Below are 286,352 nucleotides of genomic sequence, written 5' to 3' on the forward strand. Positions count from 1 at the left end.
CTCTCTTTTCTTCAGTTCCTCCTCTGTGTTCTGGATTAGTCGTATAAACCTCTATATCCTACTGGACTACAGCCTTGGAATCGTTGCTCTCCTCCCTTACATTCTCTTGAATATCATTAGCTGTTTAAATAGAGGAGCTTGTAGACAACAAGTGGATGTCAACAAATGAATTCTAGCATGGCCACTTGACAACCGAAAGCCCTCTCAACTGTCAGTATGTTACTTTTGTCACCTAAAAAGTTGAATATAAACAAAAACCCTCACCTCAGTCTGGTTAATATCTTAACCACTATGGCTATTATACAGTGATGTGGTGGTTAATAAAAAAGTGGCCATACTCTGACCTCCAGCAGGTGATCATCGTAAGGCAAACAAGCACCAGTGTACAGAGGAATCAGTTATATTTTCAGAAAAGCATTGATTTATGTTCTTTCTCCCTTCTTCATATAACTTGCTTCAGTATGACACTACTTAACTTAAATTTAGGCAATTACATTTTATGTCAGTCTTAAAGGTGGTAAACTCTATTCGACAAATAGAAAGGTAGAATAAAATATAAGTGGCTGTTGAAGTTTGTGATTTATCAGCCATTGTGATCTGGAGACAGAAAGGTTTTTCTCTCAGCTGAATACATCTGGCAAAATTAATTGAATTGTGGAGTTTTTAATTTCCTACCATTTCACACAACGAACACTACAAAAAAGAGAGCATTTGGATCGTCAAGAGAACATTGGGAAAAACATTTTTAATGTGGGTAGTGCGGTTCACTTTTTGATGAATGTGTTTATTGAAACTAAACCAATTCATAGCCAGTGTTATTTAGAATGAATCTTCATGAGTTCATTACAATTAGGAGAGAACTGGTTTGGTGTCATTTTCTCAAGGTGTTTGTAGGCCTAAGGAAATGTTCTTCACTGTCCCCTGTTGAGATGGACCAGATTCTTGGGTGAGATGTTGTAAATAAAATCAGTTTGCGCTTAATTAACCTGCTTTATTACCTAAAGTATTTTCAGTTTACAAGGCAAATTATAGATACAAGTTTGAGCACTTACGGTTGATTGGGGATAAATTACAATCAAGTAATCACAGGGGAGGATCTACTTGCTCCCAACAAAATGGGCCAGTTACACTTTGGGAGACAATGGACATGTCAGCCTTTTTACTCAACATCTTTTTCAACTTCAACTTATAGTCTTTATATAATGCATTTATCTTTGTGAAGGCTTTTCTGGGTCAGGCACAATCCATAAATTACCAAATGTGGCCGTCACACTACTGTGTATTGCATTGCAGTGAGTGTGTGTGTGTGTGTGTGTTTGTGTGTGCAGTTATTTATCTAGATAGTACTGATCTGGGGCTGCATATGGGTAAAAAAAAAAAAGGAATAAATGATTGTTTATTTAACATACTGTGGCTGTTCATTTGAAACCAATACACAACATCTAGATGTCAGGACGTTTTGCGAGATGGCTTGTTATAAAAACAATAGAACTTGTAAAATCCATGATAAAATATCATTTATTGAGAAATTGAATTTAAAAAAAAAATATTTTTACATTTTGGTCTTCCCAGAGGTCACCTGTCACTCAAACAGTTTGAGTTTCTGTAGGTAGCGCTCTGTTCTTTGTCTGTTCAGCCATGGTGGCTATTGGTTGTCACGGTGGTGCCATTTTGACACTGGGGTTGTTTCCCTCCTCAACACCGGCCACACCTGTTATACTGCCTGTCACCACTAGGGGGTCTAAGCGCTAGCAAAGTCAGTGTCACTACAATGAAAGTGAAACTTAAAATTCCTCTCCAAACTGTATTAACGGCATTTGTAAACTTTTTAATTAGAGATTTATAACACTGCTCAACACTCAGAGAGTTAATGTGAGTGCAGTGCAGATTCTGGCATATTGCCCTTCTTTAGGCTCCCATTGGATTGGATTATACTGGACACATTACTGTCACTAGGTAAAGACAAATAATTAATCCTATTCATCCTAATCTGTCAGATTAGAGATCAGATACTATTGATCAGTATGTTTTTAGTATGTCCATTTATCATTAGTAGCCTAACTTGAACATGGAAGCTCTGAATATGTGCTTTTATTTTACAAAATACAAAATAATGGTATTCCCGCTGTGGGGCTAATAACACCGGTGTGGACTCCAAGACCGTATGCCACCGGTAACACCGCCCACCGCGACAACCCTAGTGGCTATCACTGCTCATGCTAACTACCCAGCTCTTCTTCTGTTTATTCCAAACAAACTGGAAATGTAAAAACGCATCACTTCCTGTGAGCCAGACAATTTTTCCTGGAAAGAGCTACCAGACACAGAGTTTTTAGAACAGCAAATGTAAAAGCTTTCATGAACTGGCTATAGTTTGAATCATCATTGTATAGTACCAATCAGTGATAGAAAGTAGTAATATGTGCATTTACATGAAAATGTCACAGATTATTACTTTAAGAAATTAGTCGAGCAGATTCAGCAAAACAAGTAACATCAACTTGGAAATTTTAACAAACTTCTTTCATTGCACAACACTCATTTTGCTAAGAATAATGTTAAATAGTTAAAGACTAATAAAAAGAAAATGCCACGGAAGTAATCACCAACATCAAACTCAACTGGAAACAAAATTCCATCCAGATAAATGGCAAAGGCAGACCAGCTGAACCTTTGAAAGTAAAAAGCAAACACTAGAATTCAAAGCATGCCTAGCAAGCTGCTGTAAAAGAAACAAACATTGTTTTTCACATACTTTCTGAGTTGGTTTATGCCAAGGGCAAGAGCAGGAAGCAGTGCACCTTGGGAAAGGCAAGTCTCTTCTCTGTGGGACGAGTTCTTTCATTGTTGGTGGATAAAACAAAATAAGGCCAGAGAAAACAGAGCCTGGAACAAAGGACTTTTCATCAGCAAAGTCTATTACTCATCAAATGACTTTGTTATTCAAGGATGATGTAACACGTTAGACCAAATTGATGCCTCGAGTATATGTGACAATTAGGAAACATGCCTTCCCAAATTGAGCTGAGAGGGAAGGATTATGTGTCATGTCAGCTGTATTGTTTTATAATCAGTAGGTTTACATGGGATCATAACATGATCAGCATTATATTGCACCTAATATTGTGCTTTTATACTTAATACAGCAGCGTACTGATATGTATGTTATTAACATTTTTCTGCTGCGCTTTTAACAGCTAAGCCATGGCCAGAAATAGCTCCTGTCAGTCTGCTTGAAACATGAGAAATTTTATTATTTTTTATTATTTATTTAATTTTTTTTTTTTACAAATGAACCACCTCTCGGGCATGTCACAAAAAGCATTTTGGGATAAGGATCCAATTATGACTGGTAACCTGGCATGTCACAGTGTGCAAGCACAAAAACAAATCGCTATGCCCTGGAAACAAAGGCTCAGCAGTTATTTTATAGCCAAACAATTTTGCATGTCATTACACTCCTTTTTTTTTTTCCCGAAATGCAGCTTATTCAAAATTCCCAGAAGTGCAGCTTGTTCAAAATTAAATTATGTTTCTGGCGTACCAAGTCTCGCAGATGCTCTGTACCACAATGGCTTGGTGATATGATTGAGCATCTTAACAGCTTGCTTTTTTTTTAAATTTTATTTATGGATGCAAATAAGACATTTAGTAGTAGCTATGAGGTCATTACTGCCCATCACTGTTTCACTTTCCTGATGCCACACAGCTATTTCACTCAGTGGTCATATAAAATGGTGGCATAATGTTTGACATGATGATTTTACCTTACAAGGTAAGATTTAATTTATTGTATGTCTGTAATGATATGCCTATTGTGTGTGTGAGTGTATGGTATAACATTGCAATTGCAAGATGATTTATTTTCCCACATTCATTTTACCTGTGGGCAGGCAGTTGCAAGAAGATCTATGATTGTCAGCTTGCCCGCCAACAACTAATTTTTCTTTGCATCAGCAATGAGGCTATCACTGGCAAATTAAAGAAAGATTAGGCAACTGTCTAGACTGCTGCAGATAAATTGCGGTGCAATTGTGCTACAGCATGCTGTTGATTATGAGTCTGAAATAAACACCGTTTTTTATGGAAAAACTTGCTGACTGAGGCTGGAATCTGTTTTATCCAAAATCTATCATGACTGAACTTCCCACCAGTTCAGTAGATGTGCATTTGAATTCTTTAGAGGTCTGCGCCGACTTCTTGGGAGTTTGGCCCGTTGGTCACCCGATATCTGACGGGAGGATTGGAACCAAAATCATCTCTGTGAGCGTGGTAGATACTCTGTGCAGCACTCGCTTCATATGCATCCAACTCTACAGACTGTTAATACTCTTACAGCGTTTGACAATTAAAAGCACACTGCTCTGTTAGGAATGCTGAAAATCCAGAGCCATTTTTATCAATATCCCACATGCTAATACTATTTAGGCATTTGGAGATAGGCAAGAGATTGAGGCTGACATACCCAGTTTTAAGTGGAATTTCCGAGATCATACTGAAAAACAATTATAGAATGACACCTTTTGCGTTGTTAAATATTGGACTTTTCAATAGATGTTTAATGTAGCTGAATAAAAATCTACTGAGTAATAATACCAATAATACCACTGTGGGAATTAATAGATGAAATATAAGTACTTATATTGAACTCTGCAAAATTCATGCAGTATTCATACCAGGGTGATAGTACAGCAGTTAGGCTTTGTAACTGCTCTAGTAGTCACTAAGCAAAGGTAAAATAAATAAGTTATGTTACTCTATTTTGTATGCACACTGTCTTTTTTTACACAAAGGCTGCATCTTGTCTTGGACTCAGACCTTGTTTATCTTCCTCTTTGTCTCGTCTCAAATGTATTTATGTTACGTCTGTGTTGGTCTGTTTTATGTTTGGTAGCACTTCATAACACATCCCCGTTTATAAGATGCTCATAACACCTGAACAAGAGCAAGAAGTTGAGCATAGCATGAGCAATGCAAGGCTTTGGGAACTGAATCCCACTGGGGATAGAAATGCTGCTCTGCTTGTTTTTTTTTTTTTTTTTCGGTTTTAAAGGAGAGAAAAAAAAAGAAACACCATATTTGTGTCTTCTATATGGAGATGAGGCTGACAGAGCTGCACGAATTCCAGAAGTCATAGTGTGTGATGATCTCAGTGTATCATTCGCCAAGACAAACAAACACACATAATCACACACACACACACACACACACACATCCCATCCATCCACCCACACTTCATGTTCAGTGTTCGATGTACAAGCCCTAAAGTAAAAATGTGCAGCTAAATATGGGGCATGCTTACAGGAAACTACATACATTTATCTTTTACATTTTAGGCATTTAGATGACATGCTAATCCAGTGATTCATGTGAGAAAAGAGGGCTTCGGTGTCTTGCTCAAGGACACTTCAGCAGGACACGTGGCTGTTGCTGTGATCAAATCTGAGACGTTTTGGTTCTCTCTAACCACTCAGATACCCGGCTGCCAAAAAAGTTTGGTTGAACTTTCCAGACGTTTGCCAGCGGGGACAAAAGTGCAATAAACCTCTGGCAATAACGCAAAGTTCATTAGAAGTTTGCCACAAAACAAATTTGCATTTGAAAACATGTTGCTTGTGGCAATATTGCTGCAAATTCCAGGTTTTGCCAGAAGAGGTTTTTTTTTTTTTAAGGAAAATGTCAGGCTTCGTCAAAGCGTTGGAATGAAATTAATTTCAACAATGTCAGAGAGATAACTAAAGTGTTTTGGGTGAAGTGCTCTGCCGCTTTGTTTACGGCAGAAAAGGAGGAATAGTTTAATTTCCCTTTCATTTCATTCACTGTAAAATGAGCCCAGTGAGAGAATGTATAAGGGTAACTATTTAATTCATAGGTTTCACTCTCCTCACTGAGGTTATCTTCCCACCTACAGCATGGGGAGCCATTCAGTTTTATAGAAAAATGTGAGTTCCTTGGAACAAAGTCTTATAAAAATGGAGGTTCGTCATCTGTGGAAACCGTGATATTTTGTGGTCCTTGACATGAAAAGGTTTGCTTATTTTCTTTGATCCATGCATAATTTTTTGCTTGGCTCTATGCTACTGCTAGAAACAAGAAACATAGATGGCTACCAGACTGTCAGGCTGCTGTTTGGCAGTTGGTTGGTTTTGGTTTCTGCTCAACTAGAACTACCTGCATCCAGCTACTATCCATTTGGCACAATTTGTTAAAAAATAAATGCCAGCTGAGCATTTTATTATCTTACAATACTCACGTTTCTTTCACCTTTCTAAATAATTATGTCATCCAGCAAGGTCCCAAAATTCAAAACTTCAAATTTATAGCTGTCCAGTGGATCTATAGGATACAATTATTTCGGCAGATATGTGATTGGTATGGAGATGATGTCCTCTCTTAATCTTCACCATGAATTAGATACAGAGGAGATGGAGAAATTAAAAACTAAACGCAACCCAGATGAATAGAGGGGGGAAGGGGAGAGTGGCACTGTGTCCTGCAGCTACACCTTAACCATTGTGCAGTTGGTGTTGTGCTTCAAGGATGCTTAGAGACAGGCCTAGGAAGTAGATTTATTGCCACTGATATTTTAAGAATATATAGTATTTAAAATTTTCCTTTGAAATATTTGGGGAAGATTATTCCCAGGCCATAAAACAAATATTAACACTGAATGAGAGTTGCTTTGTTATTGTGTTGTATCTGGTTAAGAGTATTCTTGTTCCATGAAGTCAACCAAAAATAAGGTTGTTTTATTTCACACTTTTCAGTAATTCTTCTTTCCAATTTCTTCATTGACTTCTGTTGTAAAATTGGACAAAAGACTGACAAGTACAACCTCTGTAATTTCATATAAGGTGATGGATGGATGATAATTTCAATTTCTCTGAAAGGACCTGGGATCAAATGCCATCCATAAGTCTCCCAGGTTTTCCACACTGAGCTGCAGCATTGTAAAGCAGAAAACACCCTAACATGCTAAAATCCCATTAAGCCTCATTGAAGGGACAAGACAGGTACAAGACTTCCTAGCAAGGGAAGTAAAATTATAGCAATTTTGAAAAGAAAATGTATTCAAAGTGTCTCACTATAACCAGATGAATCATGAATAATATATGTTATGAATTGCTGAGCAATTTCTTCCCAGAGAGACAGTTTAGCCCAAGTGAGTGAAGGGGTTGAATACTTTTACAAACTACATTTTTACTCGTTTGTTGAATTTTATATTTTCACATACACTTCTTTGATTTTCTTCCATTGCATCTTGTTAAAAATGAATACTTTGTGCAGATTTTTAGCACAACTGTGTGAAACATGTCATGGGGCGGGTGAATACCTCTTATTGCCACAGTATCAACGCAATTTTAAAATCAACCATCCATCAGCCCCGTTCACTTTACCCAAAATAGCATGAGTGAGTGTTGGGAAGAGAATTCCATTACACATGGAATTTGAATGTCACCTCATTACTTCTCTTTCTGTCCAGCAGTATTTCTATTTTCCGCAAATGTAAACAGCGATCCACTTCAACTGGATAGAGCAGTATGTCAGAGCTGTCATAACACCACTGTGCCTTGAGAAGCCAACAGCATTAAGATTACCTCATTACGGCACATGCAGGAAATGTCAGGTAACACTAAAATTCTCATCAAGGGACGATTTTCAGAAAAGTGTTTGGATCACCTTTTGCTTTAACTCAGAGTCTTCCCTTTTTTTTGCCTTTATTGGATATCAATCCTCCATCACCTATTTAATCCTGCTCTAGTTCTGTCAGAGGACAGAGAAAGAAAAGCAGGGTTGAGGATTCAAAGCAGGGAGAAAAAAAAAAACACAGAGCTAGGACTGTTCATGTGTGACAGACAGAAACCTCAGCCAATGTTAGCGGAGCAGAGGCTGGCCTCCCCCTCCGCTCCCCCCAATCTTGCAGAGTGCTGGTCCCTCGGTGTGCTGGAGTACGTGGAAGAGAGGGAGATCGAATACTGCGTGCGGAGCCAGCCTGTGTGTGCCGCCAACTACTTGCACTGGATTTAAAAAGCATCTTCAGTACACCCGCAAGTGGGGATGAAAAGCTATCAAAACTGACATTTAGAGACAGAGACAGGGAGAAAAAAAGCAAAGGCAGATCTTTGTTGGCAGCTTTCTGAAGCCCTTTTGTGGGAAGATACAAAAGAGGGTCTATAACACAAACGAGCAGATCAGAATCAACATTCTGTTTGGGAAGCATGTATAATTCGGTATGTTTCGTCATCCTGTCATGGGTGTTTGCTGTGCTTATGTTCCCAGGTAAGACTTTCTCTTTTCCCCTCTCTCTCTCTATTTCTCTCTATGTCTGTGTTTACCTCCTGTCTTGTTCTCTGTGGCTCTTCAATTGGTGTTAACGCAGAGTGGTGCACTGTAGAGAGACACATTCTCTCTCTCTCTTTCTTTCTCTCTCTCTCTCCCTCTCTCTGTCTCTCTCTCTCCCTCTCTTTCTCGCATGCTCTCTGTCAAGAAATCACCTGTCTCTGTGACTCTGTGGAGCTTGTTGGGAAATCCGAAAAGGTGAAAAAGTTGATTTCAAGCATTGTTGGGTTTTTTCGGGAAAAGCTGTCCGCGTCGGCTCGGTCCTGCCAAGGATCCTCCCACAGGGATGAGTAAAAGTTCCCTCCACCTCTTCGACACTCGCCGACTTGTCAGTCTCAGGGAAGATGACATTAAGCGCTCACGTCAAGCATGCGACGCTGAACCAACCTTGAGATGAAATGAATTAGAAATGCAAAGGCGACCACAACCTCTCCATATTTCTTTTACAAGGCGTTGGCCCGTCATTAAAAACCACCATTTGTCAGGAATTTGTCACAGCTATTTTTACTCGCAGCCGCTTAAAACGAATATTGATTCATTGATCCCAGGCATGTATGAGAATGTCAGTATTAGTGAGGGAAGCAAACTTGAAGGTTTAGATTGGTGTCCATCATGAGGTGGAGATGGCACGTGTAGGCGGCCGAGACGCGTTGATTGATGGAGTGGGGAGCTCGGGTGTTTCATTACTGGTTTTCAGAGGAGTTTGCATTGTGTATTGATGCATTTATATAATGCCAGCATTGCCTTGAACACATTAGTTTCACAGCGTCCTCACACAGACTCAAAAAAGCATACAGCATAGACTTTACTGCAGTTTAGTTATAGATTTAAGTGAGTCACTCTGTTAAGAGAGGAAGCTCTGAAGCAATGTGTGAAGAGTCTGACTCCAGATCCTGGACTTGGTGAGGCTGTGCAACTTTGCCAATGCAGACGTCACAGGGGAACCCGGTCTCCCGAGATTTCGTGTAATGAGCATGATGGCTTAAAATGCAACAACGTGCTCTGTGGGTGGAAAAAGTGAGAGAAATACGTTTTCCCACGATGAAAGGATTACGCGAAGGGGACACGACTAGAAACAGGTAGTAGTCATAGAAACATATGGACACAGGAATAGCAGGGTGCAATGTAAGGCTGTTGTCAGGGTGATAGATGGGCAGACACATTTGCCTTCAACTCCGATGACCTTTGAAGTCCTGCGGAGAAGTTTTCTACTTTGAGTAAAGTGGGAATTTTTTAGCGAAAACTTTTCTTATGTAGGCATGACCAAATCCTTACCCTAACCTTAACCAAAGTTGTTTACTTGCCTAATCTTAACCGTGACAAACAGGTGAAAATGGCGTGTCCAATTTGTGCTACTGTCACATAATCCAGTTTGTAGTGGAGGAAATGTTCACATAATTTGTGTCCACAACACGTTATCTGCGTTTCAGAGTTCGTGCTTATGTCACAAAATTTTGTGAGACTGTTGCACAGGGTCAACCACATTCCACATTGCCTACATTGCAGTCATGGCGGCGGTTATGTCACGCGTGAGTGACTGAGCAGTCAGATATAATGCTGGTGTATAACAGATTGGCTTTGGTGCCTGATAGTTATCGCAGCAACGATAGATCAGGTGGATTGCATTATTATTAAATCTGTCCAAGATCAATGGCTTTCTTCACCTCATCTATCAATCCAACATAAGTACCAGTCTCCATCAGGCCATGGAGACATTAGAGCCTGTGGAGTGCAGTGGAGTGCACCCCATCAGGAGGGCGTCGCAGGAGCTGCTGTCAGTCAAATGAAATTGGAGGTGTTGCACAACAGTTTTTGTTCTTTGGCACGAAATGGCTTTCTGAAAGTTTAAGGGTGGCTGGATGGCTGCTATTGTAAATCTATCTTCCGGAAGATTGTAATATAAGCTTATCGCAGCTGTCCGGTGAAAAAGTATATCTCCAATATGTCAGCTTTTCAGGAACTAAGAAAAACACCTTGTTTGTCGTTTGATGGCCATGCATTTTTCAGTTTATCCATTGGGTTTTGAAAGCCCCAAGGGTTCTAGAATTGTCTCAATCCATAGAGGAGCATGTAACCCATCAATTGAAGTTAAAACATGAAAATCACGAAAATTAAAAATTTGTGATTTTTCACATCTACATACTTGTTACATATTCTTGTCGCAATGTTTTTTTGTTTTATCAAAATTTGTTACATGTTGAAGTCCACCATGTATTCTGCTCATTCTTTTAGCGCAAAATAATGCAAAAATATCAGCCCTGAACATTCCATTCCATTCCATGTTTCTTTTTACCTTTATTCAGCCAGGGAAGGGTTTTGCTGAGCATGCATGTTCTTTTTCAGCACTGCCCTGCATCACATTCATACAGATACATACCTTCTCACCTGGGAGCTGCCCAGTACCACTGCAGTTTTCCACTGTCGGCAGATCTACTGACTGAGCAGTTGGTGGTTAAGTGCCTTGCTTAAGGGCACCTTGACAGTAGTTGTTGACAAAAGAGTGTTACACAGATTTACCCTGCCAGTCTGAAAATTTTAAGCAGTATACTTTTTGGTCATAAGCATGGTTACAAGCCTGTGTGTCGAACCTTATGGCTGCCAATACCAGTTAAAATACCAATTCAAACAAATGTGTGTGTGTTGGGGGAGGGTGGGGGTGCAATAAAGGATCCAATTTTGATGATTTTGATCATATTTCACACTTTTTCTTTACAGCACTGACTTGAACAATAAAGGCCAACTTTTGTATTTGCAGTATGGCGCACCTTGTTGAAACACTGTCACCCGAGCTGTTGGCTTTGTTTACCTTGTGATTTATTGGATTGAATATATTCTCACTCTGAAATGCATTGTCTGAACCTACAACAAGGACTGACATTATGTGACAGCTACTCTTGAGTTTCCTATCTATTTTGAGGCTGTAAAAGTTGTCTATATTTGTAATGTTTGCACAGAATGGAGAAAAACAAGGCTGTATTTTGAGTTATGACGGGTTGAGAAAGTTCCAAGAAGCTCATTTCCATCAACAAATCAAGCTTTTCAAGAACATAATGTGAAAGGAATCCCAAATTTTGTTGTTCAAATAAATTCCAGATTCTATCTTGTACATGAAGGATCTGTATTTGTTTATATTCTTTTTTATTTATATTTAGCACTAGAGGCAACTAAGTCATAATATTCTCATTGATTTCCAGTTCTCTGTCAGGAATGCCTTATGTCTACACAAAGCTGAGAATCTCCCCTTTTTCTTATCATAGCATTAATGTTAAGATGCTGGGTTTAAAAAATGGTGATCAGGGTTTAGAAGTCCCTCTTTGCCTCCTTGCAATGATTTCCCTCTGACAAGCACTTACGTATTCTGAACATAATGCCAGCTCTTGTTAGATTGTCGCTTGTGTCAGATATGTGAGAAGTAGTCAACGTTGAACATTCAGAAGTGAACCTGAACTACTCCATGTGGGGATGGTGTCTAAATGTTGTTGAAATAAAAGTGTTGACCTGCAAGACCTTGTTTTATCATTGTTTCTTCTGCCTTCCAATGTATTTAGTCAGGGCTTGCAGCAATACAATATAAATCATAGACGTCCATGATGATCCCTGTGCAGTAGGTTGATGATGCCAATCTACTTTATATATATTGGCATTGCTGACTATTGCATGTATTTTGACATCCTTTGATGCTAAATGGCTTAGAATAAGCACAAATTTCCAAAGAATGTCATACGAAATGACTTTCTCTTCTCATTTTAATTTCGTTTTGCTCCATTAAGGACCACAACTGCCTTTTTTGCCCCTGAGCAGCCGCAATGGTGTAAATGCATTCAGATTTAGATTGTGTTGTAGCTGTGAAAAAAATATGAAAGTATTGTAGTTGTCCACAATTAACAAAATTTGTATGGGAACAGTAGTACAATAATACACAGCGAGAAAAAGAGCAAACACACACACATACCATGAGTATAATATTTGTGCACTTTCAACATGGTGGTGGAAGTTTTTTTTTTATGGCTTTTTGAGAGTAGAAAGTCAGAAGGCAATTAAGTATGCAAGAACAGTTTTGCCTTATTTTACAGAAGACATTTTTCAGTTCTGTTCAGTGTAACACAATCATGAGTCAGCATGTCCTTGACCACTGGGTGTCCACTCAAGCTTGAATTTTGCCAAACTTGTTACAAATTGACCCTTTGTTATCCACAATTTAGCCATAAACTAGCATATAATTAGTTGCACAGTGGCTTTTCAAGTTATGTAACTGGTATAATTGCAGTGTTAAATCATCATAATGAAGGTTATCAATTACAAGACCAATAAATACTTACAATGAGGCAGAGTTGCTCAGAATAGCACCACCTCATTCCTGTTACTAACCTATGTGCCTAAAAATATGCCATATGCTATGTCATTGACTTTATTAAAAACATCAAACACCATCTTTGCCACCTTTAAACAATCTGCTGTTAGCCACAAACTCTCTTCCACCCTCTCTAATTCCTTCTGTGCTTGATGCTTCCCTGGACGCTGTGTATTTATCAAACTGATTGTGGCAGGGGATAAAGTTCTGGCCAAAACGCCTTCAACTTTTTTTGATCCGTGCGTGAGTGATACAGTATACCCTCCTAAGCTTCAACTGATTGAGCCATTTATCATAATGACATGCCTAAAGCCTGCTATAGACAACATCAGTGGTTGGTTCTGCCCATTGATCCCAACGACTCGAAATGATGGATTGCAATTATCAGTGAGTCAAATTGGTTGTGAAAATGAAGCTTCATTTTATTAGCGGTTGATGATCAGTATGCATCCGCTTCTACTTAATATTTATGCCATCAAATGTCACTTAGTGGAAATTGTGATTGTAAATCATGTTAACCGTATTGCCCTTCATCGCACAGGAGAACCTGGGAAGCCCTCTTTTAAGACAGTTGGAAGTGCAATACAGTTTCAAGTAGTACTTTTTTGTTGTTGTTTCAGCTGAAATATATGATGCATCATTTTTTATGGCCTTGTATTGCTCACCGTTGACATTACTGATGTCTGTAAAGGAGATGGAAAGTATGACAATTTATCACCTTGTCACCCTTCCTGGGGATTACATCACTCACTCAACTTTCTGACACATTCATATTCTGTCAGTGTAAGTGAAGGAAGAAGTGTGCTTTACTGTATTAGCCACTAACCCCTATGAGAGGGGTATTGTATTGCAGCCAACACTATCTCTTAATGTCAATGTTCTTGAGATGCAGCGAAGCGTTCCTGTGCCTGTCCCCTCAAGAAAATGTGGATTTTTTCCATATAGGTCTATCTATGCTATCCGTACATATTACAAAGTATGTATGTGTACCCCCCTTCCCTTATGAAGTCTGTGTCACATCAGATGTGAATTTAAAACAAATTTCTAATGGTTAATATTGTTTGTGTCACCAGGAAATGAGCCTCAGGAATGAGAATAAAACGAGAGGTTCTTAAAATGTTAGCTAAAAGAAGAAAATAACCTACTTACATAACAATATTCTACTTGGGACATTAGGATATTGTGTAGAAAGCTCCACAATAGAACAATCCTTACACACAGCCATGATATTGTAAGGATAGTGAACACTGACTAACATTCATTGCAAGAGAAGTTTATCCATTCATCGTCCCTCATTTTCATACATTGGTCAGAACACTGTCTCTTGGCATCAGTGAACAATCCCTTGTGAGCATATACTGAATGTCGGTGGCTAAATGAGAGCATCGCAGTCTTTGAATGAATATAACTAATGGATTGTCACTGAACGGGGGATGGAGGACGCAAGTAAGAATAAGCATTCAAGTGTGTGAGGGTGGCGGGGTGTAATGTGGGAAGGGATTGCAAGACAAGGATTCAATTGGTTCAAAAACGCTTTGGAACTAAAGCATGGCAGTGTTCCTCTTGCATGCAGACTCCCTTGGTTCCATCCATTGCTGTTTTCATTCAGAACAAGCCTTCATTGGTTCATTCATCCATTTATCGGCCCTTCCTTTGTTGAGATTTCCATATTATACCGAATCAAAATAGGTCACAGCACAGGGAAATTACTGTGCCAATGGCTCATTCCTACTGCAACAGCCTCCATGGATTTGCTGACTTTTAGTCAGATGGCTCTAATTCAAAATATGTATATCATTCTTTAGCAATAGTCAATTATTCATTTTGCTTAAAAGATGTTATATTTTCTATACTTTTACTTTTACAATTATGTTTTATTTCATAAATGCAATTGGGAAGTGGTCACACTATTGGGATGATAATGCATTGGGTCCATGATTAGTTTCTTTCATGGTTATTGCTAGGGATGGGCAATATATCGATATTATATCGATATTGTGATATGAGACTAGATATCGTCTTAGATTTTGGATATCGTAATATCGCGATATGGCATACGTGTTGTCTTTTCCTGGTTTTAAAGGCTGCATTACAGTAAAGTGATTTAATTTTTTTAACGTATCAGACTGTTCTAGCTGTTCTATTATTTGCCTTTACCCACTTAGTCATTATATCCACATTACTGATGATTATTTATCAAAAATCTTATTGCGTAAATATTTTGTGAAAGCACCAATAGTCATCCCTACAATACTGTCGCAATATCGATCTCGAGGTATTTGGTAAAAAATATCAGGATATTTGATTTTGTCCATATCGCCCAGCCCTAGTTATTGCTATGATAACATAAGATCTGCAATTGTTTTAATTATCTCCACCAACAGAGTTGGATGGAGGTTAGTCTTTTAAATGGATTTGCATGTAGGGGGGGCGTGGCGGTGGGTGTGGCTTATCTTCAAAAGGTATATAACTTCCGAAAAGATTCATGTAATACCATGAAACTTTGTGGAAAGGTTGGTCATACGGCAAGGAAGAAGTTATTCATTTTTCACACTAATTGGCCAAAGGGGCGTGTGGGAGTGGCTTCTCACTAAAAGGCATATAACTTCAGAATAGATTCACATAACACCATCAAACTTTGTGGCCTATCAGCAGACATAAGAAGAGGCAAACCCTCCATTATTGTCCCAATCAAACAACATTGGGGCAGTGGAGGGCTCATTTCTGGTTTAAATATAAGACCCCTCAAATTATTTTGTGACCCTCTGGGGGGTCCCAACCCCCAAGTTGAGAACTACAGCCATAGACAGTAGGTTTCTTATGTAACTCGGGTTCCCTGAGAAAGGGAACCAGTGCAACACAGGATTCTGCAGTTAAAATCGTTTTACAAAAATGTATCTTACAAAAATCAAGAGAAATCCTGACATTCGCCTTGTGAAATATATTTGATTTAACGGCACTCTGCATTGCACCAAGCCTATTAAGGGCAGAAGGTCCCTTTCTCAGTTACATAAATAACCTACTGTTCGATGTCAGCACACTTCTGCGTTACAGACAATAAAGAGTTTACAATTACTCCCTCAGAGGAAAAAGGGTGGTTACACACCATGAGACCCCATGGATAGAAGAGTGTGTGTAATGCTGGGGCCGTCATATCCAAAGGCTTGTGAAATTGTTGGGGGAAACCCAGGTCACTATCCTCAAAAACACTGAGCTGGCAGCTAAACAAACCTAGGTTGAAACACAGAGCCATTTCAGAGCCAGAAAAGCAATAAGAAGTAATTTCTGTGGAGTGTGCTCTGGTCTATCAACCAAGTGCCATTCACTGATCTCCACTAACATATCGCCCTCCAGGCTGTGGGGAAGGTATCTATCTATCCGTGCTACCAAACAGATGCTGCTGCTTCTCGGCCACCCAGCTGGAATGAGTTTACTGCCCAGGCACTTGCTGGGCTTACTGGCTATCCTGCAATTAGACAGGGTGGGGGGTGGTAAATGACTAGCCAACATAGGTACCATGGGGGCACAGTATGGAACCAGCAGCCTCCTTCTTAACCAAATAATGGAACTGAGCCAGGTTGAGCATTGTGCTTCCTTTGGGGGAAACCCTAGGAACTGTTCTCCTTGCTGCAAAAGTCATCAAAAACAGGCAGGTGGTTGCTATTCAACTGTTGAAGGACTCAGCTAGCCAATTCTGCTGGTGTGCTGGCAATTGGTAACAACCTAAGCACCCAATCCCCTTGTTTGGCCTGCAAATGTGTAATGGAGACAATTCAAAGTAACAAACAACCTCTGTGTCCGATTATAATAATTCTTCTGAGACATCTTGTGGCTATGGTCCATGCCATAGTTTGGAGGATCACACTATCCAGCAACAGAGTCTAATGCGACCCCATCATGAGCCAACCTCTTGGCAACAGTTGTGTGCCAGGCAGCTCTGCAAGGTGGTTTTCCAGTATTCCCACTTGCTTAATGTCACTCTCAAATGGCTAAGCCAACATGTGTTCTATAAAACACTTTAAAGTACATCAGAAATGCATGTTAATAGCAGAACATTTAAAATATTTGATGTTGTAGGTGAAGAGCCCTAATGGTTTCCCTGAGCACTCTAATTCACATTAACACATAATAATGTCTTAGACATTGGAAAATAAATAATTCGTTCAGTAAGTAATATAAATATATGATTTTGTTACAAACCTCAAAGTTGTCTCATGAGAATGCCTAACATTTCTTCAGAGCAATCTATTAGCAAGTGTTATGTAGCTACTTACATTAATTTAACAATTCAAAGATGTGAGATGGGTTATTGGATAGGTTATAAAATAAAATTGGAATAAAAATGGTTACACCTTACCAAGCTAGGGTAGGCTAGGCTTGTGATGTCTTGTAATCATGTTTGCTTTCACCCACTTATGAAAAAATATCCATGCAATCTGTAGTGCAGTTTGTCTGAAAATCCATATGACACCCCTAGCCAGGGTGCATCTTAAGTTACTGCATGCATTTCCTATGCCATATGTTGATAAAGGTGTGACACTGCAAGTGATAGTAACTTGGCATATGTGTTAATCAAAGTGTATGGCATTCGGGTTGTAGACAGATGGATGGTAACTGGTAAATTCCAGCTTCTGCAAGTTGGAAGATAGGTATTCATGGACTGTTGGAATGCCCTCTCCCTTGTCTGAGTTGCTGGCGTCGATGTCTGCGTCTGGCAGCTATGATAGCAGGCATTGTGAATGGCCAAACTGAACACACTGTGCCAAGTCTTTTGACTTGCCACCACCTTTTAAAAGATCTCATTTGTACTACAATAATTAGGAGAGCTGATGTTCGAAAGCATTAGTGTCTAAAGTGCTACATCTAATTTGCATGGCCTCTACTACGTGTCATTATTATGTGCACAAGAAGAGTTTCATATTTATGGTCAGCACAAGTACAATGTGACTATGTTTTTCTCCCAGCGTGTTAGGCATGCTGTCGACTTAATGCATATGGTTCATAAACAGAATGGCTGTTGGTCACTTTGGAAGTGTAGCACGCACTTACTATAACACAAACCATTAGCATATCAGGACCTCTGTGATAGTTCTTATATTCTTTGTGCTATTACTTATACCAATTAGTCTTAATATGACAAGCACAGATGATGATGTGACAGAACAAGCCCTCACAGTGTCACAGTGTCTCCACAAAGAAGCATTATGAGTCAACTGGAACAATGTGTGCGTGCACGTGCCTGCGTGGAAAGAGACACATTTGTTACATTCCAATGTCAATGTCCCATATGCACTGCTTCACACTAACCCAGTCGTGGTCCAAGGCTTGATAACTAGGCCAGAGAGTGGTAGAGTTGTCCACCAGCTCAAAGCTACACACTCATATGCCACGTTGTACAAAGGAAACTCTGTGCGCCCTTCAAAAGGACTTCACTTTTGTTAAGTGCTAGAAGCGTGTTTCTGAATGGACTCAAGGCGAGGTCATGGCACTGTTTCCCTGTTTACACAAGTAGTGGTAGCCAGTATTTAGTCCTTCCAAATGAAGCAAGCAGACAGAGGCTGTTACTACCGTGGTGCTGGATGTTGATTTTAACTCGTACTGAAAAGAAGCAAATATCCTTGATCGTCATTTTTTTAAGGACGTGTTTATAATTTTTTAATCCTGTTTCATTCATTGCCTGCAAAGGCTGCTTTCAGTTAGGCTACTCAGTTATTTACCAGTGCAGTGTATGTTGAGAATATGGCAGTGACCTTTTTAAGCACTTCCCCTTAGGGTGCCTAACCCCATTTTGTGATGGTTGACTTCAAGCATTAATAGCTCAGGCAACAGATTAAACTTGAAGTCACTACCTTTCCAGAGGTAGCCTACTGGGTGTATTTCTGAATGAAGCAGTAAATAAACTGACACAAACAAATTTTTTTTAATGAGAAATTTTTGAAAATACTTTAAATACATGCACTCTCCTATTTGTATGTGGGGTTTTATTATTAGAGACGCATGTTTTATCATCAGTGTCCTCCAGGTGGGCTTTGACCGGCCCTGACACCTTCCCAATTCACCTGTATGGCAGAGATAGTGTCACACTTTATTCCACATTTCACATTTCAACAATTGCAGAAATTCAGGTTTTGGTTAAGCTGCATACAGGTATATTTAATAAATAACACTGCAGCCTTATGCTATATAATTATCTATAACGTTGTTTAAATGACTTCTCTCTTCTGGCAAACTACAAATCATTGAGTAATGGTCAGAATTAAACATATTATACCGTACTCATAGCTTTACCTATACATTTTATTTTATTAGAGAAATAGCAAAACATGCGGTGAAGCAGATATGCTGTGAGAAAAAGCAGTACAGTGGCACCTGTGCATGAATTTTCTTAATGCATACAGCAGGGTCTGCTGCTATTGTGAGAATCCAAAAGGTCAGGAACATCAGCCTCTCTGAGTTGGAGAGAAAATAACTTTGCTTTAGGATTTTACCGCATGCCAGAGAAATGAGAATGGAAACTCGAAATCGAAGTTGATGTTCAGTGCAGAGTAGCAGATGTCAGTCAGAGTTACAGTACACACCGCACCGTCAGTCAATGTCACACAAATACAATAGTAAACAAAAAACTCAAGCAACTGCCTAGGCCTGCTATCCCCCAGATGACCTAAGCCACATCATATATACTGTACTTCTTACTGACAAGATCACCTCTACAACAGTGAGTTCTGCAAAGTGGGACTACTTCACTCCCTCTCAGAAACAGCCCTCATATTGAAGCGCAATGCAGCTCCCCCTGAAACCTGTCAACCTTGCTATAAGCAGGAGAAAGCGAGACTGTTCACAGAGCTGTAGCTGTCCAACGACAATGTTTTCATGAATGCTAATGTTCAAATGCACACAGGCAGGCAGAGGAAGGCACAGGAGGAGGTGGACAGAGGTGTAAGCAGGCTGCAAGAATTCACCGGCATCACCAGCAGGCAGTGGGCACTGTACAAACAAGGCAGCCAGACCTTGAACGGGGCAAACCAAACTCTTGTCCAGGGCCATAAATAGGAAAGACCTGGCAGTTGAGAAGTAGGCAGTGTCAAGATCATATTTTAGAGGAGGGCAGGGAAGTTGGACAACATGGGAGAGTGTTGTCAACACCTGTCCAACCTGTGGACGAGCCCCCAGACAAGGCTCAGTGTTTTAGAAGGTGCTACATACAACAAACTGATGTACACTCACCGAGCACTTTATTAGGAACACCTGTACACCCGCTTATTCATGCAATTATCCATGCAGACAATCATGTGGCAGCAGTGCAATGCATAAGATCATGCAGGTACAGGTCAGCAGCTTCAGTTAATGTTCACATCAAGCATCAGAATGGGGAAAAAATTTGATCTCAGTGACTCTGACTGTGGCATGGTTGTTGGTGCCAGACAGGCTGCTTTGAGTATTTCTGAAACTGCTGATCTCCTGGGATTTTCACACACAACAGTCTCTAGAGGTTATACAGAATGGTGCGAAAAACAAAAAACATCCAGTGTGCGGCGGTTCTGCGGACGGACGGAAACACCTTCTTGATGAGAGAGGTCAGAGGAGAATGGCCAGACTGGTTGGAGCTGACAGAAAGGCGACAGTAAGTCAGATAACCTCTTTACAAATGTGGTGAGCAGAAAAGCATCTCAGAATGCAACACGTCCAACCTTGAGACGGATGTCACTTTGGTAGCCGGTTGACACTGAGCTGAAAGCTGATACCTACCCAGTATTAGTTAGGTGTTCCTAATAAAGTGCTCCGTGAGTGTATTTCCTGTTGAAACATGATATTGGGGCGGACCATAATGCGGGGAGTGAGCATTCAAAAGTCTAAACCAATGGGATATCTGTTAGGGAAAGAAAAACCAGCTTTAAAAATTTCAAGTCAGCGTTCAAAAATCTTTGATGATATAATTGGTTTGAATTTTTGTTTATGGCTATGGTACAACATGTGGTCACCATGAGGTCTAGGAAGGAAAAGTAATAGGATTTTGATATAACAATACAAGAAAATATTTTTTTTTGGCATTTATTGTTAAATAGGTGTATATTATGGCATGGAAAATTAGCTAACAAGGTGATAAAGTAATTTTTCATTTCATTGTGACTAAAGAGCTACTGACCTGAAAAGAATTTGTTTGGGTGTCAATAGTTTTAGTGTCCTATAATGGTCTAAATGCTGTTTCAGAGGCCTTTCAATTCTGCCAAGAATAAAAATCTGGGGGAAATGCTGAATACAGATTTAAACATATTGAATATCAGCACAGAATATTGGCGATCGGCAGCTTCAGTGCAAATATTGGTTTCGGTATCAGCCTTCAAAAACCCGAATCGATTTTGGGTTTTTGAGCACCTCACCCTGTCCCTGGAGAATTCATGGAGGAGGCGTGCAGGCTGTGCAGAACCACCAACGTATACCTCCAGCACATCCTATCAAGCTGCAATATCACACAAGTATTGGACCAATACAGATGGTGACACGAGCTGGTGGTAAATAAATTGGCAGAGATGCTGGAAAGCAGAAATCTGGAGGTAAACCTGGAAGGCAAACTCCCTGACAAATCCATTTCTGAAGGCAAAAGGAGGAGGTGGAGAGAAGCATCAAACAGACAGCAGCAGCAGTCCTCACATCAAAAATGAACACGAGACACGGAGGTGAACTTCAGCACATGCCTCCCATTCCTAGCAGTGATCAGCAGCAACATCCTTTTGATCCTGCCGTGGTCCAGGGAAGTTCTTCTGACAGAGCCGACTGCGCCGAGCGGAGCCAGCACGTGATAAGAAGTGGCTGAAGTACCGACTTGGTTTCAAAGTGCAGAGAAACTATCTGGAGTCCTCGAATCTACCTAGTGGAAGTAGGAGGCTTCGTGAACACCTCAAATACGCCTCCTCGAAAACCTTGGAGGAACAGATGCAAAGCTGAAGAAAGCGACAAAGCTAGCAGAGGGAGTGGGGAAGGAACTACGGGAAGCATACCGAACACTTCAAATCTAAATGACTTTAAGTTTTCTAAGTCTTCTAAGTGTGAGTTTGATTGCCAAAGGTGTTTGGTGCAAGTTATTTGTTTGTGTGTATCTCTGTATGTGTCTACACACGCATGTGTTTGATACATGGCATATGGCTGTATTTGTAGTCTGAGAGCAGGACAGTGCTTTCTGTTTGATCATAGATCAGAGGCGCTCCTTGGCCATCAGTGCTCTGTCTGCCGTTATTTATTGATGAAACAACAATTTCAGTGAGCCACCCTTTACATCACCAGGACAGCTCAGATCTTTTGCTAACAGACGAGCCCTGAGCTGAATGTGAAACCTGCTTGTTTCTCATACTTCACAGTGACAAGGTCAGTGAAGGGCAGCGAACGCTGAACACTGGACACATACAATACATCTACACAGCCATTTAGCCGTAGAGGTTTTTTTTATTTCATAAGTCACAGGCAGGAGGGAAGAATTGGCTCTCATTTTGAACATTGCTTACAAAAAACTTGAATAATCTTGACTCAACTAGTTAAACCTGATACATTTTAATGCTCCGTAAATAACAAATATTCATCCGTGCTTTTCATACATTAAACATAACACGATTGAGATTGTATTAATATGAAACAATATGATATAAAGGACCTGATGTTTCAGGAGGGGAATCAGCAGAAGTCCCATTTTAGCCCCATCGGCTGGTCCTGTTTTCTCTTTCAGCTGTCACTTCTCATTTGGTGTTATCTTGCCTGTAGCAGCGCAGGCACCGGCCCCTCAACAACGTGTCACTGGCGCTCGGACTTCTCCTAGGCAATGATGAGGTCATATTTGTTAAAGAGGAACATCTTCCATTGGGCAAAGTCAGAAAGGATGACCTACTAGAGTAGATTATGAGGCTTGGTTAAAACGTTGCTGGTGTTTGTGCACATGCTCGCTCAAGCTTGTAGTCTTATTTTAGAAATCGCTGATATAAGCTAGGTAGGACTGATAGTAGTGGGTAAATATTGGCTTGTGCAACACATTTGCACAAGAGGGTTTACCTTCATGGTCTGACATTAATCTTTGACACATGCTATGAATTTATGTCACAGTAAGTAGTATGTAGTAGTAGTATCCCTATGATGATCACTGACTGGCACAATTTACATGTTTTATTGGTTTCTGGTTATACACTTATCAACACCATTGTTACATAATGATAAAGTATGCAACAGAAAGTGATTCAATGGATGGTGACACTGTAAATGATAAAGCACAATGGCGTTTTCTCTACATTTTTTTTTTTCAGTTGAGGCAAATAACGTGTAGCGTGTATTGCAAAATGCAATCCCAGCTGTTGAGTGCATCACAATATCCTATGGGGGAAAATTGCTTATAAATGAATAACTTACAGTATATCTGTGATATGATAATGAGATACTTGAATATTTTCCATCAACGCAAATGGTATGCTGCTCTCTAATCCTGTTGAATTTCTCACCTGCCGACGGTGGCAATCAGGCTTCTAAATTGAAATGTGTACGTGGATGGATTTTTTTTTTCACCTCACAACAGATATATCACATGTTTTGCAAGCAAGTCTCGTCGGCTAATAGCCCTCTTCTCAACTAAATATGCTGTATTGTTTGGACAAAGTGTCATTAAACGACACAAATCTTCATCAACAGTGAATTTTCCTTTGGCAGTTCTTGTATGCAGGTGCTGTTTATGGAGATTGTAAGGTGATAGGATTGTAAATGTTCCTTTGTGGCTCGATAATACACATCATAGCAGTGTCATAACATTGAATAATGGAAATCATGTTTATATCCATGAGCAACTGCTCATTCACATCTCTCGTTCTGAAAATGGCAGCAAATGTAGTTACAGTTCTCCGATATACCTTACGTGAGAATATTGAATTTTTATTATTAGATCCCCTAAGATACTAACTAATGATGGCTGTTTGAACTATCAACATGACAAAAAGGCTAGTGGTGGTGGGTTTAGCTTCGACCCTCGTTGATGAAACCTCATAGCGTGCAACCAAAGGGCAAACTTGAATATATTTCCTTATGATGATGTGCAGATACTGAATGTATGAATGTAACGACCTTTTCAACTCTACACGAGGGATGTTTTTTTAAGGAGAGGGAAAAGAGAGAGAGAGAGTGCCAATGATGCCCACAACACAGCGCATTGCAGGACACACATTGCTCAAGTTCTCCTTTGCTGTCTGTTCTCATAATGCTGAGGCATTGAAACACTCACGCATGATTGGGGATGTCCCTGGGCATTTTGAGGAGATTTAGAAAAATTGTGATTTTTTTTTCTTTTCTGAACAGCAATAAAAGGCGTCTGTGTACATCTACATGAATTTCCACACCTCTGAAACAGTCTAGCATTGTATCTCTTGAGAAGCTTGCAGCAGGTTTTCTTCCCTGCTAATGTGTGGATTCAATAGGGAAAATATAAGCATTGGAGGATTTTACAGCTATTAATTCTAAATCTGTTTTGAAATTTAAGCTTGTTCTTTTGAAGCTTTCAGGTTCCATACGTAGTAGTAGTAGCTGTTGGAATAAGAATGATTGATTTTTGTACATATCTGTGCGTGAAAAAGCAAGTAAAAAAATGTATAGGCACAGAATCATAGATCCTGCTCCATCAAAATGAGAAATGCATGGCTTGTTGAATGTCACTGTGCTGAAACACACTTTCATATATAGGATTTTTTTTCAGACCCTCTCATTGGTGGCCCTCTACGGTAGCCATGCATTTTGAACATTAAAAATTTAAATAAAAATGATTTATACATCAGTAGATACTTAGATGTTGAGAGACATCATTAACTTATTCTTACTCCACCACTGTGGAGTGTATGTCTGAGCGGTGGGTAATTCATTTCAGTTTTATAGATAATTTGTGTTAGTATTATGATTGATAGATAGATAGATAGATACATACATACATACATACATACATACAGTACATACATACACAGAAAAAATAGGACAGCTGTTAAGTGTTGTATTGGCTCTCAGCTCTGTTGCATTTTATTGTGGCATTTTATTATGACAAATCTTTCCACTACTGCTGTTTGATAAGTCAGACTTTTTTATGGAATCCTCAATTTCACACTTGTCAAGTGTAGGAATAAGTGGAGGAGAGGTGGGAGAATTGCAGAGCTATCAGGATTTCTGAAATGGTAATGATCCAGTGTGAAGAAAAAAGGCAGGGGAAGAAAGTGGGCGCGCGCACACACACACACGCACACATGCACACACACAGACAGCATACTAATGAGGACTACCATGCCACTACTGCCATGGTTTTATGGCAACGTTCCTCAAAGGTAGGAACTTTTGATTGGTCAGTTGGTCTGAATTGTGCCATTATGTCTAGATGTCAAGGCCAGCATGTGGTATTCTGTTGGTAAAATAGTTTTGCTGGGATTGCAATTACATGGTCTGAAGAGAAACTGTGGGTAAAAGAATCAGTTAAAATATTCACCAATTATGAATTAAAATGTTCACCAAACAATTAAAACATTCATAAAACACCAATTAAAACATTCATAAAACATCAATTAAAACGAAGACCAAAACACCAATAAAAAAAAAAAAAACATCATTCAACTTGAAACAAAGTCGTGTAACAATGTCGTTTTTTTTCACCGTTTTTTTTTTTTTCAATAAAATGAATGAACTACAGACAACAACATTTATGTCTGCAAAACACAACACTAAGGATTCATAACTACAATCCATTTCATAAGCTACAGACAAAAACCCAATCAACCAGTGACGCTAGAAAAGTAGGTCTATATTTAGTTCGCATACGCATTAGTATCACCCTGGGGGGTTGATCTCTAATGCCCTTGTCTAGTGTGCGGAAGTCTTTTGAGTGACTGACGGATGGTAAGGGAGACATCAGCTGTCAACCTGGCCTGTCACACTTGTCAGGAAGTGGATTCATTAATCATGTTTGACTCCACATGGGAGAGCAACCTCCATTTGGTCGAGGTCTAAAACACCTGTGGCATCGGGCCAAGCTCTCCGGCGCGAGTTGGGAAAACGCATCTGGAAGTGCTATATGTCAAGAACATGCTTTGAAGGTAGCGCATTAGAGGGGATTGATGTCTACCATCTTTCTTAAAAGTTTGATGAGATGAAACTTTAACAGGAGTCATGTGTGCCGGGTTGAAAAGGCTTTTATCTGCTGCGTTTGGGGGAGAAAAAAAAAATACGCTGAGGCTAGCAAGGTGGGATAAGGATACTGTATAGAGGACGTCTGCACGCAATGGACAAAATGACTGTGAATAAAGCCGGTAGATCAGACACAATAATGGACCCTGATTGGCAGAAAGTGGCAGTAACGGCACTAGTTTTGCTTTCTGCAGTCGACAACCACTATTCACATCAAGTCACAGCACATCAGGTAGCTATACATCCCGAATTTAAAGGATAATTGCGGCCATGGTCAATGTGAAGCCCATTTTCCAGAGTGCCGTCCCTCCCTGTAGCTAGTCGGATTTTGTATTTGTCCAATATATTACCTATATTTTGAAATGGGTGAGAAACAAGCTTTTTATTTCATTAAGTCTGACTGATTTGTACATCTAAATGTCTAAGAATAAAACATACTCACTTCACACTTCATGCTAATCAGTTTCATAGGAACTACTTTAATGTACTCATTAGGCAAATCCTGGCAAAAAGTAGACACACACATCTCCATAGATTATGCTACTACACTTAGTTTGCCATCTCAGCAATGTGTTTTTGATATCATTTGCATTTACAAATTTACATCAAAAGAATTTTAGATAATGAAGAAACAGAACAATTAAAACAAATAAAACATGATGTGGGTATGTGTTTGGGAGCTGTATTTTTCTACATTTTGTTCTACTGTGCACCCATGCTACTGTATCTAAGAGAAAACGTTTTTGTGACCACCTTTACCTCTTTTACTTGTTTCCAGACACCGCTCCATCAGAAAATTTCTACCTTCAGCCAAAACATTCAGCAGAAGTAGACTCACTGTGGGCTTTCAGCCGGCTTTGCTGCTGATTTGGCTGCTTTCGCGCTCAAGGTTTTCATTGATGACGGCCACTTGCAAAAAATATGATTATGTTATGTGAATCAAATCAAAACAGGGTCTGAAGAATTGCATTTGTGAAATGTGGGACAGGCATGTCCCCTCTCTGTAATGGCTCCTATCACAGTGTCCATGCGACCTTGTCACAAAACGCCGGTGTTTCTGATGTTCCAGCTGTGTCCCGAGAGAAAAGCAGAGTGCTCAATGTAAGAGCTTGAGCCTGAAGGAAATTCAGGGTCAAGCAGCACACAGAGAGCCCACGCCACAGACTTTGGAACTGTGCCACGGAAGTGCTGTGAAAGGTGATATATCTTATGCTGGTGGGTGAGTGAGAGATCTCGCTTGGTTTAGAGGTTTTATTATTGGATGACTTCAATTAGTCCAAAAAGGGAAAAGCCACCCAACTACAATGAGCGTACGACAGGAATGTGTTGCATCCTAGAGCACAGCAGCATGCAGGCATCTCTTTGTCACGTCTAATGCACAAACAATTATGTGTTTTTCAGCTGAGTTCATTGGGAAGTCAGTGTAAATGTCAGAGATGTGCAAGAGAGAACTTCCAAGGGATGACTTTGTGAAGCTGCAGTCTTTAACACCAAACGACAGTCAGTCATTAAAAATGTATTCAAATCTTACTGCAGACATGAACCACATAAGAGGGTATATGTACTGCACTTCATACCAGATAGGAAAGACCATTACTGAAAGAACAGCTAACCTGAAATTATAATTCTAGATATGCTGTTCGTTGGCCAACCCATTTTGGGGTTTGACAGATACTGGAGGAGTCACTCAAATCTGATTGGTTTCTCCACAGTCTTCACTGATGATTTATGTAATATGAATCAGTGATTTTTTAGAAAAGTGATGTGAAAGAGGTGTGCTGAGTAAAAAATGGCATTCACAGCCATGTCTATCAATTAACATCTAATTACTTGTAATAACCTTATATTAAATACAAGATTAAGTACACACTATTTGTGATGGAAGACAGCTACATTTGTAATCTGACATTAATTAGCCTAATTACTCCAGTATACGATGCGAGCAGGTTAGAGTAAGTGGGGCCAGTGTGCATGATTACTTGATTTTCATGGTTAAATATAGAATAAAAGGCCACTTATAGTGTCAGTAACAGCAGCTGTCATCTTTCCAATAACAAGATCACCCCACCACAGGTTGTTATTGTATTTTTCTTCATCCTTGGCAACCAGAAGCAAGACACTTCAATCCTCTATAGAGGGCTTTAGGTGACAAAAATCTTTTTCAGGTCTCTTTTCTTTTTCTAGCCCGGTTGTTATATATTGAGCCATAATTTGCCAAATCTCCACTGGACTTCCATGATGGCGGCGGACGTGATTACCTGGAGTTTACTTCTGGGTTTTCTGTTAGTTTGCATGGGTTGTTGCAATATAGTGAGGTATATAGTGAGATTAGATGAGATTAGATTGTAGCTTTATTTGTCCTCAAGGAGCAAATTCAATTTCCGCAGCCAGTCAGACATAGATACATCCATACAAAACCATTATTACTCGGACATATGACTTGACATAGACCAGCACACGATGACATAGGGAATGCAGGCATAACAAGACATGTCTTATAGCTATGGGGAAGAAGTCTGTGTAGCAGGGTGGGTTCAATGATGCTGCGATGCGGGAGGAGATGGGGTTAGACGTTGAGAGATTGGAGTCTGCGGATGAGGAACCGTCTCTACTGGCAGCATTTTTTTAATATCCGTAGTGTATTGGTTGAAGGTGAGGTGTTTATTTGTCCAGTGTAATGTCCAGGTATTCAAAGTGCTCTACCTGTGCAACAGCTTACATGATTATTTCATGTATGCAATAAGTTATGTTTGCTAATGTTTCAGTTGCTAACGTGGACTAGCACGTCAAGCAGCCCGACGTTACTGTATCCTCCATAGAGGAGATGAAGGCAGCTGATCAACTGAGCCAGAGAGCTCAGATCAAATAAACTGATCATTAATTGGGTATGCAGCATATGTTATCACCACGACTGAGCCATAGGACTGTATGTAGAATCCGGACTTGTTTTTCAGTAGTTAAAAAAAACAAAAAACTCTTTAACTCTAAAATTGATTGACAGAATTCTTGATACAAGAACTGACGGTATGTAGGAACTTGAAATATGCATGAAGCATGAAATATGTAAAATGCTTTTCAAGTTGTAAATAGTTTTGAGTTTGACTTACTAGTAGTCTGTTTTAGAAGATTAGGAAAGTGGGGAAGATTAGAAAAATGCCATCAGTATTGATTTATGTGGTTGGCTGTTATCCTGTGATTTGGATCCACTGTTATATTTAAGGGTGGGGAGGCAGATTTAAAGTGAACTTAAGGGAATTTGAGAGACATCATGCTGACTTACTTGTTGTGCCTTTGGGGGAAGTTTTGCTTGCGCGCGTTTGTGTGTGCGTGCGCGAGTGTGCGTGTGAGTGCGTGCGTGCAGGAGGAGTGATTGGATGAGGTTGGACTCAAAATACAAGGGGACTGGTAGTTTATTACTCAGGGGACTCTGAACCAATTTCACCTTATGTAATATGACTCTGGGGAAATCAGCGCTGTCACACAGTGTTTATGCAATAGATATCATGCCGGATACATTTGCAAAAGTGGGGAGAAAAATAATGCCGAGGCAGCATACATGCCAATTTATGAGCGTTTGGCATCAGCAAAGGTGTCTGGGGAGTTATGTTGAAAATGAAATAAAAAAGTGAACATGGAGCCGTAAATGGAATGTCTCTGTTTCCCAATCCTATAAATACGGTGTACAATATTGCCCTCTGAAGACCTGAGATGTATGAATAGGTAGAGCGCCCGGTGATGGCTGCTGCGCCCTCGCCATGTAAGTGAAAAAAGCAATTGGACCAAGGGGACGACCGCTTGGGTCTCTACTTTGCTGCGAAAACTGAAAACATTGCTGATGGAAGATTCAGTAGGCATGGATGTTTCTAACCCAAATTCATAGTATACATCATGGTAAGCAGAATTAAACCGATGTAAACGACATGAGGATAGGGTGTTTCAAGGGAAAAGGGTATATATTAATGATTTTTGTTTACGTTGGCGGTTGTTTGCCTTATGATGATCACTGACTGGAGATCGAGGGAGCAGGGAGGCACCCTTTACAGGTCGGCAGTCCACCGCAGGGTGTCCAATATTGCATTACTTCTAAAATAAAGGTTTTCATTCCCAAACACAGCCCAGTAAACATTTTGGCATTGTATAGATGTTGGTATGGCGGTCTAAACAGTGAAAATCCATATAAATATTGGGCAAACATGAAAGTTGAAATCAGGACCTAAGTTTCTGTCTAATTTCATTTCAAAACAGTTTCCAAGGCTGTTTTAATATGAATATTTACCTTGCCATAATATTGTGAAAACTGTGTGCTTAGGGGTTTACATGACCTAAGGACTACCAAAGGACCTAAGGACTCCTGCATGTTGCGGTCTGTCAAATGCTTGCTGGGTATACTTAGAAAAATATTCCCCGAAATTCATTACTGAATATTTAAAAAGAAAAATGCAGATGATTCCACCCTCAAAGTTTTTTCTTTTGCAAGCAAAGGACATAGTACCATGAATAACAAAAAATTTGTACTTTCCCTGCAGCAATACTTTTTTTATGAGACGATGTCACCGTGGCAAGTAAGGGTGGGATTGAGCGATGCCCGGCAGGCAGAGAGAGACAATGAGCTGCCTGAAGAGATGACAAGTGGCACCTGAGACTTGTTAACCCTCTCCTGCATTCACTCCTTTGTCAGCAGGGGAGACAAAGAAGCGTGAGGGTGCTACTCTGAAAAGCCATTTGTTTTCGGTTTGTCAACCACAGCGCTGGGCTTTGTTTTGTATTGTTTGTATGCAATCGGTGGTTCTTCCTGAAGGGGGTGATTGAAGTGTCTTTTTGTAGCTGATTTCTTGCCCGTCGTCTGTCTTTCCTCCGCTCAAGTCCTGTGAGACTGCTACAGTCACTTTCCTCAAATGACAGATATCTTGTCTTATTACATGCTGCGCTCCGTATTTGTACAACGTCTACAATGTCCATTATTCACCGATATTTCCTGCTTTTTACAGCATGAAATTCATCAAACTGCAGACCAGATTCAGATTTAGTGTCTATGTATATAGCCTTTTAAAAACAGTAACAGGTCAAATCTATAGTTTTGAAATGCAACACAAGCTTAGAGTTCAGCTTAATGTTTTAGGGTGCTTTCTCTTTGATGGAAGCTCTTCATTCAAGAGCGATGCTCGAGAGTGTGTTGCGAATCTTTCATCTTCAGTTGCCGGCCGTTTGAAGGGGCAAATCCTTCTGCGTGTTTTCGTGGAGGCGGCATCTTCATTTTTCTGAGAGAACCAGACTCGCTTCATCACACTGGACTATTGTATTTAATTGTTGTCTTGTCAGTGTGCACATGTGAGGCAGTGAAAGGAATCTGAGTCACGCATAGCTTTCGTGACATCTGCGATGAAATTTAATTGTGCTGTGTTGGGGAGTAGTTTCACAATGTGAAGTTTAAGCTGTACTGTATTTATGCAGAAATACACCCAGTTTATTAGCATAAATCACAAATTGGACCTGCAACAAAGACGAAGAGCATCCCATCCTCCCTAATTGACGCCCTGCAGATTCGCCGTAATGTCCAAGTTAAGTCCAGGTTTTGGGTATGGTTAGCAGGGAAATATTACTGGTACAGGGTAATGAAGTCTAACAGATATCTCCTACATTTTGCAGTAGGTTGGCTGTAGGGGGGTAGCGTCAGCCACGACCAAGGCACCAAATCCAATGACTGTCATCGGAAAACAGGGTCATTTGGTCTTTCTAAGCCAGAAGTCACTGCTGCTGATGTCTTCATAGTTTTATTCAAGTCTGCTTGATAAGATGTTATGTCCTCAATGTGATTTCCCCTTGTAGGGCAGATAAAATAGACAAAGAAAGACTTTTAATCCCATCATTTCTGGAGTGAGCTGGCCACTGCTGCGTTGTATGCACAGTAAAACCAGTGTGGTCAACATGCGATGGGAAATATGTGGGCACTGGAGGCATATACTCTGGAAGAAATTAAGAGAAAGTGTGTTTTTTTGTGTGATGTCGCAGAATTAAATGTGCACCTGACGAAAATGCATCTCTGGTCCACACATTGGAATCTGATTTCTCTTTCATTCACAAAACTTCACGCCGTCTTGTCATATTTACATCCTTTGAAAATGACAGTAAACACCTCAGCTTCGCTCCTATCTACGCATATCCCTGCCAATCCATTTTTGACAGGCTTCCTGCCACCTGTTTGATTTGTCTTCTTTCTGTGAACGGTTGCTGTATGTGGATTGGACACATTTACACTTTGTTGTTAGTGTGGCCGAATGCGTCTCCGACCGCCTCCGAGAGCCGGTTCGGGCGACGGGATCTTCGGTGCTTCTCGGGTAGAATTCACACCTCGATTCGATGCGTTTTCTGCTCCCATCTGCACACAGTGCGATCACCCGGTACACATGTTAATGCCAGGTGAAACGGGGGTCTTTATCTCCTTGATGGATTGATGTTTCGGCTCGCTCAGATGCTCTGGGAGAGGGGCTGGAGGAGCCGGTAATGAAGAGCAGGAATGCGCTCCAGACCATCTGCATGTCGGTGGGGAGGCAGACGGCCGGGCAGGTGGGCACGGGCGCTGGGGGACCCGGGTGCCCTTGGAGCCGAGATCCTAGAGTGAGCCTGCAGATTACAGCCACTAATTAGACAGTAGGCCAGAGTGCAGGCAAACTCCTGCGCCAGGCTCCGGTGCGTACACACACACACACACACACACACACACATGCACTGAGTCAGACAATTAGGAGTGTACGCATACCTTACAACACGTGTATCAAACTCAATCACCATGGGGGCCAGACTAGAAAATCTGCATGATAATGCATGCCGGCTGAATATATAATGACTAAAAAAAAAAAAAGTGCATTACGCTGAGGTCACTAGCTTAATTGCTCATTTTGTTTATCTTTTTTACTCATGCATATTTATTGAAAGATTTATGCTTTTTATTGGCTCATTATAGGTTAAAATAAGGTGTTTCACAGATTGTATACATGTATTTTAATTAGGTTCTAATTAAAGGAACACCCTCAAGCACTTTGCAGGTAAATAAGTTTAGCGGTTTGAGGCTAAACTGGTTTCAGGCGATGAGATGAGCAAGTACACACACACATGCTCTCTCTCTCTCTCTCTCTCTCTCTCGCTCTCTCTCGCTCTCTCTCGCTCTCTCTATTTCTGTCTGTCTCACCACATCTCCTTAGGTTTCACATTTCTTGTCAAAACCAATAATTTCCATTTGCATTTCAACACTGAAAGACACCCTAAATAAAAAGACATGAATGTGACAATAAAGTTTGTAAGGCAACATGTTTTGAGGGATTATTTGCTGGAAGAGAATTTCCATTTCTCCCTGTGGGTGTCAGGTGATTGACAGTAAGCAGAGCGTAACATAATGTGTGCACTGATATGAAAACACTCAGCTCAGGCACAATGAAATAACAAAACAGAAACTTTGACCAAAGCAAATGAAGGCCTCATGTTTACTGTGATGGATTCTCTTGCTCTGTGGAAGTTGTTTTTCATACTGTACATTATTCCTGATATCTCCAAACCAGGAATAATAGAAAGGAGAGGGGCAATCTAGGCAATTGGCATAAACTTAAAAAAAACACCAATATTATCATAGCATTATGGACGATACTACATTTAACAACTTGGGACACAAGTGTCACATTGACTCCTATGAGCTCAGTTTGACATTTGCCAAATATTTCAGAAAGCGAAAATGCAGTAATTTGACCCATTTACTCAACAATTTATTTTCAGTGCAAATCCATGACTGATTAAGCAAAAATTATTGGTCCTGCGACTAGATATCATAATTTTAGAGGAATAGAAGCCATCTCTAGTCGAGTCAGTAGCAGTCCTGTGACCAAAATATTAAATTTGCATCATTGTTGGACTTAGGCATTACATTTAATAAATTTAGACCGCCTCAGTAACAGAAGAAACCCCTCTCCATAATTGAAAATGGCTTCTTTGGTGGAATATTAATTCACACGCGGCTCACAAATCCAAATGCGAAATGGAGAGAATAAGCACTCCCCAACTCCAGCAAACTTGAGTTGGGGTTGTACTTTCATTGATATTCCTTTACAGTTCAGCGGGCCCGGTTAAAGTGCCTTTTAACGCCCCTAGAGAGAAATGGGATGTCAATTGCGGGAGGAATTTGTAGGTGACAGCCCTTGACCACCAGTTCACTTACTGGTGGTACTAATCCCTTCAACTGATTGTGGAGCAGCGGTATCTGCGATTCCTCTATTTTATCATTAGAATTCTAGCAAGGGGGTGTTTTAGGGGAGACTGGAAATGCTGCTTGAAGCAAGTGAGGAATAATGTAGCAGAAGAAGCTTGGGGAAATGTGTCTAAATATGATCAACATAATCAGTATGCAAAGGATCTTCCAGACGAGAGAAAGTGTTCAAATATGTTTATACACGTCAAGCTGTGAAAATGAAATATTTCCCATGCACATAATTTGGGTATCTCCAAATCTGATTACAGGCCTAGGAGTTGTAACAATCACCATACACATCAGGCAAGTTTTTAATGCATATTTGTTTTCTAGTTTTCAAGTAAATCATGGCTATCATGGATGTTTTGATCATTGCGTTAGAACCTATATCCCAACCAGAGATATCTACTGTCATAATTTGTGATTTGCATCCCACCCTAGGCGATTTGCATCTCCCCTTTTCCTCTTTTTTTTTTTTTATTTCATTTTCAATTTTCTAAATGTCACAAGACAGACTAAGAGGAGCAAAGGTGACTAAGAGAAAATATGGGGCATTATGTTTGGAATGTGAAAAAAGCAGTCATGGTAATATCAGATACAAAGTGATAAGCAGAATGGGAATGGCTAGTACAGGAAAGGCAGTAGCTCAAAAAATGGAGGAAGGGAGAGAGAGATGGCATTAATATATGACAGGAAAACTCAATCTTCTGATACCATTGAGGAGAACAGAGAATGTAAGGAAAACTAAAACTGGAATGAATCAAGAAGTACCCTGTTTTACAAAGCTATCTTTAAGTTTGTCAAATGATTGTTTGCCTAGGACAAGACCGGAAGCCTGAAACCATTAAATCATGAGCTTGAAAGCCAAAAGGCACAAACGGATAAGAAATACCAGATTTTGTGCTCCCCATAGGTGTCCCACTGCATGTGTGAAAATCCAGAATTCCAAATAGAGGTTAGCATGCTAAAGTGGAAGGAGGTAGAAGATACAGTGATGCATCAGCCCCAGGGCTTAATGGAGGCTCCACACAAAAATACACCAGATGTTCTGCAATTTTTAGGGTACAATACTTCGGTTCTGGCCTATCCAAGGAAAAAGACGTGACAGTACTGGACACACTGTTTGATTGACAGGTGATTTCTGGGAAGAGCAGAGCAGAAACACCACAGCAACGAGCACTGAGCACCAAAGATGGAGACAATATTAAAAAGAAAAGGATTTCAAGGATTACCACTTTAAAAAATAAAAATAAAAAGTCAAATTGGACATTGCATTGTATCTCTACTATCAAAGGCTGGTGAGAACAATCCAATCACCCATATATCGAGTAACCATATTTCCATGTATGAATGGAGCCATGATTGAACATTCACAAACATTTATTCAAGGAGTTCCTAATCATATTGAAATACTTTTTGATCATCATATTAAAATATTCATTGAGTTCTCACCCGTTCCTCGCCTTCTGTATACCTTGTGTTTGCAGCACATGAGCTCCAGCAAAGTGGCTGGGAAGAAAACGTTGCTGTATGAAGTAGTATTGTCAGTCATCAGTTATGTCACTGTTTTCAGAATTACCAGTTCTTTTATAGCATGTTGTAGCTGTTGCTGTCCCGTTAAGTTTGTATGTTGTTATTGAATGTCATTTATCTAATAAACCTATATATATGTTTTGATTGTCCTCTGTATTATTCATTTCAAGTACTCTGATTTCCTCACTGGTTCTTCTTATAGTCATTTTTATATCAAGAAGCAATGGCTGTAGTCCTGTAGAATTTAAATGGGAATCCGAAAACATCATTATATGCTTATAGGAATCTCACAGGATTCCTATGGTTTTAATCTTATTCTTATCTTTAGGATTTCATATGGTAATTTATATAATATTCTTATGATATTCTGCCATAGTATTGCATAGTATTTTAACTTGGTTTTAACTAAGTTTTTATTCTCAGTTATCGTGTTTGCCTCTGTGTGACAATGTGAACTGCAGCTATTCCTCAGTTCAGGGCAGTAATGACAGTACTCTATTTACTCTATTTACTTAATCTATTTACTCAGAGTTAGAAATATGAGGATAAGAAGTCATATTCAAATTGAAGTTGAAGGTAGTATACTGAGGAAATAAAGAAAAAAGGTAAATAGACGAATAAAAAGGGATGAAACGACAAAACAAAGCACAAAGGTTTTTCTACGGTAATAAACCCAACCATCTGTTAATAAATTAGTATTTGTATTTGTATACTATTATAAAAGGAGGATTTTACTTTTGTATAGATATGATCTCTTCAAAATCCAAAAGATTGTATGGCCTTAAGAGTCTCCAGACACGTGTGGAGCTCAGCAGAGCAGTATACATTTATTACTCTTTGGTTCAGACTCCCTCATTTTAAGTCCACATTAAAGTTTCCCATCAATTACGCACTGGACACTTTGAATGGAGCCGTTCAGCAATCTCGGATGCAATAGAGAGGCAGGCCATATGGGTGGCGTGAAAGCAGTCACGGGGTTTGGCTGAGAGACTCCTAGGAGTAATGTTGTGGGCCAGCAGCATAAATAATTGTCTGGACACAGAAGAATGTAAGAGTGGCCTGATTTTTCTTGTCTGGAGTTCAGGGGTTGGAGCGATGATGGCGGCATCTCAGACCCATTTTAGGGGTCATTGGGTCCTACCAGGGTCACTGGAAACACTGTGGATATGAGCAACTACTGTCAAAGTAGAAGGCTGGCTGTTTGGATCTTGTGCACTCACTGCATTGCACTGGAAGCCCAGGGTCGAAATCTAAGGTGGATCAATGGGCCTGCGGTTTGAAGGGATAATCTTCAGCAGTTTGCTTGCTGTGGGCAGTTTTTGAAGTGACGGCTGGTGCAGGAATAGAGGCTGTAATCCGGGTGGGTAATGCTCTGTGTTGTAGTGTGGTCAATGTCTGTGTCATAGCAGCAAGGTATCAGCAAGGTCTTCTGCTTTGTGGGCTAGCAGAGTAAAAGACAGAGCCCCACTAGGCTCCAACTGGGATCATTCTGGGTAATGCTGAAGAGCACCCAGACTTGTTTCAAGAGGACCTGGAATTGCCTTGTTCCCGTCTGAGTTCTGTCTATATCTTTCACTTCAATGCTCTTGATTACAGTGAAGTATATTGATAGGCAGGTCCACACGCCATCCCGGGTATTAACTTTTTCAAAGAAAATCCTTACATGAACTGTTCTCTAGTCGGGCTCTGTCAGGAGAGTCGCGGATACCTTCCTAAAGCTAACCAATATCCTCTCTCAAACTTTACCCAGCATGTCTCCTGAAATATAAATGCTCCATTTCAATGGCTCATTTCTTCTATCTTCCAGGAGTCTGATGCAGACTGCATTCCTGCCGGAGCTCCAAAGATTCAGCCCCGGGGAAATGGATTGCAAACGGTGTTAGTAGTCTTGATAGGAGGTGTCATCTGAGTTTGTCTGACCCAGTTTGATACCCAAACATTGTGTCGGCCTCCCAGTGATACCCAAACAGTGCCACATATTTTAAATATAAGGCTCCTTGGTCAAATAAACTGTTGCCTTGCCAGCCGTGTAACTTCTACTGTACATGTGATATGAAACACTTTTTAAAGCATAACAATGGTGTGGTTTTGCTTTTGGCTCATTGCCAGCATTGGTTTGCAAGAGTAGGAAGTCACTGGTGACTTTCGCATGCATAGATGCCTCCCCTCTGTATCTCCAGTCTCTCCCATTATTTTCCCAACAGTATCAAAAACAACTTGCAGAAACACACTGCTTGCTTGAGAGGAGCAATTCATCACTGCAAAAAAGAAGCAGAGGGACTTTTTTTCAAGCTAAGCAAAGACAAAGGATGAACTGTAGAATGGAAGAAGTTTGTGTGTTTTTGCAGCGGTGTGTTTCTATCAAGAAATGTGCAAAGCCTAGTAACTTGACAACACTGTCTAGATATGGAGTGTTTCATCCACAAAAATTTTTGTATCCATGTTGTACAAAGCATGTCTACTTCATGTCCAGTGCTCAGTATTTCCAACAGACATTTGTTTCATTTATTTATAAAGAAAGCTCTTGAGACTTCATTACTTCACTATTCAATGATATTTAATGAGTTTTCTTTTAATGGCAGCAATCATTTTGAAAGTGTCAAATTTTTCAGATGGTCGCTTGAAAATTGCCAGGATTAGTGAATGAAGCATTAAGTGAAGAACATTTCAAACCAGGACAAAGGTCAGCTTGAGTGCATTGTCACATGGGTTGCCTTGATACAACTCTATGACGCATTGATTTTCATTTTTACTTGAATTTGAATTTGCACACTAACAGCATTTTGGATGCAGCATTCCATGTGTCCGGCCGAGCTGTCTTTGTGTTGTGTTCCTGAACCAATGACATGTCAGTCCACGGCAAAATCATCCCATAACAGTCACAGTGGCAAAGATTTACTTTACACTGGGTCTCAAGATGTGTCATCAGGCTGTTCTTCACAGTGCATTATTTGGGGAGTGTCAAGTCAACAGGGTATGAGCTAAGATTTGCTTAATGGTCATTCAAGGACTCAGCCTGTTATATTATTGCTAATATATCAGAAATGAAATGGTTAATGGTTTTGTTTAGTTTAAAAAAAATTGACTTTCGCTTTTATATCTTATTTATTTATTAAGATTTTGATATGTAATAGTGGAGACAGGCAGGAAAAACTGGGAGACGCAGCGTTATACCATATTTTTATGTTTTCATATACGAGTTGTTACACACTTAGAGCAATATTTTACTGTGATTTAACATTTACAGATTTTAGTACTTAGAAGTCCTTGACAATAAGTAATGTTGCCTGTTTGCAATTATGAATAAAGACAGTTGGAACAATGCCTAAAAACCAGTGATGAATACTCTCCAGGGTGCACAAAATGCTAGAGGTTGACAGCTAACAACTATTTTATAATATTTCTCAAGGCTTCTGGCAGGGAAAAAAGATTTTCTGTGATAGTGGACTTTTCACATACTGTATGAGCTTAATTTATGGATCTCCATCAATTAATGATAATACTTTACTGATGTTAAAATCTTAAAAGCTGCACGCTTATAATGACACCTTTGATTAAACTGTCAATTCCGCAGCAGTTATTGAAGCATTGGGACTTAATTTGAGTATCAGCTTTCAGTAAATATTCACTTTGACAAGTGGTGCTCTCTGCTTCTGTAATTACAAGCAAAATCAAAGTCCGTCAGCAATCAGCAATAATTGCTGTGTAGACTGCAGCTTGCTTCCGATTGCTGCTCCTCACCGTGGCACAGAGGAGACACATCTCTGGAAATTTACATTTTAGAGTGCGCATCGATTGCTGGATTTCCTAATTTTATTTAGGATGAAAAAGTACTTCTAATCAGTGTCTCATAGGAGTTTTGCAGCTGTGTTAGTACAGGTGGCGAGTTATTTTAGTGCTGGTGCAAACAGAATTTACCAGCCGCGTTCGCTTTTGTGTGCAGACAATGATAGGAGGAAAAGCAACACAGGGTTTTCATATTGCATATGCTTTATCACTGGTTTCACTCGTGATATTGTCACTGAGTGCTCCTGAAAGAAGACTTTTTATTTTGGATCGAAATCCCGTGCCAAAACCTTTTCTTTGTGGTTTTTAGTTTGTTGTTGTTGTTTGGTGTTTTAGTTCTGTCTTAAGGCTACTTCAAGGAACTGGTGATAAATTGATTCCTTACTATTACAGTGGTACTGATATTACAATAACAGAGTTATTCCAGTGTATGTATTATTATACTAGCTATTATTTCAATCTTACGTCTTTGAATGAACCACAAGACTGTAGATTACACAATAAACATTTAAAATGTGCCATATGCTTAACCCACACAGCCTTCACTTTCCATTATCCCATGATAACCAACAACTCTCTGTTATCTCACAGAACATGACAACGGTCTCTTTCCTCAGAACATGCACTTCCTTTGGGTTGCATTTTGTCGATGCCAGTTCATGACCCTCCTGTGTTTTCCTGTAGCAATAGAGACTGGGGGTAATTTGTCCCACTGTCAGTGAGTGGCCATCAGACGGAGGGCAGCGGGTCATCCTGTATCAGCTGCTTGGCAAATAGCCACATTTTGCCACTATTGCTCTACCTGGCTGTGACACTTTACAAGTGGAACTATGGCAGCGCTGAACACCTATTGAAAGTAAAATTAGTTCACCATTCAACACGTTTGGCTCGTTAAGACCGACTGCTTTTTTCAATCAAACGTGAGATGAGAAACAGACTATAGACCGGGATAGATCTGGATTCAGTGAACGTAGCCACTTTGATTTTTTTTTAAAGAGAATGACTTTAAAGGAATTACTTCAGCAGCGTCCCATTACACAAGTCAGGAGTTTATTGGAGGGTGAAAAGTCTATCATAGTGGAAGTTACACCCTGCGCAGATGTCAGGTTCACATTGACTTAGGTGAAGGCTCATGGACAAAGCATCTCAAAATATTGAAAACGTATTAGTTGTTTTCCAATCAATGGCCTCCTCAAGCGACCATAAAATCTGTCCCTTTTAACTATTGTCCGCAATCAGCACTCTGCCTCTGAGAAGCTTGTTGTACAATATGAATTTTCTGAGGAGCAGAACCTGTGATGGCAGCGTAGCTCTTATATATAATACCACTCTTTATCTTGTGCCCGAACCGAGTACCACTCTGTCTCTTCGAAGCACGCTCTTTAATGAACACCTCCTACATACCACTTTCATGCCTGGGTGGTAATTACCTTCTTCTCAACCCAAAAATTAATTACATCCCCATAAATTGCCAATTTATCCACCGAGGCAATGCGTACACCCGTTTTAATATGATTCCCCCTCGAAGGATGGATGGCACCTCGAGCATCTGCCAAACCGTGCCCATTCCTCTGCCGTCCCTGAAGGTCAGGCTGCCTACTGGGTGCCAACTTACTCCCACGCAGAGCCTTCTGGTACTGTGCTGGTTGGACTCAGGTGTGCTCACATTGCCAGGGTCTTCAATCTCCTCTTACTAGGCTGGATGGAACAGAGAAACAAGCGTCGGAGCACTCTGTGCGAACAATTAGATACATGTCGTCTCTCTTCCCTGACATTTTCTACAGAGGTAGAAGACGACCGCGTGACAGCTGCACATACTTGAGACAGATTTTTATTGGTTTTATAAGGTGTAGCTTCTGGTCACAAGGAAAAGTGTCTAGTGACGCCTGACTCTCCAAGCCGCTTGCTTGTGGTCTAAACACACTCTGACAACAAGTCCAGATTCAGCATTTATAGTGATGACATACAGACCTAATTCATAATCAGTTTATTTTAATATGAGCTGAGCTCTCTGGCTCCATAGTTGATCAGCTGACTTCATCTATTCTATGGAGAGTGCATGGACATCAGTAAACATGCAAAATATTATATCAAGAACTAATAAGTTTGTTCTCCTCTGGTGTGATGTGAATTCCATTTGCATATAAGATGAGGCTTATAGGAGTTGTCTGAAAAAGTTTAGTTAAGGTATAGACTCATTTAGGGGTGGGCGATATGGGTAAAAAATAATATCCTGATATTTTCTGTCATTTTGACGATGTCGATATTTGACTATATTCTTCAGCTTTCATAAAAAGACAAGTGACGTTGAACCACATCTGGGAATGAAATCTTCCCTTGGGGATTCAGAGTTTCTCCTCTCCTCAACAGTCAACAGAGCATTTCTGTGTGATCACCATAATCTGGCTTGTCACCCATTTTCTTTGTTTGTCTAACCTTAACCGAACAACTTGTTGTGACGTGATGTAATGTGCAACACTCGCTACGTTACGTAACATTATCATCGTTATTTTGAAAGAGACGGAGGTAAGTGTTGTGAGACATTCTCAAATTTTCTATCCAGCCTTTCCTCAACATTGCAGTTGCTCCTACCATTTCTGCGATCTCGGCCCCGGCCCAAATGTCGCTGTTAAAAGTATCAAGTCCATGCGGTGGAAAAAGAGAGAACAATGCTGCTGTTGTTGCAGGTTTATTAAGATGTTATGGATAAATTGGTGATTCAGGTAACTGGTGTTACTGGTGTCAAGTAAACTGAAAACACAGGAGATAGTAGACATTATTTTCAGCCATCGCGAGATTGGAGGAGTGGAGTAACTCCTGTTACCTGTAGATACACAGTCTAGTCATTTTTCTTTTTTTTTTTTTTTTCAATTCATCTGTGCACCGTGAAAATGACCATACCTAACACCTGAAATTAATGTGGACAATAGTGTCTCAATTGTTGAGGATGGGATGCTCTTTGTTGCCCCACTTCATGATTTAGGCTGATAAGTCGGGTGTATTTTCACGTAAACATCTTGCCTAGTGCAGCTTTAAGGTTCACTTTTCACAATTAATGCTTACTTTTACTCTAATTAGATACTACTAAATTGTGGAGGAATTTTTTGGACTAAATTAAATAAATACATAATGAATTAATTAAATGGTGAAATATTGTCAAATAAATATATGTATGTCGGAAAAATTAATTAAATTGTGAATGCAAGCATAAATAAATAAATGCACTGGCAAGTAAATAATTTAATTTAGAAATAGACAATCAATTAAACGTATATTATTTAGTTGTTTATTTACTCATTAAATAAATATATCTGTCAATTCATCCATCAAAGTTAGACAGCTGAATGGTTGGTTGAGTTTTACAGAAACACCTTCACTGGCTTCAATCTCAAGCAATCGATTTTTGTGTGTTGAGTCATGCTGTAGAAGGATAAGCTAACAGCTAACTGCAGTGATGGAGCAAGGCCTCCCAAAAGTTACCCTGAGTTACTTTGGGAAGCCGCTAGCTTGATACAAGAGGTTGTTTCATGAATTGTCAAGCCACATAGCACATCATATTCAATTGATTCAGCAGAAATAAGAAAAGAGGGACATCCGGGGCGAGCAGCATTACTGTTACAGCTCCTATTGTGCAGCTTAATCGCTGCAGAAGTTCCTCCAGGTTTGCGAGTACAGCAGACTGAATTTCTAAAAATCGCTGCACAGCGGATGAATACGTGGCTGCTCACCTGAAATAGTTTAAAAAATGTACCTGGCTACATCAGCTGTATTGAGTTAATGAGATTTCATTTTTTTAATTTATGAATCTACAGGCTGTATAATAAAAAAAAGAATACTAACAACTTTTTATTAATAATAAGTCTTAATTTGGATAATGCTAGTCGCCTACTATCACTCAACATTGTGAATGCTAAAGTGTTAGCATGTAGCACCAGAGCCAATCTACCAGGGACACATGGATGGATTTGTTGTCTATGTTCTCATCACTTAAGAGCTAAGATGAAACTAAGATGAAGATAAAACCTTGGTGTATTCCTTTAACTATTCAACCGTGCACTGTTGCTATCTCTATTCTACTCTGTTTTAACCAAGGTGATGAGGAATTGAATGCACATCTTGTGTTCCCTCTGGAATGCACTCTGGTTTCAGCTCATGGCCGTGTCTCTGCACCTCTTAAAGTACTCAGTGATATCCACCTCTGCTCTTGACCAGGAAAGAATACTGTGCTGCTCTTTTCTCTGATGCCCTCACTGGTCTCCAGCCGCTCCTTGGCCTAGTTCCCCAAACTATTTGTCTGGTAGAACACACTGTAGTAAATCACACAACATCTATACCCCTCGGCTCGGCTCAATCCGAGCTCACCATTTACATCAGCATCATTGTCTGTGCTGTTGGAGATTCGCTCGCCCATTTATATCCAGACGACACAGTTTTGTACTCATTTAGGCCCTCCCTGGAGTCTATTCAGGAGAGTTGCCTCAGCTTACAGATCTCTTTCTCTGCACTGATTCTTGTGCTAAATACATCAAAGACAAATGTCATGTAGTTCAGAAGGGAAACAGTTGCCCGGTTTGCTGCTGCAGGCGAGTGAAATGAATTGCAACACTCTTCGCCTGCCTTCATGGACCTCATTACATGCAATTGAAATTCTGTCTTTTGCTTTAATGTTAATTGTATCCACTTTAACTGTGTATTGTGTGCTTGCTGTCTGTTGTGAATGATATTCCCCAAATGTAACTTGCCTCTCATTATAGCTGTAGTTGTATAAGTAGAAGTATAAATGTCCTAGCTATTTATGACCATTTATCACCTCCTTTCTGTGTTAAGTGTCTTTTTCAACTGTTTTTTTTGTTTTTGTTTCATTTACTCCGTCAAGAGGGTGAGAGAGCCTCTTGCTAGGTCATCATTTCAAATCAGAATATGTACTTCATAGGTTGGCTGCTGAAAAAAAAGAGAAAGAAAGAAAGAGAAAGAAAAAAAAAGATATTATAAAGATTCAAGTCACAAAATGATAGAGAATGTGGGTGGCAAAGATGTGTTTTAGTCTTTTTAAGGTCAAAGATCCTCAAGGCTAATGATAGTTCAGTGAGCCTGCCCACTAAAAACTTTTTTTTTTGTTCACTACTACTACAGATTGACAATCATAAAAGCCCCTTTCTTGTCAAAAGCATGATATCGTCGCATCTTGTATGTGGACACAAATAATATCCTGATGAATTCAGGGAAACACTCTAGCCTTTGATGTCCATGCTGACAATCTCTCATCCAAAACTCCCCTTATAATATATGAAGTTGTGGATACTGGATGGCAGTTAATCACTACTCCATTCTTGAAAAAAGCAGACATAGAAATCAATGCTCAGACTCATTAAATTAAACCTCCCATAATTGGCTTATCCTGCTTTGAAAAGGATAGGAATCTTGCGCATGCTACAGGCTATTGCCTTTCCAGCAGCAGTTGTTCTACTTCCTCCACATCTCCTGCTAGTGTCTTTACAATCCTTTGTTCATTATCTAACGGCGGACTTGCTTACCGAGTTCATTTTTCAGCAAATTGGTCTGCAATTCAAAGCCACTCCTGGTATGTAAATGATCTTGGCGACGGAGTCAAAGGACTGTTGTTTTCTCGGTTGTAAGACAGCTGGGTACAGTCGGCCAAGGGTTTTTAAATATCTTGAGTAACACTGACATCTGCTGGGACAGTATGATGTAACTGGTCATAGAGGGTCCACTTAACACATATGAGGCTTTACAGGCATGAGTCTCCAAAAGCTAGTGGCAGAGACCTACACGCTGAATAATTTGGGGAGGAGCTTGCGTGGGCTGGAAATGACCTTTCTGTTAACACTGCAGACACTGATCAGCAAAAATATATACATAAGAATACAGAGAAATGGAGAGCAAAGTGGGCTAGGCGGCTGGTCAGGAAAGAAAGCGAGCGTGTTGCGGAGCAGATTAGAGACGTGTCTCAGCAGTTTCTATGAGACGACGCTCCATCAATCAGCGTGGCGCTTCCTGAGACAGGGATTTGCATCTGAGCACTTGAAATAGCTGCAACTGCACTATTATAGTAATGTGCTTAAAGTTTTGGAAGGCGCCCACGGACGGTGTGTGCAAACCTGATAGGCAGAAAACTGTTTACAAGCTTCTTTCTCTTAACATGCACTCCACGTTTGCCATCACTCCCAACTAATTGCACTTTTTTCTCCCTCTCTCTCTCGCCCTGCACGCCTTTCTTTTCAGGTAAGACAACTTTCTCTGTCATCATCAGCGAAGGACAACCTTTGTCTCAAAAGGGTACTGTAAGATAACGTTTCTGATACACATTTCAGAAGGACTCGTAAAGCATGAGTCAATATCTCCTATGGGTGGGGGGGGGGTGTAGGTGTGGGCTGAGTCTACTTTGATTGCTCCCTCCAGCTTATTCTGAGTCAGTCTGTCTCTGTTGATATTCATCTTGCTAATTTACAATTCACTCGCTCCTGCTGAGACTCTCAATTTGTTCTGACCTTAGTTGTTGCCCAGAGACTTTGACGGAATGAGTTTATTAATGCTTTGAGTCTCCGAAAGAGACATACCATTTTGGCTGACTGTGTGTGTGTGTGTGTGTGCACGTGTGCTTTTGCATGTTTGCGTGTGTGCGTGCGATCAGGTGCCATTAAGGCCTAATTAGGTCCAAATTGCTGTTTGTTACTTTCGGAATACTAATGGCCCCCCTAGTACACAACTCCAGTGCTCGGAAGGTGTGACATGATGCTCGATTAGCCGAGCCTGAGTGATTACACAGGCCATCCAGCTGAAGATAGACTTCAGCGGGAATCATCGGAGATGTTTGGCCGGCTTATGGAGAATGAATACGGCTCACACACGGCGAGCTAGAGACTGAATCACACCGCCTGGGCTGTCAAGTTGGCAAAGAGCATGTCATACAATCTTCTTTTGAACAAGGCAATTCATTTTTTCCTCCTTACTGGGCCCCGAAAAAGAACAGCAGATGAGTCCTGCCTGCCTCTCCGTGATGGTATTTTGATTTCAGTTTCCCATTTCCAGTTTATCACAGTTTGATAAGGTCACCTCACGCCGTCACCTGCAGTATCCAACTCCATTTACTCAAGCGCCCTGAAATGCTATTATCAATATGAAATATTGTCCAGACAGGCCGCCGCTCTTCCAGCGAGGAAAACATCAATGTTTACTGTTCAGAAATCAAGCCCTTGCCCCAGGTGCCAGGCACTATCTGTCTTCTCTGGGGGGGAAAAAATCTCCAACAGGGATTACTAATCCCCTGCTTGTTTGTAGTGCTGCTCAGATTCAGCAAAACAAGATTATCCCAGTTGCTGTTTACAATTTAGGCCCCCAGATAAAATGATAAATGCCAAAAAATATTTATTTTGTTGAATAAACTCCCTAATCCATACCAATAGATTGCACTTGTTTTATTAATTGCATAGTAATAGCTCGCTCTATGCAAACCCCCCAAACTGTCAATACTTGAATGGGACTTGTGAGCTGTGAGACATTATGATCACGATGCCCCAGATTCCTGACTTTTTCCTCTTCTAATGAGGTGCTCAGTCATGTCTTAACAGAATTTTTACATTTATTTTTCATCCGTTTTCGTCTGCCTGTAAAGACAGTCAGTGTGGATACGGACAAGTTACGTCAAACAGTCTAGATTAGATTTAATGGCTGGAGCAATAAAGCCAAAACAGGCAAGTATATGCATAGTCTATAGTGTAGTTCATGGAATGGCAAATGGAAATGGTTTTATATATTTATTATGCTTTTTTTTTAACAAATCCTTTTTTCAGTGATCGATTCTTTGAATGGAATTCTTTGAAGATAGATGTAACCATTCTTACTGAGAGGCTGGATTCATTTTTCCAAGAATCCAACAAAAGCCAAGTGAATTAAATATTGAATTTAAAATGACAATTGGTATTCAGTTAATGAAAATACTTGCTATTTTTTATGCATGACAGTCTCTGAAAATTGCACACGGGGGCCATGTACAAGCCTCGCAGGACTGACGGAAAGAGAGCAATGTTCCCAAGAAGAGAGCGCTGCCAACATGCTTAACCACTCAAAATTATTTGATGCAGGCTAGCAAGGACTTTGCCCAGCTCCAGTGCATCAAACGGCCGCTCAAGAGCTTAATCTGACAGACGGTCAATGCATGGGAAGGCCGTTGCTGCAAATTAGATGGGGGGGACAGTTAGTCCAAGGTGTATTATCCAGCTGCTGTTGTTGGTCCTAGGGATTGTGCTTACAAGGCACTGTCAAACGATGTGTCAGCAAGTAGCGAGCCTTGTCCGAAGCCGGTGTGGAGCCACCGTACAAAACAACAGCGAACGTGGGGAAGGAGTTATAAATTAAAGCTTTGTTTCAGTGTTTCACATTTTTCACAAAATGTGAAGACAGGTGCTTTTGAAGAAAGACTTTTGCCACTGTGTTGAAGGTCAGCTGGACATGATAGTACTTTGATCCAAACAGCGTAAAATCTCTGTAAAATAATTCATTCTTTGCAAAATAATGGGTAGCACTTTATTTGGATAGTCCAATGTTGATACTCACCTGCCTATTTGCTGCATCTCTACAGACAATGCAACCCTAACCCTGACTTTAGCCTAATCCTAACCCCAACCCTAACATTAGTCCTAGCCCAGACTTTGAATATTTATAGACTGCTTTCCACACGATTGTGATTATCACCTGAAACCTGATTTCACTGACACATTATAGTCACTTGATAGGAAGTATAATCATTGGTGTATCCAAATAACATGGGACCATATAGTTCAGAATAGCTTCTGATTCTAAATTAGTTTGACACCATGCAAATACTGTGACATACAGAGGAAGATATGATTTTCTCAAAAGTGCATGCACATTCACATTCTGACATGAATCAATATATTTAAGTAGTCTCTGTTACAGTTGGTGGAATTGATGTCATATCTTGTGTACAACATCTATTATAATCACATACTGTATGTTGATTGTGAGATTGGATTGTAATATGTTGATACTGTAAGAACCTAAAGACCTTGTTGTATTTTATGAGCTTTGAATTATGAGGTTCTATTTGGGTGGGGTGCAGTTCTGTCATACTGAGCATGAAAGATTTGACATCCCAGCTGGCAAAACTGACATCTTCAAAGGATTTAAAAATTCACAAAGCCTATATATATATATATTTTTTTTTTTAAATAATTATGTTCATAAAAATGAGACATATAAACATGTTATTTTTGTGTTTCTTGTCACTGTCTGACAGAAGTAGCATTGAGGAGTAGCTATTGCTTATATGCTAATATTACCAAGTATAGGAGAATTCTGACAGCAAGGTACCAATGTATTCATGGAGCTAGAAAACTGTAACTAACAGTTCGGTTTCAAACTGTGACTCATGAGCTTGGAATTATAAAGTTTTATCTGGGTGGAGTGCAGTTCTGAGATTCTGAGCATCAAAGATCTGACATCTCAACCGGCAAAACTGTGATACACTTTCTATATTTTTGAATATTTAACCCCAAAAGTTTTTTCACTTTCGAAGATCATGGATATGTGGATAACTTAGTTTTGATATAAAAAAAAAAAGTCAGAACCTTTGAATGCCAAGCTCATGATTTACTCTTGTTTTAACAGTCTATATACATTATGTTTACCTGGTACTGTAACAGTGGATTATTAATTTATACAGAGGTGTTTTCAATTGGGATATGAAGATGCATATCATCATCTTATCCTGAGTTAGCCTCAAACAGGACTTCAGCTAGCATACAAAATACTGTGTGTGTGTGTGTGTGTGTGTGTGAAGTCCAGCTCCATCTCCATAGGGTAGCAATGGCCCCAGCACAGCAGGCCATACAACACAGATATTACTACTGTAACACTGTAAAGAAGGCTTCGGCTTTGTGTTGCAGCCTTGCAGCTCAAGGCTGTGTGTCCCCTGATGTGACAGTGAGTTGCGGCCTTGGTGTGTGTGTGTGTGTGGGTGGTTGTGTATGTGTGAAACACAGTGTGAGAGAGAAAAAGTAAGAGAAAGAGAAATTGTGTGTCGGTGTGTGTGTGTGTGTGTGTGTGTGTGTGTGTGTGTGTGCGTGTGTATGCGCTTGCGAGACTTGTCCCCTTCCTCTTCTTCATCCCCTTTGTAGATCACAAAGAGGATCACTGTGACAGTCAGTACAATAGGGGAGCAGATACAGCCGAATCAGCTGAGCTTTTATACCAGCACCCAGGCAAAGTTACTTGTCACAATATATCAATGAACATGGCTGCTAATTTCCATAATACATTATACTGCATGTCTGAACACAGCAAGATTCATCCCTCCAATGATTCCTGCATTCATATATTCATCAAACGAATATAGTGCTTTGCAGATTTGAGGTCATTTCTTTCATTAGCCTCATAATTAAGGCAGGTATTTGGAAATGCATTGACGGTGGCACAGTATAAAGACATGATAAACAAAACCAAACACAGTCCATGAGACTTATAGCTCCAAACACCTATTATGAATGATAAGAAGTATGTGTGTGTGTGTGTGTGTGTGTGCGTGCCTATCAGCCCGGCTCTAGCTTTTGTTTAAACATCAAAATCCTCTGGTGTGTGCTGCTTCTCCAGGCTTTGGACTATAATTAGCTGCGGAAGTGATAGGCAGGGAACTCAGGTTTCAGGCAGGGTTTCAAATCGACGTGACAAATATCAAGCCATTTCATTTACACAGAGAAACAACTAATCAATCCCTATTGTCATTGAAAATTGCTCGGTGAATTAGGGCAGAATAAGCGAATAATTTACCACCCTCTGCATTACAATATGTAATTGATTTCCGCCCTGATTTCAAACCTGTGAGACAAACATCCAATCATATCATTTGTACGTGTAATCGATGTACGGAAATCACTCCTATTGCCACTGGAAAATGGGAATAATGGCAGAATAAGCAGATGACTTCCCACCTTCGGCATTGCAACGCAGAAAATATGTTTGCTTTGGCATTAGGCACGCCTGCTAACCTGTGAATATGTGATACTAAACGGGGGTTTTTATTTAGATACATTAAATAAGCATATCCTAGATTTTACTGCAGCTTGATGTCAAGCGAATTGCTCATTTGACACTCGTGACTCATTCGGCAGAGCGCTTATACCTACATGCAGTATGGAGGAATGAGTCACTGTAGCTAATGACATATCCAAGATGTAAGATGTAACAAAAAAAAAAAAAAAAAAAAAAAAAAATCCCGATTCAGAGTTCACATGTCGCCTACTGGTTCTCTGGAACTGGAACTCTGATCACACACACATGCATACATTTTTTAGCTCTTTTGAGTTTTAACATGACGAATACCCACATATTTTAAAAGAGTATATATAGCCTATCTATACTCCTTAGACTCCTTGGAAAAATGTCAACAGCCTGAAGGTTAAGATAATGCAACGCTCCTTGTCTGCACTGAGCCGGTGTGCCACTGGGGGGCAAAGTAGCACTATCAACATTTAGCAGCGGTGACCCATTTTCCCAATGTTGTGCTCGTCTCAAGCATTTGTTGTTGCCCCTTTGAAATGAAAATATGTATGCGAGCATAAACATATAATGCATTACCATATCAATCGGCGGTGCTGAATGCTGTGTCACTGCAGCAAAGGCCAGGCATATCATTACCAAGTCGTGGACATCAAATGACGACACCTCGTTTTTCCTGTCTTGTCATTAGGGGAGACAGAGAGAGAGAGAGAGGGACAGAGAGAGACAGAGAGAAAGAGAGGGAGGTGGCAATAAGATCGGAGAAAAAGCCTCCACAAGTCCTCACACCTGATTATTATCCTCTGTAAACTGTCATGTATTCACCAGGGTGACGTGAGACCCGAATAGAGCGTTTTTTTTTTTTATTTACCAGCCCTGCAACATTATAGTGCGGGATACTCGGCAGACTTAACAGGATTTAAGACTACAGCTATGTGGCCATAAATAATCCACCTCAAGTATCCTCTTACACTTCAAAGAGATGCCGGCAGAAGATTAGCATTTCGCTTTCACTGTGGGGAGAAAAGGCGGCTAAAAATAGTTGTGTTCTAGGGAAAGGCGTTCTTCGGATGGGGGACCGGAAGGTTATTCTCTGCTCTGTGTTGGCGAGCGCATCAGTGGGATGAGGATGAGCGTCTCCCCCCCCCCCGCCTCCCGGTCCGCTGTCCGTTTATGTCCAGTCGCTAACCATTTGTGTCCGCGGTGAAATCTCGATGAACCCCCCCGGCACCCCGAGGGAGGTTAATTGAAATGCATTTCCCGCACCCCAGTGGGGGGAGGATGTCATGATGGTAAACCAGTAGAGAACGGAGGAAACAATAGGGTTAGAAAATAGTACAAGTTTATACGAGTGCAGCTCTGGGAAAGCGAGTAGAGGTGGTTTCAGTTTTTTTTGGGGGGGGGATTTACAGAAAATACTCACAAACCTCTCTCCTCGATTTCAACACAAATAAAAGATTCACACTTGTGTCACAATTAATTTTCTATTACAAGCAGCAGTTGCAAATTGTTCTAAAATACACATACAGTATATGGCCTTACTCTGCAGTGTTCAAAGTCAGTGGGAAGACTTGTGATAGGTGCAAGACAATCTCCTTGACCAATCAGGGGTTATGCCATTGGTTTTGTATTTTCCCATGAGAGGCTGTAGTAAATCTCATATTTGTTTACAGCAGTGGTTGCCCAGCCAGTCCCGTTTCAGGCGAGGGAGATTTTTTTCCTGCTTATCACATTGTTCTAGACACCCGTGGCTGCATCATTTTTGGCAGGTTAGTAATGATAGACAGGTGTGCATTAGAAAAGGGACACAAATATGCCTGAAAATATGACAATGTGACAAAACAAGAACAAAAATACTGACTGTGATATCGACATTTGGCTAAATCTCATTCACACTGTAATTAAAAGATTAAGGCAAAAACTAAATCTTCAGAATAAAGTCAGAATAAACAGTTGTGTGTCAAAATTGAGCAGATTTACATGATCAAGCCGATTAGTGACTTTGACGACTTAATCTTCATGTAAAGTCTTATCTCATATCAGGATTAATGGACATATAGTCTCTTAGAAAGTTCCTGTCTGAGACCTGATTAACTTGTGACCTCTCCAGAGCTTCTTCTTCTTCTTCTTCTTCTTCTTCTTCTTCTTCTTCTTCTTCTTCTTCTTCAGAGCATGATTATTCAGGAGATGCATTTATTCTCTCAGTAACACTAGCCCAGATCTAAAACAAGCAGAAGTAATCCTCGCTTTGGAAGGATTGTTTTCCCTCATTATTGTAAGAGACATACGTTTTCAGCCTCCTTCATTTTTGACTTTCTTGATTGCAATTTGTCATGAAAATTTTACGCATGTTCAGTTTTGCGATTTGTTTAATCTTGCACATGAAAAATGGAAGCGGGTAAAAATCTACTGATCAAATATGCACTCTGTATCAAAAGCCCTATTCCGCAGTACAGATATGCTACTTGAACGTAGCTGACTGAGCCAAGTGAAGGCTTTTTTCTTATTGCTTTGCGATCGCACAACAGCAGCTAATGAAAAGTCGACGTGACTTTAGCGACACTTGGACGACCACATTCATATTCATTAATGTAAAACTGAATGTTAACACAAACACGGGGAGTGTAAACAATTATAATTTTCAATTTGGGTACGCCAGCAGTTGAAAATTTGCCGCACGCTACAAAAAAAAAGCATTGTGGAGGTGTGCTGCTATTTAATAATATATTTCCAAACACCAGCGAGTGATTCATAATTTAGCTTCATGGCAGGTAGTGCCTCTGCCAAGAAACAAAACCTGTGTAACTCTTCACACGCACAGCGGGTTACAGAGAGCCGAACGCTATTAAAACTTGAGTCGTTCGGGGGGAAAGCGGGGAGGCTTGCGTCTAACCATACTGCTGAGATAAGTAACTTGAGGGACTTCCCAAGGCCTCAGCCTACTTTACTTCAAGTCGGGGTAAGGGAAGGAGAAGAAGAAGAAGGGGAAAAAAAACGCCGCAGCCGCTGAGCAGACTACATGCGGCGGCGTCTGATTCCGGCAACAAAAATCTTTCCTTGAAAACACAAAGCCCCGTGATGTCTGGGGCTTTTTAAGGTCTGCGCTCTTTCAGCCTTGTTTATCAGCTCTTGTCGGTTGTAATGACATATTGCAATGTAGCAGCGTATCCCGGTGTCAAGAGATGTTCCGTGTAGCCGGTTTGGAGGGAATATATGGTATTCAGGCAACTCGAGTCAAATCGCACAGAAAGCAAAAATATAGTTGGCTCGCTCGCTTGTGCAGGCGGACGCGTTTGAAAAAAAAAAAGAAGAAGTTATGAAGATGGTGGTCTTTTGAGAGGTGCCATTCATCCCGCCACTTATACCTCGATGATAATATGCCGCAATATGTGCCATTTGATACTTTCATTCCCACTGGCTTAGAGAATATTGAGTGTACCGTAGACGGTGTTATCTAGTCCCCATCGCAGTCAGAGGCTCGACTATCTGGAGAGTGACAAGGCACGGCACAAAGAGCAGAAAGGACAATAAGTGGGAGGTTTCAGGCCGGTGCTGCAGCCAAATACAGAAGAATGACGTCAAATTTTCCATTTTAGGAATTTAGCAGTTGCTCTTTTTAGAGCGGCTCGACAAGGAGTGGGAAAAAGCTCAGATTCTGACATCATCAACAGCACAAGCAACTGAAAAGAAGGAGTACAAAGATGATTATTATAAGGGGCTTGGGCTTTTTAGGGTGACTGGATCTTTAACTCTTCCTCTGCAACCTTTTTTTTTTAACCATCGTTGCACTGTAGCCCAGTTCAAAGGATCTTCTAGGAACCTTTCCGTTTTTTTTACCCAAGAGTTTCTACCGCCGTCGAATTGAGAGGAACCCCCGAACCCGCGCCTCAAGGAAACTCTCAGCTTTCAGAGTGTGGCGTCATTACTTTTGGGAATAAATTCTTCCTTGTTTCCTTTTGTGACATGTTTATTTATTCGTTCGACTAGATAAACAACTCCTCTCCGGTGCCAAGCAGGTGCTTTGTGGCAACACCATACTTGAGGGAACATATTAAATGAAGATATCCGCCGCGGTTTGTGTACTGACGGGGGAAACCAGCAAATAATGCCATCCACCATCACTCACCGCCTTGAAACCAACGCGCAAGCATATTTCAGCTCGGCGGCTTGGCTGCCGGGTCCGTCTGCCTCCTTATCGCGAAATAAAGGTCCCTCGCACCCTCTGTATCCAAGAAATTCAAACTGGAGGCCAAAACATGGAGCCATTCCATAATGTTTGCCTATTATAAAGGCTGGTTCAGGCTTGTATTCACCTGTCAAAAGTGGGCTTAGGCATTTAAATCATCAGCGGTATGCGGGGGAAGATAATGCGGAAGTTCAGAGACTGCCGACCAAATTATTTCAGAGGATTAGCCTCCCAACTGTCATCTTTGCCTCGCTCAGCCTGGCATTCAGAAGCCTGCTGACTCCACGGACAAACAGGCAACCTCTGACTTTGAAAGAGTTAGCAGTCGCCCTCTTTACGTTCAGACCTTTTTTCTTTTTTCTTTTTTCCCCTCCCTACAGACTGCATAGAAAAACAGTCCTACAAAGAAACACGCGGACGGCGGTTTGCGAGTCGCATGGACAATATTTGATTTGTACAGGCGCTACAATTAAAAAATTCCCATTGTTGGACCTGTTCAGATAGGATGAAGCAGTAAACAAAGCGGCAAGTTTACTTATTGTAGCTGGGGAAAATAGCCGCTCATACAGAGGACAAGGACGTTCCGCTGGGTATATTTGTACAAACACAGACAATAGCACTCCTTTCTCGCTTCACAGTAGTGGGTACCGAGGCAATAGCTACAGTGTTGTGGTGTCGGGGGCTGTGTGTGTGTGTGTGTGTGTGTGTGTGTGTGTGTGTGTGTGTGTGTGTGTGTGTGTGTGCGTGCGCAGCCTATAAGCTGTTTAGGAACCCTCAGCGCTCTCTCAAGCAACATCTCCGCTGACCTGCATCTGACGTCCCGCCACGCGCTCTCCGCATCTCGAGCCATCCAGGAGACGTGCAGACAAGATGAAGACTTCATAAGAGTGGCGCCCATCTCGGCTATTTGTTTAAAATGTATTGCTACCCAATAGTTGCATGGAGTATTCGCATCAACGCGCCCCCCCCCCCCCCCTCCCCCAACGGCGGTCCATCAACCACTCAGCCGGGCTCCGGGTTTGCTGCAGACTCGTGTTAGGCATCTATATCCGAGGAGGAGAAGATAACTTACTGAGATGACTAATGCTGGCAGATGATGTGGTGGAGGGGGGGGGGGAAGAGGAGGGGAGAGGGGGGAGGTGGGGGGGTGATCGTACCCCTCCCTTTGAACAATACATGTGTACATTTTACGGGCCTCTACTCATCTCGGCGGGAACTGACATTTATAGCGGAGGAAAAATGCAAATGACAGTTGCACCCAAAATTGCTCCTTTCATTCTCAGACTCCCCTTCAGATGAATGTATATTGCGCGTTGGATATCACGGGACACGACAGGCTGTTTATAATCCTCAGGAGGGATCAAAAAAAAAAAAAAAAAAAAAAAGAGAGTCCCTGAATGATTCTATCTAATGAAAGTGAGCGGGCGACGCGGAGGCACCTACGCGCCCACACCTAAACACAATTAATATTCAGACGGCTCTGACAACGCCGCGATTCACATGCCACTCACCTACCGCTGGGCAATTAGGCGGGAGGTAAAGAAGAAGAAGAAAGAGAGGAGATGGAGGAGAAGAAGAAGAAGAAGAAGACGAGAGAGAGCCAGAAATAGAGATGGATGTAGGGAGAGAGACAGAGAGAGGGGAATGGGAAATGGAGGGGAAGACGTAGGCAGGAGATACAATGGGCATAGAGAGATACAGAGAGAGAGAGATGGATTGTGGGAGAGGGGAAAATTGTCAGATGTATGCTTGATGTATGGCGAGCCGAGACGATATAGACTCTTCATGTGGCCTCTGGCAGGGCGCCCTGTTTAAAGAGCTTGCTAATGGGAAGATCGGTGCTTCTTTAACAATGGGACTCACACGTATCGCCTAGTATTCAGCTGATTAAAAAACGGAGCGCGTCACGGCGGATGTGCCGCGCCCCGTGCCGTATTTGCTCCCGCCGCCGTGAAAATAATTCCGCCGCTTGCTTTCCTCTCCCCGCTCGCCTTTCTTCCCCGCCACTCCCCGCTAATTACTATCTAATAAAAACAGCAATGCCACAGAAGCGACGATTGTGGAGCAAAGGGAGAGCTGCTACTTCTGTCAGCGACTAATTCTGACTAATTCTGACTAATTCTGACTAATTCTGACTTCACATTCGCTGTTTTTTAAAATTTGACATAAAGGTGCTGCCAATTTGAGAGGGCCGCTTTTTTTCCCTTCACTTTCTGTAAAAGCAATTACATTTTTTTTAGGCGTGGTAAACATACAGATGATTACATGTAAATAAGGTAAAACAGTGCTTAATTGCGAAATAAATACGGGCCTGTTTCATCATCCAAATCCTTTTATGTGATCCAGCAGTGCACGATAAAAGAGAATAATTGTGACAGTAAATTAAGCTGTGTTGTTCCTTGACCAACAATAATTATTTATAAACAACAGGGCAATTATGCATGGATTACAGATGGAAAATGGCAATTTTAAATCTCGGGGCCAAGAGAAAGAGACAGGCCTGCAACGTTCAAAGCAAAAACTACCCTTATTATAGGCCATCACTTGAGCCATACAGCAATAAACACCACCTTGGCCTTGAGCCAAAACCACTTCGGTGGAAATAATTCAAATCGTGGTCTTCTTAGACTACCAAGTAGCAAGTGAAAGATAATGCGCTGACCAGGAACTTTAATCAAATTATCTAGCTAACGTAATCCTGTCTAATGTTTGCAAAGCATATCATCATGCTTTCAGGTAATATGTCTTTTTGCCAAATAATCTTTCTACCTCCAAGGCTGGAGTCAAGCAGTAGTACCAAATCATTCTTAGCTTATGTTTTCTTTGTCTGCTTGGAGTGCCAGAGTTTACTGCATGAGAGCAGTTCATACAGAATAGCTTCAGTGCAAGTTGTGGATGAAAGAAAGGCATAATAATTCGTACTTCCCTGTGATTTTCTTTGTTTCTGGCACTCATTGTACTTTTCCGCCACTGTATGTGGCAAAAAAGAAATGCTATCCATTTCTGCTACATCATGGTGATCACAGCTAGATTTTTTAGTCTGCACCCTGTGTCTGCACTTTTCACAAAATGAAAATCCATTCTTGCATTTGTCACTTGGACTCCAGGTCGCAGTTGAGCGTGGGATAATGCGAGGTGTAGAGATTTGGTCTTAGGCCACCAGAGTGAAGCTATTTGGACCAGGTTTGAGTTGTGGAGATTCATTTCTCAAGTTAACCGAAGACCTCTCTACTCAGATGACACGCTCTGTTCCCGACACAACAAGCGATGACCTTCATTATCTTAAGAGCTGTAATTAGGCAACTTAAATGCATCATTAATCTATCGTAAGCTGCCCCAATCAAATGCTTGTCCAGATGGGCAACTCACTCTCTTTAGTTTCCAGGAACTGTTTTTTCTGCTTGCACATCAGCAGAAAAAAACACGGCTTTCTTTTTATGTTGTTGTCCTCCACAAAATATGCCTCAATTTTGGTTGCATGCTTAGCAGGTTTTGCATCACAGCCATGGTGAATATTTAAAATAGACGGTGCCCTGGTACCCAGCGCGCAGCGATAGAGCATGGGAGGGTGTTATCTTGGTGAGTTATGTGCTCGCTGTAGCTTTGAATAAAGATCAGCTGGCTGGCTTGGGCACTGAGGGGGCAGCTTTGACCTCTGGGCCTTCCAGTCACTGCAGAGGAGGGCAGAGCCACGTCGAGTTAGCCCCATAACCCAGGCAGAGTCCCATCCAGTTCCACTGGCAGCGAGAGAGGTTAATCGACTCGCCAAAGAGAAAAGTGGCTGGTGGAGAACTGTAGCGTGGGTAGCTGTACTTAAATAACGATGACCCTGAGTCGATCATAAATTAGCTATCTGCTAAATGATGGGTTTTGTAAACAGAGGGCAGATTGGGAAATTGTTCAGAGCCAGCCATGTATAAATTATCGTGCTGTTCTGCGCCCAAGGCCCTTGCTGCGGGCGCACGTGGCCGGAGATTCCTTGCGCTCGTGCCGACTCCGTCTCGATCGTCGCGACTGTGACGTTTATTGTTGGCAAACGATGGAGTCGCATAAAAGAGCGGGATGAGAGATGTTGTCCACCAGCAAAAGAGAGCAAGTGAGAAGCAGAGGCAGTCGAACGCAAAGCAAGATGATGGCAATGTTTGTAACATAATCACTGAAGACCGTGACTTATCTCGCGCAAACGCTCGTGTTCCCAATCAGGCAGCGGGTAAGGATATGCCAGCAAACCTGAAAGAGGCTTACAGGCAGTACTGAGCTGCGGATGTGTGATTTCAGCAGGCTGAGGTTCTCTCTCCTCTATGCCCCCCCTTGTAAAAGCCCAATCCATAATCCAACTGCAAACAAATTAGCCCAAAAATATTTATAACCCAGCATTTTCTAATTCTAAAGGTTATCGAATAAGCTCTTGATGCAAGCGCTGGCAATATACTACTGCATGACACGACTACATCTAATTAGATGTTTTAATGTCGTTTGAGGATGTGCTGTAAATGGCTTAGATTTGCAGTGTTTGTGCACACTGGAGTGAAATTGACCTTTACTTTCATTTACAGCAGGACGAGAATGTTCTACAAAGCTTTCTCCACTTGCATGCGCTTCATTTCAAAAGTATGCATGGACGTTCGTACAATTTACGGATTAAAAAATCCCGGATCAGGCCTTTAAAGAGCGAACTAAACCCAAGGATTTTCCTGCAAGAAGGGGTGGCACAGGCCAATGTCACAAAAGGCAAAAGCTCCCTGCTGATTCACCACTGCGCACCAGCCCCAACACAAAGCAGGGATAATACACCGGGAGCCAAGGGTAATGCCATGAAAAATACACACATCACGTTAGACGGTGCATTGTGATTACTTTCCGCACTGTGCGAAAAAGTGCTTCCCGTGGTGGAAAGCTCGCTCATAACGCTCCTGTGCATGATTTCAATCTCTCTTTGTACACATGCATCGCCAGTCAAATGGCGACTTCAATAACATGCGTTAGGGCAGCAGGGCGCTGCAGCGAACAGGGAGACGGTCCTTCAAGCAGAGCACCAAAGTTTAAAGCCTTGTGTCGGAAAGCATCTGCCCTGCTAAAGTGTCCTTGAGCAAGACGCCGAACCCCTACCAGCTAGACCGGACGCTGTTCTGCAGCTGACCCTGAGCTCTGACCTCCCCGTGGGTTGAGGCGAAGTCGATGCCTACCACCCACACGTCTTTCAAACTTACCACTGTATGTGAAAGGCTTGTTAAATAGCTACCATCACATTGCATTCATGCGGTAAGCAAATGCCATTGAAAGAGACTTTCAGCATTTTTTTCATGAATCGCATTGTGTATGCCACCCATAATGGAAGGAACTGCATTCAGTTTAAGGTTGAACCTTGCATTCTAAGCTCCTTCTCGCTATTTTATACCACCGTTGAATCATCCATCTCATTGTGCGGGCAATTCATCCTCGTCTGTGGAAGGACACAGTCCCACAGACTCTTTCTCCACCTTGAATGGTCAAGTCACAAAATGACCTCAGCAGGGAAAGAAGTTGAGACATGTTTTAGCATCAACGGAATTGGCTGAAGAATTGACCCGTGTCGGATACAGATGCAGAAGAGAAGGGAACGTAATCAGTCTAATTCTGGTTCACCCCTCTCAATAACAGTCTTTTCTTGACTTGATTCTTACTTTGTTTCTTCAATCTCGTTCCCTTTTATTTAAAGCTATCAAAATCTTTCCCTAAATTATTTTAGGAAAGATATCCCTGTGATTTACATGACATAATGATATTAGATCACAGAACATTTTGTGGCTTTGAGTAATTGAATACATATCCGTTAATCCTCCCTATTTTCAGCGAGATGCATGTATCTTTGATTTAGTTTTAAGTCGCTAACACTCATTCATTTGTGAAATGGAATGAGGCGGGGAGTTGATGACTCCAGATATAAACATAAGGGGCCAGGTCTTATTACAAAGCATTGTCTGTGCTGTTGTAAAGATATGCACAGCCCAAGTGATGAAGCCAATTGTGCATTGAGGTGCTTGTGTAGCATTTAAATGAACATGGCGTTTTTGATAATCACTCAGCAGAGATACAGATAAAGCAGAGATCACTTAAAACTGTCACTCACGCTAAAACTCTTATGGTGGCAAACTCTAATGAAAGATATGGATTCTGAATTATGTCGTTATATGTATAGTTATTCCTACATGTCTTATCAGTAATCATTTTGAATGTGCGTGTGTTATTTTTCTTTAAAACCAATTACTTATGAGGACATTTGTATTATATCAACATTTGATTATATAAAAATCAGCAAGTATCACACTTCTGTCATAATCACCAGATCTATAAAGAAATCTGCTAATTCCTGAAGACACAGGTCTGGACCAGGAGCTTCAACCAGGAGCTTCAATCAGCTTCAAGAATGAATATGGCAAAGAAGGCTGGAAGTAATGAATAAGGCTTGAGTTTATCATATCAATCATATATCTAGCTATGCACCCAACTTTCTTTGATTCTCATGGGACATGGTGGTATGAAAACCCAGCAGGTGATGCCTCATATAAAGGGGCACATTAGTTTTAAGTCAGGTTCCATTTAATTCTAGGGAATCTCATTTGTAATCAGTAATCAGTTCATTAAAGAGACTTGCCTTCGATGGAGTAAGCTCATGTCTGAAAGGCCAATTTTCAAGTAATTGAATCTGGTGGGTTTTATTTTTTTATGCCTAGCTTTCATTCTAAAAGTCATTTTTTTCAAACCTTTTTTCTCCTTTTTATCTATTTAATTGGGGGCTATGCTCAGCACATGTTAAACAATCATATCATTTCTAGATGTGTTCTTTTGAACGCACCCATGTGTTTAGTTTGGGACAACAGGCATTTGTGTTACTTATGCATTCTGCACAACATAAGTAAATCAAATATATATTGTGTCAATATGTGTTGATATTAAAGTTGCAATCTTTGAAATCCTTGTTTTACTTTTAATTTGGTGACATCTTTGGTGCCAAGCGCTCATTGCTGTGGTGTTTCTGCATTGCACTTCCCAGAGATCACCTGTCAATCAAACAGTGTGTCCAGTACTGTGATGAGTTTCTGTAGGCGGCACTCCTTTCTTTGTTCAGCCATAGTGGCTCTTGCTGCTCATGCTAACTACTCAGTTCTTCTATTTATTTTTTTGAAAATGTTGTAGATTATTACTTTAGGCCTATGTGCTTAAAAGTAACGCAATCGTGTGATGTCCCAAACTACGCGCACATATTTTGAAAATGACAAATCCTTTTAAGAGTGTACAGACAATTTACCTGTGTATCTTCCAAAGGAGACTTCAGGGGATGTTTTAAGCAGCTTCTCTCATCTCCTGCCTGACCAGGATAGCAGGCAACGTGGCGACATGAAGATTACTGTCTGGGCAACAGAGAAAATGAGGGGGAGAGGATGAAAGGAGGAGTCGTGTTTGGAGCTTGGGGTTGCAGCCTAAATGTATAAGAACATGTGAACACACTGTAAGCCATGCTCACATTAACCAATCACAACCAAACCTCATATTTTCACGAATGCGTTCCCAACATTAAGAACTGCATGTCATTTGGTTAAGCAGATTCAAAGAAATATTTTGCCAAAAAAAAAAAAAAAAAGTGCATCCAGTTTCATGATGAGTGGACTAGCACATTTTTTTAGATAAATAGCCCATGCCCATTGCAATTTCTTTGGTTAAATTCAGCAATGTCTGTATGTGTCCCCACACCAACCGAGTGTCCGTACAAGAGCGCGGTCCCAAGCTGGGTGAAATCCCATCAATTACAAGGAAAAGTGATACTTGCTGCCTCATTGCATTTTCAGTCCATTTTCAGAAAATTTAATTGCCAATTTTCAACAGAATAATAATATCTATCTATCTATTATAATATCTATTACACTATTTTTCCATTTACATTCAATTCAAACATTTCACCTTTCCAACGTCTGTCTATCTGTATTTTTTTTTTTTTTTTGCAACACTAAGATTTGAGACTTGCTGAGGTGGTTCCACGGGTTATTTTTACCTGTACACATTCAGCAAACACTAAATCCCATTTGCCCTTACAATTTGACTTTGGCATATGCCTCCTTCTTTTAAGCAACCAAGCAATTGGCAGAATCTAATGAAGACTGTTGAGAGAGATTAACCGTAACTACAGGTACCAACATTTATTTTATGTAATTTTAAAATGGCAGAAGAATCTTCATGAAAGACTGTGAGTAAGTTTCTGTCAGCAAGTTTCATGACTATAGTGCAAACGGTGTCTATATATAGACATGGCCTGTCTTCTACTTTACTCATCAAGCCTCCATCTGGCCAACTGGGGACATATTGCATTTGTAGGTGTTTGATGCCACTCTCTATTATGGTGCAGAGTTCCATTAATGTCAACAGCTTTAAGTGCATCACAGGAAATTGAGCAACGTAAGATTCTATTCTTGCTAATATTATTGTTAAAGGTGGTAGTAGTAGAAGCACTGAATAAATGTAGAACACTTAACTTTACAATTTAAAAAGTACTTACCCAAAAACAGAAATAAAGAAAAAACGTGAGGAAGAGAGGGAGGTTGCCAAACTGCCCAAGTTAGATAAATTCATACACAAGCTTATGTTAGCTAGCTGATGTTTCTCCCTCGCACATCCATGTAATACAGATGTATCCAGACATATGTTTGATGTGCTTATGATAAATTCATGCTACATATCATTCACTTCACATCAGTCCCGAATCATCAGAGGGAATCTGAAAAGCTGCACTGCTTTAGAAGTATTTTCCACAGGTGCTTATGTTAAAATTATCCTTACAACTTTCAATTTCACATTCATGGGAAAGTGTAATAGTGTAAAGTTGGTGCTCAAAATTGAATTACATTTAGTGTATTTTGTGACGTGGGTGGTTGGGTACAGGGTTGTGCTGGGATTGAGGCCGATATTAGTAGTGTTACTGATACTAGTAGTAGTAGTAGAAGTAGTGTTGGTGGTATAAAGCATTAAACTAAAAATTAGGAACCAAATGGCTTTCAGGCACTGTGAACGTGAAAATGAAAAGCATCTTTTCTCAGTGTCATACCCTCTGCCTCCAACTCATCAGCTCTCAAACACGTTTAATAATTAGTTCGTCAAGAAAACTTCAATGTTTTGTGACAAAAATGCATTGGATTGGAGCTCTCACAGTTGTCTAGCTCCCCTCCTGGAAGCCAGTTTCTAAGTCCCAGTGGTGTATAATTTATTCATGTGATTGCCTGCATCCCTGTTTTGAGATGAGCAGACCGAGGTCTCTTCTCTCTGTTGGTTTCAGTCGTGACACAGACCCAATTTACACATTCCCCAACTTGCTGTGCCGGCTTCAACCCTTTCCAGGAGGTGCAGGACTCTTTCCAGGACAATAAAATATTTTTAAATCCCAACAGAGACTGTCAAGCCCTAGTAACCAGCCAGACTTTTGAGAATGCTTGATAATACAATTGCATACAGTTGCAAGCATTGGGCCTTGTGGGTAAAATGTGAATAGCTTGAAACTGGCAAGATTTGGCAGAATACTCAGAAACACACTGTATAGAGATAGTGAAGGACTTGAAAACAAAACAAAACCACTCCCTGACCTGATTTTTAGACCAGCAAATAACAAAGGCAGTATTTCCACGCTCTGCTTGCTAAATCCTTCATGGTGACAGGTGGATCTAGTGTGAGTGTATGAGTATGATTTATTGGGCACCATACTGGCCTGTCTCAAATGGTGGACATTACTGCCTGCAGGATGCGGAGTGATTACTGTCCACCAATTCTTCACGGCGAACGGGGTAGAAAAATGACAGCGAAAGCTCTGTAGAATGGCTAATCAATAGTGTATTTATGCCCAGTGAGGAGACAGCATTGCTCACTTGCCAGCACAACAGGGCTTTTATCGATACATCTCTGTGGATTTCTGCTGGAAGATAATGAACATTTCTTTATTTAGAGCAACCAAAACAGAGCGATCGATAGTTATAGTGGAAAATACAGTGTCTCTTAAATAATTACCGCCCTTCACATCTTCCGCACAGTGCCGCTCCCTGTACCTCAAAGTGTCTCTTGGCCAAAACAAGACCTGCTCACTGACCCTTTTTCTCTTCAAATCGTTGCAGTTCTATAAATATATTGTTTTACTTTCTTCATTTTATGTTTTTTTTTTCAGTCCTTACTTTCGAAGAAAAAATCCAAACTATTTTTGGTTCGTCTCTGTTTTGGGTAAATTCACATGAGCTACTGTACATTCTCGAAATGTTTGGTTTACTCCAATGTTTACAGATATTTCAAAATGTAAACTAGCATACTCAAAATCCATGTGAAATCCATGTATATGTATTTGAGCCTTAGTTGGAATATGGAGTTTACATGGTACAATCAGTAACCATTTTTTTTTCATATACCTGTATACATGCAGATAGTGGAATGTTTCTAGCTGTGTTCATTAGTGGCGTTATTGTGTGACTCCATGGAAACAGGCTAGACCCCATGGAAACAGCATTTGTGCTGTTCGCCAAATCCAATAATAAACAGGATATGGTGTTTAATTTTTATTTATTTTTACATGCCAGAGTATACTGGTTAATATCAGCATATTCCAGTTAGCATATTTGGGTATGGGCTTGGTTATTACAAATGGGATATGGCGTTTACATGTGTGGACTCAAAAATTGAATATTTGAATACCCTACATATAAACAAAATAGTAATGTGCATGTAAACACACTCTATGTCAGACCTCAGATCAGGCTCACAAAATAAATGTGCAAAATCTGTCAACAAGGTAACCATTAGCTAAATAGATACATGTTAAAAATAAATGTATCTTTAAAATTATTGATTGGAAATGACAGTGAACTCTGTATTGACACGAGAGGCCAACAGCTGGATTTTATCATTCAACATCACTTTTTTTTATGTGTTCTGTCATTACTGGCACTACCATGCAGGCAGCTTTTAAATTCTGCCAAAGCACCAGTAAGCTTCATCTCTTTCCTGATGTGGTGAGCGAGATGTGGGTGGACACGAGGTATCACTTGGACCAGAGTGGAGGATCGCATGTGTTGACTCCTCAGCTGAGGAATTCCCCAACCTGCCAACTAATTACCGAGCGCTGTGATGAATGAGAGAATACTTTAGAGGGAAATTTACTGCCAGCTAGCAGGTTCAACTAGAATGAGCTGATGATGCGGTTTGTGTGGCGGACTACAGTTGTGTTTGGCTTTGTTTGAACTCGGTCAGTATGAGCAAGGCCGCTGGCCAGTTCAGTAAACACACCCCACTAATTGGATGTGGAAGTGAACTAATGTTAGCCAAAGTTAGCTCTGATAGAGTAAGTGAGTTAATAACAAATGAATGAATGCCGTGCTGTAAAAAAATAGGTTTAATAATTATGGAAAATATACAATTGTTGTTCCTCTGCAAAGATGTATCATAGATTTAAGCATGGCATTTACTTCAAAACACAAAAACTTAAAAGAATAGTTTGCCAAAATAGCCTACAGGTTTCTTCTAACCATAAGTAGCACAATCAAAAGGAGATGAATATATATTCTTTAGCTCTCATATAACCCAGGATCTTTTTGGCTATGTATAGCCCAGCTTTAGACCAAGCAGTAAATACATTATTACATGTTTAAACATACACAGGTGTATATATCACATATGCACCCGAGAAGTCCATATGTACAACATAATGCTTTGCAATGCAGAAGATGTAGTCTAAGATGTAGACATTACTAAACTTTCACTTTTAAAAGCTATGTTGCCTCATTTTAGCCTAGACATCTATAGCCATTTAGACATCTTTTAAACGGCTAATCAACATTGCTCAGTGGGATCCCTATGGGAAACTAATTGCTGTGTTAATTCCTGAGAATTTGCTGTAACTGTTTAATAGGCTCATGTCTGTCTTCTGCCAGAGAGGTCTTATCTGAGATGACTTTTCACACAGCTGACATGGCAGGTCTGCAATGACTGACTTCTATACCTTCAAAAGCCAAAACCCACCCTCAAGTGTCAAATTCTATGGCAAATGTCATAATAAATGCATACGTTTTTTATCTGTGAAAGATGTTCTTTGTCTGGTTATCTGTGCTTGATTTTTTTCCTGAGCAAGCAAGCTACAGATGTAGTGCTTGAGTAAGTACCACCTTTTCTCTGAAGTCTTGCCAAAAAATCCAGTGCAGATCAGATGCGGCACTAACCCCAAAGGAATTGTGTCAAATTCAAATCCTGTTTTTTTTCTAGCCACTGGGAGGTGAAGTGAGGCATTGAACAAATCACAATCTCTCAATTAATCTTCTTGCTCAATCAGAATCAAAATCATTTAATTCACCAAGTACAAAAAATACACAGGAATTTGTTTTGGTAGCAGTGGTGTACAGACATATCAACAAGACAGACAGTGGGACATAGTGACAGTGCATTGGAACAGTGTATCATGAGACATTATAGTGGATGAAATAAACTATTATACAGTATATAAAACTCTAAGATGCATCATATCACATGTAATTGAGGCTCAAAAGAGAAGTAGTTTGCAAAAACTGAACTTAAAAACTGTACTGACAATGTGCAGACATTGCAAATAATGCTTGGTTAAATAACAGCATATTAAAAAAAGAAAAAGAAAAGTCAGTTCTATAGATAGACTTTGTGGATGTGTGGAAGGTTAGGAGGAGTCTTAGGAGGGCTGGTTAAGTATGGCGGCACCTCTTGGGAAGAAGCTGTTGAGGTGACGGATGGCTTTAGTCATGATGGACTGGTACTGTCTCTCAGAGGAAGGTTTTTTGAACAGATGGTTGCCTGGGTGTGCAAGGTTCCTGCCTTTTTCTTCGCCGTGGTGTCATGCGGTTCCTTCATGCAGGGAAGCTGAGAGTCAATCGGGCGCCTAGCAGTGTGGATAACACGCTGTATTGTGGATAACACTCCTTGGAACACGAGGAGACAGAGAGCAAAAGGATGTGAGGGTGCTCTCGCTTATCGGCCTTGATTGAGACTGAGATTCTTCACTTCCCGCAATAAGAACCTCCTCTGTTGTAGCATGATTAGGCGGGAAATGTTTTCACCCCATTTGAGGTTGTTGGTGGTGATGACATGTTGGAGCTTGAACTACCCAGCTGAGTTCACAGTTGAGCCGTCCCAGCAAGCATTAGACAAACGGCGACATGCCTGAGGCGGCCAAGTCCAACGTCAACCCAAACAAGCACAGAAGTTTCACAATATGACATCATAGCATGGTACAAATTAATTTCAAACAGTTCACCTTCATGCTGTACATGGACTCAAACTTGGTGGTCATGAGGCCCATCAGGGTGGCGTCATCTGCCAACTTTGAGTTTTTGGAAGCCAGAAATCTCGGCATCTCTCGACATAATTGTTAGGTCATTGGTATTTATAAACAAATGTATCAAACCCTCAGATATATTATGGTCATTTTGTGCTATGAAATGCTAAAATCTTAGTAATATGATAACACTGGTGTAATTTTAGTTTTTTCTTACAGCTATTAATAGCCATGAAATGTCTAAACCTACCGATGTATTTGCCATAGTCAGAGGCTATTACTCTGTTCTACTGCAGAAGTCATAGGCTCCCATTGTTTTCAAAAATCCATTAAAAACAGCTTGTAGAGACATACTGCTGCATTGACAAATGTAATACATAATTGTAATTAAAACGTGTATCATATTTTTTTCCATAACATTTCCCCAACATTCCATTTCCTAAAATTACTTTATAACGCCACAATCATTGCAGTTGCAATCTTATCAAACATTCTGACAGAGTTGAATGTGATGAGATCATTGTGCGTCTCAAGCTGCTTCCCACTCTGCCTTAAGTTTTGCCTCCTCATTGCCACTGGAAGTAAAGGTGCGCAGTAATGTAAACAGTGAAAATAATCCCCATTAAACTTGAAAATTAGCTGTGTGATGAAGGCATGTTAGGGAAAACTGCAAAAAATACGTATGCTGTTCAACATGATGTATTATGTTAGTAAATGGGAGACTTCTGGGAGGTAAGACAAATCTGCAGAACCGTCAGTAATAGCTTCTGACTATAGAAAATACATCAGTGGGTTTAGACTTTTAATGGGCAATAAGGCTGATGGGAAAAAGGTGTTATCCTTTAAAGCGGCGGTAGGTAAGTTTGAATAAAAACAGGACATACTTGCCCCCCCTCTCTCCCCTAACCACCAATCCAGTGGCAATCAGCATGCAGCTGATTGACAACTTGGAATGAATCTCCAGAGTTTACTTCCATTGGTCAGATACCCAAGCCGCAAAATGTTTGTTTTGTTCGTTCACCCAACATGAGGATTACTTTTGCTCAATTCAAACAAAATGTCTATTTATAAAGCCCACCTATGATGGCTTTAATCCACCTTTAATTTAGCTGTGGTCAGGGAGGAACCTCCATCATATTGGCAGTGGATGACATGACTGGCCGATATTTAATAAAGGGCCAATATTGGCAAACCAGTATATTGGTTTAACTTTAGTGCGAACATCCCTATGGTGCACATGTGCTCACAGTTAATGGGGCGGACAGGTAGGGTCCCAGTCACCCAATTTCGGTTAGTAATGTCCAACCATAGATTGCAGGGGGTGACGTTAACTTTGGTAGGAGCAGTTCTAGGAAGATGGCGTAGAACTGAGTCCAACAAACAGGATCCTATATGAGAGGAAAAGTGTAGGCCCATTTGATTGTATAATCCACTGACCAATTTGCTGGTTGTTGCAAGGGTGTTTGGAAGATGCTGTAGGAGGTGAGGTCGTCGGCAAGTGTTGAGGAAGAGTGTGCCTGAAAGGGCCTTTTCTTGTACCTAGTTAGTGAGTAGAGCGAACGCCACGCTGAGCCTGAGTCAATGTTGAGAAATTGACTCTCTAATTTGGTCATGCACTGTTGCTTGGCAGCTATAATGACCTTGCTGAGCCGACTTTTGACCAGGAGGTATTCATCTCCATTTCCCTTCCTGTGTACCATCTGCTTGATGTTCCTCAGGTTCCTGAGCTCCTTAGTAAACCTGTGTTTCACAATGTTTATTTCTTGATAGGCAGGATTCCACACAGAAAGAGATATCGGACCAGACAATGTGTAGGTGTCAAAACTATTAGTCACACATTGGAAGGCCTCACAGCCTGTAGTGCTGATATTCAAAATCTGAGCTCTCCATTTGCCTTTGGGTCCACCCACGGATTGTGATTCAAATAGTTTTGGCTGCCTTCAGTTTCTGCCTGTATGTTGACACCATCTGGACTGTTGCATGGTCAGAAATGCCCAGGTTGGGGCACTTTTTTGGGGTGGGAGTGCACTTTTAATGGTCCAGTGTTTTCCTCTGTGTTGGGATACTGACTAGTTGTTTATATTTAGGGAGTTCATTTCTGGGGCTACAATGGTTTCAGCTGCCCAGAGTGAGGTTTGCCGAGTCGGGATATCTGATTTCCAATTCAGTAAATGGTCATGCAAATAAGCACTCATGCCACAATCTGGTGCCGATTGAGGTCTATACAAACTCATAATGCCGCCTCATGTGTGTGGCTTGGCTGAGATTGTGAGCATTAAATACCTGGCCTATGAGAATAGTGTTTTGTTTTGTTTTCCTCATAGAGGCAACAGTAGCCTCTGTTACATGCTGAGCCCAATGCAGTTCCCTCTACTTTGGCTAAGGTATGGCCTATGGTGTACTGTAGGTGTACTTCTCAATTGGATTTTGAACATAATAACATAACAAAAAAAAATGTAGAAATTTATGAGAATGTATAAAATTCAAATAAAAGTGCATCACAGGTAAATATTTATTCACATATAAATATTCATTTTGTCACTCAGTCTTCATATTTAGATTGTTGTTATGGGCACTGAACAAATAGTTTCCTTCAGAATTGTTGGAATTGGTCCCTTTTTTGAGTAAAGGTGATATCAGGTCCCTTCAATACATCATAATGAGATTTCAGGGTGTTTTAGGATGGACTCTTCATTGCAGACATTTGAACATATCGTGAAATATGTGGCTCACTTTGGGATGGTATTGGAGTTCAATACAGGTTTCAGTTGAACTGCAAGCTATAAAAGTTTGAATGTCAAGAACAAAGAATCCACAGAGACACAAAGGTGAAAAACAAGCCATTTCGCTATTGCACAGGATGTGACAATATTAAGCCTGAATATTAAAAACTGATGTGAAGTCATTCAATCTCCTTTTTATTAAACTACACTTTGGACATGAAACGTTGTGTTTTGTTTATTTTGAAAACCAGACCGCTTTCCCACCGAACATGTCATCAACTGTCGAAATGGTGATTATGGTTGAAGGGCGAATCAATGGCCCAATTAGGATGAAAATGAAAGGCAAAACAGTGCTTGGAATGGTTCACCCTGCATTCACTCTGCAAAGGACATCTTTTCACCTTTCATTTTCTACCTTAGCAGGGCCCTTGATTGACCCTGTCTCATTTTCTGCTTGTAGGCATCTATTCAGCGACTTCATGCTGGGGGAGTGTTAAGAGAACAGCATTTTATGAGCACAAATTCATGATTATGATTCTAAATGAAACCTCCGTCTTTTTACCACAACAGTATTCAAACAGTGTAAGTGGTGATTTAAATAACACCATTCAGCTCAATTTTGATTGTCTATCGGGCCAAGACAAAGCAGTCAGTATTGTGCAGAATCTAGCTACATATTCATCTAACTTTCTATGCATTTGTCATCATCACTGATTGTTCTCTAGTATACATGAAGAAGTGAGCATTGTGCATCGTACAGTGTGGCTCACAGGGTCACATACTGATCTCAATCCATGCATACATCGGCTAATCAACCTGAGAGCCCCCCCTGCAAGCCCTGTAAAATTCTGGACAAGTGTAGCTGTAAATGGCAAGAAGGCTCTCTGTGTTCTTAAGCCATGACTAATTCAACACCAAAGCCTACAAACACTCAGAAGTAATCCCGCCATCTTCCTATGCAGTCCAAAACCTTTGATGAAAGTCAGTGGAGATCAAGGGGATCTGTCAAGTGCTTTCCAATTTCCCCAACCTAATATAACAGAGAGCCATCCTTCAAAGCAGCCCTCTCACGGTACTATATTCTCCAAGTTCATCTTCAATAGTTCTACATCAACAGCGTTGATTTCTGCCATATGGCGGGGGTTTTGCATTTGCCCCATGGCAGCTTTCTCCTTCGGGTAGGATTCCAGTTTGGAGGTAGGCAGCACATCCACACACAGTTTTGGCAGTGCTTCATAAAAAGCCCCATGACTTTCATGTCAATAATGTGCCAAGGAATTGTCCACGGAACAAAATTAAGTGTCATGACAGTTTATGACTGCCAACGTTGTGTGTGACAGCTGAGCTGACTCTTGGGAGGTAAGATGGTAATCGGGAGTAATCTTGCATAGAATTACCACATTCGCCACTCCAAAAATGAAGGATTACTTACTAATGTTTGCATTAAGTCTTCAAATAACAACTTGAGGAAAAAATATGTTAATAATTCAGGTTCATTATTCGATTAAATTATAGTGGAGTGCATTTTCCTTTCTCCCTTGTAGCCCCATGTGTTACGGCCTCCCATGATTTATCCCAAGATGTTTTTAAACTGGATAAGAAAAGATGCAAAACAGTCTTAAAGGGTTGTGTGAGGGAGCTGTAGAAATCATAAATTCAGCACAAGTTCCCCACTGGCTCCACTGGTGCACGGTTGAAATGTTCACCATTAGTCACACTATAATCTTCTACCAAATCTGCCCTGTAATCTGAATTAAAAGAGACAGGGTTGTTGACGGTGTGAACTTGTCCCAATTGTGCTAGTGCAGCCTCACAGTAATTTCACACACAACGGCACACCCTGACACCCACACATACAGAGTATAAAAGCTACTACTGTTGATCGATCTCAGTCATTATTTATGTATGAGCGTAGAGTAAAAAACATACTGCTGATTTTGAGCATGGGTGCTATCTAGGATCTGGACAAGCCTCCTGCTGATGTAGCTGTTTTCAAGACAGCAGGGGCTTGTAATTAACTTTTTTTTGCTCACTAGTACCTGTAGCTAGTTGATTACAAAATTTGCCAGCCACTCAGAATTTTCACCTGCTAAAATGATACCTAAATAATAAAAAATATATATATCTATTACAGTGTTACTTGCTTGAATTTTACCATATTTATTCTAGCCAGTTTAGATAGATTTAACTGAAATACAAAGAAGGCAAGTGGCGTAAGCATTAGGAGATCTTGGGAATGCAGTTTGCAGTGCTTTATCAGACTCACGCCGTCGTTCACAGGCTACATTCAGTCGGATCAGAGCATTTACAGTATTCACAGGAAAAATAATTATCCAGATTCTGGCTGTGTGTTTTAGATAAAAGGTGTTGCAGACAGATTTTTTTTTTTTGGAACAGCGGAACGTAAGACGGTTACAACTGCCAATTTGAAGCTGTACTGAATAAGTTATGGAGGTGTTAATGAGGACAACTTTGAGGGCATCTTAACACTGTTTTCATAACGGTGCCATGGTTTTCATGAGCCAAATTCAGCAAGGTCAGCTGGACATGAGACAGTTTGTTGCTGGTTATGAGACTTTGTCATAGTGTGGTAAAAGTAATTTTGTACAACTTATTGATCTCTATATAAGTAATAAAACAAAGTAAATGTTGTACCATTGTGAAAGTGTAAGTTAAATCTTAGCTGCCAATTCAATCTCCCATAATCCTCTTTGTATGCAAATGAGTTTCAAAGATGTTACAGGAGGAATATACTGGGTTCTTTGTGAGATAGTTTACCTGGACTGCTGTGATACAGTAAATGGCAAATTGCTATAGCTAAATCTTTTTTTTTACGATTGTAAGACAATACAAACTCTAGCACTGTATAATGCACATTGTTGTACAAGCATTGCTTCTACATAAGTAATGTGCTATAAGTAGCCTATTGAGTGTTCCTCGCTGCAGGGTTTGACCTTTTGGGTTGGGCTAAGCCCCACCCATGATGTGTTTTCATTGGTCTAGCACAGTGGTTCTCCATCCTGGTCCTCAGAGGCCAGAGCCCTGCTGGTTTTCACGATAGCCATCTAGACAGGGACTATTTTACACCTGGGATACCAGCTGAATGCAATTAAATGCAATTAGCTATCTGGTAGGATAGAAAACCAGCAGTATTCTGGCTCCTGAGGACCAGGATTGAGAACCACTGGTCTAGCAAGACCACGGCAAACGTCAAAACTACCAGGGTTAACAGGAAGGAGTTTTTCAACAAGATGGCGGTAAGTAACAAACATTCTGACATTTGAGAATGTATATGAAGTAATATTCATTTAAAGTTATCAACAGCAAACACTTTTTGTGTGTACAATGTTTTCATAGACCTATAGCTCTTAAAATGAACTTTGTTAACATTACTTTTTTTGAGTGTGTTTGATTATCTAATGTTGCACCTGGTGCAACACCGGTTAGGGTTAGGGTGGTACATCCAGATAGATCATGATTCTTGTGGCATGTTTGGTAAATCGGTCATGATAGATACTACTGCTAACCTCAGCTGAAACAGTACATTGACAGGCATAGCCGATCCACTGATTTTATATATTCAGCTGTATGTACAGCTGCTACTGCACTTAGCTAGCTAACGTTAGCTAGTGGAGTGGCTAGTTTACCTGATGTTAGCTGCTAGTCTCTGCCCATAGCCACCAAACAGTATAAGACACATTTGTGTTTCCATTCCCCACCAAACGGTGCGCTTAAAAACACAGGCTATGTACTGTCCCTGGTAAATTCAGAGCGCCCCAAAGAGGGAGTTTGTCTTATCATGGAGAAGTCACAGGTTTTCTACTCACAGACCTGCCATGTACCAACCAAAGGAATTATATTAAGTTGAAAATCATACTAGAAATCACATAAGAATGGCAGTTCAACTTAAAGGCATATGTGCTTGGATTAACGGTGGAAATGTGAAAGATATTGCATCAATGTTTACAGCCTCATTTATAGACATACAGTAGCTATTTCACACTTTGTGGAAGCATGACCTCCCTCTAATGCAGGGGTCGGCAAGTACGTTTGGCCTCGGGCCAAATTTTTTCCAAGCAACTGAATGGTGGGCCAAAACATAATAGGACAGAACCTTTTTTTCTACCAAACAAAACTTTTTTTTCCTAATCTATACTATTATATATTGTACAAAAGAGTAATTTAAGAAAGTTATTTGTTTAAAATAAAGTAACTTGAATTTGCTACAGACTGTTATTAGTGTGTTATTACTGCTTTGTCTCCTGCTCCACTCTGTGGCTGCGTTATAAAACGGCTTATAATAGTAACCTGCTGATAATGTGACTGCTGTCTTTAATCACCGACAGACTGTCTTTTAAGACATGAATATGTGTAAATCTCATATTTCCCCTCTCCACACAGTTAATAATAAATGTGTATCATTTCCATTTTGAAAATGACTACTTCTTTGAGCCTAACTAACGTATTGTAATAATTATTTTATGGACTCAGGATTGGATATCCGACGTACGTTACTCTCGCGTTACATCGTTACCCGCGTTATTGTGCGGGAGGTTACATTGTGTGCACAGAGACATTAGCAAAACATTGATAGCTAGCAAGACAAAATGTCACTGTCAAAAGCAATGAAAAGAAAAGTTGACAGCGAAGGTAGGACGTACAAAGAAGAATGGAAAGAAAAGTATGCATTCATCTTACCTGATTTTATTAACGCCAAACCAGTCTGTCTAATCTGCAACAAAGTTGTTGCAGTTTGCAAGGAATACAATATACGACGGCACCACGACACAAAGCATGGCAACTTCAAATTTGGCTATCCACTCCAGACAGATGCACGAAAGCAGAAACTTGAAGCACTGGTAGCAGGTTATGCGCACAGCAGCAGGATCTTGGTACGAGGCCTCACGGCGCAACAAAAAGTGAATGAATCAAGGCTCTGAATTCTGTATGAAATTGATGTTTTGTGCAATTTAAAAACATTTATTTTTAAATCAGATTTTCAGTGTCATCTGGCGGGCCAGGTACTATTACAGGCGGGCCAGTTTTGGCCCGCGGGCCGCTAGTTGCCGACCACTGCTCTAATGTGTTATACACACTCTTGTTACACTATTTTTGCTTTAGCCTAGTAGTAGCTGAAGTGTTGCTGGTGTGAATCTCAATATGATGAAATTTAACTAGTGATTGCTGGATAGCTGTTTAAAAGCCTGGGACAAATTTCATTGATGTTGAGCTTTTGAGCGAGGCACTTCAACCCAAAACCCGCTTCAGAGGTGCTGTGCTGCTCTCTATAAGGTATTATCGTAAACATGACAATTGATACAACCTTTTCTCTCTACATGTTACATTTTACCATCATCAAGTGCAATTTAGACTGAAGAGAAGGAGCACATTTTCACTGTTGGTACTGCTGCACAACATTAATCAAGAGAGATTGTCTCATTGAACACTTACAGACTTGCAAAGATAAGTCTTCCAAATGGCCCATGACCCCAGCAGCTTGACCTATTCTTACCCCACCATGTATAAACTGACATACTCATAAAAAAAAGCCATAATCTAAAAGTTACACATGACCTGACATACAATTTTGCTCAACAAACACGGCAGCAGTGTTGTATGGAAAAATTGGTGTTTCCATCATCTCGGCCATTACCTGCTTATCTATAAATTGAGGGTTGGCTGGGAGTGGATGTTGGAAGAGTTATGCTGACGGAGTACAGGCACATTCTTCTCCCTAGTTCTACAAATAATCATTAAAGTACTACATTTCCTACAGAAGTAAGGCAACTCAGAGAGAAATGTCACAAGGTTGATGTTTGTCTTAAGTTAGACACTTGGATGTAAACAGTCACAAGGTAGATTGGGGTAGGCTGCTCTGTTCCACGTGTGTGTGCACATGTGTACACACACGTTAACATGTTAAGATTATGCTAAATATAAAAATAAACTAGAGACAAAAGTTATTCTGGCACCATTTTATGGGGACGGGGGGGGGGGGGGGGGGGGGTCAAAGGTTTATGGTTGATTGGAAAATATCTGTGAGGGTGAAAGAGTATTTTTTTTACCACCTTGTAGGTTACACAAGTATGTGTAATGTGAAACAAATGAATTAATTCAGAGCAAAAGTTACCATGAAAGAATCAAATATTACAAAACAAATCGGCACAGTGGTAGTTGCATCTTCATTGACCTGTGAAGGGAAGCTCACCCATTTACCAGCAAAAAAGCAAAGGGCAGGTTAGGAGACCTCTCAAACTTTGCCACAACAGAACTGTATAACATTAATTAAATGATCAGATATGGATGATTCCTTCACAAATCAGTCTGAATTCTATACAGTGCAGAGGTGCACATAGTAATATGTCTACTTGCTTGTGAGCACTGTATGCTTGTTGTTGCAACACGTGCAGAATCATTGGAATGAAAAGCAGTTTATCATAATATCTCTGTTTTTGCCATGCCAGTAAGCTTATTTTTAGAATTGTCAGTGTTGGTCAACCACACTACACATCAACTAAAACCAGAGGCAAGAGTGAGCGCAACACAGTGAGAGGTTTTAAACAGGGAAGCATGTTGAGTTATAGCTTTCCATAGTTTCTTCCATCTGATAGGTGTATGGAAGTTGAAGAGCTGTGATATAGTGTGGCATTTCCGAGAAAAAATGTGTTCGTATGACAACTGGTATAGACTTTTCACTTTCTTTTCAATTTGATTTCTGATACAATTTACAGTGATGTGTGTGAAAACCACAGTGTAGTCATTAAGGGTGCTAAGCTGCATGCAAAGGTGTTAAAAAGGAAGTTATGGAAATGATGGTACCATAGTCAACTGTTATCTGCTGTACATACAGCAACAGAAGCTGAAACAAAGGCAGCTAGTGCAAATCTGGGAGCTTAACTGAAGAAAAACACAGACGACACATTTCAATAGAATCCTAATAATCAGACTTTGAAACATCAAACTTGCGGATGAAGTAGTTACTGGGCTATTAGAGTGATCAGGAGAGCTGAACAGGCAAGCGGTCTAGCCTTGGTCCATGCTTGGTTTCCTTCTCTGATTAACACTGAAAGCTCAGAAGAGTATGATGGATTGTCTCTATCCTCGATTCTCAATCTTTTAAAAGGAGCATGCTTAGCCAGTACAGACTTACTGTAGATTAAACACATAGCTTAATACTCGCCTTCAAGGATAGTGGAAATACCCCAGAGATCATATTGAGTAATGAAATCAATCAACCTATGCATCAGATTTATTACAATTTTGTTAAGTAGGCTACAATGTGGGGTTTTGAATTTGACAATTTAGTATTTCTAACGCATGCAACCAGATGATCCAGATGATCACTGAGATCATTAACAAAGAGGGTATCTGTCAGGTCTATTTGTCACTATAAAGTACAGACCTGTAGGTTTCCTAAATCTTTTTCCTAAATCATTATTAATTTCACAAATTCATTTTAGTTTATCTAAATCAAGACAGCCTTTTTTTAACGTTATTTACAGAGATTCACAGATAGGGTACTGAGGACCATGCTTTTTGTTCCAGCAATGGCCTGCTCCACATTTGTAACACTCATTCATAACTGGGAGCTGCCCAGTACACCCACAGTCTTCCACTGTTGGCCACTGGGAGCTGTCCAGTACACCCACAGTCTTCTATTGTTGGCCACTGGGAGCTGCCCAGTACACCCACAGTCTTCTACTTTTGTCTGCTAAACAGCTCCAATGCATTCTTAAAATGATGTAATTTGTTTACACCTCTATGTGTCTTCTTTGGGATAGCACACGTGTGGTATTTTTTAACACAAGATATGTTAATAACAGCATAAGTGTATTGTCATTCTTATATGTTGGGTCGAAAAGTAACACAAATGTGTGTTGTCCCAAAGTAGACACACACGTTAAAAATGGCACATTGTTTTTAAGAGTATGGAGCATTTGGAGGTTAAGTGATTTGCTCTAGGGCACCTCAACAGTGATTGTTGATGGAGAGGTTACTCATTCACTTTCCCCACCCACATTTTCCCAGTTGGTCCGGGGAGCCACTGAACCACTGACCTTGTGTTCACAAGCCCATTTCTTTAATCTATAGGCTTCTGCCACCCACCATACCGACCTATGCAGTGATGATATACCAGTTTGCATAGCTGATTGATTTATCTTTTGGATACTGATGTCTGACACTGTGGAACTGCTGCTTCCAATGTGATTTTCTGGCACATAGTTTATTTAGGTTATAGCCTACAGACTTTATGTACCATTTTATAAATGAACTGTGCTTGATTTCACCCTCATCACTAGCTTCAATGACAAAACTGCAATGAAACAAAATTCTAGCGTTATCTCCCTCTCAGGTAATAGTGGCCTGTACAAATAGCCAACATATTTAATAGCCCTGTCTTCACCAGTAACCGGTCCTATTTTATATTTCATAAGTGTTCATACTGCTCCAGTTCCGACCAATGACATCCGTTCTGAAATACAGGAGCATAAGGGAGAAAATCTAAAATGGGAACACAGTGTGAGATGTGGTTATAAAAAGGGAGAAATCCTTATCCTTCCAGAGATGCTGCTGCATCAGACAGTAGTGCTTCAGCTCCACTGATGAAAATTTTGAGCTGTTCGTCTTAGTAGATTCCACCCCCAATCAAAAACAGAAGCAAATTCATCACTGGCATTGACAATATCCTAAAGTAGGCTGTAAAATGACACAGAATTACTCAAATGTTGGGAGGCATCGACCCAATCAGGAATCTGTTTTCTAGTTTCTACTTTTTGATTTGGGCTGAGCAGGGCAGGAGTTGCTGAATCCTCCTGCTGTATTTGTCCTTGGAACTGGCTTAACCAGTTCTGTCAGAATACAACAAAATATTCCTATAAATTGGTTAAATACATAAAACAGGAAAGGCTGATTATTTAATGAAACAATCTGGTGCATTAATTGTTCTTGGCAATAAAAGCGACTCTGATTCAGATTAATGTTGTTTTCTGGATAAAAATCACACAGCCAATCAGAGTTTTCAGAGGTCACTGGAGGCTCTGAATGTCATAAAAGACAGTGGGCCAGCTGTGTGTGGGCAAATGCATAAAATAATGGATGACATTTATATTGCTGCATTGTGCTGTTTTCCAATTCCAAGTTATCTCAATGTGCTTGTGTATTGATAACCAACACAACAAACTCGACATCAAACTGCACAAAAATGTATAGTTCAAAATTACAAAATATTCTTGTTGCCAAGGACATTTTATGTGCATGTTAGGGATGTAAATATCAAGTAATGTAGTAACCAAGTACTAATTTTCTCTGAATAATATTTGTTTACTGTCGTTAGACTGTGTAACTCCATGACTTACAGCATCGTGTGCATGATTAGTTGACAAACTATGCAGCCACACTGATCTGTTTTTTGGGTTGTTTTGGAACATGAACGTGAAGCGCCCAGCAGAAGTTCATTAAGGAGAAAACATGCCAACAAGGCTTTGTTCATAGCGGCGCTACTTCATAGAAAAAAGACTACAGTATAAATTCAATAAATAACTGACCTGGAAAACCAACAATCATCCCAAGGTTATACCAGGCTTTCTCTGTTTTGTCTTTGCTTTTGTAAACCTTTGATAAGCCATACAGCATGGCATGGTGTGCACTGCGTTGTCTCAGTGTTTGCCATTATTTTTCCCAAAACAAACATAGGAATGCCTCTAATTGGCTAAATGGATTGTGATGAATTCACCCATCCAGAAAGGTTGTGCATTAATGTGCTATTTGATATATTGGAAAAATGAAAAATTTCCTACTCAGCAATTTCAAATGAATGAAACTATTTTGCTACTTTGCTATTTGAGTTTCTGAGTTACGACGCAATGGTGACCTTTAAACTTCTCAGCAAGTCAAAAAAATAAGTTTGTAGTTAACTAGAATAACCTAACATTTGTTTGAATGAAGTTCGTAAGTTTATTTGGTTAATATTGCCCTTGTGCATTCAAAAGGTGTAGTGTCACTTTTTTTGTACAGTTTTACCATACAAAATTTCCATGGGAATAATACTTTTATGGAAATTAGCTATTCACTACCTATTTGCTTGCATTTTAACCAACTCCAAATAATTGTCTTTGCAAAGACAATATGTTGGTTAAGGGTCGATTTCAACAAATATTATTTTGCCGAAACGTCAATGAAAAACCGCTGAGCGAACTGTTCAAACTTTAGTCCCACCCACAAAGGCGCTGATTGGCTCGATCGTTTCTCTGAGCTAGAACACGCCGTTGACTAGAGCAACACCAGACTCTCTGAATCGCTCGTCAAAATCTGAAGAGTGGGCGGGACGAGATTCAGGAGTCTGGAACCAGACTAATTCCGAAAGCTAGTCAGATCTTACAAGCCTCCACTCCACTAACTAAAAATGTAACCATTTGAAAGCAAAAAAAATAAAAGTAACGAAATGCAAACAAGAAACTAATGACGATTACCTAAATTGAAAAACAAATGCGTTGAGTTACTTAACACAAAAAGGTAATTGGAGTTCTAACGCGTTACCCCCAACACTGCTTGTTGGTGGAAGGAGCCCCCCAGGCTGCAGCTCAGAGTGACCATATGGGCAAAAAAGATAGATATGTAGAGGGAAAGCCGGAAACATCAGCTGTTCTTCTCTCTTCCCGTAAATAACTTTATGCAGACCAGAGTGCATCTGTTTTGGCTCAGAGTCAGTTATCATTTAAGATTTTTCCAATAGGCTTATTTGATTTCATTGTCCAAGTGCAATATTTTGTGAGTAGCTATCCACGTCATGACGATTAAGATCCATTGCTGTTTCAAATAAAAATCTGCAATCAGATTTAAGTTGTATCTCATATTGCTGTCTGTAGATGTGTGCAAATGGGAGATTAAACAGGCACCACTCTCTTTATAGTATGGAAGAGACAGATCTGTATTGACTCTTCTAATTTCAAATTATTTTGTCACAGGGTCTCAAAGATACAAATATGGGTATTTTGTGTGGGATTCACATACACTACATGTGTGTGAATTTTCCCTTAGGGCGTGGCTCACAAAGAAAACGGCAATACGCTGAAACAGGGAGACTGAAAAACACAAGTCCTTGATTGTCTGTAAGATGTTGATTGAATCAGACAGAATCTTTGGCAACCAGTTTAGCCTTGCCTGTATTACCAAGGTCATTGCACTAGAGACATCCTAGACTCCATTCGAGGACTTACCTGCCATTTCATTTGTTTCTGCAAATGCCGAGTTACCTTTATAGAATCTGCAACCTGCTGCCTGTCTCATTTGAATGATAGAGCAGTTTTAGTCTTACGCCTTAACAGCAACGATTCATCAGAATTGCCTAAATATGTAACTGCCATTCACTTCCTGACAAATGGGGCATAGAAATAGGTGTGGGTTTAATTTCCTTCCCCAGTGCCGTGCAATTAGGGTAATATCAGTATGATGAATGTCATCATATTTTTCTATTTATCTGCTTAGCTCTAGTGTGCCTTGTAGGGTGAGATATAGCAGAATTTTTGAGTTACAATTTGCTTTGCTTTAATCTCAATTTATGTGAAAGTGTATGTTAGTAAGTGGTGAGTGGTGCTGAACAAAGTTATTAGTGATCACCAAGGGAATGTGTGAGGGCATGTATGTGTGCATATAGTACGTGTGTGTGGGCATATATCAATCTATGTGTTTTGTCTGCCTGTAGGAGTTTTATGGGTAACACATATTACATAGCATGGTGTGCTGTTCTTCTTCATAATACGAAGGCAAAGAAGTCATGACGTGAAACAGAAAGCATGTTTTTTTTTCTGGTAGCCCACCTCGGAAAGTGTTATTCCACTTAATTTATGGGCACTAGCAGAAGACGAAAAAATTTGAGGCATGGATCTACTGTGGCAATCAAGCTGTTTAAAACCGTCAACTTAGTTGGAATAGCTGCAAACAAACCACTGATTAACATTTTCAAAGTAGCTCTTAAACATGCATCTATTCATGTAACCTATGTCTGTGTTTTGTGTGATGGATGATTACCAATGCAGTGCATAAAACCTCTGAGTTGAACCTCTATTTACATTATCGTACATACAGTCAAGCCCTATTGCAGCTTATGTTTAATTCCTGTTATTGTTGTTTTAGTCTTTTACTGGCTTCTCACTAAAAGGCGTACAACTTCCAAACAGATCCATGTAACTTTTTCACAAAAGCTTGGTTATGGGGCAAGGAAGAAGTGATTAACTTTTCACACTTATTGGCCAAAGGGGGCATGGCTTCTCACTAGATGGCATATTACTTCTGAATGGATTCAGGTTAACACCATCAAACTTTGTGTCAGCAGACAGAAGAAGAGGCAAACCCTCCATTATTGGCCCAATCAAACAACATGGGGGCACTGGAGCGCTCAGTTCTGGTTTAGACATAACCGCCCTGCCAATTTTTCCAAAACTTGGTCCAGTGGTAGAAGTGCAGCACTAATGACCACTGAACAGACATAGTGCTGATTGGCCGCGTGGTGTTGCAATAATCAACTAAAATGCTTAAAAGTGGCTGAAATTTGAACAGGTACAGTCATGAAAATGTGTGCATCTCCTGATGTGAAACATGTTGGAAGAAATCATTAACTTTTGGTGAAAATCTGACATGTGGAACTGATATATCTTGACAGTTGCATAGTGTTGGCGGAGGTATGCGCTCTACTGAGTACCATCTAGTTAAGATATGTTTTAGATAAGATATGTTCCTAGCCTTCAATTATTAACTCTTGCTCGGCTGCAGTGCCTCTGTAGCCATGGTGCTGCGCCAGCCAATTATGATTGATCGTGGTTTCGACTCTCTACTCATGTTTATTTCAAAACGGGAGCGTGCAGTTAATTCAAAAGAACTACATCTATGTTTGACAAATCAATCCGCCTCCTGCGTTCAAGGAACAGATTTAGCTGGATACGGATTAGCAAGATGATTTAAAACGACTGGTAATGGTAATAGTGGGCAAATCTTTGGCTTCTCAAGTATGATTTCATGTCACTGGCCAAGGGTGTCCAGATTTGGTCACTGTTGTGTAAAAAATTAGCATTACTCTCAGTATTACAGTAGAAACCTGCATGACCTCTTTGGGATTCCTGAAGCCAGTGGTCGAATGTGTAGCTTGGCAGGGTACCGCAGACTGTGTGTCCCATTCAATCTGCATTGCACCATGACATTACTGATGGACCCAGACTACGGTAGCCCTAGCTCTGGTTGGAGGGGGTTGTGGGCATGGTCAGCGATAACAGGCTTTAAGAAATGTTCCTCTTTTAGAAGCTTGGAAATGAATGCCAGCGGTTTACCCTCCTCTTCTCCCTCAGGAATACCAACAATCTCAATATTATGCCCGCAAGAATGTCCCTAACAAAAAAAAAATCACTGCAATATTCATATAATAGCCCAATAGGGACTTATAATATGACTGTGGTAGTCAATAGCGAGTTTAGACTGACCTTATTGTACTTAATGGTCAATTTTTTTTAGCTCTCATGGTATCAATCAACAGTTTTTACATTTTTACATTGTTACTTCAAACCCCGAACAGGAATCTGCATCGTAAAACGCCTTGAGGTAAAAAGCATTAACCAGAGATGCTGGGAGGGGTGAACTTTTTAAAACCTCATTTCCCTGTGCAGGAATGGACGCTGATCCAGAAGCACTTATTAGGGCAAATAAAATGACAACATGCTTGAGTGGCCTGTTGCAAAAGAGTGAATTTGATTGACTCTGACCCTTAGCTTTAACATGGGCAAGTTGTCAGTTTGTCCAGTCATTGATAAGAGAGAGTGAATCAGTCCTCTCTAAGAACGCCAGCATCGCATCCTATTTTCGCTGAGCCTCACAAACTGTCAGTAGATAGCGGTATTTCAAATGACAGTCGCTTATCTGAGCAAGCTTCAGTGCTTTCGCCAAGGGTGGAATTGGTGATACACCAACCACATTACTGTTGGAAGTTCAACATCGTTTACTCAGTCTTAAGTCTTGTTGTACTGGGGGAATATTTGCCGAGGTATTTTTTGCTGTCCCACTGAAGGATGTGTCCCATTGTGTCTCCCGTTAATAGGCATTATCTATCACTGGTCGCAAAAGATGCCTTTTGAAGATGAAACACTTTTAGAGAGGCATGAGAAGGAAGGAAGAAGAATGCCTTATAATGCATATTAATTGCTGGGAGGAAATATCATTTCTTTCATCTAACTGTAGTCGTAAGTGAATACACTGTATCTAATTAAATAAAAAAATTCCACTAGACCGTTAATATCAGTGGCATATCTATGTACATGAAATTAGCCCACATCTTAAGACACTTCTGCAAGACACTAAAAAAAAAAAAAAAAACCTGAATAATAATTACTGCTGGGTGTAGTGTATCCAATTAATGTCAATGAGGGCTAATTTGACAAGTAATCATGACAGCCTATTCTCTATACTTATTCATCCGAAACACGAAGAATTAATTACAGGTGATTCAGATTGCAATTTAAATTGGAAAACATGTATTCTTTCCAAATCATATTCAGCAGTGCCCAATTAACATTACACTTTAATAAATAATACTGCAAAGACAACAACATCAGATCTCATTTTGCTCACTCTGATATTGCAAAGTACTGTCCTGATATTGAGCGTGCTCAGCCCAAATGCTGCTTTTGTCCTTGTCCCGGAGCCATTTTGGGCAAGTACAGTAATTGTTTATAGATTTAAAGTATGGGATATTGTGGCCTGGTTATGTCAAGGGTAGAAATTAGGGAATGAGACGGCTAAAAAGAGAATAAGAAGGCCGAGAAAGAAAATCCTTAAAGAGAGTTCTGTAACTTCTGAACACGGGAGGACGAAGCACCAAGGCTCCCTCGTGTGTGTCAAAAACTCAACAAACCGGCACATTAAAACGGAATCGCGTTGATTTACTACACGTTGTCAAGCACATTGTGACATAAAAAAGAAAATAAAAGGAGTAAAACTTACAGCGTTCCTTCAAGTTTATAAATGTTGCAAGATAAAAGCCCAAAATGGCTACATGTCAAAAATGACCACCGCGGTAAAATTCCGCGGAGGGTCGTCTGGGCGAGGCAAACTTTATGACAGAGAGGAATCGTGGCGCCGCGAGTCCTTCCCGGTGTGACATTAGTCATCATCGCCAGTTCAGTCGTTTCAGGGTTAGGCCGGGTATTAATCACCGGGTGACTTGAGAGAGTCTTGTTGAATGAAGGAGGATTGGGATATTTATGGACAAAGGAAGCAAATATCCCGGGCTGCCAGTGGTCGGAGGCGCCGGCGTTGAGTTAGATCATTGGTGACCTTACTTATTTATGGCGAGCGGCTTGCGCTGATGTCAAAAGACATACTGTCAAGGACTCGCTGTCTCTCCGCTGACAGAGAAATATATGTTTATGGAATGATATCTGAAAAGCTGTAATGCATCGTATGTCTTAAGCAAGATATACCCCCCCACCCATCCACCCATAACTACCACCGTCACTGACCCATCCACCCATCCCCCATGATTTTATATTCGGTGCTGCAGTGAGAGACGCAGCCACAGTGCCTGGAAATTGGCTATACACTGTGTATGAATTCTCACAAATAGCTGTGTCCAGGCCTGCTGTAAGGTAGAGGAAATGCATCTCAATGTATAAATGTTTAAGTTCTTAAAGTGTTCATAATCTTGAGTGTGTTTAAAAACTATACCCGTACTTATATATGCTATAAATACTATATACTGTACCAATCCAAAGTAAGATCTTTAACACTCGTGTCTTCCCACCTCGCAGTTCCATCTCCAGTCCATCTCTGCTGCTTTATGACTTTTCATTTACAAGTGCTAATATTGTTACCAAGCAACCCTTTTGTGAGCGAATGTATCTTTTACTTATAACAAATGCGAGTGAGGAGAGAGAATGTGTAAGAGGCAGATCATTCAGAAGAGAAAGAGTGCCGCAATAACAATCTCAGAAAGTGACACAAAACTTGGCACTTTGCAAAGTCACTTTGTTCTGTGGTCTTAACTGCCCTCAGCTGATTGGGCTCTTATTGAGAAATAAAAGCAAGGACATGATTTCCAAAGAACTCTGATCCTTGCAGACACTGTCATTGCTCGGCGTAAAGAAACATTCTTCAGTTTTCAGTTAATTGCACAGGCTGCTAAACACTGGCATCTCACTCTCTTAAGTTCACCTTTAGAAAATGAAGTAGAGTGCTGGCAAACATATCCTCAGCCCTCTAGGCTTTGCCAAAATGCTCCTTTGAAAACTGGATTTCTTTCTTTTAGTGCACAGAGCACATGTCAATATCGACCAGGCAATTATCTAAAATAGGATTTCTTCTTCTTACCACAACATCCTGGCTAGATTTTTATTAGATTCCTTATGCCCTAGTAAGAATACAGTAAGTGTGAGCCTCGCTCCAGATGGAACTTTTATAAGATTGTATTTACGGGTGTAAAGGATGTAAAGGATTCACACCTTCGCTGAAGAAGTCTCTTTCTGTTTGCACTTGCACGCACCGTGGCTACGCAATTTCAATATTTACAAGAAAATGTCAAGACGCCTTACAACATAAAACTGCAGACATTTCAAAATTATAGGGAGTATTGCCAGGCAACATTATAACAAGATTTGAAGTCAGCATTATAAGCTCAAATCATTGCACACAGTGGCTCTTAAAGCAAGCAGAACTGACAGCCAACGGTGTGGTCATCCATCAAGTTGCATTTGGAGAGCTATCTAACTCTTTAAAGAGGCCTGGATGAGTTCACACAGCCTTTACAATCAGTTTATAGAAACTGCCCCAATATTTTACTGACATTCCTGTAACAGAGTGTAACGTGTGGTCATCACTCACAAGAGCGATGCTGTGCAACTCAACAGTTTCTTTGGGTCGACACACAACTCGCGCTGTAACACAACACACATAGCTAGGCTAGGGACAGACATCTTGCTCTATTCGACACTCCTCCAGGCATCTTACCCCTTTTACACCTTGTTAGCTAATTCTCCATATCATAATGCACACTTATTTAACACTGAATGTCCAAAAAAAAAAAGAAAAATACCAAATGTTTATTTTATATCAAAATCCCATTACTTTTACTTCCTGGAAAACAGCGTATACTTAGTGGTTACTTCATTGCGTACCAGTAGGTGTAAATTTTACAAAATTTCCAACCAATAATACCACCACTGCTTTTTGTACAAGCCTTCCCCCTCTGCCTCTCCCATCATATAAAACCTGCAACTTCACAATTTACCCCCAAAAAATCCTGTTTCCTTTTCCTAAGACACCATGATTGTGTCCCGGTGGCTGGAATTTATTCATTTTGAAGAACCCTGAATTTGTGACAGCTCAAGGTTATACGCGCAGCGGCCTGCTTCGCCAACTATCTTTCCATGTTGGATACGGTACAACCCACCCATTTTTTATCAGTGCATCCCTGCATTTTGTCCCTCCCAAACATTTCAATTGAAAACACATCGAATTACAGAAGCAAGACACCATCCTAATGCTGCTCCCTTGTGACTTTAACGCACAGAGAGCGTAGAATAAGTAACGCTGTGCAGGACCACAGCGGTGTTACACAATGGGGTTTTTCCGACCAGGACGGAACATCCCAAACAATAACTGGTTTGGAGATGAGCCTTTTCTGCCCCCCTCCCGATCACATTATGATGGGTTTGTGCAACAGTTTTTCTCCTCAACACACTTTTAAACATCATCATTTTAGCAGTCTTTATGCCACTCCCCAGGGGCTTTCCACTGAGGGGCCAAGAGCAGAAGAATGGTTTATATTTGTCTCCTCTTTGGCTTTTGATAAGGATAATAAATCCATCCTCCAGGCCTTTTGACTCATCCTTGTTACAGACACACAGAAAATTGAAAGAGCCCCGATGCATTCTTAGCTCTGTAATACCATTCAGAGCAAACACACTGGCCCTGAAATCAGACACACGAGACTCGAGGAAGAATTTTAGCTTTCGAGACAGATTTTCACAGTAATATAGGAACGGCTGGATGTGTTTACTGCAAGCTTGATTCAAGGAGAAGGTTCAAAGGGATGGCAGCAACTAGTTGAACGCAGCTAAATCGAAAACATTTCATGACTGATTAATTTTTAAAATAGTTTTTTTTTATTAATTTAAAATGAAGTGTTTAAAACAGACCTCTTTATGCATTTGAAGCCATAAGGAAGATATCTTGATCTTGGGAAGGACCTGCTCTGCCCCTTGAGAAAATAGGACGGGGAGATAATGAATATTGAATGAGCAGATCTACTTCAAGCAATCATCCCCATTGACCAAATCCCATTGGCACACAAATCATCTGTATGGTTATGCCGAGTTAATTAAGATCTAGTGTCTGGAATTAATCGAGTCAAGCCATTGCAAATGTGTTCAATCAGTGGGACCTGCACTGTCTTATCTGCTCGTGCCTTTACTACTGTGAGAATAGGAATGATGATAATAATAATAATAATACTTTTTGAATTTTTACATGTTCATATCTACACGATTCAGAGATGCCTGGTGATGTCACAGCAGGAAAATGTCCTGGCCCTGTGCTAGGCAAATAAAAAACAACCCATGAGGAACGCCAAGTTGAGATAGTAAAGACCGTTATGTACTTTAGCGTTGCTTTTTATGTGAGTGGGATATCGTGTTAGCTTTTATCAGGGGAAATACTGTACCCTCTCAGGCTTCTTGGACTTCCACAGATAAGAAAAATGAGTGAGATTTAACCTCATTTTTCTTCTCAATGCCAACATTTTCCTTTCCATTGCGAGTTGTAATTGTGCCCTCCAGACTTTTATACAGTGAGCGCAGAAATTGGTTGGCCGAAGAAAACAACGCTGGCTGAATCGAAATGCCCCAGCGAGCCATTTACCAGCGCCGTTGTGAAATATGCAGGAAAGCAATCACCTTTATTGAGTTAAGTTAATTAAATATGGTAATAGGTAAAAAAAAAAGAAAAAAAAAAAGAGGAGGAATTTGATTCCAGTTCTCCAAGCAAGTCTCATGACTTCTGCGTAATGACTTAATCTACTTAATTGGTGGTGTAAGTGATCGCGATACAGTCATTTATCATTTGCCAAGATGTTCCTTTGAAAGGACAAATATCGCTGAGCGCCAGCAATGTAAAATAACTCCAGTCCTTTCTCAATTCATTTTTAGTTGGAAAAGAGTTTATTATTTTGTTGTTTGACACAGAGAGAGAGAGAGAGAGATTAATCGCAAGAGATGAATCATGTCAGCATGTCTGTTGCCTGTGGTAATATCCCAGCAATATGTGTTGTGGTGTGTGTGTGTGTCTGTGTGTGTGTGTGTGTGTGTGTGTGCATATGATAGGCATGGTTGGGTGTATCGACAGTAGCGTGACCCCTTCGCTCCATTGAGGGAAAAGGGACAGTTATTGAAAGAGGAGGAATAGTTTGCTAACATCTCACGTCCATAAAGATGTATTTTGTTATTCATGTCTGCATGTGTGTATGTGTGCATGCTTTCTGTCTTCACCAGCACATTTTTGCAACCAAGAACATAGAGCCAGGAAAATAATAGACTTATCTGTCGGACAAAAGTGAATCCATGACTTCACCTCCAGTTGCCTTGAAGGGGGAGCTAAAATAAAAGATAAACCAAAAAGTATGAACACTTTGGATCTTATAATACAGTTATGGAAATTGGAGCACATAGAGAGCCGATCTTACTATCAAAGTCCACCATAATGGATTTCCACTTTCCACTAAAATAAGATTTTCCCCTATGGTTATAAACGTGCGTCACATTTTTAATCAATCAATGTATCATTGTCAAATTAACTGTGATATCTTTATCGAATTTAACACGTTATAAGACAAATTTGATCATGGGGAAGATGGTGGTAGGCAGGTACAATAGGTAGCACCTACTGTATATCACGCCAATGGTGGTGTTGGTTTTGGTGTTTCTAAAAATGAAGACCACATTTCCCATAAACCCTGTTGTCTTCCTGATGAAGTTGAAGCGATGCTGTCAAAATAGAGGAACTGGATTATTATGTATTATTTACCATAAAGCAATGTCCCTTTGTGCTGTAAAGAAGTTGGGCAGATTTCCCACCAAATCCCACCTGGTAGCACAAAATGTAAAATGCAGTGTAGAGGCCGGTAGAGGCTGCCAAGTTTGTTTATGGTAATTATACTGATTAATGTGGGAATGATTTACTGATGTTAAAATGCAACACCTTTAACCTTTCCATGCAAAAATGAATAGGATTATTAGAACAACGTAATTAAATGCTCTATAAACCAGCAAAAAAAGGCAATAAAGGTAAACAATATAGCTTTGAAAGATTACCTTCCACTTCACAACAGTTTCAATCATCAAAAATCTTGGCAGAAACAAGAAAGAATTCTGCAAGACATTTTAAAATTGACCAACAGGAGGCAGCACAAATTTGTTCTTTTTCGCCTGGTCAATTTGATTTCATCAAATCTGATACACATGTTCCATGGTCAAGTGTTGGTTAACATCTAAACACTGGTTCTGATTAGTCTTTGTGTGCATACTTACTGAAAGGCTTTTACCCCAGCATGGGTGTGGACTATAATTATAATCAGGGCTTCTATTGTGAACTTGCAAACCACATTTCATTCATATGTTACAAGGCATTTGGCGTTTTCTGTGTTGCAGTCCACAGCCTCTCCAATCATCTGATCTAAACATCACTGAACCTTTAGGGGAAGTAGATTTCCACCTCTTTCATCCCTCACAAGAAGGAGGTTTTCCTTCTTGAGGTCCACTATCCCACTACAGACAGTTCAGGACTTTTAGGATGGCATTTCAAGGAAGATTGAAGCTGTTTAGAGCCGAGTTCTTACTATGTTCTTGATTCATATATTAAGTGTTTTTACGTTACGCTGTCCACCCCCTGTAAATTGACTGTATATTATAATGCTCTCTGGACTGTATTTTGAAGAAGATAAATCATTAGCAGCAGTGAACAGTGGTGTACTGTAGTTGACATACATTGACAGTGGCTTAATGTGGCACTGCGTTTCATTTCAAGACTATAAAGCGTAATTCCTACACATTTACTGGGAGCAAGTACCCTCATTTACACATACAGTAGATGTGAGGCTACATTAGCACAGTCATTAGTGTGCAGAATGAGTAGCATAGCATGACTGAGGCAAGGGTGCATGGCACATACACAGCTATCATTAACATTTTCAAAATGCCGAGGTCTTTCATGGTTTACTTGCTTATGGCCACCGAGGGAATCTGCCGAAGAGAAAGAAAAGAAAACAGGGTGAGGCACTCGGCAAGATTAAGTCCTTATGCCTCAAAATCCAGCATTGGACACCTCCTCACAGGTGTATACTTTGTTAGCACATTCCACCTTTAGGGCAACTGTACTAGCCCTGAAAACTAATCCATTATTGATAACGCCTCCTGATTGGCTCCTGTCGATCTGGAAATTGGATGATTAACCATCTGAAATTGTGCGTAACCCCTTTTTAAATATTCCCTCATCGTGTAGATATTTTCCCAACTTTCCTAACCGCCACCCATATGTCAGTGTCAAATATGATCTGAGTGGTTGATTCATTCTATCCCAAGGTATTAGTTCCATTTGAGTAATATTTGAATGGAAATTGCTCAGTCAGATGCATTCACCTTGAAGTGAGCGGAATCCATCTCTAGGATGACAGTTTCTACCTAAATAAGCATTACTGGGAGCTGCTACTCTCAATTCAGATTGGACACTGTTATTGTCACCATCCAAATTGTTTCTAACCCCGGGGTTAAAGACTGCTCTATTTGCATACATACAAATCAACAATTTAATGTTGCTGAAATCGACATTAAGTCTGAAATGCAGAAAAGCAGACATGTTGAATTTGTCCTGGGGAACTATCGTTGAGAATCACAACGGGGCTCTCTTCCCAGGGTCTGTACTGTAAATACGTTTAGCAGAGTGATTTGCTATAATGAATGCCGTGTTCGTTCTAAATTCCCTGTTATATTGAAAAGAAATTGTGTGAAATTGTGACTTGCGTTTGTTAAGAAGGAGAGAGTTAGTGATAGTTTACTGTTGAAGTTGTTGTGAAAGTGTTTTTGGTGTAAACATCACTGAATACTGGGCGATAATCTCGCTCTTCATTAGCCTTATCTCATTGTCCTAGCACGCTCCGAAAACTTATTAGGCGTTTTTCCCCCTAGCTAACTGCTGAAATGCCATCTTGAAGACATTATTATCCAAACCATTTGCAGAGCGCCAATCCTAGATTTGATTGTATCAAGACGGATGGCTGCAAGACAGGGAACTATAAACCGCCGCCTTTTTCCCACTGACATTGAAACAAAGTTTAAATGTAATATTGAGAAGATAAAATGTTCCAAAGATCAAATTCATTCTCTTCTGAACTCTGTCAATAAATATGCTAGTATGGCTGTGTACACAAACACACACATACACACACACACAGAGTCCTTGTTGATGCCTTTCATATTTGCTTGCCTCTCATAAAAGCTGGATGCTTTAATGCAGGAGGATTTAGCCATGACCTTCAGCCAGCTTTTATGCCCATTACTTGTAGTCAATAGAGTTGCTAAAATGGTTGGAGTATTGAAAGATTTGATGAAAAATGTTGTATAAATTGAACACAGGGTGAAGACCCCTACTAACTTGTGTATCAGTGACACGCCCATGTGCATGAATTAAATTCAGAGACACACACACACACACACACACGGAAAGTCATGCAGAGGTCAGTGGAAGAGCCTCTGATAGAGTGTATCAGCATATCTGCTGAACATGTGCCTGCTGGGAGCAGACAGAATATTACACCTATTGATAACACAGGATGTCTGAACATTCAAATCATTTAAAGGTGCCAGCTTCTTAAATAATTCATGCCTTCATGTCATGCATACGTTGACTGACTTTGCAACAGATTGTTCAGCATTACGCAGTGAGAGAACTAGGAGGGCTGGATTAGATGGGATGTGACACAGACCGGCCCCGATCCTTGAAGGCAAAGAAAGGCCAACGCTACAGAAAATAAACAGCCTTTTGTTCCATATGCTGCGACTGCAAGTCAAACATCTGATTAGGCAATCTGATAAGTCAAGACTGAGGCAGATGTAGTTATCTGGGATCAAGGCTGGAATCATGTGTAGCTCTCCATGCCAGAAGCATTTAGGCTCATACACTGTATAAAGCAGACCTAAGTCAAGTTGCTATTTGATTTGGAAGAAACTTCAGCCTCAGACAACAAACCCAATCAGATTGCTCTAAAAGACAAAACCCTGCCAATCACGCACTCCAGGCAGTAAAGGCAAATTATCAAAGCACTTAATTGTTTCTAACAGACTGACCTAAGAGTGGTACACAGCCACTCATGGAAGCGCTGTATAAGGAACCATTAGTGTGCCAAAGCAATCTGAGCCTCTGCAGATGACTGCATCCATTGAGTAAACACTCTTCATTCAATCTGCGGCTCCCTACCCGTGTTTTTGCTCGGGTATTAGCTCGCTTTGGCCAGAGACTATCCTATTGTCTGGTAGCTGTGCCCATCCTTGCATGATATGAATGAAGATTAGCATGGATTATTTGAATAAACCACCCAGGGTCCGGTGTTAATGCGTCTCAGCAGGAAATTATGAGAATGTCATTGCATGTATAAGTGAAATAAATGAGAAGCACAATCTGCGAGGAAGAGGTGGAACGTATAACCCGGCAAACAGTCAAAAAGACTTGAAGTGAAATGGCTTTGTTCATTTCAGCATGTTAAAATCAATACTACCACCTCCTGTTCTGGATGTATAGTTAGATATTTAGACCTATTTAAACTCTGGATCCCAGTGCAATATTCCTTAGACCTGTATATATTCCTGCTTTCTATGGTTATTGTTATTTCTCTACTGCTGACCTCTATAGCAAACCAAGTGCATACTATATAGATAAAGGTCCTGTTTCTTTTTTATACACCACTTATACTTGTGCATTACTTCTTTGTGTACTACTGTACCTCATTAAGAGACCTATTCCCTAATTTCTACTTCATTTTTTTTTTTATTACGTTGAGCCACAGGAGCAAACCACCAAGACAAATTCCTTGTTTGGCCAGTAAAACAGATTCTAATAAGAAAGCCTAACGGCTGCATGGAAATAGTTGCTTTCTTTTCCTTTCCTCTCCCCTATCCTTGTGTGTTTTGCACATCAAGAATGATTCATGAAGGCTGCGCACCAAACAATGCCATTCTAATTTGTCATTTCTGCATGCATGGCACCCTTGCTCGTGGTGGAGCTCTGGCAAGGTCACCGGGTGCACCTGACCCGCTGTAGGCAGAACAATGAGGGTCGACACCATAATGCACATGACATGGATTGAAATGGATTGCAGTCTTATTTTTAACCTCAGAACGCTATTGTGCCGAGCTGATTGCTGCGAATATGTTTCTGTGACTCTTCCCTCTGTCTGTTGACGCTGTTATTATTCCCTCTCCATCCCTGCAGTGCATTGCGAGCAGCAGCCACAAGGGTGTTAAAAACCACACCGCACGACCAAATGTTGCCACCTTAATCGACTCGGGGGGTTGTTTGTGAACAAATGATTCCCCCCCCCCCCCCCCCGTCCCCTCGACTATAATTAAGACCACATATCTTAGATTTTGCTGAGGTCAGCGAGAGGTTTTAATTTAAAAACCATTAAGTTGTGCACATAGTCAGGACTTGTGTTGCATCCTAGGCAGATATAATTTTAATTAACTCTTATCTTAGCCCAATTTCTCTCGCGCAAGACATCATCATAATTCCTCAATAACAACCTTAGAATAAATTGAACGACAGCTCGGTATATTTAACGGGCTGCTCGCGTGTCAAAACAAGCACTGACCTCTGTACCTTAGGCTTTATCTAATCAATCCTCATGCATATTGGACTATACATTTTCCGGAATTAGAATCAGGGGAATTATAGTCTTTAGTTGTGGCCTTAAAATTGTGGAAATAGAGGAAATAGGGGGACACACACAGGACAGAGTGGACTAATATCCTTTATTGTTGATGACACCTCAGAGTCCACTCTAAGTGTTTCCTGTGCACTAAAATGTTTGTGTTCTACTGTTGCAACTACCAGCGAGCTGGCAATAAATCCTTGCAATAGCCTCACACCTGCTAAATGATATAATTGTCTTTTTGGCACTGTATCATCTACGGTGCACTTAGTGTTTTTATCTCAAAAAGAAAGGCTCTTATTGCGAAGTCAATAAGTACGTGGGACAAGATTGATGAACACACAACAGAATACAGACTATAGCATGCATCCAGTAGCCATCAATAGTGACACACAGACATTCGATACTAGGCAAGAGCAATGCCGGGTGTCTCTTGTATCCTTACCCCAGCGATGGCGTCTAAAGCTACCAGCGTATTCCTCACTGTTGCCTCCCATGTAATATCTCAACAGCATGCCATTGATGTTAAGGTAAAGAAATTATCTTGTTCAGTCTTCTCATGAGACTGAAAAGCTGTCATAGTAACTGTGAGTGCTGCTGTTAGATGCACAGCAAAGTGCCACTCTTATCCCTAGTGGCCGGCGTCCCCTCCATGCATACAAATACGGAAGAGGAGAGGCGGCATAGGCAGAAGAAGGGTAGTAAACAAAGTAAATGCAAAAGTTCGGGCCTCTCCCTATTAACCCTTTCCCCAAAGGAGCCCCCCCCCCCTCACTGTTGGCATCAAAAGGACACTTGATCGGAAAATTTTGCGTTAAATTACCCCGCCATCCACCTCCTCATTTCCCAAGAAACTCGCGTTGTATGACACCTTCCCAAAGTGGGGCCCAGGGACACCCAGAGTGGGGAAAAAATTAAAATTAAAAATGTGGAATAGTTTCATTTCGGTATCATTTAATTTACTAGACATTAGCCCAAATGAAAATGACTTCTCTTATCAAAGGCTGCCAGCTCCTGTTTTCTTCCCATCTACAGGAGGGACGGTTATGCAGCTCTTAATTAACCATATCAACAAAAATCTTCCTAGGCGGGGGTCACGGGGACAACATTTCATCAGACAGGCCTAATCTGTATCTATTTCAGGGTCGTTTACACCAAAACGTTTGGGAGTGAATCATTCAGCATATTATTCCACTCTCCTCCTCTTGCATTCGTGACAAGTCCTGAAACAAATGAAGGACAGACACTGAACTCAGCTCTGCTGCTTAACTCAGCAGGACCCCTCAATAGATACACATTAAACCACGGACCCCCCATTTGAGAAAGCCTCAAGTCTCCTCGTGTGATTTTTGTTGTAGGTCTTTATCAGCGGTTCTCAAAGTGGAATCCAAGAACGCACAGGCTCCTTAAAGGGGATGAGGTATAATTTCACTCTAATTTGAATTCGCTAGAACAGGATTTCTCCAACTGCTTCATGTCACGGACCCCTGAAACAGACACACATTAGGCCACGGACCCCCCATTTGAAAAGATTTTGTCCCCTGTCTTAGGTAGCTGTTGTTGATGTAATATTGACTGGTATAAATGCTACACTGTTCACGGAGATAATAGTGGTGAGAGCGAAACCCATGATTAGAATAGTTGTCCTGCAACATTCTCTGATTGCGCTGACTTCTTCTAGCGAATTAAATTATAGTGAAATTAAACTATTTCTCATTTGGCCCGGAACCCCCCCTCGTCCCCCGGTCGCCCACTTTGAGAACCACTGCGCTAGAAATGATCCCAATTACCTAATGTATAAGAGTGCCTGTTCTAATAAGGGGTTTCAATCTCACCACTATTAACACCCCCCCCCCCACCCGCCCACCCTCAAGTAAAGTGTAGACAGTTACACAATTCTACAACACTGAATCAACAACAGTAATCTTGCCATATGGGAGCTCTCTGTGAAGAAATCATATCATACGGGAGGGGAGGGGAGGGGGGGGGGGTCTGTGATATGAAAGTGTTTGGGAACTCTCACTCCTTGCTAAATTGTAATGAGCAGACTAACTGGCATTTAAATGATCCCTCATTTTGCTGGGGACCCCTTGGAGCCCCCCTCAAGGACCCCCCCCCCCCCTCCCCCGGAGGTCCCTCAGACCCTAGTTTGGGAGCGACCACCACACTCTAACCCCACGCATATGAGGGCATTGCAGAGTGCAGACCATAAGGAGCACAGTACAGTCTCATCAACTGATGCTACCTGGCGATTAAAGCAAGGAGAGAGAGGGGGAGAGAGAGAGGGAGAGAGAGAGAGACGAAGAGAAAGAGCGAGAGAGAGAGAGAGGAGTACTTCAGGAGCTGTACTTAACGAATAAAAAAGACACTACAGCGAATTTAGCCCTCTCCTTTTCTTGTCTTGAGTGTGAATAGCTCTACACAGTCTCACTCCGAGATTTATATATATATATTTAAAAATATATATATTGAGGAGAAAACACACAAGGAGACTTGGCTTATGCATCTCAGCGCGAGCATCCATTTCACGGCGATTACAGTTTGAAGCGGAGGAGACGGTGCGCATTTCTCAGAGACACACGGTGCTTTTTCCCTCCTTTTGGAAGCCAGTTTCCTAGAGCAGCGGACGGGCGGACAGACACTTTTTTCCCCCCCTCCCTTCTGTCTCTGCTGCTGCATTCGCACCGGCGGACAGTATTTCATAACACAGCCTATTTTTTTTTTTAATTGGGGCACCGTCCAGGGTCGACCTGCAATTACAGCACCGCATCTCGTGGAGTGGAATTCGCGGTCCGCGGCTCCCCGAAGACGCAAAGGAATATCCGACGGTTCAAGTTTTCGTGGAAGTTGCGCATAGACGGGGCAAAATGGGAATTTGTGGCTATTTGGCGGTGCCAGGGAAATGCCTTGTTGTCCTCGGACTCAAATTGTTATTCCTTGTACCTGCAGGAGTTCCGGCCAGAAGCGGGGATTCTTTATTAAAGGACAACATCACCGTCAGACAGGGGGAAAGCGCCGTCTTGAAGTAAGTCTCTCTTTTTTTTTTTAATTGTATTTCCATAATAGATAAGCAATATCATTCCCCCATGTGCGTCATGATTGACTCGTGTTTTTAAGCTTGTACCGGGGGATAAAACACAGCTAATCCGGCCAAGTGCAATGCTCCGGGAGTTCTTATAGGTCATTATATCCTGTACACAACGCACAACGATTGATTTTTTTTTTTTTCAATTAGTAACCAGTGAAATTGCATACATTTCACTCGCAAGTTAGGGCACAGCATGCAAAACTCAGGGTTTAGCTCCTTTCGCCCGTTGCCCTTGAATGTTATTGATCCGGTTAATGTCTTGTTGAGGATGCACAGAGCTGAGATACTCAAATTCTGCACGAGGAGGGGTTGGGTACGTATTGATTAGCCTATGTGATACAAATGTAATTATCAATTCCATTTTCATGCCTGTCTTATTTCCCCGCTCCACTTCTTGAAATGTTTTGGAAGAAGCTGCATCTGGTCTATTTTTGTAGCAGTTTTCATCAGTTAAACCCCTCATGAAAATCCCTATTATATCTCTGTAATATTCCAATAGGGACATGAAGTGGGTCTGTGGTTTTTGTGTGGGTTTATAATGGCCTTATCATACTTTATCATATATTTTTTTTTATCTCCTATGGAATCACTATAATAATCCTGTAGGGACTTAGAAATTGCCTTTGGCACTCAATAGTGGGTTTATAGTGACCATATCATACTTCATGTTTTTTTTTTTTTATCTCCTATCTCCTCGCTGTAACATTCATATTTATTTGTATGGTATCCTCGTAAAAAAATGTATCGGATTGCTGTAGCTCCTTTTTGGAAGGGACGACCAGGCGTGCTGCTAGAAATTTAGAGCCCCTGTGAAAGGATGTGACACAGGGCCCCCACACTTCAACCCCCTACGCCCAGCCACCCACACACACACACACACACACACACAGACACTGCCTCTAATTTAGTGCACAGAGACAGGCTTTTCAAATCACGCAAGGACATGAACTATCCATAGCAATTATACATGGTTCAACTGCGAAAGGACTTGGAAACTATGACAGCAGAAAAAAAAACATCTTCAGCAGAGGTTGGTCTAAATTGTCAGGCACCTACTCTGACTCATCACTATTAAAGTAGTAATCCGAGATAAATTCACATAAATAAATACCCATTTTGCTACTCTCTATTGCTGATTGATGTTACACAATTGTGACCTATCCCCACTTCATAAAAGCTTCATTTGCTGTTATACTATTAAGTGCTTCATTAGGTTCGAGGTGTTTCTGGACTTTGCAGTTATTTTATTGCCACCTATTTTATTGTTACCTAATCTGACAGGATGTTGGCCATTGGGATAAAGTCTCCGCCAGCTTCCTCTATGCTGCTCTTTTCATCCCCGTCTGCTGTTACCACAGAATCTTAGCCACTTTAGCAAGCTAGCTATAACCAGTCGGGGATCTCCCCTACAAAGAGGGGAGACTGAGGAGCTGCTCCTCACTCTCTCCTTTTGGTTTTTTTTAATGAAATAGTAATACATTACCCAGGTAGTGTATAATGACTCATGCCAGAAACTCATGCCAAACTCCATTCAAAAATCCGTCAGTTTCATGCTTATTTTCACTTATTGCAAAATGACATCTCTCATAAGACATGACTGAAGATGTTTTATGTATTTTAATCGCCACTCTTCAATTCGGTATACATAGTACCCATCATTTATTTAGATAAATGTACGTTTTTTTTCCCAGAGTCTTCTTTCACCAAAATACACTGCTGAGCCAGCAGGGGTGAACCAAATATAAAAGTTGAGATTTTATTAAAATGCAAGCTTTTTGGTGGATTATATACATGCTGAATTTACCACAACACCATACCAATTAGTAAAAAATGTTGCAAGTTATATTTTCTGAGGTATGTATTTTGGCAATAAGCAAGGCAGTAACAAATTGCCAGATTTTTGAACGGACCTTGGCCTGACATTCTCTCCACAAGCTAGCCTGTCACCAATCCCCGATGTATTTGTCCAATCGGCCAACTGCAGTGGCTGGAAGTACGGACGTGATTCGGTCATAACCAAAACAGCACTGAGTGGCAGTAGGCAGCCCTAGTTCTGGCCATACTGTCTGATTTCCTCGGAATCTCTGGGAAGTGCGGTGCAAAAACACTACAGTAATGACTGCTTATCACTATAAATGTTGCCAAAAGAAACAACACAGTGTCATAGATGTGAAGCAGCCTACACAGTTCAGCAGTGCTGCAGAGAGGAGGCCAGTAATGATCCTGGTTCAGTGTGTCTGTAGACATTGCCATGCATCCTAACAGCCAATAGGGGCAGATAGGCTTACTGTGAAGATGTGAATGAGTGATTGGGTGAGTAAGTGAGCAAGTAACTTACCCTCTAGGTCCATGAGTTACTTTGCATCTAAAAAAATGAGGAACTCAAGGATTACCACTTTAAATGTGGGTGGAGCTCAAGTTGGCACTCTCAGAAAGCAATTCCATGAGGAAACACCACGCTATAATCTAGAAAAACAATTGTTAGCTAATGTGTAATTATTAAACATAAGTGCACCTAACAAGATGCCAAGTATGGCTTTGATCACACTTAATTTGCTGAATGCATTACTCTCTCCAAGTTCAGTGAGAGAATCAGTTATGAGGCTAAGTTGGTTTCTGATTGGCTGCCTCATATTTGCAAGTTAAGGTAAAACCTGAATGTGTTTCTAACACCATAAAACATGCCAATACACACATTTTTCCCTTCAGCTACTGTAGAATAACATTTTAACATCGTTCACTTACGATAAAATAACATGAACCTTTAGCAATCCCCAAAATTAGGTTGTTGCAGCAGCGAGAGTAATAGAATATAGCAGAGGAAAAAAAATAATATAATTCCAAATTTGAAAATAAGTAATAAAAAAAAAAAATACAATAAAAACAAAAGCAATAAAATGTAGAATAGAAAATAGAATTGTGGGGTTATATACACATATGCAACCGACAATCTCAACATAGGTTAAATAGACAGTATAGGTGGAAAGTAAGTAGTCAATATTACTAACACGGATTACTAAATATGAAATATGTGCTATACTGTACATGTATACTGTATGAAATAATGAAACTGATATGATGATATAAGTTATCAGCATATGTAACTATGAGAGGTACAGGGGAAGTGTCATATGTAGCGAATGTACAGAAATATGTCCAGAGGAAATACAGTGCAGCAAATGATTACATATGTACATATTAGTCCGCAGCCTAGGAATGCAGGGAGCAATCCAGGGCAGTTGGTTTCATTAGTGCAGTGCGGTGCTTCAGCTCCCTCCTAGTGGAGAGTGGGGCCTGTTGGATAGGAAGCATTGCACAGTCTGATGGCTGTTGGCACAAAAGCACACCTAAACCGCTCACTGTTGCACCTTAGGCGGAGACTGAAAATGCTCCGTAGCTGCAGCAGCTCACCGGAGGGGGTGGGAGGTGTTGTCTAGGATGGAGTTCAGTTTAGTCCTCCTGCTCCCCTCTGCTCTGCAGGGCGTCCAGGCCCAGCCTCACAACAGAGCCAGCCTTTCTCACCAGTTTGTTAATCCTGCCTGCATTCCCAGCCTTGATGTTGCCTTCCCAGAACACCACCGCAAAGAACAGTGCACTGGCCACCACTGATTGGTAAAACATGTTGAGTGGTCTGTTAACCAGGGTTCCCACAGTCATGGAAATCCTGGATAAGTTAGTTAATTTTATTTCCAGTCCTAGAAAATATTTGGGAAAATTGTAAAATATCATTAAACCTTTGGAAAAATGATGACATTTTAATTAATGATATTGTTAGGGAACACCTAGAACACAAAATCACACAGACAGAACTCCTTCAAAATTTAAAGCTTTATTATAATGATCGATCGAAGGAGAAAGAGAACATAAAGACAAAAGCCTAACACCCTGCTCCTGACTCTCTCTCTCTCTGCAGTAACATTTATAAGGCTGTCTGCATGTAAACAGGATGTCGCCTGGCCAACACCTGCCCTGCAGGCCGCATTGTGTAATCATCAACTTCATCATTTACTGGAAATGATGAAGGGGGGATAGATGAACTTGGACGAAAACAAATGATAACTTGGAACAGAAACCAGATGATAACTTGGAACAGTAAGCCCCAAGGAACTGACCCAAGGTCTGCAACTTAATGAATAATACAGGGACTACATTGCTTCACCACTTCAACAATCTGCTCTCTGGAATGTTATTGCTAAGTTTATCATCTCCCCTACAATACTAGGTGAGATGATAAACTTAAAAATAAAAATGACATACATCTTGTTGCTAGCTAACCAGCAAGTGGGTTCAAGCCTCTGTGGGATTAAGTGACCAAGGCAAATTAGTAATACTAGAAGTAAGCGTACACTTTCAGGCAATGTTGTCATGCAAAAATATTTTCATGCAATTCAAAACATTGCCCTGGAAAGCAAAATGTGATCAATATTTGGCATTGTATTTATGCAAATAAAACAATAGTAGTACAGCCAAAATTTGGTCTGAAGTTAGAGAAAGGTTATGGAAAAGCTTTGGAATCTAATTAAAATAAGTGTGGGAACCCTGTGTTACATATAATGAAAGACGTGAGCTTCTTCAAGAAGAAGAGTCTACTTTGCCCATCTCATCCTCTTCACTCTGGATGTTGACAGGCGTTGGTGGCTTTTTGCACCATCGGAAGTCCGCTACCAGCTCTTCCATCGTACTGATGTTGAGCTGCAGATGGTTTTCCCTGTAGCACCCGATGAAGCTCTCCACCAGACTCCTGCACTCCTTCATGTCACCCTCACTGATGCACCCCACAATAGAGGAGTCCTCAGCTAGAGCTTCGGGCAGTAGCATGACCCAGACTCGAAATTAGAGGTGTAGAGCAAGGGCAGTCAACCGTGTGCCATGTAGGAGGGTGCAGAGGGTATGCAGGTTTTCATTCCAACCAAAGACTACAGCAGGTGATTTCACTGATTAACACACCTTCAGCCAGAGAGGAGGAACACTCGGCCCTCCATGGCACACGGCATGAATACCCCTGGTGTAGAGGGTGAACTGCAAAGCTGACAGTACAGTAACCTGGGGCGCCCCCATGTTACTCTACATACTGCAGCCTGTCAGGTAGATAGTCCATAATCCAGGAAACCATGGCATCCACCTCCATTGCTTTGAGCTTCTCCCCAAGCAGGAGGGGCTGGATGGTGTTGAAAGCGCTAGAGAAATCAAAGAACATGACTCTCACTCTGCTTTCCAGCCTCTCCAGGTGGGAATAAGCCCTGTGGAGCAGGTATATGATGGCATCATCCACGGCTTTTTTGGTCTGGTATGCAAAGTAGATGCGGTCCAGGGAGTCCTTCACCAGGGGCCTGAGGTGCTGCAGGACCAGCCATCCAAAGGTCTTCATTATGATGTCAGTGCTACCGGCCTGTAGTTATTGAGGACATTGGGGCATCTCTTCTTAGAGGCAAAAGGACCCTTTTAGTAGGTTTTCCACTTTGGGGCCACCCTCTCCTGGTGCAGGAAAACCTTTGCTAGCTAACTTGTACATGCTCTGAGCACCCTGGGGCTGGCAGGACCCACTGCCCTGCCTGTGCGGTGCCTCTCTAAATTCTTTCTCATATGGGTGGCAGTGATGGAGAGGCTGGGTAGGGAGGCAGGCTGGGGAGGTTGAGATGAGAGGGCTAGGGCTAGGGAGGTGGGCAAGGGGGAAGGAGGTTCGGAGGGGGGGGGGGCAAGGCTGTGGTGCTGACCCTTGGAGTGAAGGACGTGATTGACAGACTGGACAGACTGAGATAGGTAGTCACCATAATCGTATCAGTGTTTTCAGTCCAGAATTCTATGAGTTAAAATATTTTGCACCACTGATACAACTGATTACAAGGATACAAGGATTTTTTTGACATATGAATAGTGGTCCAGCATATGTAATATTTCCATTACTACCATTCTGAAGGCAGTAAGTCATGTTGAAGTAATGCCCTTGGTTGCAAATTTGTGACATCATATTGAGGGTAAAATCATTTTGAGTCATCAATATGACAGATATTCTTTAAAGGGAGACTCAACATTGCTATAGTATTGGTTCCAGCCTGGTCCAATAAGGCTTTCTATCTGAAATGAGGAGCCAAAAAAAGTGCTGCCAGCAAATACTGACAGGCTTTTCAAGGGTTAAATGTTTTGGGGTCAGGCAAACTACAATTTAAGTGTGATTCTAGCATAAGGTTTTAATGGAAGATTGTTGCATCTGAGTGATTTCCTGTTGTGGGCAAAATTGCTAGTGTGTTATTTGATTTCCACAGGGCTGTATTATTCAGACAGTCAAGGGTAACACAAAGCAGTGTCATTCTCACATAAATAGTCACTGCCAACAGGAACATAAGCAGATGTGAATGGCGGAATAATTTGCGACAGACAACACAGCTTTGCAAGAAATACACATATATATATATATATATATTTTAAATGGAGAGCATCAGGAAGAATGAAATGTTTGGGTTAGTAAAAATGTTAGAATGCCAAATTAAAGCCAGTTTTTAAAGCCAACATTCATACATGTGTGCACAACCCCTGAAATAATCTTTACAGTCTAAATTTCAGTTAAAATGCTATTCATTAATTCACCCATGATTTATACAATAGCTGAATAATTGCTTCTGATCGGCTGGAGGATGGCCAGTATTTGCATCCATGTTGTGGCTCTGATGAATATTTGGTTCTGATTAGCAGAAAGGTGGGAATTTTTTCAAGAAAGGCTTGGCAGATGTGCCTGGTTTTGTTAATGTCCTAATAAGTATTTCCACCGTTGCTTTCAGTCTTGCCTAGTTACCAATGGTGAAGTAATTACCTTGCAAGTGGTGACAATAAAGCACCAAATTTTAAAGCTGCCATACTGTAGGACATTTTGTTTGAATTCAGCAATCCCCATTTTGAGTGAACATAAATGAGTAAGATAATATGCCAGAATCTTGGCAATATTGATTGTGCCATTGCTCTGCAATTTGCTTTCAGTGAAAATTTTGTGGCTCAAGCATCTGACCAATTATGGCAAAGTCTGCAGCAGCAGGGCTTCACTCTGTGTTGTCAGTCAGCTGTGCACTCATCGTCACTGGCTGGGAGGGTAGTGGAGGGAGGGAGGGGAGTGTGTTAGTCTTTGTTTCCTTTAAATGTACCTTTGAATAGGGTAATGTAAGAGAGGGGTAGAATTATGTTGTTTGCTTTAAGTAACATATAAGCAGCAACTGTGATCAACTTGTGACCCATTTTGTCATGGAAATATGTTTTCTTTTCTTGTGCTTTCTTGGAAGCACACAAATTTTATGTTATCTTATTTTATCTTATTTTAATGTTTCTATATTATTCAACTTTCATGGATTTTTTTAATGAAGATAGGTTTTTACATCCAGAGCAGTGGCTGGGCTCTGATTGCCAGACAGTACCAGATACTGGTACCGTTATTCCCCTGATTCACATGATGGAAAGTGAAGTGAAGACCATCCAGAGGGAGCCAGTTCAAATGCTTCAGAGTTGCCTGTTTGAAAGGATTTAAGCAGTTGTGTATGGAGGGTTGCCAATCAAGTCCAAGTACAGATGTGATGTGTAAATTGGAGCTTGAAGATGCGTGTAAAAATGAATGGATTATTGAAAACGCAATAACTTCATATTTTGACACTGTCTTCATTAAGCATTTTGATCACATGAATTCCTATAATAGTGCAGCTTTTGATCACGACACTGTCTTGGACTAACTCTTCCCTGGTTTTAATCATACTTAACTATAAGAGGTGACCAAGTGTTTAAGGTGATGGGCTGCTAATCCATTGTGCTCTGCACTTGTGGGTTCATCCTTCCATCCTTGCCCTAAGGCATCTTTGTAGCAGCAGGGTAGCATAGTTAAGGACAGCACTCTTCAACATGGAGGTTTATTCCCTCATGTCAACAAGCATACACTCTGCTGAAGTGTCCTTGAGCAAGACACTGACTCTCCATCAGCTGCAGGGTTGCTGTTCTGTAGCTGATTCTGACCTTTAAACTTCCTTGGGGAGGGGAGCGAGCAAAAAGAGAATTTACATATTTAATATAATGTAATAAATTATCACATTATAATTAGGAGCGGTAGGTACATCCTAATTTGTTGCATTGCAATAGATGTCTACACCACCGCCATATCCCTCAAAGTTTATATTCTATGTCCTGTCTTACTTTCAACTTATATGCAGACGTCAGTAATATCTTAAAACTCTAAAATTGATGTTCTCTTTTACTCACATGCAGATGATGCACATCTTTATATGATAATAAAACTCAGAGAAACAACATAGCTAAAAGCTTCAATGCTGTAGTGCAGACATCAAAAGTCAGTGACAAAACATCAAAAGTTGGATGAAAAAACTACTTTTTGTACTTCAGTGCAGTAAGTAAAAGTAAAAAATCCCTCATCTGAACTCTCACTTAATCTAAATGGCTGTACAGTTACAGTAATTAAATCTATGAATCTATAAAAAAATCTTTGCTTTGATCCAGGGCTCTGCTTTGACAATATCAAGGCAATATTCAAAACAGCATATTTTCATTCTGTTATGCACGATTCATGATTTGCTCCCTCCAGAATTACTGCAATGCACCACTTGCTGTCCCATCTCCAGACTCAAAAACATCCAATTTATTCAAAATACAAAGGCCAGAATACTTATGCAGAGCAGAAAATATGATTGCATTACCTCCGTCTTTGTCTGTCTCAATTGGCTCCCAGAAACTGTAAAATCTGATTACAATATCCTACGTTTAACATTCAAAGCATTAAATGCCCTTGTCCCGCAATACATTAGGTTTATGTGCTACCTATAAATCGCTTCCTGGATGCAGGACTCCTTCTCATTCATATATGGACTTACAAGAAGTCAGTGGGGGGGCAGAGTCTCCTCCTACGGGGCTCCCTCCCAGGCTTACTACCCATGTCAGGCAATCGGGCAGTCTTATTATCTCAGTCACTACAAAAACCCTCCCTAGCTCAAGACTTCCACCAAATTTTCCAGAAGTTAAGATGAAATAGATAAAGCTCTTTGGAAAAGAAACCCAAGAGTGAGCCATCTTGTCTGCATGCATCACCTTTCAACTGGGATATCAACAAGTCTTTTTGAAACCTCTCCCCAAGGAAAAACAATGTGATACTCAAACAGGTCCTGACAGAAAAATAAAGTAAGCGGCACTGAATTTTGTTTGGTTTGTGGATTTTGAAATGCCCAGAGGCACTTATTTCAGGTTGGCTTTAATTTGATAAGATATTTTTTCGAGGCTTTGCCATGTAACAGGCAAAAAACAATGCTTTACATAATACATGCCTCTGCTATTGTCTTTTACACAAACAGGTAACTTTTGTAGGCCTACACTACTCAAATTGGCAAAACACTTAGAATTCCTTTTAGTCCACTTTTAGTTTTGGCCCTATCATTTCATTATCTGTCCATGCACAGGCAGATGGATTGAAATACGGCATTTATTGTATCACTACACAGTATTTTTTTAAACAGGATTCCTGGGAATATTGGGAGAGTTATGCAGGGTTTCCTGATTGAATGGCTAGTTTCCAGTCAAATAAAATGAAAGTAAAAGCCAGCCCGAACTGTAACCTTGTCAGAAAACTGTGTAAAACCATAACGCTAACCATTGTGCAATAGAGAACATGTCATAAAACCTGCTATGTGATAGTCTGAGGCACTTATCACTCTCTCCCCCTCTCCCTTTGCTTTTCTCCTGTCCCACTGTCTCTCTGATGTGTACTCACACACAACGCAAGATTTTTGTTGAATAGATGAAGGTTTTAGAATAGATGAGCTACATTTAAATAATTCAGTGACAATGCAAGCTGCTGCGCTCACTTGGTCGGCTTCCACAGGTCCGTATATTCAGACATGCGAGTTTCTGAGTTAAGAGTCAGGCTTCAAATAGACATGACTCTTCTGCACCTCTATGCACAACGAATGAATTCTCTGGAACTTGAATATCAGCTAAACTATGCAGAGCCACTAGAAGCCAGGATAATAAATAGATTTATGAAATATCCCCAACAACTGCCTGTGTTTTTGTCTGGCCGCATGGTCTTTGAGAACACTAAGATGTGCCTTGATCCCTCTGCTGCAATCTTCGGCTCCAAGGATCAGCCTTGCTCTCCCATTTTTATTTTTTTTTGTACGTCTCCTTTTATTTGGACCACTTAGGCATAATGATTGCTAGCTTCAGCTGGCTAGCTCCTGTCTCTCTGATTGATCATGCTCCAGTTGTTGACCTGAGCCACTGCGATGCACCCACACTATGATAATACGCAGCTAGCTACAACCGAAAATGATCACGACAAAGCCAAGGCAAGATCATGGACGGACAAGGGCATCTAGCAAAGGGTAGCCTAAGGGGAGGATGATGTGATTGGACACCGTGAACTTTGTTTCTGTGTGACCATACAATGATATATCAATTTAACTAATGCTTTTCAAAAACCCACCCAGTCATTACAAAACAAGCCAAAATTTTACCTCTGAGCTCAAGGCAAAACTTCCTAGTCTGACGCATCACTGAAAACACACCAAGATTGCAAATGGGTAAACTCTCCTCCGATATTGTACACAGTTCAGTTTGAGCTGCTGTGTCACTCCCACTAAATTCTAGTCTTAATCCCTTTCACCTCTACAGAAACTACATGATTTCATTGCACCAACCTATTTAAAAAGTGAAATGCAAGTGGGGGACCTTTGCCTGGCACCTTTAACCGACCCACCACTGAATGCACTGGTTAAAGCGCTTTGTCGATGCGAGATTGAAGTGAAGATGATGTAACGCGGCGAGGCCACCGAGTTCAAACTTGCTGAAAGGAATCCTTCTGGGTCTTCTATCCAGCCTAACGATCTCGGCATGTTCAAATGACCTCTGAATCTCAATAACAACGATGCAATGATGTAGCTTACTCCATCAGCTGAACCCGCTGGATATACCTGAGGACGGAGGCCAGGTTCAGATGTCCCGCTCACCAACAGTCCGCACGGGTTGCATCAGTCTTCGTCTAGCGTTCCCTGGACATCCATCTTACACAGGTCGGCTTTCAGCATCTTTGTGTTGTCGTAAATCACTGAGATAGTCATTAATTTTTAATATCCAGAAACCTATGCGGTGTGCTGCAATCCAACTAGATCCTCCACTTCTGTGAGCCGGCCACATCCATTACTGCCTGTCGCTGCCCTCCCCTGCCTGTGCATGTTTGGCTGCACTTTTCTGATATCATTAATACTCATCAGCGGCAACACCTTCCATTCACACCACACTCCACCAGCCAATTTACGCTCTACTACCTTCACTCTCCTCCCTTCTTTACTCCCTCCTCGTTTTTACCACAGTTCCATCCCTCTTACTCATCTACCTTTAAAGTCACATGTTGCCCAGCACTTAAAAATGAACTATAAACTTATTGATGAGAAGAAACTTTTTACATATAAGAGTCAAGCCAAATACAAACAAGATCCACTTAAAAGAATAATAATAAAAAATACTAAATAGGCTCTATGTGTTTTGAAAGTTAGATTAATTGTATCAATTGCAAAATCTGGCAAAGCTGAAAAAAAAACAAAAAAACAACTATCTTGTTTCCAATATTTTCTGTTTTTGTGTGTGTCTGTGTTTTAGGATGCCAAGTCAAGTGATATCCCAGTCTATGAACTGGCTTTCAAAAATGGGTCTCTATGCCAGCCCACCCATTGGAAACAAAGTAGAGTCGATATCGGAACTGCACTGCCTGGCCCGAGGGAAAACACTCCTTTGACTTCTAAAACCTTGCATCCATGAAAATTGCGACAGTAAACATATATGGATAATAGCAATATTCTTTTAGTTAGCTTACAAAATAACCATAGACATTTTTGGATTTTGGATTGCTTTTTCCTTTAATCAAAAAAGGCATTTTTTAACAAAGTAAAAGAGGTGTGTAACAGTGTTTTTATGTCCCTCCACCATGGTACATGGTATGTGGGACGTTATGTCTGTGTGTGTGTGTGTGTGTGTGTGTGTGTGTGTGTGTGTGTCGACACATTCTTATGAACACAATAACTCAAGAACAATACATGATAGAAACTTCATACTTACACCACAGGTTCCCCCCTATAGACTAGCTGATTAGATTTTGGAGCACCTTGCTGCATACATTTTCATATTAATGAGAATACATTAATATGCATTGCACATTCTTGAAACTATGACAACTCCTTAATGCTTTAAAATACAGAGTTCATATTAATACCACCCATGTGTTTTGTGAAGACAAGTATGTTGGCATAGAAGTAATTGCTAATTAATGCATTAATTAGCGTAATTCATGGCCTCATTAGCATTACCGGTTATGTTTAATATATCATGGTGATTATGGCGGGACATTAGGCAGCTCAAGTGCCTCTTGTTTCCCCTAGTAATTGCTGTTACTTGTGCATTGGCTGTGACTGTTATGGGCTCTCTCGCACAGCCCAGAAGAATTTGATTCTCAGCTGCTGGATAAGTAGGACATGCTTTGTAGAGGTGATCATGGTACTCTTGAAAGAGTAATACATTCTGCTGTGTTAGCACTAGCTCTCTGCTTGCCTACCATGAGGGGCAGAGGCTGTAAGATGTGAGAATGAGTCAATAGCGCGACCAAGAACTTTCAGGTCAAAGAAGTCACAGCTGAAGTGAAAACCAATATATAAAAAAAAATAACTACTCACTAGAGTCACTAGAGTATTGCAGTTTACCCCTATTTTACACCGGCGTTACTTGTTGCAGACCCTCGGCAGCGAGGGAATAGCACTTTCATCAGTGAAGGCTGGCACATTTAAGTACTGCCATATGAGTTGATCCACTGTTGGTGGGCATTAAAGTGGCACTTCAAATCTTGTATGCTATGCTCTTTGTCCGTTCCACTTGAGATCTCCCTCATTTCAGAAATTAGATGTCTCCAACCATCTGTCAACACAAAGTATTGGCCTCCCGTGACCAGACAAATCATTCCTAATTCGCCCGCCTCTCCTCGGGTCCTGGATCCCAGCCTTCACTCCTCTAACGAAACAGATCCCCTTAATGGAGGAATATGGCAGAGAAAAGTGCCTCCTATTGATTCTGTTCCCTGGCCAATGCCGCCCCAAGGATAGCGCAGCTGAGCTATACTTAGAGTCCAAGGCTGAGATAGACGCATTATTTTTCGACTTTTATAGTGTTTAAAATGTTCTGTAAGGGCGGCATGGTGATGGGCCTTAACAAATCCTAATGGACCCATTTCAATGTAAACCAAGCAGCTATGTCAATAAATAGCAGAATGCAATAAATATGGCAGTTAATTGAGATTTGGCTGCCAGCCTCAGCTTACGAGCTTGATGTGCTGATCACAATGTGAAAGCCCTCCCATGAACATGAATGTCTGTCATGTACTAGACTATGCATTACAGTGATTATGCTCAGATTAGCAACTTGTTTGTTGTGATCTGAGACCAATTGCAGTGTCCCCATCTGCCATCAATATTAATCACTAATGTATGCAACATAACGACTGAAGACTGTATGAAACAAATCACTGCGCTCACTGTGCTCTCTTTTCTCTTTAGATATAACTATATGTATGACTCAAAACCACACTGAATATATCCAATTTAATTGAACTAACCGAAACTCTGATGTCTCAAAATGCAATTTGTAACTGACATTATCATTAGTCTACTACTGGCTACAGAGGTTGACTGTCCATCATCAGTTAAGGCCTTTCACAGTCTGACGCTCAGTAAAAGGTGACCTGTCTTCATGCAAAGGCATCCATGTTTAGAAATACCACCTGCCTGTATAGTTTCCCTCTATGGTCCCTGACTTGTTGATAGATATCACATTTTAATGCATGTAGTTTTGGTGTGGCTGGTTTAGGCACGTCAAAATCGATGTGTGCCCTTGATTTATTATTGCAACCAGATTTCACTGTCTGAGGACAGGGAAGGAAGCAGGGAATTAGTCCCGGTCTGCCAGCCGATGTTGCTCATTAATATGGATAAAACTGACTAGAAGTCATCTGGGAAGAATGTCATACCACATTAGACAAATAAGTGGCTGAAACCACTGGCTGTAATGAATTGATTTGCTTCACATTGATCTCCACTTTTTCCACTGTTAATCGCATTTGGGAATCATGTTCATGTTCTGAATTTGTGCAATTATGAAATATTGAAATTTGTAAGTGAATAGGACTTACTGCATTATTTTACTTTTTTATCGCTCAGTGTGTTTGTGTTACAGAAAATACATTTTCCAAAAATAGAATATCGTAGCATTTTGATCAGTTAAAGGGAAAATCAAATGTAAAGCGGATGTCACATTTCTTTTCGTTCATGTGATCTTGGACAGCTGAATCAATATTTGTGAGTATGATAAACTGTTTCCGAAAGTTAGACACTAAGGGACCAACAATTGAATCGGTTGTGTCTTTTAAATATATCTTTACGGCTGAGCACGCTTGCTCTTTTCCAACAACGCCTTGCTTTACATTCCCACAGTTACACACATTCACACTTGGGAGCTGTCCAGTACGACCCCAGTCTTGTACTGTTGGTCACTGAGCAGCTCCACTGGAGCAGATGGCGGCTCAGTGCCTTGCTCAAGGGCATATTGAGAGTGATTGCTGACCCAGCTAGAGCTGCAACAATTAATCGATTAGTTGTCAACTATTAAATTAATCGCTAACTATTTTGATAATCAATTAATCGGTTTGAGTAATTTTTTAAGAAAAATAAGTCAAAATTCTCTGATTCCAGCTTCTTAAATGTGAATATTTTCTGGTTTCGTTACTCCTCTATGACAGTAAACTGAATATCTTTGGGTTGTGGGCAAAACAGGACATTTGAGGACGTCATCTTGGGCTTTGGGAAACACTGTAAACACTCTAACCTCTAGGCTAATGCCACCTTGTCATCAACTGAAATTCTCTGGAGCATTGACAATAGATGGGAGACTGACTGGAGAAAGCCATTACTAGAAACTATTGCAAAAATGTTTTGAGATACGGCATTTAACTTTGGAAAATCAATGAAGCCAATTTAGCAGAAGATTTTCCTTGTTCACCAGAAATGGTCTGCCTGAACCAGGCCCTTTTGTTTTGAAGAATACAAGACACACACTGGATTTGAAACTAAATGAAAATTTTAACCTACAATGGTGAAAGCTATAAGCCTTCTCCTGGCTAGCTGTCAGCCCAATGCGAGTCCAAACAAACACCTTACTCTATAGCACATAGGGAGGTTGCTTCTCAATCTCAGAAAAATTCGAATGCAAACCTCGATGATGCACTTGCAGCACTGAAACAATCAACTTGGGCTATTAAGGCAGGATCAGTGGCAGCATGTGGTCTGAATTTACTATACTATCACATTATGCAATAAACCCTAAAACAATGAACCATGTAGGAACTAATAATGTAATTACTGCCAGATAGTGTAATAACTTGCATAATCGAATAAAAAGTCCCTTTAAATGGGTTGAAAATGTAATAAAGCCTGTTATTGTAATAAATTGTCAGATTATGCAATAACATCACATTATTACATTAACTGGTGGTTATTACTTTTTTTAAGGGTGTAACATATTTTAACTCATGATGTATTAATAATATTGATTAACAATGTAATATCTCAAGCTATTATATTCTTCTTAAGATTTGTTACATTATTAGTCAATATTATTATTACATCATCAGTTAAAAATGTCAGACTCCCTATGAAATAATAATCACCAGTTAATGTAACAACGTGATTTTTACATTTTACTACACTATCCATCAGTTTATTACATAACAGGTTTTAACACATTTTTAACCCATTTAGAGGGACAATTTATTACGTTCTGATATTATTATCTTATCTGGCAGTTATTACATTATCAGTTGCTACAACCTAAATGAGTCATTACTATGTGTTTTCACAACTCTATAGTACCATCACTATATTCACTGAGAGTACATTACAGAAGCTGAAGTGACAGCTTCACACTACTCGAGGCGAAATGAAGTGATGTATAATAGAGGAGGTCAGCGGGCTGATTTTGACCTACTTATTTGGATTCCTGGCTTCTGATTCATATGGAGAGGGCAAATCCGCACAACCCGCAGTTTACAGAATACAGAAGTATACGATTCCTAGCAACAGTAGGTGCCAGTAATAAGCTATTTTAGCACATATCAAACAATATTTTCCAAAAGCGATGCCTTTGCAGGGATGTTCCTCCTATTTATTTTTAACTAAAGAAACTCGGCATCTCGGAACAGCTGGAGCCGAGCTGGGGATGGTTGGTGTTGGGGCCCACTTTTGCGTGGGAGGTACCAGGGTGAAAATACCTTAAAAGAGATGTAAGGACCCCACCACACACACACACACACTTGTTGTCCATGTCTGTTTGTTTTATTTGGTTCATGGTTATGGCTAGTCATCACACTGCAGTATACATACTGAATCATTTATAGGCAAAATAGAAATCCTACTTTGCAAAATGTAGTCTTTCTCAAACGTAGTATTTGGTGAAATGTGCATTGGTTTTACAGTGAATATGAAGGACTAATAAAGTGTATCCAAACAACCATTTTGCTCAACACAATAAAATCAGAACATGTTTTATTCCACCTCCTTATGTTGACAAGTGCCAGTACTCACCAGTATGCCAACACCTCCGGCTTTTACTGGTCTTTCTTACTGCCTTACCAGCACCTCCTGATGCATCTCACTGCGATTAGCCTTTTGTAGTCTTTCAGCGTGTGGGATAAAGATAACCTGGTCTAAATAATAAGCCCATGAGCCTGACAGGTCCTAATTAATTTCTCCGCGCAGGCTATTTCATAACCTTTACCGTTCACACTCATACCGTCTTGCCATTAATACCAAAGCCTAATGGTTGGACTGAACTGCAGTGAGCCATACAGAAAATGAAGGATATAGACTATAATGACCACTTGGTGAATAGTGGTGGAAACTATAAAGTCAAGGGTTAGAAGGAAGCGCTCTTTTCACCCAGATGTGATTTAAAAAAAAAGCATATTGATATTGATTAGGCGTTTATTAAAAGGCATTTAATGGCCTAAAATCTCTGAAAAACATCTAAATGCCAGAAACTAAGCGTTTTGTTTTTATCTCTTCGTTTTTGTTGGCCTATGAAATATAATAAGCCTATTGTGCGATTATAGCTGCATGTTATTTTAGGCTTGATCCCTGGTACTCATTACGCAACTCATGAGCAGCATGTGGCTGTCAGGCCCTTTATTTGTGTGTCCCTATAGTGCTTCCAAAATAGATCATTAAATAACAGTAACAGTCATGTGGATTGCAAGCAGCCTGTACCTACCGATAGTTAATGTCACAAAAAAAACACCTCCGTCTACTCTAAATACTGCGTTCCCTTCTCTAATGCATGCAAAGGGGGTTATGGTGTCGGATTCATCCTGCTCGCACACATCTGGTCCGTACTGACGAAAGCCGCTTGGCACGCATCTAGCCGAAAACTCCTTCAAGTGTGCGCGAACCGGCGTTGTCGAACATTAATTCGGCGAGCCAAAGCAACAAATACCTCTCTGATGTGCTCAAACGGAGCCTCGCCGAACCAGCCAGCCGATCCAACCTAGATCAACCTCTCGCCGAGGACTCCAGGGGACGCATCTGAAGTCTGACGCTTCCCAGCTCTATCCTCCTGCATCGAACGGCGCACTCCCCGCTCATCCGTCCTGCAGCCTGCTCCGTGTTTCAAGGGCTTTTTTTTTTTTTTCTCTCTCTCTCTCGCGTGAGCTTCCTCCTCCATGACCTGTTCTTTGTGCATAATTTCTATTCAGTCGCCGTTCCAGTTTTAGCTCCATCTTTCAGCGCTTCTATAGGTTTCACGCTGGCTGTCTCTTCAGCTAGGAGTCTCAGGAGTCCGGGAGAACGCGAGCATATAGAAGTCACACACAGAAGTGGTTAATTGCTTGTTTGGGATGGGCGTGCGACACCTGGAGCCTATACTCCTGCAGTTGGATTCTCCTTTGTACCTCCCCAGTAGGGTTTTCGACAAGATCTTTAAGCAAACCCCGTGGCTTGCAACTTTGAGACTACTTCTCCCCAAAACAGCAACATCGGTAGTTAGAGACAAAAACTGCACACTCCCTCAGTGGACATACTGTATAGTAGTAGAGTACAGGAGATGAAAGGGCAACTCTGGGAAAAAAAAAAAAAAAAAAGATCCCAGATGAACACTCAGTATGTTACATCCCCTGAAAATGTGAAAAAAATGCAGCTCCAAGCAGGAAGTAACAAAAGGTCATTCGACAACTAAACCAAAACGAAGGATCTGAAAGGCGCGAGGGAGGGAGGGAGGGGGGGAGGGAGGGGGGGAGGGAGGGAGCTCACCGATTCTGTCAAAAAAATGAACAGACGGCTAAAAAAAAAAAATAGAAAAAGACATGCGGGAAAACACGTAACCGCACCCTGTAGCAAATCTCCAACGGAAGCAATGACCAGGAGGCTTAAGTCAACTCGCCTGGCTACCACAGGTGACTAACCTTCAACTCAATGAGGTGAGGAGAGCAGAGAGCTTCAAACTTAATTGAAAACCAGCCTGAAGAAGGAGAGCCAGGGCCACGGTCAGGGTCACTGACCAAGGTCCCAGCAGAGGAAAACAAGAAGCCCAACAAGGCATGCTCGTGTGTGCGCGCGGGATGGAGGAGGAAAGATGAAAATGCCGCCGTCGGTGCTATTTCTGACCTATTAAATACGACGGCCTGAGCCATGCCAACGCCTCAATTCATTTGAAAATGAGCTTTTCATTCACTTGAAAAAACGGGACGGAGAAAACATGAACAGGTGTGGCAGATGACAAATGATGCCCGCTAACTTAATTTGAGGGCAATTTGCAAGAGATATTCTGTTCAAATTGTAATTGGCAGGTGTGGACGCACGAATGGGGCAAATAATATTGGATATAGAAAAATATCACCCCCACGAAGTAGGCCAGACAATTATGTGTGGCTCCTGCAATGATTTACTCTTGCCAAAGTGGCGCCCGACCAGAAATTAGCAACTGGACTGGACCGTAATCGGGTTAATTTCAATATTGAATCTAATTTCAAAATTTCCCAGGTCGTCATGTTGTGAAGGGTGCAGCGAATAGCTGTTGCACCTCTACAAATGTCCCGACTCTCATCATCTGTAGGTTTTTCGGCCTACATTAAAAGCCAAGATTGCTTCGATGTCAATTTATCTCAAGGCACAATTTCAGCCTTCCAAATTTGATTTAGACCTAGGTAAGGCAGACTAAAAAGGTCATGTTGGCGTTTTCGTGGGTCTAATAAATCTTGAGCCCAGGAGCAGGCAATCACTTTTTAGCCTAAATATTTCATAGCTTTCAAAAGCCTAGGCCTAATGACTCAGTGAATTTGTGTGAGTCTCTGTGTGTGCATGCCAACGTGTTTGCATTTCGGCGTGCATGCAAGTCTGAGCGCATGTATGCGTGTAGCCTATTAATTGTCGATGTCTAATTTGCACCTATCAGCTACTTGACTGAGACGGCAGAGCTGGGAGAAGGAGTGCATTGTGAGAAAAATTAACCAAGCAAGCCGAGAGCAAGTGGCCTTGTAATAGAGCTGCAACAGCTCCCTGGATCTCCCACAGCAAGTGTGATTTCCAATATAGCAAGTGGAAAATGCCTTTTTTTTTTCTGTGGTTTTGCTACTATAATAGTTATTGGAACTGTATGGCACCGGTAGTGCTGGCACATTTTTCTTCATTCAACCTTGCAAAAGACCCTGGTATAACTTCACTGTTAGAGTTTGGGAAAAATCATGGTGATAGCAACAACATGCTTTTTGCTCCCGATTTCTTCAAGACATGAGATGCAGTTTGTAACAAGAATTAAAAGCGAGAAAAAGAGCGGTCTCGCCTAGAGAACATGTAGAACCTTTGTGTTTTTTTTTAAAGTTGTGTAAGGAATTGATGAGTGGTCAGTTATGCATACTTTTTAAACATTTTGTTTATAGTTATTAGGATTAGGCCGATATACCTGTTTGCTGATATTGGCCTTTTAATAAATATTGTCAATGTCATTCACTGCTGATATGATGGAGGTTCCACCATGACCAAAACTACAGAACATGACATTTTAGTTAATTGTTTGATCATGTTTTTTTTATGAATTATTTCTTTATCTAAAGGCCTTAAGTATCCCAGAGTTTCCCTTTATATTGAATAGGTGGGATGGGTCACCCGGCCTTAAGGAGCTGTTAACCCTAAAATAATTACATTAGTCTGGGTTTCAGTGGAGAGTTTTAGCGTCCCATGATGGTGTACATGTTATGTCAGAGGCTTTCCCCCCCTGACAAGAATACAATTCTGGGGGAAACACTTAATACTTGTACATTTTTGACATGAAAATTGTCAAATTTAAAGATACTGAATAGTGGCACAAAATATTGTCTATTGGGGACTTCAGTCTAAAAATATTATCAGTCTTCAAAAACCTGCATCGATCGAATCCTATTATTAGTTCCAGCTGTGCCCATTATGACCTTATGTCATTTTCATCATGCAGCCTCAACTTTAGTTTAAGTGTATGCATTTGCAAGTGTTTGAGAAGTTGCATGTGTCTTTGAACGGCTTTTGAAATCCAGCAGTAAGGAATCACAGATGAAAGTAATTAACAGTTTTCCATCTGTCATGTCACCTGAGGAAACAGCCCTTCTGTACATGTTCAGAGAGGAGAAGAGTGAATCAAACGAACATCTCGGCTGTGAAACAAATATCTAAAGAAAACCTTTGCTTTTAACCTACCTTTTCATCTCAAAAATAGGCCGATCCGCCCAGCACTTAATGGGCCTCCAGACTCTTGGAAAGACGGGATGAAATTAAGCATTGAACTTCAATATCATTATTCTATCAATATTATTTATTCCTTTCAGGGGAAAAAAAGGAACACGTACGCCTCTAATAGTATACTGACTGGGAGGGGATAATTATGACACATGGCCCACTTATCTCAGATAGCGTTGTGTTTAACATTCAAAATGAAACTGCAGGAGGATATTTCTATTGCGGCAGCTAAATGGCAGTCTCCTCAATCTTGCAAAAATATAGCAACACGGCCCACGCAGGATGAGCCCATTGCAATCTCAATATCCGCTTCATACCATGAATATTGACACTTTAGACTTTTAACCTTCTACTGGCTGTCCAGTGTCCCTAGCTTGGCATTGAGAATAATGAGAGCCATGAAAAGCAGACTGTTGACAGTGACCCCTTTGACTCGGTATTAAATTTATAGCCGTCAAGTGAAGACGGCACACTGCCTTCTGCGGGGGTCAAAGCTATCATGGCCATAAAGGTTTAATTACAGGACTCGGTGTTGGCAAGTGCACACGATCCGGTGTGCGTTGTTATACATGGGTTATGATGCAATACAATTTCAATACATGGTGACACGATGCTGTGCATTTTGTAATATTACATACAGTATATATAGCTGAAATTTACTGGGAATTAATACAAACTACAGTACATCATCAATGTCTGAACTTAAATAAAATGCAGGACTATGCATATCACACTATGTGCATTTTAATACCTAATATTACAATTACTAACATATGCTTTGGATGCACAAGTTTAGTGACAGGCTTTTACACAACCAAACACTGTTCAGGTAGACTTTAAATTAGTAAAATTGTTGACATTATTTTTTTTATCATAAAAATGTGATACTTTATTCATTCCCATAAGGAAAGCCTAATTCACTGTAGGGAGGTCAGAGGTCAGGGACAGCTATAGAACAGCAACCCCGGAGCTGGTAGGGATCCAGGGTCTATTTTCATGACGGTGCGCGGCAGATGGCGGGGGCCTCGCGCTGACAAAGTGTCATTTTCTTCAGGCGCACGCAGGTCCCCCCCCCCCCCCCCCCTCGTCTGCAGCCGTTCGGTATTTTAGTGAACCCGACCGCGCCGAAGCCGGAGGAGAGGAGCAGTGGGAGGTGTGTCGGTAACTATCTAGCAGTGCAGTGCCGTTTCGGTGTCAAGGATTACCGGGATTTTGCGCTCGCACCGCTCCGCCCAGGTCAAAAAAGCGGACGCTACAAGGCGCCGTCGTGTTCTGTGCTATTTCCGCGGGCTTTACCAAGAGAAGGGTGCATTAGCAGATCCTATTCAAAAAGCTTATCAACCCTTTTTGTGGATGATATGTTTGGGCAATTTGACTTGGATAGAAATCCCTCAAGCGGGGGAAAAAATAAGACATTTTTCATTCTAACTACCTACACGTGGCTGCGGCATGAATGATAGTCATCCAACAGAGAGCTGTCAGTATGGGCCATGACGCATACTGAGGATTGTGGAGGCGGCCACTTGACAGATGGAAATTGCTAATTACTTTCATCTATGGTTCTTTACTACTGGATACTCAGAACTTCTCAAACCCTCACAAATGCATGCACTCGGAAGTACATTTAAATCAAGTTGAGGATGGAAATGAGATAACGTCATTTTCATCGTGTAGGCTCTGGCCACGTAAATACCAAACGTCAGACGCCACACCCCGTGCTGTTGATTGGTGAAAATAGAGCCCGCAGTGTCTTGCTCAAGGACACTTCCGCAGGGGGTTTGAACCCGGGTGCTCCCGCTGAAGGGTGGTCTCCCTCCTCGCTGTGCCGCACCGCTGCATCAAGGCTTTCAGCAAGCTCCCTCTCTCTCCCCGGTTTACTTTGGAATCTAAAATGAGCTGACTTCAATACATTTCTGTCATTCCTGAGCTACTGAGCGTAATTTGGTCAAGAGGGGCCTCCCTACTAGAAACTTATGTCACAAGCTAGGATTTATGCCACACTAAAAATGGCCCCTTCAGGCTCCACTGGTGAAATGTCCAGAGCTTTACCCATATGGCTGCATACAAAATTTCCCTTAGTTATTCCTGCTAATTTGACACTTGAAAATATGATAAAATGTTGCTGGCTTATAGGTCATGCTCAACAACAAAGTGTTTTGTATTGAGAAAGACCATGCACTGCCTATAATTACAATTTTAAAGCAATTCCCAGCTAGGGCCAGCTATTCATGTACTGGCTCAAAATGATCTCTGTTTATTTCTTGATACAATGCTGCGCCTTAGATTGATTTCATTTTTCATTTTTTGTGCATAACGCGTATACAATGCATGCATGTATGCATGTATGCTACATTTGTCATCATTTTGTAACAATTGTCAAGCAGCAATTGGTTTTGAAACCATGAATATTTAAGATAAGGCATTGTTTCTTACCCTCTCCCTACCCCAGCTACCCACGCTTTAATGGACTTCATGCTATTTGACCACTTACAAAACCAGCATGCCCTGATTTTTCTGTACAGTTTCCCGTGTTTTACATGAAATGATGAATCAGCAGCTACCAGTCATTTCCTAATTTCCGGACAGATGAATCATAGCATAGCACTGGAGGAATTTATCCGGTATATTATGTGTACAATAAAAAAAAAAAGTCACTGTGTTTCTCAGTACCATATTTTATCTGTCAATCTGTAAGTTATTGCACTGTATGAAAGAAAGGCTCTTGTACAACATCGTAAGAACTACACATTTGTGTTTACTGCTGTTAAGTTAGATTATCAATTCATCATTTTATTTATGTTGAACTAAAAATTCTCACTTTGGTTTTCTAGTAGTGACTTGTTATGTTATTCCTGGCATCCATTAAGCAATTCATAGATCATGTATCATAGCATAGCACATCATGTTATAGATATGTATATTTTGAATAGATACATATCTCATGCGTGTAATATACCTTGTATGATGTGTCTATCTTGGATGAATGTGGGAAAAATTTCTTTTACAGCAGTTTTCTGTTTTATTGAACCGGAGAACAGCAATGAGTAAGTTCATAACCGAGCGGCTCGACATCGTTTTTTAAACTGCCACGGGGCTGAACTTTTAAGTGACCATCCCCTGCTCGTGTCTGTCAGCATGAACCATTGCCGGAGCCGGCCCCTCTGTGTGCTGCCTTCATATTACACAGTGTAGCTACTGAGCTTTATTTCCTCACTCGACGGTGTTCCCATCTCGCAGAAATCCATCCCAAAGACATAGTGGAAGTAAACACAAAGGTGGAGAAAGCCGTTTTTTTGTTCTGAAATAATTTTTTTTCGCCTCACCCACCGTAAGCACGCAGAAAATAGTGTGCCTTCGGATGCTATAAATAATAGATAACGCCTCAATTTTGGAAGGAAGCACAAATAGTATGGTAATTTGCTGACATATGAAGTGCACTGGGAAGGTGCCCCCAATAGATTAATACCTAAACAGGTACTGATAGGGCTTAAATTAATCATTGGGTAGGCCTTGTTTGTGCCCTCGTGGATATAGGGCTCGCATTGGAGGAGAATCTATAGCTGTGAGGGAGCACAGGGTCAATGATGTTGTTCTCCACAAAGTGCATTGCACTCATTTGTCTGCCTCACGGGTGGCACATTTGCCGGGCAAATAAAATAGAATAGCTTCCTGACCATGGTAGTACATCTGATAAAATTAGCTCAGGAACAAGGACAATGCCACCTTCGTAAGCCTCGATAGTGGACTGTCTTTCTGGTGCACTTTCAAACTTTTCGGGGGAACTTCCAGCGCTGCTCTAAATCCGTACGCTCGTCTTGGGCGAAATGAGCCGTGTCAGTTTGGAGCGGCAAGTTTAGAAAGCAGCCGGCCTCCACTTCATAAAGTCTGCACGGCTTCACGAGTTTTGATGTCTCACCTGCAGGAGTGGCCAGACGAGGAGAGATTCTTGTCTTTTTCTATGTGAGACTAGACTCTGATCGTGCTGCTTTGTGACTCAGTGTGTACCGCATGCTGGAGAAAGAAACAATTTGCTCAATAGGGTCATTAGATGGTAGAAGGTAATCATATTTCTATTGGACAAAGAACCCACATTTTCCAGATAGCAGTTTTGAGGCTAATGAAAAACAGAGACCTCTTTTTTTTATTGCGTTGCCACACAGAACGAAGAAAATACATATCTGCCATATAGGAGGAAGCCTTATCTTCCTTATTATGTTCTGTGACATTACTTTTAATATCCCTGTAGTTAACTTGAGACTGTATATCCAGATTACAGAAAGGTCACCATTTTTAAAGCGCCGAGGCCTCCAAGGTTCTTAAGAGAGCGATGCGTATCAAAATCCTTGGCGGATGTTCTGATTGATCGGTATCCGCAGATATTCAGTGTAAGCGGGGATTGGTGATGAGGCTACTAGAGATTAGTCTACTCCGACATGTCTGGGAAACCGAAAATTTGATGAAGTACACATAATCTCTACATCACAAGGAAGCATTTCATCCATCAGTGGAGGGGTCAGTTGCATAAATTTGAAGCCCTCGTCTGGTCTTAAAATCTCTCGCTGATATTGGATTTGGATCTAATCTATTTACTCACATATACTTTCAGAGCAAGCATTAAAACTGCACTAGGCAAGATCTTTATGTAAAAATCCACCCGTTTTATCAGCCTAAATCCCTAAGTGGGACTGCAACGGAAAAGAGCGTCTCATCCCCACTAATTGAGATGCCATAGATTCATCCTATTTGTCCAAATGAAACTCCGGTGTTTGGTGTAGGCACTTCTCCACCCACGGGAAGTGACAAATTAAAACTTAATTAGGAAATACAAACTGTCTCCTAAACAGCAAGTGAGCAGCGGTTCATCAAGAGCAAGCTGGACTCACCAGTGTTAGATCTTCTGTCTCTCTCATCCCCGTTGGTTTCCTTTGAAGCATCGCAGAGCAACCAGGGTGGTAAACATGAGCATGCTGTGTGCAGTTTACTGATGTCACATTCCATGATTTCTAATGGTTTTCATGGTTTTTGATGTCTGCAAAAGTTCAGATAGTTACCTCTCGCTGCCATTTGGGGCCGCCAACTTACAAAATTGCCTAGATAAACTTTAATGGCCCAATCTAGGATTAGAGTACAGCACACCCTGCTGAGTCAGCGTTACCTGACTACCGATTTACATTTTGACTTATTGACCTGAAGATGTTCTTTCACTCTACTTACCTCTCACTGTATTTTGAAGCTATGGATTGGTTGTGTTCATATCGACTGTAAACATCCGAGCAGAATCCACCCGGATTTTGAATTATGGTTGGAGGTTATGTATGTATGCACCAACAAATGACAAAAAAAAAAAAAAAATCCAAATTGGTATCCGCTTGGTATCAGCTGATCTTTTAATTAAAAACAATTCGGCATGTGTGCAAAACAATTTCTAATCAGAGCATCCCTTCAGATTTTTGTAGATAACGAAGATGGGGCAAGTACAGCCTGGCAGTAAATAGTTGGCTTGGTTTGTCCTTCATCTGTAGTCACATTCTCAAGGCTCCTTTCACATTAGCGGCCGCTCAGAAAATTAAATTAATTAAGTATATTACTGTAGTTTAAGGACATGGATAAGGGAGATAGGATAGATAAGCATTTGATAAATAAAACAGATAAGAGGCCATGGGTAAGGAGAAGATTTATAGTATGTATATTGTAAAACAATAAGTGCATGTCTTATCTGAGCATTGCAGGGTTTTAAAGTAATCAAGAATGATTCACTGCAAGTAAGATCAAAGGGCGGCCTTAACTCCATCTACATGACATGATGCAGATTTAATGGGGATAGCTGGTGTGCTGAGGAGGAAAGAGCAGTTTGTTAACTGGTTAGCATTTGTCAAAATAAATGTTGGATCCATGTGCCAGAGAGTCAGTCGAGGAATGCAGTATCCTAGGTTTGTGTCTAGCTTTTCCCATTAAAGGATTCATCATTTTTTGGCATTATATATTTTTTGGAAGCTTCCATGCCCAGAATTGAGATGTTGTGTGTGTGGAAGCGACGTTTGGATTTCTCCTTATTTATTTATTTTGAATGTCCCTCCAGTTCAGCTAGTTCATTTTCAGCTAACTTATTGGTTTGTTTGAAACCCATTTCCACACTTGGAATGGGTGTGCTTGGGAGCAGATGCTTCAATTCCAGACCGTAACACAAACACACACACACACACACACACACACACACACACACACACACACATATTGGACTGAAATCATGCCTCCATCAGCTTTGCCTTGTCTGTCGTACCGATATCGATTTACAGGCCAGTTATGAGCTGGCTCTGAAGCCACCTCTGGAGTTTTATAGAAACATGATAAACATCATCAATCTCTTTGTACAGCCTTCAAAAGGTGGCAGATGGTTCATAGCTCTTTGATCAATTGGGATTCAATGGTCCAATATACCACATGTAATGGTACTTATGGTACTTTGGCCTACCGTGGTGTGAGTTCATGCTGTTCATGTCAATTTAGCGCACCTGTTAGTTTTAACATTATCCAAGTGCATTTTCTGCTTATTTGATGTGAAAATGCAAGATTTCAATATAGTTTGATGAGTACTTTTGGTTATCGCCATGTTCCCTGTGATTGAAAGGGTGATGCCTGACAACTCGTGTGTAGCAGCAATTTGATATTTACCCATCAGCGTGCTGTTTGCAAAGCACTGTAAAAACTGCTCAAGGCATAAATTTGTCAAATATGCTAATGTTTAGGCTAACACCAACACATGTTTGGGCCAGAAATGACACGATCAGCGGTGAATAAATAGAAAATCAGATTGGTTTTAATGTGACTGGCAGCTGATGTTGGAAAGCCTAAGACAGTCCAATGTGGTTGAAAGTACTAAAAGATTAACAACAAAATATGGTTCCAAGGTAACTGGACATGGTATGGTAACACTTTATATGACCAAAAAAAACATGTATGTCTCCATAGATTACACCTTATCTTATAAAACCCAGCTTTAGAAGCACTGCCATTTTTCAAAAAGAAACATGTACAGAATTATTTTGGATTGATCTCATGCCAGCACAACAATCCAATGTTAATAAAAGAAATGTTTTATGTTATTGTCTGCCCACCCACAAGCGTAGGATGCTTAGTTATTAGATAAGAGAGCTGTTTGGGGAGAGATGGACACAGACAGTTTTGGATAAAGAGGGTTTACAAGTATCGAAAAGTCCAGACAACAGTAATGATTTTTACGTTGCACCAGATGAAGTTGAAAATGGATTTATTTTGAGAAACTTCCAAAAGTCAAAAGGAGTGGAAAAGTTCAAGTCAGAAAGATCTGTTAGAAGGAAAACAGCTAGCTTGACCATATAAACATGCATTATGTGGCCTTGATATAACTGGACCCTGTCAGTGTAAGTATGGCAGGTAAAGGCCACAAAGATTATTTCACAGCTTTATCCATTCAGACTCTTCCCTCATCTTGCATTCCCACACTGTTATAGATGTCTTACTGCAATTAAACTTTGGATGAACTGGAACTGGACTCAATCTTAATGGGGATAAACCTGAGATGATACTGCACAAAAGGGCAGGGATATGGGACATTGTCACCCCTGTGGAGTGGGCCCATACGATTGGCACTCTCTGTGACTTAATCTGCCAAATGTAGCCCTCTTCCAAAAAATATTGAGGGCCACCTCATTAGAGGAATAATGTTACTGAGAGGAGTCACTCTGAGAAATGGTGGGAAGTTTCAATAGGGATCCACTGGTGACATAGAATACTTTCTTGTACATTTACCTTATCAGAGTTGTCATGATGTCAAGGTTTTGCCTCATGATACTACATCATGCCGATTGGAGTTTTAGATCTATAAACATTTCTCGGAGGCAGAAATCTAATCTAACTGGTTGAATTAAACCTCAATGGACAGAGCCAAAGAACCAGTGAAAAAGGCAACGGTTAAGAGAGGAGGAAGCTAATATTATAAAACCTAGCGCTCTTGCTAGTTAGCTAACTAGCTAACCTTCCAAGTTCCAACTAGTCACACTAGCCTGTAGCTGTCTATGTAAGATAGCTAGCTAGCTGCTGACCTTCCAAGGTCGTGAATGTCATGGTCATGAATGAAAAAAGTCTTTGCCATTTATATTTAGATATTTTATATTTATATTTTCATTTATGTTTTGCCTAGGGTTCCTTCTTTTCCATTAAATGTTGCTAGTTAGCTAACTTGCGCTATGAAAAACTGTGGTTCTTTGGCTCCGCCCATTGAGGTTTAACTCAACCAATTAGATTATTTCTGCCTCAGAGCAGCTCTGCCTCCAAGAAATGATTGTAGAAGTAAAACTCCAATCTCCCTATAAATCATCCAAAGTGTCAGGATACCAAGTAGTATCAAAACACTGTGGTGTATAATTAAGACTATGGTTCTCCTTAATAAATATTGGATAAATATTGACGATGTTGGACTGTTAGTAATTAAATATTATGTGAAGTCTAATTATCAGCTTTTTCAGTAATTATATTCTAAGATCAAAGTTCAAATTAAATTACAATTAAGACGTAATTACCTGTAATATTAGTGTAATAATAGTAGTTATCTCTCCTATCCCCATCTACCGTATGCACTCCTCGTACTTAAGTCTTGTTCTTGGCCTTTAAACTTAAAAGGTTTTCTTCCTTTTTTTTAATCTTATGATTGCATTTATGGGAACACCTTTTGGTAGTGTTCAAATGACATCATCACCACTCAGAAGCAATCATTTTTAAGGCTCAACCCATGATCCCCATCATGGGTTGAGTAAACTGTCAAATGGAGAACTCACTTATCTGAAGTGAAAGGTCATTTATTAAATAGCATTATCTGATAGTAAAAGATAAAACAATATTCTTCAGTGTGTCTCTTCAAAGTATTGTGAATATATTCATAGCTTGTGATGTGTGATGGCAATCCGCTGACTGACTACATGTAGCATTTATGAGCCTTTCCTTTCATTGTCCTCAGATTGACAGCGAGTATAATACCGTACTACAGTATGTTTTGTCTTATAACACTGTCTGTTAGACCAAATAGAAGGTCAACTTCAAATAATTTGCGTACATTTCATTGTTGAATCACAAACCTTTTGTGAATGACACACTTACATGGGATTCAGACTGGCTTAGAATTTGACTATTTGAAAATACAGTCAAACTCACAGCGATGCACATTTTTAGCACTTTGATCAACACCTTCAGAAAAGGCTTTCAGAAAAGTCTGTCACAGTAATTGTATTGTTGATGTTGAGGTCTTCCTAGACAGAGGGTATGCGAAGGATTCTTTGCTTGTTGAGAAATGTTCTGTGTGTGTGTGAGTGTGTGTGTGTGTGCGCGCGCTGTAGGATAGAGTATGTTTAGAAAAGACTGCTCTTCCAGTTTCTCCTATCCACAGTAGATCCTCTGGATTAATAACCTCCAGGATAGTTTAAGAAGGCACTTGCTGGAAGAGGGTCAGGTTCCAGTTGGAAAACTCTTCATTAAAGAAGCCCTAGAGTGGTCAGCCAATTTGGCTATGGAAGGTCTGGCAACAGAGTGACAGTGAATGCAGATATACAGTACTACACTACTGGAGCGTATGCAGACATCAAAGTTAATGGTTGAAGGAAGACATAAAGAGACAATATTGGCCACAAGATTACACTGCTTGGCACCTTGTGCTGTCTGAAAAAGCCTGCCTTGAACTTGAAAAGGGGCATTTTTACTTTGCAAATAAAAGATGCCTCGCTTTCTTAAAGGTTTGTCTTATCGATTGGCAAGTGGCTGCTTCACCCATAGGACTGTCTTAATTTAGCCCCACCAGTCACAAAACTAACTTCTCTCAGGAAGCCAACTTGACAGCAAGCATAAGTAGTAAGCATCACTTATTAAGTATGTCTTCTACATCTTACACTGCTATCATAGATGCTGTAACACCAGATGTAGTGGAAGGTAAACCACTTCATTTCAGATTACCCATTTTATTTGCAGGAATAGAGTTTTCCATTATAAGCCATATTGAATTAATATTTTTTGAAAGTATAATTGATTTTTGTTTATGTGGGTGGTTGTGATGCCTTATGGCGATCACTGATTGGAGGTGATGGTTTACGCCTTTATATTTACCGATATATCACTGTTTTCCAGATGTAATATGTACAGTATATTGTAAATCCAACAATCATATGTTAATATCAGGTTTTTTGGTTCTGCTCTCTCCATGTGTTATCACCCTAACTACCCCTGCAGTAGTATATTGACCTTTAAGCGATGAATTGTTAATGGTAAATGTCTTTGTCCAGCAGAGGAACAGTGTCAGATCACTGCAGTGGATTTTTCCCCACAGATAACTAACCAACTCCATACAGCTGCCCTGTGTGCCTTGACACAAATTTCAGTAATAGCTGTGATATGTCATCTACAATAGTAAAAGTTCTTCACGCTCACATCTGTCTCAGTATGGTGACTGAACATTCTCTACACCAAGCCCCTTTCAACATTAATCTATATGTTAGTTAAAAATAGCTGCTTATAGTGTATTTCTTAATTTCCATCTCACTAGCCACTTATCATTAATGAGTAGTTAATGTAATTCAATTACATAGTAGTGAGAGGTTTTAACTTGTTCTATTGGTTTTAGTCACTGTTAACTAGTAGTATTTCAATAAGCACTGCTTTCTATTCTAACGGAATATCTCACAAGTTAAAGTATTTATTTTTCTCATCCTTTTGTCAACTGTCAAAAATATGTCAGTACGCTCCAACTCAAAATCAATTTGTATTAAAATAGACACTTGTTTATTAAAAATGAAGATATCAAGTTTGCTGCTTGCTTGTCAAAAAATGGTGAGAGATCTGCCTTTTTTACACTCACACACTGATCCATCAAAATAGTTTTCAGCTCGATTAAAAATGTTACCGCTGACACTCAAAACGTTGATGTCTCAATTTGGAAAAGAGATTGATAATGACAGCAGGGTACAACTAATGAAGCCTAGGGGAATCAACAATAAAACAGCTTGTTATACAGCGTTTCTCCGCTTTCTGGCTTATTCTGAGCTCATTGGTGTTCAGCATGACAGCGTGCGGATACGTGACTCACCTCACATTATCAATTTATCTATTATTACTTCCCCGGTGCCACAGATAAGCGAGTCTGCGGGGTGTGCTAATGAACTGCAAGTATTGGATGGGTGGATAATTAAATGTGACAGAAAAAAAAATAAGAGCTGGATAGCTTTGTAACTATTTCTCTTGGAAAAAAACGTAATAATTTCATTGTAATACAAACATAGGCCTAAATGAGCGCATTTGTTTTTGAGTCCTTCTCCCGTTCACTACTGGTTTTTTGCATACCGATGTGTGCATGGGAACACACAATGAATGCAATGAATATGATAGCAGTTAGCTCCATTCACCCCAACACACACTCACAGCCCCCTCCCATCCCCAGTAAGCCAGCTAATTAGACCTGAGATCCAACAGAAACGTCTTGTGATCATCATGCAAAATACTGGAATAATAATACTGCTTTGCCATTTGTTTTTTTTGGCTCGAGAACGAGGCTCCGCAGCTGAAATGCGTTGTGATGGCTGTCGCTCATAGCACCCTCCTCCATCTTTCAGCAGTGAAATTGGAAGTCGGTGGCGGTGCTGAGGTGTCTTGAAATGCCAATGGGTGGGGAGATTGTGTTCCAAAACGTAGTACAGGCCAGAAAGTGAGTTTTGAAAGCCAGAAATCTCAGGTCCTGACCAAGTAATCATTGAGACAGTGGTATTGATCAAAACTCCTATCAACTCCCTGCAGATATATTATGGTCATTTTGTGCTATTAGGCAGTGAAAAACGTACTTATTGCCCGTTTAAAGCATTTTTGCCCTTGTATCTCCGAAAACACATCTGATTTCTATTTAAAACTGCAATGGAGATGGCAAACGCTTGCTATCTGACATGATTATATAATGTGATTTTAATGCATGAAGATATCAATTATGTTTGAGTCTACCAGGATGGCATTACAGCTCTGGAATACAAGCGTGCATAATTAATTCCAGGTTATATTGAATCGTTACACAGATTCACTCGAACACATTCGATTCGAACGCGGTGCGGGGCTGACGGAAATTCATTCTGTCATTTAATCCGCTGTTGCCGATCCTCCAGCGAAACGGGAGAAAATAATGTGTACATACAGCAGGACACAAAGGCCTGTGTTGCCCTCACTCCGTCAAGCTCCCCCTCATCAATCTTGCTACGGAAAGCTCATAGGGATCCAGCGGGGCCCCGTTTTGCCACTGCGATGCTTGACAGCTTAAATAGAACAGCGGGCATGATGGCCGCTCAGTGACAGAACGAGCGGCGTCTCCAGGCCCGCCGGAGAGAGCTTCCCGGAGAGACGCGTCTCCGTCGTACCTGTAGCCACAAAAAACAGAAGCGCCAGGCCTGGTATTAACTTATACTCCCAAGGTTGAGTGGATCCTTGATTGACCGGAGGATAAGTTCTCAGGGACGGTGGCAGAGGCGGACTGGCAGTCTCGAAATAAGGATCCAGAGGAGGGGGAACGACGGCTTGTGCACTTTTCTGTCTTTTCTCCTCTTTCTCTATTCGCCGAGAGCCCTTCGCTTTAGGTGCGTTGACAGCTCAACAATCCGAAATATATATATTTTTTTTTATTTCTTTGTGTCTGCATCTGGGGATCAAGTGTGGGGTCAACAGCTCATCAGCGAGCTAATTATTTTTCACTCTTCAAGTTCAGTGAGAAGTATCCATTGAAGAGCGGTATAGATAATCTAGAGAGGCGGGTGAAATGCTGCAGGGAGTTTGGGCTTTAGCGCTCGTCATAACTTGGGGGGTGCAGGTCACACGGTGGCACCGGCATGCGACGGCAATCTCCAAGGCCTCGCGCAGACGTCGACATGCTACGGTTTGACGGCGCCGGCGTAACAAAATGAAGGTTTTTTGTTTTTTTCTCTCTCTCGTTCTCAGCATCGAGAAACGGGTCTAAAAATGAAAGTGACTGACAAGTCTCGAGCCGGATGCTTAACAGGCTGAGCTTCACACACGGCGAACTCAGCAGCGGCCCCCTAATCCAAACCTTAACCGAGCCCAGAGGAGGAGGCGGTCCCGGAATCCCACAACGGGGCCGAATGGACTTTGCCGAGGAGCGAGCGGCTCCTGCGGATTTGTTATTATTCTATTTAAAGACGGGCTAAGTATATCCATTACCGCTATTCTAAATGTCAGCGTGGAATTTCAGGCCTGCGAATAATGATTTTTTGGGTCTACTACCAGCCTAAACATTTCAATCGGAACCTAACCGTCCAGGTGTTTGCCTTCGCTTCGAGAGAGCCCGACGCCATGATAAATAACGAGGCTCTGCGGGGAGGGTGGGTTGAGCGTCAGGTGCACTATTTTCTCTGACATTGTTATTGCACAATGATAAGCTATTACACAGGGCAGAGGGGAATTTGACTGCAGGAGGAATCTAGGCCGCGTGTTGGAATCATTTTCAATTTGTAGCCTCCCAGGTTGCCCATGGGGCAGAGGAAATAGTCGTGCCGTCCCCTACTATGGCCTGGCTTGTAATTAAAGGGAAAACGAATGCTGCTTTGCCCGAGTCTGCCTGAAATCCTGCTAAATGCAGTTCTGCAGGTGCGGTCAGTTTCTGTGTGTTTGTGTGTGTGTGTGAGAGAGAGAGAGAGAGATAGAGAGAAAGAGAGAGCGAGCGTGTGAGAGAGAGAGCACAGGAGCGATGGGAAGAATGATGGGTGTGTGTGTCTGCGGTTTAAGGGATTTGTATGTACACACATGTTTATGTCCAGTCTATGGGAAAGAACCCATTGTGTGCTGTGGGTGCATGTGTGTGTGCCAGGGTGTATTCAAAAGTTGATTATATTTTTGGCTCCGTACCGCTGACAATTACAAAGTCGTTCTGCTTTGGAGGAAATTCGACTAGAAAGCCAATGTATTCGCTTTCAGTGTGCAGAGATTCTGCCAGTTTTTACTCCAGCAGCCAAACTGAGAGAAAGCTTTTTTTGTGTGTGTGTGTCTGTGGTGCCGGGAAGCATCGCAAATAGAGATGACATGCAGACGCTTAGAAAAAACACATCAGGAATGCATTCTGTACTGTGCATACCTTCATCGTTTGTTCCAGACAGCAGCATTGAACACTTTCGCCTTGGTGGATGGCCCTGGAGCTCGGAGTTGTCAGGATCAAACATGCCAAACGTCCTTGTTATATAAAACAAGAGTGCTGGAACAAGAGGGAAGATGGGGCTTTCAATTCAAAACAGCTCCTAGTGTTCGGCACTGCAGTCTGTAAATAAACAAGTATAAATCAAAACATCTCCTGACCATCCCGTCATATATTGGGTGTAAAATTAGTCCCAGCGTTACCTGTATATGAAGGCTGGTAAACTGAGATGATGAGACGTCCAAGTATCGATTGGAACACAACGCTGGCGCCACTCGTCAGTCCAGCAAGTTGTTATAGCTAGGGTTATAAACTGTAGCACCGCTGAAATCATAGAGAGCCTCGTGATGGATGGTATTGTACTGAAGATGATATAGACCGCAATATCATGCTGGTGGAGCCTCAGTGGTACTAATCTAGATTATTTACGCTGTAGTTGACACTGACGCTGCATTGCATCACATTGAAAAGGTCAACTTTCAGTCGTGTATACATACTTCATCCTACCTTAATGTCATTTTCACACAGCAGCTGGGTTGCCCACTTTAGATCAGGACTATATTGCTTGTAATTTATAAGATAGAAAAAAAAAAACCACAGGAACAAATAGCCTAGTTTTTGCACTCTGGCTTTTGATCGATTTGTACAGTATGTGCAACTTAGTTGAATATCAACCTATTTTTTCAAAGCTGTATTACATTCAAAATAAATGTCATGATTCTGAATAGACCATACTTAATACTAATGATAAATGAATGGCTGAAAAATAAATCTTAAAAGCAGCATACTTGTTTCACATGTCTTTCATTAGCTCACCAGTGCAAAACCTACGCTAATATACTGTTTGGTTGTGCTATAAAGATTTGAAACTAGTGTGATTTTTAAATCTAGGTTGCAGTGTACCGTACCAGTTTGCAGTGTCTTGTTTTGATGTGTGTCATTTACTGAAAACTGGGGAAAATAAGCCTTAAAATGACGAATGGCTTTCTGAAGTTTGCCAAAATGATCATCCATGTCTATCCTAGGCTTAAGCTTACACCATAGATAGAAGCCTATATCAAACGATTTGTGTTAATGTGTAGTTTCCAAATATGTACGTATATGTATGGGAGTTTTCAGGAAAATAAAGAACATATACAGTGTGTACATTTTGTAATCTGTTCCAAGGCATGGCACTAAGAGCCAGCAAAAATTAATGAGTAAAGCTCTGTTAATGAGTAAAGCTCTGTTAATGAGTAAAGCTCTGTTAATGAGTAAAGCTCTGTTCATGAGTAAAGTAGAATTCAATGTGTGATTCCATATCTTCTGGCTCCAACTGTGACACAATTACAGGGTGTTTGACTAGTCTGGAATCGTCGGGAAATCAGTCCCTCCTTTACAGAATCTGCTCAACGTGACCACTGCCAACTTCTAGACACATTTGCACATGGAGCACTGTGTTTCTTTGTATCTGATAAAGCATATCCAGATCAACAGGCGTCAATAATTCGCTGCAGCAGATGGGGCCTGTTTTTGGATTTTCTCAGAATAAACTGTTCCTTTCTGTTTGCCCCAGAAAACAAAATCAATACAACTTTTCACTTTGGCGGCCCCAAGTGGAGATAACTGTTTGGATTTTTGAACGTTGACGGACGTCATTACCCAAAGGTCATGTAGCTTCTTCTTTTGACAGAAGGTTCAGCCATCGTTGGTGAGTCGGTGGAGTAGGTAGAGCGCTTGCTGCTGTTTAGGAGAAAGTTGTGTATTTCACTCTCAAGTTCTGGTTCATTACCTCCTGTGCACCAAGAAGATTACCTGCCAGTGACCATACCTGACAGCATAATTTCATTTTGGCAAATAGTTGAATCTTTGGGGTCTCAATTAGTAGGGATGGGAGGCTCCTTGTTGCAGCCCGGATTTGTGATTTAGGCTAATACAAGTATTTGTTTTTTACATAAAACTCTTGCCTTGGGCAGCTTTATTGACATGGCTGTATCTCTAAATCTGCAACAAGAACTAATATATGGTGTTACTTATCCCTAAGATTCGAGACTTTTTGGAAAGACTGTACTCTACCTATGCCCAAATAGGTACTAGCCGTAGTGATGATTGATTATGATTTGATTTTATTTTCGTGTCATGCACACAAAGTGCCCAACCCTCATGGGTTTACAAGACACCAAAGTTACAGTTGTAGTGGTCATACATTTCATTACATTACATTTCATTTCATTACAAAATTACAGATTATTATACAGCTCGGTCTTAAACAAAATATTCTGCCTTCTCTCCCAAGCTTGGCAAATAAAATCTGCTGCAAAAAGATTCCCTTCTTGAAGCACAACTCAGGTTTTTCATAATCATCCATCCAGCCTAAAGAAATCAGCATAAATAGAGGACATCTTACTAAAAAGTACATCCCTTACGTCCTCGTAGACAGGACAGTAAAACAAGAAATGAACCTCATTCTCAATTTCACCTAACTCACACAACAGAGTCTGTCCTGGCATTAAGTGGCATTAAACCTGCCGGTCTCTAGGGCTAATGGTAATGTTCCTGAACGTAACTGTGCACATGGGGATCTTTGTCTTTTGTTGAAATTATACTTCACATAAGGTTCTACACTGTAGCTACTCTTTATGAGACAATAAGTTCGTAATTTTTGTTTATACCATATATCAACAGACCATTTTTCTTTATACGTGAGAAACATTTTACTCCTAATCTCCTGAATATCACAAAGTAACCTGTTCTGGAAAATGAATGACAAATCATTCAAATAAAATAAGTAAATAAATAAATAATAACTCATTGGCCCAGGGATGACCATGCAAAATGTCCCAATTAAATATCTTTTTAGTGAGTCTCTGATCAGACATCTTCACAAGTCTATTCCAAAGCCAAAGCATTTGACCTATATGTCTGATGTTTGGAGATTCCCATCCCACATCTCCACTAATGGCCAAAACTGAAGTAAATTTATGGACTCCCAAAAAAGATCAAATAGCTCTGTGTTGCAACTTGTATGTTCACGGAAACCCCAAACACCAGAAGCATAGTCAGACACGGGACACACACATGAATTATAGAGTTGTGTATAAGTATGGAATCCCAGATTACCACATTGTTTAACTTTGTTCAGTACAGATCCCAGTGCTCTACCCGCTGACTGAGCTAGAACACTGACAGCTTCTTTAAATGTCATGTGCTCGTCCAGCGTCAAGCCAAGATATTTATACTGATCAGTATATGATAGCACTATTGAACCAAAAAACAACTGAAATTCTCTCCCTTGATTTTTGTCTAAAATGTACTATTTGTGTTTTGTCTTGATTTACCACTAGTCTCCATTTCCAGCACCATTCCGCAACAATGTTCAGCATAATCTGCAGATCTTTTTCATGTTCAGTAAGTAAGACTACGTCATCCACATATAATAATATGCCCACAATCTGATCATCAACTTTAACTTCCAAGCTGGAAGCTTTAATTTGAAGAGCTAAATCATTAACATAAATGGAAAACAGAGACAAAACATCACCTTGCCTCACACCAAACTGTTGGGAAAACCATCCAGTTGTGTATTCATTAACCTGAACATGAGCAACAGGTGCTTGAAAAAGAGACTTAATAAAACTTCCCATTGACTCCAGCATTTAACTTGAAGAAGTTCCCTATTAATCCAGTCAAAAACCTTCTTGAAATCAATAAAATAAACAAATGTAGATGTATTCTCCTTAATTATTGCACGTATAATGGAAGTGACTGCATATATACATGCTCTGGCTTTTCTAAATCCATTTTGCTCATCCACAAGCAAACCTGTCCTCTCAAGGTGGTCTACAAGTCTGCAATTTAAAAGTGAGGAATACAATTTATATACACAGCTAATAAGACTTATACCCCTATAGCTGGGTGGTAGCTTGGGATCATTTTTTGAAGATTTAGGAATAGGTTTAATAACCCTCTTGTGCCACTGTGCAGGAATAATGCCACTGTCAAAACAAGACCGAAACAACTCAAATAACACATTAAACAACCTCGGCGACTTCAACACTTCATTGGAAATTTTGTCAATTCCAGTAGCTGTTTTCAGTTTGCATTTATCTATTACCTTTTTTACCTCTTCAATAGAAAAATTTGCATTCAAAAACATATTACAGTTATTTACATCAGCCTTCATTTCAGCTTCCAGTTTACCTCTTTTAAACTAGTTATTTCCTTCAAAAAAACTTATGAATGATGAATGAATGAAATGAATTGTTGCAGCCAGAAAACAAGTAGTAGTACTATCATCGGTATGTAATGACATCTTCAATTGAACAAAGCACTGGAGAGCAACCTCACCTTGGTAGCTAGAGAAGAGATCTCTAGCAAACCATGACATTTTGTGTGATTTGCATTTGTTTGTAAGTGTCCTCTCTCTTAAAACCACTTTGCAGAGGCCAGTTTTACACCACGTCCTCTGAAAGAAGGGAAAATGCAAACGAGGTTCTTTTTACACTGATGCTTTGGGTGAGACTATCCGTGAGGCTGTCTTGTCAGCACACGCCGGACTAGCTACTATAATAAAATGCAAGCAGTCTGGGGAAAGGGAAGAAGGAAAGGCATTATCGATTGCTATCAGTGCGCTCTTGTTTTGTTCAAGAGTGGATTCACACTTACCAGTCCACAGCTGGAAGGCCTGGTTTGCACAGTGCCGTCCTTGATCAAGGAAATGTTTGATAGCTTCTCAGCAAGTGTTTGGAAACCGTCGCGCTGTGTGTGTGGGTTGCGTTTTAGTGTTTACTGTATGAGTGTGTCTGTGTGTGTGTGTGTGTGTAAAATAAGAAAGATAAGGCTACAGAAAATGAGACGGGTGCTTTGACAGCGAGGCTGTTGAAAGTGAGGATATGTAGCTGTCTTGTGCTTATTTGTTTTACACTGTGAAACCCAGCATTGTCAAGTCTCTGGCATGACTTAGAAATTGCCTTTTTTTCCACATAATGCAACGCTGGGACTGAGATGGCACCAATGAGATTAGTGTCCAAAATGGGGGAAAAAAGAAACATCATACAGGGAATGAAACACATGCCTACCAGGGAAACACGACGTTCATGTTAAACCCTTTGAGCGGAGTTCTTTGAAGAACTCACCACTCATTTATAGAAGATTGATTAGCGCGTAGACCAAGTGACATCGAATGCATAGGCGGTATTGTGTCCAGATTAAGGACTCCTATCCAAGCAATAAAGAAATCCCACTGAAATGAAAAGCTTGAAAAGAGGGCAAGTCCCAACAGTTTAGTTTGCTTGAAATGTTGGTTTTAAATCAGTCATGATTTATTGTAACCGACACCAAGAACGTGTTTGCGTTCCCCGCCGTCACTGCGATACTTTTAATTGAAATGAAATCAAACAATCCAGTGGGTCTCCCTGTTTTTTGGATTCGCATTTATCGGCGCAGAGGAGAGAGATTTACCGAAGCCACCAGACCGCCGCCGCTCTGTCGCGTTCTTCTGAGCAACAAATGCCCTTGGAGTTGTTTAGTCAATCCAGGTCATTTGGAGTGTGAATGCAACACAACCTCTGCTGTCTTTAACTATAGCTGCACCCGACGCTTCAACTTGCTGCAGCTCCCGATAATGAGTTGCGGACACATCACTCACATCCCGAAACTTAAAACCGACTTGTCTGAAGTCTTCAATTTGGGTGCGATATTTTCCCCGGTAACGAGTAAGACTACAAATCTGCACGATACCGGTCGCGCCACCAATTAGGATACGAGACAATTTTTTTTTTTTTTTTTGCAAATGCTAGCCGTTCCATACCGCTCGCTGTCTCGTCATGTCAGTCTGCGTGGTGCGTGGGTGGAACCGGGGAACCTAATGGGTCACGCCGCGCGCTCCCGGGCAATTAGTGTCTCGCTCATAGATTGATTTGTTTCTGAAAGGGAGGTCATGTTGCGCGGCGTCTGGAAGTCCAGGCCCGGAGCCGGAGTCCAGATACCGCGGTCTTCTGACGCTCCCCGTCTATCCGCTTGAACTCGCGCGCGGCGGCAGCCACAGTTATTCTTTTGATGCGTTATTAGCTGTCTGCCTCACATCCCCCGGTGTGTGTGTGTGTGTGTGTGCGTGTGCATTCTGAAATATCTTGTTACTTCCTCTTTAACCCGTTATAACACCGAAACACAAATGTAGCAGCTTGATGAAAGGAAAAATGGTTGTTTTCTTCCAGACAGCAGTAGGTACATCTCCCATCTCCTATCTCCAATCACCAGTCTTTGGCTCACTTACTAAATGCTAAATCACTTCCTGACACTAAATCTATTAAGGTATTTGCGAAGGTTAATAATTCTTGTGCAAAGATTAAAAAAACAATTGAGAAGACTGACTTTGTTCTTAATACATAGCTTGGATGTAGCCCCTCTGGAAATGAATTCAGGACTGAGTTTTTTGAGGCATAAGATGCTCGATTTAATTTTTTTCACCAAAATTACTCCTATCAGCTTTGAAGTAGAAAATGTCCCGTTATCTCCTGAAAATCACTCCGAGTGCTGCCACTGTCAACTTCCCCATGTTTTCCTAATTCATCCTCTAAGGAACGAGTGACGAGCCAGATAAAGGGGGCAGGGCAAGCTCCTCTCTGTTGTTTGTGGCTTCAGACAAAAAAGCAGAGGAATTAGCGAAGTGTTAAAGACGGTGAGTGGCAGCAGCCGGCATTTCTTTACGAAACGAGCATCTGCCGGAGAGCTCGGACTTGAAACGGCACAAGAAAGCAGATGAATATCAGACAAGAACACATCCAGCTGAGAGGAGGCTGCCAAAGATGTCTGCACATCTCACCAGTGCAGAGACAGTCTGCAAATCCCTCACCAGACCCGCCTGGGCTATTTCCTCTTATGCTAATTTCAAATTAATTACTCATACGTGTGGCATATGGCGATAGAGCCCTACCTGTCTTCATTATCACTTTTGGAAGCGCATGCGCTGCTGTTTCGGCGACACGTCGAGGTATATCCACCCTGTTTTTCAACCTGTTTTTGAGAGAGCAATACATGCATGCTGGTTCCAGCATACAGTCGATACAGCTAGATAAACCGTATAGCTGTACAAACCTTCACATGATGGATTACGGCTATCCTAGTCGATGGATCTTGACCCGCAGAACTTATCGTGCCCGCCGTCACTTTCTCCCAGTGATTGTGGAAATGAAAACTCTGGCGCGAGCGGAAGCCCGGGCCCTGGCGCCCTGGGGCCAGGATTTGCTGCTAGTTATCAGGCGCTGTCCGTAGTAATTCAGATTGATGAAAGATAAGGAAAACTGATTGTATGGATGATGGACAGCTGTATCAGAGATAAATCTGGCTATCTCCGACCCAGCCGAATTGACAATTGTGAGTGCGGCGCAGCTTCTATTTCAGACTCTGGTAGTTATTCTGCCGCCGTCACGCGTGTTAGTGAGACGTCAACTGAAAGCTGAAACTCCCAGTGCTGCGGCGCGCAGGCAGGAATATGTGTGAAATGATGTGAAATTTTCCAAACCAAATAACAAAACTGATGAGTCTGAACAACAGGGAGGTCTGCTCCATCTTATGAATATGCCTGCAAAACCGTTGCACTGGCACTGAAGCACGATTTTGCAGGGATACATAATATATCAGGTCACAGGCAGCTGTACATAACTTTGCTTATTTTCTGACAGACATAGTCTGTTGATCTTGTATGGAATTATATGAATATCATGTTCATTTCCAATGCCCATTCCCAACCTCAGTATGCAACTTTTGTCTGACATGAATAGCCTCAAATTGAACATATTCTGAGAGAATGTCTTTGCTGAATGAATGTATCCTCCTGCTAGAAAAATAATAATTATATTTGTGGTCTTTGTGGGTAGAAAGCACATACTCTCATCTGCACTAGGTGTGCATGCATGATACATTGACAGTTGTAACAAAACACAGTTTTCCAAGCATTGTACTATACATTTAGCCTGGACAATGCCATGAAAGCAACATTACAGCCTCTGTTCCTACAACAGCAAACAACTGTGTTACGCAGAACCAGTGATAATCTGCACAGTAGAGTGTGGCTTTTATGTGTAATCGATGAGGTTATTCGGTTGTGTGTTGCAATTTTGAGGTAGTGGCCATTTAGCTCACACACACATGCACACAAATACACATACAAACATGATACGGTAACGTTGGCATAATGTAGTAATGCACTTCACTTACCAACAACAAAATAAGCCAGTCTGTTGTCAATCTCTTTTTGAAATGTATGCACCAACTAATAGCTAAACACTAGTTTCAGACTGCATAATCCTACTTGAATGTATTAATTTTAGAGCAGCAATAGCTAGGCCATACAGTCCATAATACCTCACTGTTGCGTTTCTCTCACTCACTGAATGTAGCAAGATGGTGAAAGATAGTGATCCACGATGGTAGCCACAGAGCCAGCAAGCCCAGAATGTAGCACGATTGTGATCTTGGTGCCAGCGTTGCAAGATAGAGCCAGTGCAGCAAGATAGTGATCCGTCACCCCTAGACGTCATGCAGCCAGGATCAGTAGCAATTAGAGCTTGTGCATTTCATGCTGCGCGCTAAAAACAATTTCAGAACTCTTGCAAGTGCTGCAGTGAGTCATTTAAACAATAGAGTGTGTTGCTGTCACTAACGTCACGTCTGTGATTTGGTCAGAGACTGGAACGAGTCCTGAGACGTGTTAAAGACTTGTATTGTGTCAGTATTTTAACATTTCATCCAAACTCTGAATATGCATCAGAAATGATCCATACTTTGAAGAGGGTCTGGGAAATATCTGTTGTAGTTATTTATGAATTCCAGCCATTTTCCTGCTGTGATATCCACATATACTGGAGCAGAAAAAAGCAATTATTGAGTCAATATTTGTCCAGACAGTGTATATCAGTAAATCCCCAGATATGCTCAAGATATGATCCAGATTCTTCAAAAAGGAAAACTGATATCGCTGGATACATTAAGTGGTTGGTTTTGTAATAAAACCGCTGATATGGCCCGTATAGATATGCGTATCAGAAAAAAATATTAAAATCAAAATATGACCAAAAGCTGTATTTGCACTCAATATCACACCACATACGCTTGTATTATAAAAAGTGCTGATATGCTACAGATATGGTCTTTATTCTAGTCAAAATAATGAGCGTGTATATCTGTATATACAGCATGAAGTCACATTTGAGAATTAGAAATTACACGTGTAACATTTTGGATATATTTGAGCATATTACAATTCTGCAAGCAAAATACTGACTCAACATTGTCCCAGACATGGTGCATATTAACAATACCTCTCATATGCTCAAAACTGATCCGGATTCTTCCTAGAATTAAAATACACATATATATATATATATATAAATCCATCAGGTGATATCTCTCTTGGGATTTTCACCCAGTGTGTAGATCAGGTCTTTCTAAACTTTTTAATACCAAGGGTCAGTAATCACATTATGAAACAATTTTATCCAGAGCAGAAATGTATGTCTGGCCTGTTGATAGTGAGATAACATTGGAGAGAGTGAAAATAGATTTGCAATCAGACATATCCTCGATAGAAAAATAGATATCAAGCTAGCAGCAGACCTCAAATTACTAAGAAACAAGTAGGTTATGCTGACTTTATATTCATCACTGGTATGTATTTATTTGTACACTTCCATGGCATGAACAAATATTGAAGTCCAGTATATAGGAGATTTAGATGGGGCTGCATGCTTCACTGGTATGTGTGTGTGTGTGTGTGTGTGTGTGTGTGCGTGTCAGGCGAGTGGGCTGTGAGGACAGCGCTGACAACTTGCGAAGACATTTTTCCACCTTTTTTAATGAAGGATCATAAAGGAACATCAGGCTTTTGCAACCATCACACCCAGGCTGTTTTCTCTGTCTCTTTGTGATTCTTCATTTCTTTCAAGTCAGGATGTGATATTTCTTCCCGTTTGGGTCAGTTTTGATGCTGAGTGATGATGCTTTCAGATCTCCGTCTGCCCTCTTTTTTTTTTTTTTCCTCACGCCCGATGCGAAGCTGCAAGTCGGGAGCGAACCTCGCCGAAGCTCTGGGCTGATTCAGATTGCAGCCGTGCGCGTGGCAGATTATATTCTGTGACAGCACCCTGTGGTGTAAGCAGTTGTATCGCTGCTCTCCCATCTCATCTTCCCCCCCCCCCCCCCGAGGAATGTGTTATGAGCTACCTCGAGCTCCACATCGTTCATAATGCGCCAAGGCCAAATTTTTGGTTTAAATACCTGTTCGATCCAGCTCTGAGCCTGCGGTAGCTACTAATATGAATACATCTACCCCCGCGTGTTATGAAGTTTGCATAGTGGCATAGTGTTATGCATAACTCAGCGAATCAACATGCATGCAGACAACTTGGTAGAGCAGTCCACAGCCCACGCTATCAGTCTTGTGGTGATCACCCTGTTTCTTGCCTCTCAAGTTAAGTTGGCTGGTTTAAATTCCGACTACGCTCTTGTCTTCATTTTCCAGCCACTCATCAAAATGGATCTGCATTGCAAATCAAGTATCGAGCGATACTCCATACAGTATCACACTGTATCAAGAGCATCAGTGCCAATGTATTTGTTTAATTTATTTATTTATTTTACCGTAAAATGTAACCCAGGAATAATAGAGGTGAAGTCATGTGGCACCCGGAATTTTTTGACAAATAATGGCCTGAGTGATTGGCAGCCATTCATATTTCTCAGTCGGAACTATAACCCACAGAAGAGGTAACTACGGAGATTGCAGCTATTTCACTTCATCATATATGCAGCAGATACAATATTCTGTTTAATCTGCAATGCAAGTTCCCAGATATAAATTTTTTTCCCCTGTGTAGACTGGACAGGACTCGGATATATGCGTTTCCCTGGCTGGATAGACTAATACAGAACACCAGTGGGGAATAGATACAGAATGCTACTGAATAATTAACAGCATTCCCATGCGCACTGTCATTTCTGTGGAATTATTGATCAGCTATGGGGATCTCGAGATATCAACCTTGAGATATTCACCAACCCTTGTTACACTGTTACTTCCAAACATCTCAGGAAGGTTAACTGGAAGTTCCAGCATGGCAAATATTACCAGTTTTTCTGTGCAGTGGCCTGTCCTTACTTTACAGTATATTGATGCTGACAAGGCAATGAGGTCTAATTGAAAATATACAATTGTTCAGTGTAGACCAGTAAGTATAGTGAGGAACACAAAAGTGACACAAATCAGATATGGATTGAAAAAAACTGTGTACTGGAGAGAATTGAAACATAATATAGATCTGTTTGTTCTATACAAAGAAAACTATTCAAATGCAGCATAATGATTTTTCTCAATGCATTATGCAAAAGTTTTATTCAAGTTCTGGTGCGGTTTCAGCTTCACTGATGCCCAGTATTCCCCGCAGACTACAATTTGCGAATATGTGCCGTTGTCATCTGCATTTCAAATGCCTGTTTTCCGAGGCGCTGAAAAGGACACAGTGTTTTTTTTTTCCCTTCAGAACACGTCATCATCCACAAGCAAACACACTGTACATATCTCTGTGTGCTGTAGAATAAGGTACCAGCTGTTTCAGATTCCTCCCCACCTGTGTATTCCCTCCGAGTTGTTTTGACTGGCAGGTATTTGCGGAGGCTCGCAGACAAACCAAATATCTTGTGGGGGTCTATATCAAAATGTGAGATGATTGCTGTGTGATGTGGCAAATCATTCCATTTCACAAAGGAAGCGGTATAATCATTTGTCGACGCGCGCACGTTTTTTTTTTCGGTGGAAGGCTCCTTCTCTCACTCATCACTGACAGGATGACTAAAAAGAAGACGTGGTAGTTTATCTCTCCATTCTGCACCCACAAGTCAATCATCCACTTGTGTGCTATCACGCTGGGCTGGAGGCTTCAACAGAATTGTGGCATGCTACATGTGATAAAAAATAGTATGTTATTAATATAACCATTTTACAAACAAATTGCTTTACAAACATGAAACCGACGCACAGTAAATAATACTTGAAACAAGGCATAAAGCAAAAGCAGGCAAAGCAACTCCATAACCAGAGTATAAAATAAAAATAAGGTTTGTTTTAAAGGGGTGTTAAGTAATTTATGACCTCTCTAGGAATTACAGCATCAGCAGAAATTGTCTCCTCCTACACAAGTTCCTGGCACAGTCCCGCTGCTCCCAGCCCTCCCGTCCCCTTGACCTGCGGTGGCCCGTACTCGACACAAACAACAATGTCACATTTTCATAATGGAGATGAGTAAGCCGGCTAATTAGGGCAGAGCTCCGGCAGAAATGTCTGGTGAAGAGGGGACTTGAAATTCAGATGGGTGAGGAGTTTGTGTTCTAGCACAGAGTTGAGGGCCAGCAAGTGAGTTTCCAAAGTGAGAAATCTCAGCATTTGGTGAAGTAAACATTGAATCATTGGTATTGATCAACAACCCTATCAACTCCCTGCAAATATATTATGGTCATTTTGTGTTATTGGGCTGTAAAATCCTTACTTGTCTGTCCTTTAAGTGGTGATTTTCTTCAGGATAGTTGCTCCAAAGCCTAAGGCTGGTGTTAAATCTTCAGATTATGGAGCAGTTCAAAGTTCCACTGAGGACCTTGAGTTGTACTCCAGCACATAATGGGGTTGGAGGGTCTGAGATGTAGCAAAGGGCCGGCCCGGCCATTGCTTAGAAGCAATCAGTAAGATCTTCAAACAACTATCTACAACAAATTCTGCAACTTCTTCTACATTTTCTGCCCGATGCAGATATGGGAGGGACATTTAGGGGATAAAAGCATAGTGTGTTTTTTTCCCCCACATACTCAATAGATAATAACACATAATTGAAGAAATAATTTTCATCTAGAAAAGTAAAGCTGAAGAACCTTCTTGACCCATTCGTCAAAACTTAAGTAACTTGAAATTAAAGTTTACACCTAAATTTCTGGCTCGACATCATCAGACAGATAGCTGCGAGTTGTAATTAAGGAACTGGGAGGGATAAATGAGATGATGATGGATTTGTTTATATGAAGCACCCAGAAGTATTAAGTACATTCCCAAAAAGACCTCTGTAAAGTATCCCTTCATGATGGAAAGGCTAATCAGGTTAGTGCAATGGAAGATGAAGTTTATGAATAATGTGGCAGAGAGGAGTGAGACCTTGAAAGTAAACTTTGGAGAGGGTGATGAACAACTGGCTGTTTTCATGGAGGAGGTTCTGCTAGGAAAGCAGGGGCTGAAACATGTTGTCAGTGGCATCAGTCTTTGTGGTCAATCAGAATGTTGTGATCTGTGGTCTTTAACACTGTACAGGGGACTAAAAGGTTTAAAATGGGACATTTACAAACCAAGAACTGCCAGTGGTCACTTTATTAGTCCTTGTGGTCCTTTATGGCTCAGTGGGTAGAGCATGGCACTTATGCTGCCAGGTTCAGGAATTTCATTCCCTTCGGGGCCAACCATGCTAAAAATATATGCATTAATGGTGCAAGGTGGTTTTGATAGCAGCATTTAGTGAATGGCATATGTTATTTTATGATTACTGAAGAAAGGCAGCCTCTGTGTTATTGTAAGCTCTAAAATCAGATTTGTTGTCTTTTAAACCTACTTTCAAAATTGATGAGCCTTGAATCTGGATTGACTCTATTTACTGAATCAAAATATGACACGCTACATGTTGTTGGCTTGTGTAGAAAATAAAAGAAGCGCCACTAGTCCCAACTGCACTTGCATGAACAGAAACTTCCCACAACTGCTCTGGTGCTAAGAATTATGAGTAATGTATCTCACCATATCTAACTCTTATGAACAGGTACATCATCCCCTTTTCTTATTACCAATCACATTAAAATGCAAATGAAATGTATGATTACTTTTTAGCATGAACCATCTCTTTTATAACCCTTATGAAATTATAAGTCAGCCAATATATCACTTATTTATTAATGATTAAGGATTAAAACTATTATACATTTAAATGATGTGCTCATTTAATAATATCATCTGAGTAATCTCACTAAACTTGACTAGTCATTTTATCTTTATTTCGAAGTGAGGGTTAGAGCCAGGTTTGGAACTGCAGAGTAAAATGTAAGTGGCCAGCAAACTGATGACAGTTGAAGTGTGTATCAATGACCTTTTTGAGCGATTTCGTGGTGCAACATCTTGCGGAAAGGTAGCAGACTTCACAGACGATACAATCTCCTCTAGCACTTGCGGTAAAATGGGTTCAGAACAGCTTATATCAGCAGAAATCCAGGAGATAACAGAGAAGTCCCGGTCCCGGTCTGTTTTCATGAAACTTGCCAGGAACTCTGCACTTCTCTGGGGAGGCTTGACTATGATTGCTGGCAGCACTAACAACAGAGTGCTGCAACGGATAGAACCGTGGAGATGACAAATTTCTGGAATAAGGTCATAAAAAATGGAACTCTCAAGAGTCCCTTCTTGAGCTACTGTATTGCAGGGCTTTCGGTTTTGACCACATGACGGACACAAGCCATAAACTTTCAGCCGACCACACAGATGAATTTCTGCTTGTCAATTCCTTTTTGATCCGCTGCTTCTCTAGAACTTAACTGGCCCACGACACAAATCAACCCCCCCCCCCTCGCTGCCGTGCGCCGATGCTCTGACACAAGCACACACAGCAGTAACTCTCGCTCGCAGGTAGCATATTCATAAATAGTCATGCATAACCTAAGATTGTCATGGGCCACTGGAGGAGGAACCTGCAGTTACCTAGAAGTTGTAATTGTAGCCCGGTCTTGAGCTGATTAACACTACAAATCTGTCATTCTAGCATCTGTGTTCGGTTGTGTTGATCATGGGAAAGGAGGCGAGCTGCGAATTTGTCCACTTTGAAACAGACACATTGATGTGCATTTGACTGGAAACGAATGGTGATCAAATGTGTAAAAAAGATACTTACAATATTAACACTCTAATGCCCGAAACAGTGAAAGATCATCTGCATGTTCCGGTGCGGCCCTTCTTGTGATTGATCTTGAACCAGTTTTACATTTTCACAGCAACACAAGGCAAGCGTAGCCAAGCAAGTGCTGCTGAAAAGACTAACTAGCTTCTCTTGTCTTGCAGTCATGCCATAGTAGCAGTATTGATTATAATATTGGTAGATGTATTAAGGTTTCTAACAAGTTCCCAGCAGTGAGAGTTGAGGATGTAAAAGTTTCTAAGTGCATGAAAGCAGGAGGAAGGGTGAGGTAAAACCACATCCATTAATGGTTTCAGACTGCACTGCAAAATTGTTTATCTTCAGGGGACGCTTTGACATTGCAAGAAAACTTTTTTTGTTTGGTCATTTTGCTGCATCGAGTAAGATGTTCGGAAGGACGCCTCCTCGTCCCTCTGTGCATTTAGCACTACTACTTTGTAATGCATCCAGCGCCAACTGCATCCAGTCATGTTACACTCGGGTTCCTTTTCCATTTTTTCAAAATAGTTTGGAAAGTAATACACTTCCTGCATAATGGTTTCCAAAAATGCTGCACAGAAGTATTATTATCTAGGGATGTCTGCTGCTGAAATTAGGCATGATTTCAGTCCCATATGAATCTGCTATGTCCACAACTTGTAAACAATTTTATAAGGGACCCTGAAATTCAAATTTTGCATATTACCGTTTACACATGTGACCAATGGTGTTTAATGAAGTCACTGCCAACATGTGATTGTGTTTGAGCAGTTAGATTTAAAGTTATTTAAATCTACTTTTATGGACAGTATAACTCCATTTAATATATCACAACAGTTGGTACTGTCTGCTCATCAACCAAGTATTGAGTGTTTAGCATCTTATTCTTCAGATCCATTTGGGACACACCCTGTTAACTGCATTTATTTGAAAAGCATCAAGAGGCATCCGGAGACAATGTGCATTTGAAAACATATTCATGAAAAGCGAATGCTGCGGGACCTTTAACACCATGTAGCAAATTATTTTTCATGATGAAGCGCTTCAGGCATTGTAGTCGGGGGTGATTATGAATTCCTTTGATGTGCCATTTGACATCAGCTGCAAGACGTTTACAACATGTTTATTTTATGACTTCCAGTATCAAGAAGGCATCAAACGGTTAAAACTGTGGGCGTGTCAAGCTCAATCTCAGGACTCCACGGTGAAAATGTATTGCATATGAAAAAATATGAAAAAAAATCTCAATTCCACAAGGTCTCCACAGGATGCTAGCCTTGTACAGACAGGACCTCCACAAACAGAGTGATGCTGAAGCAAAACAAAGGAATGAATTACACAGAATAGTTGAATTTGGCAACCATGTTTTATTTTCCCTTTTACAAGCTACTTTGCTTGATTCATTATTGAAAGAAGCCTAGAAACTGTAATCATTTATCTCAGAATATTCATTATTCATTATTTAAAAAGATGTTTAATGAAGACATTGATCAAATGTGTGGTTACATTTTAAGTTATTGCGATTTCAAAAACACAAGGCACTTTCAGACTAACTCCAGTAAAAGCGTCACAGCTGGATTTGCTCCTGATTGGCTCCCTCATTGAAGAATCACTGAAATTTGTCCAATCAGGCCGGTTTGCAGCATTTGAACTGGAAAGCCTCCAACGGAAACGGCGGTGCGTTGGTTAGGGTTAACACACCCTGTTGTGTTACGCAAGTGTTGCAACTACGGCAGCTGAGAAGGCCATTCTTTGCGTTCTTTTTGAAGAATTTTCGGAGCCTGATGAAATCGGATTAAATGCGTGTTTAATACTACAAAATACGCTCGATGTTACAGTCACTGCCCTTGCTGTCCAGAATAGCAGAGAACATCCCGATGGAGTGAAGGGGTTTGTGGAAACTGTGGTTCCTAATTACAGTGATCCAACATTTGCCTCGCATTTCAGGATGACAAGGCAAACATTTCAGGTGAAGGATAATCCACTTCTTACCTTCGAGACTGTGTTACGATCTATATGAGCTAATTATTTTATTATGAGTATTAGGCCGATCATTATTGCTGATCACTGTTGTTGTGATATGATATTGTAATATTTACCATTATATATTTAGAGGAGTAGAGTGGAGTAGAAAAGTTTATGAAAGTGTCACTCCACAATGGTACATACAATAGCAAAAGCACACCGGGCACACCGTTTTCAGATTGAACGTGCCCCAGGTTTAGCTCATTTGAATTAGAGGAGCTGCTGTTGTCGGCCAATCAGGGTTCAGTATGAGTGAGCGACTTTGTCTTCATATTCATTCAGTTGGACTACTAATTGGATTCAAAACACTGTTTGCACAACATCATGAAAAACATCCTCTTCTCTGGACTTGCAATGCTCAAAAAGATATGTATGATCTAATCTGTTTCAATTGGCTGAGAGCCCTCCATTTGCAAACACATCAAAATGGAACATCTCAATATTAATGTTACAAATTGAAATGACTAACATTAGAAAAAATGTTATTTGATGTTATTCAGTACTTGCAAAGAGAGCTAATAAATGTAAATAGATAACTTTGTTTGACTTCCGATTCATATTTATTACATTCATAGTCCAGAACCGCATTTATAGTAATTTAAACAACTATAAACGTCCATTCCCTAAGAGTTAAAGAGAATGACTGCGCATTCGGAAAAAAAAAAAGTTTTTGTAAAGCAGCGCCTTATTCCACCACAAAACAGCTATGGTTAATTAGATCAACATTCAAAGGCTGTAAACTGAATTGAAAGCAGAAATGAATGAATGTTTTATCTTTTTAATAGGGATTTGTATGCCACAGTTGCTTTAATTGCCCCTTGCATTCTCTGACTTGCTCTGAAATTCATGCTGCACTAAGACAAATATTATGGGTCTCTGTATGAATGACTCATATCCACAAAGGAAATCACAGATACACGTTGAGCACAATAACTCTCCGCAAAATGAAGATTGAAGAGGCTCATTCAGGAAACCCAGTAGAGTATATGCTGGGCAAAAAAATAATTATTTAAGAAGATTGCATGCTAAAACTGAGCTTTAATGTAAATTCCCTGTCCAGCAAGCACTCAGCTAGACGCTCACATCTCCGCTGGCTTCTCTGTGATTGCTGGGCTTTTTAGAGTGACATTTTAACGGCTTCCGATTTCAAGAAGCAAATCCACATTATGAGCTGGTATTGAAATTTCCATTATTCTTACATCAAATAAATTCTCCCTGAGAAGCCCTTCGGTGGAGGACCAATTTGTTGTTCCCAGGACTTGGAAAGAAAAGGTAGTGCTATTATGCTCAGTGTAATATGTTCACTTTAAACATGAATGGAAAAGGCGGCGTACCTTGTCATCGCTTATCAGTGAGAGAAATGCGTTCACACTTTGAAAATCAGCATAAAAATTAATGCTTGATTAGGGAAGCGTATCTTTTTACTTGCAGGATGTGGGATGATTTAATTACTCGCAAACGGACTGAAAGGATCTCATACAGCAGGACAATATATTGAAACAAATCAGGCAAGAACCCAGCTCCAAGTGTGCTCGTGTTTAGAAAAGCCCTCTGTTTTCAAACAAGGGGCGCGCCGGTTTACTCTCACCTTGACAGGGCAGTTGCCCTGTAACGCATGGCTTGAGCACACTTAAGGGAAAGTGGCTGCTTAATATTGCAACAGTGCACTATTGTTTTATGTTTGTGGGCAGGCTGGTAATGGAAAACAAAGCCTCAGTCAGATTTTGCTGCTCTGGGTTGTGTTGTAAAGCAATATTGTTTTCTAATATTCAATCGTGTGTGGAGAGAATGAATTCCACTTTGAAACACAAAGTGATTTTATATGGGCATCCTCACTCCATGACTCCACTCATCAGGCCTAAAAAAGCAGTTTTTGTTTCTCAAAATATCAGCTTTTAGGCATGTTTACATGACATGCATTATGGGGCATTGTAAGTTGTTGCATGAGGAATGCATTATAATCGCATCAGAAAATGAAGCAGAATAAATATGACGTCTGTAACAAACTATACAGTCACCTCAAAGTATTCACCCTCACCTCACATCATTTCAAAATGTGTGTGAAGATGTAAGATTTAAAGCACAGGGAGCTGGTCATTATTGCAAAATAAGCCCCTTCAAGCCCCTACTATAGAGATGTACAGCAAGTTAGGCCAGAATACGCTCACAGGAAGGCATTTGGAAGCTTACATAAAGAACAGCTAGTGGCTGGATATCTGTTATTGCACGCATCCTTATCTGACGAGGTTTTTTCCCAGCTATGTAATGAGAGCAAGCCGACAAACAGGATATTACCCAAGCACACACAACTCAGGAAGCTTTACTGAAGCATTAATAACTTTATGAAACCCATTAGAAGTTATTAAGTTATACTTCCTTAATGGACCGCACAGTTCAATGTTGTCTTGTGTGGGTCTGTTGCTCTTAGTTTGTTGTGTGATGATCTGAAAATGTGACTATTGTAAAGCACATTATTTTATTACTTATCATTTAAATATCTTGAAAAGAAGACCCTAAACTCTAAATTCTTGTTGCTTGTTCGGAATATTTATTGCTGAGTCGACATTATATTCTATCTTCTTTAACCATGTTGATTAATATTCTGTGAGCCTTCTTTTGGTTGCTGGAAAAAGAATCTTGAAATACAAAAAAATAACTGAAAAAACATGAAACATAGGGCAAAGTTCTCAAACTAAATATGCGAGTTGAGTGTCACATTTTAGAAAATATCCACCGCCCTTGTACAAGAGGGCCAGCTTTGCTCAGGAGAATAAAAATCAGTTAATTTATGTTATATATATGTTATGTATATATGTTATTTATGTTATTTGTAATCTCAGCTTCACAGTAGACATGGTTGGTGTGCAGTTCCCTTGCTGTTTCAACATTACCATGAATGTAAAGTAGAGAAAGTTCATGTGGTAAATGCACATACAGCCTATGGCAGTCATTACACAGCTATAGGAAAATGCATTTTATCTTGCTCTGATTTATTGTGTACTAATAATGCATTACTATCTTAATGGGTGACAGATAGCTGACAAGGGGCAAACTGTTAAGGCCAGGGTCCACATGTATGTTCATTCATGCAGCAAAGCAGCAGCCACACTTCTTCTTTCTTCAGTGTTTTGTGTTATTTACCTCACTTTCTTTCTTTGTTTATTAGGATCCCCATTAGCACCAGCATAAGCATTGGCTATTCTTCCTGGGGTCCACCACACATACAGTCATATACACTTATACACACTATAACCACATAAACACAACAAGCAAAACAGCTCATCTCATTGAATTAACAATCAAGTACATACGGAAGAGAAACAATATTGTAATCCAGACATCAAGCCAAACACAAAAATTATAAATCAATCACAATTCCTCAAGAATAATAGCAAACTTGTAAATCCTTGTCTGAATGACCTTCTTAAATTAGCTATATATTTATCCACCCTGCGCTTTCACACATGTAATTGCAAGAAAATAGGGTATTAAAATACATTTCTCATTCTCTGCCAAGGAGATTTCTACTTTCACCCAGGTATACATTTTATTTCCTACACCATTTTTTTCCTAGTTTACTCACACACAATTCAATTATGGTTTAGGGCTGGGCGATATGGTTGAAATCAATATCATGATAATCATAAGGATTTTTCTCAATATCAATATATATCACGATATGGTTCATGTATGCAAAATCACGTCAAATAATCAAAAAAAAATTTTAAACAATTTATTTATTGACTTTTCTCAGACACAGAGCCGTTTACAGGAGAAAACACAGAATTGAACAAATAATCCAATTAACGTTCATCTCATTGAACCGAATGGTAATGTCAGGTGTGATGTCAAACAAATTTTATGAGAGTTTTTAAGTAAAATGTGCTTGTCATCATCAATTTAGACAGCAGAAATGTGTGTCACGATATCAAAATATCTTCATATCATCACAATATGATTCCACTGAAAGACGATAAACGATAATATTGAATTATCGCCCAGCCCTATTATAGTTCCTGAAGTATTTGGAGATACTGTTTTAACAAAATTTTTAACCGATCTTTAGTATTCTCTTTAACAATATGCACTGGCAATGAATTCCACCTGACCATGGCTCTGTACATGACAGTTTTCTGTATCACACTTGTTTTCACTTTAGGTAGCATGAACCTTCTTTCTGTTGCATATCGTGTTTGATAATTGTGTTGAGCAAACTGAGAGAATAAGCTTTCTTATAATGTCTTTGGTGATCGTGTCACCATTACATTTCTAACTAAGTTTAACAAAGCATAGGAGGATCTCTGACTGACAGTTAGCCAACTCAGACTGTCATGCATGTCTATTACATTAGTTCTGTAAGAGCACTGTAAAGCACAACATGCCGCTTTATTTTGAGCTACATTAATCAAGCTGTGACAGAACCAAAGCATTTAGAACTTGTCTAATATACATAACTTTTAAAACTCTTCTCACAACTGACACACCCCTTCCCATTTTGCTCACAATGTTATCAATTTGTTTAGACCATGATAATTTATGATCCAAGATTATACCCAGAAGTTTTGTCTCTTGTACTTGTTCAATAGGTATATTGTTTATATTTAATTTCAGTGTCGGTTCAGCTTTTAACTGATACCTTGATCCTATTATAATAGATAGATAGATATAATAGACCTCACTCATGGGTGAGCCATGCATCCACCGGAATGTCGGTTCCTTTTCAATGTTTTAATTGGTCTCCTCCCCCACATTGTTTTCATTTCAGTCAGTGGCTTCAATCAGGACACTGAACTCCGGGCACAATAGAAACATCACTTCATTCATTACTTCACAGGTACTGAGCCAACGAGAGATAACAAACTAGACTGCAGAGCAATCAAACCCAGAGAAAACAAGGGTAGGCAAATACAGCCTATTATCATTTACTCATTGGGTTTAATGGGGAAAACAATAAATAAAGACATCATATATATTGATTTTCTATGTCTTTCATGTGTATAGATACACACACAAGTCAAACTAGCAAAAATAGACAAAAAGCATAACCGGTGACTCCCATCCAGCTCCCTGGACAACACGGCTGGGCTTCGGCTCCGTCTAAATGCTGGATCAAAAACGTGCCTGGTGGACATCGGCCTTTAACGCTCCCGCTCATGAAGTGCATGTATCTCTCCTCCTCTTTTCATACAACTCCTTTTATACATGTTTGTATTTTATTTTTGTCAGCGGCGTATTAATAATGCCTCCGTAAGAGAAACATAATTTTTCACACAGTTTCTGTCAGCGCAGCTAAATTGTTTGCAGGCTGATTTGTGTTCCGACACTCATGCAAGGATAATGGCTTCTCCTTTAACTCTATCTCCTGCTGTGCTTCCCTTTTGTATTTTCCCCAATAATTTCCTGGATTTTCCAACAGTTGTCATTGTTAGTTAAATGATATTCTTCCTTTTTTTTTTTCCCCGCACCAAGGATGAATTATACAGTGGCACATTTGGAGAGATGTAACACAAACAGCGGTGGGCTTGTGAAACAACAGATCTAAGTCATCTTGTTTGATTTGTTGGCCTTAATTGACTTAAAGTAACTGTGGCTCTGTGTCTAGAATTTTATTTCACGTTCAACTGCGTTTTGTCCTTTGGAATTGAGCAGGACAAAATATGGCACATGTCATTTTTAAAATAGGACCTGCAAAGTAAGTAGGTCACTGGGATATATCCTAAATAGGCAATGAGCCATAGAACCTAGACAGCGTGACTTTATTAGGATATAAAATGTTATTATCTAAAAGATGAATCAATTTCAGTCATTTCACAAGTGACTTTTTGTTAGTTCCCTTTTTTCTCATTTTTAGGTGTGATTTGAGAATATCGTGGCAGTTTGAACGTGGCGAGAGCAGCTTCAGCGCTTTGCATCGAATGATCACATGATGGCTTATCTAGGCCTTGATAACAAAGGCAGTGCCGCTTCAATGGGGCTTCCTTATTGCCTTTGTAATTAAAGACCATTGCTGCGCTGACCTTTTGGTCTCTATATTATTATCATTATTAGCGTTATTAGTTTGAAAATCAGAGGAGACATTTCAACTTTTCATTTGTGGCTTATTGTTCCTCACAGACTTGGACAGGAGGTGCAGATGTATCGCCAGGAGGACTTTCATTTCAAACAATTTCACTCAGTATATTGGCACATGATGTCACTGCTATGCCACAAATTACCGTGTGAACACGAGTGAAAGGTGACTCAATATCCATGAATGTGCCATGTTGCTGCAGGCATTATAAATGTGTTATAAACTTGATGCAAAGTGTTACCAGCTGTGATTTACACCTTGGACACTGACTTCATCTTGGGTCTGGTGCAGGATATCGGTAAAGAGGATGAGCTCCAGTGCTTAGTGGTATTTTTTGTTTCCTCATCAAGGATGAAGTCAAGGATATTTAAGATATCATCAGATTTAACATCAGATATTGAAAATTGCTATAAGGAGAAAAAACAACAACATTGCTCTATCTGAAATTGCTTATCTTTTCCTATCACAGTCATTTTATTTTTTTCCCATTACAGTATTCAAGCACTGGCACACAGTCTGTAAAGGTTATACTGCCATATGGCTGTGGAAACCATGTCTAAAACTGGCATGGGGATATGAATTTAAAGATGACCAAATGAGTTTCAAATTAGTTTCTAGTGACTATGATGAACCAAATGAACACAAATTGATGCCACTGTCACTAATGCTTAGCATTTTAATGCAGATAGAATAATGATGTTGGAGTGGGCAAACAATTGAATCATAGCTCCCATATTCAATGTAAACACAGGTTTACCCAGCCTGATGTGGCCTCAAGACATTCTGATGCCAGTAAAGAAGTTTATTCAAGTTTATTTCAGAATCAGCGTTGGTGCAAACACATAGAAACAACTTAGAAGTGTCGAATTAGACTTTAAACTCTACATACTCCACATATTTAGGGATGTAGTGGAGGATAAACCCACCTAAACTCAATTTACTCATCTTTTTATTTGCAGAATTGTTTGCTTTGTAGGCCGATATAAATCTTTATCATGTAGATTCATAGTATATAGTGTCATAGTAAAGAGAATGAAACTGATCGAAGTTATATGAAGATGAGGTATTTAAAGGGAAAAAAACCCATAAATGAATACTTTTCTGAAAATAACATTGATTTTCATTTAAAACGGTGGAGGTTTGCCTTGACGATGATCACCGGCCGGAGGTCAGAGTTTACCCGCCGTCTTCAATTCCCACAACACCGCCGCACGCGCTCAGCATTCAGCGTACTACATGCGTTCGAGCGGCGTGGCAGACAAGCGCGGACAGCTGCGGAGGAAGCGTTCTGAATGCCCTACAGTGCTTTCGGCCCCACGAGGCGGCAACACTGAACAGAATGAGACGCGTGAAATAAATTCTTAAATATTATAGAACATAGGCGTGATTCCCGTGGCGCGAAAGTGCCGCAGGGAGCAAAGTGTGAAGTTGCACGAGGTTGTGACATTACAAGCACTTGGTAATAATAAATAGCATGGTAATAAATAGTTAATTCTGGTGTATTGCGAGGAAGAGTCCTGAGGCTATGGTTTTGTGCAGGGGGGGGGTTAGTGTTAGGAGGGCTGGTGGAGAAACCTGACCATTGGTTCAGAGGACATTTTGAATTTTGATCATGTGTTTTTGCTCTGGAACTGGAAGTAGTAGCCTAAGTGACGCAAGACTGGTTGATAGTAAAACATAGAAAAGCCTAATCCGAAATACAAAAAGCTAAAAAAAAAAAGTAGTTCATTCAACTCAGTCCATCATAGCCTGTCACCCACTTTGGGTCGCAGCCGTTGGCGCTTTGAAGGAAAATTACAGTCACGGTTAAATATTGAAACCTGCAAATTTATGGCCCATTTCTGACCCGCTGTCCTCCGACGGTTCTTATCAAGTGCCCCAAGGTACGAAATCATTCATAACTTCCTCAAGATTGTTAAGAGTGACGTCCCATCCAGTTTCCTCGCGGGGCTCATTAAAGTTTCATCTAATCTAATCTAACCGCTGGGAAACATTTAGTGAGAGTAGGAACCTGTTGAATGTTTTGACCTTCCTCGGGTGCGCTATACTGAGCGATAGTCATTTGGATCACCTGCACAATCAAACCATCCATTAGAGTCCATTCCATCACGTCAAGTGTCGAAGAATTAAAAGAATTACCATAAGGTCCACAATGTATTAATTTGCATATTGAGCATAAAGATAAGTTCTTCATTGTCCTCCGAGGGGAAATTTGTTGTCACAGTCTGCACAACACACAGAGGTAAACACAGAGCAACATCCCCCACATACAGTTCACACCCCATGACATGCATACATAAATACATACATGCATATATCGTCTATTTCTACTTCAGTTATTGATTTCCTACATGGCTCAGAATGACTTTCAACGACCCCCAGAGAAGTGTGAACTTGTTGTCCTCAGCTGGGTTGTAGGTGTAGGTGGAGAGAGCGATAGAGACAGAACGAGCGAGAGAGTGAGAGTTCCCAGTTGAGGAAAAGCGAGCGCCCTTTAGCTCAAAACACATCATGTCCTGTGGCTGTGTTGCATTCTGGTCTATTGAGGCTGCTGTCAGTGGAGAAACCGGTCTCTCTGCCTCTTTTACAATGGATTTCTCCCTGTGTGATTGTTGAACACTGGTGCAAAACGGTGAGTCTAGAAAGAAGCCCTCGCTCTTTGATTCTGAGGGACTGACACCAAAACCTGATGAGTTCCTATTGAACTCCATTGTAGCTGCTCTGGAAATATCTGGGAATGGCGTGACATCATCTACGTTTGGCCAGTTCTCCATGGAAAAAAGTTGAATACACCACCAAACAACAAAATGAACCCCTGAAATGTAAGGTGTTTTTCTCATTAAGTGACAAAACATGTTTTGTGTTTGAGATCATTGGAATGTTCTGCCACTGCATAGCCATCACCGTTTCTTTGTATCGCACTCTTTTGTTCGCTAATACATTGTTTCAGTGTCCTTGCAGGCTTCCTTAGAAACGCCAGATGACAGGGAGAGTGTAGGCCGAATAGAAAATGTGCTGAGGTGCAACTGGTAACACTTGTAAAAATATGTTTTATCTGTGAGAGGGTGTCAAAAATTAATCCATTTCTTAAAGATACAATGAAATTTTGGGAGCATCTTGCCCTGCCTTCCCACATTCCACTGCGTTTTCCCACTTGCCCTCGCTCTCGCTCTCGCTCTCGCGGGCCGTGACGTTTGGCGCTGACAGACTGACAGAGGTCCGTGTGCATCTCTGTCACTTCGTCTAACTTTGTCTCCTTGAGTGTTGTGAAATTTGTTCTCTGCTTTCCATCATCATTCATCATCCCCATGTAGGCTATTTTCAGTGTGTGCTTTACCACGGCACGGCATGCAAGAGGGCAGCAGACATCCACCACTTTTTTTGATAAAAAAAAGAAACTATCTGGAGATAGTGAGCATCACTAGTATGTTTTCTATATTAACATTATAGGAAATAGACCTACTTTTATTAGATACTTTGAAGTAGTATTGGAAAATATTGCCAGGGGAAATAACAGTGTTCAGTGGCTTCAGTGTGTCCCTATAAGTCAGAATAAAATGTACCCTTGCACAAAGCTACTCCTACTACTGTATGTAGTATTATAAATACAGCTAAATGTTTCTTCTCACTGTAAATAAGAAGATCAGTTATTATTTGTATAGCAGTTAAAAATGCATGAGGTTTAGATTGTTGTAGATGTTTTTATTTCCTTTAGAAGCCAAACTTCTATATTAGCTGATTCAGTGCTATTTCAAAATGCATTTGGGATTTTTATTTTTTTAAACAGACAGCATTGCTAAGTACACTTTTAATCAAAGTTGTACAGATAGATAATTTACATGAAAGCCAAAATTAAAATACCAGAAAAATACAATTTGAAAAAGTATTAACTTCTCATGTGTCAATTGGATTAAAATTACCCTCGGGGGCAATTTGATACAAAACATTTCATATCATATGCTGCTCAGGCATCCTCATTAGGCTGTGGGCAGGAGTTTTTGAATTTGTTCTTACCAAACCTGGCTTACATCCTAACAAGCTCACATCCTGTCTCTTCAATACACACTGTGGAATACAGGTTCAGTTATGAATGACATTCTGTCCTATATCCTGATAGACTGACACAGTAAAACTGGACAAAAGAAACTCACTTGTGGGCTTAAGCAATATTTTGTCTTTTCAAAATTGCCATGATGTCCTTTTTATATGCCGGCAAAACTGCTGTCAAGTCTCTTCAATAGCCGTAGTTTTTCAGTTCTGGTCGGTGCTTGAGAGACGACAGAGGGAGAATATCTAGATGACTACTTCTTTCTTACAAAGCCTCAGTAAATACAGCATATGCCTGTGAGCAAATGACTTTACTTCTGTTGTCACTGAAAGTTTTTAGCTCTCAGAATATGCAGTTGTTACAAGATGTGGCCAGTGTATGGGAATTCTCAAGAGTTAGCATCAAGCTACCTGACTCCTACCTGGCTCCCATGAGCTGCAATGGCAATTAGACCATTTGTATTTTTACATTGCTTGACCTTGTGTTATATTCAATACTACTTATATAAAGCAGACACCAGTTCCAACCTGTCTTTGTGTATTTTAAGTTTTGCAAGAATATAACCTTGAAAGATCATCTTAAGGAATCACGCTAACCTGGCCTCTGGCGTGTGTTCATGACATGTTGGCTAGGTTTAGTGAGGGCAGAATGTGTGTCCTCCCTACTGTGGCAGACTCCCCACCCCGAGCCCCCTGCTGTACCGGGCCCCTCCAATGCCCATGCCCCTGTGCATAAATTCCTACATTTCATTTCAACACACTTTGTCATGAAATCCTCTGCTGAATGGCATAGTCCTCTGGGTCTCAAGAATTGGCTTATTATGGGAAGTTAGTTTAAGCGAGTTTTAGGAAGAGTACAACTGTCTTTCATAACCCATTTATCTGAAATAGGCACATTTCCATAATCATTATCCACTGTAAATCCCAAATGGCAACTGACAACATTCAACAGGGTTACATTGGCAGAAGTGTTCTTAGTAGGATTATATAGCAAATTTCTCTCAAAAAAGCCAATGAACAATTTTGCATAGTTGGACACTGAAAGTAAAATTAATTATCAACGCAGATAAAAATTAGATTTCATAACAAGGGCAGCCAAATCACAACTACACTGTTTTGGAGGGTTAGCTGCATTGTCACAGGATAACCAGATAGAACCTCCAGCTCATCTTCACAACATTTAGTTTTAAAAGATTTGACAAAGTTAAAATTAGCTAGCTAAACGGGAATTGGCACTGTCACACAGCTGTTAGCAACATTAGCCACATTAGCTATGTTAGTTACCAAGACCGTCCGATGGCTAGGCATCTTAATGTAACTATTATAGCTATCTTACATTCCTTCTCCCACCAGTAAACAGATGCATCATTTTGTATCAGTGTTGAAAACACTATGTATAGATTTACAGTGTGCCATAAAGCTGCTAACAAACTATTGTTCAGGCATTATAAATGTGTCACAAACCGGGTTTCCAGTGTTAGCCCTCATCCAGACCCCGGCTTCATTGGACCCTTCAAGAGTGAAACAGACTTTCCTGTTTTCGGTCTTCCATGGTGAGTTGTTCTGTGATGCTTCAATATATAAGAGGCTAATGGAGAAGTCAGTCACACTCACTCCTGTGGTAGCTATCCCTTGCCCCCAGTAGCGTGCTTATGAACTGGCTTGAATTGGATTTGAGACTGGAGATGTATTGAAAGGAAGCTATGTTGTTAGCTGTGAGACCCTGGGTATCTGTGGCATTTGCCCGGTTTCTGCATGTGTTAAATTTGTTTGTTTCTAACTGACATCACTTATAAACCGGATTAGTTATTTTGTTGCTCCTGGCAGTTTCTGGGAAGAAACTCTCCAGACATTTTAGTGCAATTTTTAATGGTGTAATGTTTGCATGTGCTGGCCATTATCAATCTGTCAGTGTGCACTTAGAGCTATCTGTGCTTACACCCACCGTTGTAATGATGTGGAATCCTTGACATGAGCTTAGAGGCAGCCCACCAGTTATCTACTTCGTATGATTAATTGTGACAAGGCAGTATCATCCATTTGGTGTATATATCCACTGCCGATGACCTTGCTCTTGAATAGATGAATACTGAATGGGTAATTATGAATAATTTATGGTAATAATTTGTTGTATTATTGCATGCCTTGTGTTCAGAGAACAGTAGCACGTTAAGTGTTGCAACCATATGCAGCCTTCCCAGTGGCATCAGTGAATATGTTGCTGAAGGAAAGTTTCTGTGAAAGAGGAGGGGTTAAACGTTGGTAGATGTTTTTATGTCTTTTTTAATCATTGTTTTTCTCCAAACCATAATGGCTTAGGAGATCGCACCCTGCCACCCTCATTTGAATGATGTGGATGAAATCATGTAGCATAATAACTGAAAATCCCATCTTTTAAGGTGTAAAGTTTATTAAAGGTACGTACATAGAGAATAAGCAGCATATTGCTGTACATGCAACATTGTCTAGTGTAATGTTCTTACATCATAATTATAGACGCTTAGAAAGAACTTAAAAGTTGTGATACTTAAAACCTTGGCTATAAAGTGCAGATTTTTCAGTTAAGAGTGTGCACATCGATTTTTGAGATTACAGAATATAACATGTTAAAGGAATAATTATTTTTCCACTTTTGCAACCCATCACGACGCTGTAAAATATGTTAGGGTGGGATCTAAAATTTGCAAGCTCTTGTTTACAGCCAAATGCACATGTAAATGGACCATTTACAGTTTCAGAATGGATTTAAAAAGTCATGTTCAGCTGTCACAGTCAATTTGAGCGCAATATCTTCAAATTAATTACCTGGGAACAAAGCCAATAGTGGGTCAACAGTCGCTCGACAGTGAGCGCAATATTGTGACTGGAGCTCGGGCCTTTAAATGCCCATCACACATTTCATATGGAGGGTATTTCTCCAGTATTTCTGATTCACCTCTCGACTTTGATGGAGCACTTTGATAGAACTGGATTCCCATATGGCTCTCGCCTCTGACCCTGCAGTGCCAGTAGGAAATGGCAGTATGAGTTATGATATTCATCCAGTGTGGTCCATCGGATTGAAGGCTCGGCATGGCGAGGTGAGAAAACAATAAGCTGTCTTTAATATGAATCTTTTGTCACCGGCTCTTTCCCAGGGAGAGCTCAAGGTGTCGTAACCTTCTCTTTCCGGCCAGATTCTCCCAAACGCTTTCCAGATGAATGCTAAGGATATGCAAATCAGGCCTTGGCTTCGATTCATGGTAAATGGGCATTTTTCACAGGTGCTGACATTTAGGTCAGTGTAGCGTGATGATCATTACAGAACACATTCACTTTATGTACAGCGTTTTGTTTGCTTTTCTATCGCTGCTAAGCGTCATTTTCAGTTTTTAATTTTCATATCGTATCGCACAGACGCACAGCACTTCACAGAACAATACATTTTCCTTTCTTGTCACTACTTGGGGGTTTTAGGTCTGCAAGGGCCTGAATTGGAAAGTAGCATACCAGCCGTATTGAGTGTTTTCACCCATTTACTATACAGACTGCCCGTGTTACATTATACCCATAGGCTCAGTAGGGAGTTGTGTGTGTGTGTGTGGGGGGGGGCATCTGAGTCACAGATGTATCTATTTTCAATTTAGCGCATAGTCCTCATAGCCATGCCGGGCATATAGACATCGGCATTTATTATTTTATTATTTCATTGAAGTGTTTCTCAACACTAGTGAGAAAGCAGCTGCTTCATGGGCGCACTTCTACTTACCGTTTTCGAGTCTGGCACCTTAAATATTAATGTGACAGTGACATGCTGCATATCAAATAAAAGCGGAGATTCTAAGGTTTCTGGGAAATACTAGTGTGCTACGATAGGAGGTGCGGTGCGGGTTGTGGGTGAGCAGAATATCGCCAGTGTGTTTGTGATTGTCATTCTTGGGATTTTACTGTTATCAAGAACTCCAAGTCTGTACTTACATTCTTGTGGAGAACATCTGCTCCGAGTTGGCAAGAACAGTGCTATTATGTGTCTGAGATGCACTGTATGCTTGTTGCGTGCTATGCTATAGGAGGACAGCAGCAAACTGAAGAGGAGCAGAGCCTGAAGGATAGGCTAATAATGGACATGGATGAAAAGTCATCTTTACAAAGAAAATGGGTTTGCAGGAAAACTGAATAAGACCTCAAATACATACATAGTAATATAGTTATTATAGTTAGACAATCATTACAGACTGCTTAGTAACTACTAAGCATCTAGTCATGTCTTCACACCCTAACCTAAGAATAACCTCACGCATTTATTTTTCATACATAAGCTTGAGGACAAGCATGATAACTGAGGACAATAAACCAGCTAATATAACCCAATCCTGAAGGCTTTCCCTCCAAACATGAGACATTTCCTCAATCATGCAACACTCCAAATAACATAAAAATTGAGACACACAATGATATTACACCGATAAACTTTCCCTTGTTTGTAAATGTGTTAGAAGTATGTTTTTAGATTTGGTTTTCGGTGAAAGAAAGTTTCCTGACTGGCCAATTTCGGCGGTTGATCATGCATGGCCTCCCACAGATGCCTGTGCCCTAAAATGTAAAATATTCTACCAAACAGTAATGTCATTTTGAATGCTTTTCAAAATGACTACTCAACCGCTTCGAAGGGGTTTCAGTAGATGCCAATTTTGCTACGCTGTAGGGAAGTATTAGAATCAGCATTGACATTTGGTTTTCAAATGTGCTACTTTTAAAAAAATCCATTTTTCATAGTTTTAAATTGTGAAAAGTCACATGTATATAATGATCATCCAAGATGTTACTTGAATCCTTGAAAACGTATCTGATCAGATTGCATATTTGGAATGAATCCTGGGCCAAATATACTTTATTTTTGTAAAAATGTCTGATTATATCATTCAAGGAATAAATTTACTACCCAAAAATGACACTTGACACACGTGCAACTGAATACTTTACTCAATAAATGAAATTAAAAATATTCATTAATTCATTCAAACACCCACACCTTATGAAATCCCCTGCAGTGTTGTGTCAAACTTTTAATCAAACATGTACAATTAAGTTGTTTTGCCAGTGATGGAGCGGGAGCTCTAAAGAGAGCAGGTAAAATTTCATAAGAGGCACAGCTGAAAGTATCACTGCAACAGGCGCTAAGCACGGAGCACTTTGGCATGAAGTGCAATTGAGAAAAGTATATCGACTGTCACTTGAGTGTTACGGCAGGACAGTTTTTGACAGTGCCACCCATTGTTGGCCTCTCTCCAAACACTGGATCTCAGAAGTGCAGCCAATTTGAAAGCTGTCTGGTGTCTGATGTAAAGGTTTGAGACCTAATGTGCCATCTTGTCAGCAAGGTGCCTTAGTTGGGGGAAGCCCTGTCAAAACTATGAACTAAATACCCCACATGAAAGCGCCGGCTAAGGGCAGAGCTTAGTACAATTTGTCTGAACCACAGCTCTGTCACAACAGATGCCCACTGTAGTAAACTTCAGTTTAAGTGCAAATGGTCACAATATTATATCATTCCATCCGGTATTTCAGTGTGACTGTGAGTTATTGACTTAAAGGATAAGGCTGGTGTTTTTTAATGCATTGCTTACCGTCAACAAATCCTATGAAAATAACAAAATCAGCAATGATTTTGTTTTGCCAACAAGTCTCGTCCATGTAGCCGGTGCCCAATGAAGCCATGTCCCAGCAGCCATAGAACTCCATTGTATTAAAAAAACGATTAAAAGCACGTCAGAGAGCCATGCTGCTGCTCTGGCAGCATATTTCATCATCGCGATGCACCGGGCCAGCCGACTTTTTCCTCAAACAACTTAATAAGCCGGCTGTAAACATGTTTGCGATCTCAGGAAAGTAGTTCCGTAGCACCGAAAATAGTCCCCGGCATAATGAAGAATTTGATTTGGTAATAACTACAACAGTCTGACTTTTCGTGGTAACAGGTAGCGATTTTTAAAATTGAAACTATATCTTTGTGAGCTGTATTTCAAGGTTTTTAGCTTACAATTGGAGCCAATGACTTCCGGGTTGACGGCTAAAAACGGTACGTGGGAAGTCAGAAAGTAACGGGAGTAGAGAAAACGCATTGTTGATTTTGTTGTTTTCATAGGATTTGTTGACGGTAAGCAGTGCATTAAAAAACACCAGCCTTATCCTTTAATTACCCGCCGGTACTTGACAAAAAATATCTCAAAACTTCAAAAGAATGACTTTATTTCCATATCCATATAGAACTACCCAATTTTGTGGACTTTTTTCAAAACCTTCCCGTATCGCTGTTAAGGTCATTTGTTTCACAGCATACAAACTGTGTTTATTTCTTTCTGGTCTGTAAGGAATAGTGAAAACAATCATTGTAAATGGTAGCTTAAAGGTTAAAGAAGCAGGCGTGTGACTGGTGAGCCTGATCGCCTGAAATTTCGTGAAAAAATGTCATAAAATGCAAATGCGTGCTCCGTGCACATAGTTTGATATTGAACTAGCGCAACTCTTACCAAGAAGTTTTCATTTTTCACTGAAGTTTTTCGTATTTAACCCTAAACTTAACCTTCATCTTAACCAAAATTGTTGCCTAAACTTAACCGTTAGCTAACCTTTTCACGTGACGAACAGGTGAAAATGCCGTGTTAAACTCCACTATAACCCACTTTGTAGTATTGTCACATAATCCAATTTGCGGTGGAGGAACGTAATCTTCACATAATTTGCGTCCACAACACATAATCTGCGTTTCAGGCTTTCCTGCCCATTTCACGAAATATTTTGAGACGGCGTTTGCCTGGAAGGTCGGTGGTTTGAATCTGGAGTCACCGCATTTCAGCAGGAAAAAGTGGATTAACCGCGCCCTTCAACCTTCCGTAGCGGCTACCGTCGAGGTGCCCTTGAGCCCTTAAGCAGCTCCAGTGGAGAGGACTGGTTTGTACTGGGCCGCTCCCGGGTGTGAATGTATGCAGCCATGTGAATGCGAAGCAGGAGGCCGCCGCGAAGAGCCATCCATTCTCAGCAAAACTTTTTCCTCGCCGCGGTCACACAGCATCTACAGCGGAAGACTAATATAATGAATAAAAACTTCCTCTCTGCTGCACCTTCACCCGCAGCCTTTTCTCCTCCGCAGCTACTTGGCATGCATTCAACCAAAGCCTACCACCGCGGCATTTGCCAGGGAGATAGCTGGGGAGGGAGACAGCCTATTATATTTATATTTTGTAACCTAGTATATTTATATACTTCTATTTTTATGAGAGCTACATACAGAAATACGTAGGTGAGTGCTTTTTTTCCCAGCAGAACTGTGTGAATGTGTTGTCAAGTGCATCTCGACAGCCTGTTTTCTAGCCTAAATTTCATGTTTTCGTTCATTTTGTCACCAGAATTTGGCATTGGAGCCTCCCGTTCCTCTCCCATTTGAAAACCTGTGAAAATGTCTCTCTTCAAGTAAAGGTGAAGAGGGAGACCAAATACTACGCTAATTGAATTTTTTATTACACACAATCAGCAGCATTCAGGCAGTTATTAAAAATAGCCTATGTGGTGCAAAATAATTAACAAAACCAAAATCATTCATTTGAGGAAAACTGTTTTATTACGTTTTTAAACACCCTGCAGACACACAGAGCTGGTTGAAACGCTGCTTAGAAAGCTCTGATGAACGACTATTTGGGGTGCTTGGAGTAACCAAAACATAACATTTTCCCAGCATGCTTTGCAAATGTAAATACTTTCCCTCAACCTAAAGGCAGCTCGAGGAAGCTTGTTTTTTGGGACTGTACTCCCTGCCCAAAGGCAATTTTGAAGACAGTGTACTTTGCTTTCGAAAATAAGATTTTAAGTAAATAAGAAAATAAAATTTTAGGTCTGCAGCTGAAGTGCTGTAGTGCTGATAGTCAAAGATGTGATCTCGATGTTTATTGTCTTCCCTCTAATGTATATCGCTTCATCTAAATTGACTAGTTCTTCCATGTCGTTTGGCCAAAATGTTTCCCAAATATGAATGAAGATTTATGTTTAAGAATCAGATGTGTTGCTGCTGTTCAACTAAGCATATATGTATTATGTACAGGTATGTTAGCAGCAGTGACTGGTGAATAGAAACATAGAGAACAAAGCTATTATGATTAGCTCAAATCATGTAGTAGTATTGAGTAGTATTGCAACTGCATGATAAGCTCCCTAAATACTGTGATATGGTGGTAATGTAGTTATTGCTGCAGCCCTAGCAACAACCAACACATCCAAGTTTCTTCTTTTTCTTTTTTTTTCATTTATTTATTCTGGCATCATTCGGATTTTAATGTTTGTTTAATTGTCTTTCCCTCACAAGAGATGGCAAGTTTTTGCTCTTGAGAGGTTTTTTCTTGCCCTGTTGTGGCATTAGTGTGATTCATGGTTGCTATATTGTCTCTCGTTTGTCTCGCCTGGCTGCATCTCATCGTATACAAACCCCACTAAAGCCTTCTGCGCTGTCAGCCTGGCTGTTGATAGTGATTCCCCCTCCACTCACAGCCCCATTCCTTCACATTCCCCTCATACCCCCCTCTTTCCCTGCATCCACTACTACACACACACTGCGCACATTAATTGCAGTTTGGCCTGAATGTCTTAATCAGTGACACTGAAAGTTCTCGTTTTGCTCTGTTTACTGTGTGTGCTGTGTATGACTCTGGGGTTAGCAAACATTGTTGGGTGTGCGAAGCGCCCCGTTCGACGCGTTGTGGACTGTGTGATAACTTGCGCCGAGACCTGCAGACTAATTGGGCAAACACTGATGCATTTTTCAATGAATTCATCTGCACACATCTGCGAGCTCGCTTAAACTTCAGAGTGTTTGGGATTTAAAAGACTCTTTTACAATCTCTGCAAAGTCATGCCAAATTTATAACATCCATGAATTAAAAAAGAATGAATTGGCACGCAACACCAAAATGCCTCGCCATTCTTTTACTGATACTATCAGGAAATGTTCTGCCAAATCTTGGTTTTAAATAGTATAAATCCCCCCGTGCATTCTAAGTCTAGATCTGGGCTTTATTTATTTAAATGTATGCAGCTCACTTGCAAAAATAGACATGATTTGTATTTGGGCGGATACAGCTGATGCTGATGTTATAGTCTTAACCTAGGCTGAATAAATCAGACATCAGATCAGAAAGTATTAATTGAAATATACCATGGCAACTGGGGGTCCCTGTTGGAAGGTCACATGGAGCGAATGTGCCATCAGATGGATGGTGTTAGTGTACCTGAAATAGCATGACAACGATCTGTGACTATAATCAAATATGGGGATACATCCTTTTGCATAATGGACATTGTAAGATTTTAAAGATTAAATGTCCATTAAGTGTCATTTTGCCCCATGGACATAATGTGTATTGTAACAATCCACTGTACATCCAAGATCCAGCAACATCCAATCCAAGATGCACAGGTGATGGTATCTATGCAAAGACTGAATGTGAATTTCTTTAAATGTGGAATTAATTTGAGATTATCACAACACTGTTGCAGGTTGTTACAGGCCCCCTTCAGCCACTTTGTCATCTTTGAAATGTATCTGATCTCCGCTTGGGTACAAAGAGATCGTTTCAAATGGTGACCTGTGGAACACGATCTTAAATTTCATCGTGATCTGTCAAACTGAATTTGACTTGAACAAATCCTCCTGTTACCCAGTGTTTTTGCAGGGATTAGAGACACTAGCGTCCCTAAGGATAAGCCGGGCTTTATTTAAAGCTGCACTAGTTGAGATTTTAATGTAAAAATACATCTGTCTGCTCGGCCTAAATCACAAAGCGGGGCAATATCCTGTAAAGGGGCCTACCGGGTTAATAGCCAGTGTGAGTGTGTGGGTGTGTATGTGTGTGGAAGAGCATGCATCAATAGAGCGAGCGTGCACATGCAGGTACAGCAGCCATTACTTGTTTGAGTTGTTGATTGAAGTTGCATGCGTGTGTGCGCTTGGATGTTGCGTGTGATGGTATGGCAAGCGAAGGAGCTCATCAGCGTGCAATGTTTGTGTTATTTTTGCTTTTTTCTTTCTTCGCTCTTTTTTCCCCTCCTTTGTTTGATCTTTGGGAGAACAGAGGTGGGAGGAAATGTCAGTGTGCACATTGTCTGTGCTTGCCGGATTATTGACATTACATTGTCTCGTTCAGATGTTCTCAAGTTATTTATACCGTTTCTTGGTATACATAATTAGTGCATCGTTTTTCATAATTAGGGAGATGTCACTAGTCTTGAAATTTTGATCTCAAGAAACACCCGATTATCATCAATTTGTATATATGGTTTTATGCCACATTTCTGGGGAAACAACCCATTGTAGTTTCCTTTAATGTTGGTACTCAGTGTTGTTAATCAGAATGGTCTATTACTTGAGCAGTCCAATAAAGATGGTTTAAACGTGCAATAAGTAAGATTTTTCTGCCTCATAGCATAAAATAAATATATCTAGGTAGTTTGATAGGGTTGTTGATCAATACCAGTGAGTCAATGATTATTTAGCCATGTCTCAGTTTTCTGGCTTTGAAAACTCACTTTCTGGCCTGAACAAAAACTCCCCGCCCATTAAAATGTATAGTTGAAGACATTCCTAACCTCTCTAATGTATTTTGTATTTTTGTGTGTTTCTTCCCACCAGATGCAACGTGGACAGCAAGGTATCGCGAGTGGCGTGGCTCAACCGCACCACCATTTTATTTGCAGGAAATGAGAAGTGGTCCCTGGACCCCCGCGTGGTCCTAATGGAAAACACAGCGGTGACAGAGTACAGCATTAAGATCCAGAACGTGGACGTCCATGATGAGGGACCCTACGTCTGCTCCATCCTCACAAACAAGAAACCAAAATCCACAAAAGTGCATCTCATCGTTCAAGGTAAGATGCGGTTACCTCTCCGACCCAGCTCGTTGATTGTGTTTGTCTGCTGCAAAAAAAAATGGTGAAGGTGTCAAACAAGATCTATGCTGCAACCACATTGTGTGTCAGAGTTTGTCTAGAGCTGTAATTTTCCAATTTTGGTGTTCATTTTGCAGGTGTAGCATGTTAAACTTATTGTGTTGACCAATGTCTGTGTTCAGTGAAATCAAATAAGAAATCATACCTTTTCTTTGGCAGGATGGTATAATAACATGGAATTCACCAAACATTAGACCTGGTGATGAAACTGGGATTCAATCTCGATTTAATTTGAGATTGCTGATAGATATTGATTTAGGACGCGGTGCGCTGAGAAATATCCTGGCTCAGTTTCAGTGCAAAAGGCTTACTAAATCAACTGTCAGCACACAGACTTTTGTTATCTTTTATGATGAAATCAATTTCCTTCACGGTCAGTTTCCAAAAAACAATTAACACCACTGCCCCGAGTCTGCGTTCGAGGTCTAGATCATGGAGCCACACTAAATTGACATATAATTAAAAGTTAGATTAACTAGCTGTTAGATTCCTCATGTTGAATCATGCATTTACAACAGACAAAGTAATGTGATCATATCGACTGCTCATGACTCCTGGAGTTGGAAGTCCAACCAGATCGCATTCACTTGAGATTTTTGTTTCAACTGAGACTGCAGAGGGTCATTTTGTTGTTTTGAAAAAAAAAAAAAAAAGAAAAAATCATGGTTTCAGAAAGATAGTGTGGACTAGTCTGCACATCTTACAAAAAATAATTCACACACTTCACAAACATTGGACTGGGCAAATTAATGCTGACTTTTTTGAAATCATGATTAACATTGAGGATTTGTCACACTGTACAGTTCATAATGATTAACTCATTAACTCACTATTGATGCTGAGAAGCAGACATTTTACACAGGCCACGATTTTAATCAAACAATAGGCAATGTCAAGCATATTCTTGCATAGCAAAGGAAGCACATTTCCAATTATGTTTTCCCACGTATTTGATCTGTCCTTTTCCCTGACCTTGTACAACCTTGCCATCTGGTTGCTGCAACTCATACTTCAAACTCAAAGGAGCCACAAGAGCCACATAACTGGCAACGCTAGGCTTTGATACACCGAGAAAACACTGGTGGCACTCTGTATCGTTCACACCAAAGAAGCCTGGGGTGCACCTGCTCTAACAACCACCGTGCATGAGAGAGAAATAGTGTTCATCATTGGTGCGAGGACTCTCAAGTCTTGTCATATCTCAATATTTCACGTTGGGTTGAGGCATAAAACATCAGAATATCAACGATTTAGCATTTGTCCTCCATGAATTTAGCGGCACTGTATTCATCACCACTTTGGCTGTTAACACAAAAGTAGAAAATGGATTAAGATATGACGGATGTTTGGGCAGATATTGTTTAGGTGTCTTTTTATGCTATTGATGGGAAAGCCAGCTGTAAAATCTATTTCTCACCTCTCTGCTTGACGTTTTGGATTACAATCACCTTCAGATGAGGTTTCAGATTGGCTACGCTCTGGCAGGGAAAATGTCGATGTTTCCATTCAAAGAGATGTGAGAATGAGTTTTCAAACAGTTGCAGTTGACGACTTTCTTGTTAAAGACTTATAGAGACATAACGTGGTGGAGAAGGAAGGAGGGAGGGAGGGATGGGAGAAGGGAGGGAGGCGGAGTAAGAAAAAAATGAGATGAGTGCGATGCTTTCGTCTGATCGCACCCACACCAACACCCAAATACGCTGAGCATAGTTTTGCATCAATTTGTCGCCCTTTGTTCAACTTGATGAGAATCCTGTGTCTCGAGCACGCTCCGCTCCTCTCCTCTTCGTGGCGAGCGGTCACACTCGGACGCCCCGGAGTTCCGAATGAATGAATACAGCACATGCTTCCACCTTCATGGCAAAGAAAGATCAGGAAGTCCGTGGGGGATGTTAGTGGCGCCCGTCGTCCCCACAGGCGCTCCCCTCTCTGGCACCTCAGAAATGGAGATCGGTGTTGAACCTGTGCACGGGGAAGGACTCTGGAGGCTAACATCAATCAGCCCGGTGACCTTGTCAACCGGCACCCTCAGGAATATAGGGCAGCCGCTTCCATGGCGACCGCACAGAAGGAGTGGACCGACTGCGGTTAAGCCACAGCACACGAAAGAATAATATCTCAGAGTGCTTTTGTAATGTTCTTATATGTTGTTATACTCCGAGGAGTAGAGCTGGCGGGAAAAGGCAGCCAAGCAGGCTGAATCAACACGGAGCGGTAGTTAGACTATGATCCCAACTTTATAAGTTGGTTCTGTTTCTTTAATAAGCCGGCAGCCGCAGCGCTTAGCTCTCATCCTCTAGCCCTGAAAGACTCTGCAGCAGCGTCTTAGTCCTCACTATATCTGCCTTTATTGTGCTGGGAGAGTAGGAATTGCACTCCTACTGTCACAATGCATAGTTCTCCTTTACTTCTAAAGGCTAGCAGACTCAAAGATATATAACTAATATCCCTGTTGGGGTTTTGACTTCTGAAATTCTTCCAATAAATAATTCCAAATAGTAATTTTCATATTGTTGCACCATTGTTAAAATAGCTACAGTATAGAATCCAGTCAGGAGGTTTCAAAATGCTTTTCCTTTTTTTTTTTCAGATTTAAAGTATAAACATTCCTTTTGAATCTTCTTGGCTAGACGGTGATTCTGAACTGCTGCTGGCTTGACAACAGTGCAGAAATAAACATTGTTACGATCATTACTTGAAATAACGGAACACTTCTAGATGTCAACAGCCAGCAAGCTGATTTTGGCTGTCAGTTTATGCCCTACAAAAATAAAGGGCAGTAACTGCATAAGAGCAAGACAAAGAGATACTGAGGAAAAAGTACCTCATTATCTTCATCTTCATTACCATCATCTCTTGTCCTCACATAAGCATTCTTGGTGCAGAAGTGGATGATATATGTTGTTGACTAGCACCTAAGGGTCTAGATTTTGTTAAAGTGAAATCTAAACCCGAGTCATGACGTTTGACCTTTTGAAAAACACAAAAAACAGTTACTGCTGTTTACCTTTTGTAGGGCAGCCTGCAACAACTGACTGCGTCCCCCTCGCTTCACTGCGTGCCGGTGCAGACTCTTTGCACAGGAAGCACACACACTAGTCGCCCCATGCAGTCTGCTGTGTTGCTCTTCTGCACCCATTGGGCTGTAATGTTGTTTATGGACACAAACAGAATGGGCCACTGGAGGAAGACCCGGTATTTAGCCTTCAGTTGGAAATTTAACCCAACTTTGGCTTTTCCAGGTGAACCAGTTGAGACTATTCAACTATCCCTGTTCAAGGTGTTTCCCTGCCTTCTACCCAATGCATGCTGGGATAGGCTCCAGCCCTCCATGACCCTGAAAAGGATTATGCCAGTTTACTTTTTGAAGTTTTAATCTTAAATAATTAGTTGATAGTTAAAGCGACAGTAAGTAAGGTTTTTACTGCTCCATAGCACAAAATGACCATAATATATCTGTGGAGGGTTGGCAGGGCTGTTGGTCATTACCAATGACTCAGTGATTACTTCACTAGGCTTTGATGTTTCTGTCTCTTTCCAGCCATCCATTGGTGGCTGGGCCATTGCAACCAAGCCTCCAGGCATGCACACTTCAAAATGTTAAACTGGCAATATGTTAAACCCAAGGGCAGTGTATGGAGTTGTGCCTGCAGCCAAGCCCACAAATCATTTGTTTCAGGAGGCCTTCCTCCTGGGTTATTTGTCTAAGTCCAGAGAACTGCAGGTTGTAATACAGACTCTACATTGTGAGGCAAATGCAAGAATATTTCTACATAGTCTTCTGGAAGCAGCAGTGACTGGGAAAATTAACATGCCCCCAATTTTCTCCAAAATATTTGTGTCACTGTGGTGTTTGTGTGTGTAGGCATGAGTTGTTTTTTATTATTTTTTGGTTTTGTTTTGTTATTGTTCAGCCTCCCATATTCCTGCATCAGTTAAGCCTAAAATTGAGACTTACAATCTGCTTGCAGGGTGTGTAATTAACCTATGAAACCTATTTTAACTAGATGTTGCTTCATAATTAAATATTGCTTCCAATCTGTAAACTTATTTGACCTACAATAACCCAATCCCCATAACAGATGGATTAATTAATTTACTAGTGACCAGACGACACGAGAGAATGAAACAAAGTGCAGGCTGTAACAGCAGTGCGCTTGGCGGTCTACAATTTTTTTTCTTTGTAAAGTGCCCATTGTGTTCACTGTGTCCCCCTTGTTTACGCTGACATCCTGACTTTCAGGGTTAGTTCAGGTTTTATTTTGGCTTTTTTATTTATTTATTTATTTTTTTACCCTAGGCCTTTGTATTATTCACCGTTAGTGTCTCAATGCATTGGGAATACTCTGGGATCTCTTGCCCTTCTTGCAAGCACAGATTGCCAGCTCCAGTTAGTGGTTACCTTGTTAGTAATAATAAATAATGCAAAGGGTCTTCCATGGTCAACAAAAAACATCCCGTTAAAAGTTTGTAGTAGTTTTGTATTAACGTCAACATTTAGTCAGTCAGATTTAGACTGTAAGTGAATTGTATAATTGTGCATGTTCCATTCCTAAATCAGATCCAGCATTTGAAAACGTAGCACCTACTCTGTCACATGAGTGACAGCACAAAATTATAAGACATTACTTTTTAAAATGAGACTCTGTGACCTTAGCCCCTGACAAAATAAAACAGATCCTCTATATCTTATACAGTAGATATTAAATCATGAAATTAACGATTTCTTTAAAATAGATAAAGGTAAAGCATTTCAGAAATGAACTCTCTCAACCTTTGCTTCCCAAGAAAACTAAGCTTCCATAGGCGTTCATGCCCGCAAATGTAAGTTTGACTGATTCGACTCCTTTTTGCAGAAAATGATTAGGAATTTAAGATTGGGCAGTGGGTTGAGTTGTGAAAAAAAACATGGTGTGGCAGGTGTGGCTATGAATAACCCTGTTGGATCCAACGGCAAGGCCATGAGTGAAAAGTGATAGGGAGATAATGATAGAGAATGAAGATTCTGAGAGACCAGGAGAAAGGCTTGCAGACCAGGGAACCGTAGCACATAGCCCTCTTGTATTAAATACATAAAGTATATTCTATAACCAGCCTTGAAATAAGTGGGGTTTAACACTGTACTAACTGAGCGCAGTGAGATTGTGCATTGCAGAGGTGCATTTAATTACAAAATTTCAGCACATGGGGAAAGCGAAGTCATTATCTTCTGCAGCCTGTAAGTATTCTAGCAGAGAAATTTGATCTGAGCTAGTCTGGTATCAACATTGAGTCGCTGTTAGAAACTGGATCATTAACTCAGCAGAAACAAATGAAATTTGTTGGGCGTAGTCATCAATATGGCTAATTTCTCTCACTCATTGTCGTAATACAGCAGAGGGTAAATTAACTTGTTTATCCTTTGCTTATTTAGCATAGCTGCTGCCCCTGCCTGACAAATTAAGCTTGCCATTTTAGTATGACTTGAGGGAGTTGGTAGCATTTCAATAATAATAATAATAATAATGATAATAATCATCATCATCATCATCATCACAACAATCATAATAGTGAAGCATTTTTCAAAACCAAATAAGTGCTAATCAAAATAAAACAAATGAACACAATATATCCATTTGATAGATTGTAAGTGACGGAAACGTATTACAAAAATCCTGAACTTTGCTTTCAAGGCAGAGTATTGCGAGAGGCTTGCAACATTCAAGTGTGTATCACACCGTTTCTATATTCCATTAGAGATATATCACTTGGGTCAAATGACTTCACTCTTAGCGCCGCGGCTGCATATGGGATCAGCAGCACTCAACCACCAATATTAGCTGCTCTGGGGAAACACTGTCACAGCTGGCAATTTGGATCTTTCCCCATCTCTCAATACCAATAAATGTAGACAGGTAAAATTACTTCTTGAAAAATACAGCCCTGGACACAAACTGTGATATTACCTGGGTGTACTTTGCAGTGTTTGTATGTGTTGTTGGAGGTGTGATTTCTAAACGGTTTATTCTTCAAAATGAAAGCACTGTAAGTTAGTGTGTGGCTTCTGGTCCCAAAAGCTGCCAATATGGGTGAGTAACCATTCATGAATTCTCATTAAAGTATGACAGCTAACAAGTGAATATGAATTTCAAAGTGAAAAAGCTTTTATTCAGTAGTGACAAATGCAGCATAAAGAGGAAAGAACACGGGACACTGACCGATATCAGCTGTTAAAAGAAGGATGGGTAACTAAGTTAAACCGTCTCCAAGACCAGAAACCAGATTGGAATTGTTTGAGGAAATAGTTTCTGGCCAGGAAATAAATGTATTCTTTGCAAAAAAATAATTCCCCAACACTTTCTCCAAAATGGAAGTTTGGGTGGGTTGGAGGGGTTCAGATTCGGCTTCATATAAGCAAAGTACACGACGTGCTCTCACCCGAATTTAACATCTCCAATTAAGTATCTCCAGAAGGCCTACTAAAACTCCTTTGGTAAGTACAGGTGCTCCAAAGTCTGTTTGTGTAGGTAGTCTCAAAACAACGAAAACAAACCAAAATGGAGAGCTAGGATTGGGGCACTAGCCAGTGCCCATAATGGAGGAAAACCCAAAATCCCTCAGTAGAGCGCAAACCAACACTGAACAATTCTCTGACTTCGTAACAGTTTATCACTTTCTGGGCTTGATTTTCAGACAAAATAGCATTTGAGTGCAGTGCTGTTCATCAGCCGACCTTGACGTCCTGGATGTCAGACTTTCCCACCAGCACATGAACGCAGCACAATAGTTAATGGCTAAAAACTGAAAATCATGACAGATCACCACCAAATTCTACTGATCAATCAACTCCATCAACTGATCTTTGGGCCAAGAGCGATCTGTCCACCAAATTCCAGCCAAATCCGTTCATAACCTTTTGAGTTATCTTGCTAACAATCAAACAAACAGATGGATGAAAACAAGACCTCCTTCCAACTTCATACAAAACAGGGTAACAAACAAACAGTTTTGTAATATTCTACTGGCTCTTGCGGTGCTGTACACATCTCAGCTTAACATTTCAGTCCTCAAAGATTCCCTTTTAAAGCTTTTGTAGTAACAGGAGTTGGAGAAGGGATAATATTGTGAGAGCTCCACAAAGAAGCCTCACATCTTCTCAAACAATGAATTAAAAATGCCATTTAAGAAATGAATGACCTGCACAGTATTTGGCTTGGCCGACAGCAAGTAGATTAGCTGTGCCAGGGGATTGGCCCTATACCCAGTTCATTTCCGGATGAGTATACAATTTGCATGGCATGCAAGGTTTGGTACAGAAGGGTGATGCAAACAATGTGTAAAACAGCTTTATAGCATACATTTACATGCCCATAAGGAATTATTTTAAGTTTAAAATGGCCTGGCCTTAATAAATAATTAATATATTAACTGACTCATTGACTCACTGTTTCATAAATGGCATACATATTACAAGAATACCTAATGAAAACTAAGGTAATGAATAAATCTGTATTCATGAATGTGCTATGTAGCTGTTATGAAGCGCTTGTTCAGGCATTCTGCAAGTCTTACTTAAAACTTAAAGGAAAAATCACATACAATATAGGCTACTATATTTCCAGTTCTGCTACAGTGGAGTTTAATCAGATAAAACTTTGCAACAATCTAAAACATCAGTGGCAAAAGTCTTTTGGTGTCAGTCCCCCAGAATAAAAGAGCACAGGCTTCTTTCTTGACACAATTTTACACCGACATTCAACAATCACATCGGGAGAAGAGAAAGAGATACCAATTTCTTCACCGACAGCAGCCACAATAGTACATAATGCAATGTAGCTACAAGACACGTTGTGTTTTGAGTAAGGATCGACTCTTGCTTTTGTCGACTGGAAACTCTCACTCTCCTGCTATTACTGTCACTATCGCAGTCGCTATTGTCGGTGCTCCCCACCCTTACATGTAAAATAACAGCTGAATACAACAAGTCCAATCATATTCTCTGGGGGTTGCCAAAAGGCATTCTGGGAGATGTTGGAAAGCACTAACTGAAGTAGAAGTAGGCCAGGCGTTTCTTGCAGTGTGAACTCGCGAGACTGGTCTGGCTTGCGAGGCTAGGGCCCTCGCCTGGGGACAACCTCTGGTTTCCAGTGGCTCAGAGGGAAGAAGCGGTCTGGTCTTTGAAAGGCAGACTCGTTTCAAATGCTTTGTTAGGCTCTCACTCTTTTGATGCCATAGCCGTAGGGAGAAGTGTGTCATGTGGCTCAGCAGAGTCAACCGCTACTTTTGAGTCAAAATGCCATTGCAGGGTCGACTTTAAGAACCGGTGACAATGCACACAAGCCTCCGGGCCAGCAAAGGCAGCGTCGCCCCATACTGAGGCACATCGGGAAGGCATCTTTCATGCCCATCTCTGCAAAACCGCACCACTCAGCATATTTGCCTTTGGCTTGCCCTGTGTGCTCTACCACACTTCTTTTTCTGTGGCCATTTTGAAGCTAGTTTAACACTCAAATGTCCCAGTTAGAGCAACAAAATAAAACAAATGCTGTTATTGCAGTGTCCTATTGAGGGAATGTGCTCAACATTTGCAGAATCCAAGTTGAGTTGAGGTGACACGCCAAAGTGAACTAGCCACACAGTATTTGTACATGGCACATACAGTATATTGGTACTGAAGTTATGGTTCTGGCAAACTGACCCTATGAGAGTCTCAACACCCTGACAGTTAATATTCATTAAACAGGTGGAACTGTTTATACAGTTGAATAGAGTGTCACAAAGGAACATGCCAGCTGTGCCATGATTTAGATGGATCATACTTGAAGAAGTTATCCTCAATTGAAGTGAAATGTACAAAATATGGAGGCCCTTAATTTACTTTGCAGCCAAGGATGCCAGTAATTATGATAATCTTTGTTCTAACAAACAAAACAAAAAGAAAATTAATCACATTTTGGATTTCTTTGTTTTATGCTAAAAAAAGATAAATGCTTTAGTTTTATTCTCATAGGCTTTTGGCTAATTTTTTTCATGTAATACTGGTACTCTAAACCTAGACTTTTTTGATAAGACTTAATAGATGGCTTCCATTGCAAGCTAACATGAAGTAAGCAGTGAATTGAGACTTTGTTAATCCGTTTAGCCTTTCCCAGCAGTACTGGCAGACATTGCCAACATGGGCCCGGACCGTGGGGAGCCCCCTGCGTGGCCGATGCTTCACACATTTCCACTGGTGGGGAGCCCTTTGATTCATATGGCCGTTTCAGGGCATCCGTTCGGGGGAAACATTGACAACATATGCCATCTCTTGAACAAAATGCCACAAGCATTGTGATGTGTTAGAGGGCAAGAGTAATTCAATTCAATTATAAAATACCCCTAAACGGACTACAGGATTATCCTCTTTAGTTTCGTCAAGTGTAATGATGTGGCTCTGTGTTTCTCTGATTAGGGCCCAAGCCATCTCTGCCATAAGGAGAAGAAAAGAGAAAGCACTGGTCCTTTCAATTCAATGCACACTGGTCTAATAAGCTTCAGGGCTCATTATAGAGTAGAGAGAAGCTTCTCCCCTTCTCGCAAAATGCAAGTAATGAGGCATTTGAAATATTCCACAACATTAGGATAACTGAAATTGGAGAGTAAGCCCTATAAGCTTTGCTTGTGTAACACATTAAAAAGTGCTCGTTCTTTCCTGAGGCTGGTGGGGATTTCACTTTCAATTTCTCACCTACTGAGCTCCATGGCTATTTGGCCTGGTTTGCACTGCTTTCTGTTCCCCGTTTTATACATTGGCAGTGTTCTCATGACAAACACATGCAGGGATATTAAACTAGCTCCCCTGGCTTTCATCCAGATATAACCTTTCATGTTCAATATTCCACAACCTTTTATTTACTATTAATTGCTTGCAAAGTTTTGTGCCATTTTTTTAATATTTTTGTGCTGTGCACCCTGCAGTATGGCCTTCCTTGGTTACGCAAACATTCCAATGGCTTCATCTGATTTCACTGAGATGTTTTAGTTTGCTCAATCACCATCAAAACTGAACAATGATACATTCATCTGATGGATAGTCATTCTCTTTTAGTCTTAAAAGTAAGCCTTGTTTGAGCTGATGTGGCTCATTGCTAAGGAGATTATCTCCTGTTTTTGAGGCGTGAAGCAGCTTAGCCGTACACCCCTCTGGACAGGAAGCCGGTCCATCGCAGGGGCTCATCCCACATCTATCTTTTAAACCCTAACTGCCAAGCAGAGAAGCATTGGCTCCCTTTTTTCTTTTTTTTTTATTCTACGGTATGACTCAGCCATTGATTGAACCCCGAGTGTCCCAGTATTAGGGCAGACACTAGCCGCCAGGTCACTGATCTGGTTTTTGTCTTCATCAGCCAATGAGAAGTCATCTGTTCAGATTTATCATAGGCCAGGCCCAAGTTGGCAAGGCTAATGCATGTATAACGATTTTATTTTTTCTATTAGTCATACACAAGTGAGGAATGGGTTTTAAACTGCAATTTCCTTTACAGATTACAGCTTTTGAATCACACTTTAGTAATGGTCTGCTACTATATATCCTTCTAGGCTATGAAGCATTCTGCATAAGACTTACCTAGCCTTCGTCAAAAACTTGGTGTTTATTTCTCATCTACTTTCTTACATTCCCTAAACAAATATGTAATTTAAGTAGATTATTACATTTGTGGTTGCCTCTCAGCTGGTCTTTACTGAAAGAGTCTTGCATTTTGTGAAAACATCTGATTCTGTTAAGTGTCAGATTCCTCACTGTTTACATCTAACTTTACCCCTGCTAGGTAGTCGAGTAAACAGTTCTCACACAAGGATGTTAAAAATAAGACATTACTCATTTCTACTGGACTGCATCTTATGATCAAGAAAACAAAAGAATAATTAAGACACATATTACAACGTTACAAAAAAGCAGCACGAGTCTGGAAAATCAACCTCCCAAACACCAATGGTGCCCATACCATATCCTCAAATAAACAGCAACAGTACATCACACAGAAAATCATATTAGACGTGCCAAGCAATGTGTGGATTTAGTGGATTTAGCGGATGCAGTGCCATGTACAGTTCATCAAAGCAAACATGCTGGAACTTGTTTTACCTTCCTGTGAAGACAGTGACGCACATAGTGCAGCAACAGAGGGAGGCAGAACATGTGCTCAGGATTCATGGGTAAAATCTAAGTATTGACCTGAGTGAATATCACTGTTAAAAACCAAATACAATATAATATCATAAATAAATGAAATGCTCCACACATAAATACATACATACAAAGGCAGGTAGTTGCTAACCCCTAGTTGTTACTACCCGATTCTTTGCAAGATTATTATAATTTTGCAACCATCTCTTTCACTAAATAGGAGTTTTGACCAAAGACTGCGCTATGGCAACACATGTGATAGTGTCACTGAAAGTCCTGCAATCTCAGGGAGACATTCATGTGCTGACTCCAGCCAACTATCTACCAGCTTCCAGCTCAACAAAATGGAGACTGTCTAAGTGCTCCAGCTCTTCAGGCACTACAACAAGGCCTCCAAAAACACTTTTGGGGAACAATGTTCAATGGTGGATCCATTGTGGCGTGCATCTTCTTTCCAAAATGTAAGATTATATGGCCAGACTGAATACATGACCACTGAAAAGATTGGTAGAGCATTTTAACGGAAGGCTGTGATTCATTTAAAGTTTTTTTTTTTTTTTTATATATTTCGACTGTACTGGATAGGTCACAGTAGAGAGAGACAGGAAACAGATGGAAATGAGAAGGAGGGTGATGACACGCAGCGAAGGCCCCGGGCTGAGTGTGAACCCAGGATGTCACAGTTACACGGTAGGCACCGTAGCCAGCTGAGCCACCGGGACACCCCTGCTCTGATTAAAAAAAAAGGACTTAATGATTACCTCCTACGAATGATGAGTCATGATGAATCATAACTAGCATGTCCTGATCAACAACCTGCCTGGCTTCTGCAATGGTGGGAATGACCTTCTCACTCCAGTCAGAACGGAAGAGTTACTCCTCGTCTTCCATTGTCGACTGAGAACTCATAAAAAAGAAGTGCCTTGTGTCACCTGAACAATATCAATGCTTTACTTACTCTAATTGCTCTCTAATTCTAGACTCTAATTCTATTCTATTCCTTTTCCTAGCACACTCTTAAATGTTCATTGTATAGTCAGGGATATTGGAACGGGACTAAGGTCCTGATGCTTGCATTTGCACCAATTATGGGCTGCTTGTAATGTCGGTGATCTGTACAATTGTACAATTGTTTATCTACGGTTTCATTCATTCTACAGCAAGTCTTGCTAGATGAGAGTGTCAGCTAAACACCTAGAATTTAAACATAATATCAGACGACTAACCCCATTCTGTCGTTCAGGCCCTTCGACTGTACGTGGCATGCCAAGAAAAAAAGCTTCTTTTATGGTTTGAAAAGTGTGTTCTTTCATTCAGGGTCGGATTACATGTAGAATCATTTAAAGGCCTTTACGAGACGCAGCAAGAGCACGCTCTTTTGTGTGACCCGGAGATGTCCCTGGTAGGGGAATAAGTTGGACACCTTGCTTACAGCTCGGGAACACATCAATAATCTCGGTCTTTTCTTGGTCACCTCTGTGACCTGTGAGTGACATCCTGCTCCTGCGAGATTACGAGTAAATCTTTTTTGGTAGCCTTTCCACTGCTGTACCCAGACGTACAGCGGGCGGACAACATAACAGACACACCGACAAGAGAGGCGAGAAAGGCGTCTGACTGAATCCTGGTGTTTGTGGAACGGCTCTTGAATTTGTTTAGCAGAGTCTGTGGGTGGTGCATTATCATCTTGAAATATGGGAACATAATGAGGGAGCAGTGTTTGCACCCTGTGGTGCATCTTGTCCTGTGAAATGCCTTTATATTTCTTAGCTGTTATATGGCCATGCAGAGTAACCTTTGGACTTATTGACTTCTACGAAGTGCCTGCCCATACATTTACAGAACCATGTTGAACAGTTGGCAACATTGTTGGTTTGAAGATGTCCTTTGACCTTCTCAACATGTAAACCTGCCCAGATGTAGGACGTCTCACACCATATTAGTCCAGGTTTTGTGCTCTTTATATCAGGTTATGGGTCTTTGTGCATTGGTCTTGGATAAAGTACAGTTTTTTTTAACTGTGAAGGTATTGATGTACAGTTTACAGTTTTTGTTGACTGTCACAGAAGTGCTGATTTAATTCTGTGGTCATTTTTGAAGTCGTACTTATAGCAACTATCCTGTTAAGTATCCACCTATCCCTGTTAGTGTACTTCAACTTATAACCAATCTCTTTGTCATGATTTTCAAAACATTTCCCCATGCCACATTAAATAATTTTGCAGTTTTTTTTTACAACTACAGTATATGGGGTCTTTGGATCTCTGTTTGCTGTAACCAGGTTCCCACAAACATCTGCACACACAACATTTTGTGGCACCCACTTTAAAACACTTAGCTGTAATTGGCTACTAGGTCAGCCCATGTAAAATTCCCAGCACGTGTCCATCAACTGGATCATCCATGCAGTTGGCAGATGCACATTTCAAGGTTGTGGTTAAGATATAAATTAAAGGTTTGCCCAAAATTAAATAGCTCAAGTGTTTTCTCCTGCATCATGCCTCAACCTGCCTCAGGAAACATTATGGAGAATTTATCTAAACTGTCCAGCAAGATGCTAGTCTGTCAGTGTCCCCAGAATGCATTACATTTTAATTTGGCACAGGCCATAGAATCTGCTGTGTGAAAAGATGAAGCCGCAGGCAAGAAAAAAGAAAACTGACAGGGATGCAGAGAGGAAGAGATTGATGGACAAGGGAAGGAAGAGAATAAACATCAGAGAAGCCTTTGAGAAAATGTAAGAAAATGTTATCTAGATAATGGTTACATTGCTTCTCTCAATTTCCAAAGTGCACACTCATGCATCACTGTCAATCACTTCATTTGCGAGAATATAAACAAAGCTGTGCGAGATTTGAACCATGCAGCCTTCTCCAAATAATATTAACTTGATAATGCTTTTACTACTCACTTGTTACTACTCATGATTAGTAATTAGGGTCTAGATCTGCAAAAGCACCACACTGCAATGTCTTTCAGTGCAACCAGGCACATATCAGTTGAGATAAACATACTGGCACAGCCTGCTGGAGACTGACATGGTCTGCTGTGCTATATGCATTTCCCATCAAATCTGTTAGTTATTCCTCCAGTTATATAACATCAGTTGTGCTTGTTCCTCAGTCTCACGCTTCATAAAAGCTTTCAACACTTTTTGGGATTTAAATAATGTTTACTCAAGGAGAACATCAGCATTTCTGTTACAATGAAACAACATTGGCAAGTTATCTTTGACCACCTGGCATGCGTCTTGATTGGCTAAGGCCTAAAAACAATAACAAGTCTTTGGAACATCTACCACGCAGCTCCTGAATTTTTCCTCCAAGTAAAGAGGCAAGTATAATGTGAGTATATCACTGAACAGCAATTGCTAATTTCAATCAGCTCCTGTGAGCAAATGAGTGGGTCAATCATACTTAGTTGGAATAGGTTTAGTATATATTAAGGGTGTCTTGAAAGGCTGGGTTTAATTATAACCAGAACAAATAACAGGGTAGTTAGAGGACTGCAGAATAAAAAATTTAAACCTGCAACACATTTTTACTTGGCTACCCACTTTTAATAACGTTTCAATCTTGCAAGGGATCTTCAGGTGATACAAAGCATGTACACCAGTCAACACATCATGATTCACACATCATTCAGTCACAGTCATGTCAATACAGTACAAGAAATATCTTTTAAATATCTTAAGGTGATGTTGAGCTGGTAGTATTTTGGGTTTGTGTAGCTTCCTGGCCATGATATAACCCGAAAATCCTGGAAAAAAAAAAGTCTTCTTTGTCAAAGTCCTGTCTCTCACTTTTTTTGGTGAACACATTCTTTTCTTCATTCCATCGGCATAAGTTTCCTCTGACCAGATTTCAGTGTTGCACTTGTTCAAACTGAAAGGTTTAATAAACATAAAGAAAGCGATTCACTTAAACACAATTCAACAACAGGACAAGTTTTTTTTACATATATATTGTCAGAATCTGCTTTGTTGGCATTCATTTGTGGGCTAAAAGTGTGATTTTCAGACCTGCTCCTCCCTCCTACAATGGCAGTGAATGAAGAGAGAAAAAAAACACAATTCTCCAATCCCCTCACTGAGCCCCGGAGCAAAAGATAACAGAGAATCGCCGATTTTGGAGTTATATCACGGCCAGGAGGCTACACAACCCAAGGTACCACCAAAGTTCAACACCACTTTAAATATCATATGGCCTCAAAGTTCAAAAATATAGACATGAAATCAATCCCCCATACGTAGTACGGTTTCTCAGAAACTGTTCTCTCATAATTCTTTAATAAGTAGTTAAGTCAGTCAGTAGAAACATCAAACTTCAGACCAGTCGCTGCCAAAGAGCCCAGGTAGTACATCCAATATACCTCACTATTCAGCTGCAGGTTATGAATGTCACTCCCGCGCTGTGGGAGCTAGACATGCTCTATACCAATATAGCGTAGTGTAAATACTTTGTCGGGTTTTCTTGAAATGTAGAGCAACAGGACTGTGTTTATCCCCATTCCTCAATCAGGCCCTTAAGGGCCTGTGAGGTTTTGCCCACATAGACCTTGAGCATGTATACCACATTGCTAGTGGTATACATTACTTTTTTATTCCAATGATTGAAGCATGTGCATACAAATCTACTCCTCTAGTTAGAGGACTGCCACATCCACACGCCCCCAAAACCTCTAAGCCCATGTAACTCCCAGCCTCAATAACCCCAATCAACTCTGCACCTTTCTTTTTCTCCGGTTCTGAATCCATGACCTTGGCCACTGAGCCACTGAGCGCCGTGCTTTTTGTTCTGCGGCCCGACGTTATCTCGGGCAGATGTGAAGATTTCTCGCTCGACAGACACATCGGGGAGAGAAAGAAAAACAACCCAGACACAAACACCACGGCTGTGAGCCGTAATTCTGAGGTTTGAGACAACGTGGAAATGTTTGATTTAAAAGCGGCCGTGCTTCAAAGGGTGTTTGAGAAGTTTCGGCAATTAAATTGCGCCATCCGCACCGAGCTTCATCGTGATGAAGACATCGATCCAATGAACACCGACAGTTATGACCTACTGTAGATGGAGCAAGTTTTGTGTTAGCTTTGTCGTGATTGCCTAAAGCCTAATTTGGCATGCGCGTTCAAAAGAGGTCCCACCACTGATAATGGCATCAGTGTACTTACAGTTTACAGACACTCTCAGTTACTCCTGTCTCTGCTGTGCTTAGCTGTGGTGTGGCTAGTTGTACACAATGTTCAATGTGCTTCCTAACTTCTGATTTATCAGTGGAGGGGAAGCTGATTTGTATTGTGTTGTGTTCCCTCTTTCGGTTTCACTTGGTTGGAACTTGGTATTTTTTTCTGCAAAAAAAGCGCTATCATTGACAGCGTGCATCAACAGGGATGGAGATTCATTACACTTTAAAACACACACACACACACACGCACACAAACAGAGGCACAGTGAGCACTGTACATCTATGCAGGTGTGAGATGGATTCAAGCGAGAGCGTTCAAAACCTGTGAGCGTCTGCCAGCACATTATGAATAGATAAACGAGTGAATTAAGTTGCAGATAAGTTAATAGCAGTGTTGATTTCAAATGTAATATGGTTGATTGTGCTGTTCTGCCCTCCGCTTCACCGCCGCTACGTCTTCGCGTTCACGTTCCGAAAGTTATTTTCAACATGTCAATCCTGCCGGCGCACACATTGACTGGCCACAAAAGAGTTTTTTCAAATAGGAGTGTGAGCTCTGAATGCCGCATGTGGAGGAAGACAGAGAAAGGAAGAATATACCGAAGGCCTCTCCTTCTACGGAGATGCTGCCTGCGCCTCGCGGCCTGCGTTTCAATGTGCCCGCGCCACGTGCCTCTGCAAAATATGTGTCCTTGTTCTGGTCAATTAAAATTGGCGAGGGCTGTGTGTGAGAAAGTAAGCCGCAGATCTCTATCACAGGCAGTAGGGGTGAGTGGGTTTCAAGGTTTCAAATTTGAATGCGGTGGGACATTGAAAAAGCATTATTTAAAAAAAAGGATTTCACAACAAGTTAACATCGCTACTTGTCACTAGTCAACTCATGAGGAAAATGAATACATACTATACTTATGTTTTTATCATGTTGTGTTTCTGTTCATAAATTCTAAGCCTTTCACAGTCTTTTTTCCACGAAGAGGAACACCGAAGAGTAAACATAAGGAATTAAAGAAGCGGGCGTCGCAACCGGTTTGTGTGCAGCGGTTCTCTCATGCTGATCACAGGATGATATATTTGCGCAGCACATCATACTCTGCCATTTGGTTTCACTTCAATGCCGCTGTCATTACGTTGGACTGAAGCCTGGAACATAAGATGCAATGGGTCCCCCGATGAAAAGCTTGCCTTTGAACTGAGAAAGCTTGGCAGTTTGAAGGCAGGTGTCACCGCTTTTGCCTTCCACCAACCAGTGGGGGAACTAACCTAGTTTATTTCCACCTCTCCAAAGCGTCGGCGGGCCCCCGAGTGTTCGATCGTACTTCCCCGGCTCCGAGTGTTTGGATATCTTCCTTGTTCCTTCTCTCCGAGTTAGGTGCTCTTCTGAATTAACAATAACCGCTGACAGGAACACCGACTGTTGCCGAGATTTCTGTCACGGACGTCTGATGCTCCGAGATGAGATGGCACATTTGAAAACTTACTGACAGCGATCCCTTTGAAGTTGTAGTAGCATAGTAATTTGTTATGAAAGAGGAGTTAGCATCTATTATAGATTTGGCAAATGTTGGCGTAGGAGCGGAGGCTTTGATGTGGGAGGATGTCAATGGTTCAAACTCACCCCAAAAACAAACCGGAGAGCAACTTTCTTTGTTGCTTTTAGACTCGTTTCATATCCCCGTCTCGCTCAAATCAAGTCTGAGGTGAAACTGAAAGATTTCTGATGGGTTTGATGCACCACTGATCACCGCCCCCTCCGAACATGCACACCGACATCAAGTTTCCTCAATTCCCCTCACAGGAAAAAAAAACACAATTCGCTCACTTGCTTTGCTCAAACTCAAACGACAATGCTAAAAATAAAAGATTGATAGAACGCCGCTTTCTGTTTTTAATACAGTGGGGTGTTTCCCGTGTTCCATAGAAGCCACTTGACGCCGCGCTTTACGGCGCACGTTCCGAGCCGTGCCTCCTAGCTATCCTGCAGTCGCTGCAAAGCACGGTCTCCCGTGGCTTTTTAGGTGGAGGTAGAATAATTATCGCAGGAATATGAGGAAGAAGAGAAGTGTGCTACTTTGCAAGTTATTGGTGTCAACGGCGTGGTTTGGAATCTGTACATCATGGCTTAGTGCTCTCATTTTGTTCTTGGCTCTCATTTGACACACATCATGAAAGCCAAGAAAAGGCAACACTTACTTTTTTTGTAATCCCATCAAACCTCAATCCATTAAAAAAATCATAAAAGATTAGGGCTATATTGGTTCTATCAGCACCACTATAGTCTTTGTCTCACTCTCTCACACACACATACACAGAGTAATGAATAAATAATAAAGTAAGCTAATGTTAGCTAGATAACTTTTTCTTGGGGGGAAAAAAAAACAGAGATAACTGGGTTTTTTTCACTCCCAGGAGAAATGCAGGATGTTGTTGCTCAGTCTACTCAAAGAGCTTTTGTTTTGAAATGTATTAACCCCACCCACCCACCCAGCAGTTCCTTGCTGATGTCTTTTCTCATACTCAAGAAGAAAAATTGGAGTGAGAAAATCCCCCGTGCAGTGCACTATTGCATTGTCGGACTGCAGATTGGCCATAAATTTATAATTCCTATTCTGACAGGAAAATGGAACGACTCAAGCTACTCCACCAGCATGCTGCTGTGCCCTGCAAACACCGTTGCACTTCTGACCTGTCTGCTGTTAAATCAACACCCAAAGAAAGCATCCGCTTCCTCTTTGGGCAGCCTCTTGATTCCATTTTCTAATTAATTACTGGCTGTGACACCTTGGCTGTGCCGACATGAAGAGTGACGCGTCCCCGGGCCCCCAGTCACATCTAGCGCCGGCCCCTGTGGCAGGGGAGCTGTGTTTTTAATCACCTGGCCACTGGCATTATCAAGCTGGAGGACCCGTCACCTGCTCTGCACACAGATGCTTGTTCATTCATCTCTGCCGGAGGTCAAAATGGCTGAGAAAGTCTTGCCTGCTGCTTCCGCTCTTCCCCACTCCCTATTTAGTGCCTGTTAAAGGTGCTATGTCTTGCATTTTAGCATCGATAAATCATTACCACATTCATTTTGAGACATAAGTGTAATTACCGTAAACGCACAAGACCACCTGCCAGCAAGATTGGGCGCACTTACTAGCCTCTACACTGCAGTTTACATTGTGTGCCATTGTGTGGGGTCAGATTTGGTGGGAAATGCTGCTGGACTGTGTTATGGCACAAACAGGAACAGTTTTACTTCATTCCAGTTTCAGAAGAATAACAAAGTACATGTATTTATCTATTAATTATCTCTATCTTCAGAAACTTTGCACTTTTACTTATTTTTTAACTGTTACTGTCACTTTTTAAAAGGAAATATCAATTTTTTTACTCCACTCTTTGGTTCTTACTCCTGAGGCAAAAGTCTTTCTTTTTTGGGCCAACATTTGGAGCCTGCACTAGTTCATACTATTCTGCTTTTTTTGCAAAAGAAGTTATGCTTTGTGTTGATATTATAGGGTCAGACTGATATATCGCTTTGCCAACATATCGAGTTGATATTGGCCTGTTATTAAAACCTGGATTGGCCAGTCACTTTGGTCCACCTGTGATATGATGGAAGTTCGTCCCTGACCACAGCTGGTCAATATGTCTTTATTATTATTTTGACTTGAGATGGCTGACCAGAGGAGTCATTCCAGTGTGGCGTGGGAGGATTTTACTCAAGAGCTTTAGAGGTGTCAGTTTGTAAAACCTGCAGTGAAACCTGCCTCACCCTGCCTTCAGGAGCAGCTAACCCACATACAAGAATTTCATCAGTCTGGGTTTCAATAGAGAGTGTTAGTGTCCCATGATGGTCTGAATGCTGTTTCAGACGCTTTTTCACTCTCACAAGAATATTTTGAGGCAGACTTATCCTTCTGAAAATGGTCAATTATAAAGATGTTGCATATTGGCACAAAATACTGGCTATTGGCAGTTTCAATCCGTAATTTATAATATAAAAAAACAGGTCACATGATGCGTTCTTTGTTTCCGACAACACCAGACACTGTTCAGCTGATGATGATATACAGCATGTTGTTTACATGATAAAAATAGATGTAGGTTACATAAACCAACAATAGATACATGCATGCTTGGTGAATGTACCACTGGTTTAGGTTTCTATGTATAGAGGAGCCAATTGGTTGCCTCTGCAGCCTCAAACCCCGCCTCATCTTTGTTCTGATTGGCTGGCCCACAAAAAAAGTAGCTGCTTTGATAAATGATAATTAGCCAGTTTAGGTTCATACATATCTTGTCAATACGTTTTCTAAGCAAACTGAACATAGCCCATTGAGTCTGCAGGTGATAACATGATCTAACTCATTGGAAGAAAGAATGGAATACATAAATACTACTCCCTAATATGATACAATATTATACTAAATATTGTCCTGAAGGAAATACAGATTCCACAGCTCAGCACAGCAAGCATGTAGTGTGCAGAACCCACAACCTCAAATATAACAGTGACACATTCACAAGTTCGCAGCATTCACAGTTACCAGTGCAATCAGTCTAGTGCAGATGGAAAAATCCAGTGCATAAAATGAAAAGAGTGCACAACGTGCTTAGCAGCAAGCAGCACATAAAACATTTATGAGTGGAGAAACACTTGCAGTATTGTTAACAGGTCATTGCATGCTCCTGGAGAGGTCAGAGGATCCAGAACATATGCCACATGTCATGCATGACAATAAGCAGCATGGTGAAAAGCATCCCTGGGTTTACATGCTCACAACTATTTATCAATTTAAACAAAGTATAGAATCTTGCATAATGAAAATTCTGTACAATAGTGAATTGCATACGAAAGCACTGACTAATAAACCATGATCACAGCTAACAGCCCAGTCTATGTATGTACATGTGTACATAAATACATGTATGCATATACTGTATTTGTGTTCAGTATATGAATTCTATTCCTCAAACCACTTTTCTCTTGTTGAGCAGGTTTAAAGGTCATCCTAATGAAATAGTCAGCCAACATTAAGGAAGATAATGTTAGATGGCTCACAGTAATTAAATCCAGCATTGATTTTCAAGATTTTTTTTTTATGTTCAGTGTAATTGTCCTTCTAATACAATTAATTTTGTGATCGGTTCTGTTTGTGTAATCAAGTTTTGTCTCATGAATGTGTGTGTGTGTGTGTGTGTGTGTGTGTGTGTGTGTGTGTGTGTGTGTGTGTGAATAAATTGTATAGTAGTTGTATAGTAATATGCTAGTACATTATTCATAATTGCCACTACATATTTATTCATTTGGTTTTTGCCAAGTATGCAATACATGATACTGATATGGGTAGCACATGAAAAGTATATGAAGGTTGGTATAAGACTTCATTTGTTCATGAATGAGTCATGTAGCTGCTATGATGCTGGTAATGAATGGGTTATGAAGTAGGTTTCACATCAAGGGTTACTGAAAGTTTTTGGGTGGCATTTAGAAAACTAGGCTGCACGCTGTGTCCTAAATGAACCAATCGAGCTGGCTTTAGGAATGCATACTAATTGAATCAGTAAATTCAAAAGGTCAATGGGATGCAGAGTAGCATATCACTCCAGCTCTGATCCCCTGGCACAGGCCACACATTATGACCACAATTATTCATTACCTTTTATTTATGTGGAATATGTGCGAAAAAAGCAGCCTTTTTACGATTCCCGCTCTAATACTGAATCCAATTCAATTCCATGAGCTTGGATGCATTACTGTAAATACAAGATTTCAAAGGAGATACATTAGTAAAATGCTGTCTTAATTAGGACCAATTAAATGAGAGTTAAATACAGTTTTAAGCTCAATATTTAATACTGTAATTTAACATTATAATCGCAGAGATGTCTTACAAACGTGAGAGCGACTGTTGAATAATGGCTTGGTAGTCCAGTCGTTGGACCAAGACAATTATGAATCAATTATGAATACAATTATGAATAAGATTATCATTTATTAAGTACAGGCAGAGTGACAGAGTAAAGTTGCAGAGTACCCAATGATGTTGGTACTCTATGCATTGATCTTCTCTGCCATTCAGAATTGAAATTCCCAAAATAGCATTAGACTAACAAATGCAACGTTCAGCACTAGTTTCTGCACAATACCAGCCTGACCACTGTGCACTGACAGCAAATCATTATGGAGCTTTTGTACAAAACAGTGGAGACCAACTATGAATCATCAAAATCTGTATGATTGCCTTCCTTTTTCTGCCCTCCAGCCTTTTTTTAAATTTGATTTTTTACAATAGAATCAGGTATAGAATTTAGTTTTATGTGGCCAGGCCTTCTGGGCTGGTAGCCTGAATTTTCTCCAAACCCAACTATAATGTTCGTAGTCCAGATTTCTTACTGGCCTACAGCTATGTGCTGCTTCCATATAATGACCCCCTCTGTTTCCCAGGCCCAAGTCTCAAAATAAGATCAATGTGTTTTATAGGGAACAAACAATGTGAGCTATATACCCTACCATTGATAGTAAGCCTACAGTAAAAATGATAATGAGAAGACAGCTGAAAATCCGTCTTGCCTGTTGCATTAATGATCTTAAAGTTCAAGTTGCCGGGAGTGAGTTATATTAGAGCGAAGGAGGCTAACTACTGACTCTTGATTTGTACCCTCAGTCTCACAGGGCACACTTAACCAAGCACACACACAAACACAAACACAAACACAAACACAAACACAAACACACACACACACACACATAGATCTAGCTGCCCCAGCCAGAAACATGAAATCATGTCTTACTCCAAATCTGGCTGATGCTTGTCTAATGAGCAGTGTGGCAAAGATACATCATGAAGAAAATCAATCATGTATAACACCACAGCGAGCCAGAGGATTGTCAAATTTGTCAGCTCATTTCATGCTAATTGAGTCCCCGACTCAGGTTTATTTTTAACCTCATCACTGTATTTACCACGTGGAATAGCAAGCGCCTTACTCACGTGTCATTAATTAAACCAAAAACATCAATCATGATTTCCTTTCCCCCTCAGTACCTGCGAGGATCACTAACATATCGAAGGACGTCACGGTGAACGAGGGCAGCAACGTCAATCTCATGTGCCTGGCGATTGGCCGACCCGAGGCTAACATCATATGGAAGCATCACTCGCCAAGAGGTAAGCAAGCGGCTGTTTAGACATACTTCTTTTTTGTTATAGCTGTACTAAGATCTGTATGTAAAACTACACCTGTCCTATCAGACTAAATGGTCTGCAACAGTTAAGAGTGTCCCATTCCCATTAATTGAGATGCCCTACTTGCCCAGATGAAATTCTGATATGAGAATCCACTCCAGAAGTGATGAATCAAAACTTAAGAGCTAAGTACAAACGGTCTCCTAAACAGAAGTGAGCAGAGAAAGCTGGACTCACCAGTGTTAGATCTTTTGCCTCTTTCGTCCCTTTGCTATCCTTTGGTATAAAGAATCACAGGCCGACCGGGACTATGACGCCACCTTGCATTATCTCTGGTTATTGAAATTAAGATTTTTTTAAACAGGTCCCTCTCGCTGCCATCTGGAGCCCACCAATGTACAAAGTTTCTTCGTGCAGCTTAAATTCATGAGGTGTTGGGTGGGAAGTTACAGAGAAAAGGTTCCCTAGTGTTAGTACTCTACCACATCATGAAGTATTGATAAAAAGTATTTTCTTTGGCATTATGTATCTAAATCCATCGCCTCAGCTCTATAACCTGGATACAGTCCATTTTATATTGTTGTCATAATTCTTTTTTGCAATTGTCAGAGGTATTTGAGAAGTTTCCCCATTACAAACATGTCAAACAAAGCTGCAACAGCATTACCTCAACCTAAAGTTGCCTGAACCGACTCTCCCACGCACGCGGCCTCCGATGTCGACGTTCCCACACGCTGCACACCTCCGACACCCGCTTCACATGAGCGGCCGCCCACGTGAAGAGCAGCCGCTTACCTCCGGCGGGATGTGAATGCGTAGCGTTTGTCTCTGCGTAGCCGCGGCCGGGCTTACGAGGAATAACGCCGGGGCTTTAATCTAGCGGGTGAGGCCTTGTTTGCTTTTTTCGACGCCGAGGATTTGCGGGGTCGAAGCCGCGCGACCTGCGGCCTGACCGGGGCCCCCGAGCTCCGATCGGCCGTGATTTGGCTGGAGGCCACGGTCGGTTCGGTAGGGTTTGTTGTGCTGGCACCGTACAGCCTGAAGGAGCGCCAAGTAAGCCGCGTGCGTGTGCGCGTGCGTGTCCTGTGTTCTAATTGTGTCGGCGCCGCGCTTCCCACTGAGCATTCAGCAGCGTGAGTCATGCGCTGCCTCTCTATAGGATCAGATGTTCAGCCTCCAACATGACATGAATGCTTACGGCCCAGCTGTTCCTCCCTCCCTCCCCATTATCTACACAGAGCCAGCAGACTCGGCTCCTCGCGGCCCAGCGGCTCTCCGCCGCCGCAGCCGTCAACAACATTTCCATTCCCCCCGATTTACCGGTTCCCCAATATTTACTCTGAATATCATGATCTCCCTGCAGACTGTTCACCTGAAGTGCGCGTTGTAATCACATTCAAAAAGGATAACTTGAATGAAACCCATTCACGCTGACTGTAAAAATAGTATACTTTCACCCTCTGCAGTCCATTTTTGTGATTTTGGTATACATTGAAACTTGTTTAACCCTTATTTCTATCCCCTTAAAGGTGCCTTAAGGACGTTTTATTTCTGTCTAATACAGGCTGTGCCAGAGACCTGTCAGCATTGTCGCACTGCCTTTGTCGCCAATAGATCGATAAAAGTCGTAGATTACGTAATACCCCTTTAATGCTGATACCCTCTTGTTCAGTACAAACTCAGCCTCAAGTGTTCAAGAGACTATAGAGCTGCTCAGAAGCCCTAAGGACAAAAACAAGACAAATACGCCCAGTCTACAAAGAGACTGTCACCAAAGAGAGCATTTTTCTACTTGTTTCTGCAAGTGAAACATTATTCCTCAAAATAAGTCAATAGGTTGTTTGTTATATAAACTGAAAAATAATCCTCTGCTTTGCCCATTTGAGTCTCTTGTGAGAGAAAAGCAAGTCAATTCTCAGCACAAACCCTGGATGGACACCGCGGCAACAACAGTGGCACATGAAGTTATGGAATCACTCTTGAAAAGCAATACGCAGGCGTCCGTAGCCAGGGAGACTGGCATGCTATGTTTACGTGTGCGCGTGTATGTGTTATTGTCAACAGAGAAGATAATGGCTTATCGTATTTGACATTTCTCTGAGTAGCAGTATTGAAAAGCGAGGAGATGCGGCGAGATGTTTGGGCAGCCAAAGAAATTCTCGCTGGCAGAATCTTAAATGTTTTTTTTTTTTTCCTGCAGAGTGGCATTTTCCTGACTAGCTCCTCACCGTTTGCTTTTCATGTTTGTCGCCAGCGATAATGGACTGTTCCCTCAGAGGATAGTGTTTGTGTCTGTTAGCGCAGCACTAAAGTGAGCAGCCTTCCCCCCCCCCCCCCTCGAGTTAAACCACATTTTCTAGAAAGTCTCCAATCTTGCGATGTAGCCGCCTCGCCATTTGATAGTTGTTTTTCCACGGCATATCATTTTAGATTTTCACACTCGCTGGTGTCAGGAACATGAGCAAATGTACTGTAGCAGCCAATGATGCAAGAAGATGCCTCACCTTTTCCAGTATGAAGATGGCAAGTGACAAGACAGAGAACTGGCCCTGGGAAACAATATTAAAGATGCACCGCCTAAGCCGAGCCTTAAGTTTGTTAACAAAATGGACACCTGAGGCGTTTTCAATTTCACCTGTCACTGGGCTATTTGAATCCTATTTCCGCTGCCCTATTTGAATGACAGACGGCACCGAAGGCTCTATATGTCAATAAATAATGCGTCAATAGAGGTGGTGACAAACGTAAGAGTTGTGTGGAGAGTAGCTGCCCATAAATGCTTTGCTCCTATGGCCGTTTACTTAATATATGTGCCGTGTCAATTTAGGTCTCAGCTTTATTCTGTGCGCTACAAGCCTCTGTCCCCATTTCGACGAAGTGAGGACAACATTAATTATTCAACGCTGTCCACTGAATCTCTGGCTGCTGGCCACTAAAAGGATTAGAAGATATATGGGCGGGGGAAAACAGTTTATTCAGAGGACAATACTATATGGATCCCGTCAACCCATTAAGATTCATTAAAGTGAATAGGTTGCGAATGTACCCGCACTCAGATGTCAGAGTTTGGGCCTTTCCCATTTCAATTACTGTTAGCGCTCAACACTTCACAGATTGACAGATCGTTGTAATGCGGGCCGCGCTCTACAAGTGTTTTTGCTTGTTTGTAATTGCCTATCAGTTATAATAAGAGGCCAGAGGGGCTCTTCTTTATATATAGTAAAAAAGTAACACTGACAGCACACAGTGTGACAGCAGGCATCAATCAAACCCTTCAAAAAAAAAAGTATTTTTCGGGGACAGCAAATTGCTGCTGTCATGTGAAAACCTTGTAACTCCGGTGTTGGAGATCTTGGTGATTTTGACTTCAGCTAAAGGATTACATGCTCCTCTATCGGTTCAGAAAATCCTCTGAATCCTCTTAGGCTGATGAAACCCTTTCAAAAGTCAAAAACGCATCGTCATCAAGCGGACACAAGGCCAGTTTCTGAAAAGGTGACATTTTGGAGATGCAAGGTTTTCACCCGACGGTGACGATATGTTTTTCTTGTTGTTTTTTTCCTGAGTTTGAGCCCTGGCAAAGAAATCACGAAGCGAATAACTTAGAAGAAGCCTGAAGGCCAATCGCTCCACAAATTGGCAGTGTCAATGTGTGATTGACAAAACCATAGCGCCGCAGACAGACGTCAACTTGTGAATATTCTCCTCAAGAGTGCCATTCACACCATTATACAGCAGAAAACAAATGGCGCGCTATTTACCCCGATGTGCCTGCCAGTGAGAACAATGCGGCGGCATCGCCCGCCGACGCTGGTGAAGGTTGGTTCTCTCCCCCCAGTGATCGCTGCAGGAAGAGAAATATCACGCGTGCAGGTGTTTCTCACAAAGACGGGAGGAGAAAGGATCCTCAGCAAATTGGATTGTATGACACTTGACAACTTGCCTCCTACGCTGGAAAGAAAGCCATACATGTATTGGGCCTGTCTGCATGGGGAATAGATGACACGGGCCCATGCGACTTCAGATTGCAAGCTCCAATATTCATCAAAGTTGGAGGCAGTGGCAAACAGGTTTCCAGTCTGGATCAAAGAGACAGCTTGAATATCCCAGTGCAATGCAGGAATACAAGCCTCTAAACAGAGAATTGGAGTTGGCAGAAAAAAACATTCTGAATAGTCACTCTGAATATTCACTTTTTTGCCTGGTTTATCCACAAAACAGTTCCACTCCAATGCTATAAGGTCCATTCACACAAAACATAAGTAGGTGAATAAACTAATAGGCATATATGGTGCACAGTTGTCACGCTAGGAGTTTTTTTTATGTTTAAAAAGCTGCAATTGCAATTTTTTGCTTAGCATTCCAGCCATATCTATTGCCAGTATGTGCATGTATTAAACAATATGCTTGCGTAACAAGATCTTGATACGTTTTCATCCTCTTGACAGCTATAAAACAAGTAAACCTATCTTAAATTTGAAATACACATGCCTTGCAGGCTGACACACACACACACACACACACACACACACACACACACACAAACATCTAGTTCCTGAGGGGAATATAAGTTCTGCTTTTTCTTTCACAGTCTGTCTGCAATTCCTTCAGCCCAGAGCCCCGCCTGTCCTTTCAACTCCGCTTCTCCCCACTTTGCACACATGAGCACACACGTGCGCGTGCCTCGTACACACACACTCACACGCTGAGCTGTGATTGGTTGAGAGAGCCCCATTTTTCCCAGTTGATACTCAGTCGAAAGGGATGTTTAAAATGCTCACTGCATTACACACATCATAATCACTTTATACTTGAAATGCGTCATTTGAACCACAATTTGAGCCTATTTAGCCTAACTCTAGTTGAAGGCCAATGTTAAATTTTTTAAAATCTATTTTTTAAATAGATTGCTAAAAAGTTGTTACAGTTTACAAGAAAAAAAATAGGCTTATAATAATTTCTGAACTCAAGGCTTGCCTATTGAATGTTGTTTGCTCTCCTACCTATATATACCTGCACAATATGGAGGTCATTCATAATATATTGCAATCTCAGACTATTCAAGTAAGTTATGGCAATATAAAAAATGCCATCGCACTTCCTTTGACAGCAATATAATAGAGCATTCCTACACTTGTTACCTTTAAGTGGACAAGAGCTTCACAGCAGCAACATGCCATTTTTGTGAATAGTGATTTGACCCTTATGCCCGCCATCATGCTTGTATTATTCTGAATCATTTGTGGCATTACGGTTGCCCTGAAGCGCAAAACAAAATGCCAGTTCAGAACCAAGACATTAGCAATTTACAAAACACAATGGCAATTCAAATGCAACCCATAAGCATCTGAGGCATTTACTATATTTTGTCGATATCATGTGGAATACAAGATAGGTATTGTTATTGCTTAGATACGGGTTTCCCAACAGGTCATCCAAGAGTTGTAATAGCCTTGCATATGCAGCATCTGGGCATTTCCTCTGCTTTTGAAATGAATGCTGATGAGTGCAGTCTAAATGACTATTTGGCCCTGGGCATTCCAGTAGTGCTCGCCAGCCAGATGATCTTGTGCGTTCCTTTCCATTCATGAACACAAGCCACATCTGCCCCCCACCTCCCTGATAGTAATTTAACCCAGTGTAATTTAGCCAAGTGTTATTTAATGTTAGCAGCATGATTGGCCCACTCCAACTGCATTTATATTTGATGCAATATCTGTACATGTGTATTAAGTGGTTGAGAAGAGCATTTTGATGACTGAACAGTCAGACACAGAGGCACACCAGCCCTTTAAGATTTGCAAAAGTAGGGGTCGAATAATAGAGAATCATTTTAGGAATGATTTGGCACCTCATTAAAATCATGCACTACCAATTTCCATTCTTGTTTGTTCATGTGTCCTCCATGACGTGGTTGACGTTATAGCTAAAGGCCCATTCACATCTAGAACGATAACTATAAAGATAACTATAAAAAAATGTAGTTATAAGTAAATACGTAGAATGTCTGTGTTCCCACTACAAGGATATAAACATCCAATCCATCCATCCAACTATAACTATATTTTTGGTTACATCTCGGAGTGATTTTTTTGGGATGCAGAAGTGCAGAGGAAGCCGACACTATTTGACAAAGGCCATCCCCTCTATAACAATGTTGAAAAGAAACATGACACGTGGGATCAGGCATCAGGATTGGAGGATCTTAGTGGTAAATTGTGTTAAGTTGTAAAACAGCGTTTGATTCTCCCAGCTCCACTCTCTTTTGCAGCAATTCATGAACCCAAATCCTTCGGCTTTGACGTTATTTACTTGAGAGAGCAAGTGAAAAAAAAGCAAGTCAGTAAAGTAATCATCCTCTGTTTTGCTCTGAATACTCAGTGCCGAAATAAAACCGTATCGTTGTTGTGTGATTGCTTGAGCATCAATGTATCATAATAGTTTATAGTTGTCTTTATAGTTATCGTTCTAGATGTGAATGTGACTCCAAAAAAAAGGACGGAGGATGGATAATGGATAAAGGTCCCGGAAGTTTATTTGCCAACCAAGGACGCATCGGATGGTGACTTGGCTGACGAGAGCGAACGAAAAGCGCCGAGATTTACTGTGAGAACGATACATCACTTCCAAACAGTGCTACAGTCTACAGTGCAGAGCCGGTTGAAAGAGCAGGGACTTTGAGAGCAACTGTAAAGATGCTTCTCCGTGCTTACTTTCATGAGAAGTTTGCTGTCTCCAAGACAACTAGGAAAGAACTTTCTCTACAAGGACACAAGTATCGACTTAGCATTCTTGGATTCGGTATTTGACCATAGACGGCATTGACAGTTAGATATTGAGAGTCAGGTGTAGGCCGACGCTTGAGACGCAGTAGTTGGTTTGCAAATGTGATGTGACATTCCTCACTCAATTTGAGCTTTTTTTTTCATATAGGAGAGGGAGACTGGAAAAAGCCCTTGGACTAATCCTCGGATGCCAGCTGAGGGAGGCACATGTTATTATAGGCCTGTAGAGTACTTTGCATGCATGCACACATTTCCAAAGATGCCAGTGGGTCAGCTGTGCATGACGCTGTTGAGCACAGATATTCTTTATTATCCCACAAAGTCACTGCCAGTGCTCGACACATACAGTGTAGAAATGATATTATGTTTATTCACTGATGTGTACCGCAGTGAATTTGACCGGGGACTATTGACAGTGACTTAAGGCTGTGTTTCAAACACTCTCTCGGTGCAGCAGGTGATGACATATACTGTAACAGAAGCACTGAATTATAGATCTCATACATGCATGGGCAAGCATTTATGTATTCTGCAAGCAGAATTACCTCAGGCTTACCGTCCATAATTATCACACAATTAGTTAAAGCCAAATTGATTCAGAGCCATGATAGTAAAACAATATTTTTCAAGAAGCCAGATGTTCTAATTTGCCAGCGCCTTCATCCGAAACATATGGAACAAGATTTGGTTTGTCCCTTCGCTTTGACATTGAACCATTTGGCACTTTAGAGAAATGACGCTCAACATTTCACACATTTGTGAGTGCCCACAGGATACACAAGACATATTTGTCACAATATGAATTGAACTTTGCAGCATTGCATAAAATCCCATCGTGGGAATCCCTCTCTGTTTGATTTTGTGCCTTTTCTTTTTTCCTTTTTTTCTGCAGATGTATAAACTTATGCAGGCCTTCTTTGGGCAGCTACTATAGGAAGCTTTCATACAGGAACAATGCTAATCCACTTAAACAGAAGTTGTCATTTCTGCCAAAAATAGCGTAATGCTTCCCTTATTTACCTTTTTACAGAAGGGACTAGTGCTGGTGAGTGACTGGAAACTATAATCCTTGTATTAACTGTCATCAGCCCAAGATACTTTTCTGGAGTGTGTAATCTGATTACAGATAGTTTCTCAGGGGTTCCAGTTGATTTCATTGATAAAGGTTTTTAATACTTGGCGAATTGTTAATAGGTAGCTTTTGGTAATTTTGGTGACATTGGCTCTGCCTCCGCACTGTCTGCTCTTTCTGAAAGAACAGAAGAACTGAAAGCCAAGTCTAAATGACTACCATCTCTTTGCCTATTAACGCTAGAAAGGCCAAGCCGCCGTCAAGTGCTGGCTGTTTTGAATTTTATAATTGAAATATCTCAGCTCTCGAAATGTCCTTCCGTGGCTTTTCCTGGACCCACTTTCTGTATAAACCAGTGTTATTAGATTTTCAAAATCCCACAAGGAAATAGTACTCATAACTACATTTACCCCCTTCAGATGACAGCTTGTTGCACTTTTCTAACACCCCCAAAATCCATTGGCCTTTTCAGTGCTATGCTTCATCTGAGTAGGTTTTGGGACAATGATTTGGCATGAAGAGTTGCTTTTAGCTCCTCAGTTTACTACATTATGGACAAGTGGCATGCAATAGATATTATTGGTGGTTAAACTATGGGGGGCAAGTAAATAGAAACTACCAAACCAAGTTTTGCAAGTTAACAAAAACACCATACGTTTTCTAGATTGCTAGCCAGCTCAGGTTACATTTCTGAGTAATCTGCTCAATGCTGATGCATACATCTAGACAGCGTTTAAGCACACAACCATAAAAGCTGCTTCTCTACAGGTTCAGGTCAGTGGATCATTGGATATATCAACCTCTCCAAGCTTTTTTGTTCCCACATCTCCCCACGCTGCCAGCCCAAGAGTCGTGATTCCTATTCCATCCCTTTCACAAAGTTTTCCATAATCCTATTTACTGGTTGTTATTAATATGCTAATCATAGCGTTCACCAAAACCAAAACCACTGTTTCAGCAAATTAGTCAGGTTTAAATTAGTGAGATTTCTAATAGTGTATAATTGTGCCATGGTAAGGAAGTGGTAATAGGATTAAGATGTATTAATTCTATTGTCAAGTGCTAAATACACGGTGTTTTCCTGCACTTCCATAATGATTTTTCAAAGCCAAATTAGAATTATTTGGTTATATTCATTTTAGGTATATTTACATAGATTCTTAGGTTTTATTTGCACATGGAAAATAACCTTTTTTTTAATTTCATAACCCAACCTAATTCAAAACAATGTGCTGGGGCGAGAACTGTATTTCTACCAATTACAATAAATATACAGAAATTGTTGTAATTGAAATTGCTGAACCTCCAAAGTAACACATTACATACATACACATAGCAGCTGTATCATATGCCTTGCAGCCACAGCAATAGACTGTCACTGTACAAATATACATTGAGCGTTCACCCACTATGTGCATCGAGGCATGGGGTACAATGTGGTTGCAGCTGTGAAGCAGGTATGGCAAATGCCCAGCAGTGCATTGGACCAGTGTGTTATGAGCTCAATTCACTCAACAGGATGAAACACATGAAGCTATAAATTGTCTCGTGCGAATGTTGTTTTGTTGAGGATTACTGAGAGTGACTTTAAATTTGCATTCCAAGTGATGCTGTGGAGAGGACACTCATACCAGGCAGTGGATATTGTTGGTAAACTGTAGTTTTCACAATAGCATTTTGTTTTGTTGATAACAGTGAATAGGGATTTGTAGGAATTCAAAGCAAAACAAATTATTACAAACCAATACCTAAAGAGTCTTTTGCTTATACCTTTGGCAAAAGGAGAGAAAGTCAGACTCAGATATACCTGATAATCTTGTTCAAAGAAAAATGAGGCAGCACACCGCTCTTCTGTGAGTTATTCTCAAATAAATTATCCAGGCTGATAACAGAAGGACAAAACAATTAGGAGATTGGAGTGTTTCCTAAAGCAATGCGACAACATCATGATTTTTGTAATGTTTTGTAATGTTGTGATGTTCCTCCAGTCATGATTTAGCTAGTTTCTAGTGTCTTTGGCAGAGATAAGAGGGTCCTAATGGATCTGTGGATCCTGCATATCCACAAGAATGGGAACATCCTAAAACAAGAGCAAAAAAAACTTATTGTGAAGTTTGAGCCTTTGAAAACAGCATATCCAACAGTGGGGGATAACAGACCATGCTCTTGGACAAAAATATAAAGAACAGTGACGCTATATTAGTAAAATGATTCTCAACAAAATGGAGCCTGGTATTTTGCAATCCTTTTGGACTGCACCCAAGATGTCAGCAGCCACCAAGATCAAAATGTCAGCTATCATATGAAATGTCACCCAGGACAAACCCCCATAAATCAAGGCGCAGTTTCTGGGCTTTAGTAGCCCCTGAATCAATAGGGCTTGATTTGTCCACCATTATCCAGAACAGGCTGGAGGAGCTTGACGTACCCTTTTAGGACAATCATACGCTAACGGAACAAAGATGAAAGGCAGAAACAAAGGCACGCCAGCCAGGCTGCCGGAGGAAAACCCTCATGCTTTGTTCCCTGTGGTGTGCCCACTTAAAATCTGATGATAGCTGACATCACCAAAGGGTCAATACATATCAAAAGCTTCTTTGGAGTTGTTCAGAAACTACAGCTTGTTTGCAGTGGCTGCTGAGTATTTAGCCATACTGAAAAAAAAAAAAAAAAAAAAACATACAGAGCGCTCTCTTTAGTTCTGGAGCGAGACAAGGTGTGAGGGCAGAGGCAACCGGATTGAAACATCGCGGTACCTGAATGATAAAATCAGGAAGGCTTTAGTAGATGTGAGGGAGAAGGTAAATGATCCTGGATCAGGCACGGTCGCTGGCAGAGGAAAATCAGTTCATTCAGGTTGCAAACTTGTACTGTTGTCTTGTGTGGCATTCTTTCAAAAAATCATCTCCACTCACAAGCTCCTTCCATCCGTCAAAACGCAGCTTGATGTTACAGACAGCCTCAGCGAAAAGACAAAAACACCTTTGCTTAACTACAGGGCCACCGAGTTTGCAGATGCACATTCCCCCAGATAAAGAACTGTGACAAAATAAGATTGTAGATTTTGCAGGTGTCACTCAACGCTCGCAAGGACTACAGCTCTGAATCCTTTCTTCAGTGCCAAAGCCCGGGTCCTATGGTTGCCATCATGATAGACGGCGGCACTATTGATCGCTCGCAATCAAACGTGTGATCTTTATTGTGACAAAAAGATAGTATTTCTGTCAGAGAAGTGAGTTTAACTGACTACAAAGCCATTACAGAAAGGCAGGGGAAATGAAGCTGAGGAGCTGAAAGAGGCACTTCGTCCGTGAAGCACCTGACGACGCTGTGATGTGTGAAACATCCTTTTTCAATTTAATGGTAGACTGTGCCATCCGGTTTTCGGAGGATTATTTCACTGCATTGAGATAAGTTTGAAGTTCTCGACTTTTCTCACCTTGATGCAATGTTCCTGCACACTAACCAGTGGCGAGCACGCCGACCTGGACTCTGCAGGTAGATTGTACGGCCGCACAGGAGCTGCTCGGCTTCCTCCATTAAGAGGCGCGATCGCAGCTACAGCCAAATCTTTGAGTAGTTCTAAGAATAGCCACAGTTTCGCCAGTGACCATGGCAACAGCGAAGGAAAACATTTCTTAACTAAAAACTATTAGAAACCTACCGTAGGTCCTTCATGGAACAGGGACAATAAGGCCACCAGCCTCCAGTTGGTTGATGCTTGTCGGACTTCTACCCTATTGACTGGTGTACGAGCGCACACTGGATTTCCTCCCACACACAGAAAAACCTTTCAGCACCTTATGGTAAAACCTAATTATGGGTCAGAATCGTGCCCTGTACTTCAAATGTAATTGCAGAGATGCTGCATTTGTAATGTCCGCTTTATTTATGTTATAGTTCAATTGCTGTGCACTTTCAGATCCTCAGTTTTAATAACAATTTTAGGAATACATTATTATTATTTGTAACATTCAGTTATTCAAAAGGCCTTTAGGATTCACGTTCATTCACTCATAATGGTTGGGTTTTCAATGAAGCGTCATAAAACTGTAATTACTGTGATCAGTTTAACTACCGTGAGTGTACTGAAAATCGGTCCCTTTGTTCTTTATGAATTTATTGCTAGGCTAATGTGCTAATGTTGGTAATGTTGGATCCTCAAATCAAATCCTGCTTAGAATTGTTCAGTGTTTTGGTCAGGCTGTAGCATGAAAATCTTCCTCGGAGAATCAGTTACACTGGGACAAAATAGCATTCAGATGTGTGAAATGTCCCTGTGTAAATTCATCACTCCATTATGGGGGGAAAAAACAAAATAACTGGAAGAAAAATAAAATAACTGTACAAATGCACCTATTTGGGCTTGTCGTATGTAAAACTAGGTCAAACTAATTGGCGCGTGATTGCCACACAATAAAGAAGTCACTGGCACACAGGCTCGAGTGTGCTTCACACAGCGGGGCTATGCTCACTGTTACGAGGATTGAGAAGCAAAGGACATTGACTGCAAGTTCAGTGAAAGTTGTTCTCTGCCTTCTGCATATTCATGAAACATTTTCGTCTGATATGCCTGTAGCGGTTTTAAAGGTTCCCTGCTTACAAAAAGGTGATAATGAATGACACCCTAAATGCAAAAACATGAAAAGACACGTGTGATCCTTTGTGGATAAGTGTGTCCCTACCAAAATAGAAAAGCCACTGCTGGTTGGCTTAACTGCATATACTTTCATCATAGAATATATTGTAGATAAGATATGAATTGATCCTAGGTTGGCATGTGACTGTGCTGACTTATCGTTTAAGACCAACCTAGCATGAGCACAACAAATCACCTCATCTGGACAGTACAGGGTAATTTTCCACCACATTACCCACAGTTTTTGCATCATGCATTTGAAACCAGTCATCAATATTACTGTCAATATTAATGTCATTATTGACAATAATATAATCCCCCTCCTTTTTTTAGCAGCAACAGCATCAGGAAATGTTTTATTATTTAGTAACAAGGTCTCTCTGGTAGTAATGCAACCTTTTTCTCATCATAATTAGAATTAGTTAATCACACTCACACATGCTAAAACATAATCTTCCCAGGTGTACTGATAAATCTGCCTACCTGTTAACCTAAGTCAATAATATAGAAATGGTAATGCCATCTAAATTACAGGGTGTAAAATGATCTAAGGTATTTTAATGCCTCTGTCTTTATCGCAATAGTCCCTGAAGTACTTGCACTGTGCGTTTTAAGAACAATTTGAACAAATACTGTATATCTGAGTAATGGATTCATTCAAACAAAAAAATTGGGGAGAAGTCACTTGCTCTCCTACTTTGCCTTGCTATGACTTCATTCTATCAGCTTTTATTCACCACCAAATGGGTTTCAATGGTGATAAGACGATGTGTGTTGATGAGATGAGAAAGTGTTTCACCGAGAATAGAAAGCCAAAGGTGAGGATGCAGGAAGGAGCGGGGGCTTGAGATGCCTGCAAAACTGTTTTAATAGGTGCAGCACAGTGATAAGATAAAAAGGTATGAAGATAACATGAAACTTTTAATTGAATTGAAAATTGGGCTGTTGCAGTAGGAAATAGTACTAGGATACAGCAAAGAAAAATATAAAAATGTAAATAAGAAGAGTAGTAGCAATATATCTTACTGGGACAAAAAAAAAAGTAAAATATCCATAGTATTAAGTAAATGAAAATGCAATATATAAAAAATGAGAGGAATATGAAGAAAAACGTTTAAGGTCTACACAAACACGGTAATGCAGCACATTAGGGAGACTTTAGAGAGGAATTTGAGTGATGCATGACTGGTAGCAACATCTGAAATTTGATAGGTTTACTTATGTGGCAGCAGCTCAGCTACAGAAGGTGGTTTCCGTGTGGTTTAAAAACCCTTTTGAAGGAGAATATAGAAAATTAAAGCTATTTAAAACAAGAAAAGAGAGCGAAATTAGAAAAGAGAGGGCCCTAACCCATAAGCGCTCTCCAGATGGCATTTGTATTACCAGGGGAGGTCGGTAATTTGATTTTACCCATGCACATCGGTAATATCAGTCAGTCATCCGGATGGTGAAATTATTTTCTGAGGGACCGTGGTAATCCAGGGGCACGCCACACAGCGTCACCCACAGTACAGCAGGCCAAACTGTCTCAAAGTGGCTTCATATCTTTGTAACACCAGATGCAGCAGCTCCTGCACTCTTCTCCACTAGTTTGTCTAATTTTCCTGGCACCAAACTGTGCTTAAATGCACTTTCCTCCTCCTTTTATTGCTCATTTTGTATTCTATTTGTGTGCTTGCATTCTATTTGTCTTTCTCCCTGCTGAATCCTATTACTTTTGCTGCTGCAATGAACTAATATCCCCACATGGATCATTTAGTTCCATGTGGGGAAATTTCATCTGATATAAAGAGATACGCTGCTCTACCTCCACTGGTTACATGGCTGTTGTAATCCAGATGCTGGGTGCACAAGTCAATAATTGCTTGGAAGCTGGAACACCAGATGTTGATCTGGACAGGTTTAAAGGACATCAGAGTTAACTCAAAATAGAGTAAAGGTCCAGACAGATCAGTATGGCAGGGCAACACTGGCAATGTAAATTGGTCCATTGTTCGTCAGTGATTTTAATGAATCAGATGGACAGAGCTGTATTACTTTATTACTCATACCTAATCTACCATAAATTACTGAGGGGGAGTATCATTCCCATCAGATTACAGACTGTCTACCACACAAAGTAATTTTTGTAATTTCTGAATCACACACCATCAATCTGTATGGTAGTAGAACTGACTGAGGATGTAGGAGTCTGCTGAAAAACAGTATAGGTTATTTGCCTGGCAGCTGTTACTCCCACATCCCGTGCACTCTGTAATGATCACTAATGTTGATCTGTACAGGACTGAAATCACTGAATCACAGACCTCCGCTAGTAATATTAATGCGGGATAAAATTCCTGTGGTACTGAGGTAAAAAATACCAATCACCAGCTAGACCTTTCCTGGCATTGCTAATGCCGTTTGAATAGGGGGGAATCCGGGGACATTTCTGGTGACAGCACCAGCTGGGGACAATCCCTGGAAAAACATTTACTCATCCTACCATACATACAGCATGTACAGAAAGTGTAGACATACTGTATGTGCATTGTAAAATTATACAACCTGTACACAGTTATTGACTACAGATGTAGATACAGAATGTACATATTTTGGCATGTGGGTTGCTTGCTGTCTACGTCATCAAAAGATAATGTCAGCTTGTTAACTAACCTAGCTAACCTGCTAACCATAGTCATCCTAACACATCAGATTTGAACATATCTACCATGTATGGTACAAGCTAACCTTAGTAATGGCTAGTTGCATGGTAACTACATCAGTTGCTTTGCTAAATTCACTTGCTGGCTAGTTGGGCACACCCTGATGGCTCAGTCGGTAGAGCACGTACCATTACGGCAAAGTCCTAATCACAGCGGCCTGGGTTAGAATCCGGCCCATGCCCTTTGCTGCATGTCATCCCCGCTTTCTGCCCTGTCTTTCCTGTCTCTCTCCATGGTAACTATCTAATAAAGCAAAAATGCCCCAAAAAATTTGCGTTAAACTTGCTGGTTAGTTGGCTAGTTATAAACAATTTATAAACATTTTGTTGAAGTTAGCTGAGCTGATTCTTCTAAAGCTACAGAGTGTTTTGGAGACTAGGGCTAAAGACAAGACAGTTTACTGTGTCACAGTAGCCTACATTTGGGCACAAATCTACCTCATCACACTATTCACCTTTGCTTATACAATTACTGAATTGACTGAATTGTTTTTAGCCATTATTTGCACACAGCAAATTCTCCAGTGATCCTCTATGATGGTGGTAACTGTGCCCCTGATTTTAATACTACTTTACTACTAATAAGATACTTTATTGATTTCCACAGGGAAATTCTCATTTGCTTGCCATTTCCACGCTGAGGTCAGATTGCAGATCAGCTGCATAGCTCCCTTGGAGCTGGTAGGGATTCAGATGCTTGCCAAGGGCTTGAACCAGGGTCCTCCATTTGCAAAAAAGGTCCTCCTACTCACTGTGCTACCCTACTGCCTTCAAACAGACAAAAGAGCAAGCATAGGCAAGAGGACAGACACAAAATGCATAACAAATTTGATGGACACTTTCATCCAAAGTACAAGTGCATACATTTTTAGCATTTGAGACCTGAGTGGGAAGTGTTTTTTGTTTTGTTTTTGTTTTGTTTTTTTCTTGGGGGATCACAATGTGTTTTACAATCCCCTAGGACCAGGGTTTAGTTGGTCGAAAACATGGCAAGATAAAATATATTCAGCCACCCATTTTGAGTGCGTCGGGAAAGCTTTTTCTTTACGTTAGAAAGCAGTGGCTGTGTGGCATCCTAAGCAGTAATATCTATTTGACATGTCTTAAAGGCCAAGAGGATTGAAAACCAAGCTCCCGTCTAGAGCCTGTCAAGTTCCCCGTGAAATTTATTTCAGTGATTGGCAATGACATTATAGATTGATTGTTAATTATGTTCGATCTCTACAGCTCAAACTGAGGAATCAATTGAGCGAGTATACAGAAGGATGTCATGTCTGGAGAGGGATCACGTTGGTCAACTTAAGCCAATCTCTGTATAACTAGGGACACATCTTAATGGTAATGGAGATGCTGATTGCTGGCCAGCCAGGCCCAAGCACAGCACAGTGGTGGCTAGTGAAACTGAAGCATGTGAGATTAGAAGAAGTACTTCCCAACGACCTGTTGTGTGGCCTGTGTACTTTTGGGAAGTCTCCAAGCAAGCTTTCTTTTCAGATTAATTGGCCAAATGCACTCCCAAAATCACAGTGTGGGAGTGCGGGGTATTGTTAGACTGTTCGAGGTGGCGAAGTAGCATGTGGTGTGTGTGTGTGTGTGCAGTGTGTCCATGTAGGTGCGTGAGTATGTGCTTTGCCAGGGAGCTGGGGGGGCTTAGTCAAACTTTGTTTCACCCTACCACCCACACAAGGCACAAAGGCTGTGAGAAAGAAGTGCAACACATTCAGAAAAAAAGAATGGGTGCAAGTTAGATAAAGGGAGAGGGCTGGAGCACACAAAGTCTGTGAGGGAGACAGAGATGGAGAGGAAAAAACGCGGAGAAGGAATGGAGAGGCACAAGGGGCAAAAGGGAAGATTAGTACACCAAGCGGCGTCTCGTCCGGAGCGTTTTCCGCGTCAGGGCCATCAGAAAGCTTCAGACAGGTGCAGGCTGTTCCATCTGAATGGCTCCTGCTCACGCGTCCCACATCATTAATCACCGGCCAATGCGACTAATTCTCCCTCGAACCCTCATCATTAATAACACATAGTAGGTGGACTTTAGCGCTCGCACCTGTCTTCCTTTTTGCCAGAGTGGTGGAGGGGAAGGGGGATGGTTGCACCGTCTTATCTGGTGACTGAGGGTTAGGAGGAGTAGTGTTTTCTAATTAATTGCTATACATCAAAATAATGGATTGTTCATTTACACTGATGTCCTAAAGGGCCTTTATTCCGGGGGGAGGGGTGGGTGGGAGTACTAAGTCATTTAAATGAGAATGGGAGACAGTGAGCCATTCGCATGAGAAACTAAAGCTTTTTTTTTTTATTTTGCTTACTGATGCTTCCATACTTTTAGCTGTGAAAAGCAAGGTGCATTCTGCATGGAGGAGGTCTAAAATCTCGAGAAAGGGACAATGAAGCAGATACGGAATTTTGCTTCGAATATGGAGGCTGGAGTGCGTTCAGTCTGTGAAAAGAGGACACTGAGTGGAACTGCGTGTGTGGTTTTTTTGTATACAAGCACTTATTTTAAGCTCAGGCAGAAGGAAGGCTGCCGGCCATTTCCGCATCTCAAGGTCGCTTCAGTGAACTGGGTAACCTGGTGTGTGTTTCTAACATAGGGGCGTGAGACCGTTAACATTTGCCTTCATAGTAGAGACATGCCAATACTTTAATCCTCCACTGGGACACCTCCCACCATTGATACACAATTGGAGTTACTGGATTTTTTTTTTTTTTTCTTCTGCTCAGCCAACTGTAGGCGTCTGAGAGGCAAGCCTATCCAGGTAGAGATAACAAGTAATTTAGGCATGAAGGACATTAGATTTATTATGAAACCTAAACCTGTTACAACGCCCGAGGTGTGTTTTTTAATCAAGCTTTGTTGCTCCGCGTACTCTCAGGACCCTCCTCTTCTTAGGATTCAGAGGATACCCTCCCTTTTGTGCCCCCTCTCTCTCTCTCTCTGCAACAGCTTGTTTCACTTCGCCGCTGCTTTGTCTTTCTTAAGCGTCGCATACGCGAATCAAAGCGGATATTTCCCCGCAGAACGCGTCACCGCTTCTGGGGGTTAGTGTCATTTTTTGGTAGTTTTCCTCACACTTTTGTTTGGGGTCGAAAGAGTGGGGCCCTTAATCCTATGAGAGCCCCTTATTGTTCTGCCTTTATTACATCAGTCTTGCACTTTAGCTGAAAGATAAGCCTTTTAGAGAAATATTTCCATAGAAACCTACCGAAGAAAGAATAGGAACTCATTTGCTAGGAACTAAATGGATTGCCATGATCCATTCATCATTTGACATCGTTGACATTCAACGTTTAACCTTGAGCATAGAGACCATTGCAGTAATTGACTTGTTAGCCGTTCATAACTCTTCCAAGACAGACATTTCCTCATTGGGAGATAAGGCGCTAGCTTTCTAAGGTTTCATAATAGCTTGATATCTGATGGAGAGTGTGGGGTTCAAACTATCTCAAGATCTACAAACTCTGAATCACCTTTTAAGAAAAACAAACAGATCCACTGTTATTGCACTCTTGCCTGATATCAGACAGAATTGTCAACTCGTTACACTCCATTTCCATCTTCAGTCTGACATTGCCTCCACTCTAACCGATTTCCGTGGGGGAGGGGGATTCGATTTTCCCTAACCAATCATTTTAAGTCGACACTGATGCGTAGCCATGACAACACCAGAGACGGTTCAGAAAGTATAGAGCATCTTTGACAACACGGAGCGAAGTAAAAACAAAGTATTTCGGATTTCAGAATAATTGGTACTTTTAATCGATTTAGATCAGCCTCGATAGCAGCGTCTATCTTGTCTACAGAGGTCGCCATTGTTGTTATTACTCCTCCTTGGTTCCGGCGCACAGCTTGACATCGGCGTTAGTCCCGCCCGTGGCACTGATTGGCTAATCGTTAGTCCCCCCCGGCCCTCATTGGACTGGTCGATTTTTCAACCGAGAGAAACCGCTGTTTCATGTCATGATGCCAGACCAGAAGCAGTCAACTCGGTGGAGTGGGCGGAGTCAAAGGTCTGGACCCAGGCAAATTGCACTCATTATGCTTTAGTAGTTTTGTTAATTTACTTGTTGGGACTCCTTTATGGTCTTCGATTTTTGTTGGATAGACCTTTACAGGCCATAGCAAAAGACTGTGGAAAATGTCCCCATCCTTAATTTTTCTGGAAAGAGAGTCAGTCTGACACACTACTTTGTTTATGTATTGGTGGTGGGGCGATTTGATGAAGCTCCAGGTAACAATGTTAACGACTGATTGAGCTTACATTCTTGCACTTTCAAAAATGACAACACTTCCACAACAAGTGTAGTGAAGAACCTTGAAACCAGCACTTTCTATCCACTAACACAACAAGAGTTGTTATACAGGTGTGGAAAAGAATGGCCTACAGTCAAAAAAAAAAAAAAAGTTCAAGTTTCAAGTTCTGAAACTGGATAATTTGGCAAAAACACATGTTTTCTAACTCTTGCCATATTGTACTGGAGATGGACCACAGATTGTCTACCTAGTGGCAGAAGCAAGGTGGCAGAGTAAGTAGACCTCAACCAGACCTGGTAGAAACTTTAACTGTTCCCAGATGCAGAAGCAGGTGTTTTTAACAGATCTTATTAATAATGCAGCAGATCCTTGGAGGATCATTTTTGGGCCCAGCTGGAAGAAACCTCTCAGTGTCTGCAGGTAAACATAAACTGTAAATTCGGGCAATATTATGTATACTAACTCAACATGCTGATTGATTTTTGGGAACCTGGTTTTGGCTTTATATAGTGGCTTCTTATGAATTCCTTTAGAAGTGCTGCGAGGCCTGTAGTTGTCTGTTGCAAAACGGGTCGATTATTAAGACTTAGAAAGTGCAATCAATGTAGCTTATGACTTATGGATAGCTTGCTTGAGCCCTCTATTCAAAAAATCTACTGTAAAGGCATCTGGCAATTCGAACCCTTTCTTCCCCCCGCATGGGCTACACAGCGCCGGCACTTCATAACTTCAGCTCTGGCGGCTTTTAATTCACTCAGCGGTTTTTAATTTGAAAGAGCCTGATGAGGAAAAACACCTATTGATTGATCATTGTTCTCGGGAAAGGTCATGCATTTGAAATGAATGAGGCGAACGGGAGGAAGTGGGAGAACGCTCCGCAATTAAATTATGATGCACGGGGATGTTGCGGTGGGGCGGGGTAAGGGGGGGTGGGGGGTGGTGGCTTCGAGTGGAATAAACAGTGCGTTCAGGGGAGTTAACGTGACCCATCATCGAAGGCCCAGGGAAGCAAGGAAAACTGATTCTGCTGTCAGGAGGTGAGGAGGAGGAGGAGGAGGGGGGGGGGAGGGAGGGAGAGGAGAGTAATCATGACTCCAAGCTGCTGTTGTACCTCACTTAATAGCACAGATAGAGAAAAAACAGACAAACAAACACACACACACACACACAGGGAGAGAGCGCAGAGAGCAAACACTAGCACGCACACAAAGGTACACAAGGAGGCACGGGGGGGGGGGGTTGCTTTTTCCCGACTCCCACTCGCACCAGAGCGCGCTGGCGTGTGTGAGCGCCGGGCACGCACACACACGCCGACACAGCGGAAGACATCTCATTTTTCATATGTTCGTATTGATGCGACTTATTGGATGTGTCAGAGAAGTCAAACATCGGGCGAGTGGATAACTACGAAAGGATATTAGATTGTTGCAGCCCAACGGTAGTTATGGCAACCTTTTGTTCAAATGAAAAAATGTCGGCGGCTGTGAGTCACCGGTACTTATTGCGAGGGTGCTCTTTTGAAATATGGCATTCTCTTTTATATTAAGAGGTTCTGTGGTCACTCATAAATATGGTAATCACGGCACTCATTAGGTTGCCGCGTGTCAGTCAGATATTGATTTGCAGGTAAATCATTCGAGAGGTGCGAGCCACGTGGCCCGAGAATCTAAGTCTCGCAAGGCGCAGCGATTTTTTTAATATTCCCACCGATCCTCAGCGGGCGCTTACAGTAGGATGATATTGCATTTTACTACGAGACCAGGACCGAGGCTGCGGGAGCTCAATTTATCCTCATTCCTCTACTGTATGTGTATTTTAGTCATAAATGCCTGCGGAGTCCGATGGATTGCTGAGTCAGGTGGGCAAATAATTTTTCCCACATGTTCAATAACACGGGAGCCATGTTCCGTTCAGGAGGAGCCGGGCGTGTTTGCGGAGCACTCTGGGAGTCTGCAATCTCCCACAACTTTTGTATCTCTGTGCATTATTTATCAAACATTTAAACAACCTACATACCGGCAAAGTGAAGCAATTTTTTTCATAATTATGCCGTTATCTCGCCGTAATTAGGGCATTGTGAAATAAAGCGTAACCGTTTTTCAATATATAATTTGTTATGCTCTGCTGAGAAAGCAAGATTTTTATCGCCATATATCAAATTAGACTGTCCCCATTCTGTCAAGATGTAAGAGACCAAACCAAGAGAGTGCAAGTACTTTCTTGGCTGTGAATGGATTTTTTTTTTTTTTTTTTTCTTCTTCTTCTTTTGCTTAGGGAGAATGTGGGTCACAAGCAAGTGAAAGCCCAAACAGCTGCCTTTAAATCAGAGGCATTGGAATGAATTGATTTGATTAATCTCGCTTTCTCTTTTATTTTGTCTCGTGTTGGACACTTTTGATACATTTTTAAAGCCATTTCTATTGAGAATGTGTGTTTTGGGGCAGCTGGCGACTGCGATATATATGTTGGACATAAATTATTGGGAGCATTATGAGGACAAAATGCAGCCCAGGTACCTTATTCATCCCGGTTATAGTGTGCTGAAATTCCCGACCACAGTGGCTGCCCTTTTTTCACATTCTATGATACTGAGCTATTATTGCAAAGTCACCTGTTTATACTATGTGCCCTTCCTTAGGTGTGGAAAGCTAAGGAACATGAGGAATTTCATGAGTACACTTTGTTAGCCCTAAGTAAATCCATGCATGTTGTTTCTCTTGGGGGTGAATATACTAAACCCTTCAATGCAGCTTTTGACCCAAGGAGTGGAGGGAACTCTACATGTCAGGACCATGTCAGACATGCAGTAGAGATCAATGCAGCGCTGTCAGTGTGATGGTGCTGATTAATCTTCTGTCACATGATGAAAACTACAGGGGAAAGGAAGAAAGAAGTGTCTGGTAGCTTTTGTTTTCAAAGTACCGAGCATCAAAAGAGAACTGTGGAGAATATTCTGAAATGAGTCGGGTATGGAAATGTCTCCAGTTGCTTGCGGCACAAAGAGCGTCCGTCGCTGTTATTAATGAAGATTTCATTCCAGTTGCTTAAAAGTTGATGCTTTCATTCATACATATTTTAGGCTCGCGTTTAAGCTTGAGTATAATTGACATTGAGGTTGCGGTAGATGCGAGTTAGCTCTCATTTAACACCAAAGAATAAATTACAAATACGTTTAGGGTTTACTTCCTAAGACTATTGTGATCATTTATTGTGAGCTATAAATCCGTAGACCACCAGTGTTACTGCAAAATCAGTCTTTTCCTTCCCTTGTCCCAGCTGTGATGTATGGTGAAAAAAATCAGTTGGCTTGACTGAATCGGCCTGATTGAATTGGCCTGATTTTAGAATAAAATGTATCCTGTGAGCCATTAGTTGCACTTTAAAGTCCATTATATTATATGCCATCAATCCATCAGTGGGCCTCCATTTGTTGCTAATGCGGCTTAGTCCGTGTTTCAATGCAGGATTGCCATTTCCACTAATATGTCGCTGCTAAGTGGAAGCTTTTCTTTATGACAGACCTACTGACAGGTAGTGCCATTCAAACTGCTACAGGGATGACAGGGCACTGGCAGAGAGGTGAAAAAGGCTACATGCGGAGTGGCTGTCATACGTTAGTTACAAGAGACCAGACTACAGTGACTTATCCATGTAGGTGGAGATGCCTGTCAGAGCAGTCAGAAGCTCAGCTCAAAGGGTAAATTGTGATTAAGCATCCCTGTTCCTCTTCAGCCCTTTGGAGTGGAATACTTCTGCCTCTTGGCATTGGGAAGATTTGTTTTCCCCAGGATTTCTATTTAATCACGTTTAATTAAAGCGCACTGCTTATCATGAAGCAAATCATCTATGTCCAGGTAAACATAATTGAAATTGCAGCTAGTCCAGGCAAGAGTTGCCTATCATCTGCAAAGCACAGTGACATCAATGACTTTCAAGGTTTAAAAATTAACATCACGTGGCGTGCCTTCAGAACAATTTACAATCATCAAAGTGCACTGAACTTACATAAACACTCAAATATCCAAAGTAACGGATGCTCACTTTCGATCCAGCAGCCCTCAAGCTGCTTTCACTTTTTCTTTTTAGCCTAAATGTCCTTTGTTCTCACATCCTGCCCACCTGCACAGTAATCCCCGGGGCATATTTCCCCCAACACTACTCTTCCTGTAGGTTTCACAGGAGCAAAACATTAATGAACTGTTCAATAGACTTAGGCTCTTTGGTCCCTAAAGTGATGGCTAATGGCTTGTGGTCCCTCCTGAGAGCTCCCTAAAACCTCCTCGGCTATAGCTCCCATATCGGATCATTACCGAGGCGTCCTTTGCGGCATTTCGCGCACAGTCGGTCTTTTCTACATATGATTAAGCCAGTCACACACCTGATGAAGCTTGAATGCAACGCGTATTCCCAGTCCGCATCACTTTTCCTTTCATCTCACATGTGTAACCGCTGTCTCCGCGCGGGCTTTGTCAAATGCCACGAGGGTGCAGCCGAGACGGCGTGCATGAATGCCTCGCCGGTGGATCGTTATTAATTATCATCAGGCGGAATTATCAGGCTGATGCAACACAAGCCTGGGAATTTCACACCCCGCTGTCACGCTGCATTCCTCGAGATTTTAGCGCTCTGTGCTCAGCAGTTGATAAGGGCAGGGGTGTTTTTGACACGTCGACGTTCTGGGACGGGACGTGCTGGGACGGTTTCCTGGGAGCACGCGACAATGCTGTTGTGTTGCTGCGCTCAAAAGATCTTCATGATTTCCACGACAAGAACCCTGTTTCTAGAGAGAATCGATCTGTCATTCAGTACATCCAGTATATGTCCACTATGGGCTATTGAAAACTGGCCTGTATTCACATGGTCAGCATGTTTTCATTTGTCAATTACACTGTACAGACTTGTTTCACATGTTTTTTAACCTCGGTGCTGTGGCGAATGCACTGGGATAAAGCCAAACTCGGTGTGAGCGCCTAGTGAGACCTTTCACTCCTCTCTACCTCGGCGCTGTAACACTGTCACAGTGTTGTAAAAAATTATTTTGTACACATCGGCTGTAGCCTTTACTCAGCACTAGCTTCTTAAAAAAATGGTATCGTTGTGAAAGTTTAAGAAGGTAAATATAAACAAATTTTTAGCTGCAATCCGTATGTCAATGAGTTCCAATGCCGGCACATGACAAGAGAACAAACTTATGGGTTCCTCTATTATTTTACATGGACTGCTGCAATATAGTGATGTACAAAGTTAGTTAGATATAGAATATTTTTTACTGTCTTATCCTCAATGTAAAGAAAAAAGAGGTAGTGGTTAAATTCTGGAAAACATAAGTAAGTAAAAGAAGTAAGTATTTAGGTATGACTCTGGACAATAAGATGAATTGGATTAGTAAAACAGCACAATCTAGGATGGTTTTTATTATTTTACCATAGTGTTCTTGTTAGCCAGTTCACCTATTGGGCACAATCTGGAATCACTAAGTGCGCTGTACAATATTACAGCCATGTCTAAATTTCTGAGTATCACAGATCACCTACGTCACAATGTGCTGATTCAACACAGCAGCTGTTTCAGTAACAGGTTTATGAATGATCTACAGAGATGTCTACAGAGAGGTTCAAACTCATTTTTTCTCAATGCAATGAAATAGTGGAATGATCATAATGGATTTTTGCCTGACCTGTCTGCTTAGTAAAGACACGGATGGTTTGTGTATGGCCTGTTAGTGTTTGGGACTGGGTCTTGCATTGCTTGTGATGGTTCTGTATTCAAGAAATTTCAAGTATTTCAAGAAAAAGTAGGACTATTAAAGTGCTACAACAACTACTACTACTACTTTTTATGATGGTCAGACAGCACATACTCTGGTATTTTATAATAACGCACATTGTTGCATGGCTCAGTTGCTAATGTTAACTAGCAAGCCAAGTACCGTGATGTCACTTTATTCTCCAGGCTGGAGAGCTGCAATCTCACTCAAATAAACCGATAATTAATTACGTCTATATGTTATCACCACAAATGTGCCATGGGATTGTACCAAACCTGCCCTTATTGTATTTGTGCTGCACAAAGGCATATCCGCTGATTACACTATGTACTACAAACTGTGCTGGCTTTTATACCAGGGAATGAGACAAATAAAGCCACTACTCTTTAAAGGTGTTACTGATGGCAGTTGTAATGAATCTTGCCCTCTGGTTGTTAAGAAAAATCAATTGCAAAACCACTCTTTTATGTTGCATTTGATGTCTAGCAGCTCCTGGTGCTAGGTTGCTAATGGTCTAATGCTTTCAAACAACAATGTGCAACTCTGTCATTGGGCAGTCCATTTGCCTTGGCATTTTTATGAATACATTCATTTGTCTTAAATAATTGAGCAATTATTGTTTAGTATAACTATTTTACATTGATTAATTAATTCAGTAACAGGTTTTTCCTTTATTATGTTATTATGTGTATGCTTTGTTATGTATACATGTATTGTTTTTATGTCCCTCCACCATGGTACATGTTGTCTGTCTGTCTGTTGTCACATTGTTGTGAACACAATAACTCAAGAACAATACATGAAAGAAACTTTATACTTACACCACAGGTGCTCCCTATAGATTAGATGAGCTGATTATATTTTGGAGCACATTGCCACATAAATTTCCATATTGATGAGGAAAAAATTATTTCCTTGAAACTACTATGACTCCTTGATGCTTTTAAAATACAAAGTTCTTATTAAAATCAGCCATTAGTTATGTGAAGACAAGTATGTTGACATAGAAATATTTGCTTAATTAATGTGAGTGCAATGTAAGTGCTCTGCAAATAGTTATGTTCTGCTTAGATGTCCAAAGTTATGAATTATTATTATTGATTTATTTTGATATCTGTCCTTTTGGGGAACGCAGCTCTGTATCCCATCAAGGCCAAAGATACATTTTAAAATCTTGCTAACAAATTCTAACTGAATAAATAGATTTCTCTGACAGCTGGGAGATTTTGTTTCCAGTGTAACAAGGCAGCTCTCTGGGATAATACAGACATTGGCAAAAATAGTTTGTTTGGTGCCAGTGCAAAAATCTTCACAATGTTGGAATAACAGATCATTGCTATGACATTTTGCTCAGTTTCAATACGCAAAGCCACTCAGTTTCTGTTCTTGAACTATAAACAAAGGGCTTCACTTTCAAATGCTTCATATCCATTTTTGAAATATATATTTTCTTCTCAAGAATTCATAACAAATGATTGTTTCTTGACAAATTATAATATGTTTAAGAAAATATCTCGGGATAAACAATAGTAATAATGTTACAGTGTAGGTGTAACACACAAAGTTACAGCTAGTTTAAGCTTGAAGTATCCATCACTATCATACAGTATAGCCAAGACAGCAGGACTTCACAAAGTTTTGTTGTGACCAAAAATACATTTGATTTTGTGGTGACATTTCTAAAGGAAATTGTAGGCAATTTGTGATGTTTTTTCAAGGCGAAAAAATGGGAGGGTTGACAAATTGGAAGTCAAAGGACAAGTGCTTTAGTCAGACTACTGAGGCAAAATTGAAACAATTTGTCAGAGTTGTACTGACCACTTTTCAAATGTGTGAATTTATGTGGTAAAACAGTGTAGGTAGCACACAATTTTAAATTCCTGCAATATTAAAGATACCAAATTGTAACCTTTATCCAACATTTGTTTTTAACAGTGAATTTAGTTGTTTGATAAAGTGTTTAAATTAAGCACTTCACCTGTGCTATATTTAACAATCCAAATGCAAAAAAAAGAAATCTTAGCAGACAAATGAGTGGCTTTATGATTGGCTTTGCACGTGGCTTCTATCCGACAGAGAGAGTGTTTAGTCCTTAGCTGTTCTGCAGAGCAATGAGCGTCCCTTGTGCACTCCCATTATTTTCGATATAGCTACTTCCTTATCAAATGTCAGCAGTCTCTTAATTAGTTTGCTCACACAGAAGTCATAATTGTCTTTTGAAAGCTTATTTCAGGGCATCTCATCCAGCGATGATTGCATATCACAATTAGATGTGTTGGCCAACAATGATGGTCAGCGGTTTATTATGGAATCATTTGCACCAGGGAATCTCATAATTGGTAGAATGTCACCCAGTATTATGTCTGCATTAATTACCAGCACACTGTAGAGCCATGGGAGGTAGAGGGTATAGACAAAACCCTGACCAGTCATAGCACCTTGAGCAGAAGACTATGATAAAGGTAGACTGTGACATTCAATCACAGGCATGACCTCAGATCGCAGTACATTCCTGAGTCTCATCTTCTTTTTTTAAAGGCCAGCCATCCATCATTCATGTCCATCATCATATGTCTCCTCAGTGGATCCAGATCATAAAGGCTTTAGCATGAGAAATATGCAATAACATTTAATCAGTTTCTCCAGAATAATTGTGTGACCCATTTTAATGTTCCTGTGACTCATGTTTGGGTTGCAACCCAGACTTATGAAAAACACCAGACTGAAGAAAACTAAAGGAATTCCTAAAGAGTAGCCTAAAGGTCAGTTATGACTAGTCTAAAGGACGTCATTTGTTTATATTTCTAAAGTATACAGAGTTTGCAAAATTACTTTTTTTTTTATGATCAAACTTTTTATTCTTTTTTACAATCTCAAAATTACTTTTAAAATGTAGTCAGTTCCTCATTACTCATTACCTGCTAATACTGTAATCCGTTATATAGTTCATATTCAAAGTCAATAATGTCATTAGACTTGCATTTACATTTGGGTTAGTTTGCCTCAAAAATAAATAATTACCTCCGCCAAGGAGGTTATGTTTTCGGTGCCGTTTGTTTGTTTGTTTGTCTGTTAGCAGGATTACAGAAAAACTACTGGCCCGATTTTCATGAAACTTGGTGGAAGGGTGTAGCATGGGCCAAGGAAGAACCCATTAAATTTTGGAGCGGATCCGGATCCGACTCACGAACAAGCAATAATAGCACGAACCTTGGCGGAGGTCTGCGCTCTCCGAGTGCCCTTCTAGTTTATCTTATTATCATCATTTGCAACTGGTATCAACTATCTTTCCAACCATTTGGGCTTGTGTGTGAAGGTGAACAAGTTACAATTACAATTAAGTAGTGCAAGTTGGGGCAGTCAGGGGAAGCTAGGGATTGGGAAATGTGAGCAGAAGGCCAGCAACTCGCAGATCCCACCAGAGATAGTCAGAACTGGCCAAAAACCTGGTGTTGTGGAACACTCAGTGGTCTGTTCACTTTGCCGAGCTCACATTGCCATGCCACGTGGATGAAGGCATATGAAAGAAAGAAGATGAAATACACTGACCTAGCAGCAGAGGAGAACAGCCAGGCTGGAGAGCGATGGAAGTCAAGTGCTATGTATTGTGAGCCACATTCACTACCAGTTTACTGGTGGAGTTAGGGAATCACGGTCAGCGCTAAGCGAGGCCAGAGAGGCAGCTTCTGAAAAGACCAGCCTGTTGACTCTGCTTAAAAAATAAGAACACACCAGTTGGGGTCTAAAGTATAGAAACCCATCTCGAGACTAAGATAGGACTTTATGTATCATATGATGACGTAGCCATGGTAGCAGAAGTGGGTAGTCTTACACTGTCCTCAGCTCCATTTGCTGACACAATTCAGTTTCTTAACTGCTGTGTGGCCCATTTCAGACCAACAGGGTCAACTATCCCTTCAGCCTATTTTTGTTGGTACCATGTGGTTTCTGAACTGCTGAATGGGTCATTTCAAGCTAGGATCAGCACTTAGCCTATTTTTCTTGAGATTGATATAGTGTGGTTGGAAATGATTGGATGAGATATTAGGCGTTAAGCGTAAGCCTAAATGCAAGGGATAATTCCATCAGACAATATCTATCGATTAATGCATTATTAAAAGATGTATCTGGAATCTTACTGTATAATTTATTTTTTTTCCCAAAACTGTAATTGAATACAGTTATGTTTGTTTAGATTGAATTTTATTAAAAGCACAGGTTGACATTTCAGTTAAAATAATAGCTTTGTTGTATATTTTATCAGTCATGGATGGCTAAACCTTGCAATTCAGAGTGGAAGAAACATATATTCCTTTATTATTCATTATTCATTATTATTCATCACAATTGTTATTCATTATTCTGAATTTTTCATTATTTATTCCTTTATTATTATAAATTTTTCCTTGTATTATTCACTCCATTTATTATTCATTAGCTATCAAAGGAAACATCTATTTTAGCTTTGTATGTAGTGTAATGGCATAGACTCAATCTGCAACCATGATATCCTCTGGCCTAATTCAAATCTATCCACATCTGTGCAAATATTAAATTGCTTTTTCTATTTTTGAATCCCATTTGTTTACATTGATTGGTGTTTCATGATAGCAACACAACAACGATCTATCAGATAAGTTTTGTTTCCAAAGTCAGGTAAAACTGAACCAGTCCCTTTCCCACAGTGGCAGATGGTAACGGAGTGAAGCTATGGTGGTTAATATTTAGGTTGCATGCTAAACGACCACTCGAGCTTTAAAGGGCATATGGCACAAGTCATACAGGAATTAAATGGCTGGCGGGAACAGAAGGCCAATATCTTCTTCACCTTTTAAGCTGACAAAACAGCCTTTGCATAATATATTGCGAACCACATTGTTCTGGAGGAAAGGTGACAACTTTGCTGACTATTAGTTTGCCCAATGGGAGGTAGTCTACTGGAACAGACTGCAGTTATGCCTGCAGTCACATATTTCAATCCAATAATTATGATGGATGTCAAAGGGGATTACTGTTTAATTTAAGAATTACATGCTTTCATATTGCTTCTATAAAGAGCATAAAAAAAGCTTTCTAGTCCTATATGCTACTAATCAAATGAAAAGCTTATAGAATACACAGAACCCTCTCTCTTATCCATATGTTTGATAAAAAAGGACATGCTTTGATGCACACAACATGATACTGGCTTTGTAAATGTGATGCATGCACCCTCGTATAAATATTCCGACGGCAGCTGCTGCTTGGCACCATTGAAAATAAGATATTCTTTAAAAGATAATTCTATAATGTGACATTATAAAGAGTACAGGATGTGAGACAGCAACAGATTAGTGAGCAAAGATTCAATCTCCTCAACAGATAGCGGGATCAAAAAGACAAAACAGGCCTGATGTGTGACTAAAATAGAGTGGAATGTCTTTGATGTGCAACATAAGCAGTATTAACGGTCGGTGACCATGTTGGTAAAAGAAAATTAACAAAAATTTTAATCTGGACCCATTTCTCTGTCTTAATTCCCTCTTGATAGATTGCTCTGGGAGAATCCACAGGTCACATGTTGTTTAATGCATTTAAATTCTACGAGGCTAGAATGAAATACATATATGCATACAGTAAGTGCAGGTAGATCATATTGTGATCGTATCGTTGACCAGTAATATCCCATTCGTATGCATGAGCAAACATGTTGTACAGTATGGACAGTTACTGCACTACCTCAAACAAATCACACACATGGCTTAGCACTCTAAATCCTACAGATATCTAGTTTTAGTACTGAGATTGACAGAGGGAAAATGTCTTTTAACTGTTACACAACTTAAAATTTGAAGAAATTTTAGGTATTTGTCAGTTCAGTTCATGGCCTGTCTGCCTGTGTCAAACGTTGTCTTTTGAGTTGTAATGTTGTCATTTTTTACAGTATCATGATGTGTTATATATCCCTAAACTCAGCAGAACCTTAGGTAACAAGATATGTCGCTCAATAAACAGTACTACTGTTTATTGTAAATTAGAATGAATGAAAGAATGAACGAACCAACGAACAGCCTTTACACATGGAAGTATGCCTTTACACCATTGCTTACTCTTTAATGTGGTCTGAGAGGTCAGAGGTCAATCAAGTCAAACGTGATGACGCCATCAAAACATGTGGCAACAAAGATGGCTAATAACTGTCCATCTGTACACACACGCATAGGACGAAGCAATGTACAGGCCAATAGGGAAGCCTTCCCAGTGTTTTATTGCTTTGCGTAGTCTTTTATGGACATAAGAAAACCGGGAAGCTCTACTCCTCTAGTTTCAAAGGAAAAAAAAACCTCATCTCTCCAGCTCAAAGTACTGATACACAGGAGTTATTATCGCCATACCTTTTAGTGGTATCGCCTGTGGTACCTTCATCCCCAGAGGGATCAGTATTTCATAAAAAAATATGTGGTTTATTCATTTGTATATTAATGCGTCCCCCTCTGTTGCTGTTTACCCTATACACAGGGTGCATCTGAAAATCCCCTGATTAAATAAAGGTCAAATTCAATTGGGTTCACTAGAACAGAATTTAATAAGGAGTTGTATACACCATAATTCAAAGTTTACCTCTTACATGCACAAAAACACTATCTCATTACCTAGTTTGCCTTTCACATACCAAAAAACACAACTTAAACTCACATAAACACATAAACAATACTGTGCTGCCACCCTGACTGCTACAGCTCTCGTAAACATACAGTAAATTGCTCTGACCTTCTCTTGTAAACCTTTCAAATTCACACACAAATTCACTCCCACTCGTTACTGTAGCATTCAGATGGGCATACATTCCTTCCATTAGTGTTTTCCATCCAGCGCTGAAACACTTACACACAAGTGCATGTAACCTAGTGAAGTTACACTTGAAATTTGGAATGAATGGTGATCACATAGGGTGAATTCAGCATAAGTGGGACACGTTTTGCATTTCTAACTTCTGTGACATCTATCAACCTCTATCCAACACACCAGCCCAACACGATGCATTTCTGAATCCCTCAACATGTTGCCTAACCAAATAAGATTCATGTTGTCATCATATTTACAGGAGGCATGATATTCATTTGTGTACAGTGTGCCCAAAGCCAAATTTCCGAAATAATCGCTTGTCACTTCTGCAAAGTATTTTTGTTGTAGTTTTTATTTCCAGAGTTGGGTTTTTCTCTGAAAGATGAAGCCGTCTGTCTTTTCTGCTGCTTCACAGAATGAAGTGCAAGATGTGCTTTCGACTGAAACGTCTGTTACATAATTTATCTCATATATTGAAACAAGCCAAATAACAGTGATTCATTTGACGTTTTTAACAACTGGTTTAAAGAAAATCATATACGAGGACCCGGGTAGAATCAATTTACATAGCTCATCTTGATACTGATGGACTAAGGGGTTAGACCTCAACTAATTCAAATAATTATGAGATAAATGTCATGTGTATGTAAGAGACATTTCAGCAGAAAGCTCGAGAGAAGTAAACCAGTGACAACAGAAAGAAAACAGCATTCTATTTTCTTGCAATGTTAACAGTTTGTGTATAACCTTTTTTTCTGTTCATGGAATAGGAATGTGTTACTTTTGTCTTTACTGAAAATGATTTGTGTTACACATTGTTGAGCTTGTCCCCACTAGTCTTACAGTGGCATTAGCTAGCTATGAATTGGGAACAGATTTGTCTCATTCGTGGAAGAAGCAGCATTGTGTGTCATTTCGCTTGCGTCAGAGGATTTTTTTTTTTATTCCCGAGCAAGGACATCTTTATCATGCAAAATATCTGTTGAGCAGCAAAGATATGAACACATTCCATTGCTCCAGTTTGTCCTCCAGCAGGGATAAGTGCTTTTAAACAACTGCAGCAAACAAACTTTCTGGACAAACCTGTAAATACCAAGCATTCCTCTCCTTCACGCACACTCTAAACAGGGGTTCTGTACTTTGAGCTGTTTTACACTGGCGCACGTGTCTTGAATCGTAATAATATTTCATGACAAAGGCATTTATCTTGGAATTCCTTTTTCTCAGGAGCAGTCAGCCCAAACCCAAACAAAAGGAGCCCTGACAGTAATGTATAGGCCTAATTTGATTGTGGAAGCAGCACTGATACAGTCTCGTGGGTGGATTGATTTCCTGATAGCAAGAGGCCAATATCCAGTTGACAGTGGTCAATGCCCTTTTAATGGCGTATGCAAATCACCGTCCTTCTGAATGTTAGTCTTTTATTTTGTCACTGAATGAAATGCACTGATTTGTAATCACTAGTTTGTTACAAGGCCGTATAAACTGTCAGTGACGGATGCGCAAATACTTGTCATCAAATATCTGCTACCAGACTAAGATTGGGCATTGAAAAATGTCCACAATAATAAAAGTCATTACCACAAGCATGTGCAGCCTGTCAGCAATCAAAGCACAACAACTTGAGAAAGCAACTTTTCACCCATAGAAGAATGTTGTCTCTAAGTAAAGAAAAAATGGATTGTATTTGAATCATTTTTGTCCCCAAAATAATTGTCTGTATTGTTCAGTAAACATATTGTGTCAGCAATGGCATGTGAATCCCTTTTACTATTTAGAATCAGTACCAAAACACACAAAACATTTGATAGGTGGTTCTCAGAATATGTGTTATGGGAGTTGAAATACTGTAGGAGATAAACAGAGGACGTATTATTGTAGTTGAAAACAAATATCTCATTTGTATTGCAATGGCCAGTGCAAATGCTACTAATGGGAGTACTAGTACACCTATTCAATAAATAATCATTTTGTGTTCTATTTACTTTGTAAGTAGAACAATCATTCACCCCGAATGTGAATTTTCAGCTGAATGCCACTGCCACTGTCTCCTTTTTATTCAGCAGCGGTAGATTTGACATGAGTGAACATTTACTGGTGATGGTTTGACAGCCACCATTGTATCCCATCCTTCCTGTGCAAGGTGTAAGCTTTGGTTGCTATTGGTCGCCATTTGTTGCTAAGACAACTGGAGGTTTTGCACCAAGAATGTAGTAACCATTAATTATTATAATTAGCCTTCCTGTTGCGCCATTTTACCTCACAGTCACTAAAAGAAAATAATAGTTCTGTGGTGCCGTTTCCAAAAGCCTGGCTCCTGGGTATCATAAGAACAGGTTGGCACAGACTGGAGCAGAGCACACGAGAGAAAAACTCCCTCCACCAGATCAAAGGTGAAAATATTTTTGTTGTTTTTTTTATCTCAGAGATAAAAGTAGCTGGTCTGTTTTCCCACCGTATTCCCGACTCAATTTTCCATATATTTAGTTACTAAATTACACTTGAATTAGGGAAAGTAAACAGCTATAATTCAAAAGGTTACCAATATTTCCAAGGTCTCTCAAGAAACAAATACTATTTCAGAGTTATGCATAGGCTATTTCCAGTGATTTTAAATGTTATTTTCAATATTAATTGACTCTTTTAAGTGTGAGAAAATCTGATACCAGGCAAAAAAAGTCATTTTTTACAAGGGCAATAGGAGTAAAAATCAATACCCGATGTTAAATCCCAAAACTGGAATTAATTTGGCCATCTAAACTGTTTTACTGTAGGTACAGTATATTTGAACAGATTCTTTAGGAGTTTGACTTCACAAACAATACAAATGTAAACCTTTTACAGGATTAAAATTAATTTAAAACTCATTTAGGTGTCACATACAGTCAGTCAACAGCTCCATCACTTTGAAAGTGAAAAATATTTCTTCAATTAAAAAAAAGAAAAGAAAAATCCAAACATAAATAGCAGTAGGGGCAACAATATTTCCCTGTGGCAATTGTATATTGGGGCTTTAATGTAGTTAGTTATAGTTAAAATACTTGAATAACTGTCTTGTGAATTTTCTATATTCTTAAAGTAGTTTCCATCTTGTCAAATACTTTAAAGTCGAGATGAAATGAAAAATGCATTTTAACCCTTTTAGATCACATCCCCTGTCATATTGTGGACCCCCTGTCATATTGTGGACCTATTTAACAATATATGCCAAAGTATTCTTATATCAAAATCCAATCATGTTTTCTTCCTGTAAAACAAAATATGCCGTGTGCTTACGTAAGCATGAACCAACCAATTTCAACCAATAATATCATGACATCCACCCATCAATCATTCTTCAACCTCTAGCTAGCCACACTGGTCATATAAAACCGCACTTCACCGTTTCTGGGTCGTAGTAGCTGACAGAGCAATATGGAGAGAGATAGGAAGAGATGTGTGTTTGGATATCAGTGGGCAAAAATTTCCAAAACAATGTCGCTGAGGTTTAATTCATTCATCTCTCCCTTGTCCTCCTCCTGATTTAACAACAGGTGAGGGAGGTGTGTGTGGAGCCAACAGTCCTCTGTGGCTCCGTTTCTCTCTGTAGCTCCATATCGTGCTAAACTCTAAGCCCCGCCCGCTGTTTAGCGGTCCAATCAAATGCGAAGGATTTGATTTAAATCCCTCTTGTAACTGTACACCGCTCAAATATTCAGTTTCACTGGGAAATATGTCACAGTACAGAAGCTAAAGATGCTCTAACTTCCGTTTCAGTGGGACTTTAAGTAGTTAGGTGAATATGTTTAACATCAGTTAACATTAATAGTGTTCAAATCCAAAATGCGTTATTATTATCTTTTTTTTTTTTAATCATTTTTCATTATTTTCTGTTTTGGCAGGGTTTAGCTGGTGGGATATTACAGGTAGGGGTCAAGTCAGTGCATCCTGCGCTATATAGAGTTTTACCTAGATTAGAGTCGGTGGAAAAACATGAGATGTGTTCTGTTATGCTTGCTGAATAAGTCCTAGCTGACAGAGGGCATAGTATGAAAATTTCCAAAGCGCAGTCAGTAAGTAACAACTAACCCTTGTTGAACCAAGTCAAACAGTTGTCCCATTTGCAAAAGGTCTAACCGACTGTTCTACCCATAAGATACCCAGGAGCATCTGAAGTGGGCTGTTGAATCATCGTTTAAGCCTCGATAAAGCCTGACGGGCAGGAGGAAGATAAGACCAGTTTTACTTTTTTATGATGAGCTGTAGACTACACAACACGCTGCATGCCTGCAGAAATATTCACCTGCGAAAACTGCATAGAAACTATTAAACAGCAAAAACGGTGGCTATAGCAGTAATGCGCTCAACCCCATGGGATTCTCCCTATCACAGCAGCATTGCAATGTGGTAACTATTGCAGCCCCATGGGAGATGAGAGGGGATATAGTGCCTGATCCTATTCGTTTGTAAGAGTCCTTCATGCACTGTATTGTTCACATTACACTGCTACAATGCAGAGGAGAAGAATAAGGGAGAAAAGAGACTGTCCCTAGCGGCGAGATTAAAAATGTCCTTTAGTTAAATGTACAGGCTTCATAAATCATCCATACAATCAGGGCTGGATCTACACTATGGGGGGCCCAAGGCAAAATTTTCTTTAGGGGCCCCCACCACCCCTTACCCCACACATAATATAGACGGCAAGTACACAAATGGTGTTTTAAGACTTTCAATATTTGCAATAACAGAATTTCAAATAGTAATGTGAACATTAAACACTGAGGTAGATATGAATAATAGTGCACTGGAACATAAATACAACATTAACAATCAGGAAAATGGGACAGTACTGTATTATCATGCATTTCATTTTTGACACAGATAAGTATAAATTTGTCATTAATTACATACGCTTTGCCAGTAAAGTGGCTTTTAACTGGATAAACTATCACCAACAATAAAGTGTATTTTGTCAACCTAATTATGATCAGTGAATATTGTATATTGGGATTGTTTTGATTAAATGTAATTACTGTGCTGTTTCTGTAACCTACACAGAAAAAAATGATATGACCTAAAAAAAAATTAAAGGTTAAATATGTAATATTTCTGCGTAACTGAAGCATAATATGACCAGTAAATATCAGCAGAGGTTCCCGAATGGTAGTGAGTGAAAGGAAACAGCCACAGATTTCTGCATTCAAAAAGGAAAAAACAGGAATCGTGGTAATGTCAGTATCCTAATCATGGCAAGCATCCATCAAACAAAAATATGCGCTAGCTCGCTAAAACATGATAGAACATTCATTGTTGTTGATTCTGAAACCGTCCCTTGGTATTTCCAACCAACACCACCAATGCTGATGATGTGTGGGGGGTGGGTTTGTTCACAGTCTGAAAACATCAGGCTATACCGTCATAAATCTACAGGACCATAAGACAGGCAGCAACATTCACCAGCTACCTACTCTAGCCTTCAGGGTGAGTGTGTGGGCAAGTCATTGGAATTATCAAGTGGGCACCTTCCTTCACCGATGTTTTGTTGAAACAGGCCCAAGACACCTCAGGAAGGCTCAACAGTGGATTCCAGCATCCTGGAACCAACCCCCTCTTTACCCACTCACAGCAGACTCCAACCCGCTGCCCTGCTGCTACCTAACACTTTGTTTTTAGTAATAATACCTTAGCATCTACACTGACTCGACCTGTACACACTCCTATCTTCACCACTCCATTAAATGCATTTCCACGCTACACTTGCCTACCAAACACACCTAGGCCCTGTTTATGAGGGCTCTAGGTATCAAACTAATGTTAACACAAGGCTAACCTAGTACTTTTTGTAAACACTTAGGCCCCATTTATGCAGGCTCAAGTTCCAATACGCTAATATACAAAGCTAATGCTGACACAAGGCTAACCCAGTCGTTCTTCTAAACACCATGACACATATCTGAATCATGATTTCTGCTCTCAAGCCTGCCCTCCTTGACTTCTTCTTTCCACAGCTCTAGATGAATATTTTCTTGTCGGAGGCACCATTGTGTCATCATTAAGTAGCACATAATAATTGATCGGATAGCTGCTGCAGCACCTGCTGCACCAATCAAATCCATCCACTCATACCACCTACCCATTGACATGGGGGCCCCTTGGCTCAGCGCCATTGATCGGCTTTATGTTTGTGAATAATGTAACGAACAAGAAAATATACTGTATATATTTTTTTTTCCTTTGAGAAAAGAAGGATGCGGGGCCCTCTGCAATGGTGGGAAGCCCTACACAATTGCATATTCAGCATATAGGGAAAGACAGCTGCACATACAATGTAGGCCGCCCTCCCTTTTAAATAAGGCTCTGCTTCCTGGACCGGGTTGTAGCACGATCACGTCTCTGTACACGTGAGAAGGCTGCTGCTCTACATCAATCAGACAATCAGATGGCTCTGTTAGTGGACAAGAAGAGGGGTGTTTATCTCCTTGGAGATAAAGATTTCAAATTAAGTTATTTTGGAGTTATTTTTAAAGACTATTTTTGAACATTTTTGTTGCTGACCAAAGGTCTTTTGCACCTGCAAGTTCTTTATTTGTAAGTACAGGAGACAAAAAAAGACTCTGAAACCTACATTTGGTGATAGTGTGATAGTGATAGTGAGGAGAAAAGGCAGCTTCATCTTTTCTCTTCACTTTCACCATCACATACTGTCACTTCCAGAACTGCTGGCTACCATTCCTTTGACTATTTTAGACTTTAACCCTACATTTGGTGTCAGAAGTGCACTAAGTGGTGCCATTCTGGAAAAGTGGGGTAATCTACAATTGGGCAAAGCGCTGCCAGTGCTGGGTCAGGAGGAAGGGGCTGTAAGAGGATTGCCTGCACCCAGTCATCTCCTTGGGGACCAGGCAGTGCCAGAGGATATGGCTGCACTCGCCTCCATATTGCAGCAGTGTCTTCGGTTCCAGAGGGAGCTGTGAAAGGGAGAGTGAAGGTGGGCCAAGAAGGTCATCAAAAAAAAGATAAAAGATGATGGCAGATGCAACCAAACTTTAGTCTGCCCTTCACCAGCCAGTCTGACGCCTCAGGCAGGAGTGCTGGTGGAACGTGACGGCAAGGTGAGCGAGAAGAGAAAAGGCCAGTGGCCGGAGTCAGCAGGAAACTACTCCTGAGGGAGACACGGCGCTCGACGGGGCATCTGGAGCGTCTAGCCATCAAATGGACCGTAGGCCGTTTCAAGTACTGTCTGCTGGGTAGAGAATTCAGCTTAGAGACTGACCACAGGGCCCTCCAATGGTTAGGAACCATGAAACTCCAGAATTACCTGCTGGCTCCCGTCACCGCAGCCACACCGCTTCACATCAAGTGTCTTCCGGGCAAGTGACTTCCTGTCTCACATCTCTGATAGCAAGTTTTTCAAAGACGGGAGAAACGTAAAGGGGAGGCTCACCCTGCATTGTGAATAACGCTGTATTTCCTGGGCTTTGCACGATCACATACTGTATGCGGGAATGAGACTCCTGGTTCCTGCTCCATGTTGATGCTGACAATTACACGGTGTGATTAATGGACTAGGAGGAGGGGTGGTGTTGGTTTGATCATGTGTAGCCTCAGTCTTGTCAAACCTTTAACTCTCCTTGGAGATATTTAAACAGTGGATGAAAGCTTTATAGCTGATGATATCTAGCTATACAATCACAGTGACTCATTCCCGTTGACGACTACTCCTACTGCTTGTCTGATGGTACCGTCCAAATGATATTTCATGTTATGGCTGGTTATTGCATGTCTCTGATTGACTGTGCGGTTGACTCCTGCAAGTTCTAGGCCTTCGAGCTATTTTTGAGGTAGTTTTCAAATGTATTTTCTAACTATTTTTTCGAGCTATTTTTGAGGTAGTTTTCAAATGTATTTTCGAAATATTTTTCTTCTTTGAGCTAAGGCCTTGTACACCTTAACCTTAATCTTATTTGCAAGTAAAAAGAAAAAAGAGCTCTTAAACATACTTTGGACTGATACTGCTTTTTATTTTCACTCCATCACCTCTAGAACTGCTGGCTGCCAATCATGCAAGCAGAGATAGTGTGTTTTTAAGCTTAGTAATTACCCTCTTTGTATTTAGATTGGGAATTGCAGTCAGACTATCACTACAACACCTTCATGTGTATCCCACTAAAACAACAGATTCCAACGAGCGTAAACATAGAGGCCAGTGTAATACGACGCATAAGTTAATGGTAATTACTGTTCTTTTTTTTTTTTCATATTTTCTGTCTTTGCCCAGTAGCTTCCTAATGGATAGGCCTCCACAGATAAATGTGATAATGTGGGATTTGGGCGTGAAAGTGTACAGGCAGATAAAATGGCATGTGACGCCATTCCCAGATCACAGCCAGTCTCTCTATGCCAGAGTCTGTTGTGGTTTGCTTGTTCTTTCCTGCCTCTGCCAGCAAAACGCTGGAGCAGAATTTTACTGCTGTGCACAGAACACACAGTTGTGTCAGATAACAATGAACTGAAAAAACGAACACATGGTTAGTTTTTGGAGCAGTCTCTTAGAGTGCTGGTTGGGGCAAAACCTGTGTGAAAAATGTTGCTCAGACATTATTCCAGTGGAATGAAATCATATCTCAAAAGTGAATGTTGCTGTGTAGTCATTGCATTATTATATTAGATTGGAATTGGCAACTTTTCACTTTTTCCTGCCAGTGAAAGTGTTCCTTTTTAGCAAAGCATATCAATTATGTTACAATAACCTTTCCATCACAAGGCAGTGCAAATTTTGGACTACTTGTATTAAAAACCAAAGAAGTTGTTCAAGGCACTCTACTCTGATAGCCGAAGTTAAAAGCTATTTTTGTGTCCCTCCACAATGGTACATGGTATGCAGGACATTATGTCAGATAGACACCACCATGATGGTGGTGTCTATCTGTCTGTCTGTCTTTTTTTGAAGCACCTTTCTGCATACATTTGCATATTAATGAGGACAAACTGATTTTATTGAAACCACTATAACTCCTTAATGCTTTAAGATACAGAGTTCATGTTAATGCAGCCCACGTGTTATGTGAAGACAACTATCTTGACAGAAATATTCGTTAATTAATGCATGAATTAGCTTAATTAATGGCCTCATTAGCATAACGGGTTGTGTTTAATATATCATGGTGATTATGGCGGGACATTACGCAGCTCAAGTGCCTTGTTTAACATTGGCTACCTGAAAAGTCAAAACAGTGTGTCTTGGACACTCTTTGGTTTTTAATAGGTTTTTTTAACACCTGCTGTGAAGAGGACCTGTTGATTGCTTTCTGCCGGACATTTCTGCGCTCGCAAATCTTTGGTCTTTTCTATTGCACTGCTTGTAATTGGACTGCACTAATCTGTCTACAAAAACTGCACAGAGTGCTGTCTAGGCAGCAGAGCTCCTTAAGCTAATGGCTAATATTGCCGCGGTGCTCCACCGAGTGCTTTTAGATGCTCATTTGTGCCGGCTGCCACCCGGTACTTTAATGGCTCTCTTATTAGTTATCCAGTCATGCTATACTGACACTGATGTTGTGCTGGACTTATGATCATCATTGCAGGCCACTGATGGTGGGCGTTGATGATGATGGTGATTGTTTTTATACTCATTTATCCAGAGTAATATGTGATGATTATGATTTTTCTTTATATTGGGCACCAGGGTAATTCAGATTGATTGATCAATTGATTGATCAATGGAGTGTATTTTTTTTTTTTTTTTTTTTTGTAGTTATCTAGTTTCATTGTAGCCATGTCTGGTCATGTGTCATCGTTTCATTGCTTGGACTTGCATTGCTTGCGTCATTTTGTACATGTTGTTGATGTGTATACTGTACCAGCTGTTTTGTGACAACACAGTTTATCCTCAGGGATCAATAGAGTATTGATTCTATTGTATTCAATTCTGTGTTGTTCTAAAATTGTAAGCTGAAATCTGACACTATCACTGGTAACAATGCAGTAATGAGCACAGATACATACACACATCCAGTCTAAGCAGGTTGAGTGGGAATCAGCAGAAAGTTGATAAAACCCACACACTGTTAGCTCCTTTCTTCACCAATTATTGTGACAAAAACTAACAGACGGAGTTTCACTCCAACATGGATCCTTGTCAGGTTGCCGCCATCCTTGCCACTTTTAATCAGGTTAGAAACTTTTGAATTCAAACTAGACAAGAGACATTGTTTCACGGAGAGAAAAGGTCATTTGGATTGCGAAATTGTTTCCGAGACAAAAATAATCTTGGCCCCTTTTTTTTTCCGACTGGCTTGACACCCAAAGTTGAGTTGCAGGAGTACTGAAATGGATTACCATATTCTTTTTTTTGAAGCATCTGTTGGTTTTTGACTGGAAAAAGATTCAATGAAGGTACGGTTGAAGCTGTGCTGCCATAGCTTTTCCAAGTCCCTGTAATTTAACACAGGTTGAGTAAAATACTTCAGGCTAGCTGTAGATAGCCTAAAAATAGGGTGAATAGAGGAAAATTATGTTGAGAGGAGCCACATTGTCCACAAAATAAAATATTAAAAATGTTGGTTCCTGGAGAAAGAGTTTGAAAGTCAGCATTTCAGACAACATGAACTATTACTATTTACTTATATTCGATGAAATGTGATAAATGATTCAAGTTAATTTATTCATATAGCCCTCCATCACCAGCATGTCTCAAAGGACTCGACAGAGAAAGAGCCTAACTGGATCTAACTGATCAACAATCAGCCATAGAACAAAATGATGTAACACAAGGAAGCAAAACAAAGCACAAACAAATGATCCTTTTAATATCATATTGTTTAGATTTTAGAGGCATAGTGAAGCAAAAGTAACAATAACCCAATATATTACAATGCTGATTACAATACTGGGTAGGTAATCATGAATGAGATTATATTTTGAAAAGTAAACCTTCTATCCGTGGCCGTCATTAAAGCAGTCGCACTCTGCAATCATAAAATAACACAGTAACTCAACACCACTTTGTCACCCTCAGTCTGCCTAATATAGTTATCCATGATGAAAATGTTCAATTACCTGTGCTAGCAGTTCCCGTGGTTATATGCAACAAGCTGATTATCCCTAGCCCACAACCTTTTCAGTGAATCCCCAGCCAGCTGCAATAGCGTCTGCAGCTGAGGATTTGGAGAAAACATAATGATATTATGCTAATGTAGAGATATTGCTGGATTGACATTTCTCCTGATTGGGATTAGTGCTCCTATCCATTTTCCCACCCACGCAGCAGTAGCTTAAGGTCTTTCTGTCACTAGAACATGCTTTTAACATTGCTTGTGTCAGGGGTAATTTGTGGTGTTACTCAAGTGGGCTTGTTTCAACGCAATTAGTTTATTTTCTTTGTATAATGAGTGCATGCCCTGAGCTATCCGCCTTTTGGAGGCATATGGAAACGGAGCAGTTCCCATACTTGGGGACAGACTGCTGCTGGAGTCTGTTTATTCGATCTTATTTGTATCAAGATCTCTGACAGGGGCAGTGGCAAGATTTTCCTTATCTGTTCAGTGTGCGTGTATCACATGAAAGGGAAGTACAGGTATCTAACAGTTCATCAGTAAAGAAAGAATATTGTGTTCCCCGCGAATATCTTTTCACCCACTTGTGGTTTGTGCAAATTTAACCAAACATTAGGACTTCACTAATTGGAAAATAGTGTATTTAGATTGTCATGCCTTAGTTGAGCATCCCATTTAAAGTCGTATTTGTTTTTTAATCCTGCTTAATTGGGTGGGGAGTGGGGAGGTGCTAAGTTTTCTGTCTTTCAAAACTCTCTCTCTGGCCCGTATTCTGTTTTGGAATAAAAACTCCCCACCTATTTCTGTCCCAACGTTCCTGTTATATCTCTGCTCTAATTAGCTAGGTTACTTGTAAATGTGATCGTTTGTGTCAATTACAGACCACTGTAGATCAAGAGGTGGTGTTACTTGCGTAGGAATCAATACGTTCTATCAATGTTGTTGCCTTTAATTTACTGATGCATTTCTTCCCCTGTTCCTTTCCTTTTCCACAGGCATGCATAAATTTGTCACTGAGGGGGAACATCTGGAGTTGGCAGCCATCACCAAAGAGCAGTCAGGATCGTATGAATGCATCGCTTCCAATGACATCTCAGCCCCTGATGTCAGGACAGTGCAAGTCACCGTCAACTGTAAGAGCGAAAACAATCGCATAACACTACAGCATACTGGCTCCACCCTTACAAAAAAGCCACATGTGAACCAATATGTGAACTCAAAGCACATGTGCACGTTGCTTTTCATATGTGAATGTGACATTTCCCATGTGAAAATGACATTTTCACCTGTGAATTGTCTCTTTGAATGTGAAATTAAGTTTCCACATGTGAAACAAATATTTTCATATGTGATGGCATTGTTCACATATGTAAACCAATGTGTCCAAAAAACATATGTGCTTAAATTTACATGCGGTTTTTCACATGTGACTTTTTTGTAAGGGCGCACTGAATGTAAATTAGGGCTGCAACTAATGATTATTTTTCATTCATTAATCTGGCGATTATTTTCTTGATTAATCGATTAGTTGTTTGGTCTATAAAATGTCAGGAAATGGTGAAAAATGTGGATCAGTGTTTCCCAAAGCCCAAGATGACGTCCTCAAATGTCTTGTTTTGTCCACAACCCAAAGATATTCAGTTTACTGTCATAGAGGAGTAAAGAAACCAGAAAATATTCACATTTAAGAAGCTGGAATCAGAGAATTTTGACTTATTTTTCTTTAAAAAAAATACTCAAACCGATTAATCGATTATCAAAATAGCTGGCGATTAATTTAGTAGTTGACAACTAATCGATTAATCGATGAATCGTTGCAGCTCTAATGTAAATGGTTGATACATATTGGTTGATATATACAAAAAGGCCCACAGTTCTTTAGTTGTTCATCGGATATACCCTCCAATAGACCCTGACCATCTGCAGTTTAACCTCATAGTCACCGTGTCATTTCACATTCAAAGAAGCAGTAAAAGTAAGAAGCCGAAAAAACATCAATCACTGTGTCGCTGTGTACTCTATATCATGCTTTTGTAAAACATATTCGTCTTTGTGATCCGTCCCGCAGATCCTCCCTTCATTTCCAAGGCAAGAGGTACGGGTACTCCGGTCGGACAAAAAGGAGTCCTGCAGTGCGAAGCCTCTGCTGTCCCGAGAGCAGATTTCGAGTGGTACAAAGAAGACCGTAGGCAAGTCTCTCCTCTGAGCTCTGTGATTTTCATATAGGCCCGGACTTGTTTCCAATCGATATTACAGACACACCTACTGGGCTGTAGTGGTGTGGACTTACTTACTTTAATTGAAATGAGCAACATTGGATCATCAGTGTCAATAAGTGATGTTTTTTTTTCCCATATTTTTGTAAGTAAGTAAGTAAGTAAGTAAGATTCAGGTTTTGATGTAATGAGATAATCCTCCCTGCCCTGTATTTTCTTCTTACTATGGGCAAAATAGCCAGATTTAATCACAGTATGAACATTCAAATAGATTTCCTCATAGTCAAATCATTTCCAAAACAGCCACGGTCACCAAAGGCAAGTATTATTATTTTTACACTCTAATTGGTTTATGTCAGTGGGGTGCGTTGCTTGGAGGTTTAGAGGGTATTATAGTATAATGCAGCTTTTTCCAACTCAAGGCTGGGGACTGGTAAGATGTTTATGAGCAGCCCCGGAGCTGGTAAGCTGATATAAACATAGGGTATGTTGCAGTGTTAAATGGTCCTTGACGGTGACAGCGGCATTGCTCGTCAGTCCCCGAGACAAAATCGGTCCACAAGAACAAAAAGATGGAGAACGCTGATATAATAAATGACTAGCATTGGCAAACATGGAACGAGGCGATGAAACAGCGGCAGAGGAATAGCGCCGGTGCAACATAACGAAACAGAAAAAAAGTTACAACATTGGGTTATGGTGCACTAAAGCATGCAGTGCACAATTTGCTTCAATAAGCCGGTGAGCTGTAGTTAAGAATTTTGGCTGGAATGTGAGCTGGGAACAGAGGTATGCAATTCTTCTGATTTGTCAGCTTCAAGTATGCCGACCTGTAATGGCTCACAGGTATAAAATGTATTTCTGTCTAAACTGCATGCAGACATACATTCTAAACACAAACGATTTGATAATGAGGCTGAGCAGAAGTTGCCTGCAAGACACTTGTCCACTCAGATGCTTCAGAAAAGCACAGTCACAAGCAACAACCTTGAACAGTGCTGCCCTCTTCTTCACAGGCTCTTCAATGGACTAAATGGGGTTAAGATAGAGAATCAAGGTAAACAGTCCATGCTTGTCTTTTTCAATGTCTCGGAAGAAGACTATGGAAACTACACTTGTGTGGCCATGAACACCATGGGAATCACCAACGCCAGCATAATCCTTTACGGTAAGAATTTTAATGCTGAATATGAAAAAAATTAAAATATTATGGCAATATGAGTCCTGATTTCAAAGTCACAATGAAACGAAAAATGACTATTTTCACCTTGTCAGCTAATTTTCCATATGAAAGCATACACCAAATTAACAATAAACACAAAAAATGTATTCTTGGATTTTTTCTTGGATATCAAAATCCCATTACTTTTGGCCTTACACCAGGGACAAAATCTTCCTCCTCTCCTGATTTCTCATACATTTTCTCCTCTATAATGGGATGCAGGCTAGCATCCAGTTCTTCTGAGTCACTTTCCATGTTTGCTCTGGTCCAACCTGCCCACTTTTTAACAGTCCATAATACGTCAAATTACAGGAGAAAGACCACATAGACATGCCGTTTCCTTGTGACTTTAAGGGATAAGAACATTGTGTTTTTGAACTTTGATACTTCAAATCGAAGGTTGTAAAAGCGGTTTGGGTGGGATGAGTAGAAAGTCTTTTGTACTGTATATTCCACTGCTAAGGAGGTGCTGGTTTGTTTGTCTGTCTGTCAGCAATCTTATGAACAGATTTCCATGAAGTTTGGTGGACAGATCGGCCTCGAGCAAAGGAACAATTGATTTGATTTTGGTGGTGATCCAGATCTGGGATTCCCGCCATTACACAATTATTGATTTTTAGCCATTCCAAATGCTAAGGGTGTGTTTGCAGGGTCAAGACATCAATTCATCTTCAAATTGAAGTGATCGGAATGATGTCTTGGGATTAAACAGAAAGTTGGAGAAGTTGTTCGGCGTTGGTGGAGCTTTGCGCTCTCCGAGTGCCTTCTAGTTTATTTATCGGTTTACCTTGAGAACGTTTGAATCCCAGCTACAGTTCAATCTGAGGGGGAGGTTATGGTTTAAGCTGTTGTATTGATCTGAGCCATAAAACATGCTAACCCTGATGATGCAATGAATTGGTTTGCGTTGTTGTTCATGTTGCCCTGCAGGTCCGGGCGCGATGCACGATGTCAACCGGGCAGCCGTATTGCCCCATTGCTCCGTATGCCTCCTGCTGACTGTAACCCTATTGTACCTGCTCAAGTTCTGAGGCGGAACACGACCACCTTCAAGCATCTCTCAGCGTTGAACGGCAACAAAAAGACTATTAGTCCTGTAAGAAGAATGGAAAATCCAAGAATGCCAGTGGTTCACACTTTTTTTTTTTCTTTCTTTCTGGCTTTGCGTCGGGGTCCGCACTCCGCCGGCCCGCCAAGAGATGAGAGGCGTCGGTGTGGGAAGGGGAAAAATTTGAATCATGCACTAATTGATGATGGTAGAACTACCGAGTTTGTGTCTCCCCAACCTTTTTGTATGTGAAAAGGGAAAAACAAAAAGTTAATGTAATTGTTGATAGTTGACTGTTTATTGCCCAATATTGAAGTGTACATTCAGATTACTATTGTGTCACGTCCTGTTCGATCTCTGTACAATACCATAAGCTTTTTTTAAGTAAACGACAAAAAAGGAAAAAATGCAATGTGATTGTTGAATTTTACTGTATTTTTACAGTTGTATGCAACAGAATAACAGATCATTCATTATAAACAATGCAGAGTTCCGAATAATAAATAGTACACCGTGATTTCTCAGGCAAAGTCCTACAGCATAGTGCATCCAAAATTTTTATTTCCATCATTGTGTGTGTAGAAAATGTACAGATGTGTACAGAGAATTCCGACACTGTTGTTTTCAAAATGAGTATACTTTACTTAAAGGGCAACATTTGTAACACCTAACCACGGTGTCATAGCAGCTTCACAGCATATTCAAAACTAGTGATGCAACCCTGAAATCTAAATTATTCAAGTATTCATGTAACATGTCACTCATGACAAAGGTGTTTGAACAGTGTGACACTTTATTTCACAGAAGTGACGCATTAAGCACTGCTGATCAGAACCTGAAATTGTTAAACAGTATTGTTATCTACCTGTAGCTATGATGAAATCATTAAAAGGTCTGGCTAGTGGGTGGTCTAATTAGCAATTTGGCTCTGTTCCTATTCCTGTGACACACGTTCCCATTAGTTACTGATGCTAATTTGAGAATATCTCATAAAACTTAATTTACCATAAGCTCCCGGTGTTATCCTGTTTTAGAGTCAAAATAATTTGCAATCAGTGGTTTTTTGTTTAGTCACTCTGTAGGTCGGTCAGTCTGTTGGTCCCCCAAAAAAAAAAAAAAAAAAAAAAAAGCCCACTGCACATGTACAACCGTGGGATAGAGAGATATAATACCTAGAAGTTTCTCAGGCAGCCACAATGGTGCTTCAGCCCACTTGTTAAAGCATCAGACTTTCATGCAGAGATCCTGGGGTCTAATCTCAGGCTTGGCAAATCAGGTTTTTGTGTTTGGTTTCACAGAGCCGTATAGGTCAGAGCACATCATGAATTACGTGTTTATTTTCTGTTGATCCCCAGTGAGAGGATTCTTTGTTTTCATCTGCCCCCCTCCGCAAAGAATTCAACGTTCCCAGGACATTGGTCCACCCTGCCACCTAATGATGAACAGTTATTAGCCTTGCTCATTTCAGAGTTTTGGCATGTAGTTAGCAAACATTAGCTACCAGCAAGTGACCTCTCAGAACTTCATTATGGATGCAGCTACCTAGCTAGCTCACTAACGTATTTAATGTGGCGCGTAGCATTAGAAGCTAGGTTCAAAGTCACACGTGTTATGTTAGTCAACCAGAAACATGACATACACATATACCTGTTAGGTATTTTGATGTATATGACCACTGAAGTAAAAGTGGATTAATCTGCTTGATTTAAAGCTTCCTTGAATCAAGTAAAAATGGGAAGACAGGACATTTTTGACATTCTCAACTAGAAACCTGGCACTCAGTTCCACCACCTAAGCCGCAGATGACACAAGTGTTGCGAGACGATTTGATGAAAGACATAAGCGTTGCATCAACTTGATAATGAATGTACCGTGTAGCTGCCATGAAGCTTTTGTGGAGGTGTTATGAATGTGCGCTGTCAACCTGGTTTGCCCCGAGATGAACTGCATAGCCCTCCTCAAGACTGCAACAACGATTGTTACGTTCTCTGGTTTGGTGGATGCTTTTTCAAGAGACATTTTTAGTCTGCCTAAGCTGATGTGCACAGACAGAAATGTTCCAGTGACAAGAATATACTTAACAGCACAAGTGATTGATAATGTGATGTTCTGCTATTGTCCGATTCACTCCTGTGCATACGTGCAAGTTAAGAAGTGTGTTCAAGCTAAAACAAAGGGGATGAGATTGATGTAAGTGGAAATGCTTTTGTTGTACTCACATGTTACAGTACGTGTTTGTAATGATGGTGACCCGGTCAGGTGCAGACTGTCACAGGTTGTGATCTAACTTTTGAAGGTTTGCGAAAAAAAACACAGGTGAAACTCCATTACCTGCAGAAACTAATGCTAAGGGTTACTCAAATCCTTTTTATCCCAGATAGACGAACATGATATAATATTGATGTCAGTAAGCTTGAATCATATTGTTTTAAATCCCTATTAAAATTAAAACTGATACTGGAATATAATTAAGGTGTATGTTTGCATATGACACCCTAAGGAACAGTCTACATTGTAGAGTAATAGCTTTTATAAGGTTTAGGGATTTTTATTTTTATGTATTTCACATAAAAAATTATAATCTTCCTCAATGCATAATTCTCTGGGCATTTTAAAGTTGGTAATGTTCACAACTCTTCTCATTTACCTGAGTTTACAATGTATGATCCCATTGACGGCTGCATTGTTGACCTGTTTGATACGTTTTCTGACCTCGTGTCACAACATACTGTACAATATGACGTGATGGTTTGAGTCCGCAAGGTTCAGAATACAGTAGTTACTATTGTGGTATATAGTCATCGTATCATTTGATTGAGAGATTGCAAAAATTGTCCATAAACTGGTTAAATGTGAATTCAAGTTGCCCATCATTTGTTCTGAGTACGACACCACACATCATTGTCATTCCTCTCTCCACAGCTATCATTGGCTTTCTTTTATCATTGACAAGAATGATGGGAGGGGGAGCAAAGACGTGCTAAAGTTTGTGAATTGCATTCCGCAAACTCTGAAAATAATGCAAAATGATGTAACGATTGAACATTGTAGCGCTATCAATTAGCAAGTCCAGCCATGAAAAGACGTTGTGTCCTCTGAATCCCTCTCAGTGCCATGCTAGCATACCAGCAGCACCTAAGTTGTCTCGCTTTCGCCTTTCTTAATAAATAGGAACGTTGCCACTGCTGTCAGGACTGATCGGGGTCCATGTAGTCTCAGCACAATAATGTCAATATCTGCATGTGTTGGATCTTGGGCTCCTTCCAATAAAGCCTTGTTATCGGTAACAGTAAAGAGAGCAAGAACGCGGGGCAAGTTTGGAGTCTGTGGTGACAGTCCAGCTCCGATATTTCTTTGTGTCTTGAAATTAAATGCAGCACATAAACCCTCTGAAGTATGAGATGGAGAGATTTTAATGTAAATTCTTGCCCTCATGGTTTTGAGTAACTTTTCTTATTCTACAACTTTATTGCATTATAGGCCGCTAACATGTGGAGTTATTACATTATTGGCTGGTTCGCTCTAAGGCAACAGGGAGTTTTTGTCGTATACCTGGTCTGTATCACTTTACAATAAGCGCTACAGTAGAATTAACTTAAACTCCTAAGTCGTCAACCTATGCATCTCAGGCGTGGGAAGAAAAACAAACTTGTCTTGTGAGCGGGTCTCCGCAGTTCAAAGAGAGCCAAACCTGAAAGGAAAGCTTTCCAAACACCGTGACTGCATGATGAGCCTGAAGCGCCGTGCAAATCTGCCAGAGGTCTCACAGCATGACGAACACCAACAATGACTCAATCACAGATGCTAACTCTATTGCCTCTATGAAGACAGGATCAAAAGTCATCTTCATCTTTTGCTGGGATCATAAGATGTCATGAGTCAACGGCAGCGTGAACATGAGTGATTTATTGCTTTTTATAGATATAGCCTGCCTAACCAATTCAATACAATGAAGACAATATCCCCAGCCTTTTCATTTAATCTGAGTCACGTCCTGTAGAACTCATCGCATGAGGTTCACTGTTAGTCTGTTTTCTGAAAGCATTCAGTAACACGTAACGTAAAACCTGGTATATAACACATTATTAACGGCTTAAAAAGAACAGAATGACTCTATTCCTGTTCCAGCTTTCATATATGCCAATATGTCAATTTTATGGTTGTAGATACTAAAGCAAAGCTCCCCTTTACTATTATTGTTTGTAACTGAGTCTTCTGCAGGGTTTAAATGGGAGCACCAATAAGGATTTTAACATCTTGGATCAGGTTTTCTAGGTGAAACCGAGTATTTACCTGGTAGAGCCTGTGTGATCTGACCTGACCTAAGCATGGGGAGGAACATGACAGGTAGGACAGTGTGAGTCCTGGTGAGTAATGTATAGTTATGTGCAGATAGGTTCAGTGTCTCAGGTGAAGTTGCTGCTTGTGCACACTGCGAGCAGCTTGGTTGATGGATCACGGACTGAGAAGAAGATTTGAATCGTCAAATCATGTATTTTTCACTGCTTTGGTAATATGGTCATAACTCGACAGCATTTGGATGAGTTAACATAGCTAGATAGCAAGCTCTAATTAGATAGCATTAATCGAAAACAGGAAAAACTCAGCATTACTTCAGAATGACCCCAACGATGGACGCAACCATTCTCCAAGCTTCGTTTTAGAGACGTTTATTTGCACTTGCCAGGCAGAATTATTGCTATTACTATTACTTATTGCTCATGAAAGAAAATCACATCGGTAGGGAAGCGAGGAAGGCCGATGATCAAAAAGTTGAGCCGAGCTGAGCGTTCCACACATCAGCCGGGTTTCCCTGGATGCTCTATAGGAAATGAATGCAGACGTATTGATCGCGTTGCTTGCAGCGTGAACGCACGGTTCCTTACACTCTCTTTCCATCCCACAAATATGATCATCAATAGAAAATAGCACCATATCAAACATTATGCATAACATTGGAGTGCAGTAAACCTCATGTTATCCCAAAACGATCCATGTCTGTCAACACATCAGCAATACTGGCCCAATCACACAAAATACAACCCCAACAAACACACAGACCTTTAAAATGACCCTAATATCGGCTACACACACAGTATTGAAGAAAATCTTAATATGAAATAGCTTGAAATGAACTTGGCTGAGAAGAAATACAATATATCCCATGGTTGCTCTCTCCAGGCACCAATCTGGAACAATCTGCGCATATTAATTAATAATAAACCATTAATTTGGAATGACTGGTTACAGATGGCTGTCAAAATAATATTAGATTTATTTTATAATAGACGACTACTAGATCCCAAGGATCTCCGGAATAAAATTTGCTCCAATAATCTTTATGAATGCATTCAAATAATTCAGGCTGAGGAGCACTGCTGTCTTTGAAATCAATGCCAATCCCAATTAACATTAGGATGAATGAATGGTACAAGGTCTTGGAATTATTATTTTTTTCAAATAGGTGTTGAAAAAACATGTAGAGATTCTAAAACTCCCAAATGACACAGTGCAGTGCAGTTTGCTAAATAAATCTTATTGGACACCATCAAAATTATACAAAGCAGGACTATCTAATGATGATCATTGCTGGAGATTCAGGATAGTGTAAGTTTAATGCAGATATTTTCAAGTGTCCAATATTACATTTTTGTGAAAATGTATTTTTATAGTTTGGAAACAGTAATTCTCTCATTTATTGGCAAAAGAGGAGTGTCCACCTCCAATAACTATCATCCCCGGGAAAAGACAGCAGTCCTATGAGAAAATATGAGATATTTTGAGAGCTTGGTATTACACTGACCCAACTCTTGTTACAATTTCATAATATACCAGGTTTTACTAAATAATATTATTTAGGGGTGCTATTATTATTGGGGGATTGACATTGTTCAGCATCCAGGTTAGGGTGCTCTTAGACTGGTGAGTATGTCCATTCCTCTTTTTCTTTCTTCTCTCCGTCTATTTATTTATTTAGTTTAATCAATTCCCTCAAGCAGCATGGCCTGAACATGTACCAATTCACATTTAATGCCCATAAATATGAAACTGCCGCTAGCCAAGCAGTCAGGCTGTGTGTCTGTATGTGTCCTTCATCTACTGTATTATCTGTACCTGTAAATTAAACAATAATAATAATATTATAACCAGCAGGGCGGCAGCAACTTTTTCCACTTTAGCAATGTGTTGACCTTCCAGTAAGCCTACCCTCTGTTATGACAAATGTATCAACAGCACACTTTGCAGACAAGAGGCTGCCTGTGATAAGAATACATCAGCTGTAGCCCATAGTGAACACATATGAAAGCAAGCCTAACTGAGGTCATGCGCTTCTTTCTGGCCTTAGCTGGACAAACTCCTCAACCACATCATTAAAATGCGACTCTCTGACGAGCTCAGACTCTCTCGCCGTCACTGATGGAGAGTTAAAGCATCTTTGAGTCATCTTGGCTCTGCTCGCATCCCTCCTTTTGAAAAAGATCAAGATCGTTGGCACATTTCTCACAAGTTCAGCCTGTCTGCCTTCTTTTTCTTTTCTATTTCTTATTTTTCTTATATATGTTGTTGTGATTTATGTTTTGCTGCTCCGCCGCTAATTATCCGCGCTTGTTAACTTTTTAACCTTGTCTGTTCTCTTTCAGCTCGCTATAGCGTTGTCTAGCCAGATGCTCTCAAACGCTCACAAACTTGCACGCTAGCCAAATTGGGCTTTTTCCACGGTCACCTGAAGCCATCGCCGTCATCAAAGAAAGGTAACGCTGCATTCATCGGCTGGTAACACAAAAACGCATTAGTACAGGGTTGCTATCAAATCAATTGAATGCATTTTTTTTGTGTTGATGAGCCAGTGAATGCAGCATCGTTTTATAATACACAAAGAATACGGTTTTGCTGCTGCTGCGTAAACATGAAGCGACTTTTGGATGTTTTGAGAGTGTAAATGCAAAAGCAGGTCAAGGCCGTCGCTGCAGGGGCAGGGGGTGGATCAGAGGCCCACCTTACAGCCGTGGAGGTCCAATCGGCCCGGTGGATAATCCGCATCGGTGTAATCTACATGGCAGGGAAATCTGCATGCAGCCGCGGTGCTGCGCGTCCTGTTTCATCTGCCGCACGAGTCTGTGATCTCGCCCTCTGTCATTTCCAGCCGCTCGCACGAGCAACACATCAGGTTGAGAGTGACGCAGGCAGCAGACCACGACCCACTCCATCCAAGGTTCCCCCCGCCCATGGCTCAGGAGTCACATTCAGTCCCAGTGATCTGCTCAGAGGCTACTTCACTCTTCGATGGTTAGACTGATGTACAGGTTTACCGATATATCGGGCCGATATTGGCCTTTCAGCAAGGTTACACAGACCTTGAAAATCATTGAAAGTTTGTGGATGTGAGAAAAAAATAAAACAAGGCCTTAACAGTTTTTGAAAAGGAATAGATGGCATTGAAAGTACTTGATTCTTCTTTTTTTTTTTTATTAAAATGTAGCATCAATGTCTAAGCTCTCTGGATCTCTCTGTCCTAGCATCAGCACTTTACATCCTGAGGAAAACCCTACGATGGGCATTTGTGTTCTTAGCATGAATAATTTCACCATGGTTACTTGATTTGACAAGATCATAAGTAAAAAAAAAAAAATGAGGCCTCTCCGTCTAAAATTGCCCAATGTCATGTCTTACCCCAAAACATACCAATTTTGAGTCAATTTCACCAAACAAGTCATTGAAAAGTTCTTGAATTTGGTGTCCATCTCAGTGGGAACTCTTTCAATAAAAATTGTGTTGTCACCGCCGATATGATGGAGGTAAGGATATGACTTCACTCAACAGATTTAAGGGTGGCACTCTGTAAAACCTGCAGTGAAACCTGCCTCACCCTGCCTTAAACGGCTGCTAACCAACCTAAGGAATTCATTAGCTTGGGTTTTAGTGGAGAGTTTTAGTGTCCCACGATGGTCTAAATGCTGTTTCAGAGGCTTTTTCACTCTGACAAGAATACAGTTCGAGGGCAAACACTGAATCCATGTAATTTTTGGGAATTTTTTGAATTTTACAGCATCGAAAACTGGTGTCCATATCTCGTCAAAATAATATATTCAAAATCCTGTATCAGTCAAAGTCAAACCCTAGATAGAATTATCGCACAATCCACATCTTTTGAAGTAATCAGTATGTAAAAATCCAGAGTTTTTGGATGTAGATTGTTTATTTGGATTGGATCAAATAGCTGAAAGAGGCTCCTTTACTCGTCCGATGACAAAAGCGATGTCATACTCGGTCGGTAGCTCCTTCACCCTCTGCGGTGCCATGCGGTCAGAGTTGTCACAGTAAACACATTTGGATCCTTGCCCTTGACTGTGCTCTTATCTTCAGGTGGAAGCACGACATCACTCAGTGCCAGCAGCGTGCCAGCACATTCATTTCGCTGGCTTTGGGAGCGCCGTATCCCCCGGTGCCTGCTGGGAGGGAAGGATCACCTGGATCCTCCGGAGTGGCGAGCGGGGAGGCTGCCGGAAGCCGCCGTCTTTGTTGTACCTTGGCCAGGTGTCGGTGTTTCACAAACAGCCTTAACAGATAAGGACTCCATACGTTCATCTGGGAATTCTTAATCCAGGATTTTAAGGTGAGGCACGACAGATGAAAGCAGCAATTTTGAATGAATTGACCAATTTTATTATATTTTGCTTCTCGTGAAATATACAAATGAACCATCAAAAACAACTCGAAAATATCATTTGTAGCTTTTTATACCAACTGTGTCAAACACATCAAGCACAAAACTAGCTAAAAAAAAAAACAAAAAAAAACATTTTCTCTAAATTATATAAATTATATTATATATATAAATTATATTCCCTGTATCTATATTAACGTCTAGATATGGACACCAAATTTGCTTCTTAACATAAATAGCTGTAATTTACTGAATCTTTACACATATATACACACACACACACGTGTGTATATATATATATATATATATATATATATATATATATATATATACACACATATATATATATATACACACACACACACACACACACACACACACTCACCGGCCACTTCATTAGGTACACCTAGTCAACTGCTCCTTAACACAAATATCTAATCAGCCAATCACGTGGCATGGTTGTTGGTGCCAGACGGGCTGGTTTGAGTATTTCAGAAACTCTACTGGGATTTTCACACACAACCATCTCTAGGGTTTACAGAGAATGGTCCAAAAAAGAGAAAATATCCAGTGAGCGGCAGTTCTCTGGGCGAAAATGCCTTGTTGATGGCAGAGGTCAGAGGAGAATGGCCAAACTGGTTTGAGCTGATAGAGAGGCAACTGTAACTCAAATAACCACTCGTTACAACCGAGGTATGCAGAAGAGCATCTCTGAACGCACAACAAGTCGAACCTTGAAGCAGATGGGCTACAGCAGCAGAAGACCACACCGGGTGCCACTCCTGTCAGCTAAGAACAGGAAACTGAGGCTACAATTTGCACTGGCCAATAGAAGATTGGAAAAAGTTGCCTGGTCTGATGAGTCTCGATTTCTGCTGCGACATTCAGATGGTAGGTTCAGAATTTGGCATAAACAACATGAAAGCATGGATCCATCCTGCCTTGTATCAACGGTTCAGGCTGGTGGTGGTGATGTAATGGTGTGGGGGATATTTTCTTGGCACACTTTGGGCCCCTCAGTACCAATTGAGCATCGTTTAAACACCACAGACTACCTGAGTATTGTTGTTGACCATGTCCATCCCTTTATGAGCACAGTGTACCCATCTTCTAATGGCTACTTCCAGCAGGATAACACGCCATGTGACAAAGCTCAAATCATCTCAAACTGGTTTCTTGAACATGACAATGAGTTCACTGTACTCAAATACTCATGGATGTGCAGCCGACAAATCTACAGCAACTGCGTGATGCTATCATGTCAATATGGACCAAAATCTCTGAGGAATGTTTCCAGCACCTTGTTGAATCTATGCCACAAAGAATTTAGGCAGTTCTGAAGGCAAAAGGGGGTCCAACCCAGTACTAGCAAGGTGTACCTAATGAAGTGGCCGGTGTATGTGTGTGTGTGTGTATATATATATACATATATATATATATATATATACATACATACATACACATATACACACACATTATTTATATATATATATATATACTATATATATATATATATATATATATATATATATATATATATATATATATATATATATACACACATACATACATACATACATATGTAACACTGTTCTGCTCTACTGGCCTTATGAACAGCGCCTACATTAATTTACTTACACTTAATAGTAACACTACCTGTGCTTTATACTAAAGGTCGACCGATTAATCGTTTGGCCGATTAATCGGCGCTGATAGGACGTTTTACAAACTATCGTTATCGGCGGAACTTGGCTCCGATAGTGGCCAATGGCTGCGCAGCCTCCATCGGTCACGCGGAGACGTACGTCACCTTTTTGCATGGAGGCTCCATACACAAAGTCAAGGTAAAGTCATTGTACCTGAGATAATTTATATTTAAATGAAAGTTAACTTTAAGACATAAATGCACGACAGACTTTAAATTACATTTTTTCAATGTAGACTACATCAGAGATATTTTTTTCAGAATGCAATTCTCCACTCCATGGAAAAACCTTCAACGCATTATTCTGGCGATAGGGTTAGAAAATGTGGGCTAAACCTTGCAGTCCCAGGGTAAACGTTGGAACAGCTGATTTTACAGCAAGGCTGACAAGTGGCATTCAAGTCATATCTGACCTGTTTTCAGTTTATTTCTCCCCACAAAAGTTATCTCTCGAATATATAATGCAACACTATCAGCTCCTTGTTCACGATACAAGACAGGCAGACAGGGAGGAAAAGAAACCATTCAACTTTTACTTTACTCATCAATTTGGCGTTCTCTCTTCCAAATAGTCCAGCCACGTAACTATCCATTCATGAAATGTAATCGCACACTTTAGGATCCTCCTTACCACGGGAATATGCACGAATATTAATGGTTCATAAGAGTGGCATTTAACAATCTAACAGGACGCGCAACAGAAGTAATCCTTCCTGGCCAGTGATAAACCACACAACAGAGCATCGCCCATTGTAGAATATATTCCAACGATGTAATCCACCAAATCACACTTCAGGATGTTCTGTTACCAACGATGTAATCCATGAAATCACACTTTAGGATATTCTCTTAATAATGATTAAATTCGGAGTGACCAAAAACTAGTTTATTAAAAACGGCGTATGCAGAAGTAGCCGACTAGGCTAACGTTACTGCGGAAGTAAAGCACGTCATGCATGACAACACCACAAACACCGACTGATGTCGCGGTGATAAATTCACTTTTTAAATACAGTTATTATGGTAGCTTCTTTGATGCTACTTGGGTTTATATAGAGTGTTTATATAGAGTTTTTGCACATTTATTTATTTAGGTATTTATTACTTTGAGTTGATGTTCAGTGATCCAGATTTATTTATTTATTTAGGTATTTATTACTTTGACTTAGATGTTCAGTTCAACAGTTATCCAGTTTCTAATAAAGTCAAAGATTGTTCATTTCCGACAGGGTCAATTTTTTTTTCGGGGGGGGGGGGGATATCGGCCGATCACTTTTTCCTGCTCCAACCTATCGTTATTATATCGGCCTTTAAAAATCCACTATCAGTCAACCTCTACTGTATATTTCTGATGTGTATTGAGTGGGTGACTGTCTACTTTATAAAAGAATAAAGACCCTTAAACTATGTGCAGTGATGTAAATAGGTTTTCAATGTAGTGAGTCCCCGGGACCCACAGGGGATAATTTGAGTGGGTCCCAGGGAAGTTGAGTGGGTCCCCAATAAAATTAATTTAATTGTACGTACATTTTTTGTTTTTATTTCACACTTGCTTTGGCAATGTAAACGTATGTTTCCCATGCCAATAAAGCCCCTTTGAAGAGAGAGAGCGAGAGACGCAGGCGGGCTGTGTGTGCCCAGCAGCCTGTGTGACACAGAGCTTCAGGAGAAAGCGAGGAACATAAAACATTGTGCTTTTCTCCACGCATGAAAAAAAAACAACCGAGCCCGACCCGACCCGAGCCCGACATACAGTTGTAACAGTCGCAAATATGCCTACTATGCTTTTGGAACATTATTTGGTTGCAGTAACAGAAGTCACTGGGTGGCGCTCCTTGTTTTTTACTGAGACTGAGTTACAGCAACAGGTTGAGTAGGCTACTACCAACTACTCCCAGTCTACCCAATACTGACGTCGACTCGCTCTGTCATGCTATCCAGGAGTAACGTTAGCCTACTTCCCTAAAGCTAACAAGCACAAAGCTAATGTAAGCTAAGACACGAGCAAGCGCGTTACAGTCTCGGGTCCTGTCGGGTTCGGGTCGGGTTGTAGACCTCTAATGTGTAGTAAATGAAACGACTAGTTAGTGAAATCAAAGTCCTATGTTTCAAACAGAATGGGCATTTTTATCTTGTGGCCATCCACAATGACATGAATCTATTTGAAGAAACATAGTGGCTGACGCACACACATGTCAATCATGGCTTTTTTTCCCCGAATAATAACGAGCAACTTCGGGTAGAAGAAATATCTGTTTCCATCGCATTAGCCTATCTGTGCTTTCCCGAATAACGGATTCGGGCACATCCCTACCTGCAATAGTTTGTTGGCCAGCAACATGTTTGATCTTTTTCTTTGGTGGCATTTTAAAACGTTTTCCTTTCACTCATTGAGACTGAACAAAACGGGAGATATGCGCGAGATATATGCGCAGACGGTGAGAAAATCGTTTTTTTTTTCAATGCGGTGCGTCCCCTGGATGGTAAAGCATCATCGGGTCGTCATCGACATGAGTGAATACAGCATCCATGTGAGTTTATTTACCAATTACCAAGTTTGTAGCCTTGTTGAAATGAAATCTGTGCGGCGAAAGTAGCACTGGATGCAGGCCCAGCAAGGGCATTAAGTCTCTCCCGCGATGATTGAGACTATTTTCTAGGAAAAAATAGGGTGCGTCTCCTGGATGCGTCGATACTGAGTTTACTGCGTCCTTTCGGATTTTCACGCGTCAGAGACGCAGGACGCACACCTATTTACATCACTGTATGTGTGTGGTTTCAATTATGATGCACCTTTAACCCTATCTGAATAATTCACATTAGCAAAAATGAATCACATTAAACAGTTTTAAACCTCAAAATGTATTAATTAATTTATTTAATATTTACTAAACCGAAATTAGGCCTAAATAGTGAAAAATAAAATATTATAACTACCCAAATAAAATATTATAACTGCCCAAGTAGGCTACCTGTTATAGGCAAATCTCACAAAATAAAAGCAAACAAATTCACCAGTTGAGGGTTTCACTCTTTTCCCTTCTGTTGGAAAGTATTCTACTCAACTTCACTTAAAAAATAGTAGAAATACCGCAAATGTACGTTAAGGACACTTAAAACACTTGCACCTTAAATTCGCTCATATAGAAATGCACATAACATATTGGTGGGCCCACACTCTAATTAAAACAAACAAAAAGCCGGCAAAGTCCTGAAATTAAACCCCCTGTGCAGGCCTGAACGTGGCTGGTGTGCATTGGGCCACACATACGATGACGGCCGCTGAAAACAGGGTTACTCACCCATCAGGAGTCCGGTTTACCTCAGTCTTTTAGCAGCTGAACGGCGGCTCCTCTCACCAGTTCCTCCCAGGAAAGTCTCTCCTCCCTTGGCGCCAGAGGTGCTGCTGGGCTTTGCCTGGTCACCCCGTGTGCTATCGGGTTTCCCCTCATCCGTTGTCGGGCTGATGATATCCACTAGGGTGCTAGCTGAAGGTTAGCACCGCAAAGCCAATGAAGTCCAAAGTCCACATGCGCTAGCTTAGCGGTAGCGTGCGGTTAGCTTAGCTGTTAGCTTAGCCGAAAACTCAAACTAAACTTCGACACTGAACACACTGCATTGACTTAACATAGCAGCGACTGCAACTCACTGTGTTTCACAACTTCAATATTACACTTATCAAAGCGCATTGACAGCAATAGCGTATACACATTGAATTTCTGGAACTTCTCTCTGCCCTCACACCGAGAGACGGCAGGCCAGCGAAAAAAACGACAACAACGAACTCCTCTCACACACCCTCTTTGTGTTGTTGTTCTCCCGCCCACCCAGTCAATGGTAGCTAAGGAACCTGGTTGCCCCATGACTGACCAATAAGAGGTAGAATGCAACAAACAGCAATATAAAATGTGAAATTAGAATAAGCAGGCTAGTTTGTAACACTTCCCAACGTGTAACCAACTGTACTTTTCAACCGAACTTCTTATGCTGCATTCACTGTTATCAGTAAATCACACTACTCCCCATGTAAATGATTACAGACATTTAAACACTATATTACATACACAGAAAACAGGGAAAATATCCTAGGGATGTATCTTTTGTCATTTCCAAATTATGGGGTATATTACAGTATACAGTATATTACATTATGAAAAATTAAAAATAGGGAAAAATCTGAGATTCTTTTTACAAAGCCCTCTGCAAATTACCACCTACTTAGTTAATCATCAGAATGAAACAGGACTCAACCCATTGAGGCAAAAGTGTTCTAACTGATATGCATTCACACATTTTTATGAAATGTTAGCTGATTTGAGTATGTCAGTTACAAAATAAACAAAGTCATAATACATTGTGTCATTATTCAACATGCAACATGCATCCTATCATTCTGATAGGATGAAATAGTTTATTTTCTGTGGTGTCTCGCCTTCATTGATCAACTCGATTTATCTGTTACCATTTGAACTTCTTCACTGCAGTTAACATGGCTGTATGCAGGAGCAGCTTGTGATGTCAGAGCCATGGTAATCCAGGTTGTGACTGAATACTTTTGCATTACCCCAAATTGGAAAACTTGAACTCGATTTTACCCTTAAATTTTCTCTTAAGTAGCTTCAAAGTTAGAAAATACTTTTTTTTCCCCATACTGTAAGACAATGTCACATACATTTTCTGTATCTGCTCATCCCAACAGTTCATTGAGTTTATATTGAGGCCGCACAACATGCGTTTGTAATAACATGCATTAGTATACTTACAATGTCACATAATTTTCTGCTTTTGAATGATGATTGATTTACCTTTCTTTGTACATCTGGGCAGATCTGTGCTGCAATGGCCCTGGGTGATCAAAAGTAATTAAATTGAACACGTTTTTAGAAATTTTTGCAAATGTATTTAAAATAAAATACAGAAGTATCTAGTTTAAATTGGTACTCAACACTCTGAGCAAATTCTTTCATAGAAGCTCCATTGGCAGCGATTACAGGATCTGTCTATCAGCTTGGCACATCTGCATTTTGGGATTTTCTCCCATTCTTCCTCGCAGATTTGCTCAAGGTCAGTCGAGTCGGATGAGGAGCGTGTGTGTGTGTGTGAATGCCTATCTTATAAAGTCATTCCACAGATTTGCAACGGGACTCAAGTCTGGGCTTTTGGCTGAGCCACTCAAGGACTTTCACATTGTTGTTGTGCAGCCATTCCAGTGTTGATTTGGCTGAATGCTTATAGGCTTCTTTGTCCTGTTTCCTACCTTTACCCAGAGCTACGTCTCTGTTTCTTGGACTCTAATAGATTTCCGCTCTGATATGCACTATCCTCTGTGGAGCCTGATACAGACAGATGTGTTTCCTTCATAATCATGTCTGGTCATTTGAATTGGCCTCAGGCGGACTGCTGTTAAGTTGTCGAGACATCTCAAGGACATTCAATAGAATTTGGAAGCACCTCAACTCGGTGTGGAGTTTCACCGCAAACGGGTTGAATACATTTCAGCGTCTCATTTTTAATTAATTTCTAACAAATCGCAGATATACAAATCAGCTTTGACACGGGTTTTTGTGTGTCGATCGGTGGCGACAAATCGTGACCGAATCCAATTTGAATTCAGGCTGTGAAGAGTCAAGCGGGGGGGGGGATACTTTTCTGAATGCACTTTAGGTTCCGTGCACTTTCAGAAAATGACCGCGCCTCCGTCTCACGAACCAAATGACGGTTGGCGAGTTATAATATGGTGAGTCGGAAGTAAAAATCGACCCATTTGTGATCAAGTTATCGGTGAAAAATAACGTGACTTCTGATCATTCGGCGTCGGCAGACTTTAAATTTAGCGTGTCGAATGTATGACGCTACTACAGTTAGTATGAATACTATTTCCAGTAATAGTTGGACATAGCCCGAGGCAGAGGATGGAGCGATACGCTGGGTCATTACCTGAGCGGGCCGATCGTCATGTTAATGGCTTCCAGAGCGCCCGCTGCATCCGAAAGCTGTCCACCATCCGCGGCCCTAACTATCCCGACTAACTGCTGTGTAATTCCGGGTGCTGACTTAACTTTTCCTTGGACTTCGCCTCATCAGTGCACTTCATGAAAAGAGGAACTTGTCCAAACCTTTTAAACACTTTTTCCCCAGAGAGATCATTAAAGTTTCAATCATTTTGAAAAAAAAAAAAAGTCCACCGCACGACACGACATTCAAGCAGCGCGGCTCGTTTCTTCTTCTTCTCTGTTAATCGGTGTTTTTCCACCGATGACAAACACAGAAACAGTATGCCATCCTCTTTTTTCTTTTTTTCTTTTTTTTTTTTTGACTAATGCAGAAAAATGTGTCCACCGAGCCATTTTCAACTCAGCATCCCGAAACAGCCTGCTCCTGTTCAGCAGATGTAATGAGTCAGAAGAATTGCATATCCCACCAACCATGAATATTTCCTGCGGTAACATCGTGTCGTCCTCTTATGGCTCCGAGATGCAAGCGAGGAATTAACTGGTTCGGCTACGCTAAGCGAGTAGCTTTAGAGCGGCCTACGTTCTGAAGCTTTATTTGGAGGAGGGGTTTGCTGGTGTGAAGTAAAAAAAATAAAAAATAAAAAATAAAAAAAATCCTGAATGCGGGCCGAGACAAAAAGTGGAGGGGCGAGAAAAAGGGGGCCAAGAGGAGGAGGAGGGTGGGGGTGGGGGGACTGTGTGCATCAGCAAGACACTGGTGTCATGTCGAAGTGGGCAGGGAGAGAGAGAGAGAGAGAGAGAGAGCCGGGGCCACTCGTCCACAGAGGAGGCAGGGAAGAGGGAGCTGTGAAGCTGCGAGCGCGTTGCCAAGAAGCCGCCGCTCGAATAAACAGGCTGTGAAGAAGAGAGAGAGAGAGAGAGGGAGAGAGGGAGAGAGGGAGCCATCATGTGTGGAGGAGGGAGGGTAGCCGCCACGCGGGCTCGACGCGAGAAATTACGGCCGAACGGACACCCGACGGAGGGGGGCCGAGGAGCCGGAGCCAGCACTGGCAGCGGGACACCCGGGCGGCGGGACGGGGTCTTGGAGGCGTTACAGCGGGCAAATGGAGACGAGGAGCGCCCTGAAACCTAGAGGAGGAGCCAGCTTAGGAATGAGGGGGAGCGATCGGGGCGGGGAGGGCGGAACCGACCGGCGGCTCGTCCCGCCAGGTGAGCGGGGCCGCCAAGGGTTTCCCGATTTGACGGAAGGTCCCGAAACCTCGCTGAACGCTGGAAGAAGTCGAACCGGCAGCAAATAAAGTCCGCATCCGAGGAAGGCCTGTGTCAGGGTTTTTGTCGAGTGTGTTTGATTGAATGAGAGTTCTGGCAGGCGCTCTTTTTTTTTTTTTTGGCGGGATACAAGCGTTAACGCCCGGGCTGTTTGAAAGAATTATCCGTCTGACTTGACGATTTCCCGCGAAGAAACCGTGACAGAAATAAAGCGAGTCCACCGGCTCCTTCTGAAACCCGGCTTCTTTAGCATGCGGGGAAGTGCTCAGTGTTTACCCTGTCAGATGTTGATCTTACCGGTTCAACCAAGTTCAAATTGACCGAGACTGATAGCTGCGGGGAAATGAGTGGGCTTTCATTTTCAGATTTGATTGGGTTGTAAAGCTTGCCTAATGAGGCCTGACCTTCACCAGGAATGTCTTATACTGTATATAGACAGTATAGATTTTACATGTAGTTTCCTACCACTCACTCATTTCCAAGCTTTATTTTACTAAAATGTCAACATCATCCGCCAAACCATTTTGAACGACAGCACACTTTTTTTTTCCATTTTTCCTCTTGAGAACGATGATTATTGTCTCTTTCCAGGGTGATGAATATATTTAACTGCGTTTGCCTCTAAATAAATAGGCTTTAAAGTTACTGATGTAGGAGAATGCAGATGTAATGAGACAGACTTTCAGTTTGATGCATGCACACTGAGGGGTTTTTTTTTTATTTATTTTTTTTGTCTCACAGCTCTGCACCTGGCTTCCTTCCGCTAACACTCCTCCCAGTGCAGAGGTGGTGTATTCCCAATATTTCATTCCGGTGATGTTAACACCTCCTTTCTCTCTCTCTGCTCCTCCTCAAAACTGATGTCATGTTGGGCAACTTAAGGCAGAAGGTGTGTGTGTGTGTGTGTGTGTGTATGGATGTGCACTGCTCATATATGAAACCCACACATAGGCCTATATACATACAGTATATGTGTATCACCTCATATATTGTGTCTGTAATAAACAGGCTCTTATGTAGCATTGTACATTAATCTGTCTTAAAGGTTCAGAATGAGCTTGAATGTATTATGACGACTGGATATATGTACTGTTTGCCTATTATTATTAGTAATAGTACCATTTTATGTGAGCAGTGTTAACTTATGGACTGATAAGAGTGAAGCACTGCACTTGCATTGAATAATACATATTTAGATGGCCATAATGAACATGATTTCATAATGTATGATTTGTTACAGTTGTGTCTCCAACATGAAAAAGCTGATGAATCGCCGTTTTAGGGAACCTGATTGTTTCATATTTTAATCACCGTTTGGTATTATTCTGTTTTATCTGACATCAGCAGTTGCTAGTCGTTTTTGGCATTCTACTCCAGTGCCTGCAAAAAAAAAAAAAAAGTAAACAAGGCTTTTTGAAATTCAGAAAGCATCTAAGTCTTGTCTTAGAATATTAAAAACAGGAGAGGGCAAGAAAGATGGCTAACTATCTCCCTGGGTCCCCCCCCCTCCCCCTCGTTCTCGGCCCCATCCATTCAAACGGTTTAAAATACAGTCAGTCTTATTGGGTATTATCCCTTGCATAATAGTTGTTTCTCACCACCGACCAAATAAATCTCAACCACATTCAATTAAAACCCCTCAGACACATTTATTTGCATTCTTTGCCTTCCTGTATACATGTGCTCTGCTTTGTAATTCTGCCACTGCAGCACATTTAGCCCGAGGGGTAGTTCCTTTTGATATTATAAAAAAAAAAAAACATGCATACACAAAAGACAGCTGTTGGAATTTGTTTTGGATTGAATTGGGAAAGTGCAAAGTGTAATCATTTGTGGGACTCTGTGTTTCGTCCCTCAAAGAGCATTTCGCTGGCCTTGGATAAAAGCAGCGCGGATGCTGAAGGTTGATGGCTGTCACATCATTAATCATATTTCCAGTTTCCTCTGGAGGGAGAGAGTCCTCTTGGAAGACGCTCCGCCGCTGAGGCATTTCTCTCTCTCTCTCTCTCTCTCTCTCTCTCTCCACATACACTGTCTCCACTGCATGGAGTCTCTCGTTTTGGCTGCGTTCACACCGCAGCTCAAAGTGTCTGATCCCGGTTTTTCCCCTTGTCAACAGCAGAAAGCCGCATGGTGTCGCATTTTTTTCAGTTCCCGATCTGGACCGGCGTGGATGCGAGCTACGGAATCGCACGCGGCTCACACACAGCTCGCATCCAATTTGTCAGCGTTGCCATGACAACAAGTAAATCTTAGGGTCATTCACCTGAGACGATTGCCATCATTTTGGTGTCACAGCAGCTCGGATGAGGCGGCATGAACACGGAGGGCAATGAGACACAACAATGGAGAGAAAGACAAACAGCCCACTCTTTTGTGTCTTTTCAAGCGGTTATTATAGATTTTTCATTTGTTTTTATATAGTTTGCTCTTTTTATTTCATTTTCAGTGTAGTTTTAGTTAGTTTTCAGTGTGAGTTTGGTCACTTTAGTTTAGTTGGTATTTAGTTTCAGGTTTAGTTTCAGTAGATTTATAGGGGTGTTATTTTTTTAAAGGTATCATAATAGAAGTTTAGAACCAGTATTTTGTGTATTTTTCCGTCAGTGTTTGCAAAAGGTACTGTGCAAAATCATATATTCTTTTAAAAATGTATTCGCATTAATTTTTCAGTTGGTGTTCAGTAAATATAGCCAAAACTTCTTCGCCCAAAATCTTTTTTTTTTATTTTTTTTTACCTGCATTGTAAACAAAAAGTTATTTTAGTAGACAAGATAGTTTTAGTTCAGTTTTAGTTTACAAAAAGTCTAGATTTTATTTTTTATTCCAGTTCACGACAGTATTTTAACAGTTTTCCTCACAGCCTTGTGACATGAGTTCAAATCCAGCTCTTAATCTGCATGACGTCAATGCAAGTCTATAGAAAAATAACGGAAGGAACATGAGGGGGGGGGGGGCACTTGTAATCCTTCCTCTTTGCAGTCTCTTCCTGTTTCAGCAGTTCCCTGGCAACAAAGCACGACCGCTGCGATACCGCGCCACAGCAGCATCTACATTAATTATTCTTTTCATTTCAAATGTGTCAAAGCACGTGAAACAAAATGTTTTTGGGGTGTATGTATCAGCTGGAGTCACCTACAGCAGCAATGTCATTTCTTTCTCTTATAATCCTGTTGGCTCATTAGGAGTTTTAATTCCCACTTGTCCAACTTCTTTAAGAGTGCTAATGAACTCACACTGACCAGATTAATTTTGATTCCCGGTGTCACTTGATCGGTGATATTAATTACGCCTACTTCTGCCTGAGAATTAGCCAGTCACGACTTCGCTTGAAAACGGGTAATATTCTAACTTTTACTGACTTTGCATCTGAAACACTGAAAGGAAAACAAGCTCCCCGTAATGAAGAAGTCTTAGCTGCAGGTGCGTAGGAGAGGAACAACACCCACACACTGTTTACACTCGCACATCAAAAAAATAATTAACATATAACATTTTTCAGGTGGCAACGTTTCGGTGAAGGACCTTCATTAGGCATCCATTGGTGGTGGAAGACAAATGTGTGAAATCATCTTTGATAAAATTAGATGTGGCCATTAGTATCTTGTAGAAGTTCAGTACATTTGCTCTCTAAAGCAAACTGTTCCCTCAGATACTATTTCATAGTTATGGGACGACACGCTTATCTCACGATTAGGGCTGCAACTAACGATTATTTTCATTGTCGATTAATCTGTCGTTTATTTTCTCGATTAGTTGTTTGGTCTATAAAATGTTAGAAAATGGTGAAAAATGTGGATCAGTGTTTCCCAAAGCCCAAGATGACGTCCTCAAATGTCTTGTTTTGTCCACAACCCAAAGATATTCAGTTTACTGTCATAGAGGAGTAAAGACACCAGAAAATATTCACATTTAAGAAGCTGGAATCAGAGAATTTTGACTTATTTTTTCTTAAAAAATTACTCAAACCGATTAATCAATTATCAAAATAGCTGGCGATTAATTTAATAGTTGACAACTAATCAATCGATTAATCGTTGCAGCTCTACTCACGATACGATACGCGATACGGGGTTCACGATTCAATACAACCACGATACGATGTAATAAATAAAAGTTCAATGATGACAAAGTGTGACTGTGCAGAAATATGTTTATTTCTGAGCCACAAATCAAACAAAACAACAATTTAAAAAATCTCATGACAAAGTGTAAATAATAGAATTTGGATGGAGAGCTTGTGAAACTGTGATGGTCAAGCATCTCAACAGAATAAAATCTATCTAATATCACGATTCATTATTCCACCCCATGATACGTATTACCACATTTTTGTATCGCGATATATTGAATTATCGATATATTGTCCCATCCTGACCGTTTGAGCAAGTCAGCACGATTCATCTTTTAACCTTTTAAGTGTTTTTTGTTGTCGTTGTTGCTGTGGGAGTCTGTAGGGCCCACACATGGCGGGCAGCTTTCCGGGGGCCCTCGTCATCATTAGCGCCCCCGACGCCACGTACGCCGGGGAGGGAAGGAAATGTAACATCAAAATCGTGAATATAGAAAAAAAAAAAAACGAATTCCTGCGGGGGGGGGGGGGTGTAGAAGCTGCAGCCTGGCTCCTTTCAGCGCAGATGTTATTCTCTTTGGTTCTGCTGAGCGCCGCGCCAGCTCTCCGCCGTGTTCCCCCGTTTTCTTTCACTCCCGTTCTCACAGTACACGCCGCCGTCCTGTGAGACAATCAGGCCAATCAAAAGATGTTTACCAGCCATTAAGATCGGCTGCACGCCTTGATGAGAGAGGAAATGAGGAGAGTGGAAAGAGAAATCAACAACTCGCGGTGACGGATCGTTAATTTTTTGACTCCGTTTTGACATTAATTAGTTTGAAATATAACGCGGGGAGAGAGAGAGAGAGAGAGAGAGAGAGAGAGAGGGATGAGATTGCTCCTACTGGGAGTTGAAAGGTAGACAGCATGACTCGTATCCAACACTTAAACGTCTAGCATGGGCTTCTTAAGTGGGCGATGTGCAACACAAAATCCTGTCACAATTAACATTTATATCCGCCGTCGGCAACCAGGCCCGGTCGTTATATCGCTGTGGATCACTTTTGACACGGGCTTGACGCTATCCATAATACATCGTGATGCCCCGTATTTGCAAATAACACTGATGAGCGAGACAGCCGTCTTTTTTTCGAGACAGCATGCCGAGGAATAACAGCAATTTATCACTCAAAAGGGCATGGCGGGTACTGCAATTAAATGACAGACAAGCAAGAATAATTGGCGTGCAAAATTTGCACTTGTTTCTCGTGCACGGTGTCAACTTATTTGAACTGAAGGAAATGTGCGTGTGCTCGCTTCTTTTCTGTTCCCATAACATCGGAGTGTTAACTTTTTTTTAAAAACCACCATAAAACACAGCTACGAGCAAAGTATCTTGCATTTTTAGGTTCATTTTGTTGTTTGGTGGTGTATGTTTCTTCTTCGTGGATAACTGGCCAACTGTAGACAATGTGACATCATATTGAGATATTTCCGGCAGATCGGGCCTTCAAATTCATGACTGGCAAATACAAATCCCTATAGTCATACCGATAACATAACCAAAGTAAACATTGATTTGTATTTTTGCTTTTTTTTTTTACGCAAAAGAAAAGTGTTTTCTGTTGGCTCTCAGGAAGATTCTCAGGAGTAAGACATTCAAAAAGTCCTGTGGCTATGTACAATATTTATGACTGAAGCACTGATAAGTAGAACAAATAGGTCAACTTGGGAAACATAAGTGGAAAAAGAGCGAATTACAGAGCTCTCAAGAATCGGCTCCTCAGACGGGCCACCTCGCCACCTCGACCCCTGGCAAGTCTGCTCTTCCCATCCGGCAACAAGAGCGCCGTCTCACAGACTCAGCTGACCCTGGATTTTATATAACATCCAGAGAAAATCACAGGTTCAGAGGTCGAGAAGCTGATAGCAAGGTAGGAAGAAGAGCTTTAAAATGTGCTGCGGCTGGAAAAACTTTTAAAATGTCAAAATCGAGCAATGGATACTGATTGAGACAGACGTGTAAAGAGTTTTAGGGTGTGTCTTTGGTCTCAACCATAGTGGAAAAGTTGACTTTGGCCAGATGGTGGCGCTGTAACTTTACGTTTTGGCCAATAACTGCCAAAGCATAAAGTCTAGAATCAAACTGTTTTTTCCTCAGATTCCTTGGCTAAAGTCGAATCCATTGCACATACCGATTTTCATTTCCGCTGTGATCGTTTTTCCACCGTTTTTAATTTAATGCAAAATCTATTTTTCGCTATTTCTCTCGTAAAGTTCCGATCTCAACAAAATTTTGCACACAGCATATATTTGTAATTCCTAAAAGCTTGATGCTAGAGCAACCAAACTTCGGATTCATATTTGAGATGGACCTCAAAGTGCGACAGACTTTTGCTCACGCTCCATAGTGCCACCTTCAGGCCAACCTTGCAACAGCAACTATTTTCGAAAATTTCTCCTACAAAGTCGACTCAAATTTTGCACACAGCATGCCATTGTTTTTGTTAGGATTCTTCTTCTTTTTCTGCCCTAAAACGATCTGTACCTCAGAGATCATAAGTGACTTAAACCTCTCTCCCCTACTCAAATCTCCCCTACTGGTCAGACAACAAAAAACACACTGATACATGATCTTTTTTTTGCCATTTGGAATTTTTCTCATAAAGTTGATCCATTTCTTTTTATGTCTCCTACAAAGTTGACTCAATCTCCTCCAAATTCTACACACAGCATAACTGAGCTGCCTACATCAAGCCTCTTTCACAGACTTTTAGGGGCTGAAACCCGATTGATTCTTCTTCTTTTTCTGCCCAGAGACGATCTGTACCCCAGAGACTGTAAATCCTGTAGCAACAACATTTGGTTTATTGGTGTTTGGCCTTGAGGCATGAATGAAGTTGATGACGAAGAGAGAGTGTGTGTGTGTTCAACTGTTTTCCATCAGTGGCTGCCAGTTGTACTGACTGCAAACCATTAATTTTCAACTGTATGACATAACAATACAGCCTCAGACGCTTCTCATACCTTCGTGACTCGGCCTGAAATTGTACATTTCTGTGGGAACTTTGAGCGAAGGCACATTATTTCATCCTCCAAATCAAGAGAAGCAAATCTGTAATCTTGGTAATCGTGTCACTTTATTGAGAGGTGCATTCTCTGGTGTGCGGAGCGACTCTCAGCTGCAGAGAGCAGATGTTTGCATGAATTAAATATTTGTCGAGGCTGAAGTGGAGCAGCGGGGTATCAACTGCAAAGCCCTTCTTTTTTTTTTTTTTGTCAACGCTTAAAAAAAAGAAATGCAATAAATGGCACAAAAACCTGAAGTAATGCACATAATAGACTTATGTCACAGACCATCTTTGAATTATTTATCTTATGGTAAAGCACCGCTCCGGGATGAGAGCGAACTCGGGAGCGGAAACCTCCGCGTTCTCGTCGCATATATCATCTATACGGCGAGCGAATGAGGACGGGAAATCGCTGTGCCGTGCAGCCACGCAATTAACATTCACGGCGGAGGCAGAGAAACAGATTCGGCCCATTACGGTGCACCCCCTGCTGTAGCTGTACATAATTGATGGCCAAGAAAACCCTTAAGATACACAGCGCCCGTGCTCGGAGACAAGAGTCGTGTCATTTAGGGAACTGCAGTTAGCGGTTGCTGGCGCCGTGCTGGACAGACCGCAACGAGCTCGGCCCCAAGGTCAGGACTTGTGAGGGCGGAGAGGATCGATAGGTTTCTCTTGTTTCTGGATGGTTGCCACCGTGGACGACTCTGCTGCGTACGCGCCTTGGAAGGGTCTGTTTGGTAGAGCGGCGAGAGTTCCATTTGTCTTATGGATGTCCAACCTGATCATCTCATTGGCTATATTCACATGGACAGCAATCATCCCGCTAATGGCCTTATTCTAAATAAGACAATATGCAGGTTAAGTTCTTAACATGGGTTGCTTATAGAACTATTCCATTCATATTCCTGTTTATATGCTACACAGACAGTTTAAGTCCTTATTGAAGGTGCGAACAGACGAACGCTTCGATGCCCACTGCATGGTGACAGTTGGGACCTCTTTATTCTGATCAATTCTGGTCAATCATCTTTTTCCACCAAGTTTTCAAACAAGTTCTCAACTGCAGGAAAGTAGAGCATGTGTCATCAAGCAGCTGGATAGAGAGTCATAGTTGGATTAAGGTGTTTACATGTCTAAAATGCCCTTCAATAATGCAACTAAAGTCAGAATACTCCACGTCTTAATGTGATTCTGCTTACTCCGACTATTCGGGTTAAGGTAATCAGAAAAAGCTGTTTGCATGGCAATTTCTTATTCAGACTGTTGTCTTAATGGGGTTAATATTCAGTTGTTGCTGTCCATGTAAACATAGTCATTGAGAGGATTGACTCGACAATAAGGAGGCGGTGACCAATATTTGGCTCTGTAAATGCAGGAAAGCATGGGACCAAATACAACTAAGAAGAAGAAAAAAAAAGAGATTCGAACCACATGGCATTAAGATACAACATTTTATTATTGTCAGTCTTAAATATGAGCACACACTTTTCATAAAGAAAATACATATGAACCAACAATCGTTTACATTGCAGGGAGTCAAATAGTATTATTTCCCCCCTTCCACTTTGGAACAATCCAATATCAAGAGAGCCCTGTGAACTTGTAGCTAGGCAAAGGGCAGAATTCACGCTAATCATCCAAAAAAAAAAAGAAGAAAAATTTCAACAGATCATGAGACTACTTCATGCGTCTGCTATGATAATCCCCTGGCAGTTGAGACAAAGGTTTGATTTCTCATGTCTAACTCAAGTTCACATCCAAAATAATCTCTTCCACACTCCAATGCATATTGAACAAATGTCACAAAACACCTAAAATCAATAGTAGTACTATAGGGTAGGTGCAATACAAGCTTAGTCATTTTTCTTAAATGAATGGGTTAAAACTTTCTTGCCTTTGCATGTCTGAAGACAAAGAACAAACAAATCTTTTGAAACTTTTATTGAATCTACCCATAGCATTTTTTTCCCTCCCAACTTAGTCCATGTTTGCTTGGCTAGACAGAGAATGAGTCCAGCAATCCCTATGCAATCTTCAAATAGACAATGGGATTGGTCATATCAACACAAATATGCAGTGCTGCAGCCAAAATATAAGCTTTCATAGGCTGTGATTCAGAGTTAGCCGACTGGAGTGAGAGGAAAAGAAAAGTCGTGTGTGTTCAGGCTTGTTCGCTGCAGGTTCTCGACTGTAAACTTTGGTGGTGGATTAGAAATATTTCAGTAATCCATTTCCAAAATGTTGTCCTTGGGTTGCTAGGTTTTATCATTAAAAATTTGTATTGAATGGTATTTTCAGCGAGTCTTCTGCATCCCTTTTAAAAGGCAAATGCCTTTCATTCCAAGAAATGTGGTGGGTTTGGAACATTTGCAATTGCCCTAATAAGACTTTTTTTTAATGCCGTGCAAAAATGCAACTGCAGAAGGATGGCCTACTGTTTTTATGTGAGATGATCAATTATATTCCATTATGGAAGTTGTCTATTTCACTATAATGAACTATTTCATGAAATAAGCATGTCTGCACCAGCAATCGGTCGCATGCATGAGTGCATAGAGGGGAAAACAGTTGACCAAAACTTTCAATTTTTAACTCTGTTTTTATTTTACCCTTGGAGGGATCTTTTGCAAAATGTTGCATTGTATTCTCAGGCGTTGAACTGGAAAACTCTTGTCAAACTGGGTGAGATTGATTCCTTTATAGCAAACAATGGCGGATATGAGTCCAGATAGGACAGCAGGACAATAGGTAGAGCTTATTTGAGTTTTCTCAACTGAATGAGCCATAGATTGCCAAATAGATCTGTTGTGCAACACAAAACATCATAATATCCCATTAAATTTTATGCCAGCTTTCTCTAACCTTGAGGCCACCACTGCCCATAATGCATCAAGAGCACTAGCGGTAAGTAATACAAAAGACCTCCGGTCAAAGAAAAAATCCAAACTGCCTCCTCTTCAGTACAGATTCAAGGGAACGAAGATGTGACTTTCCCTTTAGCTGCAGTCTCAAACCAAACCCAGAAAAGGGGAAAATGTGATGTAGTGGGATTCCAACAGTGATCTGACATGTCCATCTCTATTGAAATGGCAGAAGAACTAGTCTACTAGTCCTCTGACCCAACACTGTCCTACTTCTACAGCTCTGTGCTTCAGAGTATATAACATATTTTGCCTAGGACTATAGATCTTCCCTAATGTAAAAATGACATTTTCATATTGAAAATTGACGGTATTCCTCTTTAAAAGCCTACTGAAGGTAAGTCTGATGTGTGAATATTGAAGCGCACAGTTTCGGTGTGAAGTCTCTGCTGTTCAGCGCAGCCGTGACTCTGAATCGCAGCCACAGTGACCATATGGTGTTTCTATTTTTAGGTGGACTTACAGAGTCAGCCATACAACCACCTCCTTATTTCTGACTGAATCTGAAACAAATAATGCCCCTCGATAAAATTCATTTTTATTTCATCTTCAAAGAAATACATGCTATATTTTGACAGCAGCCACGATGGTTTGTACAAATCCCTCTCCCTTCCAAAAGGTAATCCCTTTAATCAAAGTCAAGCATTTATGGGCTTGTCCTCAGTAATGGTGTGCTTGGCTCATGAAAATCAACTGTGTTGCATTTGATATGTGACATTAAAACCAACACAAATATCACAATTATTTAGGAGAAAACAATAAAATGCAAACATTCAGCTGTCTGCACCGTCCTTTAAGAAATCTACAGAGTAGCAATATTCGTCATAGCCGTACTCCTAGAGAAACCATACCAACAGGTGTGGTTTCTCTGAACATGCCTTGCTTAACATTGTCATTACAGTACACACACATGTGCATCCATGACCAGATCTAAAGATTATTTTAAGGTGGTATTTGCTGTGCAGTTAGGTAATTGGGCAAATTGCTGAACAACTGCTCAGAGGTAGTAAAAAAATAAATGACCCAGTTTTTACAATGTGTGCTTGGCTGTTCTACAAAAGAAATTTAGACAGAAATATACAATAAATTGTCTTACCAAGGTAGAACCTGTGGCTCGTGTGTGTGTGTATGTGTGTGTGTGTAGTGCTATTGGTTATAAAATGAGCATAATTCCTTAATTGGTCCGTATTTATAGGCAAACTGTTCAGTCAATTCAGGGCGTTTTCACACATGGTTCCTTTTCAACCTTTCAAGTGAACTCAAAGCAGTGAGACTGTGATTGTTTGTGCATATTTACAGCAGCCACTCCCGGCACACTTTCACCCCTCTGAAGTGATCCCAACACAGACCTCCTTGGGAGGTGAGCTGACTCGAGTTCAGTCTAGTTTTGAGCTCCACTTTGCAGGGCGGCGGATTCGTGCGACGCCAATTGCCGCGTTTTATTTAATTTTCGGGGCATCGCTCCGAGATCCCGTTCTATTAAGCAAACGAAAGCGTAACTCCTAAAAAGGTGGTAAATCTGGTGTCAAAATTGCTGCACAAAATAGAAGTGTGATCAGTAGCGCCATCCTTCAAGACGGGACGGAATAATTACCATGTCGTTTTCACACATCGTTCTGCTGGAGATGAATAATGGTCTGCGGCGTCTGTCTTTGTCTCATTGTCTTACATGTGAAAGCAAACCATGATTAGCCTGTCAGATTCAGCTTACGATTACCCTAATCAATTTCAATAACGGTCCTATCTGTTTCATGCCTTTTGATTTTGATATTGGCTCCTTTTCACATCAAGGAGACACACACCTTGTTATCCAAAACAGCCAGAAAGGGGGGCCTGGATCACGGCCTAGGACCTCATCAGATCCGAATTTTCTTTTAGGAGAGAGAGAGAGGGGGGGGGGGGGAACGTGAACGCAGAGCAGAACCGACTTCGCTCTTTCTTGCTCTTCTTTTCACGTCCGCTTTAAAAGTGGACTGAGTGCACTTCATTTAAAAATAACCACATGTGAAAACGCACTCAATCGGAGCTGTGAGATCATAAGAACCGCATCATTGCCCCCCCCCCCCCCCCCCCACTAAACACACACACAAACAGACACACAACCCTTTTTTTTTTCTTTTTAAATACATTGTTCCTGTTTGATGTTATGTTGAAATGAAAGCCCACAAATGCTGCCGGGCTGCACGGAATCCATTGATGTTCTCGGCACAGCTCTCATAGCGGCCAGCAGTCAATAGACGGCTGTTTCAAGTGCATCGACAAAAGGCGGATAGCAATGCATTCTGTAAGCGATGCATGATGTCTTAAAAATACGCTCTCTTATTGTGTAGTCCACATTGAAAACCAGTAGCCTATATCAAATCTTTTTTTTTTTTTGTTGTTGTTGTCACTCAGCTGTTTTCCGCTGCTAGGGGAACCTGAGTGCGGGGTGACAGTGGGTAGAAATCGCTTGCCAACAAAAAAAAATATGTGAAAAAGATAAATTTACTGGCTTTAATTCTACTGCAGTGTTGTGAGAGGTTGCTGATTATTGCAGAAAGTCTTTGATGATGATGCTATATAGATACTAGATCTTCATTATGCTGCTTCTCAAAATGCCAGTGGTACTTTTGCATTGGATACTTCTTTATCCATAATAAAATGCAAAGAGTGATTTTTGTGGACATCATTGTTCTGATTTTCTTAGGCTGTGTTCTCATATTTCCGGTCATGTGTGATCATGTAAGTTCATATCTAAAGTGAAAAGAGCAGTTGTAGGCTGTTTGCTCGGACCTGTTGTTACTCCAGGTCCCTCTGGCCAATCAGATGGCTCCCATACAGTTGGCATGCGGTTCCATTATCTTCAATCAGAGCTGAAAATGTCATCTTCCGATTAGCATTTTACAGTCGTTATCGCATACAGTTTTGGTTTAAAGGTATCCATTATTTTAGAAATTTTCCACAGTACCCTCGCTCATATTAAAACAAAACATTATTACACCCTTGGTATGCTGTTTCAGTCAAAAGATACTACTATGAAAAATTAATGTGCATTACTTTATGTCTTTGTTATCTGTTTGGTGTTGAGACTGGAAAAAAGAAGTCCTTTGAAAGTACTGCGTAGTAGAAACTGTTTCAGTCTTTGGGTTACTGGTGTCTAAACGCATGCGGAAAGTGTTTGTTTTTTGTTAAACGTGATCTAACTGAACGGTCTCTAACCCACCAGTGCCGGTTTGGTTAAACAGGAACATTTTCTGAAATAACTGCTTTAGTGTATAAACGGCATGTGTGAAAAAAATAGTACTTAAAAGGTTCCAACAAATCGCAACAGCATTAATACATTTGCATTACTTAAGTGTGAGGTTGACTCCACACGAGTGGAAGAGTCTTTCCTTCCATCTGCAACTACTTAATTATAACATTATTATTCTTCACACCATTCATTTTGTGTACAACTGTACTGGTAAAAAAAAAAAAAAAAACAACAACAAAGAAATAAAACTAGGATATTTGCCTAAATAATTACAACTTCGTGTTTTCCCTTCTCAAAAATGTGTTAAAACTAAAAAAAAAAAAAAAAAAAAACAGAAAGAAAAAAGATTAGCACACAGCTGAAAATATATCACTATAATGCTGAGAAAAAAACATATTTGAAGGTCAAAAACAATTTCTGCTTTCAACAAGCGCATTGAATCATAATTATTATACATAAAAATATGATAATTCCAGGCTTTCAGCCTCAGGGTAACCTAAGTCCTTCTGCTTCACTGTCTCCATTTGACTTTGAGGTATTTAACATTCACCTCTCATACTTGCTGTGAATTTGACTTTTCCTGGAGTTGAGATGAATATGCAATGCAGTTAAAGATTAAGACAAACCAATCTGAATAAGAGACATCGCATTTAGAAAGACATAAAAAGAGACAATCCAGAATAATATAATTTAGAGAGAAAAATATCCAACATAACTCAAATCAAATGTGAAACACTTGTTACATCCTTGAAATCTAAAAATCAACAGAAACGTTTGTTACGTACTTATTTAGTGGGTCAACATCATTATGCAGTAGGATACCTCATGCACTCTGTGCATCAGTTTATGGTTCCAGTTGAAAAAAAAAAAAATAACACACACACACACACACACACAAAACACTCGGTTCAAATCCATTCCTCTTCAAAATCTTAGCAGAAACGGCAGAAGGACTATGAAGAGGAGACAGGTGTGTGAGTGCATTCCCATTGCGCCGCCGCTCCCGTCTTGAACTGCTCTCGGTCCTGACAGAAGGAAAGAAGAGGGGAGAAAAAAAAAAAACACCTGGATAAGTTTCACCATTCAAGATTGGTTTTTCCCTTCTTGTTACTTCTACCAGAGGAAAGTTATTACGTGAGCTTCTGATCTGCAGATAACAAATAATTCACTGCCCTAATACCTTCCCAGCACAACACAGAATATGTGACTTTGTGCTTACTGGAAGACAGCAGTGCAGAACCTTTTTTTTTATTTTTTATGAAAGACTACTTCACGCTGTATTCTCTACATGTATAAGTAGTGTTAACATCTAGAAATAAGTGCTGATTACGGTCCTTATTTACAATTAGTTCAGAATTAGATGGCGAGACTTTATTCATCACAAACCTGCCTGTATTGCATAGGCGTCAGAAGTTGCCTTTTCGAGAAGAGATGAGGTCACATCTAAAAGAGATGCTGACCCCTCTAAAAGAGAGGTTATATGACAGAGAGTTTACATGGCAGCGTGTATTTCACCAGTCTTCACTACTGACCCGCTGCTTCTGCCGCTGTGACGCAAAAAGCGCTGCTGCCTTGAAGCTCATTAAGTGCATGTGCAGCGGGACTTCGACTTTGGTGGAATCAAATATTATTGGTTACCTGTAATGACTGTTATTGAATCTTTGGTTGAATGTATTCAGCTAGCCGTCTAGCAGCACTGTGTGATGGAAAATCAGATTTAGTTTTTAGCGAGCTAGGTTAGATCAAACTTTGCGAGCTTGTTAAATGTGACCAGTCTTGTTTGATGACATTAGCTAGATAGGCATGACTGTATCATGGCATCATGGCTATGGAGTACCTCAGGGTTCTATACTAGGTCCTATTTTGTTTTCCATGCTTACAATACACAGCCATATTTGTCTGCATCTGTAAATGACTGGAGACATATTTCTTAGCTGGAGAAATCATTACTAAACTGCCCTTTTGGGTTAGTGAGGATCTGAATCACTACCTCAGATTTAGTTGAAGACAGTTTTGATACATCTAATACAAAATACCTGCAGGCTGGGTAAGCCACATATTCTGAATACTTGGTTTTACAGGCAGATATGGCTGAATACTGATGCGCAAGGATGAGAGGATTGTACTTTTGAATGATAATGTCAGGTCAGAGCAGAAAAAACAATGGAGTCCTGAAGCAACCACTGCTGAACACCATAAATGCCTAATATAACAGAGACAGTTCTGTCAGTGAGGTAGGAGACTGACAATATTTTGTCCTGCCAATAGCACCTACTGAGTTTTTCAGGCAGACAATCAAAATGCCATGGTCTGCCGCGTCAAATGCTGCACTCCGGTTTAAAAGGATTAAAACTGAACATTGCTCAGCATCTATCTCTGAAAGAAGGTCATTCTGTCTTAAACAAGGGCGTTCTTAGTACCGCGGAGTGCTCTGGAAACTCACTGAATTTTCTCAAAATTATGTTTTGATTCACAAGTGCCTTGTTGCTTTGGTCAGTGTTACCTGGCAATTCTTCCAAACCCCTATCAGTCATTTTAATACCAATCTCAATGGCTCTTGGCAAATCGATTCAAATACCTAAATATTTCTCACAAGTTGATTTTGGTGAATATACATGCAGGTTTGACTGTAGTATTTACAGTGTGATCACACAGTTTTTAGATCAAGAATGCATTTTTTCAGTGTATCTTCATTTCTACCACACCAAGTCAATGAGAAGTAACACCCAAACACTAACTACACTTGCATATTAAATGAATTTCGATCAAGGACCTTTGTCAGATCCAGGTTACTTCTAATTAATTGTACTCTCTTATTTCTATGTTCATCTCTACCACAAATGGACTGAGAACCTTTCAGGACCAGGAGCCTGCAGAAATCCTTTTACATGAAGAGTCACTATTATGGTTCTAAACTGGATAAAATACGGTTTCATCTGATAAATTTGGCCTTTTAAATTCACCTGATTATTATTCACCAAACTACAAGGTTGGTACATTAAAATACAAAAGGGAGATACATACTTTAACTTATTTTCACTCAATTTAACGAACAATCTGAGCAATAATGCCTGCGACAACTGTGGTAAAAGATGCTACAGTGCATTTCAGGATGGTTTTGGATGGAGCTTGCAAGAGTTACGCAAAGACCTGTTCACTCATTTAGTATGTGCTATTGCCAGGAATCTACAAGTAAATACAAGTGTTTTTAGTTTTATATTGCAATAACTAAAGCACATTATATTTTCATCATGTGCTTTTCTGGGTTGGGGGAAATTCCATCTAAATAAATGTATTGTTGAAGGATTGAGGACAAAAGTTAACTTTTTACTTTGAAGCTCGTAATACAATGACTACCAATTTCCCTCGGATTTCCGTGAGTTCACCACAGTTTCCTTTGGGGCATCTATCCAATTACCCTGCCACAGTAGATTATCCCTAATCCTGCATATGGCTAATTAGAATAATGACGTTCACTCATAGTCAAAATCAAAGCCATTAATGTAATTCTGATATGTTAATGGAGTCAGTTTTGCTTACAGGATACTACAATCACCAGTCACAAGGACACATTAAATGACAAGATGAGCAAGGTATTATATATAATTGCCCTTTATCTCTGCACCATCTTCGTAACTCCACATTATTAAAGAGTCAGATGTAAAACTGAATACAGAACTAATCTGCAGTAGAAATCTGCACTGCCAGTAATCACTAGTTGCAGAATCAGAGCAGATTTCGCGAACATTGCTTACGATTGTTGGTTTTTTGCCATCACTCACTTTCACTATGGGGTGCATTGTTGAAATAGGATTACTAAAGGTGCAAACAATCACACACAAATGATAGTTAAAGATGATAAATACTTACATCGGAAAAGAGCATGCAAAAAGCAAAATGAGGCCATGCCACACAGACAGATGGTTAGGTTTGCGAAGGAGAAAAATGAAACATGGTTAGCAAAACTGAGGCTGCATTGACCATTTTCACAAAGATTCACATGGCAGTTATCTCTCCTCACCTAAGATGGTCCTTGTCAGATTAGCAATTTAACTCATCAACTTTATTAAACGGAATTAGAAGTTCATAACTTTTCCATAACATTGCCATGCAGCCCAGTTTCTACCTGACAATATCATTTTGACAGGAAGGGCCCAGAAATGATTTGTCTATTCTTGTCAAATATAGTCGTAGCTCTCTGTCACCTCGGTAATGGCAGAGGTAGAGCTCAAACGACATCGGAGCCTAATTTTCAGTTTGTGAAAATGGTAATGTTCATCACGTGCTGGCATGCGGCAAAGTCTTTAGAAACATGACAGTTGCAGCACATGCTTGTGTAGAATACTAACCTTGCAATAGTGTTGAGCTAGTGGGTTCAATTACCTCTACACCAGAGGAACAAACGGAACAGAGCAACATATCGAAAACAAAACAGCAATACATCATTGACAACACTTGTGAACAGCATGACAGTAGGCTGCTGAATGAATTTTTATGTTGTTACATACTGGACAGCGATGACTTATAATATTGCCAAAATCCATTCATTTTAAGTACAGATGGTATCAAAAGCTGAGCAGCCACAGTATCTTAATTCTGACTACATTTAAACAGAATGTTCCTGAAGTTAAAGTGATAAGTGATAAGATAACTTCTTCAATTTATTCCAAAGAGGAACCCCTTCATAAGCATTACAAGTTATGAATTGAATCACTATTTTATGGTATCAAACACCAAAAGAGAGTAGCAAAATGGACATTTGTTTATATGAAAAACTTGCGGATTATTACTTCAAACACTGAACCACACGCTCAGTAAATAACACAAACTGTAGCATCTTAGTTGTATTTCCATCTCGGTAATCCAACAAATGTAACAGATTTGTGTACTCACCATACAGGAGAAAACTTGTGTTTGAAGTCCCGAGTTTGTTGATGGCAATGCAGGTGTAGTTGCCATAATCTGCCTCAGAAACGTTATAAAATGTCAGCTTGGAAAAGGACCCAGATACTTCAATCTCCATGCCGTCAAAGCCATTGAAGATCCTGAAAGAAAAAAATGTACCTTGAATTTTACTTTTTTTTTTTTCTCCAAACAGTGATTAAGAACCATTTAGCTTTAAAAATGTTACTAAAAGTATGTGTGGGTTTAAGTTCAATTACATATTTTGAAAACAACCTGACATTTTTTTGAGCTTGAGCACAATAATAACAAGCAACAAAAAGAAATAAATAATGATAATATAGTTGCAGTGTTCATATCAACAAATCACTGATGGAGCTATATACCTGTCTTCACTAACTGCATGTTTTTTGCTCCACAGAATCATATTGTCTAAGTCAAGATGAGGGTTTTTGAGAGGGTACACACACACACACACACACACACACACTCCTCCATTTGGCCACTTAAGATGCAAATGTAAAACCCATTACCTTCTGTCATCTTTATACCACTCAAAATCTGCCTCAGGCACTGCGTCCGCCTCGCACTCCAGCACTCCTCTCTGGCCCAGAGTCACTCCAACATCTCTGCCCTCTGACACACTTGGAGCGTCTACAAGCAAACAGCAACACAGTAGGGCACAGTGATCGGGGCTGCAGGCGGCATGAGTCAAGAGTATCATGACGGAGGTCACGGCATTTTCTCTTCTTTTTTTTAAACCATGTTGATTTATAGGTAGGAATCCACACCGAAATGGAACAAAAACTATGTGTTCAAGTATTTATTACATTGGAATTAAATTATGCTTGCTTTTCTACATGCAACGTGATATACTGCAGTATGGTATACATAGTTACACCAAAATGCCTAATACTGGGGTGGTTAATCAATAATGTTATACTTTATTGATCCCCAGGATGGTCAGAGGTCAGGTTCAGCTACAGAGCAGCAGCCTTGGAGCAGGTAGGGATTCAGTGTCTTGCTCAAGGACACTTCAGCAGGGTGGGGGTTTGCCGACACAGGGGATTTGGATCCAGGACGGTCTCTCTAAGCGTTAGGCCACCCCGCCCTCTCACGATGGAAAAATGTGACAGATTTGACACAGAGGTGGTTTTATATGGACGCAAACATTTTGGGTATCACATTTTCTCCATGAGCATCAAGGCAGCTTTATTTATTTTTTTGACTCGTGATGATTTCACCAGGAGCCAGCCTGGTCCAGCACGACCTCCTGCATCAGGCAACTTAAAAGTTTAACACCAGTTCAAAAAAGCTTATTCTCTGAAAAAAGAATCCAGCTTTTGCACTTGGCCTTGTGCTGTCAGAATTGATGCTTCAATACAAGTGATTTCTTAAGCGAGAAACTGGGTCATATCAAAGCCTGTAGCTTCAATACTGACCAACATGAATTGAAGTGTCCTATATTGTACATTTCTTGACTTACAGTGAAAAAGGTTGTAGGTGTTCTATAGCAAATGTGTGAATATGAACAAAGTGAATGAATTGCTCGGGTTTTATTTTGATACCATCAATGTTCTTTCTCCTGGAGCATACAGCAGTAAAAAGTTGGTGCCATATTAAATAGATTTGAGCCATTTGGGCACAGCCGGCAAATTTAGGAATAAAACGACCATTCAGTCATCAGTCATGGGATCCAAAATCCTCACATTTTATGAATGTGCCTTGGCAATTGGTGACCATGCAGGCCAAACAGACCTGCCCAAAAATGAGAAAATCCCAGACCTAATTGCATGTTATTATGTTGATACAAAGCTCTTGCCTCATCTGTTGCTGTACCATTGTTCTTTAAATCACATTATTTTTAATTAAAAGAAGCTCCAATCAAATTCAGACTGAAAGCATCTTTCTGAATCTGAAATGATTCTGCGCTCCCTCCTCAACACTAGAAAGGCCAATTTGGGGGTCTAAGAGAAGGAATCGACAGTCCCAATAGAGAAGCACAATGCTGAAGGAGAAATTACTGTTCAAGTTAATTCATGTTGATTATAGAGTCAGCACAACAACAACCAATTCCTTGCATGATTTTCAAACTCAAGAGCAGTGGGTTATACAGAAACTGGGCCTCGGAAAATCCATGGAGGGACATTTTGGAAGCTGAGATATTTCAATTCTTAAATTCAGCCTTTCTAGTGTTAAACATTTGGTAGCTTTGTGCGAACGGTGGCTGTTCGCCATGAATGTTTTGTTGGCTATTGTGCAATATGTTACAATGATTCTTCCATTGTACTATTTAACAGTGAACTCACAGTTGACGGTGATGTCTACAGTCTGGACATCTGTGTCGATATCATTGACAGCTGTGCATTCATACGTCCCTGCTCTCTGTCTGGAGATAGCTGGGATTTCCAGGTACTCGTCATCCGACGCCAGGTCCCCTGTGAAATAAATACACACAAAGTGGTCGTTCTATGTAAAAAAAAATCAGTGACTTGTCAACGGTTGTGGTCTGAAATGTCATTTTCAGATGTCGTTTCCCTGTGTGAAGAAGTGAGGTTAACATTGGTGCACAGAGGTGAAAATGATGATTAAAAAGGTTGCGGTTGATACAAACCTGTGGACATTTGCTACAAATTAAAATTATTCAAGTCATTCAAATTCAAACTCTAATTCAAACACTCAATGCTCTATATTAAATTCCACCTTTGGTGGGAGCACAATTGACTGCTTTGAGCCTTGAGATTGCATTAATGATTATTCAACTACTTGGCAAAAAAAAAAAGGAGAAACCTTTTAGTGTTTGGCATCAAACAAAGAGAAAAGTTCAGGGCTTAGGTCCACTGCAATTTTGAGGGACGGAACATCTATGTTCAGCAGCGAATATGAAAGACTCTGTTTATTATTCGAAAAAATCTGGTTTCAAAGGCTCAAGTCACACAGCTGCATATGTGTCAAAAATTATGTAAATAAATAGAGTCAATATCGGGGCATGTACTCAACGCTGTCTGTTTCTCTGATACTTCGCTATTGTTTCCTTAAACACCTACGCAGAGCAGCCTTTGAACCTGCTGACATTTTTCTGAGGTTGTTGCAAGGCTGGGTGATTATTGCTTTGTATGGCCCCCCACTCATTATCACTTGTCTGTCAGAACTTTCATATTTTCCTCTATGTGTTTTTTTTTTTTTTTTGTCTCTCAAGCCTACAAGCACACCGGGGCTACATATCAGATGGGAGAATATGAAAGGGAAAATGCCAACCCCGGTTCTTTTTCCTGTAACAATTTGACACGCTTGACAGAGACGCTTAATACAGCACTCAACGTAAAGTACAAAAGACATAATTGACTTCAAAACCTCCTCCCAAGATGTTGGGTAGGTGACAGTAATAAATTGCGCATGGATTCACTTTGCTGGGCTTAGGCACAGCACCGAATTGCACCTGGGAACGTCGTTACGGAGAGGAGGCTTCGCCGACACGCTGATCACCTGACGGGGGGTATCAGGAGGACTCGCGTACGTGCGGCGGGTTCCACTCTGTTCCCTTTCTATGTCTCTCCTGTTCCTTCTCTCCTTGGCTCCGTCTCGGAGGGGGTGGCTAAATTTTGCCAATAGAGACCACAGTGTCAGTTAAACGCACGTCTTTAAATCCTCAGAGGAGAGTTAAACGAGACAAGCCTGGCATCTGAATGCGCATTTTCAAAGCGTTCATGTTAAGCGTCGGTTTTTATGGCAGGTACGTTCGCATTAGCGGTAGGGGTGACTATTCTCAAGATTGACAAGGTGTTCATATGAAATCAGTGTTGCTCCACGCTTAATGGCGCTCGTAAAAAAAAAAAAAGCTTGATAGTAAAACCGATGGATACGATGGACATCAGTCACGGGGAAGGCTCTTCATGTAGCCGTCGCTTTGCTGTGGCCTTCCTCATCCTGTCTTGGTTTGCCAATCACCCAACGGTGCAAGCAAAGACACTGAAAGCAGTGTGCGTCGTCCCTGAGAGTGATGTCCAAAGAAAGAACTTCCTCTTTATGTGTATAAGAGAGAGAGAGAGAGAGATGGAGAGAGAAAACAAATGTTGGCTCAGCAAAAACAAAGAGCTCACAGGATGCTTCGCTACCTGCTGCATAAGCACCGAGAAAAGACCCACGGCTACATTCGAGAACTCCTTACTGCCACTTTGAAGGTTCTTCCACTTATACGGGTAAGTAGAACACAGCACAACAAAAAAACATACTGCAGCACGTCAATGGATATTTAGTGATTTGTTCGAGTTCCCTCCCGGGGACGAACGTGTTTTATTAACTCGACAATTGACGGGTCTTTTTGCTTTCTCAGTCTTTCCATAAAGGGAGCTGCTGGGTCTGTGACCAAGTCGTTGCTGAGACAGTACAGTGTCCTGGCACTGTCATCAAAGTGACACGGAGGGACTTTGGGGGGGGGGGGGGACCACACACGGAGGAGAGGATGGCAGGGAGCAGAAAGCGATGGGAGGCAGCAGGTCTGTCCCTGAAACGCCATTCTCGTGCCTCCCTCGCACTCAAGGGCAAGGACGAAAATGGGGTAGAAAATGGAGAGCGGGAGAAATAGATTTGTGTGCAGGGCAAGAGGAGCAACTTTGGAGGGAAAAAGACAGGGGAGCAGATGCTTGAGGGATAGAGGCATTTAAGGAGAAGGAGCAAGGGACTGCTATGAGGTAGGGTAGGATTTAAATTAAATGAGGTGCATGGGTCCAAGAAGGGGAAGAGAAAGAAATAGAAGTAGAATGGCAAATAGGAGCTGTTAACATAGAAAAAAAAGAAAGAAAAAAAAACCATAACAAAAGAGCGAGTGGGAGTGTAAGTGGAGATGTGGCTGCTGCTACCAATGTTGTCTTGAGGGAATGGCACTCGGAGCGAAATTTGTTCAGGAAGAAGCGACGGGGCTTTTGTTACCCAGACAAATATGGAGAAAGAAGATTTATTTAACAGATGCCCGAGAAGACAACAAAAGCTGGTTCAGGTCGATTTCAAGGTAAACAAACACATCAGTGCAGATCGTGTCCTAAACTGTGCCTGTGTGGCAGTCGCTGCGAGAGGTAAATATGTAGATAGTTATTTTTTCACTGATTATCGGCCCTGGGCATATGGAATTTCATAATGTGCCAATCCAGCTTTGATGTATCATCCGCTTTGAAGAAAACAAACATAAAAGGGGTGAGCAAAAAAAGAAACATAAAAATACTGTAGCTTGGGGTTCTATTACCTCAATGTAATGAGGCGGCCTTTCTTCTATTGAAGAGGTTTGCCAGCGAAGAGAATCTGTTGTGACAGTATCACTTTGATTTGACCCGTCAATAGCATGCATATTTTTGAGCCTACAAAGCACTATGAATACCATGACTGTTACTAATCTGTTAGGCCACAGATCCTTTGTGTTTCAGCGATACTATGGGAGAGGCAGCGGCGTAAGTGTAGGCTAGGTGATTTAAGGCTGTGCAGAATCTAGCCAATGTTGTGCCACCCTTCTGTCTCGGCTACTGTGTGTTCTACAAAAAAGACACATGCTGCAGGAGTGCGCTCCCATTGATTCTTAGGCATTGCATTCTACTCTGTTAAAAGAAATTGTTAACAATTGCAATTAACAGACTCTATTCAATAAACTGAGAGGGCTCTACAATTCACTCAAGATTTCATTGTGAAATGTGACATTAAATCCAGGCAAGGCTGAACAACAGAACAGATTGAAAAGGCTTTTGAACACCCACTACCCACTTGTTTTTGTAGTAGGAAAGGAAAAGGAAATACAACCTTGACATGAAGCCATGCACTTCCCCAAAACACGTTTATTTTTTCACGATAATGATAATCATTATTTAGTTAGCTAAAGTTATTATTTCAGTGTTTAACAATCCACTTCTAGCCATGTCCATTTAATTTACGAGATGCATTTAAAATAATAATATATCTTTATAGTTATCATTACTTGTTTGCATATGGGTCTCCGCATTCACTGGGTGTAATGCCACTGTGCAGCCTGTATTCTAACAGGTGGCCACCACAGATCCTCTGACTGTACAAAACATTAGGAACACATTATCTTACCAGGAAATACACTGACCATGTGAATCCATACCTTACAGATTTCCTCAATTAAATCCATTTGAGTCATGCAGGGGAGATGTACAGCAGATGTAGGAGAGGTGTCAGGTTAAAGAAAGATTTTCTAGCTCTGTGACAACACTAATTGTCCAAAAAGAGAGTGCAACTCAATATTGGGAAGGTCTTCCTAAAATTTGGACTGTATTTCAACCTCTGATTATGTGTTGCCATTTGTCTAAAAACACTTTTGAGTCCTCCTCCCAATGGAAATGATTGCTCTCACAACTGTGTACAAATGCAACAACTTCTACTTCTGCTATCTACTACTGGCACCTGCAAATGGAGAATAAGTTTCCTACAAAATGTGAATCAGCTAGAATTGTAAATTATACACATTTTAATCCAAAGCAAAATAATTCATGTCAAATGTATGGCATTTTAATGTGTGACATAAATGTAAATTTCACTTTGATTCAGGCAATTTGCAGTACTTTCTGATTTACAGTTTATAAGTTATTATGGAAACAGGTATTTGATTTTCAGAACCTGATAAAACGCACTATCGCTAACACCCAAATCAAAAACACGAGACACGGTATCACAGTATTTAAGTGAGAGCTTCATTACAAATAGTTTTTTCACCTTCCAGTCAACCGTCCGCTAAACCCATAGCCACGTCGAAAACAACCCATCAACCACATCTGACTCCACCGACTCCAATTTCAAACGAATCTTTCCGGGGCAACCGAGCCGGTGTAATTCTGGAAAACTTTTATTGCTCCGAGGCCAAATTCAATCACGTACGCGCTCATTTTGGCTGCCTTAATGCACCGGGGCGTCGGCTGGCGGCCTGGGCTTGACAAACTTTGCAGTCAGGCTCTGTGGTCTGTGGGAGATACCGAGGATCACTTCTGATCCGCCACAAGCCCCTAAAGCCATCTATCTATCAAGGTGAGGGGGAGCTGGGTCAGGGCTGTGCGAGAGCCCCGGCCTGAGCCTGGAATATCATCAATCCTAACACATCCACACGCACACACACACACACACAGAGGCTGGATCTTTATTTATTTAATTCGTTCTTTTTGCCACCCTGGAGTGCTTGCAATAGCCGGGCCCACAATGAATGGCCCCAGGCTGGAGGAGAGTTGCTCTGGAGCTGGGAGACGCCGCAACAGAAGTTTGGACTACAGAAAGTACTGGGGCATTCTATGCTCGGCTATGCTGCGCTATCTGTGAGAGCGAGGGAGAGGGAGAGGGAGAGGGAGAGGGAGAGGGCCGCGGAGTGTGGCTGGCCGCGTTATTACCCAGTTTCCCTATCGGCCTCCTCCATCGAATGTTACAGATGAGACTGATAGACGAGGTAAGCTGGGGGTGCCGCACGGCGAAAAATGCACCAGTTATGAGAAAAATAAACTAGTGAATCGCTGTTGTGCTTTATCCCGCGTGAAGAAAATCAAAACGACAGCTTTTCAAGCTAAAGCCGGTCCATTTACATTTTCATCCCACACTAAACTAAAAGCGTCATACATAGACGTCTCCGAATTGTAGTTTTGTTTTGGTTTTGAAAAAAAAAAGAAAAAAAAAAAAAAAGATATTTCCTGTGAATTTCAATGTAGTGTCTCAGATGTGGATTTTTTTTAACATAAATAAACATAAG

General features: G+C 40.7%; 2 protein-coding genes across 3 annotated transcripts; one reads left to right on the plus strand and one right to left on the minus strand.

The window, feature by feature from the left end:
* Positions 1-8,163: 8,163 nt before the first annotated feature.
* opcml (opioid binding protein/cell adhesion molecule-like) lies at positions 8,164-242,833 on the plus strand. 2 transcript variants are annotated; one of them, XM_071525387.1, is made up of 8 exons: positions 8,164-8,280; positions 98,564-98,639; positions 171,460-171,695; positions 195,138-195,263; positions 239,360-239,497; positions 240,433-240,553; positions 241,597-241,748; positions 242,733-242,833. In XM_071525387.1, exons 1-8 carry the CDS (start codon positions 8,220-8,222, stop codon positions 242,831-242,833), a joined length of 1,011 nt encoding a protein of 336 aa, XP_071381488.1. In that variant the 5' UTR covers positions 8,164-8,219. The 2 variants fall into 2 exon arrangements, with proteins under 2 accessions (XP_071381488.1, XP_071381487.1); XM_071525386.1 differs by lacking the exon at positions 8,164-8,280 and having other exon boundaries at positions 98,482-98,639.
* A 31,441-nt stretch (positions 242,834-274,274) lies between these two features.
* LOC139649080 (protein CEPU-1-like) lies at positions 274,275-281,244 on the minus strand. Its single transcript, XM_071525385.1, has 6 exons — positions 281,235-281,244; positions 280,930-281,058; positions 279,154-279,274; positions 278,612-278,763; positions 278,068-278,103; positions 274,275-274,743 (listed from the first exon to the last, which is right to left on the minus strand). Exons 1-6 carry the CDS (start codon positions 281,242-281,244, stop codon positions 274,643-274,645), a joined length of 549 nt encoding a protein of 182 aa, XP_071381486.1. The 3' UTR covers positions 274,275-274,642.
* Positions 281,245-286,352: the final 5,108 nt, after the last annotated feature.

The sequence above is a fragment of the Centroberyx affinis genome, unplaced genomic scaffold (genome assembly GCF_046629955.1).
Source record: "Centroberyx affinis isolate AG114_WGS23_722 - 3 ecotype Tasmania unplaced genomic scaffold, CSIRO-AGI_Caff_v1 ptg001291l_1, whole genome shotgun sequence".
NCBI classification, from domain to species: domain Eukaryota; kingdom Metazoa; phylum Chordata; class Actinopteri; order Beryciformes; family Berycidae; genus Centroberyx; species Centroberyx affinis.

Bases quoted from the DNA above. Each gene is read 5' to 3' on its own strand.
- opcml (XM_071525386.1), top strand. From the start codon at position 98,482: ATGGGAATTTGTGGCTATTTGGCGGTGCCAGGGAAATGCCTTGTTGTC. The intron at 195,264-239,359 runs GTAAGCAAGCGG...CCTTTTCCACAG, and splicing joins GAAGCATCACTCGCCAAGAG to GCATGCATAAATTTGTCACT. The intron at 241,749-242,732 runs GTAAGAATTTTA...GTTGCCCTGCAG, and splicing joins CGCCAGCATAATCCTTTACG to GTCCGGGCGCGATGCACGAT.
- LOC139649080 (XM_071525385.1), bottom strand. The intron at 278,104-278,611 runs GTGAGTACACAA...CCTCTGGTGTAG, and splicing joins CACAAGTTTTCTCCTGTATG to AGGTAATTGAACCCACTAGC. The intron at 274,744-278,067 runs GTTAGTATTCTA...TCCTTCTGTCAG, and splicing joins TAGCTCAACACTATTGCAAG to GACCGAGAGCAGTTCAAGAC.